Raw genomic sequence first — 267,454 nt, 5'->3', positions numbered from 1 at the left:
TCATCAAGACAATCTGTGTGTGTGTGTATATTTATTAGGGCTGGGCCATATCATACCGTTCACGGTAATACCGGTATAATGTTGGGCAACGATAAGAAAATGAAATATCGCGATAGAATATGGGTAAAACGCACATACGCAGTGCCTTTGTTTTCATACGAACATGGCGGAAAAAGCATGGCGGCGACGGAGAATGAGAAGAGCAAAAGCGGATCGTTAAATGAAATGGATGAACCAGAATTGGTTTGTAAAAATGCTGCAACCTCAGTGGTGTGGAACTGGTTTAGCTTTCGTCCGTCAGATACACAACAAAGCACTATTTTTGGTAGAGCATGCTAGCGGGCCGTCGTTATTACCGTGTTTTTTGAAAAATACGGCACACTTAAAATCAATCCTTTGATTTTTCTGAAAATCGACAGAGCCCCTTATAATCCGTGTGCCTTATGTATGAATTCTGGTTGTGTTTACTGACCTCGAAACGATTTTATGTACACGGCGCTCGAAAATCTGTCAAATGTTTCAGTACGACTTTGCTAAGCTACGAACCCGCACCACTTGATGGATTGTCGGAGCATTACGGCTATCGCAGGCAGGAGCCTTGCAGAGTGATACGTACTGTGCTTCAACATAATATTACCGTATTGTGTGTGTATAACCTCTTTTTAAGTTTTGTGGATATTATACATGGTTATGCTGAGGACATGTTGGCCAATTCCCACTGGAAATGCCTTTTGGTTAAACTGTCAGTAAGGAATTCGCATTTGCACTGTTAAATTTTTATATAACTTTAATGCATATAAAAAACAGCTGCTTGTTTAAGTGAAAATACGTTGATTTTTTTTTTTTTTTTGCACAAATAAAAGTTGTGGAGTTGTAAAGTATTTTGTCTAGTGTCAATTATATCGTCAGTTATATCATTATTGCAAATTTTCAAATGTATATCGTGATAAATATTTTTGGTCATATCGCCCTGCTCTAATATATATGAATGTATATTTTGTTGCCCATCACCTTCAGAGATGCTTTTTTGCTGTAGTTATAATAAATAAACAAAATTCAAACAAGCTGTTTTACATTTAGCAACAGCAAAGACTCACAACACAGGAAACACGCTAAAAAGATAAAGTGCTTCTTTACAAAGTAGCCCATAGTTGAAAAATGCAGTATTAAGCCTTCCAGCACATTTTGGTGACATTTTTGTCTTTTATAAAAGCAACATACTGTCTGTGTATTTCCTTTTTGTGTTTGAGCTACCTCATGTGCTCCTTCTCCCGAGACCCAAAGGTAATTTTGGGCATGTCCCAGGCCAAGCAGAACTCCAGTGAGTTATGGCCCTGAGCCGGCACCGAGCAGCCCACAGCTACTGCCGCAGCTACCTTTTCTCCTTTAACTGTTGGTGGACTGGATCCTGCAGAGGGAAGACAGACAAGAGGTTACTGACTTGTTGTAAACTCTAATATTTCAGAGATGACTTTAGAGAGAATGAAAATAAAATAATATAATTTGTTTTCAGTGTCTTAAAGTAATTTTGTGTTTTTTTAAAGAGAGAAAAGTAAAGAAATGACAGCAAGTGTGAGAAAAGATACAGTATGCAACTAATCCAGGGTTGTACTTGGAGGACTGGGATGTGGCTTTAGAAGACCATTTGTCCTGCAACCATACATGCCAACCCTCCCGATTTTTCCGGGAGAATCACAAATTTCAGTACCCCTCCCGAAAATCTCCCAGAGCCACCATTCTCCCAAATTTCTCCTGATTTTCCACCCGGACAACAAAAATGAAAAAAATGAAAAACCATATCCCAGAATTCATTCATTCATTCATTCATCCCAGCCAATTCCAGTTTCCAACAATGGCGGAAGCTACTTAGTTTTAATATTACTCTTATTTGTTCCTGAGTAAATCGGTTTGGCTGAGATTAAAGTTATTAGATTAGATTAAATAAATCTTTATTAATCCCTCGGGAGGGTTCCTCCGGGTTTTCACACAGCTGAATAAACGTCAAACAGAAAACTGATTAAACAGAAGTGTAAGATGGTCGAGAATTTACGCCAGCGTCCGGTTATATTTAGATAGGAAGGAGCAGACGGCGGAGTTTCACTCCACCGAGAGAGCTCATGACGTAATTCTAAAGGCGAGACCGTCACAGTCACCCACTACTGGGTCCTCAGGTGGATGCAGCCTCTGAATTTGGACAGCCCCAGCTGGGGGACAGTAGGCTAATAACGGTGACATTTAACTTACTTTAAAAAATAATTTGTATATGTGTATGCATATGTATATGTATGCCCCCCCCCCCTCTTTTTTGAATGTCTCCATAATTCTGAGGTCTCAAGGTTGGCAAGTATGCCTGCAAAGATGACTCACAATTTAATAAATAACTATAATGAAATAAAATTTTGATTCACACACACTACTGTTTTCTTTCATTCCACATCTTTTTAAGCTACTTTAAATATGGTTACACTAAAATCTATAAAACATTTTGTGTTCTCTTCTACTAATTTTAATGCCACAGTGGGGATTTATTTAGCATTAATCTTGTTTCATTCTACTTTTTAGACATCTGTCTCCTCTCTGCACAGTATATTTTTCTAAGTGTTGACCTGTAGGAGAGTCCAGCCGTCCATCATCGATGAGGTCGTTCCACAGACTGAAGCAGGGTCCCTTTGGACTGAACGCTGTCTGGTGGCTGATCTCCCTGTCAGACTGGTAACGTGCACACAAACACACTCTTGTTGGCAAATCTAAAGATTAATACTCATTAATACCAACAGATTACATTTCCAAACAACAGAGACTATTGTTAAAAGTCCAGAGTTCATTCCCAGGGAAATACTTGTACGCCTAGTTAACACAAAAACCTTCTTACAGCTGCTAAAAAATCATACCTGCTCTCGGGCTGCGATGCACAGAGTGTAAGGGTTCACTGCAGTACAGTGATGAAGTAGGACCCCAGACACCGCCTCCCCCTCCCTCTCCAGGTGAAATGGTTCATTCCAGTGTCCGCCACACTTGTCGTCCTTTTGTCCTGATCCGTTGACCATGGTAAACATAATCGAGACATCAAGATCGTACTCGTTCTTGTTCTCTATGTCCCACACCAATACTGCAACTGGGAGACTTGAGTCCTGAGAGGATGTAGATGTAGATGATGAGTTAACCTTTATAAAACTAACATGTAAATGTCCTCTAAAATGAATGATAGGGTAAACATTTGTAATTACAGGAGCTAAAAACGAATAAGATAAAGTACAGAAACTACAGAAAATCTACTACTAAGAAGTTCTTGGGAAACACATCAGTATTATTCCTTATTAGAACATACAGTGGGGCAAAAAAGTATTTAGTCAGCCACCGATTGTGCAAGTTCCCCCACTTAAAATGATGACAGAGGTCAGTAATTTGCACCAGAGGTACACTTCAACTGTGAGAGACAGAATGTGAAAAAAAAAAAATCCATGAATCCACATGGTAGGATTTGTAAAGAATTTATTCGTAAATTAGGGTGGAAAATAAGTATTTGGTCACCTCAAACAAAGAAAATCTCTGGCTCTCACAGACCTGTAACGTCTTCTGTAAGAAGCTTTTCTGTCCCCCACTCGTTACCTGTATGAATGGCACCTGTTTGAACTCATCATCTGTATAAAAGACACCTGTCCATAGCCTCAAACAGTCAGACTCCAAACTCCGCCATGGCCAAGACCAAAGAGCTTTCGAAGGACACCAGGAAAAGTATTGTAGACCTGCACCAGACTGGGAAGAGTGAATCTACAATAGGCAAGCAGCTTGGTGTGAAAAAATCAACTGTGGGAGCAATCATCAGAAAATGGAAGACATACAAGACCACTGATAATCTCCCACGATCTGGGGCTCCACGCAAGATCTCATCCCGTGGGGTCAAAATGATCATGAGAACAGGTGAGCAAAGATCCCAGAACCACACGGGGGGACCTGGTGAATGACCTGCAGAGAGCTGGGACCAAAGTAACAAAGGTCACCATCAGTAACACACTACAACGGCAGGGAATCAAATCCCGCAGTGCCAGACGTGTTCCGCTGCTGAAGCCAGTGCATGTCCAGGCCCGTCTGAAGTTTGACAGAGAGCACATGGATGATACAGCAGAGGATTGGGAGAATGTCATGTGGTCAGATGAAACCAAAGTAGAACTTTTTGGTATAAACTCAACTCGTCGTGTTTGGAGGAAGAAGAATACTGAGTTGCATCCCAAGAACACCATACCTACTGTGAAGCATGGGGGTGGAAACATCATGCTATGGGGCTGTTTTTCTGCCAAGGGGACAGGACGACTGATCCGTGTTAAGGACAGAATGAATGGGGCCATGTATCGTGAGATTTTGAGCCAAAACCTCCTTCCATCAGTGAGAACTTTGAAGATGAAACGAGGCTGGGTCTTCCAACATGACAATGATCCAAAACACACCGCCCGGGCAACAAAGGAGTGGCTCCGTAAGAAGCATTTGAAAGTCCTGGAGTGGCCTAGCCAGTCTCCAGACCTCAACCCCATAGAAAATCTGTGGCAGGGAGTTGAAAGTCCGTGTTGCTCGGCGACAGCCCCAAAACATCACTGCTCTCGAGAAGATCTGCATGGAGGAATGGGCCAAAATACCAGCTACTGTGTGTGCAAACCTGGTAAAGACCTATAGTAAACGTTTGACCTCTGTTATTGCCAACAAAGGTTATGTTACAAAGTATTGGGTTGTATTTTTGTTATTGACCAAATACTCATTTTCCACCCTGATTTACGAATAAATTCTTTACAAATCCTACCATGTGGATTCATGGATTTTTTTTTTTCACATTCTGTCTCTCACAGTTGAAGTGTACCTCTGGTGCAAATTACTGACCTCTGTCATCATTTTAGGTGGGGGAACTTGCACAATCGGTGGCTGACTAAATACTTTTTTGCCCCACTGTATAATCTGCTAATGAACATCCTGTTCATCCGTCTTTTTATGCGTGGTTTCACTGTGCAGCACCGCTGATCATCCCCGTTTTTTTTTTATAAATACCGTGGTGTGGTATGGTGTAGTTCAGCAGTCCCCAAGCTTTTTTGCGCCACGGACCGGTTTAATGTCAGACAATATTTTCACGGACGGGCCTTTAAGGTGTCGCGGATAAATACAACAAAATAAAATGATACGACCAAGATAAAAACTGTATTTTGTAAATATAATAATAAGCACAAATTCACTGTGTAATTGTGGAACTTTATTAGCAGCGTCCTCCTGAAACACGCCAACAACACTGAGAGTAACATCCTCTTCTCTGAGCCTTAATGCTCCCTGGTCGCTATGGTATCGTGTAAATATTTATTTCAAAATAAGACACACAACTACAACACAGGAAAGACCGAGGGAAACAGAGTTAACGGTAAAAACTCTGAAAACCATAAATTTCCCACCCGAGCCTCAAGTCTCGCGGCCCAGTACCAAACAACTCACGGACCGGTACCGGCCCGTGGCCCGGGGGTTGGGGACCGCTGGTGTACTTGATTTGTTGGGTAATAGTGGGCTTTTTTTTAAGCACTTTAACTGCAGTTTACCAGCTTTTTACCTTGTAAAAATTACAAATTGAGTACAATAAAGGAGGCAGTTCAACTGTAGGTTACCTGATAATCATGAGGGATGACTGGGGAAATCTGTCTGCAGGTCAGGGTGACGTTCTGTCCTGGCAGGTCGTAAACCGTCCAGGCGCGAGGATACAAGGCGTGATAGAAGGCATACTCCCCGCAGTAGCCCCAGTTCCAGCCTTGTAATGTAGGTGGACGCTCTACAGATAACACCTGCTGGTAAACAGTTTTTCCTTCACGACGCAAACACACAGTGAACTGTGAACAGAGAAAAATGAGAAGAGGGACATGTTGACAGATAATCGTTTTATGGTATGTCTTTGGAGACAAAACATTTGCACAGTCATTACAAAAAAAAAAAACTCAGTTTGTTCAGTGTTGTAGGCATTAGCCAGAGATGCCCAAATGTGAGCTATTAGTAAAGCCATAAAGTCTTGATGAGAAGCTTTTAAAACCTGGAGCAAATACACCAAACCTTTTAAGCATTTTTAAAATCAGGTTTGACTGATTCTACGAGTGCAGTTTCTGTTTCCCAGTGACCACTGAAGTTACAGCTCAAATATTTTTCTCATGTCATCTAAACAAGGAAGTGCTTACTTTGTCTGCCTTGTCATTCTACATTGTGATATTTCTCAAGGCCAAAGTGCTCCCAGCTGCCATTTGCACACTGAGATGAAGACAACAATAGTGCTCGTGACAATAAAAACACGTGTGCGGGTTGTTCCAGTACCATGGAGTCACACCCTCTCTCAAAACATTCTAGCTCAATGTAGTTACTGCATGAGAAAATGGATTGTACAGCTTTTCATGTTTTTATGATCTCTACACCAGCTGATAAGCAGGTACTTATTTGTAAACTGAGACTCTGCCAGCAATAGGAGGAAATTATTTTCTGACTTCCAAAGAAACAAAATGCATTGTAATCCAATTTGTTTTTGTTTTTTCAGTTCATTACATAATTCATCCTGTCATGTCAGCCACTGTAATCACCTGATTGGGCATGACTGTTTTGTAGTGGTACATCCCAGGATTAAGTTGCCATCTGCAGAACTCCCCCCTCCAACCTCTTGTGATGGTACCTCCTCCAATGCCGCCAAGTGGAGCACCTGTGAATCAGAGAACAGAGTCAACATTGCAAAAACTGGATAATCCTAAGCAGCATGACAGGAAAGTCTACAAACACACTGGTCGCTCTCCATGAGGTTGCAAAGTATTTCCTACTGTGAGACTTCAACAGGTTCTCAATGATCCCAGTTTGTTTGCACACTATTGATCATGATTATATTTAAAGTAAACAGAACTGTGTTTTATGTTAAGATTTATCATAAAAAAGTTGCAAAAAAAATTGAGCCTCAGTCTGTAAAAACACTCACCGTAGATTTGGCGTAAGGGTTGGGCACCAAACATATCAATGAACGGAGCCTTCTTTTCCACCTGCGTCTTCTTGTACCAAAACTTTAGATACCTGGATGAACACAAGCAACAGGAATATCTAGAAATACTGAGACACTGATCTGGTTTTGTTGAAGAGCATCGATCGGGAATGCTTTAACAATCAGAGATTTAGAAAATTAACAGGTCAGTCACATGAGCACGCCTTTTCTCCTTGCTCGTTTGTTTTTGTGTTAAAGGCACCTTTTCAGCCAAAGCTGAATCAAACAATTTGCACACACCAGCATGCTGTGAGGAAAAAAAGAGAGTTGTGCAACTGCTTAACGGAAGTGCCTGCAAAGGTAGTCGAAGTGACAGGTCTGCTTTGATCTTGGTCACGTTAACAGTTGGATTCTAGCATGTGTAAATGTGGGTGGGCCCCGCACTTCCTTTCAAGCAAGAATACATTGTCAAATAATTAGGCCACGTTACAAAAGAATTCAAACTGCTTTCAGAGCCTGAGAGTTGAGTCATTAATCCGTTTGCACTCTGATCTAAGATCTATAGCACAAGACTGTTTGTTTAGCACGAGCCTTCGTTACATTTAACATACATTTACAGCTAAGACATCTTTATTTACGGTCTCTGGCTTTTAGCTCATTTTCTTAATGCACAGTGGGTTTTTATGCTTTTATTTTAAAAGTCAAGACTTTTTGAGCCTCGAGTGTTCTTGAAGGGTCTTTGAAGAGCTTTGGGGAAATGACCGTGATAAATCTGCAGCAAGCTGACAGGTTGCTGAACAAAACCAGTGACTCTGTGATCAACTCTGTACACGCTGCAATTTGTTACATTTTATTGGCTTCTCTATTTGGATGCCTGAGCACAGAACCCTCTCTGAGGGGAAGACAGCAATCAGCAAAGCAGCACCCTGGCTGAGTCTTTTATGTTGTTTGAGATATAGGCATCTGCAGTGGCAGTCATCAAAGAATACCTTTTTTTAAGCCAAGGCGGTGAGCCGCAGAGACCCCGATGATGGGATGTCACACAAGTTGCAAATATGAGTTTTTTAGCACAAAAGACCACCTCAGTTCTTTGTCATAAAGGTTAATGTTTTACATCGTTATGATGTCAGTTTAGGTGGTCTTTAATATAGGAAGTTGTTCATTTAAAATCATTTTCCACAGTGTGTGTCTTTTCTTCTGTCTCCCTCCCCTCAGCCCAAATGGTCGCAGCAAATGACTGCCCCGCTGAGCCCATTCCATTTCAATTCCATTTTATTTATATAAAGCTAAATCACAGCAACAGTTGCCTCAACAGGCGAGTTATACTTTAAGGTAAAGACTACGATAACAAACAAACAAACAAACAAAAAAACAAAATCATATGAACTCCTATGAGCAAGTACTTTGGCAACAGGACTGTTTTGAAAACACAGACTGGAGCGTGTTCGAACATCAGGACCTTGAAGAGCACACAACATCAGTGCTCTCATATATTACCTTCTGTGTACTGAGTCCCCTACTGTACACTCTGTACACACATGACTGTGTTAGTTCCCACCCAGACAACACAGTCATCAAGTTTGCAGATGATACCACCGTGGTGGGGCTCATCTCAGGGGGAGATGAGACGGCATACAGAGCTGAAGTTCAGAGGCTGTCAGATTGGTGTGCAGATAACAACCTGGACCTCAATACCACCAAGACAAAAGAACTGGTAGTTGACTTCAGAAGAAGGAAGTCCGAGCTGCAGCCTGTCAGCATCAACGGGGAGTGCGTGGAAAGGGTCTCCAGTTTCAAGTTTCTGGGTGTGCACATAGACACGGACCTCCAATGGAGCCCTAACACCTCTGCGGTCTTAAAGAAGGCCCAACAGCGTCTCCACTTTCTGAGAATCCTCAGAAAAATGGACCTGAAGAAGGAGCTGCTGACCATCTTCTACCGCTGCTCCATTGAAAGTGTGCTGACATATTGCATCGGTGTGTGGTTCTCCAGCTGCACCACAGCACACAGAAAGGCACTCCAGAGGGTCATCAACATGGCCCAAAAAAATCATTGGACATCCTCGTCCCTCCCTGAAGGACCTGTACAGCACTCGCTGTCTCAAGAGGGCACGCAGCATCCTACGGGACTGCACACACCCAGGACACCGGGTGTTTAAGCTGCTGCCGTCTGGCAGGAGGTTCAGGCTGCCGAGGTCCCGAACAAATAGACTCAAGGACAGCTTTTACAACAGGGCAATAGCCCTGATCAATGTAAATAGCTGACCTGACTGGATACCTCCCTGGACTTTTTTTAGGGGGGAGGTAACAATGTTTAAAACAATAACAATAATATTTATATTTATAACAAGGTGCAATAATAATTAATGTGCAATAATAACAGTGTGCAATACACATACACTTATTCTTCTTTTTTATACTAAGTTAATATACTGTGTTGTGTTGTTTGTTGCGTTGTGATGTGTCATATCGTGTCGTGTTGTGTTATATGTAGTGCCGACGTAGGACAGTTTTTCCAATTTCATTGTACTACTGTACTATGTATGACTGTGCAATGACAATAAAGAGTTATCTTATCTTATCTTATCTAACAGTGGGGAGAAAAAACTCTTTTCTTTATCAGGAAGAAACCTGATGGTTGCTCAGGGAGGGGCAACCATCTGCGGTTATTGTTTGCAGTCAGGTGAGCTATATGAATACATTTTAATTGAATTACAAACAACACTTATATAGGAAACAGACCAGAATTATTGTTAAGGTTTCAGCCACAGAGAGCTTTCTACTTGCTGTGAGGAAGATCCTGTGCAACAGCAGAACTGCTGTGCATGACAGTGTAGTTCCAAACAATAACTTCAGAGCAGAGTTCAAACCAGAAGTAGAACAATGGTCTATCAATACAGTTCCAGTCAGGGTGAAAAGGATTCGTTAAACCATGTTATTTGAAGCTACAGCAGGGTAGGCCATTGTCAGGATTTTGTTATTCTGTACAAAAGCAAACAATGGCCAGACTCTGGTGCAGATCTATGAATGCAGACCAGTCTGTGAACCTCAACCTAAGCTGTGTGAGCTCAAACGGGCATCTTTTCCACAGTGAGTCTGAAAAACAGTCCACTGTGTCACACAGTGTGCCAATTAAGTTATAGGGAAACTAGCTAGCTTTTCTTTTCTTTCCCAAGTCAAGGAGCAGTCCTAATGACTGGTGAGCCTCGCAGAGTCACTCTGACAGACACATACTCCTTCGTCAAGGCACATTGTCAGGATTTAAACAGTACCACAGCTGGCTGTACAGTCCACTAAAGCTGCAGAATGTACTACTTTGCATCTCAGATATCAGCAGGTTCCAGAAAAAACAGTCACTACAGGCGTTGAAGGCCAGGCTGGATATTTCTCTCTAGGTGGAGGCAACATTAAGAGCATTAAGATCATGTTTGTGGGATGGTGAATGCTTAACCTCGCTCGCTGCCTTTATTGCTGCAGAGGTTTTAAAGTCAAAGAGCCGTAAATGACATGCACTTTGAACTTGGCACTGACCTGGAACCAGAGTTGACAGACCATAGGAAAAGAGGTTTAACTACTATATTTATTAACACAGGAAACCCTTAGAACATTTTGCATTACTGCTTAACTTGTATGTATTGCAACAAAAAAGTTCAACTTATGTAAATAAGATTTTTGTGAGCATCATTTGGGATTTTGCTCCAGAGTAAACTAAACTGATGGGCTGGGAGCACTGCAGAAGAAACTAAAAAAATGGACTCCTGCAGCGGGCCGTCTTGATGCTTAATTTTCAGAGAAGCACCAGTAACATTTTCAGGTCAACACTGCACTTGCAGGCTTGCGCTCAGGTGTGATCTGAGAAACGTGACACTATAGTCTGATGCCTCCCATGGCTCTCCACCATGTTAACATGAATATTGTAAAGTGAATAGTAAAAAGGCTGGCTGCATTGAGGTGTAACATGAAGCAGGCAGGGTGTGCTGAGAAAAAGATCTAACCTGACTCCAAGGCCGATATGCCCCCAGATGTTGGCCAGAGAGACGTCTTTTGCTTGAAAGGGCTTTCTCTTCTCCTTGAACTCGTGCGCCAGACAGATACGCCAACCTTCCTTGGGCACATTGTATCCCATTTCCTTGGAGACATACCTGCTCATGAGGTCTGCTGTGGATTTCTCACTCCACTCTGAAGTCATTTTGCAGACTTTTAAACAATGACAATGAAACTTCAGGTCTTGAAACACTTACAAGCAGGGAGATGCCAACAACTATTGTAGCCAGAGCCAGCTTACAGTGCCCTCACCACGGACCAAAACCACTAATGTGGTAGTCAGTCACAGGTTTCAGGAGTAATAAAAGCGCCGGTGTCATTCCAGTGGGTTAAACCTGTTCTCCACTGATAAGCTCTTAAGGCTTGCTCAAATAATGAATCCAAATTTAAGTTGGAAGTTCCTGTGCCATTCTTTAGTTGTAGCATTCATCCAGTGTTTTCATATCCTCATGGGCGTCTTGATGCAACCCCCCACCCTTTGATTTCTGTTTTGGTCGACCCCCTCCCCACCCAGTCCTCAGCACTGAGTCCGGATGTGGATATGCAGCTGTCAGCACCGACGGATGGGTGGATGGATAGCTGATGGCGAAATACCAGCAGAATTTTTTAGCCGGAACACCTAAGAACAGAACAAAAAGCAATGGTTAAAATGCGGCAATCACATTTACACTGTGCACATTCAGGGGGCCAACATCAAGTAACAGCCGGTTAGCTGCAAAGGCGAAAACAATACAATATAATCGCACCTTAAACGGTGACCACGGAACGCCTCTTTGCTTTAAAGCCGTGCAACAGAATGCGACTTTACAAGTTAGCCCGCTTCTAAGAGCAAGAGACGCATAAAAATGAGTTTGAAAATACCAGAAGGACAGCGTTATCCATATCCAGACTCGAGCGGATCTCAGTGAAGTGCCTGTAGCTTCTGCTAGCTCGGCGCCCAGTATGCAAAACCTTTTTGCCTGTCATAGATATCGAGAAATATTTGCCCCTTTCGTTGTCTATCAGGCATCAATATTCTCAAGCCACGTTCTGATAGCGCCCCTTTTTATAAACTCAATAGCGCCAAGCTTCAATCAGAGCACTAACTTTTTATTAGATCTAACAGAGGAAGCGTTGACTGTTACGATTACACGGAGTAATAAATAGCAGTTAATGATGCCTGACAAAGCTGACTCTGGGTATAGTGGGGGAACGAGAGTTCAAGCAAAAAAAAAAAAAGCCTCCGGTGGAGACCATACCATTTAGACGGAAAAGGGGAGGTGGAGTCATTCTGGTCTTCAACTATTCATTTAAGTTCTACTTTACACTGTATGCATGGTATAATATGAATATGAAATTCAACAGAATATTCAAAATGTTTGTCTGTCTTAATTTAAAACTTTCAACATAAATTCTACAAATCAAAGATTCTTTGTAATCACTGAGTTTACCCCTTCCGTATATGTTACCATAGCAACATCACACACTCGCTTACTATATTTTTTAATATATCCAAATTTTAAATAACGTATTATTTTAAAGGTAATCTTAAAATATCGTATGAAAGTAAAAATATATGTATATATATATTCTTATTTGTTATTAATCTTATTTCCAGTTGTTCGTGATTGGTAAAACAGCACCGGAAACAGAATGTCTACGTATTTTTTTTGTTTACTGTAGCCAGCTGGAATGCTAGCTAAGTAAACTATGGTCGGATTGGCATGAATTGAGAAATTTGGTATACTTTTATTCAAGAAGTGTATTTAGGTTTCTTCGGGGGTAACATTGCGTATTTGCTTTGCCGCAGTATCGCTTGAAGTGAAGGTATGTGATAAACTTGTCCTTAAAACTACAGTCATTAGCAAAGAGGGCCAACAAGTGAAATTCATACTGGCTGTATGTAGGTCAAACTGTAACGACAAAAAAGTACATCAGATAGGACTGCAATGTGCTCACGATATTATCGTTTACGTTTTTCATTTTCTAACGTAGCGTTGTCGGTTCGTAACGTTATAGATGATCGAGGTTGTGGCCTCTATGGCCCGAGGCTCAGTGTTTCTGGCCGGGGAGCTCATGGAGTGTCTTGTAACTTTCACCAACCCGATGTCTCATCTTTCCACCTCGGCGAGCAGGTAGGATTTTACAAGTTTGCTCCTTGTTCAATGAGATTAAAAATAAGGGAATATCAGCCATGTGTTATTCTTTGTTTTGACTGTCGTATGTTAATATGCGGGTAGGTTTTGTTTTTGCAAGATTTACAGAAAAGGATTCTTAATAATAACACGTTTCTGATATCCTGCTGTTAGAATATTTTGTAATCTAAATGATTTCTTTATTTCCTTGGGAAGTATAGAGAAGGTTAGAAGGATTTACACGTCTTCTAGAAGGATCTAGAAAAAGCGTGTGATGGTGGTGAAATATATGAGGACAGCAAAACAGTGGTGAGGTGTGCAGTAGGAGAGACAGATGGATTCAAGGTAGGGGTAGGATTACAACAGGGATCTTCTCTGTGCCCCTTCTTGTTTGCAGTGGTGTTGGTCAGGCAAGAGTCCCTGAGTACTGAGGTGGTGGTATGCACTCGAGGGAAGAGGAATGAAAGTCAGTAGAAGCAAGACAAAATGCACGTGCTTTCGAGCTTTCGCTGTTGTGGCCCCCAAACTATGGAACAAACTGCCCCTCCATATTAGGCTGGCCCCAACACTTGAAATGTTTAAATCACTTTTAAAAACACACTTTTTTTCAAAGGCCTTCTAGGAGTGTTATCAGAGCCAGTTTGTAGTCAGTTTTTAGTCAGCTGTTGGTCATTCTTAATCTTTTTACTTTGTTAATCTTATTCATTGTGTATCTTATTGTTTATTCTACTCATGTTGATTTATTTTTATCTTCTTTTTCAATTATATATTTGTTTTGTTTATTGATTTCATTGTATGCTTAAAGTATGGTTTTAACTGCTATCTCTGTTTTATTATTGGAAAGCACTTTGGTCAACTTTGTTGTTTTTAAAAGTGCTATATAAATAAAGTTGGATTGGATTGGATTGGATGTGTGTGAATGAGAGGGAGACAGATGGAAAAGTGAACGTTTAAGGAGACAGGTGAGTGAAGGAGCTTAAATTCCTGGGATCAACCATCCACCCAGGCAGGTGGAAAAGAGGAAGACCTTAGAGGAGATTCATGGATGTAGTGAAGGAAGAGGGTTGGGTTAACAGAGGATGCTGGAGATGGGGTGAGGTGGCGGCGGGTGATCCACTGTGGTAACCTGTAAACGGAGCAGCTAAAACAGGAAGGAGTTGGGGTTTTTTTTAATTTCACTTCTATTAACACAGTTATTAGGATTTATATGGTGTCTTGTGACCTGGTGTTGTTGGTAGACTGTAACACAGAGGACACTGAAATAATTGTACCCTTGTGTAAGCCTTGTTGTATGATTCTGATTTTTGTTCCAGTGAGATGCTGGCATGGGCCAGCGCCCAGATCCACTGTCAGTTTCATGCAAGTGAGAACAGAGTAGCCTTGCCGGCTCAGGGCAACAAACAGGATGTTCAGGCTGAGAGCGAGACTGTGCTCATCCCAAGCAGAGGTAAGAAATAAAATATGAAATCTAAGACTGGCAGAAATAGTATAAACTTATCTAGGTTTCCCCAATCTTATAAACAGTACATTTGCATAATGACACCACTTCAGTGGATGTATGGGTCATACATCCAACTGCCTTACAGCCATGCAAGTTTCACAAGGTGAATTTAAAAAAAGAACATCCCCAATACTGGATAAATTTGCTGCTGTGTCTGCTAACAAGTCTTCACACACAATGAAAAGTAGCAACATATTAGTAGCCTTTTTTCCATAGCTTTCTTAGTGTGTAATACATTTAACATCTCCTGCTTTGTTCTCCAGGAGAACGAGGGCAGTGTGTGCTGGACACTCCTCCTAAGATATTATTCTGTGACCTGCGCCTGGACCCTGGAGAGAGTAAAACATGTACATGTCTTTACATTTGTGGAAAAAAGTTAACAATAATGTGAAGTGAAATGTCTACACTGCTGTTAAAGAATGAAACACTTAACACAATAATGATGAGGTTTCTAGATGGTTTCCCATACATAGCATTATCTCATTTGTGTGTGTGAGACTCAGACAGTCTGGCAAACATTGTCATTCTTTCACAGACTCATACAGTGAGGTTGTTCCCATTGATGGGCCTCCCAGTTTCCGTGGTCAGGCGGTGAAGTACGTCTACAAACTGACCATTGGCTGTCAAAGGGTCAACTCGCCTATCAAGCTACTTCGTGTTCCCTTTAGAGTGTTGGTTCTGCAAGGTGAATGGACTTTTGACCGACTCTGGCTTTCATTTTACAGTTGTAGCCACAGAGAAACAGGGGTTGAAAGATCTTTGCTTCAGCTGTAGTATAATATCAGAACGACAGCAAAACCAGAGAAGTATTGGCAAAAAAAATACTGTGGATATAAACGTTTGTTGTGGTCTCTTAACCAGGCATGTAGATTTTCATTTTTCTCTGGACAGCAAAAAGAGTCTGATTATGTCACAGTTACCAGAGCTCTTTGCTTTATAGAAAGTACTTAAAACGTTGCCAAGAAATTGACTTTAAAAAATGAGAATCTTTTATCTGATGTTGGTGTTTTTTGCATGTACCCACATAGGCATGCCAGAGCCTCCATTTCCCCAGGATGAAGAGGTTTGCCCCTCCAACCCTTTCCTGGAGGAAGAGGAAGTGAGCCGCAGGGACTCTCGGCCTTTGGAGAGAGCACTGGACATGTTAATGGTCACCACCTCGAGGCGCTACCCCCGTGAGTCGGATTCTCTGCCCTTCTGCTCTTTGCTGGAGTTTAAACTCTAGTTTGTGCAAATTGTTTTTAACGTAAGTGTCACCCCTTTTTTCTTTGGGGATATTTTGACAAATTAAACTGTTTTCTCACTATTTTAGTTGTTACATTCACATAAGCGTGTACATCTATAAAATGCTGGCTTCATTCGGTACCTGAAAGGCAAAAATAAAAGCAGCAGATTCTTTTTGTGTCTCCACATCTGATGTGTGTGTCTTTGTTTTTTCCAGATATGTTTAATATCACCAACATGCGTGGGAAAGTAGCAAAGTTCTGCATCTTTAAGACTGTTTACAGACTCGGGGAGGACATCATCGGCACGTTTAACTTCTCAGAGGGAGACATTCCCTGCCTGCAGGTGTGTTTGCTCTACAATTTTCATACGATGCACTTTCCAATTCAGTCACCCTTTGAATTTTCTCTAAAGCTGTGTGTGTGTGTGTGTGTGTGTGTGTGTGTTTGTGTTTCAGTATTCAGTGAGCCTTCAGAGTGAGGAGGAGATCCAGCAGCAGTACCAGCGTAGACCAGGACAAACTCCCAGTGTGACTGGACACGGGCGACATCTGGAGTCTTGCCTCCACACGGCCTTCAGCCACTTCTCTCTTCCCATACCCCTGAATGTCACGCCGGGTTTCAGCAGAGACATTGGTAAGTCACTCAAGCTGAATTATGTCTGACTCACGGCTCAATCATATCTCAACAATTACTTGTAGATCAGTGTCATACAAACTAAGTAGGCATAGTTCATCAATTGCCCTATATAAGCTAAGCACAATTCCAGGTTCCTACTATCATTAGTTTTCTGAAAGAAATTTCAAGCGATGAATGTCAGGATGTTTTTAGATGTTTTCCTTGCATACATTTTCAGAAGGCATCTAAAAATGACATAATCTTGAAAAGTCCTTCAAACTTTGAGTGTCTGTACTATGGCTCCATATAGACTCTCAGTAGTGTGGATGAAGTTCAGATAGAATGAATGTCCTATTGCTGACAGCAGATTCTGCAGCACAGGCCTGTAGAAACATAGTTTTGCAGGTAGAGGACTTAGATACTGTAGCTTCTCATATGCAAGGCACAAAATATGGTTCAAAATAAGTAAAGGATTTCATAAATACATTGCAGCCGTGGCTACAATGTAGCTTGCCATCGCCAGTGTGTGAATGTGTGTGTGAATGGCTGAATGACTGAATGTAGTGTGAAGCGCTTTGGGGTCCTTAGGGACTAGAAAAGCGCTATACAAATGCAGGCCAAGGATTTCATAAATATTAAAGTTTGAATAAGAAAGTTTCATCTAAATCGAATACGATATTCCCCTGGTATGACACCACATCCTAAACCCATATTAACCTCTTTCAGAAAGCGTGAGTTTGTGTTAGCCATATCAAATAGATGTTCTCCATCATTTTCGTATGTAGTTTTCAAAATATTCATATTTATGTATGACAGCCAAAGATTATAATAAATTCTAATACTTGTAAAATTTAATGTTTTTAAGATAAAGGGACTAAACTTCACCCAATGCTTCTTACTTACTTCTCACTCATAATTTGTAGCAGATGTTCCAAGGCAGTATTTTAACGTTTTTATTAAAGTACCGGCCAGGCTTCCCAGATGAAGTGTGAGTTTTCATCCATTATTTGATGGAGTGCAGGATAAAATGATCAGCTGTTATGCACAATGCACATTTTGTTTCTGAACCAAAACAACACCCTGTGTAAGCTGGGCTGAGTCATAATCGGGCTGATGCTGTGTAGTCTGAACCTGGATAATGACAATATCAATTACACGTAAACTCAATGTGCTAACCACAGAAGAGAAGGACACAAAAACCAGTGTGGGTTTACAGCGCCTTAAGGCAGTGACTAAATTTTAATACAAATGATTCACACCTATTAATATGGAAAGTTTTACAAGCATGTGGGTGACGAGCATTCCTTATTTTTCCTTGTGGCTGCACACTAAGAAATGTAGGAATGTGCCGGCAAAAGAGTAAAAAAGGACACGACCGGGAACATCTACACATAAACCTAGGTACTTTTCATAGAATGTATATGAAAATGTATATGAAAAGAAAATTACTTACTCCGGCTCTTTTGTTTATTTAGTGACCCTGAGGTGGCGCCTGCACTTTGAATTCGTTACTGCCCGGGAGCCTATGGAACCGCCCACTGTCCTGCAGAACCAATCAGAGGTCACAGTGTGGGCTGGGGCGGAGCATGTGGATGTGGACACTTTCAGCTGGAATCTACCGATCAAAGTCCTGCCCACCAACCCGGCTTTGGCTTCCTATGTGTCCCAGTTTACAGGGACCAACACCATTACCATTTAACGTGTGTGTGTGTGTGTGTGTGTGTGTGTGTGTGTGTGTGTGTGTGAGCTATTCAAGAATTAATTTTTGAGAGGATCTTTCAACAGGTGTGTGTGTGTGTGTGTGTGTGTGTGTGTGTGTGTGTGTGTGTGTGTGTGTGTGTGTGTGTGTGTGTGTGTGTGTGTGTGAGAGACATGTAGATGCACATTTCAAGAACAAAGACTCTCCTCCGATGGTTAATCAGAGCTTTTTCTTTCATCTGGAGCAAAACGCTCAACCAAGATGTAAGAGAAAATTAAAAGCGTGACTTAAATCTCTGTCATTTCTTCATGTAAACAACACTTTTATTTGGAGGTTAAATGAGTTACAGCAGCAAACAGGTCAAACTGAACAGACATTTATATTAAAGTACATTTATATATTTACAGAATGTCATCAGTGGGTTAATTAAAGATAGCAGTTGGATTAATATCAGGATCTTTGAACAAAGAAACACTTAACGGTTTGATGTTATTTAGCATTTTAAAATCCTGTAAACTTAAAAGGAGTTTCATAAGAAGCTCAGCTGGGATTAGACAAGGTGCTAACTGATATAAGCGTAAACAGAAATTGAAATGCTTCTAAAGCAGGCAGGGACCTATATTTTCTACATCTGTTAAGACTTCAAATTATTTTGTGTAAATTGCTGCACATTTTCTTAAAAATTGCTAAACATCATATTCCCTACATGAATAATTCATATACTGAAGATGAGTAATGGTTATGGATATCTAACTGTAATGAGTATCGGCTCCATGGGCAGGCAGAGTGGCGGCAGAGTTACTCAGTGCTAGTTGCGTTCCAGCCTTCGAGATGCTGCTGCAGCTGAAGCGATCCATGGCTCGGGTCCTTGTTTGCTTGACCCGGGGAGCAGGGCAGGCGGGGGTCAGCTGACTGGACTAGAGACACTTTGCAGGTCACTTGCTCCACCTGCACTTCACACCATGCGGGGAAATCCACCGGCCGATGCACTCTGGGCAGTAATTAAGAGGAAGGTAAAGCGTGTCAAACCTTCTTTGCACTTCTCACTTCACGCTTTAAAATGTAAACTTTTTCAGAATCAGAATCTCATTTTTATTGTTATTTTTGCCAAAAGCACAACAATATTATATGCGGTCCCATTCAGTACAAAGAAAGCAATCTAAGTACTCATAAAATACAAAAATAAAGAGTTTCTAACAAATAAAGTATAGAGTAAAAATAGAATCTAAAAACATAGATATGTACATATATCTATGTGTGTTTGAGTCAGAGATTGCACAGGTTAGTGACATTCTTGCTACAGCCCTGGGATATTTTTTGGGTACCCACAGAAAACTCTAAACACTTTGTCAAATCTGAATATTTTTATGTGCCCAAATGAAAACATGTAATTTTTTTTTTGTTGAAAAAAAAAACAGAGAAGCTTATAAAAGTTGTGATAAAATGTAATTAGAAACATTAAATATTACCATATTTGGCTTCTAAAGCATTACCTAAAATATTTAAAAGTATCTGCAAAGTAAGGTGCAGCCACCTGTGATTTACAATAGTAACACTAGAATAATATCAGTAAAAAAAAACCACACGGACAAGATTCCTGCAGACTAACAACATTTGTGGCCACTTTCTTTATTCTTAAGCAAAACATCTGGTGAAACTGCTGTTCCACCATGAAAACCCTCAGTCACTCAGTCTCTTTAAACCATGCGGTTTAGAAACTGTTGGCATCTGGACACCAAATCACACCGTCTGTTTGTGTACTCACGTCTCACAGCAACCGACCCCAACAGGGTGCAGACAGGTGCATTGCATGCAAGCGTTGTCCATCCAGGTTTCACCCAGTGAGTAGTGCCTCCCCTCGTACACACACAGAGCTGGACGAACACATGGTGGGGGGAAGAGCTCAAAATAATAAATTTTTTTATAAACTGATGGGGGGTTTTTTTAAAAAAGGGTTATAAAGAATTGGATCTCACCTCTGGAGCTGAAGTGGCACTCCATGGGTGCAGCAGAGCCACCGCTGGTCCACAGAAGAAACCCTACGGCTCCAAGCAACAAGTGAACCCTGGAGAGCTCCATCTTTATCATGTCTGGTCAGCTTGTGATTCCTCTTCTCCTTTTCTTCCCTCATTTATATGCTTTGAGGGTTCATGACCATGGCGTGGAGGTGTGGCTTGCACCGTCATGTGGCCCACAGACTTGGCTGTGGAGAGTGTCAGCGGTGCCATCCGTTGGGAATGAGGAGGTGGAGGTGTTGTGTAGAGGGGAGGGTAAAGTTGTATCTTGGCATGCTTTTGGCACTCTGGAGATCTCCTCGATGCGCTTCAGCAGGCATGAACCTCTGAAGTGTTAGAAACAATGACACATCCACGCGGTGACTAAGAGAGGGAAGGGTAGCAGAGAGGTGAGATGGAGGGCAGAGAGAGAGAAAGAGAGGTTACGTCCAAGGAGAGAAGGAGGTGGAGAGAGAGGGCGATGGAAATGTAAAACATGATTCATCATCATTCAGCCTCCCTCTTGGTTTTTGTGAGGATCACCACACAGCCCCAGAAAATGTGCCGAATATAAATTTTAAATATATAATCATGATTCTCCGAGGTGCTTTCAGCTCTGGCAGCTACATATGTCCATAGTGTCCATATGCCACAACTGTGTGTCGTTAAATGCGGTCTTCTCTCTCCATGGTTGTTCTGCTTTTGAATGGTTCTTCCTGTTATAAGGCAGTTTTTCCTTCCCACTTTCACCAAACTGCTTGCTTTTCAGGGAATTCTTTGATTCTTGGGGTTTTCTCTCTCATGTGGTGAGGTGTTTACACTCCAATCTAAAAAGCACTTTCAGGTGACTGTTTTGTGAACTGCTACCATACAAATGAAATTCAATACTGAAAGGAGTCTAAATGTAATTAAATTAAAAGGGAAGGAATGAATTGTCAGATGTGGGAACAACATATGTGAATGTAGATCAAGGGCTTTTGTAGATTTAGATTTCTTTTAACGTGATGTAAACACTTACATGGGATTTTGAATGATAACATATTTCCTGCTTTATGATGGAAGTATTTTTGGGGAGTGTCTCCGAGAGACCAGGAGTTTAATGAGCCTAAGGCATAATTCCAGCTTCAGTATCAATAAATGATGGATACTGAAAGCTAAATGAGAAAGACGTACACATTTCTTTTGGAGGGATTTTTTATTGGGTTTAGTTGATATTTTGGGAGAATTAATTAAGTAACAGTTTGTGGAAAGTGGAGGGACAGTGGGAGACTGGCCATCCTAACTGTATCATAATGAAAACCTTAGTTACAGCTGCTTACAATTTCTAATTATTTGTCATTTAAACCTAAATTCTGTGTTGCAGAGTTTATTAAAAGAGTGTGTGTTAATGTAGATGTTGGCTGTTCTCACTTTTTCCTGATTGCTTCCTTAGCAGGATGTGGAGCAACATAGGGAACAGAGCTCAGTCATCTTGATTAAGAACCCCCCAAGGGGAAACGGGTAATGACGATGACGAATTTTATTATTTCAGCCTCCTGCTCTTTTGCACAAACCTCAATCTACCACTGACCAAGCTGACGCTAACATCAAGTTTGTTTCAAATTCTTTTATATACATGACATGTAAATCAGTTTATAACTTTTATGGAGTGTGTCTCTTCTGGAATTTTTGTTGATATTCCGTCTCTCTCCAGTAAAATGAACCTACCATAAAAATATGAAACTGTTCAGCAGGGGATCAAATAATTATTTCCCCACTGTAACTAAGCTAACATTTAAGAAAAAGATTTGACTGAAAAAAAAATCCCAAAAGGTCCATGTCAAATCATCTAAACAACAATCAAAGATAAAGTTTGAACTGCTCCTCTTATCACAGTTGGTCACTGGAAACATGTGTCTTCATATTCATAACGTCTGTAATGCAGACAGGTGTATTTCTTTGTTGCCCGGTTCTTTTGCAATTTTTCATGGATTGTTCATCCAAGGAAAATGGCGTTAAGTCAAAAGTTAAATATGTCATCTGAGCGTATGTTGCAGTGTGGTATCAATCCACACGCCAACAAAACATTAGCTCATCTTCTTCCACTTGTTTACTATCTGCAGGCTGAGCTCGAGGTCATAGGAAAAATCCTCTCATGCCTCTCACAGGAGCCCCCGGGGCCCTGTAACATGGCGCTTTACATGCCTTCTCTCTATAGTTCAAGAGTGTTGATAGGTCTCCCTGATCGACCAAGGGTGCTTCTTCTTTCACTCAGTCCGACTCACAGTTGCCTCTGTCGGGCAGCGCAGAAGACTAAGGTGTCAGTCAGGCTACGTAAAGGCCTGATTGAGGTCAGTATTTAGATGCAGATGTTTTTCCATAGTTCAGCCTGGGTGGCGGAGACCTCCTCAGAGCCTATGGGGTCCCATATGCTGACAAAGAGTTCACACCCTGATCTGACAAATATGTTGTCGTCAGTGCTGATGGAAAGGGAGGACCTCTGAAAACAAAAGATTTTCCTGTCACACACCTCTCGTCCTTCATGGATATGCACTTAATTGGGTACAAGTGTTTTTTAATTGGGTTGGGAAAAGTTCACAGAGCATGAAATCCTTGTCTTTAGCATCGTCAGTGTTTCACAAGTGGATTGTTTGTATTGATTAAATGGAAAAAAGCAAAAAAATAAATAAAATAAAATAAAAAATCAAAGGTGCATCAGTCTCTTTTTTCTCATTTTTAAACTAAAATTTACACTAAATACTTAAAATTTTAGTGAATATCAGATTAGAAATAGACAAAAGTAGTAGTAGACAAAAATGGCCACAATAGATGGGAATAAAGTAGTAGCCCTTCCTCAACGGTTTTCAGATGAAAACTGTAATCAATCAGGTAAACATAAAGGTGCTGGGTCACCTGCACATTACACCTACAGGAGCTGCTCAGGCACAGAAGAAGAAGGAGTTTTGGAGCTCTGCAGTTATAAAGTCAGCAAAACTTTTACCCACTATGCACCTCAGCACTCAGTCACCTGCTCTGTAGTGGTCAAACACTTCATGGCTCAGTTATTGTGGTTTCCTGAACACTTCCACTTCTGCTTATGATATGTTTTGTGTGCAGCATTTTTATATTTGGTGGTGTGCTCTTTAGTTAGAGTGCATTTGACCCCTTAGCGAGACTTGTTAAAAAAAGCTTTAAAACCAGCTCATCTTGTATGTTACGTTTAAATTGATTTGCAGCTTCACTGTTGATTTTTTTAAAACTGTATTTTGTTTTTCTTTAAAGTTCTGCTTTTATTTTAAATACTTTGGAATTATATTTCTGCTGTTTTGCCTTTCTTTCTGTGCCATATGCAACATTTCTGTATATATTTTGCCAAAAGCGTTTGCGTGTCTACCTTCAAACGCATATGAACTTGAGTGGCATCCGTTTTGTAATCCACTGGGTTTAATATAGTGTCAGTCAAATCTTTGTAGCTATATCACCTTCAAGTCTTCTGGGAAGGCTTTCCACAAGGTTTGGGAGTGTTTATTGGAATTTTTGATCATTCTTCCAGAAGCACATTTGTGAGGTCAGACATTGATGTTGGACAAGAAGGCCTGGCTCACAGTCTCTGCTCTAATTCATCCCAAAGGTTTTCTGCTGGGTTGAGGTAAGGACTCTGTGCAGGCCAGTCAAGTTCATCCACACCAAACTCGCTCATCCATGTCTTTATGGACCTTGCTTTGTGCACTGGTGTGCAGTCATATTGGAACAAGAAGGGGACATCCCCAAACTATTCACACAAAGTTGGGAGCGTGAAATTGTCCAAAATTTCAACGGCCAAACCCAGACTCGTCTATCAGATTGCCATCCGGCAAAGCGTGATTAGTTACTCCAGAGAGCACATTTCCACTGCTCTAGAGTCCAGTGGTGGCGTGCTTTACACCATTTTGCATTGCGCTTGGCGATGTAAGGCTTTGATGTAGCTGCTCGGCCATTCCATGGAGCTCTCTATGGTTGTTCCTGAGCTAATCTGAAGGCCACATGAAGTTTGGAGGTCTGTAAGACTGACTCTGCAGAAAGTTGGAAACCTCCGTGCACCATGTGTCCACTGACCATGCTCTGTGATTTTACGTGGCCTACCAGTTCGTGCCTGAGTTGCTGTTTTTCCCAATCGTTTTCACTTTGTTATATTTCCACTAACAGTTGACTGTGGAATATTTAACAGTGAGGTAATATCCCGATTGTACTTGTTGTATAGGTGGCATCCTGTCACGGTACCATGCTGGAATTCAGCATCCCTTTGAGCGACCCATTCTTTCACAAATTTCTGTAAAAGCAGTCTGCATGCCTAGTAGCTTGATTTTATACACCTGTGGCCATAGAAGTGGTTAGAACACCTGTATTCAGTGAATTGGATGAGTGAGTGAATATTTTCCCCAGTATATTTGTGTAGTTCTATTGATGTAGTTCGTGTGCACTGCTCCTTTAATATAAACGTTCCGCCTCTTATTTTACTTCCTTCTTTTCCGCATCAGACTCGGTTAATCAACCCCACGATATGAAGATCCCACGTTCATTCGTCTCAGTCACTATATCGCAATTCGACTGCTCTCGCCTGACTGTAGGTTTCGGTTGCTGCTGTGTTGTGTAGGTAGCTAACAAAAACACCAAATCATGCCCGGCGAGACAGCCGTTAGAATTATGTCTTTATCGTGAATGTAGGCAGTTAGCATCTTTTTAAACTCGTGTCCGGACCTACAGCGTCTCCAGCCGTGTGGCGGGACCTTTAGCTGTGCTCTGCGGGGTGCTGATCCGAGGCCTGGTCGCAAACACAACCGCTCGCAAAGTCTCCTATAACTGTCCGGGATTTCATGTTGAAGTCATCCGGTCTCTGGTTGGAATTCAGAGTTTCCCCGTCGGAAGATGGACACTGATAAATTCAACTATGTTTACAGCTGTGATATGGACATCAATGTTCAACTTAAGATGTGAGTTTTTCACTGAGTGTCTTTGGGTCAAAGCGGCGTAAACTCCTGTATCTTGTGACCTCACGCGATGCTTTCCTTTGTGTGTGTGCCCGCGCGCGTTGTGTCTCGTTAACACGTTTTTCTGACTTTGAAGTTTGTCCAACACATTGTTTGTCGCGCACACATAAACCAAACAGTCAAACAGGAGACAGCAGACTGCCATCACAAGCCCCAGAGTTACGATTTGCTGTTCTTCTCTTACTTTATGTGCAAATGTAAGATTATTATGCATTTGCAGTAATTTTAGGTTATATGAAAGTATAATTACATTACATTTGTACCTACAGAAAAGGAAGAGACAAGCCTTCTTCTGTTCATCAAGACTCAGTCCACATGTATTAGAAACACTGGTTCTGCTTTACGTCGTTCTGATGAATTACAGTGTTGTATTGTGTTTATTGTCCTTTTTGGGGTGGGAGGAGAGACAGAAGCACTGTTAGGCCAGTCGGTTGCTTAATGTTACCATCATGACTCAGGTAGCATATGCCCCCCTGAGTTAAACTCTTATTATCTGAGCTCAGTGTGTCCTATATTTAAATCCTGTGTGCAGCTCATGAGTTTTATTATTGCATTATGATCGTATTATTATTAAATAGCTCCACAATTTGGTCAGATTTTCACTGGAGTTTTCTGCCTCCAAATGGGGTGACTACACCTGCAAGATAAACAGATCATTTATTGTGTAGCAGCAGCAGGATAATGAATAAAAATAGTACAGTCGACTGTACTACTAGTAAGACTGAGATAATGCAAGATTATTGCAATGCATTCATAAATAATATGCCCCTTGTGAGTCTAAGAAATAGCTGCAATAAGCTATAATGCAGAAATATGTGTGTGGACTCTTATACCTGACAGGTAAGAGTTATTGTAGAGTTTTATAGAATGGTAGGAGTGTGTTTTACCTTATTTAACAGCAGTCTGTGTATCTTTCTGTCATTTCTGGCCATTTGTTTAAACACAAATGTACTTTGAGCATGTTATAAATCATGGCCGGGGTATATTCCCTTTTATTGAAGGCCAGAAACCTCTTTGCTGGTGGGGAAGCTAGTGCTGCAGTATTGAAATTCTCAGTAACAGCAAATATCTTTTTTTTTTTTCATGGTACTAAATACAGTATTTGCACTCCATACTTGGAGGGTTTTCTTTATATGAAGAGCAAAAAAGGTGAGTTAAATAAAGGTTTGCAGCATTGTTGGGGGATATTTTGACTCGGCAGGCTTTGAAAATCTGTTTTGTAGGAAACACAAAAGAAATATTGACTTACTTGTGAGAAGAGAAGCTAGACAAGTTGGAGCACTCTTGATAACATCAGCAAACAATCAGACTGCAGCTCCACACTCTGACCTTCTCTTCTCCCCTCTTTCAGAGGCAGTTTAGAAGGAAAGCGAGAGCAGAAGAGCTACAAAGCGCTGCTCGAAGACCCGATGCTGCGCTTCTCTGGCCTCTACCAGGAGAACTGCTCAGACCTCTATGTAACCTGTCAGGTGTTTGCTGAAGGAAAGCCTCTGGCCCTTCCTGTTCGCACCTCGTACAAAGCATTCAGCACACGCTGGAAGTAAGAACCATGCTGGGTTTTAGTGTTATTATAATATGATGTAATGCACTGATTATGAGGTTGTAAAAGTCAAGCAAAGGAATTTTTTTCAATGTTCTGTAGCAAAATGGCCATCAGCTACTCACTTCTACATGTGCATTTTATTTTCTCTGTTTATCCTGTTTTCCGGTGCAGCTGGAACGAGTGGCTGCGGTTGCCAGTCAAGTACCCCGACCTTCCCCAAAGTGCCCAGGTTGCTCTCACAGTGTGGGACATTTATGGGCCCGGCAGAGCCGTTCCAGTCGGTGGAACCACCGTGACTCTGTTTGGCAAATATGGGTAAGTGTGTCCTTGCTCTGTTACTTTTGGCAGTGGTTTCCAGGTGATGTGTCAAGGCACGCTGGTGAGAGAACAGTCTAGGTTTGCCTTGCAATTTTTTATGACATTTCCCTATTATTACGACACACAGATAGGTCCACATGTTTTATGTAATTTTACTAATGTACTCCCCTGCAGGGAATTTTAAATCAAACACGGTAAGAAGTGATTGAAGTGCAGACTTTCAGCTTTTATTTCAAGAGACAGCATGGACACTCAAGTTTATGAATGTGGTAACTTGAGAACGAGGCTATGTAGGATTTTGAAGTTGATACCTGAGGTGCATCTACCAAAAATCTCGAATGACTTTGAATGTCAAGTTCAGAGGTCAAGTTTTCTGAAAGTCTCGTGAATGCGATACTTCAAGGAGGAGTTTTAATCTGATACCATAGGTGCACGTCAAAGTCAGAGGTCAACTTTTATGAAAATCAGAATTTTAAATGTATACCATAGGTGTGTCTACTAGGAGGCTGAGGCGTAGCACAGGCGGTCGTCAGCCAGTGTCAAAGTCTACAATCAAGAGGCGCCTTCATGAATCTAAATATAGAGTTTAGAACGAGGTGCAAACCACTGGTTACGCAAGGAGGTCAGATTACACTTTACCAGAAAACGTTTAAGAGAGCCGACGCAGTTCTGAGAAAAACAGAACTTCGGTGCATCTACCTTTGACTGATGAAGTGAAGATTAACTTGTAACAGGATGATAGAAGAGAAAAGTATGGAGAAGGAAAGACAGAGGAGAAACATCAATGGAAGCAAAATCTAGTGTCGTGCTAGGCCCTTGTATTGCACTTTTGGGCCACCAAAAGCTCAGTCTGAAAAGAAGAAGTGATAACATGGCAGGTGACAGTGAGGCTATGTTGTGTAGTTGTGAATACAGGTGAACCTTGACATTTTGCCTTGTCCTTTGGTCTGCTGTGGTCTCCAAAAACTGCCGTACTGAAATCAGTGTTTAAAGGTCTGAGTATGTAGTAGTGTGCGTGAGTTTAAATCCCCTCCTCCCGTCCTGCTCTAGCATGTTCCGGCAAGGGATGCATGACCTGAAGGTTTGGCCAGGCGTGGAAGGGGATGGAGGAGAGCCCACAACCACACCGGGACGCACCAGCAGCAGCCTGGCAGAGGACCAGATGGGCAGGCTCGCCAAGGTATAATATTGTATACATGTGTGTGGATAGGAAAGAGGAGGATGATGATGAGGATGAGTGATTAAAGGACTGAAAGGAAAGGATTGGGCAATGAAGTAGAGTCAAAGGTGAACAGGAAACGTTGGATAAAAAGAAACCATCCAATGCAAAGCACTGTCTAAACCATCATCTGTTCCAGGGCCCTGACCTGGAGGTACTCAGTGATGTGAGTACCACTGCAGGAGTTAGTGTTGGCAATGCAGATTATGTGTGTGTACTGTATATGTATGAACAAGGCCATGGCCAAAATGTATCTGCAAATAGATTTCCATTTGTATAACACAGTATGAAAATGATGGTTACCACATCAGGACAATTCAAACTGTGGCAGGGACATTAAGTACTCACTTCCTCCTCGTGTCAGACCTCTGTTCACTTTGCACTGTTCTATGTGGGAAACCTGTAAACAGCACAAATCTGTTCAGTGTGTTTACAAATACATTTTGATCCAGGTTTTGGTGTGAAAACTTTTTTTTTTGTCTGTGAAGATGTATGGCTGTGTTTTTTTTTTTAAAGCATTACACACATCAGTTTTCTGCTTGTTATGGAGGATTAAAACTGCCAAAATTAAGAAATGAATGACTTGAGATACATTAATAAACACTTAATTCAAATATCGTTCAAATATGAATGTTGTTTACTAAATATTTAAAGAAATGCTTAGGCAAAATAATAAATATATGAAATAATATAATAGTCAAGTATGTCAGTATTTTGTGAAAACCTTCTTTTTGACATAACTGTATTGGAGAGTCACCATACCGGACTGGAGGCTAACCTTTCTATCATGAGCCAACTACACACTCAAAATGACAATAATAAAGCCTATTTATCTGCATAATGAAGTATAAAGAAATGCCAAAATAAAAGAAATATGTATGGGAAACACATTAAGGACATATAATACCTAAATAATATAATACAGTACTTTTTTAAAATAAATTAGAAAATTATGTGAAAGTAAATAAACAAATGAATTTTTATAAAGGTAAGAAATAGGAAATAGAGCACATATTGATTTGTTTATCAGTTTTTTATTTTACTCTATTTTTGATTTTGGCACTTTCAGTCCTCCATATTTCACATGTTGGTGTGTTTTCATGTGTGTGCATGGATTTCATATTTATGTGGACACACAATTATATTCATTGACTCGTTGTAGCTTTATGGGATACTTAGAAGAGGTTATCAGGGAGTACACTTTATTTCAACGTTAGCTAATTTTATTTTTAAAGTTTGTTTCCTAAAACAACCACACTGATTCCCCATGTTTTTTTTATTATTATTATTATTCATCATAAATGCAGCTGGCTTAAGTATATTAGAGGTTGTGTTCAGGCTGCTACCAGTTCATATGTTGTTTTAAAGAGTGAGTATTTATTCTACGCAGCTGAGTTGTGGGCTTCCTGTTCGTGGCCAAGTGTGTGCTTACATTCCCAACACCCACACTCACTAACTGATGAGTGGACTGGCTGCTGAGTGTGCGGAGATGCTGGATTGGCCGCTGGCACTGTGCATGATCGGTCGGGCTGTTTGCACACCAGCCGCCATGCTGTGATCAGTTCAACAGAACGGCCGTTTCTGTATTTTTCTCTTTTGATTTTGCTAAAATTATGTGCTCATTTCTCCGCAAACCTTCCCATCTCTCCATCCAGCTGACAAAGGCTCATCGGCAGGGCCACATGGTGAAGGTGGACTGGCTGGACCGGCTGACCTTCAGAGAGATTGAGATGATCAATGAAGTGAGTTCGTTAAGCTCGATTCTGGTTGCACAGGCCGACTCTGCAGTCGAGTCGAGAAAGCATCAATAAGATGTACTATGTGAAGATTAGTCTCAGAAGGATATGAAGGCTTATTTAGGAGGAATTGAATCATCAACTGTATTTGCGGTTCAATTCACGCTTATTTACATTTTTCCAAATTGAAAAATGTGAAATTGTCTTTCTGCAGAGTGAGAAGCGCAGCTCCAACTTTATGTACCTCATGGTGGAGTTTCCTCGTGTCAAATCAAATGACAAGGAGTACAGCATCGTCTATTATGAAAAGGTAATTTCCTGATTACTAGTGGCAGCACACAGCAGTTAGATACCACGTGTTGGAACGGTGTCGGCTGATTGGTCTGTTCTCCTTTGTCGCCATTAAGGATGGAGACGATGCATCACCAGTTCTTACCAGCTGCGACATTGTCAAAGTTCCCGACCCACAGATGGGGATGGTGAGAAAATGATTTCATGATGTTGAAGAAATATAAATGTTGTGTGCTAGTTTGCTCACACATCATTTCATTCACATGCTGTAACTTTGGCTTTTCTTTTCCTTCACAGGAAAACCTGGTAGAGAGCAAGCATCACAAACTGGCTCGTAGCCTTCGCAGTGGGCCCTCAGATCATGACCTGAAGCCTAATGCTGCCACACGTGACCAGCTCAATGTGAGTAGCTAGCAGCTACTCAAGTTTTAGAACTACAAAAAAGCTATGACGCGGTGTAAAACATAAATCAAAATAACATGCAATGATTGGTAAATCGCACAAACCTATAGTTTATTTACTATAGAACAAAGAAAGCATTAAATCTTATCATTTACAGCACATGATATCAAAAGATTCAGAGTATATGGAGAAATCTCTGTGTGCAAGGGACAAAAATCAGTATTGTATGACTGTGATCTTATAGCCTTCATGGAAAAAAAAAAACACGATTCTGTCATGGAAATCAATGCATGGGCTCATGAACCCTTCCATAAATAAATCCTGTCTGTGAACACAGTTCTCTGTCAGCATCCACAAATGCAGGATAAAGCTCCATCATGAGAAAAAGAATCCATATGTGAACACGATCCAGAAACCCATTTAAAATGTACTGAACTGGAAACTGTTCTGTGTTATGTTTATAGACTGTTGCTAAAAGAAGACGGATGCTTTTGAGTGTAGACATCACAAAAGATCAGTGGAAAAAAAAATGAAAGAATCGTTAGAACAATTATGTTTCTATAATAACTTTGCTTGCTTTAATCTAAAATTGTTTGTTTGTTTGCATGAACAGATCATCGTTAGCTACCCTCCAACCAAGCAGCTGAGCTCTGAAGAGCAGGACCTGGTGTGGAAGTTCAGATACTACCTCACCACACAGGAAAAGGTGTGCTGCTGGTGTCTTCCCCGTTACAACCAAGTGTACATTACTATGTGTAACTTCCAACTATTCCTCCCCAGCGACTGCTGCTGCTACGTCTGTATACATGTTCAATGATTCCTCCTCCTCTGACTGCAGGCCCTGACAAAGTTCCTCAAGTGTGTGAACTGGGATCTGCCCCAGGAGGCCAAGCAGGCTCTGGAGTTGCTGGGAAAGTGGAAGCCCATGGATGTGGAGGACTCTCTGGAGCTGCTGTCATCCCATTTCACCAACCCCACAGTGAGACGCTATGCGGTGGCTCGGCTACAGCAGGCTGATGATGAGGTAGGAGGACAGGTCGTGTGTGGGTGGAAAAACCTTTAAAAAAACTTGAATACAAATATATGTTTTTCCATTTTATTCTTTCTTTCAATTACTTGAAGTCTGACTGTTATTTGTTCATGTGTTATATGAAACTTTCCAACACGATCAGCTCTACTTCCTCTGTAATGGCAGAGTAATGCAACCAGAAGTATAAAAGCCACCAACAACCCCTATCACTACACTATAGGCTCGGCGGGGAATGCAGGACTCTAAATCAAGCTTAACCAGGAGCATTAAATCAATTACATTGAAATCATAATGATAATTCCTGTCTCTCCTCTCTAGGACCTGCTGATGTACCTGCTTCAGCTGGTGCAGGCGCTCAAGTATGAGAACTTCAGTGATATTCAGGGTGGTTTAGATCCAGGCAGCAAGAGAGATAGCCAGGGACTTTCAGATGACGCTGCATTGGACAGGTCAGTACTTTAAAGCCACTCTGGTTAATAAATGAGTCAACACCGCTGATCGCATTAGCTTCTCTTCTGGCTCTGAAACTGAAAATGTCTAAAAGTGGCTTTGAGATGACTCAAGTATGTGTGTGGGTTTTTTTGTTCACTTTCTGGGTCTAAATTTACCCCCAAATGTTCCCCAGCTGAGAGAGCATCAGCCGATCTGCAGGATCTGATTATTTCTCTTTCAGAAACCGCGATGAACTCATTGAATGTTATGATTTTACTGGCAGATCTGCAGCTGGATCCAGACAGCTGCAGATCTGCCACAATGCTGACTTACACGTGGAATGAAATAAGAATGAACAATGCACACATTTTAAAAAGAATATCTTCAGCTGTCAGTAACATATACACGATCCTTTTAAGTAGATGTGTAAAACTGTCACATGCTTTGCAGTTCCCAAATTCTTTCTGGCTCATCTGGATCATCCACTACGCCACAGAAGGGAAAGGAGGGAGCTGACAGTGAGAATCTAGAGGTGAGCAAATAAAAATCCCCATAAAGGACCTGTGGACAGTGCGTTGCTCTGTCATGTTGTCCTATCAGTTGTTCGTAACACAGCATTGTGTCCTCGCGTCTTTGCAGCAAGACCTTTGCACGTTCCTGATCTCTCGTGCTTGCAAGAACTCTACGCTTGCCAACTATTTGTACTGGTGAGTCCTCTTTACAGTGCTTTTTGTTTTCTGCCTGGACAAAAAGAAGTTAGTCATAAAAATGTGTGTATAAATCCACGTTTCTTCCTCAGGTATGTGATTGTGGAGTGTGAAGATCAGGACACACAGCAGAGAGATCCAAAGACCCACGAGATGTACCTGAACGTCATGAGGAGGTTCAGTCAGGCTTTGCTAAAGGTCAGATTTTTAACTTACTTTGGCAAAGTTAGCTGATGTCTCATCGAGTGTGAGTTAGTGTTATATATCATGTCACCCTGCTACTCTGTAAAAATCTATTTGCATCCCAATGCTTTTACCAATAAGGTGTCTTCTTTTAATCACTTTCTGCCTTCATTTATCAAAGAGCATACCCAAAATAACGCTGCCAGCTGTGTCATAGTTGGATCATAATTATATAAAAATAAGTCTCAGTGTATTTTCCTTTGTTGGACTTATATTATTAGATGAGATTTAAGGATATTGTCAAGAAAAAGAGTTTGGAGTTGAGTGTAAATGGGTCATTTTTAAAATTCTGGATTGTTCCAAATTTGCCCCGGTCTGATAAGCCTGTACAATAAAAGCGGCTGACTGATGTAATATGTAGCAAAGCTTTATAGAACTGACTGTGTGTGTGTGTGGCTCCACTGCTGTGTGCTCACACTTTTTCTTTTCTCCAGGGTGATAAGACCGTGAGGGTGATGCGGTCGCTCTTGGCTGCCCAGCAGACGTTTGTAGACAGACTGGTGCAGCTGATGAAGGCTGTCCAACGGGAGAGCGGAAACCGCAAGAAGAAGGTAGCAAAACTATTCAAAACAGCTTCGGTGTTAAATGTGCTTTTAAAAAACCCACCTGTGTAGGCTCCCATGTTTTTTATATCTGAGTAAATCAACAGATATTTCCAGAACATGGTTTATTTATGAGAAGTGTTTGTATTTATTTCCTGTTTTAATACGCAGTAGTACGCTGTCCTTTTAATAAAAGCACTCCTTATTCACACATACAAACACTTAATTGACTTCGGTGTGACAGGCCCCTGGTGACACTGATCCTGCTTACTTGTGTAAATGTCAGCAAACCTTCATGTGTGTCTGCAGACAGAGCGACTTCAGGCCCTGCTGGCTGACAACGAGAAGGTGAACCTGTCAGAGATCGAGGCGATTCCGCTTCCTCTGGAGCCTCAAATCAGGATCAAAGGCATCATCCCAGAGACAGCCACACTCTTCAAGGTACAGAAGCCTTTACCTCATCCTTTCGCTGTCACGACCAATTAAAAGGCTTTTTTTTTTTTTGTCGTGGCATGGGGCACTCTTGTTTCGCCTTAACTTTACACTATCTGTGTATGTAGCTGGAAGCCTTATTTCGATACAGAAAATCAAATATAAGTGTAAAGTAGGATGTCTCAAATTTAATAATTCAAAGTCAAAAAATAGAAATGACTTTCTTCTTCTTTTAGCTGCTCCCTTTAGGGGTGTCCACAGTGGCAAATCCGCCGTATCTCTAGCATCCTTCTCTATCACATCAACTCTTTCCATGTCCTTGTCTTGCCTCTCTAACTTTGTCTCCAAACTACTCAGCCTGAGCTGTCCTGTTTTTCGGTCAGTGCCACCATCTCCAAACCATACATCACAGCAGGTCTCACCACCACCCAGTTAACCTCGTTAACTCTTGCACCTCTCTCATGCGCTTTTCATTACTTTGAATGGTTATTTTAAAAGAAATTTCTTACTAAATGTAGTTAAAACAAACACATTTATCAGATTAAAGTAGCTCAGCTCAACAAAGTGCTCCCCAGTCTCGCCGTTGTGAGACTGGGGGTGTAGCTCAGGAGGTCATCTACTAATCTGAAGGCTGGTTGTTTGAACCCTGGCTGCTCCAGTCTGCATGTTGAAGTATCCTTGGGCCAGATGCTAACCCCAAGTTGATCTCTGTGTGAGTGTTAGATAGAAAGAAAACAGTGCTTATATGAATGTGTGTGAACGGGCGAATGTGATATGTTTGAGTGCTCAGTTAAAGTAGAAAAGCTCTATATAAGAATCAGTCCATTTACCATTTAAATAAACTGCTAACATGAGAGAATAAATGGTGATTTGTGGCACTGTAAATTCAATGATCAGGCAGGTGGAGTAGCTAAACAGCAGCTCAGCTACAGCTTTCAGACAGTTTGTAAATGTAACCGCGGGTGTGGTCATTACTCATCAAAAGTGCAAATTTGCTCACTTCATCGTTCATTTCCTCCATAGCATCAGATCTCACACAGAGCCTCTGCAGGCACTTAAGAGGAAATAGACTGTCTTTTCTCTTACTAACAGTGTGTTTGATGCACATTAGAAAAACAGGGGTGCTTTCATGTTTAATTTCACTATCAGGTACTAATAACTAATTAATTTGTACTTAATGTGAGCACCACTGACCACTTCAGTCGTCAGTGGTGCTGTTAGAAAGGCAGAGGCTTGAATGTCCGCCTTTGATTTCAATGCAGTTTGCTTTGGTGCAGATTGTCCTGATTACGAGCAGTATCTATGCAAAAATAAAAGGCTTTTCTCTGTGCGTTTGTGTGTCAGAGTGCTCTGATGCCCGCCAAACTGATCTTCAAGGCTGAGGATGGAGCCACATATCCAGTCATCTTCAAACACGGAGACGACCTGAGACAAGATCAGCTCATCCTGCAGATCATCTCGCTCATGGACAAAGTAAGAAGTGTTCGTTAACAGACGGGAATGCCCCCAGGAAGTTGAAGACGATGTTTTTTGCTTAAAAAATATATATATTTTAGCTCATCACTGACGAGAGACAAAGTCCAAGATTATCTTCATAAGTCAGGAGTCTGTGTCAGTGTGTATCATCATTTTTTTCTGTCTTAAAGCTGTTAAGAAAAGAGAATTTGGACCTGAAGCTGACACCCTATAAAGTTCTGGCCACAAGCACCAAGCACGGTAAGAAGAATGAAGTAACTCAGTAGCAGCGTTTTAAGCTGTTATGCTTTCAAAGTATTAAAGATGTTCAGCGTAATGCAGAAAACGTGTTGCGTGCTTAGGTTTTATGCAGTTTGTCCAGTCGGTTCCTGTCGCTGAAGTTCTGGCTACTGAAGGCAACATCCAGGTGAGCAGAGTTTGTCAGAGACACGGCGCGTCAGGGCGCTGCTTCGATTTAAGTGCTCATTTTAATCCTGTGTTGACAGAGCTTCTTTAGGAAGCACGCGCCAAGTGAAAAAGGGCCGTACGGCATCAGCTCAGAGGTGATGGATACCTACGTCAAGAGCTGCGGTGAGACGCTCGTAACAGATCGGTGCTCATTTAGTTGCTGGAGGAGCCGATTGAATATCTGATCAATGTGCCTCTCGTTATTTCCCAGCTGGTTACTGTGTCATCACGTACATCCTGGGAGTGGGAGACAGACACCTGGACAACCTGCTGCTGACAAAGACCGGTGAGGCAAACACACTCGTATTCAGACACACTAACTTACTAACATCAAGCCTGTGTGTCATCTCTAATGTAGCTTTAGGTAGCTGTGTGACTTCCATATGTTTACAGGGCTTATTTGTTAGATTATTATCCAGTGGCACTGTATCAAAGCTTAAAACGACTGGACTTAAAGGACAACCTTGCAAGCGCCCCAGTAGATGTATCTGTTTTTCTTAGAAATCAGAGGCGAAGGAAAGCTCGTTTCTGTTAATTGGGGAAAAAACGTTTTTTTCTGGATTGGTAGACCTAAGTTGACATTGGAAGTTAATATCTCAAATTTCTGACTTGAAAATTCACGTTATTTTCTCAGAAATTTGAGTTAAGAAGCTTCCGTAGTTCCACGCTGGAGGATTTCATGATCTCAGAAATCAAAACCTCCTACTTTCTAAGTTTTTTTTTAATTCTCACCTTTCTCCATCCAGGGAAGCTCTTCCACATCGACTTCGGCTACATCCTTGGCCGAGACCCCAAACCGCTGCCTCCGCCCATGAAGCTGAGCAAAGAGATGGTGGAGGGTATGGGAGGCATGCAGAGCGAACAGTACCAGGAGTTCAGGAAGCAGTGCTACACCGCCTTTCTTCATCTTAGGAGGTACATGCAAACACATAAAAGCAAAACGATGTTTCTGAGCCTTTGCCAAGCAAAGCAGTGAATATGGACAGTAACAACACAAACATACCAACATGGTTTTAAGTGAGTTTATTTAATCAGTGGATTAAAGGGATATTAAACAGGACTAATCCATCATCAGACTGGTTTTAACTTTTAAAAAGCAAAAAATCTAAACTGTATTGCAGCTTGAAAAGTCTTTAAATTTGTCTGAGAAAGACGTTTAATGACGATGATCATTGCTGTGATTGGAAAAAACACTTTGATGTGAAGTTTACCAAATATTGTCTTTGATTAATCATCCTTGGGAGTTATATTTTACTTTTACTTGCACCCTTAAAGCTTGAAAAGCTACTTTCAAGTAAAACTGCAAACATGTAATACAAGGAAAGCATTGTCAGTTTTTAATGGACACCACTGTAGCTAATGTGCAATATGCTCCTCGTCTTCTACTTCCTCAGGTACTCCAACCTGATCCTGAACCTGTTCTCTCTCATGGTGGATGCCAATATTCCTGACATCGCTCTTGAGCCTGACAAAACTGTTAAGAAGGTAAGGTGGTTGGTAGCTTTAGCTCTTTACCCTTTGAAAGTCTGCTAGGAGTCACCCTTAAAGCTCTTTTCAGGGCTGAGGTCATTAAGGGTACTGGAGAGATCAGATCGGTTGTCTTTGTAGCCTCCTACAGAAAGTCTTTTGTTTTCCTGAGGGGGATTAAGAAGACACTAGCTGTCATGAAACAAATCATGCTTTATTTATAATGAATATTGTTCAGTAAAGTTTAAGTAAATTTGAGACAAACTGAGTCAAAGAGCTGTTACTGCACTGCCATGAACCTGTGATTAAGATTACAGCGTGATCCTGTGGAGCATCCCATTATCTGTAACCAAGAAATGTCTGGTTAACCCTTAAAGTTCACATTACTTAAACCTTTGGGACCCAAATATCACACAGGATGAGTCATTTTGTAATTTTGGTTTTAACCTCCTAAGACCCGAACTCCTCCACATCATGTGTTTTTAATTTCTCTTTGATATTTGTTCTGATTGGGACCTGATGAATGTAAAGCAAAGATTTTTTTTTTTTTTTGCCTAATTTTTGTTTCTAAGACAAATAAGAGCCACATATGAGGATATTCGTTTAAAATTTCAATAGCACAGTAGCAGTAGAATGTCCTCGTAAGTAGATCTCAGGCCCTTGTAGAGCAAAATTGAGTATTTTGGTCTAAATAACCCAAAATGTGGTGTCCAGGTCCTAGGAGGTTAAAATGATCAAATAACTATCTTCGTTCAGGAACCATTTGAATTTTCCCTCTAGCTCAAAATGGTTGCGGAGTTAAAGTAATGTGAAGAGCACCTGGTAAAATCCAGGTGGAGGTGAATGCTTTGTGCTACAGTGATATAATATGAATATACCTGTAAAGCTTGTCTTCTGTTCTCTGCATTTGAATTTTGTCTCTACTACAAACGGAGTTAAGGTCTTTTAAAGCGCACTTGTAAAATGGTCCTGTGGTAATTCAGTTCAGTTTTATTTCTATAACAACAAATCACCACAACAGCTGCCTCAAGGCGCTTTACATATTATTTTAAAGATCCTAAAATAAAACAATGATGAATAAAGGGTTAATGCGTGGATATTTATGTGGCTCCAGGTGCAGGATAAGTTCAGACTGGACCTGTCGGACGAGGAGGCGGTTCACTACATGCAGAGTCTGATTGATGAGAGCGTCGGAGCTTTGTTCGCTGCTGTCGTCGAGCAGATACACAAATTTGCACAGGTAGGTGTAAATAATTCAAAACGCAGAAGCTAAATAGCTGATAGCATAAGTTTACCTTTCTTCCAATACCTCCACCAAGATGAGACCCACCTTTTCTGTTGTTCAGCGTTCAAACTGCTGATTTAAGCTCACTTTGTTCTTTCCCTTTTCAGTATTGGCGCAGATGAACAGAGGAGAGAGGCTGAACTGGACTGAACTTGAGCAGCAGGATCAAACGGCTCCGAACCGACCGACGCCGTCTGCGTGGGTGCACGTGTGAGTGGGAGAAGATGAAAGGAACCCAGTGACACGGTTAAAAAGGCCAAGATTGCACTGCCAACCTTTACTGCAAGACGAGGACGCTGACGTCTTTTATTTGCTTATGTATATATCGTGTATATTAAATCCTGAACGAATGATTGAAATCTAATGTATGGCCAAATAAAAGACTGTTGTTACAACTAAACGACTATTTGGATGTTCTGTGTATTTTTTCTTTTAGCGTTTGAGTCCAAAACGCTGACATGCAGCGTTTTTGACATGCAGCATGTTTCTTAATTGAGCATTGCTGCCCATCTGCAGACGGCCATACTGTCGACGCTGGGGGTGGAAACAAGTCGAACCCCAAGAGGGCCGATGAGTCACTCAACGAGTGACTAAGTATTTCCTGCCAGGCACAGAGACATGAAACATAAGACAGTGTGTGTGATTCAAGCAGAAGATATACATTTATTAGTATCCATTTCTGATAAGTTGGTTATTTGTTTTACAAGTGTGTAACAACAAGTTAAAATATGTTAAATGACCCAGAGTGTTTGTTCTGTTAGTTATCAAGTTCAGCCTTACTCTAAATGAAATAATTATTTCATCACCTGCTCGATTTGTAAGTTTACTCATTTACAAAGAAATGAGCAGTCTCAAACTTTTATGGTAGCTCTTATTGAAATCTGTAATTATTAATTCGGTCTCTTAGATGTTAATGTGAGAATTAAAGGTGAATATTAGTGTCATTTATCAGCAAGGTGATGTGTACACTTTAATACTTAAACTAAACTGAACCAATGTTTTGAGTCTGTAAGCACATCTGGGTTTTTTTTTGGTTTGTTTTGGTTTTTCCTGACATTATGCAACTTTTGGACTGCAGCTGTTGAATGGCTCTCAAAAACAGTCCAAATACATCAGGTTCAACCACAAACTGGCAGTTTTCATTCGCCATGCGATTGCTCTGTACCCAGGAACGGTGACCACAAACAGAATCTTTCTTTTGACCTGGAAGATTTACACATTGGCTCAAGAAGATGCCCTTTGGTATAAAACAAATCTATCAAAACCAAATATCCTGATCAGATGACAGAGAATAAATAAAGAGGCCTTCCTGGAAATTCTGGACCTACCTCACCTCAACTAAGGTCAGGTCCTCTGTCCCTCCAGTATGATTGAAATCTTCACTGAAAACAAACCTCATCTAGTTCAGTATTAGCTGAACTTTTAACCCACAGGGGTTACTTCACAATGGTTAATCATCCAACAGCATCTTTATTATATTAAAGAGAAAACGTATTCGCCCCTTTTACTGATTTCTCAGTTTATGATTCAACAATATGAGAGAGACTGGGCAAAAATGACATCCATGGGAGAGTTCAAGGAAAAAACTACTACTGACCTAACTTTTTGAAGGGTTGGAGTCCTGTTTGAGCAGACGTAAACTAACACAGCATTTCATACCAGCAGTCAAACATGGTGATGGTAGTGTGATGGTCTGAGGCTGCTTTGCTGTAATTGTTGGAACTATGAGTTCTTCTCTCTACCAAACAACCTTGAAGGAGAGTATTGGATCATCACTTCATGCCCTGTAGCTCGAGAGCACTCAGGTTATAGAGGAGGACAATGGTCAGAAACACAACAGGGACTCCAATTCAAGATGGCTAAACAAACAAAATGAAGGTTTTGGAGTGGCCTAGTCCAAGTCCAGACTTAAATCCAATTAAAATATTTTGGCATGACATTTAAAAGGACCTTCAAAAGGTCGCTCATGCTGGGAAAGTGACTACTGTTGTGCAAAGAGGAGTGGCTAAAGTATCTCCATAGTGATGTGAGAGACTCACTGCCAGTAATCACAAATGCCTGATTGCAGTTCTTAGTGGGAAGGACAGCAAAACCAGTTATTAGGTTTAGGAGGCAATTTGTTTTTCACACAATACCAGGTAGGAGTTACTCTTCATTTCGCTCATGAAGAGATTCGCTACACTGTAAGCAGTGTTTTAGTACCAGTTCTATTTTTATCAAACTCTTTTGTAGCTGAGCTGCATTCAAGGATTAGAAATCACAAATATATATATTTTTTTCTTCACATTGATTGTTGCTTTATACAATGAAGCAATGACTTTTTAAATTAGGAGTCTCTCAAGGGCCAGCACACATCCAAACCAGAAAAACATAAAAACCTCACTGCTGCGAAATGGTCAAGAGGTGCTCTAAACATTATTGTGTACAGTTGTGTTAAACTACATGTAGATTAGGTATTAGGGATGATATTAAAAAGCCATCACTTTCAACACAATTAACTAAGCCTTAAGAGGAAAACGTGATTACCTTTAAGATTACGACAGTTTTTGCTACAAGGATAATTTATCAGTTTGTAAGCAAGCATTATAGGTAAACTCCATGTCATTATCAGGAAGCAGAGAGCTGTCACAGACTGGAGGCTGATAAAAAATACCCTGTCCAAGAAAACTTCTTGAATAATACAAATGGCAGATAATGCGCTGTAGTTATTAACAAAGCCAAACCAAAGGCTTGTATGTGGAGCTTTGGTAACCCCCAGGTCTCTGTGGACTCTGGAAAAGTCAGATGGGGAAACAAACAATATTGGATGGCCAAACCCGCAGGACTTCCCAATGTTGCGGAAAGAATGCAACACCAGCAAAACAGAAGGAAAAAAAGTGAGATGTCAAGATGTTTCTTGTCTTCGTGCAGGATGAGGTGCGAGTCACGGGTTAGAGGCAGCAAAGCTCTGATGGGGCAACTGTGAGTCAGAAACATTTTACAGCAATGAATGACAGAAAAATAACACACTATGTTATCGGCAGAGCTGCCGGCAGTATGTGGGGGGTCTAAAGTTTTCCTAGCTCTTGTTTATGAAGCTATGGTTTGGAGTGGAATACAGCACAAAAAGCAGGGGGGACAAGAACCGCTCTCCGAGTAAGTTGACGTTTACACACGCACACAAAACGGCTTCTTTTGGACCTCCCAGATAAACAATTTTTGCTTGACTGATAATTTTCACTCACCATCTAGTTCTCTGACCCTCTTCCTGAAACACTGACTCATATCTGACAGGAATCTGCTTGTAGGTTTCAGATTAGGAGCCACATTTCTATTACTTCATAGCGGACAACAAAACACAATCATAGTGTGAGCAGTAAACCGGTGGCCTCTGTTTATCGCTGCCTCTGCAATGTGATGCCTAATCTGAGAAGGAAAGTTCAGAGGTCCGAGTTAAGCACAGACGGCACCCAAACAAACCTAAGGGAGCCATTATCCACGTCAAAGACGCTCCTTGGGGGGTGTGAACTCATGAAAACTCATTGGACAACCCTGGTGCCCCCTGACCAACCAACACAGCAGCCAGTCTGTTAAGTAGAACCAAAATAGAAGACAAGTATTGGGTGCTGAGGAACCATTATAAGCCTCACAGTAACTCCCAATTAGGATGTAGCCTGTTTCTACAGCAGCTGGGGGTTTACAGAACTGGGTGGACTTGAACAAGCATGACAGCGCCCCGCTCAAAAAAAAAAAAAAGAAGCAGAATTAAAAAACTAAGTAACAGCAATATGCATAAATTATTTTAAAAATTATTGGTCAAAATGATAGAAAAGGGTAATTAGCAGTCTGGCTATCATATTTCAAACGATATTGCATCGAATATAATGGATAAACAGTTAAAATACAATAGTACAGTGGCTTGCATGGGAATTGTAAGATAAAAAGGATAACAGCTGAAATAGCTAATAGCACAACTGTGCGTTAATGTGTTGCTACAATCTTCCCAGGAGGTCAGCCCATGTAATAACTTTTAACACATCCAAAATGTGAACAAATGATAGAAATTGATCATTAAAAAGCAATATGGCTAACAGTTAGAGATATTTGAGAAGCTAATGATACCACTGAATATCATGGATAGACAATAGAAACACAATACTGCAATGGCTAGCATTTCAGTTGCAAGCTAACAGCATGGATAACAATCGAAATAGCTAATAGCACAACTGAAATTATTTGCTGATAACGGATAACTGGGGGAAAATGGTCACTGGTGAACACAACGTATCACTACTATTTTGTACTAGAAGTAGTTGAATAAAGGTTAAAATATTAAGCTAACAGATCTTAATGGTTCAAACTGTTGTCTTTGTAGTTGCAGTGCTGAGCCGTCTGCAGTCATGTGAAAAAGTAAGCGATCGCAGGTTCGGTGTAATCCTATGAAAAACTAAATGCATCTTTTACTGCTTCGACAGAAATGAAGAGGGTGGTGATAATCAAATGCACTTGATTACCTGTTCATCAGCAAGTCTGACAGCCTCTATGCAAGCAGACGTTTTGGCAGTTATCTGATTTGTGTTTTAACGCATTGCTAAATCTTCCCAGGAGTTTCCATCCCAGCAAATTCACCTCAAGGTAGACATAGCTTATGGGTTTTTTGCTGTTTCTCAGACACTACAGGGCTCAGTTAGTCACTTAAATGGTTCATATCAGTACAATTAGAAAAAAAACAGAGCATTTTTTGATGTGTTTGGAGAGGTTGTCAGAAGAAAGTCTCTTCTCTCTAAAAAAAAAACCCAGGCAGCTCGGCTGAGGTTGCAAAGTTGCTTCTGAACAAACCACAGAAGTTCTGGAACAATGTTCTTTGGACAGATGCGACCTAAATGGAGATGTGTGGCCATGAAGTACAGCACCACATTTGGAGAAAACCAAACACGTCATAGCCACTGTGACACACGGTGATGCACGGGTCATGATTTAGACTTGTTTTGCAGGCACAGGACCTGGACACCTTGGAGTCATTGTGTAAGTAAGTAAGTAAGGTAAAATTTTATTTGTATAGCACCTTTCAAGACAAAAATCACAAAGTTCTTCACAGAAAAACTAAAACAGAAAAACACCATGAACCATGAACTCCTCTGGACACCCAAATCATGGGGTGTACTTATTTTTTAAGACTCTATCCAGTCCTGTGAAAATGTTCTTTTTTTTAATGTAATTGTAGTTAACTCAGTTCTGCAGATTTATTTATTTTTTGTAGACAAAAAAATCTAACCAGGTGCTCTTGACTTCAGCTAAAGATTTTGTGTATGTGTACTTACAAACTGGGGAAAAGACAATTGTTTCCTGTTACAGTTCATTTTTGAACCTGGATATCTATTTAACAGTCAGTCAGTAGGTTTCAGTCCTCTCACTTGGTTTTCATCAGCAGAAAAGGTTTTCTGAAACTGTAGTTTTTAAGGCTTCAATTTATCCTGTGTTTAGGGCCTTCTCATCAATGTTTGCTTAAAGGTCTAGCTTCCAAAATCTATGAAGACAACTTGTTGTCAACTTCCAGATAATCATAATGTGTTTGACCATAATAGATGAAACACATCCAAACATTTTAAATGGACCAGTCCATACTTTGAGCAGTTTAGTCTCCTATTTCATCCCTGAGGGAGAAAGAGGCAAACTCCAGCCTTACAGAGCAACATTCACGAAGAGAAAGCTCTCAACCTTTCAGTCTCCATGGGGCTCACATGTCTCTTCAGAAGAGCGAGAAACAGGTGGGATGCTGATGCCAGAGTCCAGGCCGCGATCTAGCTCCATCCCTCCGCTGTCCCAGTACACTTCATCCAATTTGGTGTCATAATTGAGACGATTGCTGGAGTGCATGCTTCCCTGTTTGTGATTTAGATTCTGATTGGACACAATATCAGAAAAGGGCTCAGTGGAAACATGGTCAGGAATAAACTCCAAGTGGATCTCACAAGGGTCAACTGTACCCGGGGACAGAGGAACCAAAGGGATCGGCTCTTGAACAGACGACTTAAGGAATGAAAGAAGAAATGTTTTATTCTGGAAAACTGCATGTGTTTAAGTATTTTATAAAAACAGAGGGTGAAATAAAGTGAAACACAATAAACCATACCGGAGCCTTGGGCTGATTCTCAGTGGCTGGTGTAGCTTGTCTTGATTTTCGTAGATACATGATGAGAATTGGGAAAAGAAGAAGGGAAGTCAGCCCGATTCCCATACACAGCGCTGGCAGCAGCCCTGTAGGGAAGAAATGCATGCAGGTTGAACATGTCTCTGCTCAAAAAAGCATAGAACTACACTAAATCATTTCAGACCCAAGATTTACAAGTTGCATCACCAGAAAAGCTGCAGGAAGAGGCAAGCCAAGCTTCTGCAGTAGATCTAGCTGACCTCTTGGAAGTGTGGTTCACATCGTTTAAGGATCCAAGCACAGCTGTCTTTATGAGGCTTTCTTGCAGTTTCATGGGAGGTTCTTAGTATCCTAATAGCACCTAAGCAGTATTTTGGACCTCATAACTAATGAAAGTAGGATGTGTTGTGAATGATCCATGGACAGGTCTGTTTTCTGTTCTCAGTGTCAAAACTATAGAAGCAGCAGCGATTTCTTAAGCTATCAAACGTGAAGATGGTTCGGGTAGCTGCTAATTTGGGAACCTCTAGTTTTTAAAGTAAACTGTATCTTATCTCCTCACCTGAACTGGCGACTGTTTCAACGCACTGAGGGGCTGATTTCGGTGAAGCCGCCATGGCAAAGGTTGGGAAGGAGAAGTTGGCCTCAGCGCAATATTTCTGACCCAGAGGCAAACCGGAGAACTCCACATACGACACGACCTCCTGAGTCCAGACTGTGCGGCTCTGCAAGAAACAAGCATGTATAATGTGTAGCTGGTACTACTACCACTACTGGTACTGCTGCTTGAATGATTCATAGGTCAATCTGAAGTAGCTTAACAAACAAACATTCCCTTGAAAATGGTCAGGTACAAGAACTGAGCTGAAAATCAGTGACAAAGCAGCCAAAGAAAAACCTAAAGCTAACACTACATATTTAAAGTGTATTTAGCTTTAAAGTTCCTTTTGAACACAATACTTCCTTGTTCTTAAATATCAGTAGAACTGGAGACAAAGCATAGCCACACCTGGTATTCTGCACCACTCGGCTCAGTATACACAGTCACTGTGGTCCAGGGATCAATCAACTTAGAGATGGGACAGCACCTCTCCAGAGAGCACCTCCTGTTGGCAGCACAGGGGAAGTGCACCTGCACCACCATCTGGTCGTCTTTCAAAGAGACGGAAACAGAAGGAGGACTGAAGTCTGCAGAGGAGAGACAGAGGCTTCAAATTCAAACCACCCATGATATTTGAAAAGTAAACCTGCAGAGTCTCCTCAGTCTGTGGCACATTTGCACTCAGCTTCATTACAGAAACATTACGGACTGTTACTTACTGAAGTCACTGTAGTCAAACTTGCGTGGTTTGAGCCACACAGTGGAGCTGGGACTGAGGTGAACACCAAGGCGAATCATGTTGTAGAGCTCAAAGTTTGAGAAGACCTGAGAGATGTCACAGCTTCGGGACGAGATCCAGATGCACCATGGCACATCCTGCCACGGGTCCCTGCAATAGTAACACCAAAATTAAAGAACAAGTAAGTATTGCATTTAGAATTAACTTTAAAGTTACATATGATATAATTTAACATATATGCATACCATTTAAACATGTAATGTCAGAGCTAGCTGCAAAGCAGACTTTTTTTTTCTTTGAATCAGACTATCCTGTCATTTTTAAAGTGCTCTTGAACAGCAGGCTTCCTGTAGGTCTCTTAAGTTTTTTCTTAGGATCTTGGATGCTTTTTCATCCATTTTCAGTCCAGTCCTTGTACTCGGGGGTTTTGTCTACAACCAAGTGTTGTGTCTACACTTAACAGACAACTTAGCAAACAGCCAATTTAAACATTTATCTTTAGGGGATACTAGCAGCCTGTCACAAAACACAGTATAAAACACAGTGGAGGCTCTTTCATGGTTTCTGTATCTCTATTTTAGTCAGTGCTGCTGGAAATTTTGTCAACATTGATGAAATTATGAATACAGAAAAGAAAATTTTTTATCCACAATGTAATATCATCTCACACTGGCAGCAGCTTCATTTTTCAGCACCACAGTGATCCCAGGTGGTCATACCAAATACTGACTCTTAGAATTGTCTCTATTTTTGCCTCATATATTCTCCATTTTCATGCATGTTTGCTCATGTTTCAATAATTTATCATTTCCCATTCTCCTAGCAAAACCTGAAGAAATGAGGGCTGGCTCAAGAAGTTTCACAGTACCTTAGATGTTAGCATGAGGCCGGTAAATAGATACATTGGGCATTTGTTGCATTTCAATCCTCTTTTCATCTTGAAATTCATGAGTTATTTTCATTACGTCCAGTGGACATTTACTCAGGATTTTATTAGAGACACCAGTTGACAATAATACCTCACAACAGTTCTGCATTCTGAATTTTACATGTGTGAAGCTCATAATGTTCGGTTTTGTTGTAACTGTGTGATCATTTTGAAGGCCTCATTTTTTGGTACTAACGAACTTCTCTGTATTATATATACACTCTTGTTTGCCTTTCCACAAGAATCTAAATTATTTGTATTTCTTGTTATACACATTATTCAGTATTCTTATTGTAATCAGTATGCACAATGTAACTGTGCAGTTATATATTAACAGCTGATCCAATGCCAAATCCAAAAGTGTCTGAAGACAGTAAAATCATGATCATCTAATTTAACGTACCTAATGCTGTAGACCAGCAGAAATAAGGCTATAAAGTGTGCTGAGATAAAAGTGAGCTAAAAAAAAAAAATTAAACGTGACACAATAAACTGCAAAGTGTCTGTGCACTGCTGGGAGTAAAATCAGTGTGTGAGGTTACAGGAATATGTCTCTCTCTCTGACACACACACACACACACACACTCAGACAGACTTACCCCTGCGTCTTTGTCTGCACAGTGTAGGTGGTATTAGGACTGGCATGGGGACAATCCCACTGCAGGAGGCAACCTAAGTCCAGTGATTCCACTGCAGTGTAACAGACTAACTCGCTCGACCCTGGGAAGTTCGCACGAAACCCGTACACCAAAAATAGACACACATAACACACACAGAGGTTTTCATTGGTCAGCAGAGTCCGATTGTGCCAATTTTGTTAACACTTTAAAGCACGAGCGCACACAGAGGGAGAAGAAGACCTGATGCAAACTGGTTTTTAGCACAGTTTGAACAGGGGGCTTTAACAGCAACGCTGACTTCAGTTCCTACCTGTGATGAACAGGATGTACAACCCCAGCAGCACCATCAACCAGGTTATACTTTGTGTTTCCATGACAACCTGGTGACCTCTGGATCAGCAAAGGGCTTATAGAGCGTGTAAAGTCCTGGAGGTGACTGACTCCCTTTAAAGCAAGACAAATGCACCTGTAAAGAAGCACTGAGACGGAGTAAGCTGCAGGCAAGAATGAGGGCCTGAGGACAGCAGGACGGTGGAAGGGGTGGGGAGAGAGAGAAGGATTTAATTGAAGGCTGGTGATTTTGTAAGGGAGAGGAAAGGCTTTAATCTCCTTAAAGAGGAGGGCCATAAAAATCAAGACTGGGATGGTAATGAGATTCAGAATACTTTATTAATCCCAGAGGAAATTAGGTAAAGAAAGAAGTGTTCATTCTACTGATCGTTTGGTGCTCCTGTACTCATTAACCCCATTTCAGTTGCCAATTTTATACTTGGCTACCAAACCACAAACACCTTTAGGTCACAAAAAGGAGTATTTTTTAAAAATAATAATAATAATAATTTCCTCTCTACCGTTATTAAAGGTGCTTTGCCAAACTGCCACAACACGCGGCAAAACTTTCCAGTTTGCAGCGTTTATACTGCAACATCAAGGATAACCTAAATGTTTATTTAAATGTATGATTTCCTCTTTGTGATCAACGTCAACCAAACTGCACATTTTCATTCAGTTTATTACTTCATTAAAAACAACAGGTGCTGCAGTGCACTTTATAAACACCCTACAATGTTGGAGAGAAAAACCCAACAATTAGACAACACCCCTACAAGCAAGCACTTTGTGACCGTGGGAAGGAAGAACTTCCCTTTAACAGGAAGATACTTCCAGTAGTACTAATCCATGAGGATGGAGGCTCCGCAGGGTTAATCACTACAAAAATATCTGCTTATGAATTTGCAGAATGTCTTTGCAATAAAGCTTCGAGACCAGAAGCTTTCTGGTTTCAGTTTGTAGTCCACTTTCTGGGGGGGGAAGAAGCGCAAACTCAAAACCCCCAAAATATTGAAAACCCCCCCACCCTCAAAACAAGCTTCCATAATGTGGAGAATAAAAGGAGGACTGAATTTTTGGAAATACACAAAGATTTGTCTTTGCTCATCAGAATAGATGATGGGTTTCACGACTGTTTAGGATTGCTCCAATGTAAATAAATGCATTGGAAGCAGATGGGGGTTGTAGATTTTGGTCATAACTGTTGACAATTTATCCTGAAATAGAGATGAAAGATTATAAGAAACACCCCAGGAATCTAAAGCAGCCAAAACAAAGTAGACACAGCAGATCAGAGACATGAGTGCATTCTGTCTTTTTATTCAATGCCATGTTTAAATAATAAGAATCTGTACATCTCATAAGCAGGTCAAAGACCTTCATTCCCAAATATAATGATAAACAGTTTCCTTATTAACAATAATACAGCTGAAGTGCTTAACCAGGCAATCAGAAGGACCAACAGAGATCATACAGCAACAAAAATAGTCTTAAGAATGGTGTACATCACACACACACTGAATCCATCACACACACACACCTGCATTCAATTCACAAACACACCTCAGCAGAGCATCATACACCTGATAATTAAAGACAAAGCAAAACTGCCTGTTCATTCAGCACCGAACATCATTGCAACAACGATAATACTAAGCTGAACATTCCTCATTCCAGGATCCTCTGACGTATCAATCTATACATCTGCAAATATTCAACATCCAACTGATGCGGATCCCAGACTGGAGTGTTTACATGCTGATCAGTTCTGGACGCAGCCGATCAGATCTATACAGGCACGGCTGACGTCACAGGCTGTGCCGCCCTCAGTCCAGCAGAGGGCGTCGCCTGAAAAGTTTTACGTCCCATGGCTTTGTTGGAGAAAATCAGCCGGTTTTGGAGTCTCTCTGTAAAGCGACCCAAACACTTAAGAGTCATCTGTGCACCAAAAAAGTGTGTCTGGAAAATAAGCAGAGTATTGCTGCGTTAAAATCTGTGCAAATTTTAAAGAGGACCTGCTTAATTCCCCAGAATGTGACCTTTTGGTGCAGTTTGCATGTCTGCTCTGTGTGCATTTGGTGTTGAAGAATCAGGGTTTATGTTTGCACCCCAGGCAAGGCGAGTCCCGGCTCCAGGCTGGTGGTTGTGGTTGTGGGTGTGGGGGAGGGCGGCAGGCCCTTGGGTCCTGAACAAAGCAGCCCGTGAGAGGCCGCGTGGTCTCCGTTCAAGTTCTTGTAAGGGTTACGCCGTGGAGGAGCTCTCAGACACACTGAGGGGAACCGGAGGCCAGCCAAGCAGCAGCCGGGACATGAGGAGATGACCTCCTCCTGGTCCAGAGAGTGTCCGCTGCCAGAGCCAAAGGGAGAAGAGCCCGCGGGGTCTCCTGTTGGGGAGTGGTAGCCGTTGTTGTTGGTTGTGGGAGTGCTGTTGGTGGCGGTGCTCCAGCCCAGTGGTCGACTCACAACCACATTATTGTTGACCAAATTTGAGAGCGGTGGCAGGCACGGAGGCCCGTTAGAGATGGCCGACCCCCAGCCGTTTGAGAAAGGAGGACTGGATGGTTGTAAGGGAGATGAGAAATGGGAAGGAGGAGAGGAAAGTTTGGAGTAAGGAGACGAAGTGCTGTCTTGCATGTCTGGGGAACTAGTGCAGTCCATTGGCTCCTCCTCCCTCCCTTCCTCCTCCTGCTGCTGCTGCTGCAGCTTCGCCTCCTTCTCATGGTCAAACATGTCTACCGACAGCGGCTCGAGAGACAGAGGGAGACCTGAATCGCTCGCCCTGTAAGCATCCTTCTCTTCTAGAAGACAGTCCTCTTCAGTTGCGTCGTTCACTTCCGTCTCAGACGGAGACTCCTCAGAGAGAACTGTGTTCGGTGCCGACGTGAGGTGTGGAGGAGGCGTGCAAGGCAGCGAGTGGCAGCGCCTGTGCCTCCTGGGCATGTCGACAGCATCCGCATCAGATGCAGTGGTGTCATCGCAGTCTGGTGGAGGAGGCAGCGTGAAGGTCAGGGAGATGACCGACTTGCTGGGCGTGTCAAACAGCTTGATCTTCCCGCCTTTGAGATCCTCCCTTTGGGAGAAGGGGTTAAACCGAGCAGGAGGAGCCAAGGTAGCAGTAGGCGGCGTCTCTGAAGGATGGAGCATGTCGGATTTGCTGCGGGAGAGACGCTGGTCTAACAGCAGGCCGAGGGATCGCCTTCGCACAGGGCTGACAGGCGGAGAAGTTGCTTCTAAAAGCAGAACAATCGTGTTAGTTTACAGAAGTGAGACCGAGTTCTCTTCAGTGAGGCATCTACAGAATGGCTCACCTTTGACAGCTGGTTCGACCTTCTGTTTTCTCTCAGCTCGTTTCTTCTCCAGCTCTGCTACGATTTGGGAGAAAGATGGACGGAGCTTTGCGTTCATCTGTCAAATTAGAGGAAAAGGATGGAAAGTTAAAACGGGTCATAAAACAGGCAGCAATTATAAATATAAAAAAAAAACTAAAATGTGGAGGCATCTGAAACATTTCCTCTGGATTTTTGGCATTTAAGCTCAAGTTACAAGAGTCTAACAGAGATCTAACAGTTATTACTGTTAGATCTAAAGATGACAGGATCAAGTGTACAAGCTCTTGGCAGCTGTAACTAAATGAAAATGGACACTCTTCCTTCAAACATCAAAACAATTTGATCTCTCGTACTGAAGCTCAAACTGCACTTGAGGTTACATCATGCACAAGTCAAGATGACAAAGCGAGCAGCAGTGAGCTAACAGCACATATGACATGAGACAAAATGTATTTCTTACATTACAGCAGGCGATAGCCAAATTCAGGAAGTGAGATGGGCAGTCTGCCACCATATGTCGAAAGGCCTCCACATCCAGACCAAAATCCTGAAAGAACACAAAACCGAATAAGTTCTGTTTCAGTACATGTGAGCACTTTGTTTAAACAGAGTCTCCTTACTCCATCTTCTTTCTATCACAGAGACAAGCGACTGCAACCAGAATCTTCAACTGCTGTACTGCTAAATGGCCACAAGCAGTGCTCTTGTAATAGCTTCAAAAGGTCTTAAAGTAGATTAATACAGTCTGTTGCATGACAAAACTCATTCTAGCTCACAGGCCACATGCAGCCCACTCTGATCTCAAGCAGGTTCCACCAGAAAGCCCATTTAATGAAGTGGAATATTGGCCAGAGCCAACAGCTTTTTGGAGAAGCTGAGTAGTCTGAGTAAACGAGACCCTTTATCTCACTTCCTTAAAGATTTCCCAGAATCTGGAGTAGTTTGATCTTCCACAAAACCATCCAGTGGACCAAATGGGAACCCCCTGTCTGCATCACACAATACTACGATTTAATATTAAGGCTGTGTCCTAAATAAATGCTATGTTATCATGCTGTTAATAAAGGCTGGTGTAAAACTACAAAATCAAAGCAAAAACAGAAGAAAAAAAAAAAAAAAAAAAAAAAAAAGAGGCAAAAATCTTTAAATGTTTTTCCACATACTCTATTTTTTGGTTTTTACCATCTACACTGACTGTTCTGAATAGTTTTACTGATGTTTCAGTTTGACAACAACTTAAAATCAGTTAAAAAAAAAAAAATAAAATAAAGAACAACAAATAAATAGGTATAAAATGAGAGGTTGGGCGACTTTGTCCCTGAGGCGAGAGTTAAACAACAGGTAGCGCTGCACGTCGCTTCTTTTGAGCCCTTTAAGCGTTCGATTTACAAGCAATAAGTCAGTCAGCTTTCTGTTTGCCCGCAATGACATTCAGAGGATTTCAAAATGATCTACAGCAGCTATCATTTCAAATATTTTTAATTATCTCTCTCTCGCCTGTTGCTCAATCTTAGGAGCCATTTTAACAGTGCTGCTTGCACAACCATCGCGCTCTGGAGGAGCACTTCAGATGGCGACAGGCTTGAGGGTCTGTCCTTGAGCGGAGACAAACATTAAATCAATAATGGCTTTATTAGAAACGTTCCCCCCCACACTTCCTTAATAAAGAGGCCAGATTGTGACTGAGGCGTGAGTGAGATGACGAGCGTGTCAGGAAACAGGATAGGCGATGAAAACATCGTCATCAGTACCTCAGTGCGTGGCAGGATGTCGGGATCAGCCTGTATCCTCGCAATGATCTCACACAAGATGATACCGTATGCAAACACGTCCACCTGCAGAGAGAGGACGAACAGTCTATCAGCCAGAGATAACACAGCAGGTGAAGATAAGACCAAATAAGTGGAAAGACATGCATGCGGACTACGTATGGCTTCTAATATTATCTGTGTACTTTAAATTCAGATCGGATAAACAGCAAGATAAAAGTCTGTCACTTTTTCATTGTTTAAGCTTGCTTGACAAAACAAGTCTGCTGTAATTTCTCTCAGCTTTCAACAGTATGTGGTTTATAGCCAATTTATTATTTTGTACATACGCACCATATTCTGCATGTAGTTTATACCAAACTGGAGCTTCTAATGAGTCCAAAACACAGTGAACCCTCATTTTACAGCCAATCAGCATTCCCACTACGCTACACAGAAAACAGTCATAACCCAGGCCAACGAGTGCACCCATTACATAACCACATAACCGCTTTATTAAATATTGATTGCTGTACATCACTGCCCGTTTCCTCTGTTTATTTGAGCAGCTCTCATCACGCCCACTGTGGACCTTGGACTTCTGAAACAACATGCAGCTGAAGTGAAGTGAAGAAAGTGAGCTGTCAGTACCTTCTCATTATACACCTCTCCTCTGAGCACCTCCGGAGCCATCCAGTAGGGGGAGCCAACCACAGCCAGAGGCTCCTGGCCTTCTTCCTCACTGCAGGAAAACAGGAAAGAGAAGAGAAGCAAAACCTCTAAATGCACAAGTTTAATGGAATCAGGTTAAATTTGCTTTTAACCTGTAGTGTTAGGATAATGTGCGGGGACTCTATGCTCGACTTTGTTAAAAGTGATTTCTTCATGATGCAAATACCCTCCAACGCTTTAATATAAAAACGCAAACAATCGACATTTGAATTTAATCTGATTTTTAACTGGTCAGATAAAACAAACTCAAAGGCAGCTCCTGAGGTTTCGTAATCGTGAGTCGTTTTGGGCCATTTCACCACTTCAGAAAAAACAATTACCAGAACAGCAAACCAATGTAATGCTTTGGCTTGTTTTTTCCCCTTTGACATCACATAAAAATAACTAAATAGACTCTCAGAGTTTAATGTTTTTCTCAACAGAAGTAAAAGATCTTTGTCTAAATTTGCAGCATTTTGTAAATCAAATCGACCTAGGAGGGCTTTTCTTGAGCTTAAAATGGGGAGAGGCAACAATCGGCTGCTTGGCATGAACACTATGCAGCTGTTTTTTGTAGTCAATGCTTTCGAGTATTTATCTAGTTCCAGTTCACATATTTAAGCTGTCATGGTGCCACCTTCAGGGTCTTTAGGACACAGATGTTCATTTTCAAAAACCCAGTAGTGACGCATGCAAAACAATACACGATGATGACTTTCTATATAGAAGCCTGTGACGTGCAGGAGACCAAAGAAGATGACAGATTGATAAAAGGTGCAACAAGAGCAGGCTTCACAGGCCAATTCAGTGACACAGAAGCGAATCAAGAGGTCGTGCGGGGTGAGCCGTTACTCTGTGCAAGCGTACGTGTGTTTATGTGCACTTCCTCAGTATCTAAGAAACCACAGTGTTTTTCAGTTATCTGGAGATATTGTTGTGCAATTTTTGACCGAATTAAAAAGGAAGGAAGACAAGAATGTGCAAGGACAACGTGCTTGCACACATGCCTGCGCACACACACACACGGCTGGCAGATACTTCCTCTGTGCTATTTCCATCTGCTACTGAGGGCTATGATACAGCAAAAGAAAGGAGAAAAAAAAAGAAAAAAAAAAAAAAACCATACAGAAGGGAGAAAGGATGAGTAGAGACGGTCTCAGCTCCTAGTGTAAACACCATTTGGAGAAGTGGACCGGAAGAAATGAGACAAACTGAGCGACCGCAGAAGGGAGCACAGGGAAAACACCACAACAGAAAAGTCATCAGCATAAACAGATCAGATGATATCAGCAGAAGGGCGAGAGTGACTTGTGATGAGGGACAGCAGAGATCCAGCAAAGCCGGGAGAGCAAAAGGAGGAGGACTGGAATAGTTTGACCTTATTTGGAGCGCTAAACCCCTGTCATCATCTTTCCTTTCCTTTTTTTTCCCTCCCCATGCCACAAGCACAGCAGTTTCAGTCAAAAACACACTCAAAAAACACACCCACCAACATCATCCATTTTCTGCTAGCAGCCTGCTGCAGGATGCAACAGTGTTTGAATAAAATCAAGAGCAAACAGCCTTGGAAAAAAAACAAAAAAAAAAAACACAAAAACAAACCACAATTGACCAGCTGCTATTGAAACAAAGTCTAGAACAAACAGAGCTGTCATGTTGGATAGGTGGAAGTATGCATGTATGCAAGTCCACAGTGACAGTTACATGGAAGAGTCGCATCTGTAAAAATGTCAGCCTTATTTTTCAGCTCATCTGACACATTTTGCCAGGTTTTGCAGAAAGAGAGACAACCAAAGTCACCCCTCCTGACAGTGACACACACTTGTGAAGTGGCTGGGCACAAACAGAACCAGTGAAAATAGAACACACACACACACACACACACACACACACACACACACACACACACACCACGTCGTGTTTTTAACTTAATAGCTGGAGACAGAGGAGGATGAGGACTAAAGAGACAAGAGTGTTTGTAAAGTTTGTCTGCATGTGTGGGCAGAGACACACTGCCTATGGCACTGCTTTGAGGTCAGCCTCGACAGCCCTTTTAAAACAGTAGTCAGACTCGTATTGTTCAACCAATGGCCAAAACCTTTCTGCAAAAATGCTGTACATAAAGACAACAAATTCTTTAGTCTGACACATTTAGTCTCCCTAAAACTCCTTTTTTGGCATTTTCCAAAAGTGAAAAAATTCATAACACTGATGGATGTCAAGTACCGCATTTCCTCTTTCTAAACTCTGATGCAGAAAGTAAAGTGCTGTCATGTGTAGCAAGTATGTGTTATACTCGTGGATACTACATTAACCTGTTAGTTCTCTGCAGTGACTCACTCTTTATCAGATAGTTGTGCAGATAGATTTAGTTCAGCTATTTGTTTCAACAACACGCAGCAACCTGCTGCACTCGTGGTGTCACTGCTTTTCTTATCTAACAGCGTTAATCATCATCAGCCACCAAAATTCATGCACAGCAAGAGAGAACTCGTTACAACATAGCGTGCATTTTAACACCTGCCCATAAGCCATGCTGCATGCACCCTCAGGCCACCAATACAAGAGCAGCTCCTCATGCAATTCTTCCTAAAAGGAAAGCCCAACACTATAATGGACAACGGCTTGCTTACATTGAAAGGGCTTTCATTTAGACACATGAAAGAACACCACATGCAACCACAGGATTATGTTTTGTTTGTTTGCTTTAAGCTGCCAGATATCAGACTGGGAGGGGGTTGCCTACACCTGCAACCCCCCTCCAATCCACAAAGCAACAGATCCCCTACAGCGCCTCCTGCAGGTGGGAAGCTCAAAGGAGGATGGACTCATAGGAACTGGTGGAGTCTAGCAAGGCCTGGGTTAAGGCATTCTTAAACACCTCCCCAAGGCCCTGCTCCAGGTCAAAAACTATGCATTCCATGTGGTCAACCTACTCATTAAACATACAGGAGCTGCTTGGCCCTTGAAACCCATGCAATACAGTTCCTGAAGCACAGTTTCTGTGCTGATGTTGATGCCAGGGCAAGTTTGATTTCAGCTCGGCCTTCAATACCATCATCCCAGACATTCTTATAGAGAAGCTGGTAAACGTGGACTCTCTCCCCGCCCCTCCACGTGTGCATGGATCAAAAACTTCCTCACAGACCGTTCACAATCAGTCAAGGTTGGCAACCAGAGATCATCCACCCTGTCTCACAGCACTGGCTCACCACAGGGATGTGTGCCGAGTCCACTCTTATACACCATCTACACCAGTGACTGCACCCCTGCAACATCAAATTTGCAGACGACACCACTCTGATGGGGCTCATCACCAATGATGATGACACCGCCTACAGGGATGAGGTCCAGCGACTGTCAGAATGGTGTAACTACAATAACCTCACCCTAAACGCCAAGAAAACAAAGGAAGTGGTCATGGACTTCTGCAAAACAAGAACTGATCCCCCTCCCCTATCCATAAAAGGTGACTATGTGGAGAGGTTCCTCCTTTACGTTCCTCGGCACCCAAATATCTGAGGACCTATCTTGGTCCACAAACACATCAGCCCTAGTAAAGAAAGCCCAGCAGCGCCTCCATTTCTTGAGGGTTTTGAGACGTAACAGGCTGCAGACTGAACTAGTGTCCTTCCACCGTGCCACTATCGAGAGAGTGCTGGTGCACACCATCCCTGTGTGGCACACTGGTTGCACAACAGCTGACAAGAAGAGACTACAGAGGGTCATCAGAACTGCAGAGTCCACTGTCCACTCCCCTCCCTGGACTTAATTGCCAGCTCAAGATGTCTCTCCAGAGCCAGGGCAATTATAAAGGACCACCTCCATCCTAACCACCACCTCTTCAACATCCTGCCCTCTGGAAAAAGGCTCAGATCCATCAAGTGCAAAACCAACAGACTAAAGAACAGCTTCTTCCCGTGGGCTGTCAGAACTCTTAATGCAAACTAAGAGTGTGTAAAGACTTCCCAAACACATCCACCCTGACACTGCTGTTGATCATCTATGTGCAATATCTCAGTCTTTCCATGTTCTGTGCAATATTTTTGGCTCATGTGCAATATTCTGGTCCCAGTCTGTTTCAGTGTTTCTTATACATACACCATGTATATAGTCTCACTCACATATATGTATACATATACATTGCTTTTTATTTTATTTATCCCCCCCCCCCCCCCCTTTTGTTGTATATTAGTCTCTCTTCTTTCTTTTGCACCTTTGTGGTCCAGCTACCCAATTTCGCTGCGCAAGAAACTGCACAATGACAATAAAAAGCTCCAAGTCCCCAAGTCCAAGTCCCCAAGTCCAAGTCCCCAAGTCCAAGTCCCCAAGTCCAAGTCCCCAAGTCCAAGTCCCCAAGTCCAAGTCCCCAAGTCCAAGTCCCCAAGTCCAAGTCCCCAAGTCCAAGTCCGGTGCCCTAGAAGCGACTTTTTAACAGCACCACTTACAGTTGATTGTGGAATATCTACAAGGAAGGCCATTTCACAAACTGGCTTGCTGCAAAGGTGGCATCCTGTTACAGCACCACACTCAACTGATCGAGCTCTTCAGAATGATCCATCCTTTCACAAATGTCTAAAAGCAGACTGCATGTCTGTGTTCTTGAAGCAATACATCTGTGGCAGCGGGACTCAAAGCACCTGAAGTCAAAGATGTGTGGCCCAGTACTTTTGCCCACACAGTGACATTCCCAAGTTTCCTCCAAAGCAACCATTTCCAGACAAATGGCTTTTACATGACTGCCCGTTTTTCTTCAAATAAAAGTGAGTGAAGCTAGAGCCAAGTAACAACTAGTGGAAATTCATTTCCATTTATGTAAAAACTGCATTTTAATTAATGAACCGTGGGACAATTTCATTTCAAAGTTTTCAAGACCTCCTTACTTCAGGCACAGACATCAGGACCGTCTCCATCACACCACTTCTTTCGTTGCAAGAGAAAATATTAAGATGCTGCACTGCTTCTTGAATAATTTCTCTATTTTCCAACTATCTTGCAACAACCCTCATGCTGGTCATTTTACAGATTCAGAGAGAATATACTTACATGTGATCACTGTCAGATTTATTTAAAAAAAAAACAAACAAACAAAAAAAACCGTTTGCATAACAAGTCTACAATTTAAAAGAGAACCTAAGACTTTGTGTGTTTTGTCCCCTCTACTAACACTTTGTTGAACGACTTTTTCTTCTGTAAACATTTTAACGTCTTTTTCCCCTCAATCTTTAGAGCGGGGCCCTTTTATGCCAAGAATCTGATCATCCGCCACTTAACAGACATGATGTCAGTGGAAAAAATCGCTGCAGAAATTAAAATGAAGACACATCTGAGGATTGCTGGTCATTTATAGCCTGTACAGGCCAGTGATGAATTGTAGGAACCACATAAATGTCACTAGAAATGCAGCTGCAAAAACGAAGGGGAAGAGTCATAACGCGACACCAGCAACAGAGCTGTGAGTTAGTGGTGTGTCATAAAAGCTCACACCAAAAAAAACAAAAAAAAAAAAAAAAAAAACCCCACTGAAAACATCACTGCGAGCCAAAATGCCGTCCCGTCTGCCTTCCCCTGGACCTATGAAACAGAGCGGAGGCAGCGTGTGCCTGTGTACTTTGGAAAAACCTGACTGATCGGGAGTGAGCAACAGTCTCTGTGTGTGACTGTGTCTCATCCGAACATCTCCAGGAGAAAAGCAGAAGTTGAGGGAAATATTTCGAGAGTGCACGGAGAAAGATATGGCATGGAATATAAACAGAGCGGAGACAAGTGCAGGAGTGGAATTTATTGAGCACGACTTATCTAATCACACAGCTGATAGGTGTCGACGGACTGACCTGTAATCTGGTATTTTCTCTGCCAGGCCAAAGTCTCCCACCACGGCCGAGCACACGCTACCTTCCCAGCGCACCAGGCAGTTCTGAACAGAGGGGCAAAGGTCACATGAATAACTTTATTGCTGCAGCAAACTGTGCATCCACAATATGTGAGAGCGGTGCTTTCTGCATGCCTGCAAAGATGTTTTTGGTTAGTTTTTTGCAAGAAGAAGAAGAAAACTTAAATTTAAGAAAATTCAGACATTCAGAGCATCAGAGCGCAGCGTCCCCCCCAAATTATTTCCTTTACACTCCTAGAAATACTCTGGACGCACGACACGTGATGCCCACTCACTAGTGTTGAATGCAGCGGATTATCAGCTGTTGCATAATGACGTTACTGGCAGTAGTTTACAAAAGTCAACGACCTGCCGGGAGCACAGATGATAAGCCTGCAATCACCAAATCTGGTACATTTTTTACACAATGTTTATTAATGTGCATTTTAAATACAATAAAACACACAGGCTCCTGTAGGATACTCAAAAACAACCTATAAAAATAAAATTTGAGAAAAAAACAGACGAGAGTGGGGGCTCTAAGTGTGTAAAGTTCACCTGCCAAGACTCCCACAGATGTTTTGGCTGCTGTTTGGCACAGATCCAGGTGCAACACTGGACCTCTGTGATAGCATCAGATGTAATTTTACAATATGTAATGCACCTGCAGCGCCTTTAAATCTGTACTCAGATCTTTTTTACCTTCCTTCTGTTTACCAATCACGAAGTATTTACACTCCTGCGCCTCCCTGTGCGTGTGTGCGCGCTCACCTGTAGCCCTCGTGCTATTGTGGAGCATTCATACGCCTATGTGCGTCACAACCTTCTGAGCGAGTGGGTTCAGTGAGTGTTGATTCTCAGTGATGTGTGCGAGCAGTACATGAGCACCGTGTGTCTAATCACCTTGGAGGTCAGGTCTCTGTGGAAGATGCCCTTGCTGTGCAGGTACTTCAGTCCCCGGGCGATATCCAGAGCAAGGCTGAGTCGCACACTCCACGACAGGTACACGTCGCTGCCCAACAGCTGCTCGAGGTTTCCACCATTGATGTACTGAATTATCAGGAGACCAAACAAAAACAGAATTAGTTATATTAATTATACTGATTATGCATGCATCTCATTCTGCTTAAAAATGTTGAGATAAAAGCTGCTTCCAGTGTTGTTTTCCTATTTAAAAAAAGAAAAACGAAGCTCTTCCTCCACACAAACACCAAATGCTTGCTAATGCTTATCATCTGAGTTTCTTCTTACTGTAGATTTTAATCTTTAACCTGAAATTGCTTTCAGTCGAATGATTTTATTTTCAAAAACAACTTTATTTAACAAGGACAACAGCAGTCTGGATACTGCAAACATCGCTGCATTCGTAGAGCACACTGTCAAGTGTCCACAACCATCCACGTTACAAGAAGGCAGCGTCCTCTTTCCTTTTCTTCATGTTTGTTTAAACATCATCTCAGTTTACTTCAAGATACAGTGCCATGGCATCTACAGCGATTTCATAGCCTAGCATCCTTCTTCTCTAGAGGTTGACACAGATGGTCCTAAAATACTTGAATTTTACTGCAAATTTTACTGTCCAAAGTATGTGAGGGTGCAGGTGTTCATGTGGCCAAACAGTCTCCAGCATTGCTGTTGTGCTATATTAATACAATGTAACTGAACTGAAATGTTGTCATACGCACTCAAACATCAAGTCTTCTGCAACAACAACTACGGATCCTTTTTTAGTGCATTTTGTTATAGTTAAGAGCAGATCAGAATTAAATCTCAAGTTTTCAAGCACTTAATCTTCCTGCGTTGAACTGTGCCAGGCAAACCTCACTGAAGATTAAAGTAGTTTATTTAGGCCACGACTTTTCATATTCATCAAGTCATCTGCTGGGTGAAGACTGGAAATCTGTTTGTATGCATTGTTATTTCAATGGTTGAAAATGTCACTTTCATTTATGAGAAGTTGAGCTGACAGCCAAATTTTGGAAAAAAAACAAAAAAAACAAAACAAAAACAAAAAACAGGATATTCTGTAAATTGATATGCAACAAAAGCTCTCATTTGTACGGGAAGCCACTGAGGTTGCATGATAAACAATTTAACCACAAGGTGACAAGAATTTCCCCTTTTCTAAAAATGTGAATGATGATAAAACCTCTTGGTCAATCAATCATTTAAATAAAAGAAAAAATTAAGAAAAACAAAAAGTTATAAAACCTCTCTGACCAACACGACCCACTAAAGACACTACCCGACGTTAGAGCAGGTACGCCTCTTCTCTCCTGACCTTTATGCTTTTTACTGACCAGCTGCTCAGTTACTATGGCAACATCTAAGAAACAGGTGACCTGTTATGAACCGCGTGACCTCAGTCTGGCCAGGATTAAGTGTACCGCAGTTACAGACGCTTGTACCGCCTGTTCTGGGTTTATGTGGAGAAATGAAAATGAAATCACCAATTTCAGAAGAAAAATCCTGAGAATCCATACACACATTCATCCAACCTGCCTAAACACTTAAACTGGAGGGCAGGGCTCATTTAATTGAATAATAATATTTATGAGTCTTTTAAGATCAATTTTCAAATTAACTGACTAAATTAATGAGGTTGACACTACGCCTGCGTCAGACAACCTCTCAAAAATAACTGACTGCAACATGTAAAGTTTACACTACAGTAAACAAAGATGATATTAGACGGGTACATTTAGCAAATTAAAAAGCCAGCCGATGACTTACAGCAGGCCTGATTCTCTTTCTCCTCCCCCCGGGACCAATAACTCGACTCATACTAGTTTAAAGTACAGGATCTGAAGAAACCATCTCTTTACGGCCAGATTTAAAACTCAGACTGTGAGATCTGAGTGAGATTTAAATTTGATTTCAAAATCAAAAGAGCCAAAACTTTTCATAAATGCCTCAAAGCATTTAGATAAATAATGTAAAAGATATAAAATGCACAATAAATGTCACGTTCAGTGTAAAGCGAGCTCAAAAACCAATGTATAAACATTAATTTAGGCTGGCTTTCTCATACAGACTGAATTAAAAACCACAGACTGAGGCTGCAGATATTTTCCCTCCATTTGATGAGTTTGACTTTTTTTTTTTCTTGCTACAAGGGAATCTTGTTTGCTACAATGTTTATAGTGAGGACAAAGGCAGATAAATATCAGTTTCTGGTCACATCATTGCTTTCATGCAGATGCACACAGCCGCCTGTTACCACTACAAAGGGCAAAATGAGGAGATCAAAACCATCTGTGCTGTAGCACATTAATGAGTCTTACCTCTGTGAGAGCATGGAGCTGCCCCTCATGGACACACACACCTATAAACCTGTGGATAAAGTACAGGAACATATATTAATGTCAAGTCTAAACTTTTTAAACATTTCAAGGATTTTTTTTTAGTGGTGGACACACCCGGGACAGGTTCTATCACAGGGTATATTACACAACCATTTAAACAGTGTCAACAGTTAAAAAAAATGGTTTTATCAAATGCACGGCTGCTTTGAGAGGCATGTCCCGACAGAGGAAGCTGCCGGGCAAGTGTCGCGTCTGCTAATCTGAATCACTGAGCTGGAACTCGAGACAGTTTGTGGCTTCTGGTGCCTTTTGGAGCATTTTATTGCAATCGTTCAATAACATGGTCTGCTGTGCAGCTAATTGCACTAAGTTGTTTTGCCGTTTGTTTTGTTTGTTTCAAATGTTTTTAATCAGGTGTGGCGCACCAATGTGGTCTATGGACCTTTTATAGCCCACCCACTTTTACATCCATGTACACTTCAGGCTACATGGCTACGGCAAAAAGTGCCAAAGACTCTTATTAAAAGGTCATTAAAAAGTTATTTTCAAGTCAAGTGGCTTTATTGTCATTTCAAGCATGTGCAGTGGTACAGTACACGGTGAACAGAGACAACGTTCCTCCATGTGGTGCTACACATGACAAACAAACGCAGGACTACAAAAAGTGCAATTGTGCAAAAAAAAAAAAAAAAAAAAAAACCAAAAAAAAAAAACCAGTTCAACACCAGACAGAACTGAACGATACAGACACAGCAGTGCAATCACTGACAATGAACCCACTGAAAATCTAGTCCGTGGGCTCTTCTTGTGGACCACACAAACCACATCTATCACCAGTGTTTGAAGGCCGAGTATTCTAAACAGTGTACGATGAGACATGCCATCACAATGAAAATCAAACACTGGAAAGAAATGTCGTTTTTAAATGAAAGACGTAAAAACTGAGTTCATGTTAACAGTGAGATGGAAAGCCAACATTTCAGTTACCTGAGTATGTTAGGGTGCGATAGTCGATTCATGAGCTGGACCTCCCTGAGCATGTTGGCCCTGTTACTGGCCAGGATGTTCATCTTCAGAGCCATCACCTGACCAGACACACGGTGTTGCACCTGGATGATGAAAGGGAAAGGAGCACAAACGCTTTATTTAGATCAACTGAAGCAACGAGAGCTGAAAAGCCGAAAAGACAATTTGTCATCACAAGCAAAAACGCTTAAAATCTGCCTCACACCCCGGAAGAATCCATGACTGCTCCACATTTGGATGAAAGAAATATTTAAGACGCCTCACAGTTAACAGATGTATGGCTGAGGAGAGTAGGCGTGCGGCGCAGCGCTGGTGATGACGGATCTATCACACATGCATCAGTCACACCATCAACACCCTCTGAAGCAATAAAAAAATCTAAGTGCTGACTGAATGATATCTGGAAACCGGCCACGAAACATTTAGAGGGTCGGTCGAGTTTCTTCCACACTCCTCTTGGCTGCTCGTCTGACCAAACCTGCTGCCATGACAATGAGGCCGTCTGGTATGGTAACTATGGCGATGCGACATGCTTCCTGGCGGGTGCATGTTTGTGCATATTTGCTTGGCAAGTAGTTCGACTTCCACAGAAATGTGTACGAGCAGCAGATGAAAGCAAAACACTCTGGGAATGTTTGCTGTGCGTGTGTGTGTGTGTGTGTGTGTGTGTGTGTGTGTGTGTGTGTGGTGAGAAAGGCCAGCACTTTAAGTGTTTTACATGTACGAGTAAGTGTGAAAGGAAAATGTTGGCATTGTGAATCAATTAGAGAGGAGTGCTGCTAAATTCTGACTTCGTTTTCTATCATTTTATGCATTCTGACCCCTCACGCTTCATCTGCTGCCTTTAGAGATTTTTTTTGTAATTTAACAAGTCTATAAAAGTTAATTGTTTTACCATTAAAACAATCACAAATACTTTGGCGTGCAAACAAATATAGCTCGATGATGTTAGAGTATTTAACTGGTCCAAAGCATTATTGTTACAGCCAATTAAGCTGGAATTAAAATAACTCATTTGTCCTCTAGTAGTGCTACGTGTATTCAACTGGTTTACTTTGGGTCCTGTCCAAAATGTCTAAAAGTATGTCTAGCAGCTCTGGGAGAGCGTACTCTTGCATAAAGGAGCCAACACCAAAAAACACAACATGCTGCACTGCTCCAGTAAATGCTGAGCCTTGCTATGACGCGCAACAGTGTTGTTGTAACATCTCACCACGAACAATTGTAACAGGGTATCGGTACATTTACAAATTTACCAGTTACTGAAAAATAAGTACGTAAATGTGAGAAAAGGACATTGAAAAGTACACCACATGATTGAGCAGCTTGTAGAACCACCTTTATTATAGTGGAGGAATTTTAGGCCACTCTTCAATTCGCTAAGGTTTGCAGGCATTCATTCATGTGCCTCTGTCAGTGTGCCACAGGGTGGCTGTGGCTACAATGTAGCTTGCCATCACCAGTGTGTGAATGGGTGGATGACTGGATGTGTAAAGCACTTTGGGGTCCTTAGGGACTAGTAAAGCGCTATACAAATACAGGCCATTTACCATGTGCAGCTCTCAAAAAAAAAATTTCCACAGTATTTCAGTCAGCTTGAGGTCTGGACTTTGGTCCGTTACAACCCTTTAATTCTTTTCTTTTTCAGTCATTCTGTTGTAGATTTCCTGCCATGTCTGCAGTTCATTGTGCTGGTGCATGACCCAGTTTCTGTCACGCTTTAACTTTCAGACAGCTGACCTCATACTTGACTCTAGAACATTTTGGTATTCAGAGGGATTCATGGTCGACTCAGTGACTGCAAGGTCCCCAGGTCCTGTGGCTGTACAAGCCCAAATCATCATCCCTCCACTACCATGCTGACATTTGGTTTACAGCAAACATGCCAAACATGGAGCTGTGCATTACGGCCAAACATCTCCACTTTGTCTAAAGCACATTGCTCTAGAAGTCTTCGGCTTTGTTCAAATGCATCTTTGAAAACTGAAACCATGCTGCCATGGAGAAAAGAGGCTTCCTTCTAGAAATCATTCCAAACAGACCATACTTTGTCTTTTTAATAACTGCACCATCATGAATTTTAACATGTGACCTGAAGCTTGCAGAATTTGAGACGTCTGTCTGAACTTGGGGTGGATTTGCTAGAATATCCACTCGCTCCTGTCCTGTGAAACACTATATTAATAAAAAGTCTTAATACAGAATAGAAGACTTCATTTGATATCTTTTTACAACTTTTTTGACATAACTCTGGACAACACGGGTCAGAAAACCAGACAAATTTAAGTATAAGGGTACAAGCGTTTACATGGCGCATGCAGACATACATGCTTCATTCTTTTGCTCAGGTTTTTAGCCGCCAACTTTAAATCTGCTCTTTTCTATCGATCAAATCACATCAGTCGAGCCTTCAATAGCTGACAACACCAAGAAAGGTTAAAGTGATCACACATGAACACCTTTCAGTGGTAGAAATTCAACAGCATTTTTACTTTCTGGAAAGCATTGGACGGCATCAACGCGTTAACGAGCTAACCGTGCTAACACCGGCCAGCCCCACGCACGGGGCCATCCGCGGTAACTCCGTTAACAGAGATTTGCCGCGTTAATGCAGTTATGGCGTTAACGTCATTTTAACGAGATTAACGCTGACAGCACTATGACGTGGTTTTGGGAAGTATAATTTACATATACATGCCAAACAGACTGAATCAGTGTTAAATGTTTCTAAAGCGGTCTCTAAACCCCCTTTAAACCCGCTCAGTCTGTTTGTTAGGGTTAGCAGGATGCAATTCAGTGTCTCGTGGAGTCTTATTTACATGCACAGTCTAAAACAGTGACCTTAAAGCTTGGCTATACATCAAATATCCTTTTAGCTAACAATAAAAGCTAAACCGGTAACCTTTTATCTTCATTTGTGACATAAATATGAAGCGAAGGAGTGAAAGAGCGTGAGAGAGGGTCAAAGTCTGCAGTCGTGAACTAAAGTCAGAGTGACACTGGCCTGGATCTTAGCTGAGCTCTGGATCTGACTGATGATAGAAAAACCACAAAGCCTATTAGAGTACAGACTAGAGTGCAGTGAGTAATGCCATTAACACACACACACACACACACACACACACACACACACACACACACACACCCCGACTGGCTGCTGTGTCTCTTCTTAACAAGGTCGCTCGAGGACTCCAGGCTGCAAGCGCTGCACGCATGCATGGGTGCACACATGTAAGACTCGCACACGGACACAACTGCACTTGTGAACAGTCGCTTACTTCCTGTTGCAGAATAAAAAGGAAGGCTGAGCAGCACAAGTGTAGAGGGTAGAGGTGCAGGACTAATCTCCACTTCTCTTTATACATCTGCTGCACTTAGAGGCTGATGCAGACTCATGTGGGCTGGAAGATTGAGCCTTGAAGCTGATTAAAGGTTACTTTATACTTAAAAAGCCTCTTTGTGCACACATTAGCACCAATTTCTCTTGGAAAGCAGCCTGCATGGCTGTGGATTCACATCACACTTGTCTAGGTTTCTCTGCTTTCACACACTTAGACGATATCTTTTTTTTTTGACACTCTGCTGTGTAATCCTGTGATTAACGGGCAGCCCCACACAGACACACACTGACTCGCACAGGCAGGTTACATTGCAAACATGCACCAACTGCTGAGACAGCAGTGGTTGGAACTGCAGCCCTGTTCGACCTGTCAAATTTTGTCCTGACAGTTTAAGCTCCCAAACAAACAACCTCTCACTCATCATCACAGAGTCAGCCTGACTCAGCATGGAGCTCAAGTGCAAACCTTTCTTACGTGTGCAGTTTGGTTTTTTTGGCCATCTGAAAAGCTGAACTCTGTAAGGCTAACAGCGTATGCGTGGTGTTTTTCATTCCAAGCACTTTGATGGTCATCTCCAAGGACTCGCCACTGGAATGTCCATGCCTACATAGAGAGATTATCCATGATATGAACCAATTACACACAAAAAAAAGACTTCTGCTCACATGCATGTGCCCAGCCACACCCTAACGCTCGCCTTCAAACACACCGAGCCTTGTAAAGTGCTGCTGTCAGCAGAGGAAAGGTCACTGGCATTTTTTGCCGTCTCGCTCAGTAGAGCCAACGTGCAGCAGCGTCTGTCATTAGCCAGCAGCCCGATGAGGCAGACTGATGCACAGCGAGGGAGGGAAGGACGTGCCAGAGATGCAGATGGACAACTCACTGGAAGGAAAGACTGGTTTGAAAAGAGCATATGTAAACCGTGCTATGAGAAAAACTACACATTTGTTGCAGCCTCAGAGAGACCAGACCTGTAGTTTAACCTGACAGATGGTTGTTTCTGCAGTGCTGCGGTACTGCCAGGCTTCTTACGGTTAATGCTGCAAGCTGCAGCCAGGGTTTAATCCAAGCGCAAGGTACCTTCAGCCTGCGAACTGCTGTAAGGAGTCTCAATGAAGTCTCAATGCCAAAACACGGCAGTTGTTTTGGCATTTGCGATTAATATTTTTTAATATTAATGAATCCATTTCTAATGTTAGCTAGAGCTGCTAACTGACTTTGAGGAAAAATGGATAAGAGGAAAAATTAACCAAAAAAAAAAAAACCATTTTGTTTTTGGAAGTTTGTTTATGTTGGCACGAAGAATATAATACACTGAAAAATGCAGTCACTGCTACTATTACTACCACCTATTTAACAAATCTGTTTCACCACAAACAAGTGAACCTTAAGGATTTTGGACTATAAACATAAATGAAATAAAGAAATGAAACAAACAAATGTTTTTGGTAAAGTGTAAAATGCAGATTACATTTTATGATATGCAAACACAATTTTTCCTGAATATCAAAGAAGCTTCACTAACATTTAAGCTGATGTTCATTTCATGTAATGCTATGTTTTGTGGTGTGTTTTGTGTGATTTCACCTTGTAGTGGCGACTAGAAAATCTGTGCTGAACAGATCACACACACTGCTGCAGAGGATGGAGTGTGGCTGGCTGTACACACACACACACACACACACACACACACACACACACACACACACAGTCAACTCCAAAGGCCTTGAGGATTTCATGGTTACTTCAGCTTCCCACCAGCAGTAGCCCGTCTCTGGCTACTTTAATGAAAAGTAAATCAGCCTTCAAACCGCATCAGAAAGTGGAAATACAGGGAGACTGGACTAAAATGCGTTTCTTGTAGTATACAGCAAAACAAATGTGACAAATCTCCTCACAGTACTGGCTTGTAGATGCATATGAAAGCAAAACATCCCTTTCAAAAAAGTAATAATCATCATCACTAAATGTGCTTCCTACACAGTATTTTAACAAAAGGAAAGCAACATTTATCTCACAATCAGCATTTCAAGACATTTTTAACAAAGGAAGCAACACATCAACCAAACTGACACGTGAGGTTTACGCTGAAGTGTGAAGAGACCGAGCAAAGTCCTCGGGGGGGGGGGGAGTAAACTTGTAGTTGTTTTGCAGAAGTAATTTTATCCATCAAAACAACAAGGCTTAAGCTGCTGCCTGAAGCACTGCTCTCAGTTATAGCGTGAAGAAGCTTACAGACAGTGTTTCAATAAGAACGCACACGTGGAAACGACCGAGACGAGGCACCCAGCCAAGCGCTGGTCCATCAGTGAACGAGCAGGGAGGTCCCACTCTGTGCGGTCGGGTCAGGTTCAGGAACACAACCTGATCCAGGAGGCGTGCAGTCCACGAGCCGTCACAAAACCGATCACTGTCTGTTGCACAACAACAACAACACTGAGCCGGCCACGCCTCCTCACACACAGGCCAAAACAAAGAGGGGTCATTTAAGTTCACGCATGCAGCAATACACTGTCATCATCACTGACCCCAGAGAGGCTGCTAAAGCAGACAGAGGAACATGAGGACCAGGTCTGGATCGACTGGATTAATACATGCATGAGACATGACTGATTTTTTTTTTTTTTTTTTTTTTTTTTTTAAACTACGGTCCTCGAGTGCCTGATTATTTCTAGAAAAATGACTTCCTTCACCGATACATGGACATACAAGACGTTATACAGCTGTAGTGATAGCTTCTAGAGTCCATATTAAATACAATATAAGTAACACCTCATCAATTCCATGTGCATAAATGACAACACCAACTTTTTTAAAATTATTATCTAACAAGCCCCCCCCTCCCCAAGACTGGATCTACCTGGGAGCTGTGCTGGGAGTCTAGTAAGAAAGACAGACCTGGGTCCTTGCCGTGTTAACCTTCTTAAATCCAAGGAAACCATCCGGAGGCCTAATTTTTAAGGGAATTTCAAAATAAAAGACCAAAAGAAACAAAGTCCAAGGTGGAAATTCATTCAGGTACACTTTGGAAAGTGTTATTTGTAATTACCTGACTATTACTTGTCCTTAATTTCAGATTTTTAGGGGAATTTATGTTTTTAATCAAATATAGTGAGGACATATTTCCGCTGGATTTGGAAGTGGCAGATTTTGGAGTATGTATGAAACTGTATGAAACACAAACAGCCAATAAATTACCATGTGTGGCTTTAATACTGCAAGTAGTGAGAGAGTACATCTTGTTTTCTTGAGGTGACTCCTTAATGGAACAGTGAACTGAGCCACCGTCACTGGCGACACAAATACTGAACAACTTGTTTACCTTCTTACAGGGGAGTTGCTCTCCTTGAGGTTTAGCTAAGACTACAGCCCCACCAACAAGTGGACGGGAGGAAACGCTCATTGTGCACCAATGTAAACACACAAAGTGTCTCCTGATATAAATCTATTGGTAACCACGAGAGGGGGTGAAAAAGAAAAAAAAAAGAAAAAAGGGAAGGACCTGAAAACACAAGTGTTGGGCAACTCTTGCCCAACTACCTATTTTAATCCACAGTCAAGTTGAAAAATTGCATTCAATAAACACAGCGGTTTAAATGAAGACGTGAAACACCACACGCTCAGCACTTTCGTGTTTGTGTGGCCGTGCAGAATATAAACAAAGCTAAATATTTGTGCAGCGAGCTGCAGCAAAGCAGGCCCCGACTGGAATGACAGAGGAAGGGAATAATGAGGGAAAAGTGCCACACTAAAAGCAATCATTTTCAAGTCTGCACTGGCTCTCCCATACCAACACCACCATCCAACAGTAACACAAGCACATACACCCAGCCCGCCTCCTAATCCCAAACACTGAAAATGATCACAGGCACACAGGAGACAGCTGATGATGGATCGTGGTTTGTGTGTATGCAACACAGGAGATCTGTTTTTTTCTCCTCCTTTGTTGTCGTTTTAGATTTCCAGAGCTGAAATCGTTCCAGCCACTGGGATTTACTAAGAACCGATTACATCCCGACACGTCCTGCTGGGAGATTCCCAGATTTGCTGGTTACAAAAATGTTTTACTTCCCTCTCCCCCATGCCATTTCAGGAAGTGTAAGACCAATACGATGGAAGAAAAGATTTTGTTTTCTGCAAGAAAGTCGTGTTTTCTAATATAAATCGACCTGGGTAATAAATCCATAAAACTGCCGCCAAATCTATAAAATGTTAGAAAGAAGAGGAAAACATTCCTGCCACCATCACAGAAATCCCAACATTGAGTAACAGGTACATCGGGGGTATTTCTTCAGTAATTAGAGGATCCACTGAAAGTTAAGCTCAGCTAATCCAATAAAAACCGAATGAGTGAGAGGCAGAGCAGAAATGTTATGAAAATGCAAACATAAACGAGTATAGTACTGTGCAAAACTCTTCGGAAAACAGTCACTTCTTTACATTTTACATGGACAGTGAGACACAATTTGCAAACACACACACACACACAGAAAGACGCTATATAAGACTTGCAACCATTTCTGATGAGGTTTCAGTGAACAGTACATGGGTCGAGTGAAGGGCCAGATGCATCAGTCAGGTCCTGTGCTGGATTTTTCCCACTTTAAGGACTTTCAGATGCTGTTAATCTACTGTAGATGGTTTTTCCCCAGTCCTGACACATCTTTTGTCCTCTACTTGCCCAGTTTTGCCCAATTTTTCTCACTCACACACACACACACACGAAGTTTTAAGCTATCGGCTCTTTGACAACTTTTATAGATTCAACTAATGAAATTGGAACAAGTTCTGTGTTTTTGTGACAGGCTGCCAGTAACATAGTGCCAAAAGACATAACTTCAGTCTCATTGTTTACCATGTTGTTTGTTATATGCAGATGATACAAGCTCATTTATAGAGTTAGGCATCTTTATGTACCTAACTGATTCACAGGTCAATGTTAAGTGGCTTAAATAAAATAATCCTGAAATTGAATAAAAATACAACCTACCTACAAAGCATACTCTATTAAGGAATATTTAAGGAAGAAACTTTATTAGCTAGCACGTTTATTTGCTAAATATAATGTACATATAACCCGCAAACTAAACAAAATTAATTTCAGGTCGTCCGACTACAAATAGTGGATAAATGACAGCTTGTTAACTATAGCGAGTGGGCTGAAAATAATCTAGCTCTATGTTAAACCTGACTTAAAATGTTCAAATATCAAAGCCCTTATTACAATTTTTTTTTTAAGAAAAAAAAAATCCCTACATTTAAGAAAGCAGGAAACAGTCTAATTGCTAGAAGCCAAATATAGCTGATGATAGTGAATTTTTGCCCAGCAACAGGTCTTGATGGCAGATATAAACTTGATAAACACTCAAACAGCAGCAGCGTTTGACAAACCATTTCCTTCACCTTACCAACTCGTCACATACAGCTGACCGACACACTCTTCAATCACAGGGACAACACTCCTAAAATCCCACTTCTTATCCACTTACTCTCCATGAGCTTGTTATCTTACATCAGGTTTAGGCAGAGTCCAAAACAAATGCACACACAGCCTCCGGTCGGGCTAATCACAGCATGTATGATAATTACCAGGATGACTGGCTTTCTTACAGTGAGGAGTTTCATGGAAATTCACAGTGTTTGTGAAAAAAAACTGGCAGTGATGCTGAAGCTCAATTACCAAAAGAATAAAGCAATCAGGAAATGGGGAATTATATCACGTACAGCATGTTTGTTAAATATAACACTAAGATAACAGGCTGCTTGTAGTAATTAGCAGAAAGACTGGAACGCACTGGTGAAACTACAACAACTGCTACACTGAAAGATAACATCTGGGCTCTGACCTTATTAAGCTCAGCTCAGTCAGGAGCACAGTAAGTAAAAAATAAGACTGCTAGTGGTCCATCTGCAGTAATTTTATAACTGCTGGTATGGCTCTGTTCTGGGAACTCGATACACATACTTGGAAAACTGGAGACAGGGCGCACAGCAGGGCAGGCATCAGTAACAGGACACTGATTAAATCAGAAACAGCATGAAAAGGAGAAGCCAGAAGGGAGGTGGGTTGCAAAGAGGCTTGCAAATGCACAGCAGTTGTTAGCAGCTTAAATTTTGCTTTATATAATTTACATATTAGGCAGTCATGTATTTATAGACAGGTCAAAAATAATGAGATTAAATCATTTTAGCTATACCTGGAGGAAGAACTATGGATGAGTACAGGTAAAACTTTGACAGCAGCACATCTGCCTATTCTACTTAAAGGTTCGATTATTCACCAGCTACTTTGTGTGATCGAATTTCTGTGTGGGAAAGAAAAGTTTTCAGCATCAACTACCAACTGATTAACAGAGCAGAGCGGCAGAGAATAAAACTGCATATGGAGGTGTGCAATGGCATGAGACTGACATCACAGTTTAGCTATGCACAAAAAAAAAAAAAAACAACCACAAAAACCCCACACACATACCAGCACTGATGATAGATACTCTGATAAGCTTTGAGGTATACAAGTCCAATGAATTGAAGGATCTGGAACCAGTTTAATTCCCATATCTAGGTGGAAAATGTTACCTTTACCCAGCCAACTATCAGTTCATGTTTTACATTTATAACTGAAAGAACAAGACGTGATAGAGCCCTCACACATTAAGAGCGAGGTGTGCTGCAGCTCAGGTGTGACTGCAGTCACGTGACGTCTTCAGCCCGGGATCCGGTTCCTCATCACTTCCTGTGTGCAACAACTTCCAGAGCCATAGTGAGCTGAATTCGATGTGTGGAACCCACATGGAAACTTTCATATACAGTCAGTGATCTGTGAATTCGGTTGTGCCACGAATGTGACGTAATATCACCAGCCTCAGACTCATCAAGCACTTGAGGTTTGTGATGGACTGGACACACACACACATTTGAGATATAACAATTTCATGTCCTGTCTGAACAGACAAAACATCAAATGATACACCAAAGTTGCCTTTGCGGAGTGGGATTTTCTGTGGACGCTGAGATTTCCATGCCTCATGTAAATGATGGAGAAAGTCCAAATGAGAACCAAATCTTCTACGTGTGCTTGTTCTTGGACGTCTAACGTTCTCTGCGTTCACAAACATGCCATCTATAATCAGGAGAGAAACAGCCGGAGCGTGACGCAGTAATATGAAGTAAAACAATAATCCAATTAGAAATTGATCCAATTTGTTTGCTCAACTCCCTGCAGCCCTGAGAAAGGGACAGAATAAATAACCACATCCTACAGTTAACTGAACCTTTGGCTTATGATGCAGTTTAATTGTGAATGGGCGCTTTATTGCTTTCGAGCCTCTGGGTTATCAGGCTGATGAATTAGGAGTATTGCACAAGTGCAAAAGCTGGCACTTACAGACAGACACGTCCAGAACTTTGCTTTGAACAATATTAAAAAGAAGACAAATTACAGCACCTGGAGGATTTGTCTTAACACGTGCGCTCCCTTCCCTTTTTTTTTTTTATAAAAATCGCCCTGCCCTCTATTCCCCCCCCGACCCCTCCCAGATTGCACAATTTCACTCTGGAGATGTGAATGGCTGCCCGTTTGTCTGTGCTGCTGCGAGTCACCATTGATCTGAAGCACAACAGCAGCACACACATGGCAGGAGGCCAGGAGGCCTTTGTGAGCAAGTGCAGGAGCATCCATTTCAAAGCGTGGCCCATACACACTTTCAGTTTAGTAAAGTTTCATAAACAAAACACCAGGTAGGGGGATTTTTCTGCAGAACAGTTGGGCCTTCTTCCCCCGGGCTAAACCCGGACACAGGAGCGACTATCCAGTCAGCCGTGTCAGCACACTTATAAATATGACTGATAGCTGTGGTAACAATTTTGCATTTATATAGCACTATCAAAGAGCACACTCATCCAGACTCAATTGGCAACTTAACAAGCCCGCAGTGAGCACAGTGACATTTGCATGCTCATTGGCCATTCAAAGGGCAAAGCTGAGGGAGTGGCTTCAAGAAGCCGAGTGGCCTCAAGAACATTTTTTTTCCTTGAGAACGAGAACAGCACAAAGAGTGAAGTCCGAACACAAAACGCCTCGTTTAGTGAAGGTCGACCTGAGCCCGACTTCTTTTAAACTGAAGCACTCAAAAGCAAGAATTAGATGTTTTTACTTAATCGTGTTTTGTATAATGAGTCAACTTCTTGTGAAAACAACATTCTTATTTCACAAATGAATGCACAAATGATCATCAGGACTTTCCCTTCTGGAAATCCGCTGGCCCGAGCAGAGCGCACAGGAGACGGCACAGTCATCACTTTTCCTCAAACTTTGTACCAAGGAACGGACGTGATAAAGGGCACCTGATGCCTGAGTCATTTGTGATCGCTCGTGCACGCCAACTGGGTTACGAGTGTAGATAAGTTCAGGCCTCCAAAGCCTGTGTGAAAACGGCATTAGACTCCACAACCCAGCCAATTAATTTTTTAACCTTTAAAATGTTAGAAGTAGAGACCAACTTCTTAGAAATATTTGAAACAATGTCCAGTTTTGACATGAAAACCTTCGCTGCTTTTCTTTGCCTTACATGAAACTGATCATTTTGTGTTTTTTTACCCCTTTCATTTTCATGATTTGCCACAATAAGCATGTGCCACCATTTCTGACAAACGCCTGTTCAACAGTATGATCGATGATGGAAATAATTACTGTACTCAGCATCTTATGCACCCACTCCATGTGATTTCATATCACGAGTTTAGTTGTGCAACAATCTGCAGGAGGACCAAATTCATCCTCTAAAGTCCCACTAATGCTTTTAAAGACAAGATGATTACACTGAAAACAACTGGAGCCGTTTACAGCCAGCTGTTAAACTGTGAGTTACCACAGATCCAAAGATCAGACACATTACCTCATCTGGGTGTTTGGCAAGTCAAAATAATCTCTTAACAAGAACTAGTCATTACTGTAGACAGATTTACCTTTAACGAGTGTTTATTTTATAGGCACTGATGTCAGTATTGAACAGCAGAGCTTGCAATCCTTTGATAAACTATTTACCAAATTAAATCACATTGTCACTTTCTAATATTTTAGATTTTTGAAGTCAAACACATCAACTGATAAGTAAGAAATTCTTCAGCCAGGCAGTGATTTACTGTAGGGCAGGTTAACATACAAGTGTTTCTATTTCTATACATACACACAGAAAGCCTGACCAGCCACACACAGACACTTGTGACAGGAGTGATATGGAGGAAATCCACACCTGCAACTTAAATGCAACTATGAATACTCTAATGCTTTAGTCCAGGCTGGTACATACAGCCTATGAAGCACAGTAAATTCAATTTAAAGACGCAGATTTATTGCAAAAGCCTGTCGAATCACATGCGAGTGTGATGTAGGGTGTGAAAAAACACACACCATTATAAAATACTACAGCTGGATCGTTTAACTTGACAACTGCGCTGCCTGAGAATTTTGGGGTTTAGGTTTTAGCAGTACTTCGGTTAATTCCAAGTCTGTATGAAAGAAGAAACAGACTAAACGGCAAACACCTTTCATCAGAACGCTTAAGAGAGCAGGTAGTCAGCGCTGGCCTGAAACTCAATGATTAGAAATGAGGCCGTTTTGCCTTCATTAACCAACGAAACCTACTTAAATTATTGTTCCAACTTTGATCCTATTAGATTCTTTTTTATAAAAAAAAAAAAAAAAAAAAAAAAAAAAGCGAAGCTTGAACTGTTAATTTATACCAAATGCTGCTGCAGTCACCTGCACTGCTGTTCAGCGAATAAATACAGAGCTGCAACCATTAGCTCATTAATCTGCAGCAAAAAAACATCAGCTTTATCAACAGTGACAAGAAGTGCTCCCACAAAGCCCCAGTATGCTCTAGATTAAACCCCCTAATCCTCATAATCTTTGAATCAAGCCTAATAAAGTCTTAGGTCGCGCCACACCCACCTGCCAATTCAACTACACACCTGTAACATCTCATAACTGAGCTGTGGACAGTTGTGACACCATTATGTTGACAAAATCTCCTCAGACAAAGACAAACACCTGCTAAAACACCTTGCCGGGAGCTCCTGGTGCAGCTAGACAACAGTGATGAAACAGACTCCAGAGATTAAAGCTATACCTGCTACGCTGCATTAAGGTTCTTCTCAGCCAGCTCCTCCAGGAGTGATCTCTTTCACACCATCACACCCTGGCAACTCAGAGCCATCACTAATGAGGCGTACCTCAGAATTAGGCTCGATGCAACTGAAAAGGCAGCGTGACAAAAGGGGATGAAGGCCACTGGTGCAAGCAGAGTCAGGAGTAGGGTCACCTTACAGGTGTACATGATCTACCTGCACTGACCATATCCCCTTACACACGGGGTTGGGAGGCAAAAACAAAACACTGCGTCCATCTTTCACCAACTAATGGGTCACTGCAAACAGGTGTGGACACCATGATGCCATCCATCAAGAAAAAAGAAAGAAAGAAAGAAAGAAAGAAAGAAAGAAAGAAAAATGCATCATCAGCTTCCTCAGCAGTTATTCAGCACCATCAAGAAACTTGACAGGAAGTCAACAACTCATTCTGGGGCGTCAGGAAGTACATCTATTTGCAGTCTTAAAATACTGAAAGTTTAGAGGCTCCACTCAGACTGCAGGATGTGCACGTTAAACTTCGAGCTTGTCACAAACGAGACTCAAAATCAGCTCGTGGAAGTTAAGTGAAAACTTGTCCCGTCCCCCGTTTAGACCTTGTTTTCTCACCTTGAACACCTCAGAGAAGAACCCTGCGCCGATCTTCTCGCGGCTGAAGTCATCCAGGCGGGCCAGGGTAGACACGGCGCTGCGCAGGGCCCGGTATGAGGACGGTCTAATCCGGTTGGTTCCATGGACGTGGTGCATGGGCGGCTCAGCCTCTCCCTCCTGCTCATGCACGATCCTTTCCGTCTCCATCTCCGTCTCGGACGGCCCGGGAGGAGGAGGCGGACTTGGGACGTGTGCGTAGTTTAAAATCCAGCCCGACTACTGTTTACATTTCCCATGTCCGCTACAAGGCCACAGCGCACGGCTCTCAGGAGAGCAGGAACGATAAACCAAATGTTGCAGCTGCGGTCTGAAACCAGTCAAGCCCAGTCCCTCAGAGATTCTTGCACACGTCCGGAACGAGCTCGTCTCAGTGCGTCCTCAAGCAGCTACACAGCTGCAGGGGTGCATCCTGCAGAGTCGGTGCGCAGTTTGGAGGTGAAGTCCCTCATGCCGTGCTCTCTCTCTAAACTGCGCAGGCTGCTGCTGCTGCTGCTGAGCGGCGTCTCTCTCAATTTCCTCCAAGTCTGCTCCTCCTGCAGCAAAGGAAAAAAAAAAAAGAAAAAGAAAGGAGGACGGGGCTCCACTTTCTACTTCCACCAATTGAATCCCAGGCTTCCAGTGCGCGCAGACCTGCCTCACTGGAGCTCCAGCCTATTGAAACTGAAGAGGGAGAGCGGAGAGGGGGGCGTGCACAGGGGCGTTAATTCAATAAATCATAAAGTGTGCGCGTCTGATGCGATCAGTCTGTAAATAAAACTCCTGCTGCTTGTGCTGAGGGGGACAATACTTTAATTACAGCTTTGACGAATCATCGTATATGTCACAAAAATAAAACAAGACGATTTTGGAAAAGCGTGGCTGGGTTTAACTGCGACTCTTACATTACCCATTGAAATATAATGTGCACTCGTGAAGTCAAGTCTGTATAATGGATTTCCACGATGGAGTCTAAATATATTTTCTTTTTCTCATTCCTGAGGTAGTCTGCCATGTCCTGCTCTCTGATAACATCGCAGAACGCAGACATATCATCCCTGGCTGCCGCTGCTTGCACTTTGCACACACACAGTCGCTTTTTACAGCTGATTCAGCCGGCATTTACAGCTCTAATGGTCCCACGGTCACGCCGAAAGGGTAGGAGGGTGGGGGGTCGTTTCTCAGCAATCCTCAGACAGCGCGTGTGTGCCTCCGGTGCTGATGCTCCGCAAAAACCCGGAGCTTTGCTCGCTGCGGATTCTAAATTATGGATGCTAAAAGTGAGCTGAGTTTGACACGAGCGCACGTACGCACGCACACATGGTCATCAGACTCATGGTTCAAACAGAAATACGCTGACGCATAAAAAGAAGCTGCACCGAACCAGAGTGGAGACGTGCTTCACCGCAAAGGAGGAGGGGGGTCTGACTTACCTGGCCTTCTCTGAAAAACACAACCTCGACATGCGCCGGACGGCCCGGTGTCCTCTGCCGAGCTCCGAGCCAGCACCACCAGCGGCGTCCGGTTACCGAGAGCTTTAGTTTACCAATTAATCCTCCTGGAGCCGCGGGTACGGACTCGGTGCTGGTTTCGTTTCACGTCACCGCTGCCGATCTGTGCCTCCCTCGTTGCGGTGTTGGCTGCTAGAAGGGAGAGGAGCGGTGACTTTTGCCGTGCTTTATTGGAGGCTGCTGAGCGGGGCGGGCACACACGTGATCACCGCAAAAATGCACCTGTGGGGGCGCCTGAAGTGCCCCAGGTCGTGCTGCTGCGTGCATGCGCTTAGTGTCTGGAGAAGATGAGGAGTGCGTTTGTGCGGAAACCCTGAGCTTGTATATTAGACACGATCTTTATTATGATTCCTTTCTAACAGATCAGCAAGACAATTCAGTGGCAATAAACACGAGCTGCCTCATCCAAAGTCTGGATGCTTTTCACTGACTAGGGGCTGTTTGTAATTACCCAGGAGACCCCTGCGGCAGAGAAACATGGCTGCTGGGCCCCGATAACCATCCACTGCCTCCCATTACTGCACACGTGTCAGCCTTATAATATACCAGAGACCAAACAATAATATCGCGCAAACCTAGCTCGATTGTTATTTTTTGTGGAGTACATTTCCGGATGTTGAAGCCAGAAATTAGCATACCAGGATTCCCAAGTTATCTTAAAATGAATCTGATGGGCTAAAGATTAAAGAGGCGATTAAAGAGGCATATAAATGGAAGAAAAACATTTTTCTAGTGTGATGTCATGATGTCAACTTCTCACAAATAAACGCTACCAGGCTAAATCGATATTTATTACACTATTATCTATTACACTCTGCAAACCTGCCGAGTGGGCAATTTATATATATATATATATATATATATATATATATATATATATATATAAATGCAGGGGTGTCAAACATTAGGTTCTGGGGCTACAGTTGGCCCAGCAAAGACTCCAATCAGGTCCACTAAAAGGCTGGAAAATGTGATTGGCTTTTATTTTTGGACATTTAATTGTATTTTCATCAGTTTTAAGCCTTTTCTGCTGATTGCTCCCACATAGCTATTCACGCTGAACCAAAAAGGAATTGAGTAACAGATAAACATAAAGAAAAAATTCTGTGAATCAACAAAACATGTATGTCTTATAAATACAAGACAGGGTGCATAATGAGCTAGGAGGATTTTCTCTGTCATTTTCTATAATTTTACACATCTTTACATAGAAATCTTGAGACGTGGTGTTGAAATTACAGTTTTTTTCTCTTATGTTAAGACATTTATGGTTTAATGTGTCCTAAAACATTTTTACACTGGTTTAAATACTCAGGGTAGCGTCATAATGAGGCTCACGTGCATAGAAAAAAAGCCCTTTAATGGCTCATTGAATGTTCTGTGTGTTTATGCAGCTGCAAACATGTTTTTCACCTACAGAGTAGGTTAATTCATATCAGCACAGAATATTAAATACAATAAAACAAACAACTTTAGTCAAACTGAGTACAAACCAAATCAACCCCGGTGATGTAAAGTAAAACAAATAGCTAAATAAATAAATGTCCCTGTTTTAAGATGAGATTCAGTCATGAAATTATTTTGATGTTCATTACAGGCAACTGTGAATCCTGCCTGGGGGCACCTGAAGGTTCTGGATGCCAGAGAGGCATTAAAAAAAGCCCATCATACGGCGTGGAGCCATCTCACACCTCACAGCCACATACTTCGGGTGGCGACACATCGTTATCACATACAGCTGGAGGCGAGTGGCTCTCTTCCTTATGAGCTCTATCCTGAAAGCAGGGGAAATAAAAAATAAAACACTGAAGTCACATTATAATAAAACATGTCATTTATTATTCAGTGCTGCTGATCACTTATTCATCACAACAACTGTTGATTTGCTGTGAGTCCAGGCTGGGCTTCACTGAGCATGCTGTGGGGATTATGTGTAAGCATTCATGCATGTGTGTGTGTGAGAGAGAGAGATGGGGGATTATTCTGACCCCCGCTGACCTCCCTGAGTTGTACTAGACTTGAGCCTTCCCCAGTGACGTGAACGACTGATGTGTCCCATTTTAACCTCTGATTAGTTTTTGTTGTCCTGACATGGACTTCAGATAAACTTCATGTGAGAAGAGCAAACAACAAGCAAATCACGCTGCTGAGCAGTTCTCCACCAAAATAAAACTATCACTTTATGCAATCAGATGTTTTTTTTCTGGGATTAAAATGTCTAACTTTCCATTTGCATGTTTTGACAAGCCCAGAATGAGAAGGGCTGCTTCAGGCACGGCACCCGACACAAAGAAGAAGAAGAAGGCATGCTTGGAGGAAGACTACAGAGGAGCTTAATGGATATAGAGAAGGATGACATGCAGAGGGTTGGTGTGACAGAGACACACCCTAATCTGCTATCTGTAGGTTCTGTGGTGAACCTACAGATAGCAGCCCAAAGAGGAAGAAGAATAAGGAGAAGAAGATGGCGACTTTTAGGGCCACTGAGGTTCACATTTTTGTTTTTTGGTGAAATGTTTCAGCAGCTATGGTGCAGACTGCACTGCAATTTGGTGCAGAGCAAACAGTGAGGTATCCTCCAGGTCTAAATTGTGAAGTAAACGCAGAGGTTTCTGTTTGTTGTAATGGCCAGCAGGGGGCAACACATCTGGCTGGAGGGCTCTATGAGAAGATGACCCCCCTGCTCTATTGCTCTGTGACATCAGTAAACACTTTAATGATGGATTTATGTCTCAGTCATTAGTTTCAAGTCTTATTTAAAGAAGCACAGTCCATAAAAAGCTACTTTCATTTACTTCCTTATTCACAAGGAATGACCACAGCAGGTAGTGCCAGAGATGCTTTACTTGTTCACGTGAACCGCATGTACATTACAGCCTATAGATATCTGCTGTATGTGAATGCTAGATAAAAACGCACTTGGGCATTGAGGAGTAAGTATATAAATGCATAAAGCACTAAAAAGCAGAACCAGTCTTTCCATCGTATTTGATTTCAACACACCAGGAGGCTAACTGCAAAAATGCTAAGCTTACAGCTTTACTACAGGACTTCACTAACCAGTGAGCGATATCACAGTGGCTATACTCTGTGTGCCTGATGAAATGGATTGATAAGGTCTGCAGATCTGCTCTAAGTTTACCAGACCTCTGGAGCCTGTTAATCATCTTTGAGCTAGCATGACATTTAAATAATCAGTGATCTGTGGACTGTGTCCTTCCTGATAAATGGATAGGCGACTGCTGTCAATAACCTCGATCAAAGAACCAAATCAGTATGTAAATGTCTGAGGCACAGTCTACAGACCACAGTTATCTGAGCCACTAGATCTTACTAGATCGTTATATAAATGTTACGTGTAGCGTTAGGCTGAAAAATCATTCTCACTCAATTTTTCCTGCAGTCACCTGAAGGGGCCAAAAAATGTATTTTAATGAGGCTGGTTCATGTGGTTTTTCATTCTGCTCCCCCACTGAAGAGTTTTAACAACACTTGGTAGGAGGCGAATCAATAGCACAGTCAACACCTGAGCTTCCAGTTCCCTTCAGGGGACAAATCAATCCACAGAGAGCACAACAGGAACAAGGACTAATTCAGATACACAGGCTTTTCATTAGCTTCACCAACTGAATAACATCCCCACAGCATAAAGAAACTTGGCTTGCTATTCATTTATTTATTTGTTTATTTTAGCCATTTATGCTTTAACTGAGGAAAAAAAAACCCTGTATGGACTACCTGTTTTACCCCTCAAAAAACGTGTAAATAAAAGATCAAACACACACCTCTCCTTCATCTGAAATTCCAATTTCCACCTGATATAAGTGATGTGAACCTGCTGGGTCTCCCCTCCAACCGTCCTTGTGGTGGCCTCTCGTTAAAACTCGTCCGGGGGTGCTAATGACCCCACTATCCCCTGCCCCGGTCTTACAGGCAGCCAGGCAGGGGGCCCGGGGGCTTTATAATTGCTTTTTGGAGCACACCAGCTGTTTCTTGTGCTTGCATGCTGGTCCCCAAAGGAGGACCAGTGAGGTGAGAGGGGGTTAGGGGGTAAGGTAGGGGCTGCCACATGGGACCTTCCCCCTGGGCCCATTCCACTTCAGCTCCCCCCATCCCTCCTTCTACTGTGGAAGAAAACATGAAGCTAGATAGGAGAACAGAGATGTTGCAGCTAGTGAGGGGAGCTGCATTAAGAAACACCGCATGGCACATGCATGTAAAAATATACAGTAAATAATACACTCTTCTATTTACTATCTACTCCAAAAATTAACATCAGTTGCGTTTTTCTCTATATTAATTCCTTATAAATGCAGGACCTGTAGAAAAACACCATGGCTTAATAAACAAAGGCAGGTTACTTATTGTGAATTCACTTTAAAATAGTACCTCGTTCTGTATTGTCTATGGATTTGTTTTCAGTGTAGGGCTGAGCCTATTTAACCAGAGGGGTGTACTAGGAAGCAAAATTAATGGGTTAGCAGGTTAGGTTGAACTTAAAGACAGTTTTCTGTGTCACAGAAGTGACTCTCTTTCTACCTGGCTAAATCACTGTGGTAACCGATGCTGAACACACAACACAGTCAGGAAAAGGTTACTTTGAAAGTTTCAGTTTCAAATCCTGTGCAACCACCACGTCTTCACTGATTCTTTTATTTACAGAATGTTTTAAAGGTGATATAGATTCTCTGTTGGGTGAATATGTTTTGTATGTGCAGGATGTTCATCTGTACCTTTGTAAAAGCCCTGAATGAAGCGTAAACTGTGCATTGCATTATCAGTGGAGTGTGCATTTATGAACTTGTTGATGCAGAAAATGTGGAAATGTTGTTGTGCTTGATTCTAATCTGCTGCTGGAATTGAATTGCAGTGTGTGTGTGTGTGGGGGGGGGGGTGGGAGTGGAATGTCCTTTCCTTTTTCTTTTTTTGTTTGTGTTTTTTTCCTGTGTCAACCACTTTGACTTGTCCATTTTCACACACTGCATTTTTAATGCAATTGAAAATAATTTTTGTATCTTTATTTTTTCCCTAATATTGGTGACTCTTTATCTCCAGAAGATTTTCCGACCCTGCGCAGAGGAATGTGGGGGAACCTTTTAAATACTTGTCATTTTAATAATGAAAATTGTCCATTAGAGGCACAACAGTTGCAGACACTCTGCTCTGGCACCCCGAGGGACAGCCAGATCAGCTTGCATTGGTCTCCAGGGCTGAGTGGAGGTGCTGGAAAGTGGATGAGAGCAAAGTGCTCCTTTCAAAACAAACTGTAAAGTAAATTACTGTCCGGTGAAGGATGACTGGATTTGACGTCTGTGATCTCATTAGAAAAATTAAACGTCTGGGCGATGCTTTGTCTGATTTATCTGGAAGCAGAGGCTTTAACATTATCAGCTGGCGTCTGTCGGTTGGATGCTGTAATAGGTGACGCTGCTTGAGTTGTTTCCATTGTGTGTAAACTGTGAGAGTCACAGTAATGAGCCGCAGCTAGAGTGCATTTGGTGGATATCTCATGTCGGCAGACACAGGAAAGAAGATGGAAAAGCGCCCAAAGGCTTCCTTGTGTTGTTCACTGACCCCATATCATTTTACCCCGAAGGCGTGCACTAACAAAGCCTTTAAGGTTTTTCCTAAAACACGGCAGACCGCAAGCTACACTCCCTGCAACCGGAAAATTATACACACTTTAAATGCAGCTATAATTGCTTTGCGGGCCACATTTTTCCTGCAGCTTTACACAGAGACATTAGCGCCGTCAGTTGTGTGTTTCCCCTGGTTTTTCCTTCTTGTCTCTACATGCCCAGCAGTTGTGTCTGGGCCTCAGGTGTCACCTTACAGGTGATCAGGTTGTCTGTTTTTCCCCACTCGGTTGGTATTGTGATACGTTTATGTTTTGTTTTTTTTAGGCTGGGTGTACCCGTCAAGGAACATTTATGCCTTTATTCTGTGACCGTCACGTCATCCTGCCGAAAGAAAGTGTTGCTTATTCGCTGAAGGCGACACACTGGCTGTAGGTCAAAGTCTGCACGCAAAAAAGCTCCAGAGTTTTAAAGCATGCAAATTAGGCAAACAGAAGTTATAGTGAACTCAACTCCTTACAAATGACCATGGAGGTCTGTCCTGATGGAAGAGGATCAATAAATAGCTCAGCAGGGTGGTGCACCTATTGTGTGGACATGATTGATTACATGCTCCTTTTATGCACAGGGTCAAACCCTAATATGATGTTTTTCACCGTAATGGTACCTGCACACCTCCTCACACTGCAGATGCACAAATCAGGCTTTTAATTCACATAAAAAACACACAAACTAACATAAAGATTTGGTGCTGTTATGGTTTATCTTTAAATAGAAATATGATGTATGTTGCAAAGGCGATCTATTCAGTGCTAGGATCACTGTGAATTAAAATATTTAAAAAATGTAATCATATATGTGCATGTTAATCTGTGACAGACTGGCAGTCTATCCAGGGTGTACCCTGCTTCGCCCTGCGACAGCTGGGACAGACTCCAGCCTCCCACGACCCTAAACGGATAAGCAGATGGATGCATGGCTGTGCATTTAGGGGGGTTTGTTGTTCATTCCACATATGTCATTAATGTCAAATTACAAAAAAATGTAAAAAAAAAAAAACTTAAATAAAAAGGTTATCAATATGGACGCATCAGTAAAAGTACAAACTGGTTCTTATGCATTAATGTGGCATTTGTGTGCCAAATCACAGTGACAGTCGCCTCAAGGAGCTTTATATTGTAAAGGAAGGCCCTACAATAATACTGAGAAAACCCCAACAATCAGACAACCCCCTTTGAGGATGCACTTGGCAACAGTGGGAAGGAAAAACTCATTTTTAATAGGAAGAAACCTCCAGCAAAAACAGGCTCAGGAAGAAGATTATATTGCCACTGGTTGGGGGTGAGGGGAGGGAGACAGGACAAAAGAGACAGAGGTGTGTAAAAAAGTGAGTGACTAGGAAGTGCATCAGGGAAAGCCTCCACGAGTTACCTGATATAACCCTAACTATATGCTTTATCAAAAACTAAAGTTTTAAGCCTAATTATTCAAGACCTTGTCTGTGAGGAGCAGGATATTAATTTTAATTCTGGATTTAACAGGGAGCCGGTGACGGGAAGCCAACACAGGAGAAATGTGCTCTCTCTTTTTAGTCCCTGTCAGGCGTGGCCCTGTTAAATCTCTAAACATATGAATTTGTTCAATAAATCTACCAGATTTTTAGAAAGAAATTCAGCCTGCATGTATGAAACATAATCAGAGTGGTTTGTCTGAAGTAATGTAGAAGGAGGCGGTGAAGTCAGATTACAGACATTTGAAATGAAGCATATCTTCATTAATTTTATCCTTTATTTTGATTATTTTGAATACAAAACAGTGAAATAAAGCAAAATAAAAGACGTCTGTGTGGAGCTGAATCCAAACAAAGCTTCACACGAGGCTCTTTAACAGTTTCGGTGGTGCAGTGAGACACAAACTCAAACAGACTCTGTGGATTCTCCACTAACCCACTGACCTGCATTGCAGAAGGTTTTTTTTTTCTTGCTGGTATGTGCTCTGCATGTTCAATTGCTAAGCCAAGAGGTTTCGTTATGTTTAACAATGCTGCCCTCTGCTGCTGACTGATGGTTGCTTAACTTCATGTTTTTTTGTTGTTGTTGTTTCTTGGGTGGTGGGGGAACCTTAAAATTAGTTGTAATGTGGGGAAAAGAATCATAACTCACAATAATTTCCATTGAGAGCTCCAGTAGATGTTCTTAGTGTACAGGTTGTGATCAGCTGACCTGCTGCACTTTGTGGATTTACACAAGTTAATTCAACCAGATGTCAGCAGATGTTTCAGGAGTTGTCCTGGATGATTTCCATCCTCTACACCTCACCCTCCTCTACACTGACGCTGTACGGTTTACGTCTTTTTTTCTAGAAGGTATAAAGTTGATATGAAAGTGGAATTTGGTGAATGAATCTCAGCATCATCGGCTAAAATTCATATGGAGCTCTGCTACACTTGATGTAACCTAACCTAACAGCCACTGTGTACCAGTCACACACTGTTCTTTACTTTAAATCCATCACTGTGCAGCAAACTAACCTGTTTATCCTGCACTAACCTGCAGATGGTTTTCATGCAGCCTTTAAATAACACCTTGGTTTGTTCTGCAGCATTTTTCACAATATGAGAAAACATAATGTCGCCTGAACAGACCCAATATCTGATTTAAAACACGAAGACTTACATGTAAGTTTTAAATGAGCACTCCTTACTTTTAAATCTAACCTCCCGTTGTCCTCTCCTGTCCTGTCCTGTCTTTCTTATCTTTCTCCATCTCCGAGTGAAGTTGGCTCTCTTGCTTTTCTCTCCCTGTTAAATACAGCAACCGGACCTTTAGTTAGCAACACACTGTGAGACAAACTGCACACAAACTGTTTATGTGTTTGCTGATGTTTGCTGAACTGATAGAAACGCTGCATTTGAAATTACCTGCTACTTAAAAACAACGTCAGTCCCTTAATGCTGGTTCGGTTTCTAACTAAATGCTGAAATACTGCAAAAAAATATCCCACTGTCTCACTTTTAATCCCTGACTTTGGCACACGTAATATGCACAAATACATGAAATAACATATCATTACATACAAACACACTGTTATCAAAGTTGCCCTCAAAAGCAGCTCTTATCGCCAAACATTGTCGTGAGGCAACAAAAACAAAAACTGGATTTCTGAGCATGCAAAATTTAAAATAACTTCATAAACCTGCCTCTACGTCTTTTTACACTCACGTGTGTTTTAGATTTACAGTTTATGTCATTTTAAATATGATTACAAGGACAAACAGAAAAGGATGCCCCACCTTCAAATCATACTGGATACTAACTCAAACATCTTAATGGCCTGAAATTTGATACTTTTCCAGTACTGATACTAAATACTAATGGAGAACAGTTCAAGATGCAGTGTACTTGGTATACTGTATTTTCATCTTGTTAAGTATAGATATCATACTGTATCTATACTTTATCAGAAACTTTGTTCACAAAATCCAAGTTATTTTCTTATAACTCATATAAACAAGTGATACTGGGCAGCAAACATCAAATAGAAGGCTATCTATGTTTTGCAGGCACTAGTTTAACAGCCACAAACAAGTAATTTACGCAACCACATTTACATTACACTCATAGTTAAACGTTACCTTTAATTACCCTGAATGGTGGCATAGGTCACTGACAGGTAATCCACAATATATTGTTTTATGTTCCGGTAGTAATTTTCAAAATAAAACGTCTCCGCCGCACAACTGATTCAAAGTACTCTGACCCTTTCACACTTCATGCATTTTTTGCATAGTAATGCACTCAGTAAAAATAATGCTGTTTGCTGATGCAGATGATGAGATACAGTTAAAAGCTCCTGGAAAATTTGGTTAACCTAGTTAGTTAATAACGCCATTATGGTTTAACAAAAAAGGTAATTAAAAAAAAATATTAATAGAAGTAAAAACTGGTATGCAGACAACTGTCAGTAGTAAAAAGGTATCAGTTAAATAATTACATCACAGTTCTACTGAAATAACAGTGTACAAGTGATGAAAAGTCAATAACAACATGCACTGTGCAGAATTAAAAAAAAATGAAAACACTTGTAATATTGTTTTATAACAATATATTAAAAATGAATGTTTTGTTTTCAAAAAAGTATCACCAAATAAGTGTGAATGACTAATAAAACTCTCCAATGAATAGTCGTACTTGAGGTACATAAACTACTTATTTGATCAACCAGGAAAGTAACTACTAAGCACTAACTGAAGCAGAAGGAAATATTATGCATTTTTCTCTTTACTGTTTGGAAAGTAGTGGAATACTGTATTAAGCAGCATAAGATGGAAATCTGAGTAAATTCCAAAAACTGACTTTAGTACTGGAGTATTTTGGCCCTTAAAACGAGGTCATGATTTTGTTTTGAAAGCAACCGCTTCATTTCCGGTGGCGACCTAACTGTCGCTAACTTGTCTCGCGGATGTATATAAAAAGATCGGCTGCTGTAAGCTAGGAAGTGTTCTGACTGCGGTCGACCAGCCGGTGACCTTCCGTCCTCTCACGCGCTTGAAACATGGCTCTGAGCCGGCTGGAAAGAGCTCAGGTATGGCTGTTGAAGGCGGTCACGGAGGTCCTCGTCATCGTTTTTCGCTTCTTCTCCCCTCGGAGACCTGCTCTGTCCGGGAAGAAGCTCCCGCCCGTCAGAAACCCGCTGCTGCTTATGTCGGCGACGCAGCTCGCCAAGAAGATCCGGCGAAAAGAGGTGTGTACCCGGTCAGACCTCCCGGCTGGAGGAGGAGAGGGGTGTGTGTTTGTTTAACACTTGCTCCAAGCGCAGTAGATTTAACCATCTTCATGTCAGTTTGATTTAGACTCACATAAGCCGTTGTTAAATCTGGAGGTCATGCGTTGTCATGTTTCTTACATCCCCTCTTTAGCTTCTATTTCCATTTTTATTTCTATTTACAATCACTGGAGCTGAAGCACCTTGGTCCGCTCCTCAGGGACGGTTTCCCAACGCTTGCTTTCTGCTCCCAAGTCTCCACGCCCACAGTAAGACAGTAACACCTGTGGAATAACAACACACCTGTGCTGCCTGTACAGCCAGAATGGGAGCAGCCCTTTGTTGGGCTGTGCTTTGCTCCAGACAGATGTGTGGAACTTGGAGGTGAACAAATCGTGTACTTGTTGCCAGGTTTTATTGGAACGCACACATGGCGCATGTGCAGGTGCTGCTTTCATGTGGCGCTGGAGCGGTAAATGCTGATTAATGAGTTACTCACAAATGTTTTAACAGCTTTTGGACAGACATTCCGAGATGGGATGAGATAAAAGAAAGTAACACCTTTAGGAAAGACTGCTCAGTGATAACATTAAAAAAAGAAAAGAAAAATACAATAGTGCAGGAAGCAGGGGTTCCCAAGGTGTGGGCGGGGGACACCCATTTGGGCCGTGAAGCTGCTGTGAGCTGCGGGCCCTGAGAGGAGAGAGAGTTTTCAATGATTTATAAAACAAACAAACAAAAAAACCCCAAATAAGACTGTTCATTTTTAATTTTAAACTTGTATCCACCTTAGAGCAGGCGTGTCAAACATAAGGATCTGGGGCCAGAATTGGTCAGGCAAAGACTCCAATCTGGCCATGCACTGCATGGCTCTGGAATGGGAGGGGCATGCATTTTTGTATTTTTAACAGATAACAGCTTCTGTGACATTATACCAAAGTAATTAAGTAATATAAAACATTTAACAAAATATGTTTTTTCACATAATTGTTGTGAGTAAATAAAAAATAAAAAAAAATCTTCAGTGTTATAATTATATGATGGTCTGGGCAATGACCTACTAGAACTTTACTAGAAGTAATCTCTTATAATTTGAGCCCAAAGACTGCTTACTACAGCACCATTCCTTTATAATGTAGAAAAACTGAGATGTATGGTTATTTGCACTTTTTTGTCTTATATTAAGATATCGGGAATTAAACGTGTCTTTAAACCTCTTTACAATGACAGAGTTTCATTGGTCACACCTTGAGAAACTCGCACCTTTCGTGCACATATATACTTTTAGTATGACTCCAGTGTGGTGTGCAGGGGATGAGAGGCATCATCCACAGTACTAAGTGCTTTCCTCTGTATCCAGGAGTGAATCATCATCCCTGATGAGCTCATTGAGTCTATTTGCATCAGCTGCTCCACCGCACAGTAGCATAAAAGCTGACACTGAAATCACCAAGTCTACTGAGGGGTGGGGAAAAAACAGGCTGTTACTGAATGACCTTTCCTGTACAGGGCCCCTTTGTTTTTAGATTACAGTATCTTATTGTAATCTAATTCACTCTGGATAACTATATCAAACAGAAGGCTTGATGTTTGGTGGCAGGGCCCTGTTTTGGACATAACCTGTATAAAAGATGGATGTAACTTTTGGCCAGGAAAAATGAAGCTAATGACCAGCAGAGGGCGATTCCACTGATTACAGAAAACTTCTGGCCTGACAACGTTTACAGAGGTCACTTCTGTAAACGCCTTATTTCCTGATAATTTCCTTTGGTCTCAGTTACTAGTTTCAGTTAGGGCTGCTCGATTATGGCAAAAATGATAATCACGATTATTTTCACTGAAATTGAGATCTCGATTATTTGACGATATTTATTTAACCCTTTGAGACCTACCATAGAACCGAGTCCGCCAGAGCTTATATTATTTTTTTACATGTTGTAGTGCCATTTGTGGGAGCATTTCAAGTTGCTATACAACTGTTATAGCCCATATTTTAATAATATGTATGCATTAAGTCCATAGTAACTACATTAATTGCAAAAAAGTGCAATAAACTACAAAAAAATTGAAAATCGTTTTTGTTTTTTATACATATATTTCTACTTGGAGAAATTTAAGAGGTTTATCCCTCAAAACTTTAAATACAAAAAAGTTGCAAAAATAGTTTACAAGAACAGGAAATTAATTTTGAGTGTCTTAGTTTTATTTTGGAGATACACCAATTTTTATATACTGCAGGAAAAACGAAAAAACAATCCTATGATGCAAATTTGCAAAGAAAACAGCAGGTGCATCAAAATAAACTATTTCCAGCAGTGCAATTCGAGTTCTAAGCATCCCAGAAACTATTCAGAAAAGTCAAACATGACTTATAAAAACACCAGTATAGGCTTTTAAGGCCTACAAGTAAAAAAACTACATTTTCCGCGAAAATGACGTCACTTCCGGTTTCGGGCAGGAAATGGCGGACATGCGATAGTTCGCGCTGACATCTGTTTCACTGTGGGAAGTGTTACAAACAGCTGATCGGATCAGCAAAGCTGTTTCTGGAATATTATGTTTTTGTTCCTGCAAGTGCTTTTTATGCAATTTTTGCAAAGCTATATGTGGAAGGAAACAGTGACCGAGGACAAGCTGATGGCATAAGATGTAAGTACAACTCCTCCAGTTTCATATGCAAAAAAAAATTATTGCGCTAGCTTACACGGTTCAGGCTCTACAGGGATTTAAAAATAGTTACACAAAACGGAGCGTGCAGCTCTGACCGGCTTTAAAGGGTTAACAATAACAATGTATTGAATAATGACTTTAAAAAATAATATAAAATAGTGTGCAACACCACTGAAGTTTTTTTTTTTTTTTTTTTTTTTTTTTACCTCTCTTTTCAAGCAATGGCAGTCACTCTCCTCTCCAAATAACTTCTGCTTACCTTTCCGAGCTTCCCTCGGGTCCTCTTAATCAGCGGTCCCCAACCTTTTTTGCGCCACGGACCGGTTTATGCCCGACAATATTTTCACGGACCGGCCTTTAAGGTGTCGCGGATAAATGCAACAAAAAACCCCAAAAAACTAGTACCGGTACTGGAAAAAAAGAAGATTTATTCATAACACACGTGAAAAGACCCAGGAAAACAGAGTTAACAATCAAAACGATAACAAAATAACGCTGAAAACCGATAAAAACCCTGAAAACCTTACATTTCACACCTGAGCCTCAACTCTCGCGGCCCGGTACCAAACGACTCACGGACCGGTACCGGTCCAAGGCCCAGGGGTTGGGGACCGCTGCTCTTAATTGTTGTGACGCCTGTTCGAATTGCAGAAAGGTGCGCTGGATTTGCCACACGGAGCAGCGCGAGAGTAAAGCATGAGGGAGGGGCTAATAATCGGCTCAGTCATTTTTAATGATCGTTGAAAGCCCAGATCGTGATTAAAATTCGATTAATTGAGCAGCCCTAGTTTCAGTAAAACAAATAAAACATAAAATCCATTTTTTAGTTTATGGTTATTGTAAGAGTAGGAAAGGATTACCCTGGTAATGCTAACAGCTTGTCAATCAAAATTGTTAGCCAATAAATGTGGAGTGTCACTGGCACATCCACTGCTCACTCATAAAAAAACATGTTGATGTTAAGTGCTCAGCTACAGACTTCAATGACACATCACTGTAGCTTTCCTCCTTTTTTTATTTATTTATTTATTTTTAATAGCGTCTGTGATTCTGGGAGAGCAGCAGGCATCAGTGACAGGAGACGTAGCAGAAACAACTTGAAAGGAGGAACTGTGGGTTGCAAAGCGGCTTGCAGCTGTAGAGAAGCTGAAGCAGCTTTTATAATCCACCCTAAAGACACTGAAGTCAAAACCTTATTTCCTTTTTTATTTTATTTTTTTCTTTAGGACAAATCATATTCAAGTTTCACCCTCAGTTTGACTTGTTTTCCTGTTCTGTGACATTCTTTCTGTAATGAACCATAACATGTCCTTACGTGGTCTAAATGTTATGTCCCTGCAGGTGTCCAGCGTGGAGGTGGTGCAGGCTTACATTGACAGGATCCAGGAAGTTAACCCTTTTGTGAATGCTGTTGTGAAAGACAGGCAAGAAACAATCATCTCTGTTTCCCTGATGTCTGATAGTGTGCTCTTGAGCTGCAGTTATTGATTATTTTATTGACAGGAAGACAGAAATAAACATTTTCCTGGCCCAGCACAGGGTATGATGATGTGAGGCTTTTTTTTTTTTTCTTTAACTCAGAAATGAAACAAAAATGAAGATGTATCAATATATCAGCCTTGAAGAATGCCATCAGACTATTGGGATAAAAACATGGTGTTTAACCTTAGCAGTGCCTGATGTGTCTGTTGTGTCACATCACGTTTGCTGTGGGTAAATGTGCAAAGGTAGTGTGAGGAAAATATAAAAAAGATTTAAGTGCTGAAGTTTTCTCAGCAAATGAAAACATGTAATTATAGTGACAATACAATGCACAGTTTGCACTGCTGTAATTTGACATTTTACAATTTTATTTTAGTTGTCTGTCCTTGTGTGTTAGCCCTGCGACAGACTGGCGACCTGTCCAGGGTGTACCCTGCCTCTCGCCCTATGACAGCTGGGATAGGCTCCAGCGCCCCCCGCGACCCTGAAAAGGATAAGCGGAAGCGAATGGATGGATGGACAATTTTATTTTGAGCCTTTGAACTGGGCCTCTTGAGTCAATATTTGTCAATTGGCCAACATGATCGTCTGATATTAGCTATTTGTCCGTCTATCTGGATCAGTTGTTACATAAGATGATAAAGGAAAATTAAACAAAGACAGGAGAAACGCCCTTCATCCATGTGACAAGTGCTGAGGTTGCATGTTTTTTCCACCAGGGGCATTCTGTAACGTCCCTTTTAGCAACATGCGCTTTTGGAAGACCGAAACAATAATCAGCTGATCTGAGGAGAGTTGGGTGGAGCATAACGAGTAATAACAAGTTTGTTTTACATGTCCTAAAGAAAATAAACGGCCAACATATCAGAATATACAAAATAATGGTCTTAAAATTCTTGCGTTTGTCAGGCGCTACTCCCGACTGTGGTGATTGTCTTTGTGTTTTTTAATGCAGTTATCTCATAAATAATGAGGATTTCTAAATGGCTAATTGTACTAACGGACCATTCAAGAAGTTTATGCTCCTGGTTAGATTTACTAATTAACTAATTAGCAGGTTTCTACAATGCACCCATATAGTTAATGGATGCACCTGCTATCAATAGCTTATAAAACGACAGCCCACCCTGCAAATACGGTCACAAATCATGGCAAGGCACATGTTCCCTGCATGATGAACACTATAATCAGCTTGGTGAATCTCTTTTTACATACTGTACTAGCATCAGGTCAAAATCTTTTCCCTCTAAATTTGTCAGTAAACGTAAACTGCATTTCTGTCTGTCCAGGTTTGCTGCTGCCCTCCAGGAGGCAGCTCAGGTCGATAAGCTGATTGAGGAGGAGACTGGAGGAGAGGAAGTGCTGGAGGACCGGCTGCCTTTATTAGGAGTCCCACTTTCTGTGAAAGAGTCTTATGCCCTCCAGGGTAACTTCCAGAAATTTAATCTCCCATCAGTCCGCGTGAAACCTGACACTTTACTGTGGTTACCTGCATCAGGTGACCTCAGTTTTACTCAGTATTTGATACTGTTAACATGTCTCAGTCCACACACGCACTTTGGACTGTATGTATGCAAGTATGCATTTAAGCGCTGTAAATCCTCTTAGAAGGTTTTACTGTGGTAGTTAGTTTTCAAACTTCAGGTCTGGTTTTTGACTTGCTGTTCACTGAAGGAGAAAACTAGAAGTCAGCATCATTTTTAACTGACGGAAAACGTTTCTGAGGGAAAAGCAGAGCTGTTAGTCTTTAGTTCTAGTTAGTCACTGCAAATCCACTCTGCACATGTGACACGTCTCCCTTCTGCAGGCATGCCCTTCACTACAGGCCTGGTCTCCAGGCGAGGGATCGTGGCCACAGTCGACGCTCCACCCGTGGCCCTGCTGAAGAGAGCGGGTGCAATCCCGCTGGGTGTCACCAACACAAGCGAGCTCTGCATGTGGTATGAATCGCACAACCACATCTATGGCATCACCAACAACCCGTATGACCTGGAGAGGATACCGGGAGGAAGCTCAGGTTAGCAGCCGGTGTTGAGACAAAGTTGAATTTTTTTATTTTTTTTGCTGGCGTCTGTTTTTGTTGCCAGGAGTCGTCCTGGTTTTAATCATATTACTGAGGCTCTGGCTGTGGTGCTTTTGTTTATTTATTTTTACCTTTCCCTGCTTTCAGGTCTGGTTGAATGCTATTTTATGTGGAAAATGTTCAATGATGTCTTGTGTGCAGAGCTGTACAAAATCTAAAAACCTTGTGATGTCTCTTTCTGTGTCTTTGTGTGTGAAGACTACACTAAACCTCTGTGAGCTGCTTTTTCTTTTTTCTTTTTTTTAAGGCAATTTTAACCGTAAAATCTGCAACCAAACCATCGTTAGTCGAGTTGCTTTATTTTTATAATAGTAACGCTGCTTATTTCATACATTTAATGAACAAATACATTTTATGTTGCCTTTTTTTTTTTTTCCCCCTTTCTCAAACACAAAAATGTTCGTATCTGCAGGTAAACTTACTTTGTTGACTCTGTGAGGACTTTTATTGACAATAATGGTCCAGATAAAGTCCACTTCCACTGACTTATCTCTGCTCTCTCACTGTTTATCGCCTGTTCCTCTGGGCTCAGGGGGAGAGGGCAGCATACTGGGAGCGGCAGGTTCAGTCATCGGTGTGGGCTCAGACATCGGCGGCAGCATTCGTATGCCCTGTTTCTTCAATGGAATATTTGGCCATAAAACTACTCCAGGTAAAAGACACTGGCTGTGAGTCTGATAACCCCACATAAGCTAATGTTGTAGATCTGGTTTTTTGTTTTTTTTGTTTTGGGGGGGGGGTTAGTAGCAGTTAATGAGGAAAAACATGTGACAGGGATCACTCATAGACATGAACCTCCAGAGGATTATCATGTGTGCCTGCAGCTCGCTCCCCTCTGCTTCTTTTTCAGCTTTGCCCACAACTTTACAGCTAACTGCTCGCATAGCACAGTGACAGTTAAAGCCCAGCTGAGGACACAGTGGAGCATTTAGGAGCTAAACGGGCAGGTTTGTCTCAGGAGATTTCTGTTCAGCGCTGTTAAAATGTGCATTAAAGCTTTCTACGCTAGTTGTTATCTGGGCCCTCTTCGCAAACAAGCTGTGACTAAAACAAAGGCTTGGGTTTTACATTCATCAGGTGGACAGAAACTTTGAAGGAGCAGCTGCTACCCACTGCACCAAATCAGATTGAAATCTTCATGTATGACAGCGTTTTGCTTACAGATTGTTTGTAAGGCTGATTAATAGAGGAAAAAATACTTTTTCCTTTAGGTGTCGTGTCCTGTGAGAACCAGTACCCTCCTTCCTCTGGCAGGCAGGAGGAGTACCTCAGCTCTGGTCCCATGTGTCGCTACGCTGAAGACCTTCTGCCTATGCTCAAGATCATGGCCGGACCCAGAGTTAACATGTAAGGCCCTGCTGCTGTTGCTTCATCTGAGTGTAATTCGGGGTTAATGTGTTAATTCTTTTATTTATTTGTATTAGTTTATCTACATGTATAAGTGACACAGTGTGCAGTCTGTGTTCATGCACAAATACAGTTCTTATGGTGCCAAGGTAAGAACTGGGGCTTACTTAGAAGAGGCTGGAGACCTTCTAAAGCAAAGTGTGTGTGTGTGTGTGATCAAATTATGGCTAACTGGACACACCCACATTGATAAATTGATAGCAGATGTTTCTTATCCCTAATCTGCACAATAAAATGCATCCAGCTATCTCAGTGCTAATTTTTTTTAGTGCTTCATGGATGTGATAACGATCCACACGCAGTAACATTTTATACTCTCCTAAACTTCTTACATTTTATGTGACTGACGATTGCTCGCACATAAGAGGATTTTGGATGTTGGCTTAAATGTAATATCCTGGCCACGATGATAAACTAACTACATCATGTCTTTTGTCTTCTTCGTCCCCATCACCCCCCAACCATATCTTGTTAAAAGGGAGATTTTCCTTCCCACTGCCTCAAATTGCTTCCTCATATGGGGTTTTGTGATTGTCAGGGTTTCTTTCTAATATATTCAATTCCTTATTCTTGTATCTTTCCAATATTTAAGGCTTAGGGAGTGGCTGCAGCTCAGGAGATGAGGCAGGTCATCCACTAAGTGGAACGGTGGTGGTTTGATCCCTGGCTGTTCTAGTGTGCATGCAAAGTATTCTTGGGCAAGATACTGAACCCCAAGTTGCTCATCGATGTGTCCATTGGAGTGTGAATGTTAGAAATAGACAGCACTTAAAAAAAAGTGCTTGTATGATTACGTGTGAATGAGTGAATAATGCATCTTGTATAAAGCGCTTTGAGTGCTCAACTAGAAACCCGCTACGTAAGAACCAACCCCTTTACTTTTTATCCCTACAATATAAAGCAACTTGATGTCACTGTTATGATTTTTATTATTTTCTTTTCGCTATTAAAAATTCTCAGTTTGGCTCACCTGTTGTGAAAACAACCTAAAATAAAACAACTCAGTAACTATGAATAATTTTGATTTAATTTAAAGAATATTGAGGTTTTCTTTGTTTTTGTGCAGCCAAACGCAGGAGATGCCAGACATAATACAGGTCAAAGGAACTTGCAAAGAAACGCGTCTGGACTTCTTTAAGTTGCTTGAAGACATTTCACCTCTCATCCAAGAAGCTTCTTCAGTTCTAAGGTCAAATGGTGGAGAGTCCCTTCTACCCTCTCCAATCTTAGAGGTTTACAAGTTTGTGGACAAGGCTCAGCGGGCCCAACACTCTAAAGGAAAAGAAAGACAACGCAGGAAATTTCACACCTTGCTTTCTAAAACACTCCTCATTCTGAACCTACACAACTCAGAGAAGAAAACACACCTGAGGACAGTCAGGAGAAATGGGTGAAGAACTTTTCAGACCGGAATCTCACTGAACCTGAAAAGAGAGTATTAGCCAAAGGACTCAATTTTGCCATTTCTCCACAACAGTTGCCCATAGTGGACCTCATCACAGCCACAGAAACAGCCATACGGATTAATAAATTATCACAGATGGAAGCAGAGCAAATCAGGATGAAAGTCTCAGCCACACTCTCCAGTGCCAAAATCCCTCCGTCCAACCTCACAATACAAGAAAAGAAGGCCGTCGCTTCCCTGAGCAAAGACCACAACATCACTGTTTTACCAGCTGATAAGGGAAGATGCACCGTGGTCCTAAACACCACAGATTACCATACAAAGGTCACTACTCTCCTCAGTGACAACAATACCTACGAAGCCTTAAAGCGAGACCCCACAAGCAGCTACAAAAAGAAAGTTATAGCTTGCCTTCAAGACTTTGAAAAGGACAAAATCATTGACCGCCTTACATATCACCGCCTTTACCCAGGGGATGCCATACCCTGCATTTATGGACTTCTTAAAATCCACAAGGAAGCTGTCCCACTCAGACCCATAGTCAGTAGCATAAACTCAGCCACTTATAACATTGCTAAACACCTTGCTACCATCCTTGCACCTCTCGTGGGGAGCACCCCACACCACATCAAGAACTCCACCGACTTCACCGACAAGGTCCAGAAACTTACCCTGGATCCAGATGAAACCATGGTGTCCTTTGATGTAGTCTCTCTCTTCACTTGCATACCCACCACGGAGGCCGTGGAGACTGTCAGAAAACGACTACAAGAAGACAGCTCCTTGGAGGACAGGACCAACTTCACACCTGATCAGATCTGCACACTGTTAGACCTCTGCCTCACCACTACATATTTCAAATACAACGAAGGCTTTTACAGACAAAAACATGGCTGTGCCATGGGCTCCCCCGTGTCACCTATTGTAGCCAACCTTTACATGGAGGAAGTGGAAAGGAAGGCTCTTGGCTCTTTCAAAGGAAGAGTACCCAGCCACTGGTACAGATATGTGGACGACACCTGGGTCAAAATCAAGACACAAGAAGTGGAATCCTTCACTGCGCACATTAACGCTGTGGATAAAAACATCAAGTTCACCAGGGAAGACACAAAGGACAACTGTTTGCCTTTCCTGGACTGCGCCGTGCACATTGAAGAGAACGGCAACCTCAACATCGAAGTTTACCGGAAGCCCACACACACGGACCAGTACCTCCTCTTTGACTCCCATCACCCTCTGGAACACAAACTTGGAGTAATCAGGACCCTACACCACCGGGCAGAACATGTTCCCTGTAAGCCTGAAGGAAAAAAGAAGGAACACACACATGTAAAGGAAGCACTCAAAACGTGCGGCTATCCTAAATGGTCATTCTTAAAGTCAGCAAAGAGGCACAGAAAAGAAGACCAGACACCAGCGAGGGAGGATAAGACAGACGCAACAACATTGTCATCCCCTATGTAGCCGGTGTATCAGAGAAACTCAGAGTTTTCTCCAAGCATGACATCCCGGTGCATTTCAGACCCAGCAACACGCTCAGACAAAAACTGGTTCATCCCAAAGACAAAACGCCAAAACACAGACTCAACAATCTGGTGTATGCTGTACAGTGCAGCGAGGAATGCCCAGACCTCTACATTGGAGAGACCAAACAGCCACTTCACAAGCGCATGGCACAACACAGAAGAGCCACCTCCACAGGACAAGACTCAGCAGTCCATCTGCATCTTAAGGATAAAGGACACTCTTTCAAGGATGCCAATGTTCACGTTTAGGACAGAGAGGACAGATGGTTTGAAAGAGGAGTGAAAGAAGCCATCTATGTCCACTGTGAGCGACCATCTTTGAACAGAGGCGGGGGTTTACGACACCAACTCTCTGCCATCTATAATCCAGTTTTGAGTTCCCTCCCCAGACGCCTTAACGCCCACTCACATCCTGGGCCATCTGATCTCAGGAACCCAAAACTCTGGCTGATTGGGACCCACACCCGTTTTCACACCGTGGGTCAGGTGATTAGAGGATCATCAGGGGTCCTTTGTCCCTCTGTGGGGGGATACTCCCACTGAGTTTAAATCTGGGACTCTCCACCATTTGACCTTAGAACTGAAGAAGCTTCTCGGATGAGAGGTGAAACGTCTTCAAGCAACTTAAAGAAGTCCAGACGCTTTTCTTTGCAAGCTCCTTTGACTACGATGACCTGGATGACTGAGAACCTTCACAGAGACATAATACAGGCATTTAACTACAGAGAGGTATTTTGGGTAGCCTGCGAACAGGGTTTTACCAGGGCTGTAATAACGTCAGCACTTGATCTCGAGGTTTCATTTACATCAGCATAATGGACATATTTGTTTATCAATTGGTCCAAAATTACAAGGAATTGTATAGATTTCTGTCACAGAAGATTCTGACTCAACACAACCAAACCCCAACTGTGTTTGTTAGCTACAGTAGTTCAGCAGTGCTGTTGATTGTTTCCACTTGTGCTCACAGGTTGTCCTTAAACACAAAGGTCGACTTAAAGAAGCTGCGGTTCTTCACCATCCCTCATGACAGCGGCTCTCCTCTCACAACCCCCGTCAGCAAAGAGCTCGTAGACATTCAGAGGAAGGTGCGTTGTTTTTTTTTTTTTTGTTTTTTTCCCCGTCTATTGCAGAACTCCTACACACTTAGGAGGAATTGTTTTACACTTTAAATCCTCGTGTGGTCTTCCACAGGTAGCCGAGCGCCTGGAGGAGGACCTCGGAGTGAAAGTCCAAGAAGTGAATTTCCCTGAGCTCCGCTACAGCTTCCAGATCTGGGACACCTACATGGTCCTTCCTGACAAGGAGGGCAAAGTAGGTCCAGAACATTAACTTTACAGCAGACAAAGAGTCAGCGGGTGAATGATGAAGACAAGGGAGAGAAACAGGCACTGGTTTCTTGCTGTTGCCAGGACTTTCCAGCTAATAAGGCACGTCTCACTAAGAGAGAAAGCAGGCTGAGTCTTAGTCACAGCACCTATTGTAGTCTGCTGCCCAGAAATGGTCCCCTAATCTGTTTAGCTGCCTGTGCACGACACACACACACACACACACACACACACACACACACACACACACACACACACACACACACACACACACACACACACACACACACACACAGTAATGTTTCTGCCACTTCAGAGGACAATACCCGCATCTAGATTTCCTGCAGACGCCTCGCATTAAACCAGGTTTCCTCATTAAAATGTAAAGCTTTACAATGTGATCAGTTTTTGTTACTAACTCAGAGTTATGTGCTTGGGAAGAGATTTATGTGCCCACATAGTTACATCCACGCAGTTCTCTTCAGCTAATCTGAAACGTTTCTGTTACCAGGCTGTGAGTTAGTCACAGTCAGTTTACTGCTACTTTCTACTTTAATGCAGAACACCAGTTTGATTTAAAGTGAACCTACTATGCTTTTCCTTATTTTACGTCTTATACTGTCACAGTGCTGGATGCTCATACTGAACGTGGCCATGGAGTTTCTTCTTTTCCTACTATTGGCTCTGTGTGATGTAAGGGGATGTCCTTATGTGGTCTTCTCAGGCACAGTATAAGAGCATTCAGTGATTGATTGCATGTAGTTGCAGCGATCATCTGATCATCCAGAGGTTGAGCCTCGTCTTTAATCTGTCTCTTTGTAATATGAGACTCAACTCAGTTGGTTGTTAATTGGTTGTATTCTAGTTTTATTCTTATATAAAAGCAAGGTTGCTGTATTGAAGTTAAATCACCGTCCTGTATCAACTACGTCAAATATCAATGGAGGTACTTGTTTCAGATCTGAGGTTCTGGACTGTAACTAGTTAATGTGAAGTGTATTTAGAGAGGAACAGATTTGCAATTCCTTCTGATTTATCACAGTGAGTTGACATATTGCTACACAGATTGAATTGAAGACACCAGCTGATGAGTGATCACAGACCCGGTCCCCGTCTTTGAAGCAACACTTTCAAAGGCAACACTGCAACTTCAGTGGAAATGGTTGCAGTAATTTTTGTTTTGCTCTGGTCTCCAAGTACTGTAGCATAAAAGGGTTGTGGTAGAGTCCAAGAACAAAAATATGGGTAAACTAGGTATTCTTTCAACCAAATCTATATCATTCAGGCATCTAAATGTACCAAGTTAAAGAGAGCTAAATCAAAATGCCCAGTATAGGAGTTAAGTATTGAAACACTGGTTTCCAGTCTTTGTTGTTTCTGCATTTTTCCAAAAATTAAGTTTCTGCACTTTTTCTCAGATCAGATTTGTAACTTGTCTGTATTTTGAATCACATAAGAACCAGTGAGGTAAACTTCGCAACCAAAACCCAAAATTTATGTGGCTGTACTATGTTTCTTCTTTCCTTGACCCGTGAATCATTTCACACCCACCTGTTGGGTTGTACAGTGGTCCCTCGCTATAACACGGTTCACCTTTTGTGGCCTCGCTGTTTCGCTGTTGTTGTTTGTTTTTTTTTTTTTTTACTGTGCATTGTTCTGTGTCCTGATTGGCTGTTGACCATTGTCAGTCAATCTCGTGTCTCCTGTCCAGTACAGAATGCGTTCAGCTTGTCAAATTTACATAAATCTTCGATCTCTAGCAGTGTGACTCTGAAGTGCTGCACTGTATGTTTGTAAGTTTTCTCCCCAACAAACACAACACATGTCGACCAAATGTTTTGCACCGTCAAAAGCAACCGCGGGTGTGTTTGGTTTCATTCTATAATACTGGACTTATTTTTCTACAAAGGTTTGAAATTAGTGTTTAAACAAGAGAGAAAAGTGTGAAAATGTTCATGCCTGTCTGAGAAAAGTGTATAAAGTGTGTAGTGGCGGGTTTTACAGACTTAAAACATTTATAATAATTGTAAAAAATAAAGTTTGCTACTTCGTGGATTTCACCTATCGGGGGTTATTTTTAGAACGTAACTCCTGCAATAAACGAGGGACCACTGTACTCGTCTTTACAAAGTGGGCAGTAGAGTGGCATCACTGCAGTACAGGGAGCCCAAAAAGATTTTAGAGCTGTCACTCAAAAAAGATGAGTGACACAGCCACTCTACTCTACTCTCTACCCCTGACATCCATTTTTGTGATATTTGACTGAAGTGGTTTCATGACGGGAACATTTTTGTGGCCTGTGGGCTTCTGCTGTTTTCAGGTGCTCAATGACTAATAAATCATTACTAACTTTAAACCTGAGCCTGGTGTAGTGATGCCACACAGGTGCAGGTTACTGGCACGATAATGATGACAACTTGGACAGTCTGTCAGCAGAAAATAGCAACCATGGTTGAAAGGAAGCAATAAAGAACATGGAGAAGTAATACAGTCTGTGTCCTTCCTATGACCTTTAAAAGAACTGAATTGTTTTTGTTTTGTTTGTTTTCTCCCAGCCTCCTCAGATGTTTGCTGAGTTGATGGGAGAACCAGGACGACCAGCTTGGCCTCTGTGGGAGCTGCTGAAGTGGATGATAGGAAGATCAGACCACACCCTCGCTGCTATCGGTAAAGGCTGCAATACAGACTTCCAAAGTGTTCAATAGTAGCTCTCAATTTAAAAACAAAACACTGTTTTATATATAAAAATGATTAAGTAATAAATGAATAAATAGCATTTAAAGTTTCTGTGAACCGACGTCTTCAGCTGTGGGCCTGATCGAGATGACTCGCATGTCCAAAACACCGTCCTCCATCATCCAGATGAAGGAGAAGCTGCAGAAGGAGGTGGATGAGCTGTTGGGTGCTGACGGTGTTTTCCTTTACCCCTCTCACCCCAAAGTGGCCCCCAAACACCACCACCCGCTCCTAAGACCCTTCGACTTCTCATACACCGGTCAGTGGCGTTCCACTTCTCACCTGATCTTATTTTAACAGCCAACATCTGCACAGCAACATCACGATTAATATCACAGCCATTAAAATCCAGAAACCGCTGATCTGCTGGGACTTTCCCACACAATCATTTACAAAGAAAGGTCTGAAAATGGGAGAAAATGTTTCAATCTCAAAGCAGAATGCTGCTTCAAATTGATGGGTTGGCAGTAATTTGAATAACTTTGGGCCCCTCAGTATCAGCTGATTTTAAACCCCACAGCCTGCCTGAGTATTGTTGCTGATCATGTCCCTTTATGACCACCGTGCACCATGTCACAAAGCACAGATCATCTCAGACTTGTTTTTTGACTGTAACAGTGAGTTCCCTGTACTCACATGGCCTCTACTCACCAGTAGAGCAACTTTGCATTTTTTTTGGAACGGGAGACTCGCATCATGGATGTGCAGCAGCTGTGTGACGCTTGTTGAATCTGTGCCATGAAGAATTAAAGCAGGTCTGAAGGCACGAGAGGATCCAAACCAGTACTAGTGAGGAATACACAAAGCTCTTTGGTGGTCAGTTTTGTTTTGTTTTTTGCACCTGGACTTTTGCAGTCTGTGTGCAGGTTATCCTTTGTGCTTTTCAGTCACATCACTTTGCAAAATAACCTTTAACCTCCGAGGACCTGGCGTATGTCGACATCACATTTTGGGTTATTTAGACTAAAATACTCAATTTTGCTCTACATGGGCCTGATATCCACTTACGAGGACATTATACTGCTACTGTTCTATCAAAATTGTAAACTAATTTCCTCATGTGGCTCTCATTTTTCTTAAAACCAAAAATAAGGTTGAAAAAAAAAAAAAATCTGGTAATTCTTTGTTTTTACATTCATCGGGCCCCAATATGACCAAATATCAAAGAGAAATTAAAAATGCATGTCGTGGAAGAGTTCGGGTCTTAGGAGGTTAAAGCTCAGTTGAAAAAAACTGTGGGAGACTTCAAAACCTTTTTACATCCTGGAAACTGTCTGTGATTTATCTTATGTCTGACAGTCATTTTCGAAGTTGCTATTTCTGGATTATGGCTGTTAAAAAGATTTATTCCACGTATTAAGACATTTTGCTTTGTTTTTTTTTTCTTTTTCTCCATACACAGGTATAATTAACATGCTGGGGTTGCCGGTGACTCAGTGCCCTCTGGGTGTGGGTGAGGAGGGTCTGCCTCTGGGCGTGCAGGTCGTTGCAGGGAAGCTGCAGGACCACCTGACCCTCGCTGTGGCCCTCCACCTGGAGAAGACGTTCGGAGGCTGGAAGGACCCCGGAGCAAACTAAAAGCACACGCTCACACAGTAGCAGTCATCACCAAGCCTGCAGAGCAGGTGTGGTTTGGCTGAGGTAGCGGTACTGCCTGATGTAGTACACAGAGAGAGCTAGAGTCGTTGCTTTGAATGTCTTAGTAGGAAAGATTTTGCACTAATAAGAATTCAGTCATGATTTTGTCATCTACTCTTTTCACAGACTGCCATGAACCTGAGCTTTAACAAACTGAAAGGCTATCAGCTCTCTCTGAGCATTCACTGTATGACATAGGACAGGGTGTTTGTGTAGACAAGCCTCGCACTGTTAGACTTCCCTGGTTTTTCCACCTGCTTCACTCATGTACGTGCAGACACATTGTTACTGTTTTGACTTTCAAAAGGTCATTTTTGATTGTTTATGTTCACACTCGCAGCCACCCAGGTTGTTACTGTCGCTCTAACTGATTGGACCTCTGCAAACACTCAGCGTGAACCTGAGCAGAAGTCTCCTGAATACATTAAATAATGATTTGTGCCGCAACTACAGAGGCAAACGGACAGAGCTGACAATCAGGTACGGGCTAGACATGATCATGCGTTAAACACTGGAAATAAAGTGTTAACCAAAGTGCTTCATAGAGATGACATTAGATGGTCCAATAACAGAATGGCAGGCACCAGTGGAATAGAGATTATGAAGGAATACTTATCTGACATCGGTAGAGGAAAACGGCCTTAATTTAATGATGACATGAATGTTGCAGATCAGTGCAGTGACTGAGGCGCATGCTTTATGTTGCAACTCATTTTAATTAATAAAAAAAGTATTGTTTCATATTACAGCTGTTTTTCTTTTAAAAACCCTGTTTGACTTATTCCAATGAAGAATTCAAGGTGATTGTTATGCGCAACACACAGGCCAGAAGGCCAAATGCCTAAGGACCAATGGGCAACACTTCAGCTGAATTTTTTTTTTTAAATAGCTCATCCACCTGGATAACTGTATTCAGAGCACAATGATCAGCAATTAACTAAACAACATGACTGACATAGACAATCCCATAAAACAGGATTTAAATTTTTCTGGGTGAAATTCTCGTCATTTAGTCCGTTACTTACGATTTATTAGCAAGGGTGCAACACACACTGGCTAACAGCTGTTAAAGAACTTGGCAACAGGGAGGAAAAAACCCACTTTTAACAATGAATAAACCTGAAGCTGAATCAGGCTCAGGACAGGACAGCAATTGGCCTTTTAATACAATATCTCTGTCAAGTTCAAGACATGAATCACAATCAGTAAACAATTAAGTTGGTTAATGAAAAACAATGAAAGTGAACGGATTTCATATTTTCATTTCACTGCAACAAGATTTACAGAAACATTTTGCTCTTGGTGTATTAGATCACTTATTGATCCCTATGTGGTGACCTGTGCTCACATATTAAAAAAAAAAAAAGTGCATTCACACTATTCTGAAGCAGTTTAAAGTCGTGGTCAGTTCCTCTCTCAGGCTTTCTCCAGCATCACTTTTAAGCTTGGACTGGTTGGCAGGTGTTTTTAGGTCCAGGTTATGATCTGAGTTTTGAGGTGGAAGGACACATGCTGCCTAATTCATGCTGTGCTAAGACTTTGAGAAATGCTCATGCCACACACAAAGACAACTATACTTGTTTCAAATGCAGATCTCTGCCCTGTGTTGGTAAATTAACTCTATTTTTGACTGAAGCCACATCAAGGTACTCATGAGCAGGGCAGGAAGTCAGACACAGGAAGGACGCAGATTAAATGTTGAAACAAAACCACACTGGAGACACACACCGACTCATTGGAGATATCTTAATAAGCATGTGTTTAAAGGTGTAATATAAGTTAAACACAAAATAAACCCCCACTGGTCAAAGTGAGTAAGAAAGAGAGACACCTGCTGGAGTCTGTCATTTTATTTTCTTCCCTTCTTTTGGAATAAAAGGATGAAAAATTATTAAACATCTACCAGAAGGCTCCAAAACAGAAGTGGACAGCATTAAGAACTAGTTCTTTTTCTTTATTTCATCTCATCTTTACAATGACCGTCTTCGTTAATTTCTGTGTCATCACAAAACATGGTTTGGTTCTGAAATGTAGAAGAATAAGCTGCAAACGTCACATTTGCACAGAAAAATACAGACGGCTCGTCTTTCTAAACACGTGACATGCTTGTACCTCAGTACAAATGTTCAAAGGTGCCTGCCGTGAGAATAACTCGTATCTCTCTCCTGTCAACAGCATCATTCAGAAATCGGAAGTGACATAAAAACAATAAAAGGGTAAGGGAAACAACCCCCCAAAAAAACAAGTCTTCAAAGAGTCCCACATTTTGGAGGTGCAGCAAAAGGGAGAACCTTTCTCTCCTTGACAATCTTTCACCCTCCCCGTGCTCGATTTGGCCCAAATGTGTATGCAAATACTTTGTAACTGTGCGTAAACACGTCTGAAGTGGGGATTCCTGAGCGAGCGCATCGCCTCAGGAGGTGTTGGTGATGGGTTTGTATTTCTTGAGGCGGGTCCACTGTCCTGTGGAGTAGTTCATTTCGAAGACTGTGTCTACCAGCATGGTGGTGCTGCCAGTGCCGTCGGCTTTGGGCAAAACCTCTGTGTGCTCGCTCAGCTTGATCTGGATGATGTCCCCCTGCTCCGGGCATGGGTTCTCTGCAGGGAATGGGTGGGGGGTAGGGAAGGGTGGAGTTAGAGTGGTAGGCTGGTTAAGTTTTTGCCCTGTCAGATGTGCATAAATGCTGAGAAATTATGAGGGACATCTACTGTAGTTAAAACTGCATTTAAACTGAAACATATTCTGTAAAATCCTGCAGCAAATGTGGGGAAACTCTGAATGACTACAGGGAATTCAGATTTACACAGGCCTTGAGACCAGTCGGTGACCTTATTGACCTTCATGCGTTGGGAAAAATGTTGCTGGCAGGTGCTGGGTGAATTCAACGCAAACTGGAAATTGAGACTGTTCAAACACATTCATAGTAGAAGATGTGCCTCACTGCTACAACAGGTTTAACTTTTATTTAAAAGGTGCACAATCTCCAAGTTTTACTGCACTTTGAGAGTTTGCAGACAAGTTTCCATCTTCCATCCAAACAAAAAAAAAGGGGGAAAAAAAAGGGTGAAGTGAATGAAAACGGGTCTGACAGGAAATACAACTGGTAAAATGGTAAACTAGATAAATAATCTGTACTTTTGGATACAGGCTCTGTGAGGAAGTAATATGCATTTATGAAAAAGCTGTTGTTTTTTTATATTTGCATCAAGCAGCTAAAAACTCTCATACCTCTGGATCCAGCCATGAAGCCCAGGATGAGGGCCTTCTCCGGCCTCGTGACCTTGTTGGCGGTCTTGAACATCTCCTGGGCGGCGTACATCTGGTCTCTCTGACGGTCGGAAACAGTGGGGACAGATAATTTAGCTGACGTTTTAATATCCTCTGACTTTGAAAGTCTTGAAATGGTGTTTATTTACCGTAAGTGAGAGGTTCTTTTTGGGCTGTGGCTGTGGTGGCGTAGGGGCTGCTGTCGGGGTGGGGGTCTGAGGTGTGCTGGGAGGCTGAGTGGGGGTCTCTGGCTGGCTGGCTGTCGCAGCTGCTGGTGGTCCATTGCTGGCGGGGGTGGATACCGGTGTGCTGGGGGATGTGGGAGTTGCAGGGTTTGCTGTGGTTCCCGCGTTGTACATAGGCGGCCTCTGCTTGTACTGGCCCGGTAAGGTGGCGTTGGCACCTGTGGTCGCTGTCGCCGACTCCTCTGGCTGACGGGCCGCCTGCAGCGTGTCCCGTCCCGAACCACCAGCATTGGCTTTGGAGGAGGAGGACATGAAGGAAACGCATGAGCAGGGAATTTTACTTTATATGTTTGAGTGAGAAAGCGCTGAGCCCTGGGAGGTAGGCGGCTAACCTGGCTGTGCCTCAGAGCTGGGAATGTAAGACGAGGAGGGAACCATGCTGGGTGTGGCTGGTAGGTAGCTGGTTGACGGCAGAGGATTCTCGTTCAGCGACCCCAGTTTCTGAGAAACGACACAAAGGAGTGAACCTACGATGGCAGAGAGGCAAACAGGGGCTGGTGTAACAGAGAACAGTAGATATATGTTGGGTTAAATACCTGTGCGGAGACGAGGCCAGCAGCATAGTCGGGTGTGGTGTTTTCCACCACAGCTTCTTCTTTGGCTGCTTTCTCTCCAGCCTCTGTTTCTATATCATAAAAAGAAGCACAGGTTAAGCACCGACAGTGTCACACTTTATTGCTCAAGAAAATCTAACTAAGGCTGTAAATTTACTTACCCAAAGTCTTTCGCCTCCTCTTAGCTTCTCTTCCAGCTCCAACCATATCCAGCTCTGAAATATCTAACAGCTGAACAACAGGAGAAAAAAAACCCCTCTGTCACTCCAATCCTGCAGGAGCTCAATGAAAGCGAAGAACAAGGATGAAAGAATGAAAGCCGTAAGAAAAACGATACACTGGGTACGACTTACCTTGACACCCCGCTCCTTACGCAGGGGCGTCCGTGCGGGAGCAATAGGTGTGCGGTTACTGGGAGGGCTGAACATACTGGGGGTGGTGGGGCTGCGGAATGGGGCTTTGGGAATCCCCTTGAGAGGAGCTGTAATGCAAACGTGGATGCAGTGAAATAATTTAAATCTTTTTTTAGTATGACTTTTTTTTTTTTTTTTTTTTTACTTACTTGTGGTGTCAATCTTTTTGACCAATCCTCTCCCTTTGGCATGAAAAGGCACTCCGGCTGTCTTCTTCAGCTGCTGGGCTGTCTCTGTAGCTATAAAACAAATGGGTTTAAAACATGTTAAGTTGGACAATCAATTCTTGAAGAACACCAGACACTGACAATCTGTCAGGCACAGTAAAATGAACACAAATGCACATCTTTTACCCCACCCCACGGTCTCTCCCCCCCATAGCTGTGGGACGATGGTGTGTATTGGCCATTATTAAATGAACTTACATTTCTGCAGCAGCTCTGCTCTCAGGGTTGCACTCTTGGGCTTCCTCTTCAGCTGGAAATGTTTGACGGGAGGTGTGAGGGGTCCCACCAGAGTAGTCAATGCACTTTTATTCAGGTACTGGCACTCCAGAGGAAGCATGGCCGACGCCTCGCACTCGCTCACTGAGGAGGGAGAGAAAGGTGGGGATGTTAACAGCAGCACTGACCACTGTGCTCCTCTGTCTGTGGCTGGTCAGCATTATAAAACACGACTCTGCTCACTGAGCTGATGAGTGTTTTTCATTAACAGATACTTTATCCCTTTGTTACTGCTGAAAAAAATTGAATTCAACATATAAGACAGCTCGCATAAGTTAAATAGAGCTCAAGTAGTAAAAACTTAAAATTAGTATAAAATTAAGGAACTAATTCTAAATGAAATACAAGTAAATATTTAAGTAAAATATCAAAACATGACAATTTAAATAAAAGCCTAAGTGTGGAGTTATGTTTCTGCAATCAACACTAATCTAAATACAGCGACAGGAAAAAACAGCAGAAGTGCTTCCACTTTAAACCTTTTGAGTCTTGCTTGTGCTCATCTTGCCTTCCAGGTTACAGATAAAACAACATGAGGGGAAACCACTGTACTACATGAGATCCGTCTACACCAGAAACCACCTGGGTAGTTTTCATGGCTCAGAATGGCTCCGCAAGTCATCTGAATATAGTTAAAGCAAAGACACTGTAGCTATGCATTTGCATTTATTTAAATGTGTAAGACATCAGCGCTCACCCGGAAATGATGCAAATTAATATAAAACTACCTTTCTCCCTGAGCTCTCCGAGAATATCCTGCACATTTGGATTCTGCTCCTCCAAGTCCAGATTCAGAGAGCCGGTCTCTGGGAAGGACTTGAGGATGTCTGCAACCATCAGCACCCAGGGCTCTGAGTCCACCGTAGCCAGCTGGATTATCTCCGACAGGGCCTCCTTCATCTGGCAAGAAAGGTGGTGTTAGTGAAACCTACAGTCACTGTAGTTACTTTAGCATTCGTTCCACAGGTTAACAGCACACAACAGAGTCTGTGAATCTATTTTTGGTCTGCACTCATGGTTCAGAAAACACCGGTTGCTTACATGAAGAAACAACTTGCATCATATCCTCCCGGACAGCTTGAATATGAGTGTGTGTAATCACTTTAACTTTTCAGACACACACTTTTCCTTTAAAAAAAGCTCACACCTGACACACACCACCCCGACACTTTACAAATTGTAAGATAAATAATCACTCCTGTACAGACAAAAAAAGTCCAGATTAATCAAACCCTCAGAGTGTGACTGAAATAATATAAAAGTATTCTGAATACTAGTTATTATCCCCGAGTATTTTCCATTTTTCCATCTTTTAAATTCACACCTCCTCCATCTCTGGAAAATCCAGCGTGAATCAACATTCACATAACTGCAATTTCAAGACTTTAACAACTGGATACAAAGAAACCTGATTTTGTGCAGTGATGTTTATCAAAGGGAAGCCATCCAACATGCAACACGAGGAGGACGCCAGCTTCAACCAACCATTAAATGCAGTCATGTTAATATCCACATGACAGAGTTAAGGCTATAGAGTCTGTCCACCTCCCTGCACTTATAGGTTCAGTGTTGCCAAAATAAACCCTGTTCCAAAATACTTTGCAAATTATATTTGTCACTGACTTTCCTCCATAGTCGATGCAAATGACAGTCAGCACTGTTCCAAATAATTATGCAGTTTCAAAATCTTTTATTGGTTGTAAAGAACTGAAAATTGGTCATTTGCTCAATATGCAGCATTACTGAAATCAAAAGCTGTTTCAATCAAAAACATCTTAACAAACCAAGTTACATGTTAACATGGGATCCCTTCTTTGATAGAACCTTCGCAGTTCTTGCATCCATTGAACTTGAGTTCATAGATCTTTTCCTTGAGGATGCTCTAAGGTCCTCAATAGGGTTGAGGTCAGGGGGGGATGAGGACCACGCCATGAGTTTCTCCCCTTTTATGACCATAGCAGCCAATGCCACAGAGATATTGTTTGCAGCATGAGCTATATTGTCATGTACCCTAGCCTTAACATCCTCTTCTGTCACACCAACCCTCTGCATCACCAGACACCCCACGATGCAATATCATAATTTTTTTTATCATTTTTCAATATGGTGAATATTGCGTCAAAATATATTGTGATTTAGCAATTTTTCCTCAAATTTAAACTTTCATTATCAGTTGTATCCTACAAACAGCTGGCAGCCAGTAGCATTGCGCTCATTGACAAAGAGTCATTCAGACTGATGGCAGCATGTTGGCAATCTGTCTGTGTTTATAAGCTAGACAGCACTTATTTGCAAGCCTTGATCAGTGTCTCTAAGAGTGACTGGAGTCAGTCCAAGCACGATTGTGACTGTCTGCAGAAAGGTGGCCTCCTATCAGGGGACTTGTGCAATTTCCTTGTGATCAAAAGTGGTCATAAGTGCAAGATCCTCAAGCTGTGAGCAACCACAAGTTATAATCTGTTGCATGCAATCACCAGGCAGACATCAGTTCTTTTTAAGCTATAAGGAGGTAGCTCTACTATTTTTACTCCCGTGACTGAGCCATTAGCTTGCTCTCAAACAGTTGAACCAATTTAATGCAAGTTTGCTCAGCTAACGTTATCTCAGGATGGTGGTTAAAAAGAGCTGAAGGCATTTAACTACAAAATATTAATATTTGGTGGCCCTGTGTCTATGAAGTATCGCCTTTTTCTCCCTCCACACCTACTACATGTCCTCCTTCACTACATCCATGAATCTCTTCTGAGGCGTTTTCTTTTTCCTCCTGTCTGGCAGCTCCATTTTCAACATCCTTTCTCCAATAGATCCACTCTCCCTCCTCTGCACATGCCCAAACCATCTCAGCCTTGAACTCAATTGATTTCTTTTCATTTCTGTCTAAATATTAACATTTTCAGCTCGGTCTTGTCTCTTTTTGTCAGAGCCACTGTTCCAAAACATTCATCATAGCAAGACTCGCTACCATCTAGTAAACCTTCCCTTTCACACTTGCTGCTCTCCTTCAAAACCACTTAATTAAAATAAATATTTGCATTAAAACAGCCAAGAGCTTCCGTGGTTTGCATACGGGAAATTACTCCTGAGCTTAGCCGCCAATTTCACTTAAACAACACACTTGAATGCTTGTTTTAAGAAACCCCATTAATAATTAGATTAATAATTTTGCATTTGTTAATGAACAGTCTGGCTATATAAGCCACACAAATGACGGCTGTGTATCGTTTCCTGCGGGGGGAACAGGTGATCAGTGGGTCCGGGAGCTAGTACCGCCCTCCAGCCTAACGCCAGCTCTCAGCCGCCCATCCCACCACAATGTCCGTGCGAGCACCGCTAGGCTAGCGTTGCTCGCTGTAGCCGGTAAACAACCGCTGGAAAGACAAATGTGTGCAGGGGTAAAGTCAGCTCGGGAGCATCCTGTCGTTAGAGGGTAAAAGTGTAAATGTGTTTCGTGCATTGAAGCCGGGGTTTAAAAAAAGAAAAAATGGGGAGCATGTCGAGGAAATAACGAGTTTGCCGCTTCTTCAGTTAGCCTTCGGATAAATATGGTAGCATAATGTTAGCTGGAAAGGTTTGTTAATATTGTTAGGCTTTTAAATATGCCACTAAACCGTCACAGGGACCTCAGTGCTTTTTAAAATCTAGTGCAATTATCGGCTCGTTTCTCAGCCGTGAATCCGAGGTAACTTATCGTACCTTCCAGGCTAACACCGAGCTAACCCACCTCGTCAACGGTCCTCCGCGGAAGGTGCAGCATCCCGAGCAGGAGTTTCAGCTTCACCGGCGGCGACAAGCTCGAAAAACATAGCCGTATGTTGTCGATAACCGACACGGTGAGGAGCGAAGCGATGCTCGGAGGCGTCCAGAGCTCGTCCGTGGATCCTAGTTTGTTGTGAAGCCACAGGCCGGTGTCGCTGTCCTTCATCGACGCCATCTTGGAAAAAGAAGTGTTTTGAGTTCGGGCATTTTAACAGGCTACCTAAGAAAACAGCAGTCAGGACCCCGCCCATAACCCGGGGTGGGGTGGGGGGCAATTGTGAACGCAGAGTCGTGAGGAGACCGGGTGAAATCCACCTTTAAGTGTGGAACTGTACACAGTGTGTGGTTAATAAAGTTTTAAGAAGGAAGGTGTAAACAAGGGCAGATGCGGGAAGTCTTTGTTACCTCATGTAATACAGTGCTACACATCTGCCGAGCAGAGAAACATCTGTATTGTCATAGTAACAGGTTATTTCAACCCTGCCCTGTCACAGTTTACTACACTACACTGGCAGCCACACTTCTCACTGGTCCCCGATATTTGCTATGCTGCTTTTACTGCATTTAAGCAGTCTGTTATGTTAAACCACAGCACATCCAACCCATTTAATCGATGTCATATGTTTGCTGTGCTTAACTTTCCCACCTCTAGGATGAATAAAGTATATTATTATTATGTCCTCTTATCTTAAAATGTGTTTTCTTCGGGCTGCGACCTTTAGGAGTCGCCACAGCAGTTCACCTGCCACCATATCCCTGACATCTTCCCCTGTCACACCAGCCCTCCCTCACTACATCCATGAATCTTCTCTGGGGCTTTCCTCTTCAACATCCTTTGTCTAATATATCCACTATCCCTCCTCTGCACATGTATAAACCATCTCAACCTTGTTTCTCTAAAGATCCAAACTGCTGAACCTGAGCCATCCCTTTGATGGATTCATTTCATCGTGAGTCCATCTTTTTGTCAGTGCCACTGTTCATACATCGCAGCAGGTCTCACAACCGTCTTGTAAACGTTCTCATTCACTCTTGCTGCTATCCTGACACTTGTCTCCACCCAATTCACCACGCCTGCATTCTCTTCTTCACCCCTCTCGTGCACTTGTCTTTTGCTTTAGGTGGTTGACTCCAAGTATTTAAACTCATCCACCTTCAATATCTGTAAATGTTCACCTCTCCACATGTTTCCCTCTCATTCACACACACATGTATTGTGCCTTGCTTTTACTTGATTTCATTCCTCTTCTCTCCTGTGCATACTTCCACCTGCTCCACACTCTCTCCATGGATCACAGTGTTATCTGCAAACATCATAGTCCACAGAGACACCAGCCTGAACTCATCTGTCAGCCCAGTTGTCACCACTGCAAACAAGAAGGGGCTCAGAGTCCATCCCTCATGTAATCCCACTCCCACCTTGAACTCATCCGTCACTCCTACTGCACACCCACCACTCTGTTATCATTCATGTCTCGCACCACCCTCACATACTTCTCTGCTATTCCTGGCATCCTTATATACACTTTCTCTGGATCCACAAAGACATCTTAAATGAGCTTGCTTCACTAATTTGTGCTGTTTACAAGAATTATATAGTCAATTATTATTTGCTCTTACTTATTACATGGGATATTAATTGGATATGTATCTATATCTTTACACTGTATAGTCGCCTCATTTAATGCCAGACTATAAACATGTAAATGTCAAAAACATGAAGATTCAGTGTGCTGCAGTAACAGACTAACTGTTTCAGTTTAGTGCTTTTGTTCAACGTGGCTGTAAACCGGGCACCCTATTTTAAAAAGAAAATCATAAAAATGTAGCTGTATTTGATTTATATTAATGTAAAAATAGGTCAATGGAAATACACAATTTTAAATATTGGAATTATAGCTGAAACTGTGCATGTATGTATATACTGCACTCAATTTACGGAATAAAATGCAGTATTGATCTCTAAAATGTAGGTAATCAAATGAGGTATCTTTAATAATAATAACTATACTGCTTTTTACATTGAGTAAATATTGTAAATATTGCTCTCTCTCTGTTATCCTGTTAATGAATGCATGACCTACCCATCAATAAACTCTACGGGTAAACTGCCCATCAAGGCTTTTATTTTTTTAAGTGCTGTCACCGGAAGTCTCGTTTTCGAGGCCCCTGGAGAAAATTTCAGCCAACCAACACGCATGCGCACTAATTTAATCTCCATACAACAGTGCTCGGTGGGCATCTTGCGCTCATCTGGCGATCTGCAAACCATCATCGGCCGATTGACGGTAGGTTACCGTGCAGGTGGTCAGATAAGCGGTAATTACTCTGTGCGGGCTGAGCTTTTAAACACATACAAACATTTACTGGTTGGAAACTGGAGCATTATCTGAACAAAGCCCATCATTTTTCCCCCTCATTTGATTGGCTGACGGCCGTGTAGGACATTTTCTGCCCTTTAATTTATACATTTTGCCTAATTGTACTCTCCAGATCAGAGGTGAGTAAGTGATCGCACCGTCGCCATGGCATCCAGCGGGTATGTGCAGGCAGTGGTGCTGCTGCTGGCGCTGCAGCTCGTCTGTGTCGGGGCAGCTGATGCGGATCATGAGACGGGGACTGTCATCCCTGCCGAAAGTAGGTGGATTTAAAAATTAGATTAATTTTTTCCTCCGCCTGTTGAGTACAAGTTTTGAGATGTTTTAGACGAGTATGTGTCCGCCACGGTGATCTTTCCACAGTCTAATGACTGCAGGTCTCACAGGGGTGCTGTTGAGGGAATTGTAGGTCATCTTAATTAATGTATGCTTGGATCATGAAACTGGGCCTCCACTGCTGCTTAAAGGCACACATACCGAGCAGGTTAGAAGGAAAATATACATAAGTGTGACTTCATGGATGCTCAGGTAGAAAAGCTTGATTATGTTGTTTGTAAATTAAAAGCTAGATGAGAAAAAAAATCTAGATGAACACTTCCACAAAGCTAAATTCTGTATATTTGTTTAAAATATTTGTTTCTTCAAATAAATGATCAATTCAAAGATGACAAAACACAGCAGTTAGTCGCTTTCTGCTACAGACTAATCAGTCTCATTAATAAGATTTATGGTTCCTTTTTGTAAATGATGACTCTGGGTCAGGTCACTGATTCTCTACTTCTACTCAATACACTTTATAGTTTACGTCTGCAGCCACAAGAAGGCACCAAATCAGCATTAAATTGGAGTCTAATTTGATGCTTTCCAGTCATGCACATATACAAAAAAAATCCAGGCTCAAAATGTGAAAAACCATGAGTGTGTGTTCTGTTGTGTTAATGAAAAAGTGGAAAAAAAAGCAAGATTCACAGTCATTTAGAGGTCATTGAATTGCATCCACATTAATCGTATCAGTGATACATTCACCTCATAAATCACGGCATGCTACTCCCCCCTACATCATTTGCATTTATAAGTATCGGTGATACTGGCTCTGTACTAACTTGGTATCTCTAAACCCATGCCTTTGTTTCTGAACTCATTTCTGCTGTTTCCAGGTCGCCCGTGTGTGGACTGTCATGCCTTTGAGTTTATGCAGAGGGCGCTGCAAGATCTAAAGAAGACCGCTTTCAACCTAGATGCCAGGGTAAGTCCTCTCTAGTTTGCTTTTCATTCTAGAGACTACTGCAGAGATTCATGCACCAGCTGATGTATTTCATAAAATAACTGATCTTCATGAGCCTTTGTGGGAGGGGTGGCGACTGCTTCTATCAGTTCCCATATTGTAATATACTAAATGTGACATTATGTGGTACGTTTTAGTATATGTTAATGTCTACATCTGCATTTTAGCGCAGAGTTAGTCTTTTTTCATTTATTTCCTGGTTTTTAGATATGAAAATTGTGGAGCGCAGCTTTTAGATTGCTGTGCTTCATTTTCCAAATGACCTCAGACACCCACACACTCCCATCACTGTGCCAAAGAGCAGTCATAATACCTGTGCTTATAAATTCCTGTGCTGCAAAGAATAGGGTTTTTTTTTTTTTTTTGTCGCTATAGTTTGGATTGTTGTGAAATATTTTTGGAATTTGTACATTTTACACTTTAACTCCAAGCACACCGAGCTTACGTGTGAACTGTAGTACTGATTTCAATTCAGGGCACACATACCTGCTTTTTGGATCAGCTGATATGACTTTTATTCTCTGTTTATATAATTTAATTGTGTGGACCCAAGAAATGAAGGTTAATGCGACTGAAAACAATCGCTGCACCCCTCGATTACTCTGACAGACAAGGAGATAAGTTAGATCCAGCCACTGTGACCCAAACAGCATGGCCAGTTGCCAGGAAGGGGGTGGGGGGGGGGGTGGGGGGGGTAAATGGATTGGTCCAAATGGAAATGAAGGGAAAGGTCTAGGAGGAGAGTCTAAAGCTGAGTGGAAGGAGGAGAAAGGCTGTGTGTAACTAAGAGGCTGGAGACAGAGAGGAGGTGTAAGATGTGCAGAACTGTGCTCAACCTAGTGAACAGTCTACGATCAGGCAGTGTGCTGGAGCTGGTACGATTTATTTATGGCAGGAAGTGCTGAGCGGCAGCTGGTGACCCGACATCCCACGCACCTCACTCCACTCCTATAGTCAAACACAGGCGCAGAGAGAGGCTGGAGGAAACGGAGCGAGAGAAAATGGCATGACACTTTACACTGTGCACAAGTTGCTGTAGGAGAACGTATCCTAATATGACTAATATTAATTTGACTGTGGATTAAGCAGCATCCATTATGATATTTTCAGCTGTGTTCTTAGAACTAGAGTAGCTCTGTATCTGATTGGCTGCCCATCGCAAACAAAACGTTTAAACAGCAGGTGGGCGGGGCTGCTGTGTGCCTGAGAGGACCACACCAGGAGTAATCCCTTTTTGATTTCATACAGAGCCAAGACTAAAAATGTTGACGAAGATGAAAGTTTAGGGCAGTCTGAAACATGAACTGTTAGCTCACAGGGATCATCTGTCTACACGTTGACACATTATTCCTGACCATGAAACATCAAAAGTATAACGACGGGCAAGTTCAACAGTATTTCTTAGTTTTTTCTACATGATAAAGAAATGCTGCTGTAGTAATGAAAGAAGTGTGTCAGCATGATTTAAACTGTAAGATATAAATGTAAGATTAAAGAAAAATGTTCGGTTACTAATGTAACCCCAGTTCTCTGAAAACCGAGTGAGGTATCTCACAGAGTGAGGTTTGAAAGAGAACAGAAAGTTTCTGTTACTTCACTGAAAATAGCATGTTGTTTTTTATTGTAGACACATTGTAGAAAACAGAAATCTGTAGAGTTTATTGCAATTTGTTTTTTTAAAATATTTATATTACTTAATTACTTTGGTGTAGTATCAGGAGAAACTGCAAAACCTATTAAAATATAATTTAAAATTCCAAAATGTATGCTCTCCTCCTCGGATTGGAGTCCATGCCGGGCTGATTATGTTTGACACTCGTGGATTCTTCTGTGTACCATGATGAGATTGAACAACTTCATCAAAACGGTGTGAAACTAATCGTCTGATTCCAAGCATCACTAAATCAGAGAAAATAGTTATTGATCATGAACCAGTGCTCATCAGAATCCACTCAATAACTGTCAGCCGTCCTCGTATAAATATTTAGCTGTTGGCAGATACACATCAATAATCTGTGTGCAAGCCTGCAGCAGTGATTCAGAGCTTGCTGATGCTAGAGAGCGTCCTTATTAAATATGGAATTGCAATGGTTTGGCAACTTAACAGCAGGCTTGCATAAAACAGCCATGAAGGTCATGGGAATAAGAGTACGGGCCTTACAGAGCCCGTGTGAGCATGCTGTTACAGAACAAGCAACAAAGCACACTGCACATCTTTCCTCTCAAGGCAAACCTCTGCCATCAGGAAGAAGACTCGGGAGGGCCAAAGTGCCAAACAAACTGCCTGAAGCTATTGTTTCTTCCAGCCTCCAATAAGCTACTGAACTGCAGAGTTACAGACTAGCAGAATAAAAAAACGATGTGCAAGACATGGACAGTAAGCACTTTGTAAACCTTAGAAATTCTTTGTAATTCGGTTAAACCTCTTTGTTCAGTTTTCTTTTATGTCGATGTTTATGTTTTATTTGCAGTCGTGATGTTGTGGCTTATATTTGTTTAGATCTGCGAGGTTTGAAAAAGCTGTCATGTAATAAAAATCACGTGGCAGCAGCTATGGTTAAAACTCTTAGAATAGCATCCAGATAAATGGCAAATGTATTTTTAAAATTGTAACTGTATCAAAATATCACAGGGAAATACAAACCCTAATCTAAGTAAACTGGGATACTGTGCAATTATTCACAATAGAACATAGAAACATATCAAATGCTTTAAATGAAACTTTTTAATATTTGATTTTTTTAGAACATTTTGCAGCTGATGAAGACAACAGGTCAGAAACCTGATATTTAATGTAGTAAAATGTTGTGTTTTTTTGTTTGTTTGTTTCCTGCTGCAGACAGAGACGCTGGTGCTGAGGACGGAGAGGAGGGCTCTGTGTGACTGCATGCCCACCAACTCGCTGCGCTGAGCTCCTGAGGACACGTCCCGCTCTAACAGCACCTCGACACACTTCAAAAACAACTCTGTCCAGAACCTCTGCTCATGTACAGCAGCTCTCATCTTTGCATATTCACACAATAGGCACTTTATTTTGTTTTCTCTCATGTCACTGTTCAGTGAAGCTCTGATTTAAAGTCACGAGGCATGCTTTCGTTCTGCCTTATCTGGGATGACTTTTATACCGCTGACGTTTTACATGGTGTATCAGGCGCCTGTGAACTTAGATTGTTTTCACTGACAGCCGCTCTCATGTGTCTCCTATAAAGCGTAAACATTTTTGGACTTTTTCGACTGTATAATGTGGATAGGATGTGGTACGTATCTGTAAACTTGTTGAATGTCTTGTACGAGGTTAAGGTTTACACACATTGAACTGTAGCATCACACAGAGTTCATTCAACGGCTCAACATTAGATTTCGGTTAGTTAAATTATTATTAGGAATCTGACAGTAATTGACTGATTCAAAGGAATTGTTTGGGAGGTTTACAAATGAAACATTTGTAAAGAAATGAAGTTTTACCTCTTTGCGAAAGGGGACTCGTAGGTCTTGATTTAGCACAGCACTGTAGCATGAATTTTCAGCACTTTTATTTAACCTGTTGTTAATATCGATTGTATGTATAGATTATGTACATGTAGACGGGTATGTGGAACGGAGGAGTCATCAGCAGGGGAGGGACGGGTGAACAGACCTGCAGCAGGGAACATGGAAGTAGAAATAGTAACTGTCTTACTGTTGCTTGTTAATAAACAGCGTATTTATGTCACAATGAGCCCCATTCACTGTCTTATTGTTGCACCTTTAAATAAAAACAATGAATGACCTTTACTGCTTGTATTCTAATGAATTACAGTCCACTCAGTTATTTTCATTGCTTCTTGGTCATGCAGCTCACCAGTCAGGCATTAACAGTATGACTGCTGACAGCTAATAACATTCATCATCTCGTCATCATAGCACCCATTGGTGACATTTTTTCCTCAAAGTTGAGGTGTTAGGAGGGAACATGTGCAAGTGTAAGAATTTGACCAAACTGTGATGCAGCTCTTGTGGGGTGTTTGGACAATGTTCTGCTGGGAAACCTTGGGTCCTGTTTCTTTGACATATACCACCTTTTGTTGTCCCCTTTGCTTAACATTGGCCATCCAAAGAGAGAGATGGTGTGAAAATCAACCAACACAGTGGTTGTAGAGAATCACCTCTGTGTTCTCCATCAAATGGCCCAATGGGGAGCTAGAATGCTGTTTGGTTGGAATGGGAAAGCAAATGACAGCAGAGTTCAACACAGAGGAAGAATCCCCCAAAATCACCAAAGATAAAAAAAGTCACTAAAATGTGCCTTTAGGTCCCAAGCCATCAGCCCACATGTCCAGCAGTCATCAGCTACACAGATGTCATGATAAGCTAACCAAAGGAGGAGATATCCAGATGTGAAAATTCCTTTCCATGCATGGAGGCTTTCATCCAAATCCAGGACCCTGCAGCTCTGTGAGCAACAAAAAAGTGGAGTGCCAGTGCCATGATCCAGGATGAAACAACCAGCATGAATACATCGGGAAGCGTGTCCCTGAGATGAGCTGCTGCAAGAGTGCTTCAGGCAGCTGATAGCAGACAGGGATGGTGGTAAGGATGAAGAAGTATTGTGCAAGATCAAGCCTTGCCATGTGATGTACGAGTGACAGACTGAAGAAACCCTACCAGTGGCTAGTCCATGACAGTACATAAACAAGCCCCAAGAGGGCTCCAGATCCACAGAGGCCAGCACACAGCTATCACAGCCGATCCAAGTTACAGACTGTGCAAAGACACCATAGAGACAGTCGGGCATATAATAGCAGCAGTGTTTATTGGATGACATAACCAAGTCGCTAGGATAGAGTACAGGAACATCTGTGCCCCATATGTACCTGGCTGAGATCAACACGGCTAAGGTCCTCAGGTACTTCAGCCTCCAGACAGACAAGTAGCTGTTGGCCAACCAACCAGACATAATGGTGGTTGACAAGGAGCAGAAGCAGTTGTGATAGTTGTGGCAATCCCAGCGGACAGCAAGATCAGGAAAAAGGAGCATGAGAAAACAGAGACGTACCAGAGGCAGATATCTTGAAGCATTCTCAATCATCCAGGTAAAGAAGCTCCAGAAAGGTTATTTTGTTCATCTGGACAACGTTTAAATGTTGTGTCACTTCAGTCTTTGGGCCCTCATCTCAGTATTTTATTTGGCTGAGTGACGAAAAATTTCTATTACTGAAAACGCTTCATCCAGATGAACAGAATCAGCTTTCTGAGAACTGGAGCAGATGTGGAAGTTAAAGTCCAAAGTGGTTCCAGTGGTCAAAGGAGCATTAAAGGAGCTGTAACTCCAGCAGACCCAGCACAACATCAGAGGTCTCCGTCAAGAGGAGTGCAGTTTTAGGAACATCTATGATACTGTGCAGAACCCAGGCCTCTGCTAGAGGACTTGAGCTTGGGGATCACACATATCCCTGTAAAACGTATTAGATGTTGTCTAGACTTTGTCAAACGATCTTTTCCTCAGTAGAAGATCGATAAAAGATTAAATATGGAATGACCTGATATGCGGCTCTCAAAGATGCCAAAGGTCGTGCTTTTTTAGCTGACTTCATCTCCTCCTACATTACTAACATTTTTTTCTATTTATTTGCAACAGGGATTACTGTTGTAGGTGCCACATCTCTACCAGCAGGAGGAGCCCTAAGTAAAGAAGGACTGCCAGCTGTGTCGCAGTGATGCAGCACTCTGTAGTCCCCTCATCTATAAATGAGATGGGCTGAAATCTGTAAAAAGATACAGAAAGAGGAAAACCGAGGAGCTACGTTGGCTCACGGAGTGCCCGCAGTCACCTGGCAGGAGTCGCAGGCCTGAGGCATCACGGCGAACCGCAGGGCACAATGGAGGCAAATCCCCTCATACTGCACCACAGCACACACAATCACAGGCAACTGAAACGTCCTGCTGAGGCAGCTTCACCCCGTCAGGCTTTTACTGGTTTGAGTGATTGAGCTTCAGGCATGCAGGGATGCTGAGTTTACGCTGAATCACTCTCACTTCTTGTTGTCAAGCAGCCTCCACTTTCTTCCTCTCTCGCTCTCACTCTTACTCACTCGCTGGCTTGTTCTTTCCACAGAGCTCTCTTTTATCTGCTCCGGGAAAAGCTGCCTGAATCATTGAACCAGCTGTTTGAAATTCTTTGACGGGGGGCAAGCAAGCAAAATCCTCTGGATTTTCTCTGGCTTTTATCCCTCTTTTATACTTGGGCATTGCTTTGACTTTGCCACAAAAGTTTCCTCACCTTGCGTGACCGTGGGACTTATTTAGCATACCAGAATTTAGCATACCAGTAGGCAGGATGAATGTGAAGCATGGAGGTTTATAATTCAGTCATGTACTATGTGTTTTATAGAGTTCAGTGACCACACAGAGGATAGATAGGCAGGCAGGTAATGTATGTGACAAAGAAAGAAGCAAAGTGCAGCTCTGCTTAATGATACTACAGGTGAAAGACAGACAATGAAGCTCTCCCAGATGATTGCTTAGATCATTATTTTTGAAGCCAAATCTCAGAAAGTTGTACTAATTTGTCATATTTATTCAGACTAGAGCCCAAAAAGATGGCAAATTAAAAACCTAAAAACATCAAGCTCAAAATTCTTGTTTAAATGATTTGACATCTTAGAGTGAAAAGTTTCTACAGAGGGGATATTGTGTTATTTTATGACTCTATAAACCTGGAAATACTAACAATGAGGGAAAGAATCAATTTTAGAGAAGAATAGAAGAATAGAATAGCCCTTTATTGTCACTGTACATGGACCACGAAATGGGGAATGTAGTAAATCTCTGATTGTAGCTCCTCCGTTTTGTTTGCGAGGGATCTGGCGTTGGTGATGAGATTTTCACTATATTATTAAACATAAAATGTTTTCAAAAGTCAATATAAACAAAAAAGACTTTAAAAACTTTTAGAAAGTAGTGAAAAGCTAGTACAACTAACTTTTCATTGCACTAATTTGCACCGATGTCTGTATCAAGCCTCACTGTGGCCCACTGTGGTGTCATAGCTTTGTTAGCTATTGGTTTTGTTTTTTATTAATTTATACATTATAATGACTATATTTTCAGGTTCGGTTTGCTGTTTGCCAAATTTAAGTTACTTATGTTGGTTTGCTAGTTATAGCTTACAATAACATTAGCTAACTTCTTGGCTAATGCTAACTGAATAAATGAACATCATTGGACAGTTGGGTCACTGATTCTGAACCAACGTTATTCTGATGATGTATGAACAACACCAACACTGAGATGTTAGATTGTGCAAATGCCACAGTACACATCTTCCAAAACATTTTCTTTGCGAAATCCTCCAAATCCTGCTTCCGTTTGTCAGCTTTGTTGGCGAAAGCCACTTTGTCCACCAGTTAGAAGATATCATGTGACACACAAACAAGTCCAGTTCTTCTTGCAACGTTTCCCAGCTTCAATCAAACAATCAATCAAAACTAAACAATCAAATTTGTTAAAAACAATGAATTACATAATTTACATTTTGGAAAATAATTCATTCAGTGACTAATATCCTTTTTCACTAAACCTGAACATATTAACTTGATTAAAAAAAAGAAAAAAAGAAGAACATGTCATTGAAAACAAACCATGTCAGATGAACTTGTAGGCATCTGAAGTCTGTAAATTACATTAAAGCTAAATAGAACAAAATCTAAAAATTAATCTACGCATAAAATCTTTGCCCAGTAATTTCTTGCCTTACAATATTTACATTTATTCTTATTTGAATACTTTATTTAAATAAAGTCACCCAACAGTTGTTTGCTCACTGTGTGGTTCAGGCAATAGTTACTCGAAAGCTCTAAATGCAGAATGAAGAACATTTTACCTGCATGTTTATGCTGTTATGGGAATGTAAAAAACTGATTCTGCTGATCAAATTCACGTCATTTATAAATGAAAATTAAATGAAAATTTAGTTAAGCAACAGAAAATACATTGCTCGCAAAATCTCTGCAGGCTTTTGAGATATATTATAATAAGATTCATATACACACACAGACACACAAAGAATAAAAAACAAAGAGAACATTAATCTTGAAACTGAGACCAATATTTTTATTTCATTTCAAAACATTTTTACTGTCCCTTATGTTTGAGACAGTGCCTCAGTTAATGCACTTCATTTGCCTTATATGGATCATGACCACGATGAAGCCACGAGCCTGGAGAGCTGCAGAGAAAGAGCAGATAAACATACATGTTAACATGTAAGCTACAAAAACATGACAGAGCATCACATTCTTCACTTGGTGAACTGCAGATTACGTTCCCTTGAGATTAAATGTTATTTTGCTTAATGATCTTTTCCCTTTATGATGGAAACAAAATGTTTGAAGAGTGTGAGAAGTATACTGAGACATACAGGCAGTGTGCAGCGAGGGATTCATTTCTCTCAGCTCATTCAGCATCAGGTCTGATTTCACCGTCACAACCTGCTGCTTTCAGCACATCTTCAAGACTGAGGTTTTCCAAAGCGAGTTTCTCATCTTCTTCACTGACATTCAGGAGTTCCCCGTTGGCCAGGGCCGCCTCATCTCCAAGGAGTGCACCAACAGACATCTCAACCCTGAGTCCGGCAGCCAGAAGTGTCTCATTTCCAGACTCTGAGCCCAGGAGCTCTTCATATCCGTAGGTTGCGCCGAGGGGCTCATCCCCAAGAGCTGCTGCCAGAAGTATGTCATCATCTCCAAAATCTTCACCCAGGGCACCACCAGACATCTCAAGCCCAAGTCCTGCAACTAGAAGTGTGTCACTTCCCAACTCAGTGTCTAGGAGTTCTGCATATCCAAAGGTTGTGGCCAGAGACTCCATATCTCCGAAGCCTTCACCCAGGGCCGCCTCATCTCCAAAGAGTCCACCAACAGACACATCAACCCCGAGTCCTGCAGCCAGGAATGTTTCATTCTCCAACTCTGTCCCCAGGAGCTCACCGTAGTCAAAGGATATGCCCAGAACTTTGCCGTAACTCTGCACATTCTGTAAGAGTTTCTCATATTGTGTAGGATCTATGTCGAAGTCTTCAGGGTTGTACTCTGCTGAATCAGAAGGTGTGGGAGTGATGACATCTGTTAGTAAATGACAGGCACTCAAACAGCTCTAAGTTTAGACCTGCACCTTAGTAAATTTCTGCTTTAAACAATCCCTTACTTTCATCATATACAGCTTTGTCCTCTATCGGTGCTGCACTGGTCAGAGCAACAAGAGCAAAACCCATGAACAAGTCTTGGACCTTCATTTTCTAAAAACAAAACCCAGAAACTTCAACACTTTACAAAAATGCACCCAAATGCTCTTTAAATATTTAACACCTGATTTAGTGGGAGAAATGAAGGAACTACACTCACCTTTACTCTGTGTCAGTCGCTGAGTAGAAGCAGAAGTTAAGGTGTTAGATGTTTTCTGACTGTCTGACTTCAGTTATATACTCTTCTGAGGCGTGCATTTGTTTGTCCTGTTACTTTAGAGAAAAGCTCGTCCAATGAAAAGTTTCTACGCCTCTTTTGGTCACAAGGAGTGCTCCGAGGTATCTGCTGCACCTCGTGCTCACATGCAGTGCAGAGAAACACAGTAACATCATCAATAAACTTCAAACACTGATCAGATGGACAGTCAGAGGTGAGAGTGGGCTGAAGCCCTTTGCAGCAGAGCTTTAGATTCACATGTTTTTGTTTTCTCCATTTAATTTAGTTTGAGTTTTTTTGTGGGTGTGATAACCTTTATGATAACTTTGATTCATCATGTAAAGGAGGGATATTTATTAAGGCAAGAGTACCGTAATACGTAGACATAAACATCTTACATTAATGCCTCCTCAGACTGATAAATCTCACTAAACTTTAAAGAAAAAGTCCTGAATAATACTGTTTTTTGTTGCTGTTAATGTTGTGAGCACACTGCAGTGTTTCAGTTTTCTTTTTCTTATGTCTAGTTTTTCTTTCTTTTTTTTTAGCTTTAGTTTCAGTTAATCTCAGGCTAAGTAAGCATCAACAACACCAAATGTATGATTCTGGTTTACTTGCTAGTTCAGGAATTTTTAATGATCTCACTGTTGCAGGTGTTCCAACTTTCAGCTTACCTTTGCTGAGCCCAGAGGGCAAGGCAAATACACGAGAGGAAAAATAAATATTTACATTTCTTTTTTTTGCTAAATATGTTTGAATGGTTTTTTTTACTGGGTCCTGATAGAACATATTTAATTTATATATTGTTTAGTTTTAGCCTGTAAGAACCTTTGCTCTGGCACTCGTTACCTTGACCTTTGACTAATGACATCTATCCAGTTCACTGAGGTGAGTCTATCTATGATACGTGTACGTTTTCAGACTCTGATAGGACGCAGAGGTGCGCGCAGAGAAGCAGATTCAAACCCAGAATCTTCATCATTCAAGCAGTAAAAAATAAAGAAATGTCAAGATCACTTTGTCTCTATCAGAACAGACAGTGTGGGTTAAAGTGACAAGATCCCAACACGCTAAATGTGGGACAGAGTGAATGCTTATGTGGGACAAACATGTGTTACAAATTCTGTATTTCATTTTTTTTCTTCCAGAGATGTATTTGTGTTTTCATCATATTCCAGTGACAAAGTCTTGTGACTTTGTGACACGTCACTCATGATGACAGGTTTTCTTTTACATCCAGTGAATAAAAGATGGACTTTAGTCAAGTCTGTCCTGCAGATAAGAGAGTCAAACAAAATGTGGGACGTTTTCTAAATGTGTGTAATAGGGAGGAGGGCTAAAGATGCCCCATGCGTATGTGGGGCCAGGACCTTATCCCAGAAGACACTGGGAGATAGGTGGGGTACAACATGGACATGTAGCCCATCGATCAAAGAGAAGCAGGTTTAGGAGTCAGCTGAAAGCACATGGAAAACATGCAAACTCCACACAGAAAGGCCCACAGGCTTGACCCAAGAAGATCACTGTTATAAACGGATAAACTGACTGAAATCTCTCCAGACATCTGTGTGAAATGTTTCAGATTAAACACGATTAGTTTTGATGACTACAGTCAGGACCTTGATCACATCTGTAGACTCTTGATAAGATGACAGACTGTTGAAAGCTTTGAATGCTTTGACTGTTATTTATGCACAGAATGAAGAGTCAATCCACGCCTGATCTTTATGTGGCAGGAAATATATTTTTTCTATGAGAAGTTTCCCGACTCTTCTTTTTCAACGGCTCTTCTGCTTTCACTGAGACCCGGGGGCGAGGCAAATAATCCGAAACAAATATTGTTAACAAATATTTACTCTTTGTTCTGCTAAGTATATTTGGATAATAGATGTCTTCTTACAACAGGGAAATGTCCCATCCAGTGAAATGTTTTCTCATGTTTTGCAAGTTACGTGACACAATATGCTCCGAGCGCTTTAACACAGCGCGGAGGGTCAAGTGCAGATATGTAGCTTTGTAGAAGGTTGTAGAGAAACTGCTTTACACTTTCAGTCCACTGTTACTGTCTGTTTGAGCTACACAGAGCATCAGGACTACAGGAGCACTCAGCATCAACCTGATGATGACACGAAAATGATGGAAAAATTAAAGCAGCTCAGACTTCGACTTCCACGTTAATAAGATGCTGTGGAGTTCTATCTGTCACAGGGCAGGAAGACATTTATTTCTAAAAGCAAAAGAGTAGCATGAGATTCCATGTTCCCACTAAATATATAGAAATAAATAGGAACTAGGAACTTCCATGTTGTTTTGTTCTATATCTGTATGATTGGTACAGGTCACTACAGCTTCTCTCCATCTTTGTTACTATTCTGTAGAATTCATTAAACTCCTGAATCTTTTCTTACCACAGAATCTGTAATACAGCCGTCATAATCTGTACAGTTTTAATGTGCAAGTGTTAACAAAAAACCAAACAGATGCTCAGAACCTGAAGTGAAAACATGCCGAATTCCTTTTACACGGCTCGTCTACATTTAATGAGTTAGAGTAGGTACGCCCTCAGATCTGATGGAAATCCAGCTCAGAGATAAACCGTGTCAGTGTGAAGCATGCACTGCTCACTTTCTGCTGACACGCTCACCGAGGTGTTAATCCACCTCCAGAGGGAAAACTCAGTGATGCTGTTTCGGTCTGAATTATATTCCTGGAAGGTGTTAGAGATTTTTAGAGCCTCTCGGGTGCACTAAGAATTACTTTAATAATGATCATAGCAACAGCTCTCTGATGAAAACACAGCATTTTTACAGTTTACTGTGTCACACTAAACTCTACAGTCATGGCAACAAAGCTTTGGGAGTGTCGCAAATTTGGCCTTTCATTTTTTTATTCAGAGGGTTTACTACATTTTTATAAAGCAAAGAACAGTTTAAACATTTCACAAGTTTTAAAGACTTTTATTGGCACAAAGATCAAATCCTTCTAACCCCCCCCCCCAAAAAAATTCTTCACCTTTATTTAGCTTGAAGCAGTAATTTTGAGTAAAATGCAACTGAAATATATAAAGTTAAAGGTTTATTTATTATTATCATTTATCATAAAGGAAGATGTGATTGTTATAAACTAAATGCATGACAAGCAGACACATTCTTACATATGACATTTTACACCATACTTTTCTTTTAGGATGGGGGGTGGGGGATGTGACTGACGGTGATCTATTCTTGCCTTATCAGTCCTTCAAGTAAGTTTTTTGTCCATGAATCCAAAATATTAATTTGATACTGTCCAGGGGCGATCGTGGCTCAAGAGTTGGGAGTTCGCCTTGTAATCGGAAGGTTGACGGTTCGAGCCCCGGCTTGGACAGTCTCAGTTGTTGTGTCCTTGGGCAAGACGCTTCACCTGTTGCCTAGTGGTGGTGGTCAGAGGGCCCGGTGGCGCCAGTGTCCGGCAGCCTCTGTCAGTGCTCCCTAGGGTGGCTGTGGCTACAATGTAGCTTGCCATCACCAGTGTGTGAATGGGTGGATGACAGGTTGTGTAAAGCGATTTGGGGTCCTTAGGGACTAGAAAAGCGCTATATAAATACTTACCATTTACTGTCCAGGCCTCTTAATTACTGTCTGTGCATCGTGACACGGCGCTCCATCATGCTTGAAAATGGCCAGACTGTTGCTAAGTTGCTCCTGAAACACTGGAAGAAACCAGTGTTTGAAGATGTTTTCAGTCCTCATCCCTATCAGCTTCCCCCTCTGCATGTCCTCCTTCACTGCATCCATGAATCTTCTCTGAGTTCCTCTCCTTCTGCCTGGCTGCTCCATCTTTGTTCATAAGTCTTTGAAACTTATGATTTTTTTTTTTTTACAATAACATAGAAACGTAACCTAAATAAAAAAGGAATCAGCAAAGTGTGTAAACAACAAAACGTGTGGCACTGCCAAAGCCTTTGCCCTGACCGTACAGTACAACTGAACTTAATACACCCATCCCTCAGTGCCTTTCAACAGCTGCTGTTTGTGTTCAGTAATTTAACTCCTTTTCTGCTTGCTAGCACCAAGTTAACAACGTGTGATGAGATGCAGCCCACAGTCTTCTGCTGACTAATGAAAAGCACAAGTGCTGCTGCAGCGTTCACTGTTTCTAAAGCCACTTTTGCCGCTAGTGATGTGTTAAAAACACAAAGCAGTGAGACCAGTTTTTTTGCATCTGTTCTGAAGACTGAAACTGAAATGTTACAGAAGCGTGAGGCCGGCCTTCACTTTACAGCAAGACATGTAACAAAGAAACATAAAACACAAGTTACTTTTTCCTACATCCAGCTTTTAACAACGTTTTTTGTTGTTCATGTGTTTTCTTTTACTTGCTTTCACTCGCCGAGTCTCCTTATTTTATTTTCAGTTCAGTTTTTTTATTTCACTTTTTCTATGTGTTTTATTTAATGTGTTTCGTGTTTTTGGATTGCTGTAATAAAAGAATTTCCCAACTTTCAGGTTCAGTAGAGTCGACTACATCTTATGTGGCCTTATGTTATTTGAATTAATTTTTACTGAGCTGTGTGGTCGAATTAAAAGTGTCATTATTCAGAGCAGCTGTGTGAGATTTTCTCAGGACATCTTGGCAATGAAACGTTGTGTTTCCTACACGATCTAATGCCTTGTTTGTCCCTAAAGAACTTCATAGCTCCAGCCTTTGACCCGCGACCACAAGAGGGAGACAGGCCTCTGGTAAGAGCTCACTCACAGAGCCCAGCACACGCACAGATGCCTGAAACACACAGACCTTTTTACACTCTAAGTTTAGAGCACTGAACTTGTCCTCCATCAATATTGTAAGCACACACTGTACGGCACGGATAGATAATTTGCTCTGCAGGGTGGATAATATCGACACTTGGTCCCGGGAGCATAAATCTGAATTATTTCCTCTGAATTTAAGGAGAAATCGTCCTGGACACACGTCTCCCTTCAACATCCTCAAAGTCGGTTTAATTGGATGCTTCCTTTAATTAAAACTTTCCATCATTTTGCTTGTTAAAAATTCATCCTTCCCCTAAAACCCACGTTACTAAAACTGCAAGCCAGATCAGGTTAAACTGCTTTCACTGGTCATTTTATTAGGTACACCTTGCTAGTACCAGGTGGGATCATTTTTCCCCTTCTGAGCTGCTTTAATTCTTCATGGCACAAATTCAACAAGGTGCTGGAAACATTGCTCAGAGAGTTTGGTTCATGTTGACGTGACTGAGATCTAGTGTCTGTGGAGGTCATTTGCATTCAGAGATGCTCTTCTGCATATGTGTGCTGTAAAATGTGATCGAGTTACTATTGACTTCCTATCAGCTGAAACAGTCTGTTTATTCTCCTCTAACAACAACAAGGCAGAACTGCTGCTCACTGGATATTTTCTCCTTTTTCAGAGCGATCTCTGTAAGATTTGTCAAAGAGAACGGTTAACAGCTTCCACAGATAAATCATCTTCCCCTCAGCACAGACTTTATGTTGCACTAGCATTCTGTAAAGAAAAGAATCGGTGAAAACGTGGCTCCTCCAGATGACTTTCAACTAAAAGTCTGAAATTTAACTTCTCCCAACCAGATTACTGGTTCTGCATAAGCGAAGCAGATAAAAAAAAATATATCAGAAAGCCAAATTCATTCCAGCTCAAGCTCAACAAAGCGCACTGAGCCCTGCTTCTACAGCCTCTCTGACAGGACTGTAGGACAAACTCCTCAAGTGACGCTTCAAAGTTCCTTTCTTGGTCTTCCTCCAAACCCACACCAATTATCTCGCTCCAATAATCAACTCCAAATAGCTGGCAGCCGGACCAAGAGGAGACTCTCCACACCCACGTGGGCGTGGTTAATATCTCACATACACGTCAAACAAAAGCATGAATTAATCAAAACAGAACACAAGACTAAACCAAACCGAGTGTGAGGTTCCCTCGTTTAGTGCCACATGTTGTAAGATAATCAGTGCAGAAAAGTGTCCGCGGCTGGTTTTTTGATGATTTTGTCTGTAGATTATTACCAGTTTGACCAGTAAAGTACTGGGAAACTTTATCTGAAGCGCTCCAGGTCACATTTTTAACCTTTTCGTGCAGAAATCTCGACGTTATTTAAATGGTAAGTGAAACACTGTGTGTGGAGCAGGAGTGAAAATGGGTTAGAAGAAGAAAAGAACTCAAATTTGTACTTAAGTAGAGTACTTGAGTAAATGTATTTAGTTAGTTTAAAGTACTGTTTGGTTCACTAATAAGGAAATATTCTTGGAATCAGGGCTTTCCTATATCCTGTTAATGTCTCTGACATTTATAGGATTTCCTTCCTGGGTACACCATGCAGGTGAAAAATGCGTGGGTGCGCACCTAACCATAAACACTCCATCTTCATTACGTCTCACATTCAGCAGCACATTTTAAGGTCATTAAAAAAGCGTCTCTTTCACCCCCGCGTGTGCCGAGTTTCACAGTGCTTTACCTCTCATGATGTCTTAATTTCTCTAATAACTCGAGGCATCCATTCACATCCATTTGAAGCAAATCAGGCTCATAAACACAATTTTAAAAAGATCTGTGAAAGAGCAGCCTGTGTACGCACGGCTTTATGAAACAGAGTTTAACATACAAGTCTATCAGTTTCATGGTCGATGCGGCCTCTGTGGGAAATGTGCTTCAGCCTTAAACTTGTGAGAAGAGTGCCGCCAGTCTGACCCAGTAGCCAAAAGAAAGGGGAGTCAGAGGTCACGGCAGGAGCAGCGGCATGGTGCGACCTTTGGAGGAGGAGGGGGTTTCCTCAGCTGCAAGGAAGCACAGACTCAGAGGTCACATTCGAGATTATTGGAACAATATGTGGGGCTCTGTGTGGGGACTTTCAGCCAGTCAGAAGCAATTTAGTCTAATAGTTTAATCCAAAGTTTAATATCCTGATTCAGTGGATGGGTTAGTTTTTCTTTAAGGTAGAAGAATGCTAATTATTATTATTTATAAGAGTGATATAAAATATGGGATTGGGAAAAAGTTTACAAGTGAACACCGAGCTACGTTTGACTTCTGAGAGTCCGTACGAAGCGTTAAACGTTGACAGAAAAGCCTTTAACACGAGCATTAAAGTTGAATTCACTTTACATCTAAGCCGCAGCACTTTGTAGCAGCAGTGTCTGATAGATTTACCTGCACCACTGAAAGTCCACCCAGACTCACTCGTGGCACAAACAGCTTAAGGAAGAGAGCAGATGCTGTGAGCTCAAAGCCACATCGCTGTGCAGAGACATCGTTCGACACGTTTCGGGCTTTCAGCTCTCTGTGGCGCTCGACCTCAGATGAATTCTAATCCATAGGTTGCCTCTGTTCCTGAAGCAAAGCCGTGCTGTTCCTTTGATGAAAACGCTGAATTGTGCGATGGCATTTGAAGGTCACAGTCAGCATGTTGCTGTTTTGTGTTGCACAGCGCAGCAGCCGCAAAAGACAGAAATGTCTTTTAAAAGTGACATTTGTGTTGACCTGAAGGTGAAGCTTTAAATAATGATGGAAATGTAGAGAAAACTTAAAATTTCTGCAACACAATTCAATACATTTTTGAATTTTCTCAGCTTTTGAGGACTTTTGTTGTTGACTTTACTAACATTTACATGCTTAGACTACAAGTCTGGCAATCTGAATTTTCTGGATCACCCTATTAGAATAAGTAAGTGATGCTAACAATAAAAAATGGCTAAAGCTGCATTTTTAACCTCCCTGAGGACGGCTTTGTTTTTCCTCCTGGTTGAAAAAAACGGGACTTTTAGTGTGCTGGTAAAAGTGGGTGTAGCAGAGTTTTGCAGTGGAAGTGTGCTGCACCCGTAACCTAGAGGTCGATGGCTCGAAAACATGATCTGCTATGAAAACATTCAAAGTCTAAACAACTGGAGTCAACCATGCACAGCAATGGGCCGCAAAGAGAGGAGTGCAGGTAGGGAGTCAAGCTTCAGGGGGGATTTATGGCAGAAAAATCGCAGCAAGAGTGAAAGGAAGGCTGGTTTAGTTGAAGATGTTAAACTTTTTGTTTGGAGAGAGAGAAATGAGTGTCTCAGAGGGTTGGCACGGGTTGAATGGGAAGGCTGAGAGAGGGGTGGTGGATGTACTGAACAAAGGGTGTTGAAGGTGGAAATGAGGAAGACCTCAGAGGAGATTCATGGATGTAGTGGAGGAGGACAATGAGGGTTGGTGTGGCAGAGGAGGATGTTAGGGGCCTGAACAGAACAGAGATATTAACTAAACCTCCAGTATTCAGTATTTGAACCATTCAAATACACTGTTAGTGCTCAGGTGAATGCACAATCTAGTTTTCCAGAGACAAATGTATTCATATATTTTACATGAACACTAAGCACAAGGAAGGAGACTAAATATTAAGGATAAGCGCTTCAGACACCTCCATGCACTTACAAGGACGGATACATACGTGATGCCTTCATCTGTGAAGCTGACTCCAGGGAAAATACAATCTGCAGTAGCTGCAACTGTGCATGACAAATAATGCAGGGCTGAAAAACTGTATTAGAGTGAAGCTTGGTGCAAATCGTTAATTCCGAGTAAGATAATTGTGAAAACTTTACTGAGAAGAACAATTGTTAGCTGCTATTTTTATTGTGTGTCTGGATCTGTTATGTTGACAGTTCAACAAACAGCAGTGTGACTGCCCATAGACACCACCCACACCCCACCCACAGATCACTCACACACTACAGGGGAATATAAACAGTAACACAACTGGATAAAATTAGATCTAAAAATGTTCAGAGAACGTCAGCAGAAAGTCACAAATTGTGGTTTATAAATTTAGGATAAATTTCTTTACAAGGATTCTAAAAACAAGTTTAACCGTTTAAGGTTTCACATTCCCACCATCCATCTATTTTATTATGACTATTCTACTCAGAGTCACAGGGTGCTGGAGGTTATCCCAGCTTTCATAGGGCGAGAGGCGGGTACGTCCAGGACAGGTTGCCAGTCTATCACAGAGCTAACACTGACAGGTGCACAACTATTCACTCCTACACGTCCTGGTCACGTGATATTTTGCCTTCACTGGATCATCCCCCTTCAGCCTAAATAAACTTCTTGCTTTCAGTTTAACTCCATCTGTCCAAACATGTCTGCTTTTGCGTCTCCAGGAAGTTGGAGTACCCAGAGAGAACCTACACAAGCTCATGGTGAACATACCAGGCAGAACCAGGAACCTTGCTGCTCTGGCGCAGCAGTGCTAATTATCACACAGAAAAATCAATTTAAAAACTTCAATTTTGATATGAATTCCTACTTCGATTACTGGATTATTGCCTGTGAACATCCATTCTGCTGTTAGCATGGTCATCAAATTTGACATTTTGGTTGGATGGCACAGGAGATGTGATGAGGTCACTAAAACTGGCAGGGTTCATCATCTGGGGACCACGAATGCAACCAGCAAGGTTCATGTCACTCTAACTGGCGCGTTTAAGATTAAACTGAACATTTTATCGTGTGCTAATTTTGTTTTAATTTTGTAACTACTGAAATTTTTTGGGGATAGGCTCCGCCCACCCCCGCGACCCTGAAGGGATAAGCAGAAAAGAATGCATGGATGATTTTTTTATTTTTTTTATTTTTGTAGCATTTTGGAAATGTTTCATAAAAGAAGACTTTGTAACCTGCACCTCATTGATCAATGCTCGATGTCTCAGTTTAACTTCTGACCTCATGGAAAGACTATTTGAAATGATGAATTTCCTTTAAGTCTTCTTTGGACATTCAATTAAAACTTTGTCTTGAGAGCATTATTAGAGCCCCCTCAGAGGACACACCTGCTGCTCTCATTACAGGTCTGACTGCACAGTGGAGTTATTAATGTGCATGCAAAACACAGCATTTACTGCTGCACTTTTGTGTTTCTTGATTTTTAATGTGAAGATATTTAAACAAAAAATAGAAAGCAGGCAGTAAACCAGACAAACTGCATTGCAGTGGGTCTTCAAAGTGAGCGGATGAAATGAAACAGAAGATTTATAAAGATCATAAACACGGATCTTTATTATGTTCTTTAACTTTGACGGTGTCGCATATGTTGTGTTTATAACTTCTACCTTTGCCTACAGCACCTGAAGGCAGCACTACCGGAAAAAAGCGAGAAAAAAAAGAGAAGCACTGCGCATGCCCAGAGCATCCTCCACCCGCACAGTGAGAGCCGCTGCAGAGGAGATGCTGGTGCAAAGAAAAATCATCTCTCGCATGTTTGCAGAGCAAACGTCCGGACCGAGCAGACTTTGTGGCTCTGCAGGATATTCACCTGTCCTCCTCCTCATCCTCCTCCTCCTCCCACCCAGAGAGCAGCAGAGGAGGAGGAGGAGGAGGGACACCTTAAAGAGGAGGGAGTGGGGGTGGATGCAGCTTTATCAATAGCAGGTTGCCGCTGACGATCCAGTTCAAACTAGTTTGCTTTGAGTATGCGACTGTGGCTCCACAAAGAGCTGCGAGCTGAGAGCCAAAATAAATCTTCCACGTCCGCTGAGCTTCAACTTTTACTGATGATAGCGCGAGAAAGGCTCGGCAGGACACCAGGAAATAGTTTGGTGATGCCCAGTAATGTTTATACTAATATAAGGAATGGATGTTATACTTTTAGAGTGTATGACATCATCATATGTTCTCAGTGGGTTTTTTGCCTCCTCTAATAGGTGGTGACACTTTTTAGTCTAATCATTGTTCAGAAACCGCCTAAATAAAACTTTTTGCTGATTCTGCACAATAACCATCGCAGTCACACACAGGGAGTGCTGTGGGGGGACAACAAAGGAGCAGACCAAGCATCACCATCATCATCCTCATCACAGCTGCCACGGACGCGCGTAAAGCCGGCGCTGCCGCCGATGCTTGATGCGCGACGACTCGGCGGCAAATCGGTTAATGGCAGGTTATAAATGCGCAGTAAGCCGAGACACGATGTCCATGTTGGGGGTGATGTATGACAGGAGCTGGGCGACAAAGCGGAGGGAAGCTGTGGAGGAATCACTGCAGTGCAGCAGAGCTGTCAGTCAACCGGCAGAGGAGGCTGCACACAGCCCACTGAGAGCCGCCGCCGGGCGTTAGGCTGACCGGCAGCTGATTTCACACTTTATTGTTGAATCTATGAGGATATTGATGCTTCCGTATCACATCAGGGCATTTCCCCATCCCTTTATTATCACAGCAGCCTCCTATCTGCGCAACAGCAATGGTGACGCCAGCCGATTGGCTTAAGAGTCTTTCATTTTTTGCCACGGATTTATTACTTTAAGCGGCTACAGTCACCCTTTAACTTCATAAATCCCACAGGAGTTTTATTTCCTCCATCTCTCCCTCTGATCTGCACTCTCCCCTCTGCTAGGATTTCCTCCTGTTTTACGCATCGCCCCCGCTTTACCTTGCGCCTTTGTGCTGCATCTCTCGCAGCCACTGTATATCACAAAATCGGGGATCCTCCTCGTTGTAAGACAGCACGAAGACAGAACTGCTCAGAAGCAGCCTCTCTACGCAATCTCGCCATCGCACCCCCTCCCCTCCTCGTCGCGGGCCCACTTTCTCAAAATACACACTTCTCTGGCACACATACATAAGCCTGCTCAGATGCGGAGGGAATGAGCGAGCCTCCCTCCTCCCTCGTCCATCAGCATCTAACAGCGCACTGCCTCTACCAATCTGTGCAGCCGGAGGACCACCCCAACCCCGTGAACCCGAATCTACCCGCCCTGCTCGCTTATAAATACCGCTCGATTTACACCGGCAAGTCTTGGTCTTCGGAAACGCTCAGGGTTGCAGCAGAACATCCCCCTTTCGTCTTACCCCCCCTCCATCGTTTCGCTGTTTTTTAAGAAAATCTCACGAATCATCCATTTTTCCCCCACTATCATTACTACCCACTCTTTTTTCCCCCTCCCTCTCTCCGAACTGCACTTTTTTTTCCATCTTCTTCTTGCGGCCAGTTGCATGCATTGTTCGTCTCCCAAAATGGTTTGCGAGACTAAAATTGTTGCGGATGAACACGATGCTATACATGGGACCAAAAAAGAGTCGATCCTGTGGAGCTCTCCTCCGTCCAGCACGCCTCTGAACCCCGCCGAGGCCAAGGATGTGAGGAAAGACGTGGTTTTTATCCGCGAGTTTGAGCGCGGGGATCAAGAGGAGGTACGCCGCATCTTTTACGAGGGTATTATGGAGAGGATACCCAACACAGCTTTTAGGGGGCTCTGGCAGCAGCCCAAGACCCAGTTTTTATACGTTCTTCTGACAAGTAAGTACCCGCACACTTCCGTGTGCCGTGCAGCTTATGTGTGTTTCAGACCAACTTTTTTTTCTGGTCATACGCATCTCAAAAACTTCAAATGTAACCTCTAACATGGATTCATGTGCGCAGGTAAATGTCGCTGTTGCGCGTTTTTTATTAGGTCTGCGCCCTGAAGCGATTCCTTTGAGGAACTTGCCTTCAAAATCATGCAGAAATCTGATGCTTCTTTGTTGTCGTGGCTCTGTGGGCGATGTGCAGTTAAGTTGAGAAAAAGGCTGTTGCTGCAGCAGCAGCAGCAGCAGCCGCCTCATACTGTGCCACACCGGGCACGCTGCTCCTACACGCCAACAAAAGGCATGGCAGGCGGCATGGTGCATGTGTTTAACCGATGTGATGACATGCCGGTGCTTCAATGAATGACTGAATGAATTTGAGGATTGGCCCAAAGGGTGCGCGCACGTACCCAAAAAGCACTCCCCCGCCGCGCCGCCAAATACACACAAACACACATGAACACGCACGCACGCACTCCCCCCCAGTCGCCGCCTCGTCACCACCACCACCACCTCCGCCCCTACACAGCAGTCAATGCGCCACATCTCGTTTGGCTTTTTGTTGATGTTGCCGGTTTAGGTAAACGCGTCTTGCGTCACAACATGTACGGTTACGCACATTAAAGAATAAAAAATCGCATGAAATCTGCTTCACATACCCCCCTCCCGCCAATTAATTTTGCTGTTTGGATATTTGTCTCGATCCTTCCAACCAAATTTGATCCTGAATACTGAAAACCTCGTCTGAGCGGAAGCTTACTACCCCGCGCATTTTAGCGCTTTCTGTTTCGCTCCACCTGGAGTGCAAATGAGCGAACAAAGTAGCAACTAGGTTACTGCATGGCACGCAACATGCTACGCGCAGCATCCATCCTGCTTGCTTCTGTCTCCCTTTGCGCCCCCCAGCGTTACATCTTACTAATAACTCCCAACATGGACTGCACTGGTTGGATGAATCCAGCACTAACACGCTCTCCTCAGGCAGAACAAACTCTGTCGTTCTGTTAACTTTTGTCTCCCAGAAAATGTCTGATGAACGCGGGTTTGTGTGAAAAGTTATCCAAATATTTGATTCAGCTGTTCCTGATATTAATGCTTACAGATGTCTTGTTGTGTATGTGTGTGTGTACGGGTCCGGCAAAAATCAAACATGTGATTTTCTCTTCTGACAGGTTTTGTTTATTTTTCTTCCATTTCTCCATAGTAATGTGCTTTTACATGACCAAATCCCTCACGCTGACCTGTTGTGCACCCCTCATTCTCATGGGTGCGCGCTACTACTACAGCAGGAAAGTTATCCAGAACTATCTGGACTGTGCTCTGCACACGGACATGGCTGACATAGATGCATATTACATGAAACCCACAGGTAAGAGGCAGGGAACACATCACTGTTTTCACACACACGCACACACACACACACACACAAAATGTGTGTGGTTTTGTCAGTTCCCAGTGCTCCACCATCACCAGCACGCAGTTAGTGGGTGAAAAAAATGCATTGGCGCACTGAAAAGTTTGGGCCTGTAACTTTTAACAAGACAAAAAACCAAAAACGCTGTTTTTAAACACAGCTGTGTCTAAGAGTCTTCAGGCGATGCAGAGGCAAATCATCAAATATGCAGGTCGTCTCCCTGCTTTCCCACCCCTCCTCCCATATCTCTGTCTCCACTCCTTCCCCCACTCTGCTTCCTCTCTGGGCTCTGCTTGGACACTGAGGTAGGGGGCGGGGGGTAAAGGGTGGGGCGGGTGGGGGTGGCATCACAGGGCTATTGATCGTGCAGAGGAGACTGCTGATACACTTTCTGCAGTACACTCGGTGTCGGCAAGGCTCATTTCCTCCACTAAAGCTTCTAATTGGAAAAATCAATCCACCTCTGGTGTCATCTCTGACTATTCATTCTCCTCGGGAGTTTAACTCCGGGCAGCAGCGACGGACAGCCACGTACACCTGTGACACACTTTTTTCCACACATTCCCCTGCCTTGTTAACTTCTTGGACACATTTATTCCCTGTTAACCCAGACCACGTGGCAAATATAAAAAGCAGGTGTTCATCAATTGCCCCCCCCACCATTGTCTGCTTCTCTCTGACATTGTGCCCTTTGGCTTAGTAATCCAGTGCATACACAAATGCAATTTAGCATTCCCATTATTGCTGCAGGGCTGTGATGGTTTAGATGGGGTCAGGCACCACTGCTCTTGGACAATGCTAATGATTATATCCGTGCACTCTGAATGGGCCCACGGGGATGAACACCTGGGTACCAGCACGCGGTCCTGATGGAGAGGCACCGCTGACGTCACTGTGGTGCTTTGTTTAAAGTGTGTACAGAATGGCATGGCACGTAGGGGTGCGTGGTTATATAGAGGAGGAAACATTTGGCCAATAACGGGGAACTTGTTGAACTTAAAGGCCCTGAAAACAGATCATATAAGTCAGCTTCTTTCTAAGAGGAACGGGCTCTAATGCAAACACACACTTTACTGCTTAATGAAAACTGGATGTGTATTAATTTAAGGAAGCCTGCATAGTTTTTATTATTTGCAGTCTTTGGTTTCTTATGACATCTTAGAGAGGGGATATTCCTAATATGGTCATCTCAGGGTCACAGTTCTGGCTGTGAGCACAAAAGTCCCACCGACTTGCTGTTCAAACCTGTTTGTGAGGGGCAGCCAATGAAAAAAAAGTTGGCTTAAAGGGGGAGGGTGCACTGAGGGACTGCACCAAGGTTAAGTATAAGATAAATAAGGATTATATTAAACTGTGAATAATGCAAAGCTACTTTAAGAGAGTTTAAGAGTAAACATGAGCATGCACACAGCCCACTGTATGTATAACAGTAATTAGCCCTCTTTAATGCAACACGTTGGCCAAACATGGTGTTGGTTTGTTGACAGCTATGACCCTATAAGCACATAATGACATTTTCTGATGGCACTTGGATGATATTTATCTGTTGCATTTCATTTGCTGGTGCTTTAATATTTAAAAACAGTGATTAAGGGATGAAAACCCCCAGACATTTAAGTTAAAAAAAAAAAGATAATTAATTTTTTTCCCTGGTACAAAATGAGAATAATGAAAAAAACAAAACAAACAGGTTAGTTGTTGTTATTATACTATATTTCTTATTGAACACCTATATTGCTATCGTCCCTGAATTTCAGAAGGACTTGGACAATAAACTGTCAAATCAACCTACTGGGTCCTATAAGGAAAGTTTCAATAAGATAATCAAAGTGTCTAAAAACAAAAAAGAACATGATCATGCCATATTTTAGCTTGTTAGCAGCAGATAACAGCAAAAGAATAAATCACAAGATAAATAACACGAGTTCATCTCTGAGGTTTACTTGACAACCATGCAAACACCAACTCTGTGGACTGTAGCTCTCTACGTGAGCCAAGTAGCTAACGAGTTAGCTGTGTCTGTGTGGGTGGGTCTGACAGGGAGCGTTTAAGAGTTTGCAACAGATGAGATAAGGACGTTTGTGTTCAATAATGTGTGTGTGTCTTCGAGGACTTCAAATAGGAAGTGATACAATGTTGAGTGTGTGTCTGGTGCTCGAGGCTTCTCTGTGTTTTTAGAGACGGTTTGCTGAATGTGGGAGGTCAAATAGTTTGAAACTCAACATTGAATTTCATAATGCTTGTTTTCTTTTTCACCTTGGATGATGGGGATGTATGAGATGTGCTGCTTTAGAAGAAAGATAGAGCCAAACACAGGAAGACACGGAGTTCTTCGTGACACTGAAATAGAATATAAAAGGAATAAACTCCAATAAGCACAAAATCACCACAGAGTAATAAAAGAAAAGCGATTCCTGACTGAAGACACATATCCCTCTCCACATGGCACAACTACACTAATTCATACTCTCACTTCCTGTGATCACTCACTCTGCAGCCTCTTAAGGCCAGCTGTCACTGCTTTCATTAGACCTGTAATGCTGTGTGTGTGTGTGTGTGTGTGTGTGTGTGTGTGTGTGTGTGTGTGTGTGTGTGTGTGTGTGTGTGTGTGAGCAGGCAGACAGGTTGTGAAGTAAATTGAGCTAACAATGGTTGAGAGGATAAATATGTACGTGTGTCTCAAATAAAGACTGGAGGCTTATTTCAATCCATCCATCCGATTCAGGGTTGTGGTGGGCTATCTTACCCAGCTGTTATAGGGTGAGAGGCGGGGTACACCCTGGACAGATCTGGTACAAAAATGCCACTTAATTGAAATTAAATTGATTGATCGATTATTTCAAAAATGATCTGATTTGCACTCAAACACACAATAATGTTTATAAGCTTAAATAAAAACAGCATTTAAAAGTACTCAACAAACCCTGTGAAGTAATGTAAATTTTAATCCGTTTCCTCTATTCAGTTTCATTTATATAGCACCAAATCAGGAAAAACAGCTGCCCCAAGGTCAGGGGCGTAATTTCCAGGGGGGTTATGACCCCCCCTCAATAATCACACCCAACCAATATAACCCCCCCCCAATAAAATTGTGAATTATCTTGCATAAATAGGCTGTTGATTTTCTTTACTCATTTCAGGTATTACCAGCAAAATAGTTGCATGTTTAATCATCTGGGAATTTACCCACATTTATTTATTTATTTAGACAGAGATCATGACCCCCCCCCCAATGTTCAGCACTGTAATATTAGAGAGAGAAAAACAACAATTTGGCAGTCCCACATGGGCAAGGTCTTGGCGACAGCGGGGAGCAAAAACTCCCTTTTAACAGGAAGAAACGTCTAGCATGAGCGCAGATACAAAAGACTAACCAGCTACAGAAACTATTTAACAGAAAATAAAATAAAAGTAATAAAAGCTGACTTTATTTATTTTTCGACAAACTTTTCTTTTTGACCACATCTAGTCATTTCATTTTGGAAAGTTTAAAATCTTTTTTGTTTCTTAACAAAAAGTAGCAGCTAAAACTTTTGGTAACTTGTAAAAACAACCCAGCTGGGCTATAATATAATGAAGTTTAGTGCTGAGACTATTATTTGCTACATGTTGGAGAGATACCAAGAGATACCAACCCAGCTTTGTGACTGATTGCTCGTTACAGTTATTATTTGTGCATTAATGTGCAATTTACAGCTGCCATTATTAAGGCCTTTCTACTGCTCAAACCCAAAGATCTCCAAAGCAGTCAAAGCATGCTATAAAAGACTTCTTTTTGGAGTAATTAAAAAAGTCCCGGCAGCAGTCGGATCATTTATCCCCTCTTTAGTCGTTACTTGATGTGTCACTTTAGGTCATCCTAAAGCCACTTACAGCCTAAAAAGCAAGTGTAATGAAATGAGGGTGTGAGCAGACACTGAACCAAACTCCCTGGTGTGGCGAGATACCCGCTCATTAATAGCGTCTGTTTAATGAGGCGTCATGATCACTGCAGGGTCTCATCGAGGCAGCGGACATTAAAATACCTGCTCATCTCATTGTAGCCCTGTATGTGTGTGTCTATACATTTATGCATGTGTGTGGAAGAGGGATGGGGGAGGTTCTAGCTCATTCGGTTGCAGGTGAGGGCGCAGCTTCCTCTGCCGGTACTCGTCCTTATTTTAGGACTGAACGACAGAATGAGGGAGACAGAGTATAAGAGAGAGTGTGTGAAGGAAAGAGGTGAGACAACGGGGCATCTGAGGGAGGGGTGTTGTAAAGTATAGCATTTACTTTATGTGTGTGGGGAGGGAAGATAAATCTAGGGCTTGCTGGCCAGCAGATAGACCAGATGTGTCACAATCATGGCCTCTGGGCCAAACGCAGCTCTTCACAAATTTCAGTTTAGCTTCCTTATCACTTTAAAATTCCCAATAAATTTGGGCTCAGCTGGTTGTTACTGTAGTCTGCACAGTCTGCATCCACAACAGGAGTGTTTTTGTTGACTGGTATCGCACTTGAGAAGAGTATGAGCGACATGTATTTTATTTTAAACCGAAGCGTATCAGAAAACTGTGTCTGTCCAGCCCATGTAGTGTTGTCATGTCCAGTTGTGGCCCAAAATGAAACTGCGACACACAAAGGAACCTCTATGGGATATTTCATGCACATCAGCTGGGATATCTTAGATTAATGAGCTTCTTTGGATGCTTCCCTCTACTATTCCTTAATCTTTCTGGGATCTTTTTTCACCCTCACACCTGTATCACTCCTCCTTTTCCTTGTCTATATACTTCATCTGTGCTGAAGGGGAGCAGGTGTGGTGGAACAGCTGGGTTATCTAGAATTCTGGCAGACACAAAGTAATGTCTTTGGTCATGAAGGGAAATGAAAAACACTCTTTACTGGCTACAGTAAACAGTTTATCAGTCCCTAAGTTTGTTTGACTGAGACCTAATATTAGGGAGAAAACCTCAACAACACTACAGTCCTCTATGAGGATGGACTTGGCAACAGTGGGGAGGAAGAACTCCCTTTTTCAAAGGAAGAGGCCTCAAGTATAACAAGGCTTGGCAGTACTCTGCTGGGAGTGGGAAATGAAAGTGAAAAAAGAGAGGAGCACAGAGTGAATCGGATCACGTTGATTCCTTTACATCACTGTGTGACTGCTGTTCTCAGACTGCACACGTCCAGGTTTGCTTCACAACTTAAAAACTAGACTTTTCTCCACTTAAACAAAGAAAAATTAATACAATTTCCACAGCAGAAAAAAAGCTAAATCAACCTTGTATGCCATTTTATCTCTGCCACAAGTGAATGCTTTTTCATGTTTCGAGTCAACACCGGGGAAACGTCGCTTAGAAAAGTCCATATTTGACTTGTTGAAAATACGCACACGCCTCTTTGGCCTTCAGTGGTGCAGGTGGCACGCTGTTATGTCTGCGCTCCAGAAGAAGCAGCAGACATGAAAACTCTTTGCCCCCAGAGCTGGTGCTGCTCTGATTTCATAATCAGCTGAGTGGGGCTCAGACTGCTTTTATCCACATATTTTGTCCCAGGTTCAAAATATTTTCAGCACATCTTAGAAACCACCTCAAAGCCTTGCTGGTACTTTTAATGTTGGAGCTAGATGTCCTTAAACTTACACCTTCCGTTACCAGTTTGAGGGTTTGTGCCCACATAAATAACACATTACTTAAAAAATATAATATATATCTGATTAAGTACTAGGACATGTTTTAGTTTTAAGTACCATCATAAGCACGATTCCTCTAAAGGCTCTGCTGGACGCATACCACCTGGAGAATACACGCTTGTCTTTTAATTTTTCCTGCACGCTGAAAACACGTGAGCATCTGCCACTTGTCGGTTCAGTGTTTTGAGGAAGTCGATCCCATCATTAATAATAGATTGCAGTCTCGCTACCTCCGGCCTTTGTCTTACATTCTGCTTAAATCAATGGCGAACAAAGGTGCTCGTCAGAGAGACTAGATGGCGTGTCAGCGGCTTCATTAGTTTTCGCGTTGTGTATTTTCTCGCTGTCTTGACTCGCTCATTACAGAGGAGCCTGTTATCAATAGACGAGAGACTACGTGCATGAAGATTAAGACTGAGTCTGCAGTTTAAGGGTCGCGATTTATAAAGGAACAATAAATGTAGAAGTAATAGGTTTGAGCTCCAGTAACGTTAAAAAGAGATAAAAATTATTATATTGAGCAGAACCGAGTTCAGCTTATTGAGTTCAACAGTCCCAGATTCTCACGTGGCCCCTCGGACAGGAAGATTAATCGCCCACCTCTGGGTTAGATTAACATTTTGCATTCGGTCGTGAAGCCCACACGGGTGACCTTTGACCCCGAGAATCAAACCAGAGAGAGATCGAGAGAGAGGGCAGTCGGAGCAGCAGCTGTACGCTGATGGATGCCACGTACACATTAAAGCGCAAGTGTGCAAGAAAAAGGACGCGTACTCGCACGCTTGCGTACAAACAACACGGAGACGTGCTGGCGGACAGGCAGGCGGCAAGACGAACAGTCGGGCGTGCGTAATGAGTTCCTCTGAGTGTGTGCTCATGAAGCGTGACAACACACACGTAGGCGCATCAGTCTGCTTTGCATTGATGAGTGCTCACGCGCACATCTGGAAACCGTGTCCTTTGTGTGACAGTCATCTCTTCTCAGCATTCGTCGCCCGTGGCCAAGGAAGATACTGCTGACGTGTGGGGTTGTGCGTGACAGGTTAATCCATACTCCCAGCATGCACTCTGACCTGAGGAGTACAGTGTATCTGTGTGTGAGCGCATTACAGAGACTCCGCCTTAAGTCTTTTTGCTTTAAAGTGAAAATAAAACAGTATTAAGGGATTTTTATATATACAAAATAACTTGGAACCCCCCAGGTCTCCCCCCCCCCAACCATATAAACATAATGCAAAATGCTACAAATTGAAACTCATATGTGCAAATTAATGTTTAATTAATATTTTTTAATTTGTCATTTTCAAAAAAAATGTAGTTTCTGGCGTTTATTTCATGATTCAGGCTATAACGGGTTAACCATATGTGGAGCACTTATGCTAATGTGCCCAGTGGAACAAAGCGCAACATATGTGTGTTTTTTTAGCACTACAAGTGACAAAATGTGACCAGAACTGTCGGGAAGAAAAATAATCGTATAACACAGTCTGATAAAGCACCTTATGAATACCACAGGGAGATCTCATTCCCCACAGAAACACGAAATGTAATGTCTGGGGGGGCCGGATTAATCGTGCAGCGATACTACACTTTCAATCCAAAGCCATAAATCACTGTTGCTTAAATTGACTTTAATGTTCCCTGCAGCAATGAAACGCCTTCTGCAGGGAAATAGAAAGAAATACTTTGGTCGCTAGAAGCCTAAACAATTAGCAAACACGTCCAAATCCAAGCCGCCGCCGATCTTTCGCCCAAAACGCGTTAATACGGTGTTCCCTTCACAGAGGAGTGAGCTCCAGCAGAGCGAGGCAGCGTCTAGACGGAGCCCTTACCATATTAGGCCTCCAGGACAATCTTCTTGCACACAATAAAGCCCATTCCTGTCTATGTGCTCATGTAGTTTGTAGGTATGTGTGTAATTTTTAAAATTTAATGGAGGGTTCATATCACAGCATCAGCCAGTATCTAACACTCCCACGCGCATGCATGGAGGATTATTAATATCTACTGAGCTACTGAGAGAAATTAGATCCGCCGCTTTAAGAATACAGTAATCAGATTCTTACTTGTGAGAGAAAGATTTCCACAACTCAGAGCTCTTCCTCCCTTTCTCACCCTTCACTCTCTGCTCAATCTATTTCTTATCTTGACATCATCTGTATTCTCCGTGACCCCCACCCCCACCCCACTCCCCCTGTAATAATGGCAGACCCCCTCCTTTGCGTTTGTATGCCCTAGCAGCAATAATGGATCCTTTCAGTCTCATCGCATTTACTGTTAACTCAGATGCTCGCCTTCCTCCTCCTCTGCTGCTGCGTCTTTCACACAGGACAGCTGAATGACTTCTTCTTTTTTTGTTCCTCTTTGCTCTCTTTGACTAACTCCTTTTTCTGACTGAGTAACCTCATTCATACAACCTTCCAGTTACACACACTCACACACCAAAACATAGGCGGTACACTGTAGTACCGCTCCACTCTTAAACAGCTGCGGGAGCATCAGAGAGCTTAACGCTTTTCTCAAAGCGAGTTCCTCCTTCACTCGCTCCCTCTTTCTAACTCGTGATACCTTGAAAGACTAAATTAATTGTTATTTATCATATTTAGCAGAAAAGTGGAAGCGTGTAGAAGACAGATATTTACAGCTTTAGTTAACTATTGCCCTCAAATATTTTTATGATGACCCTTCCAAACTCTAAGACAGGGAAAGTCTTTGACTCAGAGAGCTCGCCATCATCCTGTCTTAAAAAAAGCCACCATGGGTGTAAAGTAAAGCCATGCTAAAAGCTCTGAGAGGCTCTACTACCCTGCTCACACACAGGAGTGTGTTTCCATCTTAGTGTAATTACTATGCAAGCTTAGATTTGCTAACAAGCACTAAAAAACACAGCCTCCAAGGCCGGGATAAAATGACCAATTTATAGTAGAGGCCCTCTCAGTTATGCCGTAGCCTGCAGATTCAGGTCACAGATGCCAAACGACACCCGGTGAGTTAATGAGCCACACCGAACAGGCTGAAATTTCCCATCTTCCCCTCTGACAGGTCAGTGCCTCTGCTGCCCCAGTTCACTGATTGTTCTTTAAGCTCCTCCATCACCTCCAACATTTCAGTGCCCAGATGCCAAACTTTAAATTTATTCTGCTGCTGTGTTCAATCATTTCCAATGTGAGTTTAACTGTGCGAGACTCCCAAAGTACCGTAAAAACTCAAAAAACATTTTAAACTTGTGAGGGTGTCAGGTGAGGACTCAGCAAAGTTGATAACTTATCAGGACATGAGCGCGTACTGACAGGGTAAAGACAAAGCCTCTGATCAGCTTAATACAGCAAAGAGTGCTTCACTATGGCTTCCCTCAGCATATCATAGCAAAACTGCAATGAGGACGAGGTCAAAGGGACGGGTGTACAGTGCACCCTCTCAGCTGTTTGGTCTTTGAATAACACGTTCTAATTAAACCAGCTGCAAACAAACATATGTCAGAGATTTGAGTCATTAAATCAACACATCTGGACTGAATTTCCTCCAAACTGTAATCAACCCTGATTAAATTTCCAGCTGTTGTTCAGCAGTTTGTCGCGTGCATTTGTTGTCACTTAAACTTTAACGACAATCTCTCCGGTTGTTTGTGAGACACTTTACTTCAGATCACATGGACTGGATGGATTTACATTTTTTTCTAGTCTTAATGACCATTCGAAGGACCTCGGACTACGAGCCGCATGTAACCACACACAGAGCGCTTTTTGCAATACACTCGATCTATCGCACATCCACGGCCACTTCAGAATCACAGATTAACCCATAATAACATGAGAAAAACTTTATTTACTCCAGATTTAAGGAATCCATTTGTTAACAAATGCTGCAAAGATGATAAAATGATAAAATTATTAATGATAACAATAATATCTGACAGATCTGGCCTGTCTGCCAGACACATGTATTGTGTTAGAGGGTGACACCATTGCTAACAGTCTCATCAGTGACCTCCTCCCCGCCACCGCTTCAGAAGTGTCCAGTTTGGAGCCAAAAACTGCAGATTTCCCTGTGCTCATCACAACCAAGTGATAGAAAATCAAAAAATTTGCAGCATGTTGCAGGATCTCAGTTTCCTTTGGAAACAGAGCCTGTGACATATATGTCTTGAGTATCCAGAAAGAACCAACTGCATACAGTCAGGGTTCAAACCAGGAGCTTTCTGATCTCACTAGAGGAAAACTACGAAGATCTCAAGAGTCATTTTGGTTTATCCTCTGACTGAAATCATTCAAATTACTGTTGATTGTCTGGATCAAAGTGAGAAACAAGCTAATAGACAGGAAGATATTACCAATCATGGCTGTGAGCATGGCTGAGAGGAATAACACACACACAACTTTTAGAAAGCGGTGAATGGAGCTGTTATGTGCCCTGCTAATGAGCTACGTTTTCCTTCAATAGCCTAAAACAGGAAGAAATCCACGCACATCCTCACCATGTAGCGTCCAAATGTGACCGACTTACTAAAAAGATTAGTTTCTGTAAACAAGTGGGCTTAGATGACAAATAGCACCGAGCTAACAGTTTACTAATCAGCTCCAAGCTTCCTTAAAAAGTAGCTGATGAATCCAACACTAATGGTACTTAATACTAAATCACTTAAACTCTGCATGTGAGCTGCACAAACGAGCCCCTTAAACCATCATCCACCAAAACTCTGTTATGCAGATCCAAGTGGCAGTGAGAAAATAATGCTGTGACTGTTTTTTTTAGGGTTATAGGACTTTCATTAACCAGAGATTAAACTATATGGCCAAAGGTTTTCACTCACGCATCCAAATCACTGATTTCAGGTGTTTCAATCACCTCCATGGCTCAAGTGCATGAAATCAAGCACCTATGCAGACTGTTACTACAAACATTTCTGAAAGTATGGCTCACTCTCAGGAGCTCAGTGGGAGTAGGAACAGTTTGGGAATGCCCCATTCCTGGTAAAAGATAGCTGCACACCAGTGCATGAAGCAAGGCCCAGAAACACATGGATGAGCGAGTGGTGTGGAAGAACTTGACTGGCCGGCAGAGTCCTGACTTCAACCCAACACTGTACCTTTGAGATGAATCACAGAGACTGTGAGCCACGTGTTCTCATCCAAAATCATTGTTTGACCTCACAGATGTGCTTATAGAAGAATGGTTAAAAATTCCCATAAACACTCCTAACCCTTGTGGAAAGACTTCCCAGAAGACCTGAAACTGTTATAGCTGTAAAGGATGGGCCAACATCATATTAAACTCTATAGATTAAGGATGAGATGTCACGCAAGTTCAGCAAATACTTTTGGCAACATAGCCTGTGATATTCTGTGATATCAGCAAACTGCACAGTCATCTGACCCACATTTCCAGAGAGGCAGACAAAATCTCTGATCTATCGCTTCTAGTCTGCAAAGTGTTCAAATCATTGTTTCTATATCCGATAATTAAATCCAATTTGGCTGCAACATCTCCACACTTGGGGAAACTCGAGGGGCTTCCAGCTTATAATGTCAGCACTAGGAGAGTGGGGATCACTTGGGGGCTGCCCGTTGCCACAGTTGTTTGACTCGCTAACAGAAGCCTCTGGATCAGCTTAACACAAGCCTGCAGGGCCATCAAATCCTCGCGAACACGTGGGACTGATGCATGATGTCAATTTCACCGCCTGTTTAGTGTGCGTGTCTGTGTGAGGGAGCAGCAAACGGAGAAGAGGGAGATGTTGTGTGTAACGGCATAAAAAGTGAGAGTAAGGACAAAGAGAGAGAGTTAGGATTCAGAGCTCGTGAACAGATGGAGGCAGATTTCTGCTGTCCGCAGGTCGGCCTCTGCCGGTCACAGAACAGTCAGATTTACTTTGTCTGTCACAAACAGATGGCATTTTAGTACAAAACCACAGAAACACTGCCAGCACATGGAATAAGTGCTGCTGATGTTAGTTATCCGACCACAGTTATGCAACACAGCAGAAGGTTTAGAAAGTCTTCTTCTTTGAAAGATTACTGCAAGGGCACATGCATTGTCATGTTGGGTTTAAAAGTCACAAAGCTTCCAGGCTCCTAAGAGTGTCATTAAAACATCATGAATAGCACAAGTTTCTACCTCAGAAACATTTAAACTAATGTTAAATTACACTCAGGATGATTCACATCCTTCTGGCCTCTGAACCTGAAGTATTATCACTGAAAAGTTTCAGAGGGGAAAAGGAACAATTGCTCTGTATCAAAGCGAACCGTTTACAAACTGCAGCAGGAATAAAGATTGATGGTAAAACGGGCTGATATTCAGGCTCTTAGTGGTTCTGTGGTGGAGGAGCATTGTCTGCTGACATTTTTCTATGTCGGTCAAACCTCATTTGTCTGCCTGGACGTGTGTTGAGTGTTTTTGTCTGTCTGTCATCAGTCTGATTAATCCTGAGATGCAGCAAGTCCCTGATAGTGTATAAGCATCTGTAACATGACAGTGTTTTGGCCCAAAAACTCATCTTTAATTGCTATCTGACATCAGAGTCTCTGCTCCAGTATGCTGTCAGCTTTAAGTGACTGCTCTGTCATGCCTGCACTTTTAATCAGCAGTCCTCACTGAGTGGCTAACGTTATTAAGCTCCAGTCAGACCTGCTCATTCAGCTGCTCCCTGCATCCCCTTTTTTCTATTTTCCATTCATTGGTTTTTCTACCCAGAGCCCTTAAGTCATTACAACAGCCATGCAAGGCGACGTTCATCTTGAGATCAGTTCCTGGTGCTGAACTGCCTCATCCAACTATTTTGCAACCAGTTATAGTTTTCATGTCCTGTTTAATAGTTTAAGACAATTATACTGTTTGTTTTGTGTTCCATGCAAGAGGTCTGATATATGATCAAAGTCATGGCAGTGTACCGGAGCAGCTGACTGTGAGACGCCTTTATCACTGATCCAAAAACACAAAAAGATCACCATCACAGGCCCTGTTCTTCACCTTCATGTCAAAGTTAATTATTTCCTCTCATACATGGATACAGTGATGTTAAATAATGAGGTCAGTGTATGTGCAGCTAAATACTCAGTTTCAGACAGTCTGTTTTCTGCTCTTAGCAACCTAGAGAGAGTAAATATGGTCGCTTGCTATTCAAACCTCCTGTTTGATATGGGTGGCCAATCAGAAGAAAGACGGTCCAAACAGAGGCAGATAGCCTATCCTAGAATGGATTATTTTGAAATGTACAACTATTCTAACAGAGGAAAGAATAAAAATATGGAGCTATGAGCTTAATAGGATGAGAGGCTGACAGGCTTAGCACAAAGACAGTAAAACCCTCAAAATTAAGAAACGTAGACAATAAAGAAAAACCAAACACCTGCTCTCAGCAGGTTCAGCTCCACTAACATTGGAGAGATCCCAGTTGGCTGTTTGCAGTGTTTACACTAAGCTTGGCTAACAGGCTGCTAAATCATGTCTATTATAATTCTTGCTTTCGCAGTAAGACTGGATTTTGTTTTCTGTTTCCTCCTGTTAGGTTCCTGTTTCTGGGTGGCAGTGCTCGATGGTCGTGTGGTGGGCATCGTGGCGGCGCAGGGCCACGAGGACGAGAACACGGTTGAGCTGCGGCGGATGTCGGTGGACTCTCGCTACCGCGGCAAAGGCATCGCAAAGGCGCTGGGTCGTCGCGTCCTGGAGTACGCAATGCGCAACAACTACGCCGGCGTGGTCCTCGGCACGACGGCCGTGAAGCTGGCCGCCCACAAGCTGTACGAGTCGCTGGGTTTCCGCAGAACGGGCCAGAGCGAAGACTACCGGCTACCCGGGATGAGCCGCTCGCCGCTGGAGAGGCTCTTCTTCCAGATCCGCCATACCCGCTATCGCCTGCAGCTTCGTGAGGAGTGAGAGGTGACAGGGAGAGAGAGAGCTGGAGAGTTGGAGATGGAGAAAGAGAGGGACAGAGAGAGAGAGAGCAACGACCCTCCTTCACCTGAGAGCCCTGACCACGTCCTCTCCTCTGACAGCTTTTATTTATTTTGTGTCATTAGTGATAACTTTGAGTATGACTTAACACTTCTACTATTTCACCCTTAAGTCACTAACGTTTTTACTACTATTATGCTTTTTTTTTGTTGATTTTTGTATTATACTTTGACATTTTAAAGAAGAGTTTGTTTCTTTTATTAATAGTCTTTTATTTTTTGTATCTTTAATCCTTCCTCTCACCTGCGGGAGAGAAAAATTGGCTTTTTTCAGAAGACATCTAACTGGCACCCCCATCTCAGCACCCTCCCCAGCCCCTTTGGCATCAAGAAAATGTGATTTTGATCAACATTACCTTTCATTTATATTTCTCTGCTCTCCTCAAACCTTCCCTCCCCACAGCCAAATCATGTTTAGTTGCTCAAGAGTGCAGTTTTCTATGTGGGGTGGGTGGATAGAGCAATGCATGGACCGGGGGGAGTACATAGACTCCTCAAAAAAGGGTTAAGGGGAGTTTTTAGCACACACTCTCCTTCATAAAAATGATTTGGTGCGTGAACAGACACACAAACCGAGTGATCCGGCTTTTAGCCACCTCTCCAAGACACCATATTGAAGCACAGCGAGAGTGTGTTACTGACCCCGACAGTGAGAGAGAAGAGATGGCAAGGATGGTTACCGGAACATGTGCTGTGTGCATCCTGCATCATGAATAAACACAGCGCATCTTCCTCACACACACCTTCCTCTTTACTCTCCTCACTGATGGTCCGATTGGATAACAACCCCCCCTTTTCTATGTTCTTTCCCGGATCGATGAATCACCTCCTTTTCTCACTGGAGCTGCGGGGAGGGTCTCTGACTGGTTGCGGTGACAGGAGGGTGGCGCTTTCTCGCTGCAGTGTGTCACACTGACAGATCCCGAGATGAGATATAGCTGCACGTCAGAGCTTGTTATGTGTGTGTCGTGAATATGTGACTGTGTGTATGTGTGTGTACGTTTGACGAGGCTCTGGTCTGACAGCAGACCGAGTCTCAGCTGTGTGCGATGAACCTTTCTCACTGAATCAAGTATTATGAAACTAAACATTAGTACTTTCTTTGTGTACTTTTAAAATTGTTTACTGATTGAATCAAGGTAAATTCTAACACTTTGGATACAGTTCAGTGTTTAACTGATGATTAGTAATTTTATAACTTTGAAGAGGAAACAAACTTCATTTAAATATGCAAATTTTACTGTCAAAACTACAACAATTACAAAGTAGCTGCAGTCTACACTCCGCCTGCTTAATCCAGGTTATTGGGGAGCAACTTGAGTAAGACTACAAGCAATACTCACAAACCTACAGTACATGACTGAGCACAAACAGCAGTTGATTATTTTATCTGATCTATTGGCATTAGTGTTTCCCTTTCCTCCATGTACTTATATTGTGTATACAGCTGAAAAACTGAAAAACTCATGTAGCGAACGTCAGAGTTTCTCCCATAACACCTCTCTCCATCTTCATCCTCCGAGCGTACGACACCAGTAGATTCAGCCATCCATACTCTGAGCCTCAGTTATGTTATTAAACCATTTGTAAAAAGTCCAACCTAAAGCAAAACGTAACAAAAAAAGCACATAATATATAAAAAGGGAAAAAAATACAGATGTAATTGTCACAAACTTAGCACTGGCCCTTCTTGCCTTGCTTTCCTTCCCCTCCTACCTCCCATTCATGAATCTGTCTGCAACCCTGGGCTAGACCATGCACCCTCCATTTGAACCCTGCGCACCCTCCGCTGACCTTTGACCTATCCTGCTCAAGTTTCCAGCCATTCCTGGCCCCTCTCTGCATGTGCCACAGGAGCCTTGCTGCACTGCTTTTACTACTCCATTTGAAGCTTGTCGCATCAGCCGTAGACCCCCGCCCCCTGATCTGATGTCATCTAGGCAGTGTGGCGCTGCCTGGACTGGCTGGAGCTAAGTTGCACATGATGTATGGTTGTATGGGTGTGACGCAAAAGACTCAGAGAGTGAGGGAGAAAATGCCTGTGTGTGTGTGTTCAGAGTTGGTGCAGACACTCACCAAATGCAGCACTGCCTGGATGACATTATGCCTGCCAGCCAACCAACTGTAGAATGCAAAAGCAATGCAAGTGTGGCATGCCTCTGTACCCGGTGTGTGTACGGTGCCTGCCCTAGAAAAGTGTAGAAAAAAGTGAATTGATATATATATACTACATATATATATAAAAAAAGAAAATAAGCTTCTTCTTTGATATAAACATATAGAAAACAAATATGTGTTTCTTTCTTCGGAAAAAAAAAAAGAAAAAAAGTTGTACCATTTGCATGAAATGTGTCTTTGAATGCAAATATAACTTTTAGGAGAGAAACTCCTAACACATGAATTACAATGGAAAAATGGACTTGTATTTTATTTTCTCTTGTTTCTTTTAAAGTAATGGTTTACGTTCTTAATTGTCATGACAAGGGCGTGAAATTAATACCAGCCACAAGCCAGTGCTTGTAAACCTTCACCACTGTATCCGAATCTAAAAGCCTTGCAGAATTGGAAAGTAATCAGATTAATCGGTCACCATCTGGGGGTCGATTAGCAGTAGATCCTTTCATAAATTGGAGCGGGATTGAAGGAATGTGACTCGAAGTGTGTTCTTCTTTGGTAAGATTTGCTAGATTTTCATTGAGCATTTGAAAGTTAATGATGCAAAAGGGGGAAAAAAGTCCCTGCTAAGTTGATCCTAAAGGAAACACAAGTTAGATGATTAGATTTTAATTGTGCTCAATGCCTAAAATGAAACATGCACACGTTTTCTTCTGCATCTAATTCTGTATTACACTCTCCACAATATTATAGATTATATATAAGGATATTTGTATATTATCCCCATAATGAAGGCAAGACCCTGGACGCTGGGTCCGATGACACTAAGGCTTCTTCTCCTTAACTCTTCCTTAAATTTGAGCCACGAGAAACAACGCACTCGTAAAGGAGGCTCAGCCGCTGGTACGCTTTTATCTTTAAAATAGCGCCAATTCAAGAAATCCCACTGAAGCACTATAGAGTAAAAAAACGAGGCACGAAGGCACTGAAAGCATCAAACAGTTCTTTCAGATGTTTTCACTGGGCCGACACGTGGAGGATGCCTCACACCACCTTGATGCATCTGCTTTGAACTTGGTTGTTGCTGGAGAGTCAAAAGGGAGCCACACTTTATTTTTTTGTGATGTTTCTGGAGCAACAGCTTCTCGGGAACTTCACAGAGTACCGAACACGGAAGTTAGAGCCAAACTACAGCATGAACGCTAAAAGCTATGGATCAGACTATAACATTTATTTCACCTCATGTACAATCAGATATCACAGTCAGTGGGACAGAAAACACAGTGGTTATCCCTGCCAGTGTATTCAGGTCCTCCCTGCATGGCTCAGCCCGGTCTTTATCAGACTTGCTTGAGGTTGAGAGCAGGAAGTGGGCCTTCCTGAGGTGGACGGTTAAAAAACGAAATAAAATAAAAAAAATCCTGTCTAGATCTTGTGGAGGAATGTGAAGTCTGTCGATTCTGAGCCATTTCTGCTGCTGCCAATCTCAGTTTTCTGCCTGATGAAATTTTATAAAGCTCCTTCGTGTATTATGGGAGGAACTATTATCCACATTCATACATATTCTGAACAAAAAGGGGACGGTATTCAAAATGCCTTTGCCAAGGCCTTATGCACTGGAATCAAACACTGGAGTTTAAAAACGCTGTGGACTGCATGACTTGAGGTAGTTGAAGGGTGACTTTGAATTGTAAAAGGCAAAGTGCACTGACTAAAATGCATTTATTTCTAGTCTGAGTAATGTCTGTTTTCTACTTAATGTGAATGCTACACCCTGTGAAGCCTGACCTCCGTGTAAAACTGGTAGAGCATACTTAATGTTAGAATGTAGACGGTATGCAGCGTCTATCAGAGTGTATGTTTAGTTACGCACCGTTCCTATGACGTATTTTGCTGATGTACAATCCAAAAACCAATCTCACCGCTGGTTTCTGTTTGTTTTTCCTGTGATTTGTTTGAGTGTGAGCGTGAGCTTTCCTTCCTGAGAAGGTATGCTGCATGGACGCCTCTCCTGCTGGAGAAGGCTCTTTTAGTTCAGAGGGCTTTAAAATAATAACAAAAAGATCACCTGATGCTCTTCTCTGATGGATAAAACAGAGGCACATCTTCAGCATTTATGTATTTATTTATTTTAACTCAAGTGGCCGCTTCAACTTCACGCTAGGTACAAAAACGGTTCCAGTGTCACGATCATGTCACGATATTCATTCAGTTTATCTGCTGGTAAAGGAGCATAGACCTGAAAACTGCACAAATGTACAGATCCTGTGGGTGTGTTGCGTTACTCTGATGCTGCGTGTCCGTGCTCAGCCGCTTTGTGGGCGAACATTCAAAGGCATGAATGTAAACTACCGACATTTTATGTATCTTTTTTTTTTTGGTCTGGTTGCTTTTTGAACGAGAAAAAGTGTAAAATAACAAAAAACAGAAAATTGGGTCTTTTGTTAGATGACTCAACCTCTCAACATTAGACGTTAGACTTTTTGTGCGATTGTAAATAGCCGCCATCTCTTCCTGCTGCTTATGTATTATTTACTGCAGCCTATCATCCTTGCTGGTTTTAACCGATCCCGATGGAGTTTTTTTTTATTTTAGTCTCGGAAAATGGATGTCGCCTGGACTGTTCCACCTGACGAGGAGGGCGAGGGGCGAGGGAGGAATGTGCCACGTTGGCAATTGACGGCGGGTGGGGTGGGGGAGCTGTGGAGGAGGGTGGAGGAGGCAACAGAGCTCCACAGCATGGACTCCCTCTCTCTCTCTCTACCTCTGGTGAGGACTTTGCTCCACTGTGGAGAGCGCTGAAGGACTCACTCTGGACTGAGGCCACGGGTGCCAAGAACACATGAAGCACTTGTAGCACAACTGTGTCTTGTTTTGCTAATACAGTACAAGGTAGTTTGATTTTTTTTACCATTTCCTATAAAGAACATGGATAAAGTTTCTCCTGTATCATCAACTGTATGTATCATAAAGATATATATATACAGGATACAATGTAATAGTTCATGCTACAACCCAAGGCTATTTTAGGAGGTGGAAATTTGCCAAAGGTGACAGAAACTGCTGCATTTTTAATTCCTCACACGGCTCCATTTTGTTCAGCACAGCCCTGTAATTTACTCGTTATTATCTGGAAAACTTCTGCCCATGTGCCATCTAAGCAAGCAATAAACACAAGGAGGCAAAAGAACAGAACAATGGCAAGGATTTTATCAAGAAACATGAAATGCTGCATTGATATTTACATGCCCGACACTGTAACAATTAGTATTGTAACATTACCGCTCATTTATGCTGAAGCCTGAGGGGGTGTTTGATTGTAAAATGTTTGGGGTTATTTTTTATTTTTATGTGTCTTTACATAGGGGGTGTCAAAGATCTGCTTTTTAAAAGGGGTACCGCTACATATTTGTACAGAAGTCAAAGGGAAATGACACAAAGGGGCTAATGGATGCTAAAAAAAGAGTTCAAGCAGACAGGACCAAAAAAAAAAAAAGATTGTGTAGTCCCACTCTGTAAATGCTTGCTTCTGTAAATCTCTTAACAGAGCTTTTATTCAACCATAAGGACTTTTTGATTAACTCGCACCATTTAAACATGCACTGCGACTTCACTTCCTGCAGTCTGTCAGCACGACCGAAGCTAATCAATTAAAACCGTGCTGCAGCCGCCGAAATCACTGCTCTCAACTGCGTATCTTACCAGTGATTTTCAAAGGCTTTTTTTTTTTTTTTTTTTAATCTACGATTTATTACCTGTAAAGCTGTAAAGTATATTTTACTGTATATAGCATCTGGGGGTCATTTTTACTCCTTTTTGTAACCACGCTTGTGGATTTAAAAATATATAAAAATATATTTTTAAAATAAGAGAATTGATTCTGCAGTAGTGCAGGTGTCTTAATCTGTGCTACCTCACAAGAGTCACACAGAAACAGCAGCAGCCACTTTCAGAAGCGCCGCCATTGTGGACTTCCTGTCTGCTTGAACTCTCTGGCGTTGTCGTACTGCGAGCCCGAACACTGCAGCTCTTTTAGCTTGTAGCACGCACACACACCAGCCATGACCATGAACATCAGGGGCTCTGGAGCTATCTAGCTATAGTAAGCTGCTGTAATGCAAAGAGGGCTTTCTCTGCCCTGGAGCTTTGTCATTGCTGTTGTCTGTTGCCAGGAAACTGACCACACAAAGCACAGCAGGGGGACTGATATGCAGCCACACTGTGGGGAGGCAGGCAGGTCAACAAGCCCGCCATGATAAAGAAATGGAAGGAGCGTAGATGGATGAGATGGATGGACTTGAAGTAGGGGGGTGGAGGTTAAACAGCATCTGAGGGAACTTTGTACCCGAGGGACCTGAAGGGGATGGAAAAGAGGCCCCTTTTCAAGTAGAACAGCCAGTACACAGCACCGGGGGCCCAGAAGGTTCACATGTATGAAGGAAGGAGGGTTAAAATCCAATCTTGCAACATGATTCTAATGTACATTATTAGACCAAGCATGGTGTGGTGATTTCTGCATATTTATTTATTCCCAGGGAGTTTGAGAAGATGGAGCATGAGATAGACAAAGAGAGAGAGAGCAAGACAGTAACACCATGTGACCTCTGTGAGACTGCAGTGGCATTTATTGAGATCTATTAGCTTTCAGTTCCCTTTCTGCCATTCGTTTGGAAGACTTCTGCATCACCACATGGGGATTACTCTTAATATCGTGATTATTAACCCTTTCTTTTATACTGAATACAACTGGAACACTGTATAGATGTAAAGATGGGATTTCTTGCATTATGATGACTGAAACATGGATGTACATATATTGTATCGATTAAAATGATGATGCATTTTACACGGTGCTGGAGTTGTTTTTTCCCCCCAAAGAGAGCAGAGGGGAGGAGAGAAATGAGACAGCAATATTTGAACTGAAGTGACATAAATGTCAGCTGTGGGTGGGTGGGGGATATACTGCAGGTTCTACTTACACACCTCCTGGCAGCGAGGGAGAAGCTCATCTGGAGTCTTGAGAGGGATTCGGGATCGGCTCCTGTTAACGGCACAGGTCACTGAGGTGAAGTTATCACTTAAATGACCACACTCAATAACCTCAATTACATCCTGGAAAAGAGATTAACGTTCAAGAAGTCTAATTACGTTTTTCATTTTAATTTAATGCCCGACCATTTTAACCTATCAAATCAAAGGTCAAAGCCCAAGTCAGAGTGGAGCAAAAGTGGGATACCAGCACAGTCTGCTGTGCAACTGACACTGCTAAATAAAACACACTCTGGAAAAACAAAGAAGTGTTTGTTTTACCTCCCTCGTGCTTCGAACAACTCCAAAAGCGCGAGTGTCCTCTTGAATTTGCACATACCAGGCTTTCGTTTCCCTCGCAAAGAGGTGGAGAAGGAGGAGGAGGGGGGGCTTTCACCCTTTAACCACAGAACAATGAGAGAATAGAGGGGCAGATTTCCATAACACTGTCCCTTGGTCTGGCTCTGAACTACTCAGACTGACCTGGTGAGAAACACTTCTCTAATGGAGCGGAAAAGGGAAGGTTGATTCCCCTGGAATAAAAACAAAAAACAAGGGAAACTACAGGAATTTAAGTGCATGACAAGACACTACTCATGTTGGATCTGCTGGATGTTCCACATGCACCTTTGTCCCGACAACTCCTACAATTAGCAGCCAACGTGATGTGACATTTCAAATGCATAATGGGGGGGTTAGGCTTTGTTGATCTTGTCACAAGGCGTATGGTTCTGCCAGACACATTTTGCAGGCTCGAAGGGTCTTAATTGCAGGACACTATAAAAAGTGTCTAGCTGTGGCTGCCACAGATAAAGAAAGTCGGTCAGTGTGCCTGGAAGCCGCTGAATGTGCGCGAGCGCATTCATTTCGGCTGCACGGATGGAAAGTGTGGGTGTCGGTGGACGTGCGTGCATGTACGTGTCCATACGAGCATTCGTGGAATGTGTGCGTGTGTGAGAGAGAGAGGCAAAAAAACAAGACAAAAGGGGCGAGTGGGCTGGAGCCAAGTGAGCAGATAAAAGATGAGCTGCAGCGAGCGAAGAGCAGAGAAAAATTAGATCATCTGCTCTGAGTCATGAATGCAGCCAACACGAGGTGAAGTTTATTACACACAAGTGTCTCTGAACACATCGAAGCTTCGTTGTGTTAAAACAGCAAAATGTTTTAAATGCAGCTCATTTTTGTTTTAATGCTTTTTCCAAGTATGATTTATCCCTCAAAGGACTCGATAAACACGAATCCACGAAGAGCTTGCTAAAATGTAGCATGCAAATTAGCTTCAGAAATAAATGCATGAAAATGGGAGATAAACGGTGGGACCGGGAATATTTACAAGAACATGTGAGGTTTATTAAACACACACACACAAAAGGCAAAAGAACAATAAATACAAGGAAGTCTTTTCTATAAAACACCACAGAGATAAAGAGGTTAACTACTTCTTTTTTTTTTTTTTAAAACCTTTTTAAAACCTGAAACAATTTTATGAACCGATAAATATCACGCCCTCTCTTGAACATGAAGTGTTCACCTTGGCAACGACCAGAAAAACATCTAAGAAAATAGTGAGAAAACGGAGGAGGAGGAGAGGAGGAGGAGAGGAAGAGGACAAGGAATCTTTTTCTGGAGGATGGAGAGAGAGAGAGAGCAAGAAAAAAAAAAACACCAAACTGGTGCGATCCAGTCTGAGGCTCCTGCCGTTGCCCCCGGATACGGATGGAGAAAAAGTAAGTGGGAGCTTCAGCTGGCTGGTTTCCATAGTGATGAGGATACAGGACAAGTGAAGGGGTACAGATGAAGAGGAGACTATGAGGGGAAGAAAGGAGCTCATCGAGGGGGAGAAGAAGCAGATTCAACAGAGAGGCGTCGCCGTCGAGGAGGTGAAGGGAGGGAGGCGACGCGCTCAAAGAGAGGGGAACATTGGAGGGACATCAAGCTCAGACATGGACCCCCAAGACTTGCCACTGGAGACTGCCACCTTCAGGGGCACCTGGGAATCACACAGATGAAAAGGAAGGGCGTTGGCTGGTTTTTTTTTTTTTTTAAATACATTTTTCTTCAACATGCACCAAACACCACAAAACAACAGCAAACAAACAACAATATGCTCCTTTTTATCAAAACATGGCAACCCGTGTCCTAAATCTCAAACCTTCATAAGGTTTAAAAAGAACGGCCAAATTTTTATCTTCTAATATATCAGTAATTTATTCACGTCAGACTTTTTCACTAAAGGCAAAAAGCTGAAGACTTAACAAGATGTAGTGTTTACATGCGTAGTGTGATGAGTATAAAAATGACGAATGAGTCCTGCATTTGCCTTTCTCTGATTGACTTCCAGAAGTCGGACACCGATTTACCGTTCAAGTGCAGTAGGTGCTGTTATCATATTGCTTAAAAATTCTTGAAAGACTGCAAACAGTACGTTCGCATGCAGTTGTATCAAGGAAGTGCAGGGAGAGAGCAGCCAAATTAAAAACAGAAGGGGTCGTCTGGTACAAATTTCCTTCATTAAAATATTTTTTCAAGGCCTCTGAAGCATCTGACATTTTTGTAAATTTGAGCTTGTTTATTGTGGAACATGTTTATTCTGTTTGGGCTTTCAAAGGGTGATTTGATTCAGAATAGCAGGACCCAGTGTGTTAGTTCAGTCTGTTTGCAGTAACCTGCTTACTGACTGCTTTAAGCCACAGTCCACTAGCAAGAAAATCTACAGTTTCCCATCAATCCTGCACTCCACATGACATGTGACAAGACCATACCGCCATCTGAGTTCAATTACACTTCTTTTACTCACTTTCAGATGGACTCCCAGATGATCAATGTGCTGTAGCGACTCCATGCTACTTCTTACCAGAGCTGCACAAACAAAATCTGTATTTATTTTTGAACAATAAAAAATAATGGTGCATAGCAATTATATGTTAAAGCTTAGGAAACAAGATTTTAATTCACTTAAAAAAATCTTTATTCAAATCTCAGAGTGATCCAAACACTACACTGTTTAAAACACCAACTTTACACATTTCAGGTATTTTCAGTGTTTTATCTACTGTCCCCGCTGTGACATGGCTCCTGTGTACAATACATTAGTGCAGAGAGACGGCCCCGGAGACTGAGGCACAGACAATTGGCTGAAACATATAAAGTGAAACTAATTTAAGAAACAGTTTTGCTTAAAGAAATAAAAGCGTGCTGAAGCTATTGGACTGACTTTTATTTAAGTAAAATTTGACCTGGACCTTTTTTTTAATTGTCAATAACTGATAAAATGATTTTTTTTTTACCTGCAAACTGTTGCACCTGGGAGTCCTCCACTTCATACAGAAGCTCATCATGGAGCTGAGCCATAAGCCTACACACACACACACACACACACACACACACACACACACACACACACACACATAGAGAGTAAACACCACTGTTGCTATTAAAGCTACTAAAAATAAAGAATGAGGCATCTGACTGTTTCAGCAGACTCCTCCGTTTACTTCGCACACTGCTCTGTAATTTTGTTATATATTGGCTTTTGCTTCAACTTTGTTTACTCCAGCTGATTGTTTGGCATCATTACCAGCATTAATCCAGGATCATGCCTCATCTCTACAAATGTAGCTGGCTGGTAAACCACAGCAAGTCGTTTGTGTGTTTTGGTAAGACAAGCTCTGTCAGATCTCCTGCATAAATATGGAACATGAGCAAGTTCTGATTGTGTAGATTTAGAAAGACGTGCGGTATGGAGAGCCAACACGCATTTGCGTATTTTGTCTCGTCAAAGGAGAGAGGAGATTTTGGTAGTCTGTGCATCTTTGGTGAGCAGTGCCGTGTTTAGAGGTGGTACCTGGCAGACAGCGAGCTGGAGGAGGAGACCAGGTTAAAGATTCTGATCATGGCCATCTTACAGAGATCCGCAGCAGAACCTGTACATACAAATAAAAACACATACACAACAAACAAGAGGCAAACCCTCCAGGTCAGAGAAGTAGTTTGAAAGCCTACTTCACTGAGGTGAAATATAAAGAGAAGCTGAGAAAAGCACACACAAAGAGTGCTATCAGTCTTCCTACCCTGGACCACAAAGTTGACAGCTTGCCTCTCAGCTTGCATGCGGATGGCCCAGTCTGGGGAGTTGATATTGGGGAGGTTCCGTCTGCGACCCATAATGGACAGCACATAACCTAAAAGAATTGAAAAAATGAATATTTAAATGGAATAATTAATAATGATTTTTCTAAGAATAGTACATTACTTGCTCTGGTTTCCTTGGAAGATATAGTATTTTTTTTAATACCAAAGATCTGATGATCTGGAGGTGTGTGTTAACACAATGGACATCCCAGCAAATTCACCCCAAGGTCAGAGCATGGAGTGCTCAGAGAGACTGAAAACTCCCAAGAGCTAGATGCAAAACTCTACAGGCCTCAGTCACCAAGTTAAAAATCTAATGACAGAAAAACGAACAAGCATGGTGCCAGCTGCCAGGAGTCATGTGAAGTAAATGTATTTATTCATAGGCTCATTTAAAAACAATAAGCGTTGATCAAAGTGCTGTACAGATAAAAGATTAATATGAATAAGAATTGTATTTGCTCCTTGTGGATAAATTCAGTTGTTTTTGTTTGAGGATAAAACATCATAATACCAAGTTAAAAAAAAACACATCAACTACAAAACACAGGTTTAAATGCCAAATAGTAAAAATTAATTTTCAAATGGGTTTTGACGATGGGTTGGTGAGGTCCCAATTTGAAAGGGTGGATGTTCAGTTTAGGTGTAGCTACAAAAAGCCTCTCTCTAAAATGAACACAGCACAAGACGCCTGGAACAATGACACGAACACACAATGATGCAAAGACCACATTTGGAGAAAAGCTCAGCATATGAGCACAAACACCACCGGCTGTCAGCACGGTGGTGGAGGGTGATGAATGATGTGAGAGACCATCAAGTCACAGAGAAAAAGATGAATTCAAGTTATTGCTGCTACAGGTGGGTTTTTTGGGGTTTTTTTACACACTAGAAAAATGTTACCTCAGTATAATCATTCAAATGACAGAGGAAAAAACAGACATAGCTACCCTGGCCTGGGGTTGCCTTTACTTGGTATCCACAGTGTGAAATCATAAATGTAACATTCCCTTTGTGTAGCAGCGTTGTACTGACAACGGTTAATGCAGCCAAACCAAACTATATTTTTTGTTTATTTCATGTTTATTTTATTCCTTGTAAAATCACAGAGACTTCATAGTTCACAAGTCAACTGTGTCAGCTGTATTGAAGCTGCAGATGTGTTATGCTAGCAGCGGCTAACAACACAACCTAAAGCTTTGAGCCTCAAAGAGAGAGCTGCAGAGATGAGGAGCAGTCTGAACTGATAAATTCACTTCTTTCTAAATCCACACACAATTTTTATCTCCCACGTTTTCAAACTTACAGCCATCAGCTCCAACTAATACTGACTTAAGAGGCATCACTTTAGGCAAATGATCAAAATCTGAGCAGCTCCCGCTGGAGAAACAGAAGGCTTTTTACAGCCCAAGATCTACAAACAGATGGATGCAAGCAGACCTGCAGACGAAGAAAAATGCTAAAAATGGTGGAGTTTTAAAGCGTGCTGTACACTCGATGACCTGTCAAGAAGCAGATTATCATTCAAAGCTAAAAAACCCTTTGAGTCTTCAAACCCCCCCAGTAACAAAAGCTGTTTTAACAACTATACTGAACGATTCATTTACAACCACGTTTATACAGCTATAAATTTACATAGAATAGAATGCCTTTATTGTCACTATACAGTTGTACAATGAGATACAGAGCATCTCCTACTCAGTGTAAACATGCAGTTCTGTAGCACTATATACATATGGACCAGTAGATTAACAAGGGAAAGGATAGTATATATATATATATATATGATATATATATGTATATATCTAGATCTCTATATAAGATATATCTGATATATATAATAAGATATATAGAATATATATATATATATATAGTATATATAGATATATATATCTATATATATAGATATCTATAATATATATAGTAAGTACTATATATAGATATACATAGATATAGAGATATAATATACATAGATATATATATAAGATATAGTATATAGATATATATATAATATCTATATATAAAATAATCTATAATATATATATTAAGTATTATATTCTATGTATATATATCATATAATAGTATATATATATAATCTCTATATAGCTATATATCATTTAGATATATAGAGTATATACATATATATATAAGAATATATTATGTATATATAAAATGTACAAATATACAAGCCGTTTTTTAAAAAAAAAGTCATATGTAATAATAGTGTTGTGTATATACAGTTGAGTTATTGCACATAGAATTGGTATTGCACAGTGGTGGTCCATAGAGGAAGTGCGAAGAAAAAAAATTGGGGGGGGGGGCTGTGTTATCGGTGCATGTGTGAGTTTGGGGAAGAAACTGTTTTTGAGTCTGTGGGTTTTTGTGTTGATGCACCTGAAGCAGGCTGAACATGTTGAAGCCAGGGTGGGAGCTGTCCTTGATAATGTTTGCTGCTCTGCTGAGGCAGCGGGAGGAATACATGTCCATCAGGGAGGGGAGAGGGCAGCCGATGATCTTTTGTGCTGTCTTGACCACACTCTGAAGCCTCACTCTATCCGCCTTGGTGCAGCTGCCGTACCATACCGTGATGCAGTAGGTTAGCAGGCTCTCAATGGACAATGTACTTCCTGAGGACTCTCAGGAAGTGCAGCCGCTGTTGGGCCTTCTTGATGACTGTTGAGATGTTTCCTGTCCAGGAGATGTCAGCAGAGATGAGGACACCAAGGAACCGGAAGGTGTGGACCCTCTCCACACACTCCCCGTTGATGTAGAGGGGGGCCAAGTCAGTGCTGTGTCTCCTGAAGTCAACAATGAGCTCTTTGGTTTTCTTAGTGTTCAGTGCCAGGTTGTTTTCTGAACACCATGCTGCCAGCTTCAGGACTTCCTCTCTGTAGTCTGCCTCGTCTCCCTTCGAGATGAGTCCGACTACCGTGGTGTCATCAGCAAACTTGATGATGAGAGTGTTGTTGTGGGTCGAACTGCATTCGTGGGTGTAGAGAGAATACAGGAGGGGGCTCAGCACACAGCCCTGTGGGGAGCCGGTGCTCAGTGTGCGAGTGGAGGAGAGATGAGGGCCGAGTCTTACAGTCTGGGGCCGGTTTGTGATCATGATCAAACCTGCACCGTTTCATCCATTTATGAGAAATACTCTAGTCTAAAATAATCTAAGGTCAGTAATTATGGTTAATTATGGTTAATTATGGTTAGTTATGGTCAGTAATTAAGTGTTAAAAAAAACAAACTGTACAAAGAAAATTAGATTTATTGAGAAAATGATCTTTGTTTCAAAACTAGAAACAAAAACCCCTAAACTTTAAAACATAGTGTTTTATTTTAGTATTACAGTATGATAATGTCATTTTAACACCATTATTATAAATTCACTGACCACTTTATTAAACAACAGCTTACTCCCTTAAATATCCAATCAGCCAATCACATAGCAGCAAATAATTTCGTTTAGGCATGCAAACATTCATGACTTTGAATGTGGCATGATCGTTGGTACCAGATACGCTCGTCTGAGTATTTCAGAAACTGCTGATTGACTTATTTTACCCACACAACCATCTCTGGTGTTGACAGAGAATGGTCTGAAAAACAGAAAATGGCCAGTGTGCTTTGAGATGATAGGAAGGTAAGAGAAACTCTAATAAACACTCTTTACAGGTCAGGTATCCAGAAGATCATGTCTGAACACATATAACTGCCACAGCAGCAGAAGACCACACCAGTTACCCCTCCTGTCCTGTTAAAACAGGCTACAATTCACACCAGCTCACCAAAACTGGACAACATGCTGCAACATTCAGACGGTGGGATCAGAATTTAGCATAAACAACACGAAAGCATGGATCCACCCAGGCTTAAATTACTTCAGCCTGTTGGGATATTTTCTTGGCATATCTTTGAGTCCCTTAGTACCAACTGATCATGATTTAAATACCACAACCTACCTGAATATTGTTGCTGACCATGTCCATAGTTACAAACAAACCCTAACATCAAAGCATCGAATGTAAAAAACAAACATCCATAAAAAACAATTTCCATTAGTGTGGCTACACCAATCTCTGCCATCTACCATTTATTAGCTATATTAAAACATATTTCAGGCTTTAAATATCTACAGTTAGACAATGAGAATTTTATTTATATAGCAAATTTCATTAGATGCAAATTCAACTCAACTTACAAGCTTGTGTAAAACAAGTTACCAATGTTGAGCACCTGTGTAAAACCTCTGCAGGTTTAGGATGCCTTAAGGCAATAAAACCCCAGCAAAATATAAAAAAAACAAAGAAAACAAAACAAAACAAAAAACACCAGTGATTTTGTGTGAAAAGCCATTTGTTGATAGAGCATTACAGGTGATTATGGTAACAGCAGGCTTACAAAGACACACGCAAACGGCCATCCGCACAAAAACACCGACATCCAAACGAGTCGCACCGTAAAGAAAAGAGAAACACACACATTCCTAGAAAAGTGACACGAACACACAAAGGGCAGCAAGAATGTGCACTGATGTGATACGTACATAATACACATTATCATATGCAGGTATGCAACGCACACACGTGCGGCCACACTCACACACAGTGGGCCAGAACATTCCACTAACAGGACAATGGAGCAGGCTGTACAGCCAAATCCCTCTGATATCCCTTACTATGAGCTAATCCAGCTAGGACATGAAACCTGAATGACCCTCTTCCCTGAACGCACACACACAATCCCGCACACAAGCATAAATGCGCTGGAAACAAGTGCTCTACAGATAGCAACAAACATTAACACTCTGCTCATTGTGAACTGACCCGTGACACATGCATGTGACCTTTATCCCCAGGTATGGTGGTGAATCATACTGGAATGTGTTTGTTTTCATTCCCAACAGGCTGTGTTTTTCCACTGAGAGTGACACAGGCCAGTGTTTTTCAAGTTCAGCCTGTTATTGTGGTCAGCCTTTTGGAAGTGTTACGGCAACATCACAGAAATCCACGGCTGGGTAACCACGCTGTAGTATAATTAACATCTGGTAAATATATGCTGTGTTATTTCATAATTCATCACCATCCTCCTAATCAAATTAATATTTATAACAAAGACATAAAAAATGAGTTATAAGAGCCCATTCAGCATCAACATTATAGTCAACAAAGGCTGCGCTTCCATGCACCATAACAATGCTTAAACTAAAACTGTTTGACAGCTGGTGAGTTTCTGCCATTCAAACACAAACCCACGCAGTCCTAATGAAGCAGACTAGTTAAGGGTTAATGAACAACACTTACAGTGTTTTTTTATTTTTTATTTGTTACTTTAATTGTTGCCTTTTGTTGCCAGCAAACAGCTGCTCTTTAACAAACCCAACATTTACAATGCAACATGGTGTTTTAATTTGTTGTTTTTTTCCTGCACAGAGGAGTATGTGGACCTCCCCTAAGAGCTTTTACCAAGAGACAAAGCATGACCAGGAGTGTACCTAGTTTTAATTTTTTTTCTCAAATCGGGTTACAATCATTCAGTTATTACAATCTTTGCAGATTGATTGTGCTTAAGAAGGTAATCACCCCCCTAAAGACCCATTATGAGTAAAAAACAGCTTGAGATACATTTCTGGGTAACAGATCAACTGAAGTCCAATATTTACTGTTTTAGCTTAGCCAGTTATTGGTCATTACCAACACCTAAAGAAGCATTTTTTTCTAGCTGATAAGATTTTATTTTTGTACCCGGACTCTTGCCTTCAGCTGGGACAGGCTCCAGCTCCACTCCGACCCTGATAAGCAGAAGAAAATGGATCTACTGATGGATGAGCTTTCAATTATGTTTACCTGGTAATTGCTAAGCACGGGTGTCTGCACGTGAAAGCTGTTAAGGTAGATAATGTTTAAAGTTAACTTGAGGAGTAGTTTAGTTTAGACGTTCCAAATACATCAATAAAAACGCAAAACTCATAATCCAAAAGTAACACTAAGTCCATGAAAACACAAGTAACAAAACAAACTACAAAGAAAATCAGACACATGATGATATAACAGCCACCAAAGGAATGACAGGATTATTTATACACACACTGCTTGAGGATTGAACACAGGAGGGTAACGAGTAACAGCTTAACCAAATCTAAATAACTACACAGAAGAAGTAAAACTCAGAACAACAAATGGGAGATAAAACACGAAATGGACAACAACTGAAACAAGGTAATGTAGAAACATGAGTGAACCAACAGATGAAGAAACACAGAAAGATGAGACAAAATTGTAAAAAAAAAAAAAAAAAAGACAGCAAACAAAAGGAGCCCTGTGGAAACTAAACACATAACAATCTCCATAAACACCAACTAGAAACTCGACTGTAAGAAGAAAATAAAACTCAAAACCTAAAGCAATCAAGAAAAAACGGAGAACACAGGCTCACGGTAGGGCTGTTCGATTTAACGATATATATTGGATGATGATATAAAAATGTCTCATTTTACGCTATCGTTTGTTTCGTGGTGGTCGAAAAATAAAACTGGTTACGTCAATATTTTTTCAATCGTTTGATGGTCACATGCAGTGGCTATATTAATTTCTTAAAGTTCTCTCTTTCTCTTATATTTTATATAACCACACTACCGACAGACAAGCGCCTGTTTTTATGCGTTGTCGTTAGCAACAACGACGGTAACAGCATCGCGTGTCCGCTTGTTTATGTTCCACGTAAACCTTTCACAATAAAGCTCAAGATCCTGTTGAGACTTTTCAAAATAAACTGAATCACGTGAAAGAGCAGATTATTTACGGATGAGAAGTAAAAAAGAGCCGCCAGGTGCTAAAAAATAAACATTAGACTCAAACATTAGAACAGGCTTTCCCCCGCAGCATGCCGTGTAATAAATACTCACAAAGAAAACGGCGGCATTTACAACTTATGTCTAAAAATGTATAGTTTCATGCATCTGTTAAACCACTGGACTCCAGCTACATGACGCGCAGCTGGAAACACTTCCCGCAAGTCGAGCTGCCCGAGATTCACAGAATTTACAGAAAATGTTACATTTTTGTGATTTATATCGTTATCGGGACGATAGAATTCTTATATCGGGATATGAGATTTTGGTCATATCGCACAGCCCTAGCTCACGGTGAAAAAAGACACAGAACATTTGATTCTAAACAAAATTCAAGACATTGAAAGGTTAAAACTCTGGGACCACGACAAAGACAGCTACACAAAAGTAAGTTATAAATCATGTAAGACAAAGTGGGAAAACCTCTGTAGGCTCGATTACTCCATGTGACCAGTCAAACTGTTATGTGATCAACTGTTGGTATAAAAACACAGCCTATAACAGCTTTACTCATATATAAAACGACTCTGAATAACTCTGAATATGAATCTGATTTTTATTTCAGTTTAGGTATGAAAAATATTGTAATATTTACTGACAACAGAAAAGATTTTATTGGTACTGATTGTGGTGATGTTGCCTAATGTACTGAAACGTTTTCAGCTTAATCTTAAGGTCTGATCATGTAAAATAATTAATCCCTGAAAGGTTTTCAGGGATTAATTATTTTATCACCACAGCACAAATCTTTCTCAGTCATTTCAGACCCCTGTAGGTTCTTATCTATATCAGATATTATTATCATGTTGCAACCATCTAGCGAGAGGCTAAAATGACCTTTTTTACCATTTGTGCACCTATAACACCTTATAAAAGCAGCGTATCATTATTATTTCATGGCAATAACATTTCAGTTATATCCACAAAAGGTGATGTTTTGACATAGCAATGATATAATGATATATTATGATGTCCTTAGGTTTCCCTGCAATTATCTTGCAATGGATTAAAACAACCTGTTTTTGACCTAAATTGTCAAAAGCGTCTTTGAGCAGGCTTGAACTGTTCACACTATACTGTAGCATCAACATCTACTAATTATAAAAAATTGGTAACATTTGTGAAATACATCCACCATAAACTGAAAATCTCAAAATATTGGTGAAGTAGTATTTCAGGATTAAACTTATCTGTGAGTTACGTAGTTACTGAACAAAAGCTGTGTGCACAGCTGAGAGTTGCAGCCATTTGAGACTACATGTGCAGAGCATGAAATGTGAAATGAGCAGTGAAACGACAGCCTCCTTTTATTTTATTCATGACAAGTATTTCACAGTTCTACTGTCTGCAAAAGTCTGCAGGAGAACTGCACGCACCTGTGCATGAACAACAGGACATCGCAACAGGACGTCTTCATGAGAGTGTTTTCATATCCTTGCATAGCTAGTCCTCCCTATGTCAGTGTAGCCTTAAGAAGGCTTCGCTGTTTTTTGTGATCTCTGTGATTCCCCACTGTTTAAAAGAAAAACAAAACACAACTTCCACCTGCTTTCATCTTTTCATCTCAGGAATAATCTGAAGAATTTCAATAAAAAGCGCACGATGTGAGGAACAACAGCAGAGGCTTACCCACAAAGAGTGTCAAACAGAGTGTCAACCATTATGAGAAATGCAGCTGTGACTGAATCATTTTTGTGGTTTGGCATAAACAATCAAAACAACCCTGTTTTTTCTTCATCTCTGCCTTGTTCCTTCTTGGCTGATGCCCTCATTTACTTCCACACAGCTCCTCCTTTTCTTGCCCCTCTGCAATTACGCCGACACCGTGATGCTGACCTCACCTTCGTATTGCCCTTTCCAATACATTTTCAGCAAATATGACAGCAGATGAGGTTGCTCTGTTCACCTCATCTCTGCTCAGTCAACATCCTTCTGAGCAAAACATCGTAGTGTCAGATCAGCTGTGCAGAGCAGGCGAGAGGCTACAGCACATATTAATCCCTGCTCCCTGAGTCACAGCACAGCAGCTAAAACAGCCAGGGACTCTGGTGTAATACAGTATGCTGCCGCTGCTAGCATTGATTCAAGAAGGCTGTTTTATCGATCAGCTAACCTGCTGCTGTGGAATGAGGGAGGGGAAGAAAAGGGAAAGATGAAACATAAAGACGGTAGCGTGGATCAAAAGCGCGAGGTTGAAGAGAGAAAGGAACGAAAGAGACAGACTGATGGACAGGATGAGAGAGGGACACACAGACAAAGAGTGTGGGGCGAATAACTTCTAGAGCCGTCCCTGATGGGAGCATCACCATGGTGATGGGCTGAATTAAAGCCCCTGTTTGGCACATCATCGCTCTGCCCCTGAGAACGAGGAGGCTTCCACTGCGATCTCTGCACGGCAGTCTGAAAGAATGAGTCCATTACGGTGCTTCGATCGGCGCCCGTATTGCAGAAGAAAGGGGAAGTGATGAGCAGGTAGTGGGCTGTGTCACCAGTGCTGAGGGTGATGGAGCACCTGTCTGTGTGTAACGGCGTGTCGGTGTTTGTGAAGAAAAAAAAAAAAAGGTGTGCGCCGCTGCAGCTGGCGTGAAACACATCCACTGGTCTGACCTAATTTTTGATGTCTGCTACAAAATGAGGTTATTTTTCAACATTTATTAGACCAGATAAATGCTGTTTTTCTGCGCGGCCACAGCCTGACAAAGAATCTGAAGCTGACATAGTGACACAGCTGAATGTTTCTCACTGATGTCGGCTAATTTATCTGGTTTACTCTGTAATTAGCTAGTGTTTTTCTTAGCGAGGGGAAAGTCAATATAGCACACATAAGATAAAGTTAAGAAGGGATTAGATCCTTGGCCGGAGGGCGAGATTAGCTCAAACAGCAGTCAGTGAGTGTCAGAGGGTCTGTTCTGAAGCATCCCGCCCCCTGTTCACGCTTGGCTCGTGCACTATGTGCAATCAGGGTTAAAGTGCAGACTTTACACTATTTTGTGTGCGTGTGTTCAAGTCTCAAGTGTGCTGCGCTGGAAGTTCGGTCAGAATATAAATAAAGGGTCTCGTCCTAACCATCAGACCCTCCAGCCCCTCCCCTCTTATCCACCCCGTCCCCTTCAAGTATTGACCCAGGGCAGTTCGTCTTCTTCCTGCCAATGCAAGCACATCTCCAGCCCATCCAGCACATCTCTTCATCTCCAGCCAAACACACACAAATCCACAGAGGGTGTGGATGCTTAAGAAACTTAAAGTCTGCTATGCATGTCAAAAGTGCAGGCCTAATCGGACTGACACACACAAACGCAAACAAACCAACAAACACTTTTAATTTTTTCTTTTACTCTTGATATATTTCTACTGAGTTCTGTGAAGTAGCTTCTTTGCTTTCAGGAATACATATTCGTTAACCTTGAGGCAAGCTTATTATTAGATACAACACGACTATGAATGGACACAGACCTTGTTTGTGGCTCTGCTGGATGGTTCTCTGGATGAAGCCCTGGACGTCTCTGTAGGTCTGGAGGAAGCGATCTTGGAATTGGCTGGCCTGCTCACTGCTAACCCCCAAGATACCCGACAGACGCTCGCGGCCTACACGTGATAAGACGTATCAGGGAGGAGGAAACAAACAGTTCAGTCAGAAAACTGCGATCTATGAAATTATTGATTTATTACAGCAGCAGGAGAGCAGAAGTTACAGTTTGGCGTCTAGGCTGCGAGCTCATCACTGCCCACAAACATAACACATATCAAACTGGCGAGTGATGAATAAAATATCCCCCCCGGAGCATGCAGGAAGGCAGCAATGCAGGGCAGCAGTGGCGCTGACATGCCAGTGGAGAGATGGGATATTTGAGAGGATGTGTTTAGTCTACGATGTCAGGAGACTCGGGTGTGTTAGGGTGTATGATGCAGTGTGCATTTCTCAAATGTTTTGAATTGGGCATGATGTAAAATACATGCATGTATAATCTGAGTAATGTCTGATAAATGCAGCGATTAGCTTTGTGACATTATTCGCTTTCCTTGGATTTCCTCTCACATGCAAATTACTTGGAAGATGTATTCTCTGCAAGGAGAGTTTAACAGGTGGTGCTGATCACATTCACCTCAGTGGAGATAATTATAATTATTAGAATTCCTGACCAAAGATGGTGGCGACAGATAGGTGAGGCCTGAGGCCAAGAAGTTGAGAGGAGCTAAGTGAACAGAGGACAGACTGGACCAGAGGGCAGGAGAAAGGCAAAGGAAAAAAGTAGAGCAAACTGAGGAGTGGGAGGATGAAAAGGACAAGATAAAAGATCACTGGGAGACTTAGAGGTGAGTATTTGTGTGTCGAGATGAAGACTAGAACACAAAAACCTAGTGTGGATGTGTTTGCTCAGGAGGTGTTAAAGGTGTGAAGCCTGTAGCATGAGCACAAGAGCAGGGCCCGAGCAGAGGAGTGTAGAGGGTTTGCTAATGGGCAACACAGTTACTATGTGTGTTTTTCAGTGATGGTGACAGTGATTAAAGCAGGGACTCAACATCACAACAATCATGTAACAGAAAACACACAGCCCTATTGTGTTGGATGTGTAGGATGTCTGACCTTCACAGACAAACATCAACTGTGATTGCAGCTTGACTATTGAAATGAGAAATATTTCTTAAAATCTGGATTCCTTGAAATAAATTTGAAAAAGTGGTTTAATACACCCCAAAAACATATAAAAGGCAGTAATTTTGACTTAACCCTTTAAGACCTACCATAGAACCAAGTCCGCCAGAGCTTAAATTATATTTTTACATGCTGTGGAGCCATTTTTGGGAGCATTTCAAGTTGCTATACATCAATACAACAATTATAGCCCAGATTTTAATAATATGTATGCATTAAGTGCATAGTAATTACATAAATTACAAAAAAGTGCAATAAACTACAAAAAAATTGAAAATCGGTTTTGATTTTTTAACATATATTTCTAGTTAGAGAAATTTAAGAGGCTTATCCCTCAAAACTGTAAATACAAAAAAGTTGCACAAAATAGTTTCCCACCACAGGAAATTTATTTTGAGTGTCTTCATAGTTTTATTTTTGAAATACACCAATTTTTATACACTGCAGGAAAAACGAAAATAAATATTATACTGCAAATTTGCAAAAAAGCTGCATATGCATCAAAATAAACTATTTCCAGCAGTGCAATATGAGTCCTAAGCATCCCAGAAAAGACACAGAAAGTCATAAAGTCAAAGATAACTTTTAAAAACACCAGTATAGGCCCTGAGGCCCTGATGGTAAAAAAGACTACATTTCCGCAAAAATGACGTCACTTCCGGTTTCGGGCAGGTAATGGCGGACATGTGAAAGTTCGCGCTGACGTCTATTCCAACGTAGGAAGTGTTATGAACAGCTGATCGGATCAGCAAAGCGTGTTTCTGGAATATTATGTTTTTGTTGCTGCAAGTGCTTTTTATGCAGTTTTTGCAAAGCTATATGTGGAAGGAAACTGTGACCTAGGACAAGCTGATGGCATAAGATGTAAGTACAACTCCTCCGGTTTCATATGCAAAAAAAATTATTGCGCTAGCTTACGTGGTTGCAGAGCTACCGGGATTTAAAAATAGTTACGCAAAACAGAGCGTGCCCGCTCCGACCGGCTCTAAAGGGTTAAAGCACATCAGGGAGAGAATGTTTACTGGGTAGCAGTGTGATACAAGGATCTGGTCAATTACACAATTTAGATACTTTAAATTCAATAAAATTAAATAAAATCAAATAGACTTTTACTCAATATTAAGTCTGTATTTGCATTGACTGGCACATTTATGCAGGAAAGAATATATAAATTTAGGTTTTTTTCTATTGACATAAATACTATAAAACATACAAATACATACATCATGCACTCATATACAATATTAAAATGTATATGAGTTGGTATGTCTGTATTGCAGGTAAACAGTTTTTTAAGGAAGTATTTTCAGAAATATCCCTGGTTCCCTGGTTTTTAGCAGGCGGATGTTGGATAGATATTAATTTAGAAAGCCCCCTGCTGGCCATTATAAAGAATGCAGGTTTAAGTCGCTTCCACATTGACATCTTTTATGTACAGTCTATAGTCTATCCTACCTTTTATCTGTCAGCATCATTGCGTGGCCTTCTTATTTGTGGCCCCACTCTATGTATGTATGTGTACGGCTGTGCCCCTCCTCCCTGACCCGATTATTGTCTTGTTGAGCAGGATTCTTTTAGTATTCTGTAACCATAGCAACACATCCCTCCATGAAGAGCCGTCTGTCTGCGTGGATCAGCGGCTCCTTACATTCCTCTTCTTGTTTCCCTCTAGGCCCCGCCTGCTCTTTGCCAGTGCATTTCCCCTACATTACCCTCTGCACAAATCGCCACATTTTCCCCTTTACTGTATATTTTGTTCATCTGACTACCCGCTCTCACGTTGTTGCCCTCTTTCAAACACTTAATACTGACTCTGCATTTTTTCTTTAACCTTTTCCTGTGCGATTTGTTCGTGCATGTTTTGCCCCGCACGCATGTCTCACATGAGTAGCTTTGATATGTGCCTCTCATTGTTGTTATTGTTAAGGGTTTATTGAGTTTACAAAAAATGATTCATTTAGTATCGCGTGTCTGAGAGTGACTGTGTTTGAGCTGTGAGTCCAGCTCAGACTGAAATGCCACAGAACAATAAACCATCAGATTGAGAGTGTTTTTTAATGAAGCATATTAAGTCCAAAGCATGAATCTTAAATGCAGATTCTGTGTTTCAGATCATTGTCGTGATATTGTCTAACAAATCCACAGGAGCAGTAGTTCGGTTAGGTCCAGTATAGTCAGAATAAGATTGTTATTTCCAACTACATACTTCATGTTTGGTGAGACATGATCATCTTTCCATGTGCAAACACAGAATACTGGAGACAGACAGAGCAGCAGCAAGACCACTGTACAGAACAGCGCACGCAACATTAATGACAGACTTTAACTAAAAAGAATGATGGGAGGGGCTGGGGTGGGTTGCAAAGTGGCTTGCAGACCAACGCAACCTCGAGGTGGTTATGGTGACAACAAGATTAAATAGTTTAACTTTATTTTACTCAATGTTGAAAGTAATATTATTTCTTTTTTTTCTTTTTTTATTTGTCCTAAAGTCAATTATATTGTTTTATTAAGTGAATTTTTTCATGTCCTACTTTTGGTTATGTAGCTTCAGTTAAATCTATAATATTCTTGATCCACAGATAGAGAAACATGCTGAGCCAGGACACCAGTGGAGCATATTCTCTACCAAGTCATCTGGATCTACAACAAAACTGAATCAATTCTTTCTTTGTCCATGCTCCACCTCTCCAACAGCTTCATGACACTCATGGCTCAGACGTTTATGTGTAATCCTGATGACAAGCATACAAACAGCAGATATTTCAGACACCAGAATCAAACGAGCAAGCTCCTGTGACACTGATCTGTGGTCACGTGTGTCCATGTTCATAAGAAAATGCACCTGTGTGTGAACCATAAATGGGTCACAAGTCACACAAACAAGTCTCTTTAAGGGCCACATGGCTGTTTTATGTATTTATCTTCCTTTCAGCTCTCTTCTGTCTATTTTTATATTTCTCTATCCCTCCATCGCCCATCCCTTGATTCAGGACTGTGATTCAGTACATAAAAGGAACAGGAAAACAGCTACAGTATGTCCCAGCAGAAATCGCTGGACATTTCTGAGTAAACACCAAGGAGCAACCTTCAGAGGTGGAAAACAAAGACAACGTAGAAATAACAAAAACTGCAGTTCCTCCATGTGCCGCTTAAAGCTGGCTTCAAAAAACAAAGTTGATCGGCACAGAATAAAACTGCAGACTCTTCTTGCTGTTTTTCTTTCACTTAAGTGCTGCACAGCACTCTAAATTATCTATAATGCTGATTCATTTACCCTCTTTAAACTATGAACTGCTTGCATTTCAAAACCAACGACACTTAAACCTGTTATGCTTTCATTTGGAAACATACTCATCATTTGTCCTATTCATTGACAAAACCACTTTTCTGTGAGGTGTGTTTGTACTCACCTGCTCCATAAACAACAGAGTACACAACGCGTTTGGCATGCTCTCTGTCCTCAGATGTCACCTCTTTCTCACTCAGCCCCTTCCTGAGAGACAGATTCAGAGAGAGCGAGAGATGCATTATTCCATTAGTGACAGAAATTTCACTAATATTTTATCCATTTTCACTGCTGTGGAAGTGAAGAGTTATGATTTAAAGTCGACTGAAAACACCGAAGTGATACTTGCTTTTAAAGAAAAACTGATGTTGCAATAAAATAAGACTTTTTGTTTTAAAGACAAGTAAGAAAATGAAGTCTTTGGCTGACAAGTATTAAACATTTACAAATGAAAAGATGGCTACGACTAACGAGGGATGTGGGGTAAGATTTCTGTCACCAATCAGAGATTAAATATTGTTCAAGCTAATTGAGGTGTTATTGGCAGCAATTTTAAAGAAATGGCCAAAGTGACACTCGGCAGAGAAAGTAAAAAGACAGAAAGAGTAAGGGCAAAGATAAAAGCGAGAAAAAGCCCATCAGGCAACAGATTATAAGAGCAAGAAAGAGAAGCGCAGTGTGAGATGTAGACATTAAAGCCGCATAAATACAGAAAAGAACAGAGGCTGCAGGAGAGGGGAAGACAGACAGTTATGTAATGTGACTTCCAGACAGCCGTAGTACTGGGGATCAGACTGGGTGGGATGACACGTCTGCAAAGTGGCATTTCTGGAGGGGCTGACAGGGAGCTGCCACAGCTGATCAGTGTTGAGGGAGTGCCCCACACATACCCACACTACAAGTCTGGTGAGCTTCAGTGCCAGCCTTGCATAATGACATGTGACTTCTTAGGTATGATGACAGTACAGTACACTAAAATACCTCTCTGCTGTGTTTTTCTCTCTGGTGGGCACAACAAAAAATAAAAAAGCACATGCACACAGATATGTATCTGTTAAATGACATGTGGGGGTAAATCAGGGGGCAACCTATGAGGTCCAAAAGTGAGCATTATCCTCCAATGACATCTGGCTGAAGAAAAAGCTATTCTGGATTTTCATTGCCCCCTGCTGGAGTGGCATCAATGCACTGAGTAAAAAAAAGCTGCCCGCACAGAAATAAGGGCTCAAATTTAATACATGTTCTGTTGCAAGGCGAAATAACAGCGCAGATCAGCAAGTGTTGTCCTCCTCTTAAAGAAGAAGTCCACATGATATTCAATCAATTACTTTTGTAATATGACAAAAACAAAAAATAAAAGTCCGGTAAGCAGCTCATCTAAATCAGAGAAGCGCAGAGGGAGTCACAGGCTACTGTGCGTAGCTGACATGATGGGCTGAGGCGAGGGTGAGGTGAATTTGACCAAATATAAGTAAAAATGAGTGACAGAAAAGAAAAGAGCATAACAACAACAGGGGCAAGAGACATACATACACACCACAGTAAAAGCTGAGGGACAACTGGATGAGCAGAAGACTAATGATGCGATAGAAAGAGGAAGAGGTCTATAAGAGAAAGACACCGAGGTGGCGTAATCCCAGCGGTGCTGCGGTGACTCCAGTTAATTTGTTTAAAGGTGAAAGAGAGATAATGAAAGAGACACACTGCAAAGCCTCAGTGGAGCTGTTAATATGGTAATCTGTTTAACCGGCGCCCTCTGACACACACCTGTCTGAGATGGATGACAGGAGTGTAGGTATGACACACACCATATGCACATCATCAAAGAGACAGCACAGACCTGCACCAACACAGACACACACTCACAGAGAGGGGTAAGAATACACACTCACACACACACAAACTTCAAAAGCCCAACAATGTAATCAGCAGGATGACCAGCCCCGGGTGTCCTGCCCAGTGAAGAGAGACAGAAAAAGGCCGTTGGCATGGTAGTCATGGCAACCAGACTATTAGGATGTGAAGTGAAACAAGGGAGATTGGGAGGCAGAGAGGGAAGGAGAAACCATGTATAGGACCAAAACTCACCTTGGCAAGTCGATCAAGGGAGAACCTGAGTGTGTGTGAGTGTGTGTGTGTGTGTGTGTGTGTGTGTGTGTGTGTGTGTGTGTGTGTGTGTGTGTGACTGATGGAGACCCACCACTGAGAGGCCAGCATGGTAAAGACGTCGGCCTGCGGGTTGGTAAAAATGCGAAGCAGCTCAGGGTCAGAGGACAGGTGAGCCAACAGACGCAGCTCCACCTGACAAAAGTCTGACACACACATACAAACACACAGACACAGCCATGTTTATCTCTGACCGCAACCTCTAACGAAACTCCTCAGATTTAAGGTTTAATTCTCGGTCCCAAAAACACGAGTCGAGTCTGTGAAAGGAGATTTACTTTGTGTCCCCACAACATGAGTAATCCCAGGCCACAAACACATGCCTTATTTGGTCATCATCTAATCACAAACACTCCACAGAAAGCAAAAGGAAAAGCTTTAGATTGTGAATATTTTAAAAAGTGTTTGACATTTTGGGCAAAGGGCTTTTTCACTCACTGGCAGTTTTGAAGATCAATACCACTTTCATGTCTGGATAGTCGATATACAGCTAGAGCCAGCAGTTGGTTAAAACAGCAAGTGTGTTTCCTTTTGAAGGTAACAACATCCTACCACCTCCACATGAAGTTACTCCCTTTTACTGTTCAAAAGTACTATACTGTATTATTAAACAGTATAGCATTCATATCACTTTTTTTTTTTACAATTAATCTGAGACATTTCTATCAGAGGAAAGTGTTACTGGTGCGAAAACTACTACTTTCTGTTCCCCAACCTGCCCTCCTGAGTGGAGCAATAAATACAGACACCAAGGTCTAAAGAGCGAGAGCTTCCAGGAAGAAATAAGAGCTAAAATAAAACTGTGTGTAGAACATATCTGCGTCTTTGTGAGCCACGTGTTTCTACCAGCTGTTGATGCCAGTGTTCGATCACCAAACCAAAATGTATATGTCAAACTGCTAAGAGGAAAATGCTCTCATTTTCCCCTGGTGATTAAAGACACAGTTAAAGCAGCCACTCCACAGTCCACTGGTGGTGCCATAGAGGTTCCCAGTTGGATCCAGTTGGACCAGGAGGAACCCAGGGCATTTCATCCTGGTATCTAACAGAAGTCAAGCTACTGTTGATTAGCATGTGGAGGCCTGTGCTATCCCCCCAAAATATGCCTTTCCATACAATCACTGACCCACATGATAATGGTGCTAATAGCATAACATTCACCATGGCATCTGTATAGTCTTTCATGTCTGTCACACATGCTCAGTGTGGACCTGCTCTCTTCTGAGACTGAAGCACCAGAGGCAGATCTCCCAGTTCTGGTGTTCCAGCCAATCATGATGCACGATTCTGGGCTGTGAGCACCGATCCTACTAAAGGACATCATGCCCCTATTCTGTTCATCCTTGCACAAAGAAGCACATACTGGTCCTGTTGTTGTGTTGTCTTGTTGCCTCTCCACTGCAGGATTTGTCACTTTCATTTGCACCAAAACAGGTGAAATAGATTCACAATGGTTTCTAACTAACTGGACTGACTGATATTCCTGAAGTTTAACTTTAATTGTGTTATCCTCTGATAATCAAGTGTTCCCTGAAATGAATCTGACATAACCACAGAGAGTACATAAAACAGCAGTAGTCCGAGTTTGCCACTTACTTGACATTTGACTTCAGTAAACACTTTGCTGGTGAGTTTATGACCTCAATTGCTAGTTTAAAAGTTAGGTTATAAAACATAACCTGGCTCTGATCCCCCAGTCAGAGCCATTCCTCACTAAGAACATGTGGGTTTAAAATATAACAAAACAAAAAGATGGTTAACAATGTTCAAATCATGGCTTTAAAGCAAGACTTCCCAAACCAAAGGTGCATATCACAGTCTCATATCCATCATTTATATACAGGCTATGGAGACAACACAGACAAGGCAGCCAGATTTACAATCAAAGTTTTCAGTGTCTACTCATGTAAATCAAAAGAATTGATCCAGAGGCGCTCAGCACATTTACTGACCCCGACGATCTAATTTTAGCCAGATTCAGTGAGTGCTGGAAACCAGCTGGAACATCACAAAGAGCACCTAGAGAGATTTTGTGTTGGCACTTTGGATGAAAGTAATCTTTCTCTCATTATTCCTGGCATTACCGGCCTGGGAATAAGCTACTTTCCTTACAAACATCTGCTTTATTGTTCTGATCTGGAAAACCACTGTGACTTAGTGCATACGTTTCCACTTAATAGCACAACCCTGAGCTTTTTCAGCCGAGTACTTTAAAACTTTACTGTACGCAGGTGTCAAAAAGCTCCCAACGGGAGCTGACTTTCTTACGTGACAATGTAATGAAGCATGCTGCAATTACACTATTGTATCTTGCTCCCTAATTCTCCATAATGCCCCTAACAACAGGGTTTCCTGTGAATACATCAATTTGATTTCACAAGGCACTTTGATTTTATTTTCCATGTGATAGCGTAATTGACGTGATTTGGATCCATTTCACTGCATCCGCCTCAGAGTGAACAAACTCTGCCACGTAAATGTGGGCTATTAGGGAAAGGACACGCAACTTTCTACATAAATGCTGTTATTAAAACCTGATGTGACTATGGGCAGCGCACATTTAAATGTCACACTGACTATAAAGTATTTTAGTTCATCTAATGGTAATTACATTTAGGCATTTGGTGAACGTGTCACCAAAATGATAAGGCCATGTACTGTGAATGACTTTCATGCTGTTTAAACTCATTGATCTCCCAAGAGAACTCACGAACTAAAGAACAAGCTAATATCGACCTACCGTGGTCACGGCCAAAGTTTTAAATAAGTCACTGATGGCATCAGTCTACTCTAAATGCTTTGTTTCAAACTGTTTCTTTTACTTGTAGCTCTGTATGACGTCATAGGGAGGGATTAACGTGGCCACCTCAGGCTCACAGCTCTGTTATAAGACCATAAGCTGCACCCAGAGAAATATGTTTTCTTCAATCTTAAAAAAGCTAAAACAATATTTTAAATGAAATCTGATTCTTACTTGCAATCCAAAATAGGTGAAACGCATATTTTTAAAGACTAATATTAGTAAAAAAAAAAACAAAATAAAAAAAGTGGCAAATAAAGTAGAGATAGGAGAGGAGTGAGTAACTGCAAAAGAGCAAAACAGTTTCATGGGAGTACAACTGCAGATCAAATACATGAATAAATAAACAAATAAATAAATAAAATACCTGAACTAAAAAGGCCTCTGACACCTGACCCATTTCGGAAAAGGCCTTTTCATAAGCAGAAAGATAACCAGAGGCTGAAACTACGGACAAACACAAAGAGTACACAACATGCGCACAGATGCAAACACAAACACACAGATCAGCATGTTAGGGCAGCTGCTCTCTTGTCAGTTTGGTAGATCTAAATTGAAACACCTCTTAAGATGTAGTCACACATACTCACACACAAGGAAACCCAAACACACATTTCTATTCACTCTGACAAAGCCACTGCAGTACATTACATTTACTGGTATTCCAACCAGACAGATCCCTTTCCTTTGCTTCCCTGCTCCAAAATCAAATTAAAGTCAACCAAATGTGGGGAAAAGAAACTGGAAACAGGCAGAGGAAAATTTTCACTCAGGATAAAAATACCAGCTGCGGTAGGTTTCTGTTGGTGTATATGTGGATGGTATTCTGAGGATGAATATTTTATATCCCAGTGCATTAAAAATAAGCAGCATTAAATTTGTCATTATTGTGCTAAGTCTGACAGTTTATGTAATGCTGATTTCAGGTCAAATCATTCAGTCCTACAAAGAAGGGAAGGAATTTGTAATAGCCTCCCTCGACTGTTCGGCTCACAATGTGGGTTCAAACAAACACTGATTTCCATTTAGCCAAGCTCCGAGTATAAATTGCAAAGGAAATTTTAAAAGGGATGGATAAAGGCAGAGACTCCAGGGGGCTGAATGAAGAAAAGAAAGCAGGGTGGAGGGGTGATAGTGAGGTGAAAGATGGAGGAAAAGAGACAGAGTCTTGGTTCTGCTGAGATGAGCGAGGGAGTTTCTAAAGATATCATCTCATTAATGTTTCATGAGCCCGATCACACTTCCTCCAAGCATGGCTGGCAGCCTAAGAAACATATTGCTGACCAGGATCCTTGTGTGTGTGTGTGTGTGTGTGTGTGTGTGTGTGTGTGTGTGTATAAAGAGAAACAGAAAGGAGAAGAGAAAGTTTCTGGGCTGATATTATAGAAATATATGCAGCTAGAGTATGAAACACGTGAATCTGTGATCCTGACTTAGCCTGTGTGTGGTCTATATATGTTCTCCAAGGCCTGCAGTCAGGAAACCTTGAATCGATCCACACAGAAATAACCCTGACAGACAAAACGCTTCTCTTTAACTCAACCCTGCTTTGTTTCTACAGCACTGCACCCACCAGTAGTGCAAGAAGCTCATGCTAGTGGCAACTTGACACGACTTAAACATTAATATGGACAGCATATTAAAAGAAACTGAGTAGTAGTGCCATTAGTTTTTCATGATTGAGAATAAATTCTAGAAAGAGAAAGCTGCTGATATTTTTAAATATATATTTTTTGTACATTTTTTGTGCAAATGCAGCCAGGGTTTATTCAGGAAAGAAAACAGTATCAGGATCAATAGAGGTAATCTCCCTGTAATCTGTTCAGCACTTTATTTCTTTCATTGTTTCTTTATTCTGATCAGCTTTGCTCTGTCCTCTTCTAATACTGTTCAGCTTCAGTTTGTGATAAAGAAATAAATGATTTTTTTTTAAACTGAGCTGCTGACTTTGAAGCTCAAAAGATACCATGGAGTAAATGTAAACAAAGACATCACATTTCAGTGGTTCCACCAATGAAAAACTTCATAATTTTTACCACTTGTACTTAAAAAAACAGGCTCCAGAGACTTAAAGCCAAATTAAAGCCAGGGAACTAATAAATATGCTACATGAGCCATGTTTGGAGGTCAAGGTGAATTTGTTTCTCTAAAAACTTAACTTAAATTATAATTAAGTTAGCAGATTATGAGTCATGCCCGCACACAGATGTGAACAAAGTCAGCCTTTGATCTCTAAAATGTCTGCTGATACTGTAAAAGAGCACATTATGCAGCCGCTATTAACATTTTAATTTACCTTCAACTTTGTCATTCATCTGCCTGTTTGATAGTCAAACCATTTGAAAAGCTTCATAACATATTTGAATGAGGCTTTTTTAAAATTAAAATCTCTGATGAAAAGCTTGCAGGATGGCCAAAAGTATTGTTTTTTATCAACTTAGAAAGCTAAAGAAATTCAAATAAAACCAATCTAACTGCAGGCTTTTAAGAAGGCTTGATGAGGGTCGGAAGCTTGCCTTGTTCTCATCTTGGCTAGCTCCCATTCTTCCTCACTCTGCAGCTCCCACACACCAGCAGACATCTCCCAACAGAAAACAAACGAGTTCAGAAATGTAAAAATAAACAATGACACATCAGATGCACACAGGTTGCTTTGGGAAAGGGAGGATGTTCAAAATGTAGTACGAAGAACAGTTTGTTTATCTTAGGTGAAATGAGGGGGGGGGTAGGAATCAATAGACACACACTGCTTTTACAGACTAGAAATTAATATTCAGATACCTTCTGATGCGTCTCATTGAACTTTTTATGAGGACACAGGAAAGGAACAGCAGTTGCTTTCCTGTGTAAACACACACACGGATACACACACTGTACCAGTTCCAGTTTGGAAAGGACATCAGAGGACATGCAAGTGGCGGGGCTCTGCGAGGCCTCCCTCGGAGGGGTTGTTTCCATGGCAATCTTGCCTCTAAGTCCATGTTTTGGTGTGGGCATGTGTTGGCCTGCTGGCGCGAGCGTGTTAGAGCCTCCCTGCTCTTTGTGTATGTGTGGGATCCTCACTCTTACTCTGCTGCTGTCCTCATGCTAACCCTGTTTTATCTGTCTGGTTATGTAAGTGTGCCACACTGTCAGGACCAGCAGACACCCCGGCTTGCCACAAAGCTCTCCCAGACTGACAGTGTCCCGACTCTGCCCTATCTGCCTGCACAGCTACATCACCATTGCACCCAGGAGTGACCTTTTGATGCCAGCCGAGGTCATGTCAGCAAAAGAGGGCTGTTTTAGCTCACAGTTAGAAACTTCAGCTGAAGTATGGGACCTGAAGCCAGAACACTGATGCTGCAAATGTTTGTCAGAAAATAAAAGAAGATCAGTGAAACTTGTGTAATGCTTTAGAGTCAGATCTTTGCAACATGCATTAGTTGATAGGCAATTATATACCTGCTGATAAGAAACATGTATAATTAATGTATAATAAAAGATTTAACTAGGAAGGACTCTCTTTAGCTGCAGTAGCTACAAAAAAACACTTAGGTCAATAAGCACAGAGCTGAATACCAATAAATACATAAATAAAGCATATAACAATTCTAATAAAGTAGCCTTTAATTTGCATTCTTAAAATGTCTATGAAGTTTTGCCAGGTAATTCCTGAATCTAAATTCAGAAAAACCTGAGGTTATTGTACTCTGCCCTGAAATTCCAAGAAATACAGTATCTAATCAGATGCTTACTTTGGATAGCTTTACCTTGGTCTCCAGCCACACCGTGAGGAGCCTTGGAGTGATTTTTGACCAGGATATGTCGTTCAGTGCACATATTAAACAAATATGAAGAGCTGCTTTCTTCCATTTGCACAATATCTCTAAATTTAGAAATATCCTATCTCAGAGTGACGCTGAAAAACTAGTCCCATGGATTCCCATGATGCACTGAGTGTTTATTCTTCACTCAGCATACGTTTATGCAACACTCTGCATTTAAAGATGAATTATTATTCATCTGTGGCTCTTTTGTCCTGTCTTCCTCCCCTCACTCCTAACATGGCTGCCCCTCTCTAAGTCTGTTTCTATTGGAGGTTTTTCCTTCCCACTGTCGCTTACTGTCTGCTCATAAAGGGTTGTTTAATTGTTGTGGGTTTCTCTGTATTATTGAAGGATCTTTACCTTACAGTATAAAGTAGCTTGAGACAACTGTTGTTGTTTGGTGCTATTTAAATAAAACAGAATTAAACAAGTGATTTTGTCTAACAAGGGCTTATGATGCTATAATTAACACCTTATCGAGCATAATTAACACATAATACATGCTGCTATTGTATGACAATTATCCTGTAAGTACCTACAATAGTCTTATTACAACTGACATTTATTACTGAGACCTTTCTTTTTATTAAGTGTTACTGAAAAGGCTTTAATTAGTCTTGTTTTACTCACATATCTCATTTTAATCTGGGCTGCTGTCAAAACAGATGTTCATGCTCTTCCCACTAGGCTAGGCTACAAAAGCAGAACTAATGTTGGCACTACTACGGTGCAGCAATTCTTCCACTCTCTTAGACGTAGTTACTGTCTGGCTCGACAGTAAATGCAAAGACATGCCTGAGCAGGTAATTTCTGTCGACTCGAGAATAAATGATGTGTCAAAACATGAGCAGTGATTAAACTGCTCATGTACTCTAAGTACGAGTACAGGAGATACCTTTGTGTACAAAGCAACATTGGGTTATTCTGCACTGACAAAGTGTATTTAAAGAGATCCAATACACTGTATGAATCCCAAAATAAACAGACCTCTGGAATCAAAAACAAACACAGGAAGATAAAGATACCAAATGACTCTATAATATAATTGTCCATGCACTTAATTAGGTTGAATTACAAGTCGTTCCATGGTGTAGTCGTGTACACATCCACTGGCAAGTAAAAAGGCTGCTGGTTCAATTCCAGGCAGAGACACAAATCCAATTTGGGGTTATGGCACAAAGGGCATTTGGTATAGAACTTTTCTAAATCAAACGTGTGGTGCTACCTGCTGTGGGAACAAGCGAGGAGCCAAAAAGGTTATGGTTTGATACTTCCTATTTCCTCACCTGCAGCAAGAAACGTGCAGCCCTCCTGAGGAATGAACATGGCCCGAGGATGCACAGTCACCACCTCGTCTTCTTTTCCTTTGAGAACCAAACACAGGCGCTGAGGAATAACTCTGTAAATCATCATTTACTGTAAAGCAAGAGATACTCCAAACTACAAATGCATAACGATATACAGGTTACAGCCTCTTGTCACTTGTCCTCAAGGCTGGATTCAAAACAGGTTTTTGCATTAAAAGTTGAAGGTGAACAAAACTTCTTGTCCAATTAACAAGAAAAAAATTATAATACACATTTCAAATGACTAATTATTGTTTTTCCAACTTAATGCAATTTATTCATTTATGATAGGATATCAACACTAATTTAGCTTGTTAGTTCATTGGTATGGAGGTATAAAATTACCCTTATTAAATTAAATTAAAGTGAAATAAAATCTCTTCTGGATCCCACTTTTACTGCTCCCTGTATATTCTTATTTCCCCATAAACAGCTAATTTAATTACTTTTTAATGACCTCATATACTGCTAGCTTAATTTATAAAAATGTAAATATAACATAGATGTGACATAGAACATTTTTTAGGTATTACTGTTTAAAAGAGACAGGGTGGCTGCTATCAGAGTGCAGGAAAGTTTAAATGCATACTGTATACAGACAGCTTGTTCTTAACTTACTCTTATCTGTGTTGTGATGTCGTTTATTGATATTTTTAATGCGATAATACTGGCTTTAAATAAAAAACTACTCAGTGAATGCCATCTGGTTTGCTTCACAGGTCTTTTATGGCTCAGTCACACTGGAATAAAAATAAAACTCACGATTTATTACAAACAGACTGAATGTAATTGACAACTTGACCCCATTTAATACCAAACTGCTGGCAGACTGACTCCATCTAGCTGCTGTTTTATCGTCACCTTCATGCACCAAAGTTGCTTTGAAGATGGCAACTGACTATGAGCGTCCGCAAACCAGGTTCCCGTCTTTGAAGCGACCATTTCAAAGGCAAGATAAGCCACAATCTTAGCTGTTTTGTGGTCTTAGTCACTGTTTTCCCCAGTGTGACTATAACATTACTGGACCATTGATCCACTGAGTGTTAATGAAGGTTGTGCACTCTTTGTGCAATCAAAATGTCAGGCATTTAATAATCAATATACTGTAAACCACACAGATGCTGAGCTTAATGGAAATGTCTTTGCCCGCTTTATCACTTCTCCTTCTTGTTAGAAATGCCATGGCTAACTGAATTCAAATTCATTTGACCCACTATATATATGTGTAGAATCTCAGTGTGTAATGTAGGGATATCTTTCTCAGCACATTTAAAACCATGAACAAAACTGAATGAAGAGTTTGTGGAGTATACAGAAAGAGACACTCAGAGGAAATGTAAGCAGGGGATTTAAAGGAGCAAGAAAAACACTTGTATCCGACTTCATAAAGGGTTAAGTTACGCTGCTGCAATACACCTTTAAGAGGAACCCAATCAGGACCAGGCTATCACAGCCCTGTGCTGAACTGAAGTGCTGACCTTTGTGAGGGAGAAATGACCACAATAACAGCCATCACACTGTGTGAACCATCACGGCCCACGTCAGCGTGATTAAAATGCCACTAAAGCTGCACACACACACACACACACACACAAATATCATAAACACAAACTGGGGCACTGCTATCCTTTGTGATTAGTGTCTCCACCTCGCACCTCAAGTCACAAAGTGATAACTGATAGGAGAATGACAGAGGGAGGGAAGCGGGGATAGTGATGGAGGAAGAGCGCGGATGATATGAGGGATGTAGCAGAGGCTGAAGAGGATTTGATGACAAGGACCTTTGGGAGCCTGAGAGGGGAGCAGAGGTGCTGATGTTAGCACCTATGAATCACTCACACAGGAAGAAATAAAAAAGGCACTGAGAGGACAGAGATAAAGCAATAAAGCTGAGTGCAGCACCAATGCCTGTGACTGACAGCAGCGGTGTCTGTGTCAGTGGTCACGCCAACAGACGGACGGACTTGTTTTAATGTTTTATTCATCATCTTGTGTTTGGGACTCGCTGTCAGCCGGCTGATCTGGTAACTCTGAAGCAGGCAAGGATTAAACTGACTCTCCAGATACCAGATGACCTCATAAAAGCAAGGAAATCCATCCTTAAATAGGAGCTAGTAATCTGTCACAAGCTCTTTGCATCACAGTTGCATGAAACAAATGTTAGGTTGAGATGTTCAGTCAGAGACATTATAGAAGGGAGGCACAACAATAAAGGAATGAAAAGAAAACATAATATAAAAGCAAAGACTGTAGTTTTCCCGCCTCTGTCCCCAAAGAGACAATCAACAGCTGGAGTGCTAAACATGAGCAAATTGTGTTGTTGAGCTGACATACGCATTACAGCTTCAACTGTACGTCGATAAGTATCTGGATAAAGACTCAATCTTTGTAATTCAGCATCTGTACATTACCACAGAGGATTTTAATGTTGTAATGTTGTAATAAGAGTATTTATTCTGATTCGGTTTCTACACTTTTTATCACTTTGTGGGCCCTTAAATTAAAGTTATGGCTCTTTTCCCATTTGTTTAGACAGGGGCCTTGAAAACTGCCCAGAGACATCATCAAGTGCCAATCAGAGATTTACTGTACCTGGGTAAAAACAGATTAATTACACTCGATTAATGTGTCGTGAGTGTCTAGTTTAGTTTATGGGATTTGGAATTTAACAAATCCAGTTCTTTAATGAATGATGGGTGTGAAACTAAGAATATATAAATATAAATGTAATGTAAAGAAATAATGTCTTAAAGGATTTAAGACAGATTCAACATCATTTTTAACATTTTAAGCTGCATTGATATGAAATAAAAAGCACTGATGAACCCTGTTCTGGACAGAGCTTCAACCTATAATCTACTTATTCGGCCTATAAACTGAAGAAAACTTCGTCTGCTCTTGCTCTTGACGAAGGCGGTCGCACTTTTCTCCTCTCCTCCTCTCCCTTAGCTTCCCTGCTTAGCCTCTTATGTCCTTGTCTAGTCTCGTGTTTTTTGTATTACTTTTCCCTGGAACACTCTCTCACAGTCTGTTCTCTAAAACCTAAAAGAGGAATTATGGATTGGATCAACTGGTCCCTAAATGCAATTGACACCCCTTTCTCAACGAGAAGTTTGGGCTCGGGTGAGCCTGAGTGCTGAAGATATCTACCTATTTGGAACCATGGTAACAGGGTTCATGCTGATCGGAGCTGGCTTGGCCCTGGCTTACCGAAGAATTAAGAAAACGGAACCGGCTGTTCAAACCCCCACAAGGCTGCCCGCTGGGATTGAAACGATGGGAAGAGGCGTGAGTTTCTCAAAATGGGCTCATTGAGTGCAGCACGGATAACATCTTGGAGAAGCTTACGGCTGCTGTGAATACTCAGAATAAGATCTCTGACTGCAGACTGGATTACATCTTGGAAGGGCTAGCCCGGAATAAGATCTCTGGGCGCAAATTGGATGACATCTCGGGGGGGCACACTGCCGTGAGTTCTCAGAATCGGCTCCTTGAGCACAAGAAATGACAGCATCACAGAACGCAAGTATGGCGAAGCTCGCGGCTCTCCAACGGGAGATTGAGAGACCAGTGTTGGACTGTAGAACTGCTTTGAAATTCATATGAGTTGTTCGCACTAAAGTAAAAAATACCATCACTTATGCGGATACCCCTTTGGCACCAGCTGCTGTCTCAAGGCTGGAGCTGAACAACAACACCCTGATAACGACTGTGTCAGGTTTTGTATTGTTGATTGTCATTTATGCTTAGAAATATCTACTTATATATGCTTAGAGTTTTATAATTAGTTTTAGATTGGTAGAGGTTTGATCCTTAATAGTCTGCAAACTTTGTGTGCATTCCAGAGCACTCTGGGAGCATGGGAGAGGTTGTACCTTGTCGTTTTGTTTTATGGTAGGATAAATGTATCTATATCTGTTTTAGTCTAAGTGCCTTTTGTTTAGATGAACTGCTGGACTTCCAGACCAGCAGGTTTAGGGAAGTAATTTATGGGGTCACACTCTGACCCCCCCCCCCCCCACACACACACACACACACTTACACAACGCACAGGCAAGGTACTCAATGTTTGTATGTCGACGTCATATGTTAATGAAGCTATGTATATTCATGTAACCTCAATAAAAGAGCAGTGTTACGAGGGAGCAGACGAGAGCAACTGGGGTCAAGCGAAGGAACGGCGTTTGTCCGGTTCTCTCCCGTGCACGAGAAACATGAAGAACTTTGCCTACTTCGTGTCTTGCTTGCTGTGTAATTATATTGTCTTCAACGTTCCAGTGAATAGGTTCAAGCTACAAACCTATCAGACTGTGTTTAGTCTGTTCTTTCCCATTCCACGCAAGGCCACCTGGGTTGGCTGGAAGACTGTTATACACTGACACTCATCCCCCCTCCCTTTCCAAACGCCTTCAACGCTTATTCCCTTCCGATGCTGACGGTGGATCAAGGAGACCAGCGCACGCAGGCCCGGATGTACTGTCTAAATTGGCTGTCTCTCACCCTTTACCCACCCCTGTTGCTTGTCATGTGTTTCTTTGGTGTATTAAGAGTTTTTTCATGTGCTATGTGCAGAGGTGTTTTTTTCTGTTCTCAAACTGATCTCCCTGTTGGAGCTCAGTCTGAGGGGGAGTTATTTTTTTCTCCTTATCTTTCCTCGTGGTGCATTTTCCATTGTTATACCTCTCTGACCTGTCTTCCCCATGTGATGTTTTGTGTAATGTATGTATGGTTGGAGGGTAAGATGGCGCCGCCATTGCGTGCAATAGGTCGGCAGCCTTATGAAATTTCCCCTTGTAGAACTAATAAAGGTATATCAATTCAAAATTCAATTCAATCCAATTCAAGTTTGCCATCATAGCCAAATTCTGTCATAGAGTAATTTTCCTGTAGAGTTGTCAAAAAACTTTCATGTAAACTGAAGACTCCTGCTGTTTTCATGCTGGCAGTTTGAAAGTATTTACCAAATATTATAGTGTGCAGCAAGGGAAAATCACAGTAATTAAAGCTTGGAGAAAGCCTGACAAGAACACTTACTGGAAAAATAATCAGGTCTAAAACTGCCAAGTGGATGCTTGTGTTCATATGGATCATGAAAGCAACACCACATGCAGAACGGAGATAGACTGGTTTTCTGTGTATGATACACTATACAAACCCAAGTTTGTATTTTAGTAATAAATGCAACCTTAATAATGCATCCAGAGATGTTTTAATGAAAATGCGCTCTAAGAAGGAAAAATATTTCACATTCTGGTATGTTCATTTGAGGATCTTGGTACTATAAGACACAGTTATGTGCAGAATTACACAAACACCCATCATTGGCATGAATGTCATGTTACGTTTGGGTTTTTAATGACTTCTTGGAAGTGCTCTTTTCCCAGGGTGGAATGATTGCACAGCATACAACTTTAATGACTTGGTGCACAAGTTTGAATTTATTTAGATTTTCTCTAATTCCCACAGGGTCAAAGGTATACCTTCAAGCTACAACTACAGCTACAACCCAAACACTGGAGAAAAGTTTTATGTGAGATGTGAAAAATATCCAGTCAGAATCAAGCCAGAAGCTTCTTGATGGCTACCAAAAGTGTCTGGTGGGCGTGGAGAGGATATTTAATGAGGTATCCGTGTAGAATGTATGCATAAATTTGAGCTTGTATATATTCTTTTCACCCTATGCGGCTATCTGAAAATCCAAAATAAATTTAAACTTGTGCACCCAACTCTTTTTAAAAGTCATTTAAGTTGTATCTGGTACTATCGTTCCACCCTGGAAAAGAGCAGTTCAAAGAAATCATTAAAAACCCCAATTTTCCGCGACATTCATGCCCACGATGAATGGATGTAAACTTCTGAGCTGTACGTCCATAAAACTGATTATTATTATAATTAAATGCAACAAACTGCATTTTTAATTATCCACAGGCTGAAATTAGAAGTGTGCTACAGCTGCAGTCCTGAACTAACAAGCAAAACAAGAAGAGGCTACAGCAGGGGGGTAGTACACAAACATGTAGGAAACACATTTGACACAGTTTGGTAAGAAGGCCTTTGCTGCTGCTGCTTTATCGTCCTTTGGGTTTGTTTTTTTTTTTAACTTGTTCCAGCTTATTCTGCATGCTCCAAAGGAGGTCCTCCTCACTCTCTAACATACACTTGCACTGCACTTCCAATGCATCATTGTCACTCTCTGAGGTGTGTGGGAGGGTTTTTTGCTCTCTCTCTCTATTATAATAAGTGTGTGTGTGTGTGTGTGTGTGTGTGTGTGTGTGTGTGTGTGTGTGTGTGTGTGTGTGTGTGTAGCATACCTTGGATGTACTGCTTCTTGGTGATTTGAAGTGGCTGCCTTGGCAGGGCCTGGAAGTTCTAGTTTAGGAGAAGACATATTGTGTAAGTCAGATGGAGTTAACTCTAGACCTGTAACAGTGTCTCATTATTCCGGGTCTCCCTGTTCCTCTAAGTTATTCTCTGAAGAACCCTGAATAAGATGATCTAACTATACCTATGAAGGAAAGGTCAGAGTGCACAGTACATCTACAGACACTTGGGGCATGCTTATTAAAGCTACAAAGAAGACACAAGGTAGACAAGTAGTGTCTTTAGTCTGCAGTACTTTTGATGTTACAGTGGGGCAAAAAAGTATTTAGTCAGCCACCGATTGTGCAAGTTCCCCCACTTAAAATGATGACAGAGGTCAGTAATTTGCACCAGAGGTACACTTCAACTGTGAGAGACAGAATGTGAAAAAAAAATCCATGAATTCACATGGTAGGATTTGTAAAGAATTTATTCGTAAATTAGGGTGGAAAATAAGTATTTGGTCACCTCAAACAAGGAAAATCTCTGGCTCTCACAGACCTGTAACGTCTTCTGTAAGAAGCTTTTCTGTCCCCCACTCGTTACCTGTATGAATGGCACCTGTTTGAACTCATCATCTGTATAAAAGACACCTGTCCACAGCCTCAAACAGTCAGACTCCAAACTCCGCCATGGCCAAGACCAAAGAGCTTTCGAAGGACACCAGGAAAAGTATTGTAGACCTGCACCAGACTGGGAAGAGTGAATCTACAATAGGCAAGCAGCTTGGTGTGAAGAAATCAACTGTGGGAGCAATCATCAGAAAATGGAAGACATACAAGACCACTGATAATCTCCCTCGATCTGGGGCTCCACGCAAGATCTCATCCCGTGGGGTCAAAATGATCATGAGAACGGTGAGCAAAGATCCCAGAACCACACGGGGGGACCTGGTGAATGACCTGCAGAGAGCTGGGACCAAAGTAACAAAGGTCACCATCAGTAACACACTACAACGGCAGGGAATCAAATCCCGCAGTGCCAGACGTGTTCCGCTGCTGAAGCCAGTGCATGTCCAGGCCCGTCTGAAGTTTGCCAGAGAGCACATGGATGATACAGCAGAGGATTGGGAGAATGTCATGTGGTCAGATGAAACCAAAGTAGAACTTTTTGGTATAAACTCAACTCGTCGTGTTTGGAGGAAGAAGAATACTGAGTTGCATCCCAAGAACACCATACCTACTGTGAAGCATGGGGGTGGAAACATCATGCTATGGGGCTGTTTTTCTGCCAAGGGGACAGGACGACTGATCCGTGTTAAGGACAGAATGAATGGGGCCATGTATCGTGAGATTTTGAGCCAAAACCTCCTTCCATCAGTGAGAACTTTGAAGAAGAAACGAGGCTGGGTCTTCCAACATGACAATGATCCAAAACACACCGCCCGGGCAACAAAGGAGTGGCTCCGTAAGAAGCATTTGAAAGTCCTGGAGTGGCCTAGCCAGTCTCCAGACCTCAACCCCATAGAAAATCTGTGGCGGGAGTTGAAAGTCCGTGTTGCTCGGCGACAGCCCCAAAACATCACTGCTCTCGAGAAGATCTGCATGGAGGAATGGGCCAAAATACCAGCTACTGTGTGTGCAAACCTGGTAAAGACCTATAGTAAACGTTTGACCTCTGTTATTGCCAACAAAGGTTATGTTACAAAGTATTGAGTTGTATTTTTGTTATTGACCAAATACTTATTTTCCACCCTGATTTACGAATAAATTCTTTACAAATCCTACCATGTGGATTCATGGATTTTTCTTTCACATTCTGTCTCTCACAGTTGAAGTGTACCTCTGGTGCAAATTACTGACCTCTGTCATCATTTTAGGTGGGGGAACTTGCACAATCGGTGGCTGACTAAATACTTTTTTGCCCCACTGTATGTGTTTTTATGGAGTATGTCAGAAATCCTCTTTTCAAAGTGTTTAAAGGAAGAGTAAAAAGAGTCCAAATCAAAGTAGCAGACTTCCAAAAAGATTCCCAGACTTTTAGTTTCAAGTTTAGATTGAGCTACTATGAAATTGGATCCTACATTTTCCACAAAGCTAACTGGGAGCATATTTTGTTAGGTTATATTTTGCCAGTTATACTTTCCAACTGGTAATGGTTTGATTTTGGCTTTGATTTAATTGTTGTTTTTATGCTTTAGTGTTCCAGTTTTCTGCCATGTTTGCCATGAGTCGTCTTTGACTGCATGTAGTATGTGTAATCTTGTAGGTTGTTTCTTGTTCTTGGTTTTACTTCCTGGTTGATTGTCTTGATTAGCTTCACCTGTGTCTTGCTTGCCCCTAATTTAGACTCTTCTATTTGTCTTCAGTGTATAAACAGTCCTGCCTTATTCTTTGTCTTTATCTCGCTATCATTTGCGTCATCTGTTATGACTTTCCATGTTTATTACCTCTATGTGTTTTGAATTTTACAGCTTTTTGTTCATCTACAGTTACTTTTTCTGAACTGTGGGCATCAGTATGAATAATTCTTGCTTTTAGTTTTACTCTAAATTTTTGCTGTGTATTTGGGTCCTTGGGACTTTTTTTCTGTGACAAATGCTTGTTGTAAAAAAAATGTATAGCCTAGGCTTGGTTTCTCAGATTTGGTTTCTCAGACTTCAAATATACCCACACCTTTAACGGATGCTGTAGTTCAGGAAATTCATGGTTGCAGATGTCTTTATAGGGTTAGGGTTACATGTAGCTTCTCTGCTTTGCTGCTCAAACAAGTGTTACTTTTGCATCCTGTTGACACCGTGTTGTTAAAGACTAAGCCTGATATGTGTTCTGAATTTGGAGAGTGTAAAGTTATATGGATGTAAGGATTAATGTCACACTCACAATGATGTTAATGTGACTGGCTGACTGTTTTCATTGGCCCTCCAACTAAATGTTGACATTTTATTGATGCTACAGTGGAGAAAAGTTGAGCAATTAACCTGATGAAGGTCAGATGGCCTGAGATGTTGTAATTTATTAAATAAACCAGTAACAAGAAAAGTGGTGTCTGGAAGTTACATTTGATGACATTTCTAAAAACATTTGCATAATATTCATGTGCTGCATGTCCTGCTGTCTGGTTAATGTAGTGTTTAACCTTCTGGTCTCAATAGACGGGACAGCACGTACAAATCACAGGCTCGCTGACTTGTGTCAAAAACGTGAACTTCAAACAACATAGCAGTTTTAATCCCAACAGTGCAGTTATGTGGATTTTATTAACAGTTTGATTAATGTGAGTTCTGTGCCATAAAACAAGATTGAAGCCAACAAAATAACCATGCTTATGCTAACTACACATCATTTTGTAAATGAAACATAAGCTTTTTAGAGATTTTATGATGTGAAAATTACAGCGTTAAACCATGTAAAACAATACATAACCAAAATCTGAATCATACTTACATGTTATATTTTAGATCATCTCAATATACATTTGGACTTTAGGTTTTTGCTTTACTTTAATACTGCATTTGCTAGCAATACTTGGTGCTGCTCTCCTAGATTGTGGAGTAGGATTAGGGGTTTGCACATATGATGACGTTGACCTCAGAGGGTTAAACCTAGATTTGATTCCAGGACGCCTAACCTGCACCAACAAAACACAAAAAATTAAGCAACTTGTTGTAAATAACTAAAATATAAATTTGTAACTTTATGGTTGGGCAGGATGGAAAGCTGCACCAGGAGCCTGATATTGCAGTGAATGCAGGCGAGTCCTTGAGTGTCCTTGTCTTTCTCTGCACCACATCACACCACCTCATTTTTATTCCTATAATTCGATGACTTGCAGAAATCCTGCGTAGCATTTATATACTGCTGGCTGCTTTGTTTGGCTAAGATAACAAAAAAGCTGAACGCCAACTTGACTCACCTGCCAACACTACAGAAGTTTTAAAAGGCTCTTCCTCTTTTAAAAGAGGAAGAGCCTGATTATCACTGGGCTCTTAGCCCACCCTGCATCCGCCCACTGAGTAACATAAGACACCGTCGATACACACACACACACACACACACACACACAAAATTACACATATAGAGGAGGGTTTTTTTAGCCTGAAGAAGGATGAAACAGGACAGGATGATTTCCCCAGCATGCATACATATAGTTTAATGGAGGGAGTAAAAAAGCAGGTTCAGACTCAGCACTTCCTTTTTAATCCCTGTTAATCCCACTGTACTCACCCTTTGAAATATACCTGCACAAACAGCACAGGGTCTGGGTGTGTGGGTGTGTGTGTGTGTGTACAAGTAGGGTGCTTGGATGTTAAAGGTTATTATCAAGGACGAGCAGGACTCATTGCACAGAAGCACACAAAAACATTCACACACAAGATAGGTTAACATGGAGGAGGCACGCGAAGTAAAACACACACTAACTGAAGCAAACGCATGTTTCCGGTCATGGTCAGAGTCAGTGTTCGATTTGACCCTGTAATGAGCGTGTGCGAATGTTAAACACAGAGAAAAAAAACTGCTGCCTGCTCATGCCACTAATTAATTATTTAGTAGAGGTAAGGAGAGAGATGGGGGGAGGACTGCAGTGCCAGAGAGTGGGCAGTGGAAAGAATACATTAGAAGCTGGGCAGACACCAGTGACACACACATACACAAACGCTACAAGATACGTGACCTGGAGTGTGTATTTGTGTTGGAGTGAATGGGAAAAGGTGCAAGTAATTAGAAACATGTGTCTGCTATGTGGGTACATTGTCCTGATGTGACATGCAGTGTGTCAGGTATGACTGCTCAGCTTTCCCATCAGACACTATTGCATAGTACCGTGATGTCAGCATAAATCACACACACAATAAAAATTACAGAAACTAGTGGAGATGCTAATTTTTTTCTAAGGTACACTTAGAGTTTTTCTTAATTTTTCTGTTAGTGCAACACCTCATAAAGACAGCAAACAGACAGAAGATTTCCATATGAATGCAAATGTAAAGGCTGCTTTTCTGCTTTATTCTGTCACTTTATTCTATGCTTTGAAGAGCTTTTCTAACATCAAACACACACAAATGCTCCAATGGATGCTTCGGGGATAATCTAGGGTTCAAAATCTTGCCCAAGGACACTTTAACAACCACAGTAGAGGAGTTAAAGATCAAAACGCCGCCCTTCTGACTGGTGGATGACTGGCTCTACCTCCTGAGCCACAGCCATCCTTGATAATTCGCACCTGTTGTGTCACATTTATCGATAACAGCTTTTCTCGCTGTTGTCATTTTGTCAAAAGAAATGCTGCTTTTTTTTCCTTTTTTTTTTTACAATCAAACCGACTGGATGGTCTTGAAGAGCAAGTTAAACCTGAGCCTGTTAAAGAGGTGATAGAAAAACAGAAGAAAGCAAAGACAAAAGAGAAAATCAAAGAGATAGAAAAGGCAGGAAAAAGAGCGGGGCGGAGATCAGGAGATAAAAGATAGATAAAAGAGAAAAAGACGAACAGAGACAGAGAGAATCAAAGAATTTCAGAGCCGAGGTGCAGGAAGGCTATAGTACATGCGTCACTGCAGCTGAAGAGAGCGCATGAATGAGAAATTGTAAAATATAAAAGAGTCCAGGTCAGCTTCGTCTGCTCACTGCTGACTGTACAGTTTGGCAGAGATGCTCAAACGTATTTATAGACAGTCACCTTCCCCAGCTCTGGTCAGTACATATCATCCATCAATACACACATACACTTACATGGTTTATGCACAGTTACGCTTGAAACACGTAACATAATCATAACGTATAAATAACAATGCACCTGTTATTAAACACAGATGCTGCAATTACCTAAGTACATTCATGTGTGCCAAAGAAATTGATTAAACATTTTACGACAGGCTGAAGAAATGTTGCTCTGTATTCGACTTGATGGGAGAGCAACTCCCGCTGATGGCATCACCTAATGGAGAAAAGCTTTCACTGCATCTGGCTACTTAAATATAACTTAGAATGTGAATACAGACACACACCTGCTCTGCATGTGGTCTAACTCATTATCACCCTTACTGTGTCACGAGGGATGGAGATGCAGTTCATTAGCAGACGCTGTAGGAGTCAGACTGAGAGGGCGCGCTCTCGCACCTTCCTTCTAATGTATTCTGCCTTCAGATTGTTTATAATTCACAGCTGAAGCACAGGCGTGCAGCAGCACGGCCACAACAGGTATACAACAACAAGCTCATGTATGTACATTTAAATGCACAGACACACAAACACAGCGGAGACACATTAGCGTTGGCACAGGAAGGGCTGTGTTAAAAAGTGGCTGTGTCGGTTCCTTTCCTCATCACATCACTGTGTGTGAATTATACAGAACTGACACACATACTACTGCTGCACACCTACAACACACACATTAAATATTCTGGTTTGTTGGTCTCACACACGCATATACACACAATAAATCTGTACTATCAACTCCCAAACAGACCAACACGCTTTGCTGTGTTTTCCCTCCTGGGCTCATTGACTATGATTGAGCCACTTAATCATACAGATGTTTGTATTTTTGAGTTGTCTTCCCACCACTGGCACTGTGCACAACATCATTTTTTATTCAACATTACAACCCAGACTTGGTATTCTTCACTTCCTCCTCATGTCTTAAGCTGGAATGGGTATATGAGTATGAAGCTGAAAGTGGCCCCTATTGGTCCTTCACTGGAGTCTGCATGGATCCCTGAAGGGACCACACAATGACACTGGTAGCTAAAGCATCTGTTAGCACAGCTGAACCGTGTTATTAAACTAAATGTGCCTGAAATATAATAATGATGGCTTAGTTAAACCTCTAAAAGTAAACAAACCAACGAGAGATTTTGACTATACCGTCCTACCACGATAGCCATGTTGATGATGTCATCAAGCTGTGCCTGTTTGCATGGCAGCAGCTGCAAACAGTGGAGAAAAGCAGCTTTAAGAATATGATTAAGACACTCGATCCATGTTACGAGGTACCTGGCTGCAAACATTTTAGCCGAACTGAAATGCCCAAAGTGTAATTATAAAAAAAAGTTTTGCACAATAAATGTTCTTAAAATGGCATCTTTTTTGAAGTGTGTTCATTCTTCTGCAATGTATCTGGTATGCGAGTATGTTCAGTCATTTTGACATATATATACATATATAGAAGAAAAGAATATATCAGGATATATATCGTTACCGCACATGCTTCAAATTATACCGCAATATGGATTTTAGGCCTAATAAAAGGGAAGTTTTTGGGAGGGTATTTTGTTCTATTGACCAATCATGTTTCAGCAGGTTCCAGTAACAGGCAGATAAATAATCCCTGTGGTAAACCAGAGGGAATGTATTTACCAAAATCTAGTCTTAAGTTATGCCTAATGATAACCAAGTTTTTAAATAGTTTTTTATGTTTATCTGCATTTATTCATGGAATAAGTCACACATCAGATATCCACCAACTGGACAGCCTAGCTACATCAGAAACCCCGACATATAGCTGATTGGCTACAAGAATCAATCCAAGTGATTTATTGAATCTAGACATTCAGGCCACACTTTTAGGAGTAGAACTGGTTCATACCAGAGTAAATTCAGTATTCACACAAAAAAAACTGATCAGAATCATGTATGAGAAATCCTTTAAAGTGTATTTTTGCCTGTCTTCTTATTGGTTAATTGGACCTTAACACCTAATTCTGGCTTCTGTAATTTCCCACTTTATTTTATCTTTAAACAAAATAGGTTCATAAAGACCTCTTGAGCTGGAATTACAGCTCTGTGTATGTTATACCATATATTCCTTTGTATCAGGTTAATGCAGTAATTTACTACATAACAAGCATGTGATTTTTAAGTGATCAGCTCAAACTGAAGTGATTTCGACTTCTATGAGTGGCCTGGGACTAACTACACACAGATTGTGGGTGCAAATTGAATGAGGGGTTCACTAAAAATTTGCCCTGCACTTCCATGCACGTAAATCTGGCCCACAGCGAGCCAGAGTGCGAGTCTCAGAGGAGCGGTGCCTTGTTAAACAGATGGGGACGACTGAATCACGCTCGTGTGGGGCAATTTAATCACACAGTGGCGATGTCATGAATCACTGCAGAACACGCGCACACATTAAAATACGCAGGCGTGTTTGTGCGCACACATGCCTGCTACGTGCGAGCACAAACATGCTGAGACACAGTGACACTGCAACAAATACACATTCACCAGAATCCATCTGCTCAACATGAGGAGAAAAGAAAACTCCTAAAAATAAGACCCATCCACTGGATACTGAGGTGATGGACAGAGGTGTAAATAAAGTTTATTTCTCTTAGACTGCAAGTTTACAAGTAAAACCATGTGAAGCCATGCTACTCTCCCAGTCTGTTCTAATTTCCAGGCGTTTACTGGCATTGCTGGAATCTCCAAATTTTCTTTTTTCCTTGATGTCTCAGTCATTTTTACAGTGCTGCTTTTCAATATGTAGGATCAACGATGAGGTGTCTTAATAGTTGTGTGAGGCAGGCAGGAATGGACCCAAAATGCAGGACTCACTGAGATGAAATCTAAACTCAAGAAACTAGAAATCGGAAAATACTAGAAACTAAACTTAACAGACAGACTGGCAGAACACAAACATTGAGGGAGAGCACGCAGACATTAAATACACAAGACAAAAAGGGAACAGACCACAGGTGGGAACACAGCTGAACATAGAACTAAGTAACGAGACAGGGAACCAAAACAGAACCTGCTGAACACAGGAGACTATCAAAGTAAAACAGTACAACACATTTAGAGGAAGACTGACTAAATACAGGGAACAGAGGGAGCGAGACACACACAGATTATTTATGCTTATACCTTGGGCTTCTGCCAATCCTAGATTCTCTGATACTGGCCTAGTGAGAGCTGGTCATTCTTGCTAATAAACCGTAAGTAGGATTACATAAGACAGAACAAGGGTGAGAGAGTGAGAGACAGGACTTACCAGACAGGACAGGCCACACAGAAACATGAGCGGGAAACAGACAAATTAACATGGAGACAAGACCGACTTCAAAGAGAGCTACTGCTGCAGGATGCTAGACACAGGAGGAGCGGGAATGAGGACAGAAAGCCTAAGGCTAGATAACAAACCTGGGAATACAAACATAGATCAAAACTGTAACAATTAAACTCAGAATATTAAATAAACCAGAATCAAGTCTACAACAGAAAACACTGGTGTATTTTCACCTAGTTCACAACCTTTATCTGAACCAAACCAAACCACGATGAAGACAAAATAAATGAGCTAAAAAAAGTTCAAAATGCAGCGCGCCTAACCAGAAAGTGAAAGGAGTCCCCAGGCTGACAGACTGCTGATTTATCCAGCCTCTGGTTGTTGTGTGAAGGCACTGATGGCAAAGGTTACTTAGTACATTGTTCGGAGACATCAGTGGCATCAGACAGAATGGCAGTGCCTGACAGCCTGAGATGAGAGCACTGTTGGCAGTTCCCCTGATGATTGACAAGCTCCATAAAATTTGAGCACACACACACGTACGTATGATGTCGATTAGAACATTTTAGGTGACTTCCTTCAGTTATCACATTCACAAGATTTTCAGAAAACTTGACCTCCGAGATCGAGGTCACTGAGACTCAAACTCGTCCAAGATTGTTGGTAGATACACCTACTATATCATTATCGTAATCCTACATCACGTTGTCCCAGTTATTGCTTTCACAAACTTGGGTGTTTATACCGTCTGCCTGCCCGGTGCGGTGACGGAAATGCACCATCAGTCTTTTATGGAGTCAAAGTTTGATGATTTGCTGGTACCTCTTTTTGTTGGTTAACTAAATGCACAGACAGAGACAAAGACAAAGAAGAGGATGGGTTGCAATACTGCCTGCTGTAATTTCAAGTTAAATAAAATAATAGAGGTGTGTAGTAGTATATGCAAAAAAAAAACGTATCCCTGCATGTTTGGCTTTGTGTTTTCAACCACTCTGGTGTCAGCAAAGAACATCACGCACACTTCAGTGAAGTGCTGGTTCAGCCTTGAGAGAGCTGCCTGTGCAAAACACTTAACGACTGAATGCAGAGCGGTCTTAAACAAAGGTTAAACTGCTTGACAAGCCCTGAAGGAAACTTAGTTGGCACTATGGGAACAGACACGGCTGCACAGTCTTAACACCAAATACACAACATCAATAATGCAGCTCTTTTCTAATGAATCATCAATCTCGACTGAGATAGACTGCATCATATAATTGTACCCGAGACACTGGATTGATTAGGTTATGATGTGAGGAGGTTAGGGGGCGAAAAAAAAGTAATGTTAACTTTAAAATTTAAGAAACCGTTACTTTGAAGCCTCTGAGCAAACAACAGGAAAAAAAATAGAAAATGGAAGCAGAACAGAGTGTTTACATCTTTCTTTTGCCCTGGATCTGCATGAGTAAGTGAGCACGTTTGATGCATTTGTGGGTGCCACGAGTGTATAAATTTTAAAAACCCATAAAAGGCTTTGAAAAAGAAGAGGGGACACAAAAGGACAGCTGATACAGTGCAGAGTAGATTCAATCAGAACTATGGTTTCCTCTCTTAGAGCTGAAACCAGCAAGACCAAGGGTAAGGGAGGGGAGGGAGGCGGTGGGATTTGTCTTCTTTGGTTTCACCATGTTAAAAATTATTAATATAAGGGGACGAGTACATGCGGGAAAGAGCGTTAAACAGAAGCAAAGCAAGAAGAAGAAAGAGAAAGACGTGGATAGAAGAGCCACTTGGAGACTATAAATGACAAAGAAAACACATTTAAACAACAAGGGAGCAGGAATAAGAGGACCAGGAGAGTCATAACAAATGAGAGAAGGAAAGACATGGCACAGACACGGGAGGAGCACTGAGGCTCAAACATATTTTTGCTTTCAGCAGATAAAAACAGACGAGCCAACTTGTCTCTCCAGCAAGACTCACTTCTCGCTGCGCTTTAAACTCAGCACCAGTTTCATAGCTGTCCTGCTTTCATTCAGGCGCCCCTTTGTTACTGCAGACAGCCTTCACTGTGATTGAACCCACAACAGATGAAAGCGAAACCCCCTCTGCAACGCTCCTCATTTGAATATGTGCGTGTGTGTGTGTGCAGAGCGGAGAGTGGCAGAGCAACGTCTTTTTCTACCTTAAACACCAACTACAAGCTGAACCTTTTTCCACTAAAAGCAGTGGGATGTGACGTGTTAATGATCACTGAGCGAGTCTTCAATTAACACCCAGCACATTCTGCTCTCCAGTATGATGAGAATAATAATGAGCTGACTTAAATTATGCCAGAATAAGTTTGACTCTGGAGGGTTGAAGTTTCTTCCTTCTTGCTCTCTGATGGAGAAAGATTCTTATTTCAAACCTAGCAGCACAATTTATCACCATGCTCTGCTACAGACGACCTGACATTTTAAGAAAGATGAAAAAGATATTTTATATTAACTCATATCTGCACCTATTTCTATGTGTAACATCAAATAGGGTTACCCAGACTATTTAGATCTGCTTTGCTAGAGGAACTAGTATAAGATAGTTGATCTCAACCATCAGCGTGACGTGTACACAGGCACTGGGAGCAGGTGAGAGCAATTCTGGAGAGGTGGAGGTATGCTCTGGAGAGAAGAGGAAATCAGCAAGAAATGAGACAGAATACAAGTATGAATGAGAAGGAGACGGTTGGAAAGGTGAAGACGCAAGGAGTAAAGGTACTGAAGATGGATGAGCTTAAATACCTGGGGTCTACCATCGAAAGAAAGAGGGACGGCTCAGGCTGAACAGTTTGGAGACAAAGAGAAGCAAGGCGGAGATGGTTTGGACATGTGCAGAGGAGGGATAGTTGATATATTGGGCAAAGGATGTTGAAGATGGAGCTTCCAGACAACAAGAAAACCACAGAGGGGATTCATGGATGTAGGAGGACATGTAGAGGGGGATGCTAGGGATGGAGTAAGATGGAGGCAGATGATATGCTGTGACGACACCTAAAGGGAGTCGCCAAAAGAAGACGTGCAAAATTACCATAATATACTGATATTTCCTATTTGAACTGCGCTGTTATTGTAATACTCAAAGATTGGCGTATATCTTGCTATAAGCTTCTGTGATTGGGTCAAACCATAAACAGTATAAAAGATGGCGGTAGCCATTGTGACTTTACCCGGAGTTTCTGAAGCCTTGAGCTGAGTCTTTTTATCATTGTAGCTTAGGAACAGCTTTACTAATGTGTGCTCCAGTGGAAACTGTGTTTTCGCTTAAAAAAAAAGTACCACTGGTATATCAAAACTGCAAACTGTGAAATTTCTGACATTTAGAATGACCCATGAAGTCATCACAAAAGCGTTTACAGAGGTCGGGGCAGAGGGCCATGTTCTCATACTCTTCTACAAGAGAGAACATTTGTTTGTAACCACAGGTATTGCCCCCTGGTACTGATCAGAGAGGAATACCAGCACTTCCATGTTGGCTGTATCCATCTTTTACACCCTTTAGTGGTCAAAGTGAATTATTTTATGATGTTGTGGATAATTTTGCACTCTAGGAGGAAGTGCCCACCGTCCACCGTCCATGGCTGTTAGATGAGTATCGCTAGTGTCTGTCAGGCTTTTAGAGCCACAGTGTTGGATTCAGGATGATGGTTATAGAAAAAAAACAGGCGAGCACACTATCTTTTTTGTAACATTAATAAATATTAAAACATATACTAAAACAATTCACGCTTCAGATGTAACCTTCTAGTATTCTGAGGGAAAAGCATGGCATAACAATTCCTTGGGCATTTTTAGCATGTACTGGCTGTGACAATAAGAGTTTGGAAGCAAACATGGCAAAAAAAAACCTAGGACAACATGAAGCAAAGGCCACTATGACCTCTATTTCTATAGCAATAGAAATAGGAAAACACAAGTAAATATACATGGCATGTACTTTAATCATTTGGTCATTAAACTTCCACATAACATGGGCACATCCATATTGCCTTGTATTATTTATTGTTGGGAACAAATTACTATCACAGTACAATAAAATCACTAAAGACCACACTGGCGCACAGCACAAACCACAAGCATTCACACGCTTAATAGGATGCTCAACCAAATCCCACATCTGAGTAACAGCAGGAACAGAGCAGTGATAAACCACAGCCGCCCACAGTCACATATATCATTTAGTAGCAGCACAATCAATTCAATGTGTAGCTCACATCGCTCACAATTTGCTCGGTGAGATTAGAAAAGTTCAGTGTCTTTGAGGCTTGGAGAGGATCTAACAGGAGAAGAACCAGCGGAGCCTGACAGCTGAGTATTGTTGAAATGAGCTATCGACCTCCCCATACCGAAACAGAGGTCGAAGCACTTTTTTTGCAGTTGTCTGTTTTATAATATTATTTATTACAGGTATTTTTATTTATATTTATTATTTCATTGTCATAGCGTCAAGTTTATTTTCGTTCCCACAATTCGATCATATGCAGCCTTCAAATTGGCTTTTATAATGAACCACTGAAACTGATGATGTGATTTTTCAAATGCTTTTCAACAGTACATAGAAATGCTGCTAAATTAATCAAAGAAAGCCATCAGCACAGCTTCTCAGTAGAGCAGGGCGATATGACCAAAAATATTTATCACGATATACATTTGAAAATTTGCGATAACGATATAACTGACGATATAATTGACACTAGACAAAATACTTTACAACTCCACAACTTTATTAGTGCAAAAGAACCCCATCAATGTATTTTCACTTAAACAAGCAGCTGTTTTTTATGTGCATTAAAGCTACATAAAAATTTAACAGTGCGAATGCAAATTCCTTGCTGACAGTTTAACCAAAAGGCATTTCCAGTGGAAACTGGCCGACATATCCTCAGCATAACCATGTATAATATCCACAAAACTTAAAAAGAGGTTATACACACACAATACGGTAATTTTATGTTGAAGCACAGTACGTATCACTCTGCAAGGCTCCTGCCTGCGATGGCCGTAACGCTCCGACAATCCATCAAGTGGTGCGGGTTCGTAGCTTAGCAAAATCGTACTAAAACATTTGACAGATTTTCGAGCGCCGTGTACATAAAATCGTTTCGAGGTCAGTAAACACAACCAGAGTTCATACATAAAGCACACGGGATTATAAGGTAAGGGGAACTGTCGATTTTCAGAGAAATCAAAGGGTTGATTTAAAGTGTGCCGTATTTTCCAAAAGACACAGTAATAACAACAGCCCACTAGCATGCTCTACCAAAAATAGTGCTTTGTTGTGTATCTGACGGACGAAAGCCAAACCAGTTCTGGTTCATCCGTTTCATTCAATGATCCTCGTTCGCCCTTCTCATTCTTCGTCGCCGCCATGCTTTTTCCGCCACGTGCGTATGAAAACAAAGGCACTGCGCATGCGCGTTTTACCCATATTCTATCGCGATGTTTCATTTTCTTATCGTTGCCCAACATTATACCGGTATTACCGCGAACGGTATGATATGGCCCAGCCCTACTTCTCAGGCTTACAGAAATAAAGCTTTACAATTACAGAAAAAGCACTGAGTGCATTTGGCTCAAACTATTAAACAGAGGGTGTTTACCTTCAAAGTAATGGATGGGTTGTTTAACACTGTTAATACTGATAGTGTGTGTGTTATTTCAAAATGTCACCTTAATGTACCTGTACTTAAAAATATAAAGAATCAATTCAATAAAAAAACTGTATCAAAGAGTACTGGGTGACAACTATAATTTTCTGAGTTTTTTCTTCATTAATCTATGACCTCAGCACCATCTGTGTGCAATCTTACAAAGGACTGGGTATCCCTTTACTTTTGTACCAATTACATTGTAATTGGATAATTGCCTAAAACACTAGGCTTTAGTTTTTTTTACCGAGGTTACCACAGGCTTTGAAACTGAACAAAACAGTGGTGTTAAAAGGCGTTTGCTCTCTTCCTGAATTCCTGGTGTTTTGCATATTTATCACACTTACATGTTTTAGATCATCAAAAAATGTTAATATTACACAAAGACAACTTGAAAAATAAAAAAATGCTGTTTTTAAATGGTGATTGCATTGATTAAGAGAGAAAAGTTATCCAAACCCACCTGGTACTGTGTGAAAAACTAATTTGTGCCTCTTGTTAAATCGTGAATTAACTGTGATTAACCACTTTTTTTTTTTTTGGAAAGATGGGTTCACTTTCACTAAACACACTCAGGCCTGAATACTGGCAGACCTGCTGAATCGAGAAATCACTTAAAGAGAAGCTGTCTGACAAAGTGAAGCAGGCTAAAAGAGCTCAAAAAGCAACACATCACAGCATGATCTAGAGAAACACTTGAGAAACAAAGTCACTGACATCTATCAGTATGGAAAGGGTTACAAAACCATTTCAAAGGCTTTGAGACTCCAGTGAACACACATGGAGAAAACTTGGAACAGTGGTGAAGTTTCCCAGGGGTGTCCGGCCTCCAGAAATAACTCTAAGAGCACATCGATGACTCATCCGGGAGGTCACAAAAGAACCCAGAACAACATTAAAAAACCAGAGGCTTCCCATGTCTCAGTTAAGGTCAGAGTTCATGATTCAGCAATAAGAAAGAGGCTGGGCAAAATGCTCTGTGGACTGACGAGGCAAGTGAATTAGGCCAGGAAAACCACTGCATAATAATTTAAGTCACTTTAAAAACATCAACAACACCAGTTTCTTTATTGAGATGTTACTGCTTACATTTGGAAAATCAACAATTTATATCTGTTTTCTACTTGATTGAGTCTACTGTCATTACACTTCACACACTCGGCATAAAGTATTTAACATTTTTATGATTCAAACAACAAATCCAGATCCAGCACTTTTAACTTTCATTAGCTCTGACATCACCACAGAATGAATGCCAGTGCATTTTATGAAAAATCTGAATAATTAACGAACTCGCTGCAGTTTTCACACTTTGCAAAGTCATTCAGTGGACAGAATTTGCCCATTTCACGCATTGGTTCTGGCCCTTAGGCCTCATATTTGACTTACTAGTTACACAGACCACATTTCTAATATCTCTACCAAGAATATTATACTGCAAAGACAACTGAAGCCAACAACTGCCTGATAAAAAGGGGAGGTATATATAGCTTTTAACTAATTTTCATACCATAGAGGATAACAGTAAGAAAATGATAATTATCAACTCTGTCAAAAAAAACGAATGTCTTCTTAGAATGAAGTCTTCCTCTTTGTGCCTCACCTGCTCTTTGCCCGTGTGTGCTCCAAGATGTATGAATATTTCAGCAGGACTATTTCTCTGACTCTGTAAAGCCATTCTAACTCAACATGCTCCCTATCAGCCAGGCGTCCAACACCCGCCCCTTTATTCACACTCATGTTTTAAACATTGAGCTGCTGTCTCTCAGCTACACCTCATAAAAAACGCAGCTCATAGAAACCTCCAGCTTGCTGTTACACAACAATCCCAAAACATCTGTTTCTATGAGAACTCAGCATTCACGACTGAGCATGTAATTACTATGCAGTCAGCTTCCTTAAGGAGTTTCTCTGACAAGGGAGAAAGCCAGAAAGAAATAGCCAATGAAAGCTTAGTTATAAAGAACACAAAAAGGAGAAGATTGTTAGGATCTTAGAAATCCACGAGCAGAAGATTTGTGTGTGTGTACAAATCTTTCGTGAGATTTTTCAAATATTATTTCTGTTTAAATACTTTAAGCAAAAAGCTCTGAAAAAGGCTTTCCTCACTCCATAAAAATGTAAAAATATTTTGCGCTGTAAGTCATTAAAATGCCAAATTTTAATTTCTCATAGATATAATCCAGCGTTTCTGTTTCTATTAATGCACATTGATGTGGTCTTTTAGGTATTCTATGCATGTGCCTTGAACTCTTAGAAAGAAACTTTCCCAATTCAGTGCGCTGAATTTTCCCAATTCAGAACCATGGATAGCTCCTCCAAGGATGCTTAATCCCGTTGCAGTGTTTTAACAGTCCAAGATGTATCAAATAATTCCAGTGCAATGAAGGCTGGGAGAGATGGGTAGGAATGCAAGGCAAGTTTGACTTACTGGGTGTTTTGCAGAGATTCTCCCAGTCACAACACTGGTCTGGTGCCACGTAGAGGAAATGTAGCTCTGACATGAAGAGACAAAGGGAGTCAAATATGAATTAAAAACAGGGAGAACCTGTAAATTCAACACATTATCACATGAACATCTCAGTCAGCTATGTTATCACTAATGTTTCCATATAGCCAAAAACAGCCTGAAAACAACAGCTGCGGTCTTGATTGCCCTGATCACTCTGATCCCGTGTTTGGACCCACACACCTTCAACAGTGCCATGCCCAATCTGAACAAGCTGCTTGCAGAGTAGGGTGCCAGTTATGTTGCTGCAATAAGCAGGACAAAACATCAACAGCACCAACAAAAACAACACTATAGTGCTCAAGACTGCAGTGTAGTTATGTAACCCAAACATCTGCACACTGTCAAACCTATTAACCTAATAAATTAGACAACAAGATAATTACAGCATATAGTAGCTAAGGTCCCACGCAGCAGACCTTTGCTACTATTTCATGGTCTGTCTGTCTGTCTGTCTGTCTGTCTGGCTTCTGTAGTATTCTTAGTTTTCCCCATTCACTTTTAGTGATATCCACTGCTTGTGCCTCATTGTTTGTCTGTCAGAATTTATTCACATTCACTCTCAAGGTTAGTTCCTCATGTGGCTTTTTTACTTCCCTCATTTCTTTCTTTACCCACCATCTTTACTCCTTATATCTACGTCTAATCCAACTCTGGCATCTGACTCTTTCAACTGTGGCTCCATTCTGACTCTTGCCCTCTTTTCGGATGTGGTGTTTTCTGGTTTTCCTAAATCTTTCTTTTTTATTGTAAGTGCGAATAAAACGTCATTCGATGTTGTGGTGTCAGCCACAGGGTCCACGTAGTTGTGACATTTTACACTTTACAAAAATCTATTTTATAAAACCACAAATACTCAAGTTATGACTGAGTAGAAATTTGTATACATTTGTTGTTGCCAGCTTTTTTCCAAAATGCCGCCAAATGAATCACGATGATCCGAAGCCAAAAAGCTTTGGAGAACACCAGGCAGACTCATTTGCACGGTTGAGTAAGCACAGATTGACAAACACAAGCTGCTGCTCCCATGCACGAGGCTTGAAAGAGGCCCATGTGGAGGGACAGTCAGGCACAGAGATACATCTCTCTTCTGCCAAATGAATACAGCAGTGGCAATAAAACAGACCAACAGCTTCGAGAGTCCAACTCAGACAACATGTTTCACTATTTCACTAATAAGTCAGCACAGCAGAGCTCATCCACACTTGTGATGACTCTGTTTCACGAGCTGTGAAACCACATCTTGTCACAGCCTCAGAGAGATGGTGACATTCACACCGGCAGCTGAATTTAAAAGGTGAAGAGGAAAAACACGGGTTTGTCCAGCAGCATAAATTACTGTTCTAGTGCACTGACGCAGCAGCAAACTGTGAGTAAATGAAAACAAAAGCTGTGGGAGCTGCAGGAGTCCTTCTAGCCTGCAGCAACTTCTAAACCTTTGGTTTCACTCTCGAGTTTTTGTTGTTTCAGTCTCACAAAAAAGTCTAAAAAAATCCACATCAAGAAAAAAGAGTGCCAGTGGACTGAGTACATTTACCTTTTATACATTTTGTAGAAAGTTTGTATTGCAAAAAGATGCATGTTCAATCATCCATCTAAGGAAATTCCAAAAAGTAACTTGGATGAGTCATGAAATGCTTCTCCCACTAAAAATGCTTTGACCCGTTGAAAACAAGCAACTTTTTTGGGATGTACTGCCAAAAATATTTGCTCGTCTGCCTTCACACACATATAAAATTGAGTCACTTCCCATTCCTAACCCATAAGGTTTTGCCTGTTGCAGGTATAGCAGCTTCAACCCTTCTGGGAAGGCTTTCCACAAGGTTTAGGAGTGCTTACGGGAATTTTTGACTGTTCTTGCAGGAAGACATTGGTGAAATAAGGCCTGGATGCAGCTGCTCGGCCATGGAAATCCGTTCCATGAAGCTCTCTGTGCACTGTTTTTGAGCTAATCTGAAGGCCATATGAAGCTTAGAGGTCTGTAAGACTCTGCAGAACGTTGGTCACGTCTGAGCAAAATGTGCCTCAGCACAGGGCTGATCCCTGGCCCTGTGATTTTATGTGGCCTAATGCTTTGTGACGGAGTTGCTGTCATTCCCAATGACTTCCACTTTGTTATAATACCACTAACAGCTGACTGTAGAATATTTAGTAGCTAGGAAATTTCAGGCCTGGAGTTGCACAGGTGGCATCATATCACTTAGGAATTCACTGAGCTCCTAGGAACAAACATTGTTTCACAAATGTTTGCAGAAGCAGTCTGCACGCCTGGGTGCTTGACTGTATACACCTGTGGCCACGGACGTGATTGGAACACCTGAATTCAATGATTTGGATGTGACTGAATACTTTTAGCAAAATAGTGTATAAACAGAGTTGACTCACCTTGCTCATCATGCACGACAAAATCCCATCAATAAAAGTAGATTTGATTTTGCGAACCTGTGAACAACAATGCAATTATTTGTTACAATAAAACACTTTATCTCTATACCTTATGTAACCCCCAAAAGGTAAAGCTAAACAATGATCATCTTAAAAAGAACAGATTTAATAACTTGGGAAGAAAACATCATAGTATAAAAGACAGATAAGGTCAAAACAACACACCCATTGGTTAGAGAAGTCCCACTTGTCTCATCTGGTAGTGGAACTGTATAATCATTATATAATGATTTGTGATTTTGGCCAATGAACATAACCTGGATAATCCTTTCTGACTGACAAAAATTAAACTGATTTCTACAGAGCTCAACAGTGACCGCCCAGTTTTTTAGGGGCTCCTGCTCCAGAAGTGAATTTCCCATTCATTCATTTTTCATAATAATGATGATTCATAATAATAATGAACATGCCAGACCTGCCTGTAGTCCAGGATTATTTTTGGCAGAGGGTGCAGGTCCTGAAGCTGCAACAACTGCAACAAAAAGAAAGGAGACAAAGACTGAAAAGCTGCATTTTTGTGCCTTTCGTGTCAGGTACAAAAAAAATCGATTGAAAGTCTTTATATTTTGCTTCTAGGACATGCACATGAACAGAATTTTCTGTAAAGCTGTTTTAATTAACAGGAATGCAGTACAGTGTATAAGTAGTCATATTATTTTGTGCTAAGTTTTGTTAGGGTTGGGGCAGGTTCCTCTGTGCTTTGTTATTTCAGATGGAGACTTCAGCTGGTCTGTGCTGCCCTACACGAGCTTGCTTCCACACCTCTTGTAAATCCCTTTATTGTGGCTGTTTTTTAAGGACAGGGTCTGGCTGTTGTTATGTGCCAGTTCATTATGTCCACAATTGTGGTATCTTGGCTCACTCAGTCTAGTGTTTGTTTCTCTGTTCCTGCCTCTAACCCTGTGTCTTTGTTTTTCTCCCAGTTTCCCTGCCTGAAGCATGTTGCCTGTTTTTGGAAAGTCAGCCAGTGTTCCCTTGACTGAAGCTTCTGTCACCCACACACCCAAATACTGCCAGTGGATTTCTCAGACTTATCTGTGACTAGCCTGTCTGCCCACTCTCCACTGATACCCAGCTGCTCACCCCGGGCCTCCGACCTGCTCCCGAGCTCAGCCTCTCTGCACTCTCCAGTAATGCCTCAGCCTTTTCAAACCTTTTCAGTTGCTGCAACTCTCTAAATCAGTAGTCCATTCTTCCACAGTCTATCGCTGCTTTTATCACACTTGTAAATAAATCTTTACAAGACATCTTCAATTGTGGCCGCTGTCTGTTCTCTGGGTATGAAAAGTGTAAAATCATGACATTGCTTTAATTTAGATTTTTCTTCAAAAAGATGATTGTATGTGAACAAGAAGGAACAATTTTATTTTGATGCAAACATGTATACAATAGCAGGAATGCAGTGTTATATTTACATCAAAGTGCAATATAAATGTTTTTACACTAAAATTAACAAATAATTGTGATCTCCAAATATTAATAATTACTATAAAATTGTCCACATTGATCTTTATTGGTGGTAATTTCAGATGTTTTTCTCTATTCACTGCTATGAATATGTTTGGGCACGCACTGTATTTTAGTACAGTTTTCTTGGTGGGTATTCAAGAGTTAGGTCCTTTGATTTAAGAGCGCAATTTCTTGTTTTCATGATTATGGATATACAAATTTTAGAGTTAAGTGGTTTTGCCACATACCAAGTTGGGCAGACCTGAGTGCTTGTCAATCTTCTGCTCCTTAACAGTCTACATTCAATCCATTAGACTTTCTCTCCTGGGAGGGTTACATCATTTTCACCATTAAGTTAGCACACTACCACCAGGAGGCCAGATTAGGGCTACTATATATAGCTAAGGAGCTTTTAATGACGTAATGTATATATCACCTTCTTTTTAATTCTAACGTCATACAAGAAGGAGGTACACATATTAAAGCCCTAAAAGCTGGGAACAGATGAATTTTATAAGAGGGCTGTTACATATAAAACTATTTAAAAGGTAGCAAAAGCTCAAATAGGCAGAAAATGTGGGTAAAATGAACCAAAGACTGACATGCAACAAAAGTCGGGCTAATAATCAGGAGGCTCGCTGCTTACGACGCTTTAGCCGATGAAACTATTCCGCGATTCGGTCGTCAGCTGTGATTGACTGCTAGTACAAAGGTGGACATAAAATCTGTCCAAGCAGCAGCTCATGTATATTTGTACAGAGATAGAGACGTGACTAAGAACAGTGACTGTGCAGTGAAGTTTGAGGGGAAACATCTAAACATGAAAAAAATAAATCTTTGTCTCTAATCTAAAGACGTTTCTTGGATTAACAGAGAACTGAGGGTCAAAAACTGAAATATCTGTCTGTGTTTATACACGTGTGTGTCATACTGCAGCTTCAGATGTTGACTGCTGCTGTTTGCCGATGGTCTTGGGAAGCTTCTTGTTTTCGCAGCGCTCATGAAGACGCAGCTTCTCAAACAGAATCTACAAACATTGTAAATCCACAAAACATGAAGCAGACGCAAAGCGTAGAAGAATACAAACGTTTGCATATGCACGGTATACACACACACAGACACAGAAAAGCCATATACTGCGCACAGTATCCAGATGTACACATGAAGGTACGTACTGTTCGTAGCTGAGTGTTGCTGGTCAACAGAAATATTTGTCCAGCTGCTCGGTGTGCTTCCTGCTCCAGTTGCTTCATTTTAGTCTGACAGAGTTGGAAAGACAGACAAAACCACAGCAGAACGTGGCAGCACGGATCAGGTCAGCAAAGTTCACAGACCTCTAGAACAACATACTTTGGATAGACAAAAACAAAGCGGAGATGTTTGAACACCACGCTTGGTGAAAACCAACTGTCATGCACGGTGGTGGAGGGGTGATGATCTGGGCTTATTTTACCGCCACAGGACCCGGGCAGTCACTGAGTTCACCATGAACTCCTCTGTATACCAAATATTCTAGAGTCAAACGTGAGGCTATATGTGTGACAGATAACAGGAGAATGATCTCAAGCACAGCAGCAAAACTACAACAGAATGGCTGAAAAAGAAAAGAATCAAAGTGCTGTGATGGCCCTGTGCTGACATAATGAGTGGTTAAGTTACTTCAAGTTATTGCTGCTAAAGATGGTTTTACAAATGACTAAATCTTAGAGGGTTACTTAGTTTCTTTTTGACATGACTGTATATGTGAAACAGGAAGACATTTATTACACTCTGTATCTTACTAGGTGACCTTCTTCCTACACCTTTCCGTCCCATGGGAAACACATGTGATGTCTAAAACCTGCAGGACCCTGGCCCTTGAGGCCTGGATTTCCCCACCCCTGTTTTAGAAAAAAAACCCAGGAAAGCCAGAGCAACATAAGAAACATAGAAAGAGGAAATGATGGAAAACAAATGGCACAAAAAAGAGAAAGAAATCAAAAAAATAAGGAGGGAGAAAAACAGAAACTGCGCTACAGAAATGAGGGAAACAAGTGACTTGGCATAGAAAAAATGGAGAGACAGAAGAGAGGACTGAAAGATAGAAGCACTATTAAATAACTTGAAGATGCAAAGAGGATGAATCCCAAGAAGAACGCGATTGTGATAAAAAATAAACGTGAAAGACTTAAATGAGGGCATAAAGGCGTGAAATTCATTCTTATACAATATTTAAGCCAAATGTGAAGATTTTGAGCTGTTTTTTTAATGAAGGGGGCGACACCCTCATCACAGCTCACTGCAAGTCTGAACAAAGCACTTGACAGACAAACCAGGGAATGAGGTTAGAGAAACGGAGACGAGAGGAAACGAGGCGGAGTGTATCGGGGTAAATGTGTTGATGAAATGAGAGACAACAGTCTGAAAGAGCAGCAGAGTGACGGATTTGGGAATATGGGACAAAAACATGGGTAATTGGAAGAGTTGAAAGAAAGTTGAACTGGGAAGTAAACACTGGTGTGGGTACATGGGGGAAAATGTGAGAAGCAACACTGGTTATTCATGAACTGGTGAGAACATGTTTGGGCTGGACCTTAACACAAAATTGCATTTGCAACAAGAAGGAGAGTTCAGAGACATGACTTGACAAAAAGGTAGGGGGAAGTGGAACAACTGTGGCACAAAATCAAGGACAGCAGTGTGGCGAGAGACTAACACGAAGGGACAGAAAGAAAATGAAAGGAGAAAAATTGGGGTGAGCTGTCAGACATGTACCTAAAGTCCAAAATATGCACTTTTCTCTTGCCCAGAGCAGGCACCAGACTGCCTCATCAATATTGGATGGGAGCCCCTTAGTACTTTGTTTGACACACAAAGGCACACATACAGAAGGCACAGGGCTCTGTAGGGCAATATTTTATTGCACTTGACACCATGTGGATCAAGACGTGGACGTTTTTGATGGAAATGAAGAAATCGATGACATCTAAATCAAGGTGGAAGAAAGCTTAAGGGACTTTTTAAACATATGTAGAGTGGAGAAGAACAATAATCAGCGCACAGATTAATTTTGATTTTGGTTTTTTGGGAGATTTTTTTTTTTAAAGAAATGCTACAATTGTGTTAAAAAAGAAAAAAAATTGTTGTTTTATATAAAAAGAATTGTTAAAAAGAAAATATTGGAAAATGGATATTAAACCTAACTGTGAAATGGCATACTTTCGTTTTATATCAAACTGGAGACAAATCAGTCCCTTTGCCGAGAGGAATGTGCCGTCAGACGAGGCCCTTCTGAAAATAAAGGACAATGTCAGGCACAAAAGAACTGCTGACCTTCACACAGTCCTGTGAAAAACTAAATGAATGCCATGATTCAGTAGTTTGTAGAACCACCTTTAACAGCAATAACTTACAGTAATCACTTTCTGTATTGCTTCATCAGTTTTGTCACATCATCGTGGAGGAATTTTGTCCCACTCTTCTTTACAGTGTTGCTTCAGTTCATTGAGGTTTGCAGACATTTGTTCATGCATAGCTGTCTTAAGGTCAGATTTACAAACACGCTGCAACGGCAAAAACTGGATCTTGGTACTGTCAGTATTTGTAAAGAGAGCATCCTGATAATACTCCGGCCTTGGATTGAAGTTTTATTACACTTAAATTTAAATGGTTACAACTTCAGGACCGTGGACAGTGTGTACAGTTTTTTCACTGTGATCTTGTGAGCTGTTCTCAAACACAATTTGAGACAAAAGAGCAGGTGAGTATGTTTTGAAAGATGAAGCCTGACAGACAGGAGGGATTTTCTGGTTGGTCTTTCAACAGGTGAACTTGACAGCTCAGATAAAAACAACATCCAGCACAACAGAGTCTGGACACACATGACAGCACACGCAGACATTTCACAAAAAGGCACACACATGTATTTACACACAACTCTGCCACAGCCTCAAAAACTTGAGTGCCTCAGCGCGTGTGTGTGCGTGTCTCTGCAGAGGCGTTCTTCCTGCAGCACAGCCTCTTAAAGGAAAGAGACAGACTATCCGTCCTATTTATAGTAACACAGAGAGCTATCAAGACTGCCTCCACAACAACAACCCTGCTGCTGTTTGCAAGACTTGTGAGTTGAAACTAAACTGACTATGTTGTGTATTCTTTGTGCGTGTGTTTGTCCATGCCATCTGCATCTACATCTTTGTGCATCCGTGACAGTTCTCAGATTTCATCTCCAGAACTGTTTTTTACTCTTTGTGTAAACAGGACAGGCCCCCAGAGGACATCCACCCCACACTTCATGAAATCTGCTCAGAAGAAGGAAACGAGATACCATTTTTCTGTTTGTCTTATGTTTTTTGTTTGTTTTTTCTTTTTTTTTCCCTGAGATCTGTCCTGTTTCTCATATCCTGCTACTGTCATCGCTGCTGATACAGCATCTATCAACAGCTCTATGCTTCAGCAGCCAGACTAAAATACAATCAACTCAGAGTGACTCAGGACAAATCCAAGCTGACCCAGTCAACCAGACACTAAGCTTGGCCTGTATTAAAATACTGCGTGAAAGTCTTGAACTTAATTCTTTATATTTTGTTAGGAAAATAGGAAAAAGTTGCAGAGATTTATTTAATGTTCACACTGATGTCTATAGACGCTCACTTTTGTACCTCACTCCTAACTTCTTTCATAAATATGGAGGACAAAATGAACCAAAAAATGTCAATTTAGATTCCCATTGATTTTCAGCTCTTGTGTAATTTGACATACCTCAGCCTTTTCTTATGAGTTCCCTTCCTTAAAAATGGCTTCTTGACAGCCACCCTTCCCCGGAGACCATTTCTGATGAAGCTTCACTGAACAGTAGATGGATCAACTGAAGGACCCGATTCATCTCTCAGGTTCCTGTGTCAGGTTTTTGTTGGATTTTTCCTATTTCTTAACAACATAACTTTCACATACTGTTCGTCTGAAGTAGATAGCATTTTAGGCCTGACACGTCTTTTGAGGCGCTGCACACCATGCTGAGATATTCCAAATTTTCAGCTAATAGCTCTTTGAAGATCAGCAAAATGCCTAAAGAAAACGTTTAAAACTGTGTCTTTGCTAAATTATCTTTTCTGTATGGGCACAACACTAGTTCATCCCTTGAGTTAGGTGTCCTTTTGTGCTTGAACGATTTAACAGGTTAAAGAAAACAAAATTGACTGAAAATGAGTGAAAAAGCTACTTAAAAAAAATTGAAAGACCTTCAGAAAGCCTGCAGTATTATTGCTCAAGAGCACTTTAAAAATGAGCGGACAGGCTGGCTCCTTGGAAACAAAACATAAAGAAATACGGGGTGACTTTCAAGCCTTTCATACAGTATCGTATTTGGTATAATCACACAACAGCCTTTAAACATAAGAAAAAAACCAGAATATCTACAGTATATATCATTCCATGAATGTTAACTAATGCATTGGTCCAATGGGTTTTGTTGCATGTCCAGTTTTGCATTAGTCTGTAACTTATTTCACAAACTCACAGAAATAATGGTTGAATTGTTTAAAACACAGCATGCAAACACACACTTTTTACAAATATTTGCATTGATCTTGATTCATCAGTGTATTCTGGTTGGGGATTAACATTTACTGCAAATGCCAATAACTCCTGGCAGCAGTTATTTTTCTTCTAGAAATCTTTTTCTTATTTATTAATAACTCTGACTGTGAAAGTTTAAGATCTACCAGTCAAACCATTCAGTTTACCACAGAGTTTTTTTGCCATCTTACCCCCAGCAAGTCTGAAGTTCTCTTTAGTGCCTCCTTGTCAACATGGATGCGGTGGCTCTCCATGGCTGAAACAAGAAAAAGAATTTATTGATTCATTAACAGGAAGTCTTTCAACAGCTGACAGATTTTTATTGTGGATATAGAAAACTGGAAGAGCCCAATAAAAAAATTAATTGTCATTCAGTATTACATGCTTTTACTCTGTTTATTCAGGGATATTTTTCACAATAAATCTCACCGGGTGTGGGCTGAAGAATCTGTGAGAAGATTTCGTTGTATTTTAAAACAATTCTGAGTGTCTGGAGGGAAAAAAGTAAAGCAGTGCTCACCTGCCAGAACAGGGATCATGTTCAGCTCCATATCTGAGTAGAGCTGCCACAGCCCTTGGCTCTGGACACACAAATTATCAGTTAGGTAATCTGTTGGTGTGTGTGTGTGTGTGCATGTTTGTATGTGAGCATTTACCTACATGTAGCTCAGAGCATAGCTTCATATTAAGCCTGTAGAGCCAAAAGAGACCTGAGATAATCTGAGAAACCTGAGACACGAACAAAGAGAGAAAAAAGAAAAGGGAGGAGGAACATGATTCAGGTTTTGTTGTGTAGAAGTACTTCGTGAGTCATGGTTTCTTCTATAGTTAAAATTAGTATATTTTCAGTTAAAAAAACAACACCAAAAGCATGAAAACATCAAGTGTCTGCTGAAATCCTTTGGTGTCAGAGAGTATAACTAGCATCACCTTCTTTTCTATTCGACATTTAACAAAACAGACCTTTTAATTTTCAAATGAAAATGAAATGGGCAAAAATATCGAGACCTGACATTTCGTGGCACAAACGTCTTGAGGCAATCACTGCAATCGCACACTTTTGTGGCTCTTAATCAGCCTTCCACAATCCATAGCCAGAAGTCTGGTCCAGCGTCCTTGATGCAGTTTTGTTCAGTTTGATAGGAACAGGATTATAATTGTTTGCAGGTGCCCTCGTTGAGTACTCATTCTTAATGTCCCTTTTCAACATGATTTGTCTGCTTGAGAGATGGAGTTACAAAAAACTGACAGACACGTGGACGTCCGCACAGAGTCCTGAATTGACCTATTCTATGTTACACACACACAGGTGCTGTACTACAGTCAGATTCTTCTCTTCAGATTGATCAGCACACACAGCGAGCAGCCTCAGAACAAACTGATGTTACAGTTTAAGATGTACGTGGTGGGTTATTATACTGTAAAAGGAGCCAGGATTGCAATAGCATCACTGTATAACACCTTTAATGAGTTAATGCACCCCACCCAGTAAAACAGCCCCATAATATAACTCAGCCCCCTTCATATCTTCTTCACTGAGCAGAGAGCTTACCAGAAAACTGCTTTTGTTGAATATGTCCAAAGGAGTTTCTCTCAGGCTCATTTTAGCTTGTTCATGTTTCATAAAAGTTGTACACAGATCTGTTTTAAAGTCCTTGTTTTTATTTTCTACTATTCAAACTTTCTTCATAAATATAGGGCGTGTGGATTTTCTTCAGTCCAGATCCAAGCAGGTTTGCAGCACTCCAGTGGACCTTAAATTTTTCAATAATTAGATGCTGTAGTCCCAAAAACGCTGCTTACAAGACTTCCAGCTCTAAGAATTTGTCCTATAGAAACGTTACTTAGCAGTCAAGTGTAACAAATGCCAATTTAGACTTAAGCTTACTTTCTGGGCACCCAGGGCGGGTAATGTGTGGGGTCTTTTGCAGTATTTATGGAGAAGCTCCTGATAGCAGGAGGACGGGTCTGTGGGATCCAGCAGCCACCCTGACACCTGTGGGTCCTGGATATGACAGCCTGCCACTGCATAGGGAGAAAAGCTCATCATGATAATGAGCAGCATTTGGTTTCCTCCACACTGATCAGGGACTGGCATATGAATATAAAGTCACACCAATAAAATACGGGATGTGTTCACATTGTATATGACCAAATATGTTTGCTGTAGGAGTCGTGTGCAAGCATCTAAGTGTCCAGTGTATGTTTGTCATGACTCCTGCTACTTTAATGGAAACATTTTCCAACAGCGCCACGCTGCCTTGCTTCCATAATGTGTTTTTACTATGTTTGTTGAATAAAGCTCTAATTTTCTACCAGCTGTTTGTGGCTTGGATGGTTTACTGACACTAGACTACGTGGAATAAAGAAACAAATAGGGGCATTACTTAAGTCTTTGATAAATGTGGATGTTGACAATGAATTTGCAAAGCAGTGTTGTGCATAAACAGCTAGAAGCAGGTGTACATGCGTGAAGGTCTTTAGGGAAGCTGTTTTTATTTTTGTGTCATGCCTTGTTTCCAGCTGAGGTCTCGTCTGTAAAACTGCAGAACTGTACGAAGCAGATCCTTGGATTTATAGCACACCACCAGCTGACATCTCGATAGCACCTGTAGCAGCATATCTCTGTGGGACACACACACCTTTAAGTACTACTGATTTAGTATCAAACACTTGCGAATGTGGATCTCGATTAGACACACATATATAGAAGCACAGACCTAGTAAAGAGCTCCTGGCTCTGATGGACTTGTTGTCGGGCCCATGCAGGTGTGTGTTCTAGTTTTAAGTAGACCAGAGTGTCGTTTGGGCCGAGCGCACCCTCCGGCGTGCTGCAGTCAAGTTCGTTCTTCATTAGTATGAGGAGGCCACACGCTGGTGGAGTGAGCTTCTATATCAGGGAACAAAAAGCAGAATTACAAGAGCACGGGGGCTGCAAGTTAATGATGAAGCAAACAACAAGAGTACACAGTTTACACTGTGATGAAAGGCACAGGGCAAGCTTCAGCCAGTTTTCCGAGCCCCTAAAGATGTAAACGTTAGCTGACTGATGCAGTTTTGGTTTTCTTAATTAATGCAACCTTCAGCAATCTGAGGTTTGGTGCATGAGAATGCAGAAGTGAGCTTGAAGACTTTAGCCAATCAGCATTAAGGACCTGATCTATAAGATAATAAAAGTTACCCGCAATGAAATAATGTGTCTCAAGTTCACAAATCATAATTTATCTTAACATATTTATGTTATTTCATAAGAATGACTGCGTAGATCATAAACATTTTGCGTCCTTACCTGTTCTGCGTCTAACTGAGTGCTTCCATCTTGGTACACCATTGTTAGCACCAACACCTTAGCCTGCCCAGCGATCTCAAGCATCTGCACCTTCTCATCTGGTTTAAGTTTTCCAGAGTATTTTACTCTAGGGTCACATGTCAAGCTTGCAGCCAGACAGCCAGCTTTGGATTGGGTCGGCGGCTCACTGTTCTTAACTAGTTTTTGGAAACCTTTGGGCCCACTTGTGGTGGGGTTGGTTTCACATGCAGCTTGCTTGGGTTTGCGTGGTTTGGAAAGTGGGGGGTGAATGGAAGCCTTCCCTGGTAATTCCCTTGATAGTTTTTCCATTTTATTCTGTCTGTTTTGCTGAGTTGGGTTTGAGGCATCTAGTTGTGTACACGCCCCAGACGCTGCTCTTGTTTCATGTGAAGGACTTGCTTTCCCCCGTGGTTCTCTGGCACTCTTTGACTCCCTAACTCTTCCTTCCCTTGGTTTCTCTTGTGAGGATCGAGGAGGCTCCCATTTTGGAGGGCGTCTGCTTAGGCTGATTTTGGCAGGAGGGTCAGTGTTTTCGTGCTGACATGCTTCACGTTTCCTCTTTAGGGGGAAGGAAAGTTTCACGCAAGGATGACTTGGAGAATTTTTTAGTTTTCGATTTTCTTTCTTCGGTGCTACAACAGCTGAAGTCAATTCCTGCACTGAGAAGAGGTTTTGTCCAGGCGCAACAGTGATTGTTGGGGCCAGTACCAAGCTCGAGCTACTCCCTCTGGTGCTTCCATTAGTGGTCTAAGCAACAAAAAAGGTGAATAATGTGCAGAGAGCGACAAAGGACACAGAAAAAAACAAGCAGGCACTTGAAATAGACTCCCGCTGTCCCTGCAGGTTTTGTTACACAGAACATCAATACTTCACTACTTAGAGGACTGAAGTGAATGAAATAAAAACTTCTAGTTGGACATGATTTGTTTTAGCACTTAGAATAGAAACGTAATTTAATTATTCCCATTCGCGCTTTGACGTAGCAGGATCACACAGTTTGTGAGAGAGAGCATAAAAAAGAAGGCTTGAAAAGTAAACAGGTAAGAGGAGAGAAGCCAAAGAAAGAAGGATGTGAAAGTCAGCCCTGAGCACTGTGTCCCAGACAGAAACACAGCCGCGATACTGTCTGACAAACCTGCCTGAAGCTGGGACAGGGTCAAAAAAGCAGACACACGCACAGACACACAATAATCGCAGCTCTACTTTGCTTCTTTGGCTGAATGACGATGATTGTTTGACTATAAATAGTTACATTAAAAAGGGTTTAATGTACCAGAGCTGAATTGCATGCAGCATACATATAATAAATATACAGTATTTATCGTCTATATTTAAATAGTGCAGTGCAAAACTTGTGTCACTCTTCATTTCTTTATATTTTTCTTGCAAGGAGCCAGACTTTCTTGTAACTTTTTAAAGAGGTCTTGAGCAATAGTTCTCCAGGCTTTCTGAAGGTCTCCCAAAGTTTTTCTTTGGCTGCTTTTTCACATATTTTCAGCCTAGTCCTTGTAACTGACCAATTTTCTTTATTTGTGTATTAAGCCAAGTATCATTAATTTAAGCATAAAGAGTCAGCTTTGTCTACACATGATGGACAAATTAGAATGAAACTGCATCTTTAGGCTCTTTTTGATATTTGCAGCCTGTCACAAAAAGGTATTTGTTCAATTTTTTCACTGGAACTGATGAAAAATGCTTTTAAAAATAGTATTTTTTTCACCAACAAGATAATAAAAAGCTGGGAAACTTGGCATATCCTGACATGCAAAGACCTGCCACAGAAGCTGAGAGATCCTTCAGCTGATCCATCTACTGGTCACTGAAGCCGCATCAGAAATGGTCTCAGTGGAAGAGCAACTGCCAAAAAGCTGTTCTTAAAGAACAAAAACAGGGAGAAGAGTTTGTGGTCTGTCAAAGTATACAAGAACTGGACTGAAAATAGTGAAAATCTAAGGTCTTATGGAGTGACAAACCCAACTTTGACATTTACGGAACACGCTCAGTCATTGGCTTCCCCAGAGCCTGGACCTCAACGTTACTGAAGCAGTGTGGGATCATCTTGAGAACATCCAACATCCAGAACATCCAAAGATGCTGAGGTTTGAATGTCCTTCAAGAAGCCTCGAGAACTATTCCTGAAAACTACATCTATAAAGTTCAATGCAAAAAAATACAATGTGAATACGCTGAACTCAATATATCAGTACAAATGATCATAACATCAAAACTGTTATGATCCCACAGAAGTCCCATCTACCACAAGTACAATCTCCCCTCCCAGTAACTTTAATGGCATCTTTAAAAAATGTATATCATTCATATCTCTAACTCATTTCTTTTTATCCAAAAGCACCAGGTGTGCAAATGTTCTTTGAAGTCTTGACAAGTGATAGAGAGATGGGTATTTCTGAGGATTTTCAGAGATGATATGTGACTGTATTTATGTGCATAATTCTGCAGGTTGTTGGCTGTCTACCCGGGAGGTAGGAATTCCTGTGATTCAGCTCCCTGAGGAGAGACTTCATTCATTTCCCTGTAAACACAACCCGTTTTCCTGCTGACAAAGTCATGAACCCCCCTCATGGGTGCTGTGCTACAGGATATAGATAGAAAACCCAGGCAGACCGTGGCCCATAGCCCAGTACTGGTGCATATGGAGAGAGTGAAAAGAGAGAGGGAGAATGGACTGCTGTGTCTGCTGCTGATTGTAGCAATACAGTAAAGTCCTGCCCTCTTTTTCTCTCCTTCTCCTGCTGCATCCTTCTCATTAGCTCTTCCACATTCCATGCATCCATCCAACCACCTCCCTTACTCCCTTTATAGCACTTTCTCGCTGCAGTTTGCTCTCCTTTTTCAGCTAATATGTATCATGGACTACGACTCTGTCGGGTCTTTATGACTCAGTGGAGACCCATTACTTGTTGTGTGCTGCAGTGCTGCTGACAAAACTCTTATTTCACACTAGCTACATTTATATCTATGTAAATGAGAGACACAGCAGCCTTGGTCTAACCTGAAAGCACGTATTTAAATTTTAGGACTTTTTAGTTTTTCAGTGAAATAAGCAGAGGCAGAGATAAGTGGAAGAAACGGGGAAATAAAGACACATCAGTTAAACGTATAAGAAAAAGGACAAGTAAAAGACTGCAAGTGACAACAAAGCTTAGCAAGTACACTTTCTACCCAACTGAAGTGTCAAAGTGGATTTGTTATGGGCAAAACACTTCATGTCCTCTTCCCATCTTACTGATTATGTGAGCTAAGTAGGCATAAATTAAGCTCAGCATTTATGCCCTATGAGCATTACTTAGGGTTGCAATGTAAAGCAGTTTTTGGAATTTTGCAACATTTCTCTTATGAAACTTACTTTTGCATTGTCATGCTGCTGCTGGCTGCTACTGAGACGGGCAGCTCTAATCCCCGACCCATTAGCCCCACACTCCTGGGACACTGTTGGCATAGCAGCCCTTTCTCCCTCTGAGTTCCCTAGAAGAGGATGTTAGAAGCATTTTTCATCTGTTCATCACTTTTCAAGTCAGTCCTCAATCAATAAACCAGTTCTGTTATGTAAGCATGTTTGAGGCAGCATGTATGGATGCTTACACAGTGTGTGTGGCACCTCAGCAGTGTGTGATAGGACAAGGTCAGGCAACACTATAAATCTTAGCTAAGATCAAGCTGAAGTTTTGCTACGACACAACTTCCAACTTGTTCGAGAGTGTTTGTGCCTCTGTGTGTGTGTGTGTGTGTGTGTGTGTGTGTGTGTGTGTGTGTGCGTGCAATGGGTCTTGACTCGGCATTGTCTCTGCAGCTGAGACTCAAGCACCTTCATGCAGCTGTAATGTGAGCAGGCACAAAGTCTCCCGTCAGTGCTGAGTCTCTCCAGCCCTGCCATGTCATCAGTGCCAAATCAAAGAAAGAAAAAATGGCTGAGAGCCACTGGAACTGATGTCTGACACAACTTTACGAGCTTTAGCACCCCCTAGAGTTGCTTTTTCTAATCCAACCATAGCTAAAACAGCCCAAGTTTTATTTTAATCTCATTTTTTCCAGGTTAAATCATACGGCAGACACTCTATAGAACTGAGAAATTAACTTCTTTCGTTTTAATTACATGTCAAATATTGTTTGTGTGATGTTATAAAAATGTATACTTTATACGTAGTCTCTTCAGGGCCCTTCAAAATCTAAACGCACACTCTCTGGGGTGAGTTTTAGGGGAAACAAACATATTCAACAGATATGACAGTGTCACTGATAGTGATTATAAAAATCAAGCATAGTTTTATTTCAGGCTAGCCAAAACTCCACCTGAGACATCACCTAATCGTCCTTTATACTTCCAATTGTAACAAATAGGACATGCTATTTAAGCTGCTTTAGTCTGTATAGTTACTGTGTATCTATCTACAAGTCACTTTACAACCCATCTCCACACCAGCTCCTGCTTTCAATCTGTGTCTGCCTAATATCTGATATGTAAGTGTTGTCATTGTAGCATACTATGATCTGTGCTCGGTTTACGTTGCTGCTCCCCCTGCCTCCATTTAGTACAACAAATATTAACCCAAATGGAAATATCTCTCTTCTTTTGACTATACTGTTCCTGACTGGACTAATCTTGTGATTGCCACTCTTTTGAGCATAACAATCGTAAACCTTGAATTAACCTATTCAAATTAGCCATTATGAAGGTAAAAATCAGTGGTAAACCCAATATAAGTAAACCCCATTCAATGTCAGGATAATCATATTACAGAAACATCACTAGCAACACACTTACCTGCAGATTTATTGTCAACATCACTGTCCACAGCTGCCACTTCCTCTGCCTCTCTGTCCTCTCCCCCTTTTCCCTCTTCAGTGTCCATTCCGAGAAACTCTGCAAGTTTTCCATCATGTGTCTCACACTGTCCCTGCGCCATCTGATGATTAGCGTTTGCCATTGTTTTATTCTGAAATGTAGCTTCCATTTTGGCCTCCATCACCTCTGTCTTTTCTATGTTTTCAGCACTGTTGTCCTGGAGGCTGACGCTCCTGGCCTCAGGCTGCTCCTGAGTGTGGTCGTTCTCTGCTGTGTTGGTCCCAATCTGACCCTTGTTCTGAGGCTTTTCAGTGTAGCAGTGGCTCACATCCTGGAGTCCACTTCCTAAAGATACGGAGATCTTTTGTGGATTTTCATGTTCAACTGTTGTTGCTTTATTCTCAGTATCAAGGGAGTGTTCAGTATTGACTTCAGAGGCACTGACTATATATTCTAAACCATTTTCTTCATTCTCCCCACGTGTTTCTCTTTTAGTGCCACTGTCAACAAAATCGTCTCTGATGTCTAATGAGTTCAAATGGCTTTTAACTGTGGTGTCTTCAATGGTCCTCACAGGCACAACTCGCTCCATTTCATAGGCAGATCCTTTTGCATGAAGTACACTCACATCTCGATTTTCTCTCTCTTTCCTTGCAGCTTCATTTACTGCGTTTTGAATTTCACGGCATATGTTTGAAATCTGTCTGGTTCCCAGCTCAGTGATATGTTCTGTATCTGCTATCAGCACCTCATCTTCCTTCCCAACTATATTTCTCATCAACTTGGGCAAATGTGCATCACAACAGTTCTCCTGTCTTGTAATAAAGACGCTAGGGAGTAGATGTGCCCTTCCAGTGTTGATTGTTTCAGATTCTGACTGCTGGTATAGCACAACTCTGTCTCCTGCTCCACCACTGGCTGCTTCAGTGGGGTCAGATAGAGGCTGCTTCCATTTTAATCGACTTCCTGGAGCTCTGATGTCTTGTAGTTTTGTGGCAATATGCCAGCTGTCTTTACCAACCTTTTCTGTCTGTGCACCTGATGTCCTGCTTTCTCTCCCTTCATATATTTTAAGGCACGACGATACTGGATGACAAACTGCAGCAGGCTCCTCTTTATGACAATTAGATTGTTCTGTTGTTGGAAGCATGATGTCAGGATCTTCATCGTCTGGAAATATATTCAAGATGAAAGGTGGTCTGATTTCTTTTGTTGAGCTACAAGTGAAAAGAAAATAAGCAAACAATTTTTTAAAATCCATCCTGCCAAGCATCAGCACCAGAACAGTGTCAATACATGCTAAACGTATGTCTCTCTTAATATCACCCGAATTTGCATAGTTTTAATATATCAAAGTGCAATTCCTAAAGCAGTGTTAATATATTTTGGGATTCCTTTAAACATAAGTAGTCTCTGCAATAAAACTGCATGTTTATTTGCTTTGTCTCTTACTTTTTCCGTGGTGTAGTTTCATGTTCAGAGAGCCTCTCTGGTATTTGGAAGGAGAGGGTATATCTGTCTCCATGACAGAAAGTTGCTGGCGTCTCAGGAACCTCATGCTGAGAAAATGACAGAGACTGGCTGGACTTGTAAGCAGGGGGTTCAGAGCACTTTCTGTGGGAATATGTCTGTGAGTACTGATAATAGGCTTCAGTCTGCATTTGGAGAGAGAAATCCCAGTAGGAGGAGGCAGAACAGGAAGCCTGAGATGACAGGGAGCTGTCTGGTGTCTGTGAGTACTGATAGACGGCCAAGGTCTGAGAGCTCTGCCTCTCACTGGAGGAATTATAGTGAGCGGTGGAAAGGGAAGACACCTGGGGCCTGGACCACAACATGGAAAACCAATTTCTTTTATCTTGAATTAAACAGAGTACTGGGTCAAAGTCTTGTATCACCCATCATTTCTTTAGATTTTGCCAGAGAAATGGGAAATAAATACAGAGATTTATTGAATTATGTGCAAACAGCCATGGCAACACAGTATATGAGGTAACAGCATAGTTCTAATGAGCTTAGAAAATCAATATTTGGTATGACCACCTTTATTCATCATCACATGCTTAACTCTCTTACCCAAGCTTTTGTCTTTTCTTTCAGTAGCCTTGAGTAGTTCACCAGGCTTCTTGAAGCACACTCAAAGCTCTTTTTGGCTGCTTTTAGATGATCCCACACTGCTTTAATAATGTCAATGTTTGGTGTATGGGGAGGCAAATCCCTGACTGATAGCGTTTATGTGTTTGAGATCACTGTCGTGCTGAAAAAATGAAGCTGCTGGCAATCAGATGCTTCCCAGGTGGTATTACATGGTGAATCAATATCTGATGGTACTATTCTGTGTTCATAGTTCCACGAATTTTCATAAGATTGCCGAAATGCAGTCTCAAACCATAAGGGCTGCATCATGTTTTACTCCATCGTGTCTTACAGATGGTTGTAGACAATCACTGCTGTATCTCCTCTTGTTCTCCACAAATATTGACGAATTTAACCAAAAATTTCACATTTGGATTCATTGATCCATTAAGGTCTATGGAAATGGATTTTCTAAGTTGCTAAGTGGTCTGTTATGTGTAGAAACAACACTGCTTCATCTGTTCGTTAGGTGACGTATATTGCTTGAATGAGTCAGTGCCTTAACATCCTAAGACCCGAACTCTTCCACAGCATGCATTTTTAATTTCTCTTTGATATTTGGGCTGATTGGGACCCGATGAATGTAAAAATAAAAGAATTATCAGATTATTTTTTTTTACTAATTTTTGTTTCTAAGAAAAATGAGAGCCACATGAGGATATTCATTTAAAATTTCAATAGAACAATAGCAGTATAATGTCCTCATAAGTGGATATCAGGCCCTTGTAGAGCAAAATTGAGTACTTTGGTCTAAATAACCCAAAATGTGATGTCCACATATGTGGACGCCAGGTTCTAGGAGGTTAAAAGACATTCCTCTGAAAATAGTTAAGTAAAAGTATTGCCCTGATAATGAGTGAAAAAGCAGCCAAAGAAAAACTTTGGAGAACTATTGCTCAGGACCACTTATAAGAGGTGGCTCGTGAGTTTCGCACAGTATTCCACAATAATGATGAGTAATAATCATTAGGATCAGCTTAATATTTTGTTGAGGTGTTGATAAAGCTGATATCTGAACATTAATCTGACTTACTGATATGTGCATCTCTCCTCCTGACTCCAGCTGCTGTCTGCCCAAGACTCCCTCTGGCTGCAATTATACATCTCCACTACCACATGCACATCAAAAGAGCACAGAACTAAATACAGACAGCATTATATAACTTGCATGCAAGGCAAACTGAGCAGTAAAATGTTAAATGAGATGGGACCTACTTTATTCTTTTCACATCTGCACTTAGCAGCAACTTATAAAACACTGATATCTATAATAATAGTTTGCAACAGCCCTCCTAGAAGTTGTATTTTTACAAAACTTCAGTCTCTTTGAGTTTTCTTGTGTTTCAAATTCATACATAAATTCTATATTTTTTCCCCTCTTATTATTTTTAATGAAGTGGTTCCCAACCTTTTCCTGCTATGCCTTCACCTCCAGATTTTGTCATTCCGCAGCAATAAAAAGCAACCCCAACTTGAAATGAATGTCAGCACAAAAGCTTCAGCTGATTTTTCTCCCTCGGATAAATGGTAAATGGCCTGTATTTGTATAGCGCTTTACTAGTCCCTAAGGACCCCAAAGCGCTTTACACATGCAGTCATCCACCCATTCACACACTGGTAATGGCAAGCTACGTCGTAGCCACAGCCACCCTGGGACGCACTGACAGAGGCGAGGCTGCCGGACACTGGCGCCACCGGAGGACACAACGACCGAGACTGTCCAAGCCGGGGCTCGAACCGGCAACCTTCCGATTACAAGGCGAACTCCCAACTCTTGAGCCACGATCGCCCCTCATAAATCCTATTGCAGTGTGTTTAGAACATATTATTCCCCTCTTAATCCATGCGACCCAATGCTGTCTGTAGTTTGAGAACCACTGGCATACTGCAACAAGCTCAACTTGTCTGTGCTTCTAACCTGCCTGACTTTGTCTGCGATTGCTGGAGTAGTTTTGGTTGCATCTGGCTCCACGCAGACTTTGGGCCCGCAGAGCAGCCAAGACCTTCTGGGCTGCCCGTGACAGGGGTCCTGTATACAATCTGTTGTTGGACCACTCCATCTCATCCCCAACAGAACAACTTAGCTCTCCCACTGGGCCCACAGAGCTTTGATTCTTCAGCTATGAAATGCCTGAATAGGACAAAGAAGAGAGCTTCTTCAGTGATAAACAGGCAAGCTTTAAACTGGCGTTTAAAAAAAAAAATTTAACAAAAAACAAAAAGAAAACATTTTCCAGGAACTTTCACCAAGTATACTGACAATAACAAGAAGCAATCACAAGGCATTTATAATAAAAATCAAAACTTCAGAAATATAGTATTTCACTTTATTTAACTGATGACTGGAGACAAAGAAAAAAAACAAGAATTTTTGAACATCAAGACTGAACAACACAATCATGGATGCTTTTCACTTATGAATGTTTACATGACTTAAACACATTCAAATGAATCCCATATAAACAGCTCCATCTCCAACACAAAAAGATGAAACTAGATTATCAGCAAAGATAATTTTTGTTTTTTCAGCTCAAGCACGGAGAGTGCCTGAGCCGCCTGTAAATAATCTCTGAAGTTTTACTGCTGCCCTCTCTTTGCAGACATTTTCCTTTCCAGATCTTCAACTATTTTCTGCAGCAGTCGGGCATCCAAGTGAAAGTAGATGTACAATTCCCTCTCCCGCCTGAGGAGGGCATTACGCTCCAGCTGAGAACGCTTGGTTTTAATTTCTCCCAGAATTTCTTGCATTAGTTGATGTAAACTCTGCAGCTGAGACTCTGCTTCCATGAGCTTCGCTGTGAGCTCCTGGAGAAAAAATAAAATAAAAAATTATGAGGGTGAATGAGAAACAAAGATATAAGCACAGACCACACAAACAACAGATACATAAGTAATTGTAGCTGGAGTCTTATTAATTAAATAATCATTTGTTTTATAATAATAATAATAATAATAATACTGAATTACATTATAAGCCTCGCTGCAGGGCCAGAAACACATATGAACACGTCTATGCAGCTTACTACAGTTGTGGGACAATAAGCAAAGATTTATGTAAATTTACATTAGTTGGTTTATTAAAAATATTAAGAGAATCACTGTCACAGAGCCTATATCGTTAATGCTATGGCAGCATTAAAAAGTGCACATTCACATTTTAAAACAGATTTTTTTAAGTCCACTTTGTATGAAGGCTGAACTTATAACTGCTGAAATGTAGTAGAGATGAATAGCTAATAGTCATTGATATTAAATCCCATGCCATGCAGTAAAGCTGATCCTCTTGTGAACAATTTATTACTCAGTGCTTCTGTGCCCAACGAACAAATGTACAGTGGAACCCCGATTTACAAAAATTCAAGTTACGAAGGCACTGGACGGCAATATTTCTGCCCGTGTTACGGCAAAATGCCCGAGTAACGAAATCCGCTGGCTCTGATTGGCTGAGCCTACAATGCCCACAATGCCCTCCGAAGCATGTGACAACCCCTTGGCTTCCGTACTTGCGCTTCGCTGTTCCACTTGAACGACATATTGTTGTTCTAGTTAGCAATTAGCCTATAGCCTATTGTTCAGCATCGCCTCACTCAAAACACGCAATGGGTGCTTCGACTTACGAGTCGGGAACGAATTAATTTCGTAAGTCGGGGTTCCACTGTATTTCTTTACAATTTAACATGTGTGGAGAAATTCAGAAAACACACCGTCCTACCAGGTTATTCACCAATTGTGTCAAGTATTAGGTCTAAAAATCATCTGACTCACATGAAGGGCTGAGTGAACTCTGTCACCTTCGTTAACTATTCAAACTATAAAGTGAAAGGAAACACACCCACCTGTGCACTGGGGCAAAGGAGCTCCTGGTCAGTTAGACGTACCTGCGGGCCCAAAACCAGCTGCTGGAATTCAGTGTACATGGCCCTGCGAAGCGCCTCGCAGTCGCCATAAAGACGAGCTGCTGTGAAACACTGCTCACCGCCAGCGCCAGCCAGAGCATCTTTGATCAAATGGAGGTTGTTTGCTAGATTACTAGCAGCTTGGTCCAACGCTTCATATGTTCGAAAAGGCTCTGATCGACTGTGGGCTGAATCATAGTCAAGCATCTGAAGGAGTCTGGGTAAAAAAAGGGTGGAAATAACACCAAGTTATTCCAAAGTGATACAGCCTGCATTTATACAAGGATCCAAAGGGTCATAAGCCAAAAGCAGAGTGCTGAGGTGAGTCTGTACTCCTGACTTAGGTCTGCAAACAAGAAAAATGCCACCTAACAGCTGCTAGGGTGAAGCACACATAAATAAATATATGGAGTTTCAGGTTTGATACTCAAACCTTCTGTTGGTGAGGGGGACCTAATCAAAAGGCTCAAAGGAAGAGCTAAAAGTAGATGAACTGAGGGGCAGCACCAAGATTCAGTGAAAGATAAAAGGATATTTTGAACCATTAAAAATGCAAAGCTACTCTAGCAGAGTTTGAAAATAAAAATTGTAAGGCTGGAGATCTACATTTGCACACGCACACACACACACACACACACACACACACACACTTATATGAAGGTTGAACTGATGTCGACAAGTACATTTAATCATGTTTGTCCAGTTTTTGAAAGGGCAGCTAGTGTTTGTCAAATGTGCATGTGGTAAAACTGTAACTTGTTAATAAAAACTATTTTAGAATAAAGAAAATTAACATACTACGACAGCTGGCTGAACTTAAATGATTATTTATGTGTTTGGCTCGTGCTTTTTCTGTCTATAATTCCAGCTCTAAAACAACAGCCTATAGTAGATAGAGTTCAAATCTTCTCACCTGCTGAAAGCTGCATCTTTAGAGCTGATGATAGGGTTGGGTTTAGGGTTAATTATCAGGTCAGGATGTGCCAGAGACTTGATCCGGAGAGACACTTCTTCACCTTCCTTTTTCAGCTTGCCTTTAACATCACACAGGTGCTTCTGACACGTCTTCCACCTTCTTAACTCCATCTCCTGAGCCAGTAGGAGCAAGTCAAAAGAGGCTTTCTGACGGAGCAAGTAGTCTCGTACCTGGGTGGACAGTGTTACACTTGATTTAGTTTGATGGATTCCAATTCCTAAAAGGACATGTAATGACAAGGAACGGTGGCTCCACAACTTTCTTAAATCTTACGCAATTTCCACAATACAGGTGTCTGTTGACAGACAAAGGACCAAATACATGGCACTTACATGATGCTTACGAATATGCTAGCTTACAACCATTGCCTTTTGTTTTTGAAGTGAACTTAAAGTTTCAGCTGTTTTGTTCAGGGCATTTTTAAAGGCTATGGCCTTTTAAAAATGTTGTGTTTTCAAGGATCTGATATCAAGAATATCATTAGTGGTTTATATGAGTTTTCAGTTTCACCATTATTGCTTTTCAACATCTGGGCCTGACCTCTTACCTGTCTGAGAGACAGGCTGAGAACGAATTATCTCACATTAAAATCTCGTAATGTAATAATCAGTGGAAATGCTGCTAACCTGATTCTGTCTGGAGGTGTAGTAGTCCTGCCTGGCCACTTGCAAAGCCAGGTCTCCCCTCACTACTGGTAAATTAAGCAGTCTGGCTGACTCCCTCAGGGCAGCAGGTACTGGTCCATGAAGCAGAGCTTCAAGCTCCGCTTCCACAGCCTGCAGCTCCTTTCTGGACACAACCTCACGCACATGTAGTGAGGAGGAGGTGGAAATGCTCTGGTAGCATAAAGACAGATGTAAGAAAGCACTTTATAGAGGAAGACAAAGCATTAATAAGACAAACAGTCACAACATGTTTACTTTACCTTAGTATGAGAAGACTTGTCTGACAGCCAGTCTAGTCCAGCCCTGACGCTCTTCTCCTCAGCCATAGCCTGCATCAGTTGGTGCTGAGCAACAATATGAGACCACTGAAGTCTGGCCATCTCAGTCCTCCTGCGATCGACCAGCCGCTCCTCTCCCTCGTGCCCAGTCTCCTCCTCTTTTCCATCATCACAAGAACTGAGGTCAAGGACCTGGAAACGCTCAGAACAGGAACTCTCAACAATGGCTGATATGCCCTGGAAAAAATGTTTCTGTGTGAAGGCAGCAAGTGCTTTAGTGTTGAGCTCCTCCTGATGCAGGTATGGATCCAAGGGAAGCTGAAAGAGGAGAAAAGTGGGCTTCTGGGAAACAGGAGGGTCTTTTCCCTTTGGTTTGGCTTCTGGCTGAACTGGAAAATATGATGCAAGATTGCTGACCTCATCTGTTAGGGTTTGTAACAGTGTGTTGGTGTCAGCATTCTCAGCTCCAATAGAAGAGTTGGCCTCGTTGAGCTTACATGAAGTGCTCTCCAGCTCTGCAGTGAGTCGCAGGTCAACATCTGCACGGGAAGTGGCGACAACCTGCAGCTTGTTATAACGTCGCTGCTTCAATTCTTTCTCTTTACGCAGGGCCTGGAGCTCTGCCTCCAAGTCCTCTATAGGGAAAGTCTCCTCTGCCGCAAACATAGATGATGAAGAGGATGACCCCAAGATCTTACCACTGCTCCCATCTGAATTTCCAATGGTTTTAAGAACTTCACTCAAGGCGGTTTCATCTAAAATTGGTTTGCCGGAATTTTGTAGCTCCTGAAAGGCACGTGCCTCCTCTGGGGTGAGGACGTTGCTCTGGTTGAGAGTCCGACAGACAAACCGCAAGAAGTGAAGGTTCTCCGGAGCACAGTCAAAGAGCCAGTCGAACTCTGAGGCCTTCAGTGATGATGAACCAGGATAACCCAGGCGGCCTAGGGCCTCCACAAACTGTCCACCGTCTAACATGTTTAACCTGTTTCCCACAACACTGTGCTAGTCAGTCATGCAGCAACACAATGGAGATCAAAGAAGATTAGATGAAGGCACATGAGGCAAGGAAAATATACAGCAAAGCATAATTCTGACTTTTCCAGACTAAGGATATTCTTGGGTTAATGTGCATTTTTTTCTGGTCAGCTACATTATCAGTTCAAAACACTGTTCAGTTCAAAACACACATAAACATAAACTGAAAACACAGTTCGTTATTGACACCCCGCCCCCTCCCCAAAAACTAATCAAAATGCATATAATCGTAACCCTGAAATGATTTCCCCAGAGCTTCAGTATTTCATCTGGCATTTCTTAACATTCCCTGTAAAACATCATCAGAGCCATTTCTTCTTCTTCGTTCAGTTAGCTTCACCATCTCTGCTCCTTCCAGCTTCACTGTTACACCTGTCTCCCTTACACATGTATTGTATGGCATCTACTGACTCTTCTTCTTAACAGGGTCACTTTGACCTGCTCCCCACAACACCTCTAAATTCATATGACAAAAACCTCCACGACATCATAAAAACAATTTGGACTTAACAATTACTTAAGAAATTCTGTACACAAAATATTTTGTATACAAATACAAAATACTTGTACACAGACTTGACTAGGAATCCACAATATTACAAAAATATATAACTGATCCTGTACCTAATACTAAAAGCTAACAAATGAAAGCATATGAGCTTAAGACAAAACACCGATAGCACTGACGACTATGATAATACAACTGTCACAGCTAGCTACCGAGCTACCTAAGCATACCAGCCGTTGTGCATTAACTAGCCAGTCGATGGTTAGAGAATGGCTACACTCGTAAGCACGCCTGTAAAGGGCTGCTGTATTTCGCTTGCTATCTGAACATTTTGAGTCAAACCAGACAGTAAACTGCCAACAAAATACTCACAATTTTAATTTTAAAAGACGAAACCTCCGATCTTTAGCGTCTTCTTGTCGCCATTTATAGGTTCGCGCCAAACATCCAAACCGAGCAGTGTTGCCAACTCCTCTTCTTCTTCCAGTTTAACGGCAGCTTGCAGCCATCGAAGTTGCATTACTGCCACCCTCTGGTGTTACTTAGACTGCACTTAGCTCTTTAAATCCTCTTAAACAACCCCGTTCTTCTCAGAAACCGAAGAACCTCTCATTTCCGTTCATGACATCTTAGCCAGTCAACCACCTTTTCAAACCTGAGTTCCCCCCTAATTCCCAATTCTATCCTCATCATTCCCCTGTGGTTATCATACCTTCTGCAGATAAGAAATACATGCTCAATTGTTTCCATAACACCACACCAATTACACAGCCCCGTTAAATGTTTCCCCGTCCTAAAAAGAGTGCCATTCAGGAAACAATGCCCTGTTCTTATTCTACACATGACAATCTCCTCCCGCCTATTCATTCCTGTATTTCTTTTAACTTCTACTGTATTTTGTACCCTATACAATCGTCTCCCTTTAGTTTCCTTATCCCATGCCATTTTCCATAACTTCCTACTTTCACTCGAAACAATACACTTTCCCTCAGATTTAGATAATGGTATCTGTACTTCAATGTCTACTCTTTTAACAGCTTCCTTAGCCATTCTATCTGCTCTTTCATTCCCCACAATGCCTATATAAGCTGGTGTCCACATTATTACTACACTTTTGCCCTGCTCACACACTCTATGGTGAGCAAACATAACTTCATACAGAATGGTCTGATTACTACTTGTATTCCCATTTTCTATAATTAACACAGCTGACAATGAATCAGTGCATATTATTACTTTTGGAACTCTGCTGCCTTCCACCCATTCTAAGGCCATCAATATGGCATACAGCTCTACTGCATACACACTCAAAAAGTTTGATGTTCTCTTCCCAAGCTTGATATTTAATTCCGGAACTACCACTGCCAAACCAGTTGCTTCACTATCCGGATCTTTCGATCCATCCGTGCACACCTGCACATAGCCACTGTACTTGCCTTCCAATCTACTATAAAATTCTTGACAAAGCGTCTTCTTCTTCTTCTTCTTTCATGTTTAACGGCAGCTTGCATCCAAAGATGTTGCACTACTGCCATCTCCTGGCTTTAATTCTTACTTCACTTCCGAGTCCTCGGAGTATTTCTCAAAAAACGAAAAACCACCCCTTTCCCTTCACCATGAGTTAACTGATTAACCACTTTTTCAAACCCAAGTTCCCTTCCACCACTCATTTCAACCCTCATCACCCTCCTGTGACTTACATACTTCCTACAACTAATAAGCACATGTTCAACCGTCTCCATAGCATTACACCAATCACACAACCCTGTCGGATGTTTCCCCATCCTAAAAAGAGTACCATTTAGAAAGCAATGACCTGTTCGTATTCTACTTATAATAACCTCCTCCTGTCTATTTAATCCACTACTCCTCTTAACTTCTATTGTGTTTTGTACCCTATATAAATGTCTCCCTTTTGTTTCATTATCTCATTTGCCAGAAGTTCTTACTTTCTGTCCAAACTATACTTTCCCCTTCAGATTCTGACAGTGGTATCTGTACATCTATATCGACTTTTTTAACAGCTGCTTTAGCCAACCTATCTGCTCTTTCAGTGGCGGTCCTAGCCTGTTTGGTGCCCTGAGCGAACACCCCCCCTCTATATGTATATGTGTATATATATATATATGTGTGTGTGTGCGTGTGTGTGTGAAACAGGCTCTTTGATTATAATGATGTGATGTGTAAACCTCTAAACTGAATAAATAAATTGTTTTCATGGTTATTTATCCCGAATATCGTCTCAGTATGTCTGATACAAAAGAGAAAGTGGAAACTATCAGGACAGAGTTTTGGTATGATTGTGTAACTGTGTAATCATGCTTATGTACATCTGGATAATAACACAAACTAGTGTGTGGCGCTTCACTTTTTTAAAAACCTAACAGATAGAAATCAGATTATAGGATCTGTAGTGTTGTTTATTTATATTATGGTACTTATCATTTGTGATATTTATTACTGTATGCATATGCATACTTTATTAGAAGAGATGAGATTTAAAAAAAATCTCTTCCTTGCTGGTTCCATCGAAGAAGAAATGCTCAAGAAACTATGTAGCACGTACGTAATCCAATTCCACAACACAGTGTGATGGGGAGTCAGCTGTGTTTTGCTGCCCATTTTATTTCGAATCTGGCGCGAACCGGCGAGCCAGTTCCTGAATCAGTCACGTGGTACGGACTGCCCGCGGTCTCGAACGTCACTGCATACGTAATCAAAGCAAGCTTCGACACGCGCTTCACAAAAACTTCCCCGAGATTACCCGACACAGGTATCGAAGCTTCGACACACAGGACACATCACTACACACTTCATCGGTAAGGCAAGGCTCCAGTTTATATCGTTATTTGTGGAATAATAGGATTTACTCAGCTGTACTGTTTCAGTAGAAGAGGCGAACTTAGGAAGTGCAGCTACAGGAGGGAGTTGCAACTCACTTTTAATGTGTTAGTCTGCGTCAGTATTATTTGCCAAAGAACATGGACGCTGGAGTGGGTTTTACGAAGTACATGTATGAGGCAAGAGTTCATTTATAAGTCTATGACAACTGAAAACCGCAGGATACGCTTCCTGCTTTGTTTTGTGTGTGCGTATGACTGTACATGTGTGTTTTTGAGCATGCTAAGAAATTGTGCATTCCTAATGAATTACTGCTCCCATAACAATATCTGGGAAATTATAATCCGATAGTGACAGTATCAGATAGTTTATAGTCAGATACTTTATGGTCAGAAGAAACAGGTGTTATGAGATAATAAAAGACACTTTCTCCCATACTTGAGAAATTCTTTTGTTAGAATTTTTTTAAAATAATTTAGCTATAACAGTCGTAATAATAGTAATAATGATCATTTATACCAAGTGAAATAAAATATTTAAAAATCATCAGAGCCACATGCTTTGTGTTTTTACTGGAAACTTGTCTGTGGATTTTTTTTTTTTTTAAAAAGCTGTTTTTTGGGGGGGGGTTTCATGTGACAAACTATGTCTGAAGTACAGTAATGTACAATTTTCACTGAAGAAGGATTGGCTGTCAGCGAGTCGTTTGGCGCCAAAAAGATAAACAAGTCGTGCTTTTTCGCGGCAAAACATCCATACAGAGCGCGCGTTGCAACGCATGACTAGCGTCAGAGGCGGCGCAAAACTTTTAGCCAATCAGATTTGGAGATACAAGCTCTTCGTCCTCGCCACCCCCCCACCCCCTTCCCCCGAAACTGGAGATCCAGCTGCTGACATCAGTCTTTAACCGTTTCTTTTAGTGATGGGAAATCCGGCTCTTTTTAGAGAACCGACTCCTTCGGCTTGACTCACTAAAAAGACCCTCCTTTTAAAGGGAAACAACACAAAACACTGCAAACCACAGCACAATAAAATATAAATTAAAATATGCAAAAACCAAAGATGCACGTTCTCTGGGATGATTTTTTTGGAAGAGTGTTTTCCTGCTTGGAATTGCATACATAGGATTCAGTGCATGAATAAACTTTCTGAATCCTTTATCATCCACAACTGATGATAAAGGATTCAGAAACTTTTATAAGACAGAAAACTCCTATCAGACTTTTCATGCTGAATAATGATAAATATTCAGCATTGAGTTCTGTCTTGCTGGGGGTCACAGACTTCTGCAAAAACTGTCTAATAGGGCTTTGGAGTTGACGTAACGCCGCAATGCACTGTGGGAGCGCGGCACCATTTGAGAAGGCCACGAATAAAAACAAACACACTGTGTTGGAAGGTATACTGCCAGAACCATGCTTAAAATCAGCTCAAAAGTCAAAGGACTGTATCGAGACCAATTGTGCCCGGACGCCAAGAGACGGTACTTGGAAAAAATAGCATGCATTGGTAATGTGGACCCGTATGAAATACGGCAGTGGAGTAGAAACCCTGAAGACCTACCGCCATTGTCCTACCCTGATACCTTCTCATACCTTGTCTGTGGAGTCAGCGCATACACGGCGAATCATTTTTGGAATTATAAATCCCTGGAGGCGCACATCCAATCCACAAACGGTTGGGTACAAGATTTGGCTGTTTTTAAGCCTCCACGTTGTGAGTAGGTTGACCATATGACCAAGATACAGCCAGAGGTTGCACATAACAATGCATGTGCAATGACAATAAAGTTGAATTCTATTCTATTCTATTCTATTCTATTCTATAACATTGACTTCTCCTCAGCAGCTGCCCCAAAACTTGCTCTAGATGAAAACATAAACACACCGTCTGCAGTGAAAGGCAAAAGGAGCCGTCCACAAAAAAGGCAAATTCCACTTGCTACTCTGGAGGAGTTGTCACCGATAAGCTACTCCATAAACAGAACATAGTTCTGCTGCATCACACATTAGGATGTTTGTTCTAATTTTCTATGACCTCAGCACATTGAAAATAAAACTAAAAGCCTATAAAGAGCAATATGAATTTCTTTAGAACTTACCGGAATGAAAATGTCCCACCAACAAAAAATGATGGCAGAGAACTCGATATCAGCTCGTCTCGCCGCTGCTATCCAAGCCTGACGTCTTCGTTTGGTAACATCAGATATATGAGATCCCTCACGTTGCTTCCAGGAGGGGAACTCATTTTCTTTACTATACTTTTCTAATGTGATGATGTTGTTGCCCCTGGCTTTCTCTCTCTCTCCCTCCTGCTCTGTTCCTGTGCTACCTCGAGTGTAACTCCCCCCTCTGCTCAGCCCAAACACAAGGCTCACGTGCGACGTGAAGTGAAAAAAGTGAGAGAAAGGATAGGGGGAAAAAAACCACGGCTCCCGTCATTCACTTCAAAGAGCCGGCTCTAATAGCCGTTTCGTTCGCGGCCGTCACATCACTAGTTTCTTTGTATGAGACAAAAGAGTTCATTTATAAGTCGTATGATTGTACATGTGGGTATTTTTGAGCATGCTAAGCATTCCTAATGAATATATGTTAGGAAAATTTAAAAAAATACATAAATTACAACTCAAATTTTAATCACAAACCCATCTTCTGAGCTGGGCAAGGCTCTGCAGCAGGCTGGGAGTCAGGACCATCAACAAAGTACAGCGAAATATTTAATTTACACAGTGTCCCTAAAATCGCTCACATCTCAATGGATTTTGGCTGATTATCTTAGGAACTTAGGAACTTCCTGTGAGTGGTGAAAAGGCTGGTGATGATTTTCATGTCTTCTTATGTTTACAGAAGCAGTTAAAAGCTATATCTGCTGCCATACAAGAGAAGCATCATGGTTCAAGCCAAGTTCTGGGTAATGACTAAGCACTTTGACGGCTTCCCAAAAAACAGTGACTTTGAGCTGAAGGTGGAGGAGCTCCCTGAGCCCAAAGATGGAGGTAGGACTTTGTTGTTGTTTTTTTTCTCTCTGAAAGGACAGAAAAGACCCCCCCCCCCCCACACACACACACACACAACAACACACATATTTATTTTGTCAAAAAAATGTGTGTACCTTTGTTTTCAGAGGTGCTTCTGGAAGCTGTGTTTCTCAGTGTCGACCCGTACATGAGGTGAGTAGAGAGCAGAACCACATACACTGAATCATTTTCATAGCAATGCTACGTTTAGCTCATTTTTATACAGATGAAAATGTATTTCAAAATGTATTCGACTATATTGTAACACACTGCTTGTTTCATCAGGCCGTTCAGCAGAGTTAGCATGAAGGAAGGAGATGTGATGATTGGAACTCAGGTGGCCAAGTAAGAAACACAAACAGTCCAGCACACGGGGAAAGCTTTTATCCTCGGTGATGTGCATGCCTGATGTTTACTGAAAAAGAACGCGGCCTTCATCTGCTGCTAATGACCAAAGACTTTGTGTCATTCCTCACTGACTCGAGAGTAAAAACAGATGTTGAGACATTGAGTTTGTAGCACTGAGAACACATCTGCTTCGGCAGTCAGTTCTCCACACAAAGCAATGTCACACAGAGGAAAGGCTAACATGTGATAACATGAACTAATATTGCAGAAATACACATACCGATTGTACAGGTGCTTATCAGTGCTCAGTCTGGTATTTGAGTAACAAATACCTGATAAACCTCTAGACTTATAATCTTTAACTGTATTCTACAGTTTAATTTTGCGTTTTCAGCAACTAGCATTATCAAATTATCATCTCAATGAGAAGCTTTTTAATGTGATTATTATGTTGTTGTTTTCCTTTAGAGTGATCCAGAGTAAAAATCCAGCGTTTCCTGTGGGAAGCCACGTTGTGAGTGACAGTGGGTGGAGAACCCACACGCTCAGTGATGGGACCGGCCTCACTCCCATCCTGCCTGAGTGGCCTAAAGATGTGTCCCTGTCTCTGGCTCTGGGTGCCATCGGGATGCCCGGGTAAGACAGATTTAAGTAACCTGCATGGATCAAAGTCATTTTCTATTGGATGTTAAATCATGGCAGGGTGTTCTGACTCTTCCAGCAGTTATTAGGTTGAAAATTGCAACCAAATAAAAGCATTAAAATCAAAAAACAAGTAACAGTAAGACGTGAGTGATTTTATAGAGAAATATTTACATAAAATAGTCTTCTTTTAAGACAATAGGTGGACAAACCCCAGATGTTTTCTCCTGTTGATGAGCTGAAGCAGAGTTTCTAAGCAGTTATTTTTGTGGATATAATTAATATGGCAATCAAAGAGGCAACAGCTGGATTCACTGTTTCTGTCTCTCTGCAGACTGACGGCTGTTTATGGGATAGAAGACGTGTTGGGTCTAAAGGAGGGTGAGACCCTGCTGGTGAACGCTGCAGCTGGAGCGGTGGGCTCCGTGGTGGGACAGATCGCCAAGATCAAGGGCTGTAAGGTGGTGGGCTCGACGGGCTCTGATGCCAAAGTGGTTTTTCTCAAAGAGCTGGGATTTGATGAGGCCTTCAACTACAAAACTGTGGGTTCCCTGGAGGAGGCTCTGAGGAAGGCTTCACCTGAAGGATACGACTGCTTGTTTGAAAATGTGAGCATTTGTGATGTTAAATTGCAAAGCTTTGTGTTTTTGAGTGACAGCAGATTACCGCTTTTTGGCAAGTGATTGAAACTCCACGTGCCGCCATGACCACCCCATTTCCCTAAACGTAAAATGTCCAGTCTCTCCCAAACTTCGCGGGCATGAGTCGAAAGTCAAGTTCGGAAATGTTTGATATGCGATTTGTCAGTAATGGTTAGAGCGCCACCTAATGGGACAACGATAATCATCATTGACTTCGATCAATTTCACATCAGATTGAAAATGCTGGGTTGTAGGTGTTGGGCGTGGCTCGACGCGACGGGGTGCGAGGGCCCTCATAACGCTGCTTGCAGCTTTAATTTGTTTTTGTTGTTGTTGTTTTTAGGTGGGAGGTTCTTTTGCAACTGTTGCCCTGGAGCAGATGAAGAACTGTGGAAGAATAGCTGTGTGTGGAAGTATCTCCACCTACAATGACAGTACACCGCAGACAGGTGAGGATAGCAGGCATCATTTTTTAGAGAGTTGTAGAAACTCTGTCATTGTGGTATTCATTTTTTTTTGAATGAGACAGTTAATGATGTCATGTTTTCTAAAAACAAATAGATCCTAATGCTTTCATCAATTAACTTAATTCCTTCTTATAATCAGAAATGCAGTTAATACACCCATTAAAATTTCTCATGTATTATTGTTGTTTTCCACTAGAGGGAGACATTGCAGTACTGAAGTGTGCTTTAAAAGCTGTGGAGGCACACACAGTTATTTTAGATATGGATTGTAGTTTCCTTGCTGTGAAATATGTTTTATATTTTTCTCTCTTTAACGACCTGTGTTTTAGGTCCGTATCCCTACTTCACTATGATCATAAAGGAGCTGAAGATGGAGGGATTTATGCAAAGCAGCAGGCAGCACAAGCACCCTGAGACCCTCAAGAGACTGTTAGCATGGGTGAAAGAGGTTAGTGTGAGCCTTTCCTTTAAGTAAAGATGTAAACATCAGTTACCTGTGTTTCTGTTGTGATGTATTGTATTTGTGATGTGAGTATTGTGCGTCCACAGGGCAAACTGCAGTGTCGGGAGCACGTCACAAAAGGCTTTGAAAACATGCCGGCTGCTTTTATGGGGATGATGCGGGGAGAAAACATGGGCAAGGCCGTCGTCGCAGTCTGAAGAGTTCAATGCAAGAGAGCCAGCATTGCTAATAACTGCCATTATTACACAATCTATGAATTAATGAAGAATCGAGCGATCACCATAACAGAATCATTTCACATTAACATTTCACTTGTTTTTCTTGTTTTGTTTTGTTTTTTTAGTGTATTGGTACTCATCGAAACAGCAGTCGAGCGACTCTGGTACTCTTTAGTCATTCAAAGAAATGTGATTTCTAGTCAGAAATCAGTCGTTCATAACGAATTGTTAGTTAAATCTGAAATATTACATTGAAATTGTGATTGTAGTTTACATTTAGACAGTTTGTGTAGCACCACCATCTTCACCATTCAGCGACTGAAACCTGAATGAAATTTTACTCAAGAAAAAGGAAATTGGTCAAAGGACATCATTCTGTTACGATCAGTGCAGATGTGTGGCTGCTACGTGTACACATTATTTACTGCAGAATGATTAACCGCATGCTTTGTGTTTACTGCAAACCTTTCTGTGTATAAAGTTGTTGTTTTGTTTTGTTTTTCTTTGTTTGGGTTTTTTCCTTGTGAAACAACAATTCTGTGGCTTGCTATACAGTATGAATCTGATGTTTGCAGGTTCTGCTTCTTGGGACTCCCATATCAAAGGCAAGAGCAACTTAGATCCCAGCTTGTTTTCCACTAAAGCGTTACTTGTTGAAATATGATTTTGCAGTACGTGTGCAGCTCATCTCTGCACAGGCAAGCACAAAAGTTAGTAAGTACACTAAAGTATAGTTGTTTGAATGATTTCTTTCCATCTGTATTGAAGTAATCAAATTACAACTCAGATTTTAATCACAAACTCATCTTCTGAGCTGGGCAAGGCTCTGCAGGAGGCTGAGTCAGGACCATCAACAAAGTACAGCAAAATATTTAATTTACAGTGTCCCCAGAAATCACTTGCATCTCAATAAATTTTGGCTGATTATCTTAGGAACTTATTCCCCATAAAATTCAAAATTATTTAATAACTTTAAAGCTTGATTTTGGTGATTTGCAGCAGAAAATATGTTGAGGTTCAAATTTCAAGCTTTAAAACATCTATTGCACATTTCAACATGAAAGTGCCAGGTCCCATCCTACTTTTATTCAGTGGTATTTATATCAGACTCTTCACAACAACAGTTACCCCAAGATGCTTTATATTTTAAGGTAAATATAACCGATATCAACTACGCACTGTCACATGACCCACGTCAGCTGATTTGAGGTCCCTCTCCTGATTTGCTCCTTCCACGTCGCGGCAAGGATGAAAACCGTCTGTTGAGGGATACTTCCGGGTTCGACTCCTGCTGTGGCTGTAAGCTAACGGCGTTGTAAAAACAGCGTTTTCTCCCCTCAGTTCGTCTATAAAATCTTATCACCTCAGCGGTGAGTGTCCTTAACATCTACCAAAAACAACGTTTTAGTTGTCAGTAACGAGTCGATCGTTTCCGCGATTAAAACTACTTCATTTGGTGCGTTCCCACCGCGAGCAGAACTCCGGTACGAAAACTGCTGTTTTTGAACACTTTTATTTATTTTAAGCACTTAAATGGGCTTTCTTTGAAACAAAGTGCAATTGACTGATTATTGTTATGTGTTGCCTTGAATTCGGCTATGCTGTCTGTTTCTTTATTGGCGTTTTTGTATTTGTTTGTAGTGAACGCTACTGGAATGTATATATTATGCTACGTAGCCAAAATGATTAATAATTTAACCATTGTACCTTTGTGAAATATGATGATGATTCACATTGTTGCACAGAATTACAGAAAAAAATGATTTGTTGAACTTGATGTGCTAATGGACATTTTTCTGGCCTACAGGTCAGGGTTTTTTTCCCCCCACACTGAATTGATCATTTTCATATTGAAGTGGCGAGCCGGTAGGACCATTCTTTTCACCCATTTTGCAGTCTTTGGATTACGGACCTATTTTGCCCATTACACGAAGCTGGACCCTAAGGAGGAATTCCTTAAAATTGAACTTTAAAAGAAACTTTAAAAAAGGACCAAAAGGACTCTTGCACAGAGAATCAGAACATTAATTTATTAATTAATTGTGGTACATTTATTTTGTGTTTTGTATTTATTATTTTGTTCCATTTCCCCTTTCCCCTCCATTTATTCAATATATTTTTGGGTTTTCAAAAATATAATTTGCAGTCTCTGGTCTCGTCATTCACACCATCTAGGCTCCATACAGAACTATTTCTTCTGCGCGTCAGTCAGTAAACTCGCCAACTTACAATAAAACTAGCCCTTATCTAACTTTGCATAAAGACTACAATACAGAGAAACCCTTAATCAGACGAGCGAGCACTTGGGTGACAGTGGGAAGGAAAACTCCCTCTTAACAGGAAGGAACCGCTGGCAAAACCAGGTACAGGAAGGAGCAACCATCTGTCCCTGCCAGTTAGGGGTGATGAGAGGAAGACTGGACAAAAGACACCCTGTGAAGGGAGACAGAGATTAATAATAAATAATGATGAAATGCAAAGGTGTATTTTAAAAAAAAAAAAAAATACATGAAGAAGAAACACTCAGTCCATCATGGGAATCTGTCGCTGACTGCGTGTAGAGTGAAGAAAAGGACCCAAGCGCTGACACAGAGGGAGATGAAAAAAGGGTTTAAACAAAAGTGAGCTGTTTATTATAGGCTGGTTTTGGTTTAAACCCTTTTATTCGACAATGATACCAAAAAAAAAAAGCGAAAGCAAGTAGTGTGAAAACTAAACTCAAAAACTGGGAAAGTCCTACGAGAAGCGTCAACTTAATAGGAGGGTTAAGACTGCCATGAGGATTGTTGGTGCCCCTCTCTCATCTCTGGAGGAGATCTACAAACAGCGCTGCAGAGCTATCTCCATCATCAGAGACCCCCACCACCCCTCGCATGGCCTGTTCTCCCTCCTGCTGTCTGGCAAGAGGTACAGGAGCTGCAGAACCACCAGGATGCTGGAAGGGTTCTTTGCACAAGCCGTGAGAATGATAAACGGACTCTGCCCACCATCCCACCCACACAGCCATTCACACAGCTACACTGTGAGGTCCACAAACGGACTGTAATGCTCCCTACCTACACACGCACACACACGTACACACATACAATACACTCCCCAGATACACACACGACCTAATTTAATCATCCCCTTCCGTGAAAGGACTGCTGCTATCCACCCGAATGAATGTGACTTGAGTTTGTTTTAGAATTTAGATTTTATGTTATTTATCCATAACTATTGTTGCAATTCATTACTGCCTTTTTACTGCTCTTTTTAAACGTATTCTTTTTAAACTGCATTATTTATTGGACTGTATTGTTTATTGCACCGTAGAGGCTGGTGAGAAACAGTATTTCGTTTCAGGCTGGGTAACACCATACGAAATGACAATAAACTTCTTCTTGTGTCTTATTGAGTCAAACTAATAATAATACTAGAACTTAACATCCTTTCAATATAATATAAGAAATCACAAATACAAAAATAAACACAAAATGCTGGGTCACAGACTCGGCTCCTGACAAAATCCCCCAGCGACCTTGACGAATTGCAGCGTAACTAACGGAGGATTCAGGGTCAGCTGATCCAGGACTAACTGTATGTTTTTATCAAAAAAGAAAGTTTTAAGTCTAATCTTGATGGTAGAGAGGGTGTCTGTCTCCTGAATCCAAACTGGGAGCTGCTTCCACAGAAGAGGGGCCTGAAAGCTGAAGGCTCTGCCTCCCATTCTACTTTTAAATCTATTGAGAGCATGTAACCAACACTTCTCTTTAAAGTTAGTCTTCACCCAGTGCAGTGAAACTGGCTTGCCATCCAGAAAGCTGGAGAAACTTAGTTTGTTCGTTTTTATGTTTCCATCTGGGATTTCAGCAAAAGCTTTTGCATATTAATGCGCTCTGATATGTGCTCTGACATTAGCAGCATAAACTGAAATTGACTGAAGGCAGAGGGGAGAGTTTGTTGAAGAAAACCTGCCAGAGAGCAGGTTAAGATCACAGATTGTGTTACCTTGGTAACTGGCACAGGGTTTAAGCGAGATATAGAATAGAATAGAATAGAATTGAATTGAATTCAACTTTATTGTCATTGCACATGCACAGGTACAGGGCAACGAAATGCAGTTTGCATCCATCCAGAAGTGCTTTAGTGATATAGATATATTACAATATATATTAGCAATAGTATAGATATGTAAGTATATTACAGAAATTACAGAAATATCTTTGTCAGGAAAAAAACAAAAAGCCATAGTTTCCTTAATCTCAGGGTTTTTGTTTTTTCACGAAACACTGCTTTGTAACCCTGAGCATTAAAAGTCAAACCTCTGATATATATTTCATTTTTTTGTTGTTGTTGAAAACAATAAAATGTGGTTTAGAACTAGAAGATTTAGATTTACAGACTTCAAAACTTGGCAAGAACAGAGTTTTGTTTTGTTTTTAAGTAAAGGATTTAAAGCTGCTTTTATCTGCTTCCTTCTTAACAAGGAGTCGCCACAGTGGGTAGCTCCATGTGTTTGACCTGAATAGATACGTAAATAGCTACAGGTCAAATTTGATTCTAGAGCACACTGAATGTCTAGGAAAAAATGTGTTTTTGTGTCTTTTGGTACTTTAGGAAAGGTCATAAAATTTCAGAATAAAAAAATTAAACTATTTTTTACTGCTGTCAAATTTCAAAAATGGCTCAAATTTAACCCGAACAGTATGTAAAAGTTAAAGTAAATATCTTGAACCTTATTGGCAGGGTACCCTCTCTCACAGCTCAGAAAGTGTGCACAATACTTTTAGCCAATCAGATTTAGGAATAAAAGGACGTCTCCTGCCATGTCTTCTTTTAAGCCTTCACAAACCTGTCTCTGCCCACTTCCACCCACACGGACCCCACACCTTCTACTATTTCTGTGAGAAGAGAGGCGACTGGTGAGTTCCAGCTATAGAAGGTAGAGAGCTGTTAGTGAAATGCATTAAATACTATTTTTCTGGATCAGGTGATGCTGGAGAGAAGTAGCAAACAGACGCAGGGATTAGTTATCACTTTTAAGCCATTATCTCGCTACCGACCATAAAATATTTGATACGACAGTTTAATGGCCCATTGTATTGTTTCACCATTGTTTAATTAAAACACAAAGAAAGTATACGTTCACTGTGGTTGTAAAGTCTGAAACTCAAACGCATTAAACTTTATACTTCTCCTTTTTTCTTCGTTTCTTGGGAAAGAAAGATCCTTCCTGTTTTTAAGTGTGCATACTTGTATCTGAATGGACACCACTCTCTTTCTACTCCCAGCACTCAAAGAACTTGTGTGTGAATGTTTGTGTGATAAAGATGTCTGCATTTCATTTGAATTGTTCTTATAACCACAGCTAGGTCACTCATCAACTCTAAACTAGAAAATGATTTGTGCTGTTTGATGCTCACCACAGCTAAACGTCACAGAGTGAATATTACACTTCAGGTTTTATTCAGCTCTATTTTGCACAGCGCTGGATGACTCAGCACTTTCATGTCTGTTGATAACAGTGACGGGCAATATTTCTTTACAGCGGCCATAAAAAAGAAGAATCATGGTGAAAGCTAAGTCATGGGTAATGACTAAGCACTTTGACGGCTTCCCAAAGAAAAGCGACTTTGGGCTGAAGGTGGAGGAGCTCCCTGAGCCCAAAGATGGAGGTACGTCTTTCTTCTTTCTCTCTACAGGAGAGCACCACCTTCAGTTTTTGTCAAACATTAAGCATCGAGCACTTTAAATGAGTTTAGTTTTGTTTGCAGAGGTGCTGTTGGAAGCTGTGTTTCTCAGTGTCGACCCGTACATGAGGTGATCAGAGAGCAGCATCACTCATTACTGAACTACTTTAATGCTCCTGATAGAAATATATATTGTAACACACCGCTGGTCCCAACAGGCCCTTCAGCAAAACCCACATGAAGGAGGGAGATGTGATGATCGGAGGTCAGGTGGCCAAGTAAGAAACACAAACACACCTGCACAGAGAAAACTTGCATGATGTGCTGTGATGTGTACGTTTACTGACACAGTCTGTGTCTGCTGTTAATAACCAAAGTCTTTATTGGAGTTTAAAGTCAAATCTAAACACCAGAGATTGTGTAAAAGATACACACAGCGACATACAGTGGGGCAAAAAAGTATTTAGTCAGCCACCGATTGTGCAAGTTCCCCCACCTAAAATGATGACAGAGGTCAGTAATTTGCACCAGAGGTACACTTCAACTGTGAGAGACAGAATGTGAAAAAAAAAAAAATCCATGAATCCACATGGTAGGGTTTGTAAAGAATTTATTCGTAAATCAGGGTGGAAAATAAGTATTTGGTCAATAACAAAAATACAACTCAATACTTTGTAACATAACCTTTGTTGGCAATAACAGAGGTCAAACGTTTACTATAGGTCTTTACCAGGTTTGCACACACAGTAGCTGGTATTTTGGCCCATTCCTCCATGCAGATCTTCTCGAGAGCAGTGATGTTTTGGGGCTGTCGCCGAGCAACACGGACTTTCACCTCCCGCCACAGATTTTCTATGGGGTTGAGGTCTGGAGACTGGCTAGGCCACTCCAGGACTTTCAAATGCTTCTTACGGAGCCACTCCTTTGTTGCCCGGGCGGTGTGTTTTGGATCATTGTCATGTTGGAAGACCCAGCCTCGTTTCATCTTCAAAGTTCTCACTGATGGAAGGAGGTTTTGGCTCAAAATCTCACGATACATGGCCCCATTCATTCTGTCCTTAACACGGATCAGTCGTCCTGTCCCCTTGGCAGAAAAACAGCCCCATAGCATGATGTTTCCACCCCCATGCTTCACAGTAGGTATGGTGTTCTTGGGATGCAACTCAGTATTCTTCTTCCTCCAAACACGACGAGTTGAGTTTCTACCAAAAAGTTCTACTTTGGTTTCATCTGACCACATGACATTCTCCCAATCCTCTGCTGTATCATCCATGTGCTCTCTGGCAAACTTCAGACGGGCCTGGACATGCACTGGCTTCAGCAGCGGAACACGTCTGGCACTGCGGGATTTGATTCCCTGCCGTTGTAGTGTGTTACTGATGGTGACCTTTGTTACTTTGGTCCCAGCTCTCTGCAGGTCATTCACCAGGTCCCCCCGTGTGGTTCTGGGATCTTTGCTCACCGTTCTCATCATCATTTTGACCCCACGGGATGAGATCTTGCGTGGAGCCCCAGATCGAGGGAGATTATCAGTGGTCTTGTATGTCTTCCATTTTCTGATGATTGCTCCCACAGTTGATTTTTTCACACCAAGCTGCTTGCCTATTGTAGATTCACTCTTCCCAGTCTGGTGCAGGTCTACAATACTTTTCCTGGTGTCCTTCGAAAGCTCTTTGGTCTTGGCCATGGCGGAGTTTGGAGTCTGACTGTTTGAGGCTGTGGACAGGTGTCTTTTATACAGATGATGAGTTCAAACAGGTGCCATTCATACAGGTAACGAGTGGGGGGACAGAAAAGCTTCTTACAGAAGACGTTACAGGTCTGTGAGAGCCAGAGATTTTCCATGTTTGAGGTGACCAAATACTTATTTTCCACCCTAATTTACGAATAAATTCTTTACAAATCCTACCATGTGAATTCATGGATTTTTTTTTCACATTCTGTCTCTCACAGTTGAAGTGTACCTCTGGTGCAAATTACTGACCTCTGTCATCATTTTAAGTGGGGGAACTTGCACAATCGGTGGCTGACTAAATACTTTTTTGCCCCACTGTAAACCCTCTGATAAGTAAAGTTCCTGTGAAGTCTCAAGCTGAACATGAAAAGAAACACTGAAACTTTCTGGCCTGATTAACAGCTGAAATTATAGAAGAATCCGAGAAGACAACTGTATCTTTACTTTGGTACTTTAACATTTAGTGTATATCATTTTTCTGTGCCAGGGATTCAAAAATGCAGATAATAAAAGAAACACAGATTCCTACTGCTATGCTTGCTTGGGGAGCAGATTAAATTGATTGAAATGTCAGGATTAATGTGAAAAAGCACAAAATCACACTGATGACCAGGTAACTTCAAGACTTTGTTACCAAAACAAACTTGAAACAAAGACGCCCACCACCAAAATTAATATTTGCACAGATTAATTTTGTGTTCTGACTGTTCGCAAACTGAATTATCCCAGTGACAGGACAGACTGAAGTGAAAACAGGTGAAAGCTTTTTTGTTTTTGTTTTAATATTGTGTTGTTGTTTTCCTTTAGAGTGATCCAGAGTAAAAATCCAGCGTTTCCTGTTGGAAGCCACGTTGTGAGTGACAGTGGGTGGAGAACCCACACACTCAGTGATGGGACCGGCCTCACTCCCATCCTGTCCGAGTGGCCTAAAGATGTGTCCCTGTCTCTGGCTCTGGGTGCCATCGGGATGCCCGGGTAAGACAGATTTAAGTAACCTGCATGGATCAAAGTCACTTTCTATTGGACGATAAATCATGGCAGGATGTTCTGACTTTTCCAGCAGATAGATCGATGTGAAGTTTTATCAGCTGAATCTTAAATGTAAACTAAAAGCATTTGAGAAATTCATCTTAGTGATGTAAGACTTTATTTATAGGTGTTTGTAAGGTGTTTATACGGAAGAGGATTAGGGCCACTGGAAAAAAAAAAAAGGAAAGAATTCTGACTTTTTTCTCAGAATTCTGACTTTTTTCTCAGAATTCTGACTTTTTTCTCAGAATTCTGAGATTAAAGTCAGAATTGTTTTGTTTTTTTCCAGTGGCCCTAATCCTCTTCCGTATGTTTAAGAGGTCAGCTAAACATGGTAATAGACACCAGAGTAAGTAATGAGCAGAAAATAGTTTTATTTTAAGAATATATGTAAGTGGCTATCTCCAGATGTTTTGCTAATGAGCTGAAGCAGAGTTTCTAAGCAGTGATCTTTGTGGATATAATTAATATGGCAATCAAAGAGGCAACAGCTGGATTTACTGTTTCTGTCTCTCTGCAGACTGACGGCTGTTTATGGGATAGAAGACGTGTTGGGTCTAAAGGAGGGTGAGACCCTGCTGGTGAACGCTGCAGCTGGAGTGGTGGGCTCCGTGGTGGGACAGATCGCCAAGATCAAGGGCTGTAAGGTGGTGGGCTCGGCAGGCTCTGATGCCAAAGTGGCTTACCTCAAAGAGCTGGGATTTGATGAGGTCTTCAACTACAAAACTGTGGGTTCCCTGGAGGAGGCTCTGAGGAAGGCTTCACCTGAAGGATACGATTGCTTCTTTGAAAACGTGAGCAGTGGTGGTGCAGTTTCAAGCTTGCATTTAATATTTAATCATTGCTCTACTCTTCTCTTGCATTCACACTGCATTCCTTACAACATGTTATGATGTATGTAAGTGACACTGCTGCTTGGTTTTAGGTGGGAGGCCCTTCGTCAGATGTCGTCCTTCAGCAAATGAAGAAATTTGGAAGAATAGCTGTGTGTGGAAGCATCTCCACCTACAATGACAGTGAACCCCAGACAGGTTTGTTACTGCTATAACTTACTTTTTATTTTAAAAACTCCTGAGAGTTTTGTTCCTGCTAGGGAACAACCAGGGTTAGTGCACAGACATGACCACCAGGCAGACCACCACATCTGTCTAGCACTCTCAAAACCCTCTTATTGGTTTTTGGTGACCGAAAAGCTCACCCTGATTGGTCAAGGGCGGAGTCCTTCCAGGACATGAACTCTCGCACATGAGGATGATTAGTGATAAGTGTAAGGCAGGGTAAGCAACTCCAGGGCTCGAGTGCCGGTGTCCTGCAGGTTTTAGATGCGTCCTTGATCCAACACATCTGATTTAAATGGCTAAATGACCTCCTCAACATGTCTTGAAGTTCTCCACAGGCTAGTAATGAACTAATCATTTGATTCAGGTGTGTTGACACAGGATGATATCTAAAACCTGCAGGACACCGGCCCTCGAGGCCTGGAGTTGCCTACCCCTGGTGTAAGGTGACTCCCGGAAACAGATTAAAAACAGGTTTCTCAATAAAAGCATGCGATAAGCTATAAGAACTAAAAATCACACTTAAGAATATAATTAAAAGATTAAAAATGACAAAACCCTACATCTCATGTGAAAAAAGGCAAACCTAAAACAAACCACCCCGGCCCGGGATGACACACACATAGCCAGCTACTCCCTGAGGTCATGTGATCAGGGCGTGCTGTCTGTACATTGTTCGAGGCTGAAAACAGTGTATCCCAGACTCTGGTTTTTATGTTCAGCATTTTTGTTGTGAAGCACTTTTGAATAAAAATATCACAACATGCTGTATAGATCAAGTTTTACTGATAATTTGTGAGTCGGCTCTGTGGACGCTGATGAATGATCTCATTCTTGTTGCCAACTGGGGTGTTCAGAGCTTTCATGACCAAACTGTATGGATTCATTTGAATTACAGGTGTAAAGGTATGTAGATGGTATTAGACTGAAGTGGAACAGTGACCTTTCTGGAGGGGGCCTGGACCCCAAAGGCCCACACACAGCACTGTGAAGAACACAAAATGCATTTAATACACCTGCAACAAGTTCTTCTGAGTTAATGTGTTTTTTCCACTGGAGGGAGAAGCTGCACTGCTAAAGATCCACAAGTGCTGTGGAGGCACACAGATGGTTATTGTAGACATGAACTGTAGTTTCTGTGAGTGAAAGATGGGTTAAATTTTTCTCTTGAACGACCTGTGTTTTAGGTCCGTATCCCTACTTCACCATGATCTTTAAGGAGCTGAAGATGGAGGGATTCTTGCAAAGTAGGTGGGAGCACAAGCACCCTGAGACCCTCAAGAGACTGTTAGCGTGGGTGAAAGAGGTAAGTGTGAGCCTTTCTTTTAAATAAAGATATAAACATGCTTCCCCATGTTTCTGTTTTGATGTATTGTATTTGTGATCCATTTATTGTGTGTCCACAGGGCAAACTGCAGTGTCGGGAGCACGTCACAAAAGGCTTTGATAACATGCCGGCTGCTTTTATGGGGATGCTGCAGGGAGAAAACACCGGCAAGGCCGTCGTCGCAGTCTGAAGAGTTCAATGCAAGAGAGCCAGCATTACTAATAACTGCCATTATTACACAATCTATCAATTAATGAAGGATTAATCAATAACTATGGAAAACAATAATTCCACATTAACATTTCAAATTCCTGATTACTTTTATAATCACAATGATATCAAAGATTAAAGCAACTCTGGGATTTAGAAATGTGATTTCTAATCTAAACAGCATTACTTTATAATAAATCATTAAAGCTACATCTGAAACAAACCATCCACAATTGGAAGAGTGAAACTTTTAATCTCTAGAATTGAAAATTTCCTTAAGAAGGAGAAAATGGTGATAACTGTAAGACTTTCACTTTGCTGTGGTGAACAGTGTGGTTCTAGAATCTATTCTCATATTAAAATATCGACATTTTAGTACTTTGGGGTAAATTTGTAGTTTTTCATTAACAGGAACACAGTGAAAAGAAACTATATCATTCGGATCATCTAAATGGGAAGGAACTACTTCCTCTTACGCCTTTCATAGTCATATGTAAAATACAGCTGTATAAATGTGTCGCAGCCCCTGGCGTGCGCACTCACAACAGTGACTGAGCCTAAACGGAGTCATGTGTGGACGTATTTTACCTCCACAAACAGTCAAGACGTGGTTTGCGATGCATGTGGCATCACAGTGAGGTGTTGTGGCAACACCACTAACCTCGTCAAACACATCAGAGTAAATCATATCACAGAATATGACGAGCTTATGTTGAAGCAAACTGAAGAGGAGGAGAGGGACAGGTGCTGCTAGAGCAAAACAGACGTCTCTTGCGGAGTCCTTTAGTGCTGCAGGCAGGCAACGTGTTCAAATAGCGCAAAACTTCAGGTTTTTTATTTCTATATGATCATTCTGCATCATTAAGCAAGAAGAACAAGTAGTCTGATGTCCTGTAATCATTATGAAGCTCTATTATTACAATTACAATATATAATTCTATTATGTATTGTATTATGAAATACAATGAAACATTATGTTTTTGTTCAGAGTATCGGTATAGGACTTTGTAGGTGATGTCACGCCGCAATGCATTGTGGGAGCGCGGCACCATTTTAGCGAATGCAACCCCCCCCCCTCTGTGTTGGAAGTAAGATTGCTACAAACCATACTTAAAAGCAGCTAAAAAGACAAAGGACGTTATAGACACAGATTCAAATGCAAAGAGATGGTACTTGCAAAAAATACCTTGCATTGGAAATGTGGACCCGTATGAAATAACGGCAGTGGAGTAGAAACCCTGAAGACCAACCGCTATTGACTAAGCCTGATATAGTTATACAAGGACTGTTACAGATGAACCTGCATACTGGGTTTTGCTGGGTAATATGACCAAGATACAGTCAGTGGTTGGCCATAAGATAGACTTCTTCTCTCCAGCTGCCCAAAAAAAGGCTCTCAATCAAAACCATTGATTGTAGAAAAGATGGACGACGCGGCACCGCCTCCTCCCGCTAGCTTGTTGCTAGCTAGTTAGCGATGCTACACACCTGCTACTCTAATAGTCTGTATTATTGAATGATTCAGCACTTCTTATGTTTTATCCATTTTTAGACAGCGATGAGATCATCTGCACACTCTACAGAAGCCCAGAGTTACTGTTAATATCAAAAATATAACGCTGTCCTTTCAGATTTTAACATTTAAGACTGTGAGTGTAATGGATCTAAAACTGTTTAAATCTCTACAGCCTGGTAACATGAAAACTTTAAAAACAGCAGCAGAACGTTTCAGTAGTGTAGTCTAATTTGTTCTGTTCATTTAATAATAGAGTCCATATTATATCAACAGCTACATACCCTGAAAACTTAGGGAGACTCAGACCCTGGGTTCTGCGAGGGCAGGGATACTCATAGTGGGTAGGCCCATGATCGGAAGGTCGGGGGTTCACTCACTGAACGAGCTACCCTAGTCCCCTGAGCAGGTCCTCCCTACCACTGCCCCCGGGCGCGCACCTCCGCTCACGGTGATGGGTTAAATGCCCCTGGGTACACGCAGAGGTTTGGAGAAATGTCTTCCTTCTTTCATCACAGCTGTCCCTCTGTGCCAGAAGTTCTGTTGACCCACTGAGAGAGGCTTCCTTTAAGAAACACCAGAACCTGAGCTCATCGCACTGATCAGCAGGAACTCATGATCTTCACCAGCAGCCTCCTCACAGGGAAATCTTCAGGACTCCTCTGTAGGCCCCGCCCCAGAAGGATGGATAAACCCCAGCAGTTCATGAACACTGTGATGGAGACCTTTGGTTTGGTGTAATGTTATAAATACTCGGATACTCCCAGAAGCTCCGGACTTTAACATAAAGATATTATATTCAGTCCGGTAGAAGTTATATATTTAAAAAGATACGATCCTCTCTGGTTACTCTGGTATGAATCACTTTATGGTAAATAACACACCATCTGCAAAACACTGTGAAAGAATTCCAGATCACAAGTTTGTAGTTCAACATACAAGTGACGACCTTTGACCTTCATCAGGTTTTATTTAATTGTGTTAGAGAAACTCAAACGTGCTCTTCATGCAGCTGAGTACATCAAGTGTTTAAAACAGAAGCTGTGCAGGTCTGAGATCAGCAGCTTTGTGAAACACCAAACTGAGGTCCTGTTAATGCTGATATATAGTGACACAGTTACATGGGTGATTAATCCTTTTGTTTTTTTAGTCTTTAACTTTATCAATAAAGCTGCAGCCAGACACCAGGGAGCGATAGAGATGTTTTTCCATGTTTGCGAAAAAACAATTTGAAAAAATGAAAAAAGAGCTGAGAAAAGTAATAAAGGCAAACAGGAAATTTGTTGTTTGTCTAAAAAACATTTGCAGGTTCCACAAGTATGATACAGTGCCCTCAGATGAAAGTGTGGCTTTCAGCCTCCCAGGGTCCCACAGTACAGAGGCTCATCGAGCCCCTTCATGAAACACACTGCTTCGTTACATACGTTCTTCTCCAGTCGACTTTGACAACATTAGATCAGACGTTAATGAGTTATTTGAGAAATTAACAAAGAAAGAAAAACTCTTCCTCGTCCACAAAACAGTGGGAAACATTAGACACAGTGAGGCAACCAGAGATTTTACTGTGAAGTTAACGGCAAAAGTGTTTGATCTACTTATGACGGATCGACTATATCAAATCCCCAAACCTCTAATGGGTAGATCCCTCTCAGACACCGTCATCTCCAGGACTCCACAGCCAGCACATGGCTCTAAGCGTCCCTTTTCTGCTGAAGTCCTCTATGTCCTCATAGAAGACGCAGTAGAAAAGTTTTTACAAAACCTTTTGCTCTGGGCGGAGAACGAAGACGTAGATCAAATGATTGAGGACAAGGTCTCTGTCACTGTGGAAGACATCCAGAACATTATTAAAAGAACAAGGACCCCAACAAAGGAAAGCACAGATTCAGATGGCAGTGGAAGAGAATCTGTTCCATTACCTGTAACACCAAAATCTGGGAGCATGACCCCAGAAAAATGCTCTGCCAGCGTTTCAGGCGTTCTCAAGGATTCCTCTGACCTGTCAGAGATGCGTTCTGTATCAGTGTCGTCTTCTGATGCTGAGAAAATTTGAAATGACCTCACCATTATCCTCATGATGAGACTCATCAAAAAATCAAAACGTGAAACTCAAAACTCTTTTGCCAGGACCACATCTACTACAAAAGACCTACATGTGGTCATCAACCGTGTGAATGACCTGATGCGGCCTGAACTCATCAGCACAGAGTCCGCCACAAGTCTGACAAATAACAGGAAAAAGTTAATCAAGAAAATAGCCAAATGCCTCATCAAGGAGTTTGGCTCCCCAGACAATGTGTTAAAGGCTGCGATGGCAAATGATGCGTCTTTTGATGAGGCTCTGATAAAACATCTAAAAATCCGCCTCGGAGTCATCCCCAGTCCTCCCAAAAAGTCCAAAATTTCAAGGTTTTTTTCAGCGGTGGGAAAAACTCTGCGAAAACCCTTTAGGTGGTTCACTAAAGCCAGAGATGATTAAAATGACATCCTGGCTTCCCCCGCTGCCCTGCTTCTTTTAACATCTTGAAGCAGAATTTTAGCATCTAATCCAAATTTTAACAACTGTAGTTCACGCCATCTCGTCTCCTTTTTGATTTCCATCCCCCCCAACCGGTCGCAGCGGGTGGCCGCCCCTTCTGAGCCCGGTTCCGTTGGAAGTTTCTTCCTGTTAAAGGGAGTTTTTCTTCCCCACAGTCGCCTAGTGCTTGCTCAGAGGGGGATCATTTGATTGTTGGGGGTTCTCTGTAGTACTGTAGGGTTTTGACCTTATAGTACAAACAGGGAGGAGACTTTGTGATTTGGCGCTTGATATTTAAAATATCTAATTTGGCATGAAATAAAAAAATCTAAATTAAAAATACATTCCAACTTTGTTTGTGTTTTTCTTCTGTTGTCAAATATGTAGAAAGTGTTGCACGTGTGATTTTAGTCATTTTGCATCAATATGTAGCCAACATGTGTGTGTTTGTGATCATGCTGCATCTATTTTTGTCTGATTTGTGTCTTTTTTTAGTCAATTTACATCTATTTTGTGGCCCAAATGTGTGGATCCTTTTTGACATTGCTATGTTTCGTCTTAATGCTTCACATTGGTTGTTGGTGTTTGTGCTCATTTTGATTCTAGATGTAGACCTGCCATCTGAAAATTAGCACATCGCCCACTTGGACCATTTTTTCGTTAGTCCAGGGGTTTAACACATTTTCTATTTCAAAAAGGGCAAATACCTCGGTTACTTTACTACTGACCAAATAAATGATGATGATGACATACAGGGAGTGCAGAATTATTAGGCAAATGAGTATTTTGTCCACATCATCCTCTTCATGCATGTTGTCTTACTCCAAGCTGTATAGGCTCGAAAGCCTACTACCAATTAAGCATATTAGGTGATGTGCATCTCTGTAATGAGAAGGGGTGTGGTCTAATGACATCAACACCCTATATCAGGTGTGCATAATTATTAGGCAACGTCCTTTCCTTTGGCAAAATGGGTCAAAAGAAGGACTTGACAGGCTCAGAAAAGTCAAAAATAGTGAGATATCTTGCAGAGGGATGCAGCAGTCTCAAAATTGCAAAGCTTCTGAAGCGTGATCATCGAACAATCAAGCGTTTCATTCAAAATAGTCAACAGGGTCGCAAGAAGCGTGTGGAAAAACCAAGGCGCAAAATAACTGCCCATGAACTGAGAAAAGTCAAGCGTGCAGCTGCCAAGATGCCACTTGCCACCAGTTTGGCCATATTTCAGAGCTGCAACATCACTGGAGTGCCCAAAAGCACAAGGTGTGCAATACTCAGAGACATGGCCAAGGTAAGAAAGGCTGAAAGACGACCACCACTGAACAAGACACACAAGCTGAAACGTCAAGACTGGGCCAAGAAATATCTCAAGACTGGTTTTTCTAAGGTTTTATGGACTGATGAAATGAGAGTGAGTCTTGATGGGCCAGATGGATGGGCCCGTGGCTGGATTGGTAAAGGGCAGAGAGCTCCAGTCCGACTCAGACGCCAGCAAGGTGGAGGTGGAGTACTGGTTTGGGCTG

General features: G+C 41.6%; 14 protein-coding genes and 2 long non-coding RNA genes across 26 annotated transcripts in view; 8 read left to right on the top strand and 8 right to left on the bottom strand.

Annotated features, from left to right (window-relative positions):
- Nucleotides 1-12,184, bottom strand: part of gba2 (glucosidase, beta (bile acid) 2) — a 23,872-nt gene extending 11,688 nt beyond the window's left edge. The window contains exons 1-8 of one of the 2 annotated variants that reach the window (XM_040045018.1): nt 11,872-12,184; nt 10,962-11,629; nt 6,968-7,059; nt 6,585-6,700; nt 5,634-5,852; nt 2,892-3,131; nt 2,607-2,709; nt 1,255-1,408 (exon numbers count right to left, since the gene is read on the bottom strand). In XM_040045018.1, the coding sequence (XP_039900952.1) occupies nt 1,255-1,408; nt 2,607-2,709; nt 2,892-3,131; nt 5,634-5,852; nt 6,585-6,700; nt 6,968-7,059; nt 10,962-11,155 (1,118 nt within the window). In that variant the 5' untranslated portion in view covers nt 11,156-11,629; nt 11,872-12,184. Of the gene's footprint in view, nt 1-1,254; nt 1,409-2,606; nt 2,710-2,891; nt 3,132-5,633; nt 5,853-6,584; nt 6,701-6,967; nt 7,060-10,961; nt 11,630-11,756 lie in introns of both variants that reach the window. The other variant, XM_040045019.1, reaches the window with a different exon arrangement.
- Nucleotides 12,185-12,637: 453 nt separating this feature from the next.
- Nucleotides 12,638-18,295, top strand: rgp1 (GP1 homolog, RAB6A GEF complex partner 1). Of its 3 annotated transcripts, XM_040045072.1 has the most exons (10): nt 12,638-12,816; nt 13,009-13,124; nt 14,438-14,571; nt 14,889-14,972; nt 15,161-15,310; nt 15,654-15,800; nt 16,067-16,194; nt 16,307-16,484; nt 17,942-18,208; nt 18,252-18,290. In XM_040045072.1, exons 2-9 carry the CDS (start codon nt 13,009-13,011, stop codon nt 18,163-18,165), a joined length of 1,161 nt encoding a protein of 386 aa, XP_039901006.1. In that variant the 5' UTR covers nt 12,638-12,816; the 3' UTR covers nt 18,166-18,208; nt 18,252-18,290. The 3 variants fall into 3 exon arrangements, with proteins under 3 accessions (XP_039901006.1, XP_039901005.1, XP_039901007.1); XM_040045071.1 differs by having other exon boundaries at nt 17,942-18,295; XM_040045073.1 differs by lacking the exons at nt 12,638-12,816; nt 13,009-13,124 and adding an exon at nt 13,148-13,469 and having other exon boundaries at nt 17,942-18,295.
- Nucleotides 18,296-18,837: 542 nt separating this feature from the next.
- msmp1 (microseminoprotein, prostate associated 1) lies at nt 18,838-20,647 on the bottom strand. Its single transcript, XM_040045099.1, has 3 exons — nt 20,142-20,647; nt 19,931-20,039; nt 18,838-19,156 (listed from the first exon to the last, which is right to left on the bottom strand). The coding sequence occupies exons 1-3, from the start codon at nt 20,251-20,253 to the stop codon at nt 18,964-18,966; spliced, it is 414 nt and encodes a 137-aa protein (XP_039901033.1). The 5' UTR covers nt 20,254-20,647; the 3' UTR covers nt 18,838-18,963.
- A 4,045-nt stretch (nt 20,648-24,692) lies between these two features.
- Nucleotides 24,693-39,139, top strand: pik3c3 (phosphatidylinositol 3-kinase, catalytic subunit type 3). Of its 2 annotated transcripts, XM_040045015.1 has the most exons (26): nt 24,693-25,108; nt 26,517-26,705; nt 26,880-27,023; nt 28,077-28,206; nt 28,385-28,411; nt 29,901-29,987; nt 30,196-30,291; nt 30,389-30,460; nt 30,570-30,674; nt 31,288-31,380; nt 31,513-31,698; nt 32,023-32,153; nt 32,587-32,668; nt 32,776-32,843; nt 32,936-33,041; nt 33,521-33,637; nt 33,938-34,069; nt 35,405-35,533; nt 35,707-35,776; nt 35,878-35,942; nt 36,022-36,106; nt 36,195-36,269; nt 36,730-36,898; nt 37,378-37,468; nt 38,565-38,690; nt 38,843-39,139. In XM_040045015.1, the coding sequence occupies exons 1-26, from the start codon at nt 25,044-25,046 to the stop codon at nt 38,855-38,857; spliced, it is 2,655 nt and encodes an 884-aa protein (XP_039900949.1). In that variant the 5' UTR covers nt 24,693-25,043; the 3' UTR covers nt 38,858-39,139. The 2 variants fall into 2 exon arrangements, with proteins under 2 accessions (XP_039900949.1, XP_039900951.1); XM_040045017.1 differs by lacking the exon at nt 28,385-28,411 and having other exon boundaries at nt 24,694-25,108.
- Nucleotides 39,140-43,917: 4,778 nt separating this feature from the next.
- LOC120741947 lies at nt 43,918-46,422 on the bottom strand. Its single transcript, XM_040045090.1, has 5 exons — nt 46,186-46,422; nt 45,875-46,053; nt 45,428-45,590; nt 44,848-44,972; nt 43,918-44,744 (listed from the first exon to the last, which is right to left on the bottom strand). The coding sequence occupies exons 1-5, from the start codon at nt 46,262-46,264 to the stop codon at nt 44,436-44,438; spliced, it is 855 nt and encodes a 284-aa protein (XP_039901024.1). The 5' UTR covers nt 46,265-46,422; the 3' UTR covers nt 43,918-44,435.
- A 2,959-nt stretch (nt 46,423-49,381) lies between these two features.
- tesk1b (testis associated actin remodelling kinase 1b) lies at nt 49,382-79,861 on the bottom strand. Its single transcript, XM_040045026.1, has 11 exons — nt 79,624-79,861; nt 78,173-78,747; nt 64,035-64,156; nt 63,027-63,075; nt 60,646-60,792; nt 59,705-59,787; nt 53,811-53,901; nt 53,163-53,246; nt 51,872-51,958; nt 51,391-51,487; nt 49,382-51,312 (listed from the first exon to the last, which is right to left on the bottom strand). Exons 2-11 carry the CDS (start codon nt 78,359-78,361, stop codon nt 50,180-50,182), a joined length of 2,082 nt encoding a protein of 693 aa, XP_039900960.1. The 5' UTR covers nt 78,362-78,747; nt 79,624-79,861; the 3' UTR covers nt 49,382-50,179.
- Nucleotides 65,720-74,902, bottom strand: LOC120741972. Its single transcript, XR_005697731.1, has 2 exons — nt 69,118-74,902; nt 65,720-67,238 (listed from the first exon to the last, which is right to left on the bottom strand). It is a non-coding gene; the product is annotated as an uncharacterized LOC120741972 (long non-coding RNA).
- Nucleotides 79,862-89,755: 9,894 nt separating the features above from the next.
- On the top strand, nt 89,756-107,062 carry faah2b (fatty acid amide hydrolase 2b). Its single transcript, XM_040045061.1, has 11 exons — nt 89,756-90,020; nt 94,053-94,135; nt 95,483-95,619; nt 96,001-96,210; nt 96,809-96,928; nt 97,488-97,623; nt 101,585-101,702; nt 101,809-101,928; nt 104,498-104,609; nt 104,749-104,937; nt 106,081-107,062. The coding sequence occupies exons 1-11, from the start codon at nt 89,832-89,834 to the stop codon at nt 106,254-106,256; spliced, it is 1,590 nt and encodes a 529-aa protein (XP_039900995.1). The 5' UTR covers nt 89,756-89,831; the 3' UTR covers nt 106,257-107,062.
- Nucleotides 107,063-107,324: 262 nt separating this feature from the next.
- Nucleotides 107,325-115,343, bottom strand: nelfa (negative elongation factor complex member A). Its single transcript, XM_040045045.1, has 11 exons — nt 115,021-115,343; nt 112,028-112,199; nt 111,222-111,383; nt 110,946-111,035; nt 110,737-110,864; nt 110,545-110,614; nt 110,366-110,454; nt 110,162-110,270; nt 109,734-110,062; nt 109,546-109,645; nt 107,325-108,914 (listed from the first exon to the last, which is right to left on the bottom strand). Exons 1-11 carry the CDS (start codon nt 115,228-115,230, stop codon nt 108,730-108,732), a joined length of 1,644 nt encoding a protein of 547 aa, XP_039900979.1. The 5' UTR covers nt 115,231-115,343; the 3' UTR covers nt 107,325-108,729.
- Nucleotides 115,344-117,246: 1,903 nt separating this feature from the next.
- On the top strand, nt 117,247-122,436 carry cunh4orf48 (chromosome unknown C4orf48 homolog). The gene is made up of 4 exons (XM_040045115.1): nt 117,247-117,343; nt 117,549-117,692; nt 118,591-118,679; nt 121,558-122,436. Exons 2-4 carry the CDS (start codon nt 117,581-117,583, stop codon nt 121,627-121,629), a joined length of 273 nt encoding a protein of 90 aa, XP_039901049.1. The 5' UTR covers nt 117,247-117,343; nt 117,549-117,580; the 3' UTR covers nt 121,630-122,436.
- An 11,587-nt stretch (nt 122,437-134,023) lies between these two features.
- Nucleotides 134,024-138,295, top strand: LOC120741975. Its single transcript, XR_005697734.1, has 2 exons — nt 134,024-134,276; nt 138,265-138,295. It is a non-coding gene; the product is annotated as an uncharacterized LOC120741975 (long non-coding RNA).
- A 752-nt stretch (nt 138,296-139,047) lies between these two features.
- Nucleotides 139,048-159,047, top strand: nat8l (N-acetyltransferase 8-like). Its single transcript, XM_040045092.1, has 3 exons — nt 139,048-140,435; nt 141,687-141,851; nt 155,078-159,047. Exons 1-3 carry the CDS (start codon nt 140,132-140,134, stop codon nt 155,443-155,445), a joined length of 837 nt encoding a protein of 278 aa, XP_039901026.1. The 5' UTR covers nt 139,048-140,131; the 3' UTR covers nt 155,446-159,047.
- A 4,946-nt stretch (nt 159,048-163,993) lies between these two features.
- poln (polymerase (DNA directed) nu) lies at nt 163,994-236,469 on the bottom strand. The gene is made up of 26 exons (XM_040045002.1): nt 235,909-236,469; nt 234,195-234,563; nt 232,722-233,959; nt 231,306-231,424; nt 227,918-228,685; nt 227,349-227,518; nt 227,141-227,253; nt 226,517-226,653; nt 225,289-225,357; nt 225,149-225,209; nt 224,820-224,884; nt 220,248-220,331; nt 220,004-220,099; nt 218,039-218,095; nt 217,564-217,620; nt 215,101-215,166; nt 198,016-198,073; nt 191,645-191,722; nt 183,784-183,895; nt 181,708-181,790; nt 177,094-177,225; nt 166,736-166,846; nt 166,510-166,588; nt 165,953-166,020; nt 165,463-165,524; nt 163,994-164,655 (listed from the first exon to the last, which is right to left on the bottom strand). Exons 1-26 carry the CDS (start codon nt 235,977-235,979, stop codon nt 164,569-164,571), a joined length of 4,410 nt encoding a protein of 1,469 aa, XP_039900936.1. The 5' UTR covers nt 235,980-236,469; the 3' UTR covers nt 163,994-164,568.
- Nucleotides 236,470-237,188: 719 nt separating this feature from the next.
- haus3 (HAUS augmin-like complex, subunit 3) lies at nt 237,189-242,812 on the bottom strand. 4 transcript variants are annotated; one of them, XM_040045031.1, is made up of 6 exons: nt 242,606-242,812; nt 240,673-241,687; nt 240,374-240,583; nt 239,685-239,917; nt 238,712-238,988; nt 237,189-237,680 (listed from the first exon to the last, which is right to left on the bottom strand). In XM_040045031.1, the coding sequence occupies exons 2-6, from the start codon at nt 241,663-241,665 to the stop codon at nt 237,453-237,455; spliced, it is 1,941 nt and encodes a 646-aa protein (XP_039900965.1). In that variant the 5' UTR covers nt 241,666-241,687; nt 242,606-242,812; the 3' UTR covers nt 237,189-237,452. The 4 variants fall into 4 exon arrangements, with proteins under 4 accessions (XP_039900965.1, XP_039900966.1, XP_039900964.1 ...); XM_040045032.1 differs by having other exon boundaries at nt 240,673-241,672; XM_040045030.1 differs by having other exon boundaries at nt 240,673-241,692; nt 242,606-242,811.
- Nucleotides 242,813-244,926: 2,114 nt separating this feature from the next.
- LOC120741938 (prostaglandin reductase 1-like) lies at nt 244,927-252,851 on the top strand. Its single transcript, XM_040045075.1, has 9 exons — nt 244,927-245,052; nt 247,921-248,069; nt 248,198-248,243; nt 248,376-248,435; nt 248,907-249,074; nt 249,415-249,688; nt 250,065-250,170; nt 250,518-250,636; nt 250,738-252,851. Exons 2-9 carry the CDS (start codon nt 247,964-247,966, stop codon nt 250,846-250,848), a joined length of 990 nt encoding a protein of 329 aa, XP_039901009.1. The 5' UTR covers nt 244,927-245,052; nt 247,921-247,963; the 3' UTR covers nt 250,849-252,851.
- A 2,797-nt stretch (nt 252,852-255,648) lies between these two features.
- LOC120741940 (prostaglandin reductase 1-like) lies at nt 255,649-262,278 on the top strand. Of its 4 annotated transcripts, none has more exons than XM_040045079.1 (10): nt 255,649-255,773; nt 256,220-256,311; nt 256,400-256,526; nt 256,626-256,671; nt 256,760-256,819; nt 259,084-259,251; nt 259,826-260,099; nt 260,231-260,336; nt 261,551-261,669; nt 261,770-262,278. In XM_040045079.1, exons 3-10 carry the CDS (start codon nt 256,421-256,423, stop codon nt 261,878-261,880), a joined length of 990 nt encoding a protein of 329 aa, XP_039901013.1. In that variant the 5' UTR covers nt 255,649-255,773; nt 256,220-256,311; nt 256,400-256,420; the 3' UTR covers nt 261,881-262,278. The 4 variants fall into 4 exon arrangements, with proteins under 4 accessions (XP_039901013.1, XP_039901014.1, XP_039901015.1 ...); XM_040045081.1 differs by having other exon boundaries at nt 255,690-255,793; XM_040045080.1 differs by lacking the exon at nt 256,220-256,311 and having other exon boundaries at nt 255,653-255,773.
- The last annotated feature ends 5,176 nt before the right edge of the window (nt 262,279-267,454 follow it).

This window comes from Simochromis diagramma, unplaced genomic scaffold (assembly GCF_900408965.1).
Source record: "Simochromis diagramma unplaced genomic scaffold, fSimDia1.1 OVJJ01000590.1, whole genome shotgun sequence".
Taxonomy (NCBI): Eukaryota; Metazoa; Chordata; class Actinopteri; order Cichliformes; family Cichlidae; genus Simochromis; species Simochromis diagramma.
Note: the sequence above shows the minus strand (reverse complement) of the source record. Positions and strands in the feature narration are given on the sequence as shown.

What these genes read in the sequence shown, in the direction of transcription:
- haus3 (XM_040045031.1), bottom strand. Translation starts at nt 241,665, where the DNA reads ATGTTAGACGGTGGACAGTTTGTGGAGGCCCTAGGCCGCCTGGGTTAT. An exon ending in ACACCTCCAGACAGAATCAG is followed by an intron (nt 239,918 to 240,373) that starts GTTAGCAGCATT and finishes CTGTCCACCCAG; the next exon opens with GTACGAGACTACTTGCTCCG. An exon ending in TCCTTTGCCCCAGTGCACAG is followed by an intron (nt 237,681 to 238,711) that starts GTGGGTGTGTTT and finishes TTTTTTCTCCAG; the next exon opens with GAGCTCACAGCGAAGCTCAT.
- rgp1 (XM_040045071.1), top strand. Translation starts at nt 13,009, where the DNA reads ATGATCGAGGTTGTGGCCTCTATGGCCCGAGGCTCAGTGTTTCTGGCC. An exon ending in CTTTCCACCTCGGCGAGCAG is followed by an intron (nt 13,125 to 14,437) that starts GTAGGATTTTAC and finishes TTTTTGTTCCAG; the next exon opens with TGAGATGCTGGCATGGGCCA. An exon ending in CACCTCGAGGCGCTACCCCC is followed by an intron (nt 15,801 to 16,066) that starts GTGAGTCGGATT and finishes TGTTTTTTCCAG; the next exon opens with ATATGTTTAATATCACCAAC.
- LOC120741947 (XM_040045090.1), bottom strand. Translation starts at nt 46,264, where the DNA reads ATGATTCGCCTTGGTGTTCACCTCAGTCCCAGCTCCACTGTGTGGCTC. An exon ending in CGAGTGGTGCAGAATACCAG is followed by an intron (nt 45,591 to 45,874) that starts GTGTGGCTATGC and finishes TGTTTCTTGCAG; the next exon opens with AGCCGCACAGTCTGGACTCA. An exon ending in TGAAACAGTCGCCAGTTCAG is followed by an intron (nt 44,973 to 45,427) that starts GTGAGGAGATAA and finishes TCTTCCCTACAG; the next exon opens with GGCTGCTGCCAGCGCTGTGT.
- nelfa (XM_040045045.1), bottom strand. Translation starts at nt 115,230, where the DNA reads ATGGCGTCGATGAAGGACAGCGACACCGGCCTGTGGCTTCACAACAAA. An exon ending in AGCAGAGCTGCTGCAGAAAT is followed by an intron (nt 111,036 to 111,221) that starts GTAAGTTCATTT and finishes TTTGTTTTATAG; the next exon opens with CTACAGAGACAGCCCAGCAG. An exon ending in CAAAAAGATTGACACCACAA is followed by an intron (nt 110,865 to 110,945) that starts GTAAGTAAAAAA and finishes TTTGCATTACAG; the next exon opens with CTCCTCTCAAGGGGATTCCC.
- LOC120741940 (XM_040045079.1), top strand. Translation starts at nt 256,421, where the DNA reads ATGGTGAAAGCTAAGTCATGGGTAATGACTAAGCACTTTGACGGCTTC. An exon ending in ATCGGAGGTCAGGTGGCCAA is followed by an intron (nt 256,820 to 259,083) that starts GTAAGAAACACA and finishes GTTTTCCTTTAG; the next exon opens with AGTGATCCAGAGTAAAAATC. An exon ending in TGACAGTGAACCCCAGACAG is followed by an intron (nt 260,337 to 261,550) that starts GTTTGTTACTGC and finishes CCTGTGTTTTAG; the next exon opens with GTCCGTATCCCTACTTCACC.
- msmp1 (XM_040045099.1), bottom strand. Translation starts at nt 20,253, where the DNA reads ATGATAAAGATGGAGCTCTCCAGGGTTCACTTGTTGCTTGGAGCCGTA. An exon ending in GTGCCACTTCAGCTCCAGAG is followed by an intron (nt 20,040 to 20,141) that starts GTGAGATCCAAT and finishes GTGTTCGTCCAG; the next exon opens with CTCTGTGTGTGTACGAGGGG. An exon ending in GGGGTCGGTTGCTGTGAGAC is followed by an intron (nt 19,157 to 19,930) that starts GTGAGTACACAA and finishes ATTACTGCCCAG; the next exon opens with AGTGCATCGGCCGGTGGATT.
- tesk1b (XM_040045026.1), bottom strand. Translation starts at nt 78,361, where the DNA reads ATGGAGACGGAAAGGATCGTGCATGAGCAGGAGGGAGAGGCTGAGCCG. An exon ending in AGCTCCATGCTCTCACAGAG is followed by an intron (nt 60,793 to 63,026) that starts GTAAGACTCATT and finishes CTGATAATTCAG; the next exon opens with TACATCAATGGTGGAAACCT. An exon ending in GAGAAAATACCAGATTACAG is followed by an intron (nt 53,902 to 59,704) that starts GTCAGTCCGTCG and finishes GTTTTCCTGCAG; the next exon opens with TGAGGAAGAAGGCCAGGAGC.
- cunh4orf48 (XM_040045115.1), top strand. Translation starts at nt 117,581, where the DNA reads ATGGCATCCAGCGGGTATGTGCAGGCAGTGGTGCTGCTGCTGGCGCTG. An exon ending in GACTGTCATCCCTGCCGAAA is followed by an intron (nt 117,693 to 118,590) that starts GTAGGTGGATTT and finishes TGCTGTTTCCAG; the next exon opens with GTCGCCCGTGTGTGGACTGT. An exon ending in CTTTCAACCTAGATGCCAGG is followed by an intron (nt 118,680 to 121,557) that starts GTAAGTCCTCTC and finishes TTCCTGCTGCAG; the next exon opens with ACAGAGACGCTGGTGCTGAG.
- faah2b (XM_040045061.1), top strand. Translation starts at nt 89,832, where the DNA reads ATGGCTCTGAGCCGGCTGGAAAGAGCTCAGGTATGGCTGTTGAAGGCG. An exon ending in AATGCTGTTGTGAAAGACAG is followed by an intron (nt 94,136 to 95,482) that starts GCAAGAAACAAT and finishes CTGTCTGTCCAG; the next exon opens with GTTTGCTGCTGCCCTCCAGG. An exon ending in CTTCGACTTCTCATACACCG is followed by an intron (nt 104,938 to 106,080) that starts GTCAGTGGCGTT and finishes CTCCATACACAG; the next exon opens with GTATAATTAACATGCTGGGG.
- poln (XM_040045002.1), bottom strand. Translation starts at nt 235,979, where the DNA reads ATGTATAATTGCAGCCAGAGGGAGTCTTGGGCAGACAGCAGCTGGAGT. An exon ending in AGACCTCAGCTGGAAACAAG is followed by an intron (nt 226,654 to 227,140) that starts GCATGACACAAA and finishes CTCCCTATGCAG; the next exon opens with TGGCAGGCTGTCATATCCAG. An exon ending in GAACTTCAGACTTGCTGGGG is followed by an intron (nt 220,332 to 224,819) that starts GTAAGATGGCAA and finishes CAACTCTGTCAG; the next exon opens with ACTAAAATGAAGCAACTGGA.
- LOC120741938 (XM_040045075.1), top strand. Translation starts at nt 247,964, where the DNA reads ATGGTTCAAGCCAAGTTCTGGGTAATGACTAAGCACTTTGACGGCTTC. An exon ending in AGTGTCGACCCGTACATGAG is followed by an intron (nt 248,244 to 248,375) that starts GTGAGTAGAGAG and finishes TTGTTTCATCAG; the next exon opens with GCCGTTCAGCAGAGTTAGCA. An exon ending in GGTGCCATCGGGATGCCCGG is followed by an intron (nt 249,075 to 249,414) that starts GTAAGACAGATT and finishes GTCTCTCTGCAG; the next exon opens with ACTGACGGCTGTTTATGGGA.
- pik3c3 (XM_040045015.1), top strand. Translation starts at nt 25,044, where the DNA reads ATGGACACTGATAAATTCAACTATGTTTACAGCTGTGATATGGACATC. An exon ending in ATCAATGTTCAACTTAAGAT is followed by an intron (nt 25,109 to 26,516) that starts GTGAGTTTTTCA and finishes CCCCTCTTTCAG; the next exon opens with AGGCAGTTTAGAAGGAAAGC. An exon ending in CTACTGAAGGCAACATCCAG is followed by an intron (nt 35,943 to 36,021) that starts GTGAGCAGAGTT and finishes CTGTGTTGACAG; the next exon opens with AGCTTCTTTAGGAAGCACGC.
- nat8l (XM_040045092.1), top strand. Translation starts at nt 140,132, where the DNA reads ATGCATTGTTCGTCTCCCAAAATGGTTTGCGAGACTAAAATTGTTGCG. An exon ending in TTTATACGTTCTTCTGACAA is followed by an intron (nt 140,436 to 141,686) that starts GTAAGTACCCGC and finishes ATTTCTCCATAG; the next exon opens with TAATGTGCTTTTACATGACC. An exon ending in ATATTACATGAAACCCACAG is followed by an intron (nt 141,852 to 155,077) that starts GTAAGAGGCAGG and finishes TCCTCCTGTTAG; the next exon opens with GTTCCTGTTTCTGGGTGGCA.